This window comes from Musa acuminata, chromosome BXJ3-8 (assembly GCF_036884655.1).
Source record: "Musa acuminata AAA Group cultivar baxijiao chromosome BXJ3-8, Cavendish_Baxijiao_AAA, whole genome shotgun sequence".
Lineage (NCBI taxonomy): Eukaryota > Viridiplantae > Streptophyta > Magnoliopsida > Zingiberales > Musaceae > Musa > Musa acuminata.
In genome coordinates, this window is record NC_088356.1 from 2,188,892 (window position 1) to 2,428,033 (window position 239,142).

A 239,142-nucleotide genomic window follows, 5' to 3' on the forward strand; every position below is an offset into this window, starting at 1 on the left:
TAGAGACTTATGAATCCTCACAGTCCAGCTTTTGCTTCCAACAACAAAGTCCAGTAAAAGAGGACCAGTGAATTATGGAACCTATATTGCCTTGGACTCCCAACAGTAAGGTTCGCAATACTGTATCATATCGGTATTTCGATTTAGGCTCAATACCGATATGGTACGGTATACCGAACGGTACACTCAGGTGTATCGAGTACTGTAGCATTGCTACAGTACTACAGTGTACTCGGATTGATAATAGACGGTCCACGTACTGACAACCTGTCAGACCGATACGTACCGCCCATATCGGGCGGTACAGTTCGGTACAAGTCTTTGTCAATAAACCTTATAATTACTTAGATAAGATGTTTTGGTAGTAGCTATAAGATTCGGTAAAGGAAGATAGAGTGAAATGATAAGATTAAGTAAAGAAGACAAGCTATAAAATCTCAGAAGCTATAACCCTACCATCCTAATGAAAGGTTAATCTGATAGGATAATAAAACAGTGGACCAGTGGATTACAGTATCAAAACTGAACTTGATTGGACTCTAAACCCTAGGATACTTAAAGTCACTTTAGTGGCATGAGGCAGACCAAACCCAACACCATCACCTTCCAATACTTAAAAGAGTCTTGGCCACCCCACTCCTTGACTTAGAACACCAAACCCTAGGTAGTCTTAAAAGTCACTTTAGTGGCATGAGGTAAACCAACACACAACCATCACTTTCCAATATTCTTCCTGCAGCAGTGACAGTAGCTGGTGGTGTTGGCAACACCTTTCCCTTCATTCTCATGCTTGTCATTGGCTTTATTCAGAGGAAAAAGAGAATATGTCTGAGAAGGCTGTTGGGCAGCAAAAGCACTGGATTTCAACTTGCTCTTAGGTTGACAGGTCAAGAAAAGACTGAAGACAAACCCTAATTCGGACATGGGCTCTCCCCAGTCTTGCTACTGCCTACTGTTACAACCACAACGAGGATGACAACAACGATGGGCAGAAGAATAAATCATGCCTTGCTGTCTCCATTGTGGTTTCGGGAGTACTTCATGGAGTTGGGCATGCATTACTGAACAAGGCATGAACTTTGCAGATTAACTGATGCATGCAGGTCATGGGGAATTAAGGACCACAGAAGTGAAGCAGTCAGTGCGCGTGTTCTTCGATCCGTGTGCTGTCTCTGCATGCCTGCAAGACCTCAGAGCTCTTGGTTCCATGGCCAGCTTTACCTACGTAGCTCGAGGACTACACGAACGTGTACTGGCACGAAGGTTATACTGGTTTGCCGGTGATGAATCGATCGAGTTTGCATGACGAAGCCATGATCAACAATGCTTGATAACGAACAACGCTGTTTGATTTGCCGGTTATGGATGCATCGAGTCTGTGTGGAGTCGTGATTTGGAATGCACGGAAGAGTATACCGTAATGAGCGAGTTGCAGTGGTTTGCTGGTGATGAATGAAGTCATCCATCAAGCATAAAGATCTGCAGGACATTGAAAGACCATACAGATCTCGGGAACGGTGCAAGAGAGTGGAATAAAAGGGCAAGGAGGGTATGGTGATAGAGACATTGTCATGGGTGTCCTCACCTAGTTTTTGCTTTAGAAATAGTTTTATGGAGTTGATCAGATTTGTTCCCTCGCATCTCTTCTTGCATGCTTTTGAGAAACCATGGTATTCTCACACCACACTCCACAATGATCAAACTGAGGTCCATCATAAGATGAAACAAGCAGAAAAGCTAGCTAAATCTTCAGTTGATCATGCAATGGCCACATCATAGTTCTTGCATCACTTTCACTTTGGGTATGTATGGGTCTTCAGAAAGCAACATGAGGAGACAACATATAACCCCAATGCCTTTTGCAAACTCATTCATCAGCTAGAAACATTTTCTTCATCCACAGCACATTGGATATCTACCGTCGTTGTTGTCGATATTGAGCTCAAGTTGGATATCACAGACCCAGTCCAACATAAGCAAAAGATGTTCTGTGACATAGTGAAATGTTGATATGAAGATACCACATACTTTTGGGCAATAACTATAGTTGTTGAATACTTTTGAGCACTCCCAAATCAACTACACATCTCAACACAGCCAGAGAAAAAAAGAACATGTTGAGACTAACAGATCTTCCACTATAAATCAAGTCGCAAAATGTCACTTTATCATGTTCCACAATAAAGTGTGCCAGTCACCAGTTGAAGATTGTGTATTTCTTTCCTTGGGTAAAAGAATTAAGTTATACAAAAAACGGCTGAAAACAAAACTACATGGGCTAGCCGGCATTAGGTCATCTGTATTTGTTACCACATGATACGCATGACGGCTAAGGTGCAGCAAAATGTTAAATACAAAATATATGTGCGCAAAGAAGAATTATACTAAAGCCTCTCTGATGCACCTTGTGATACAATAAATTGCTGAGCTTAATAGTCAAAACTGAGGAATCCTTTCATGCTTGCATAAATAATTGGTGAAGCCATGCATTTAAAGGATTGTTGTCCGATCCTCCTTTAACCTGATGGGGTGTATCGCAACTCCATTTCGCGCATTTCGAACATGCCCCCATCTTCCCAAGCGAGGTTCCTGATAGAAGATGTCACATGAATATATGCATGAACTTGAGGACAACAAAGAAGAGAACAAACGTTTTCTACATCCTAATTGGAGTAGGAGAGACTCTCCAGCTAGTTAGCAGTTCAAAAAAATGAAAATTTTCTACTGCAGTTCAGGGGCATCTGTCGTTGCAGTTCAAAATGTTCAGATACAGAAGTAACATAGGGCCTCATACAAGCATGGTTTGAATTTAAGTTGCCTCAGTGTCATTTTTTTTAAAGACATATATAGCATCTCATTTCCAAGCAATAGTCTCAAGGATGAAATTTTCCATAATAATAACCCATTATGGGTTTGGTTTCTGATCTCAAGATCAATACGGAGATTATAATATCAAAGGAACATAAGATGCTAGACTAAGTTATGTTCTCCATGGTACCACTGGAATGATGCTGGACTTAGTTTATTTTTACAGTTCAGAAAAGGCTATGGTTCAAAAATGAATTACAGTTCAATCAAAATTATTTTTAGTCAAAGAATAATGCAAGATGAAACATGCTGGATATATTACCAGGGCACCAACAAGCTTTTGGACTAAATCAATCCAAAGAACAAATAAAAAAGGTAATTCAACTGAGTCTTTCTTTTATTTAATAGGGAAAAAAGAATTAGATAGCATTACCTGGCCAACCCCAGCAACAAGAAAGCGTGCAGATTTTGCAAATGCAAGTGAATTGATGAATCCAGCCTGCAAATCATCAGATATGCAGTAAGCGGGCATGATTATTATAACCTATTTTTTGCCAGAATCAATGTAAAATGTCAAAAGCTAAAATTATTTAAAAGTAACAATATATTCCTGTATCAAGAGATGTACAAGCAGATAGAGAGCATCAGACAGAATCACTGTCTAAAGATGATAAATGATATGCTCCCAAGTTTCCTTGTCACAAATACCAAACAGAAGATTCTACTCACATGGCTTAATATCTTTATCAACTGTTTTCTGGGCTTCCACACATGTTTCAATTTGGAATTATACATATACAAGATGTTCTTTCTTTGAATTTAAATTTTCTGATAAAGAATAGGTAATTATTTGTTTGCATAATATATGATTCCCCATCATCAGCAATAAAGCTATGATACCATGCCATGCAATTGTGTGGACAAGGGATATTTCTAATAAGACTTCAGATTAAATGCATAGTGCTTGCTCGAATCTAGAAAAGAGAAACAAAGCCTAATGTTATACTATAGATCCATTTACTAACAAATTAGGCAGGAGAGTGTCACGAATTACCTTATCCTAGAGGCTCATACTAAACCAATAGTTGTACATGACTAAAGAAATGCAAGCAACAAGTAGTCAGTTTTGATGTTTATGCACACTAACGTATACTAATTTGCTTTTGCAAGTTTCAGCACACAAGTCTAATATCTACACTTTCAAATGGTCATGTCAAGAACAAAGCAAGAACTTAAAGTTGAGAATTGTCTGAATCATGCATAAAAAAAAATTAAATATATAAGCCACACAGTGTGTAATTTGACCCATTTAGACAACCATATCATCTAATTCATTCATTACCATAGCACAATCATTAACATAATAGCTATCAAGAAAAAAACCAGTTAATTATGAGAGCATTTATAGATAGATACAATCCAGCATAACAACTCAGAGCACAGAAATAAGATCAGGAAGTGAATAATCTCTTGGGCCACCCATGTAGCACCGTGCAGAAACTATCAAGCCACTGGACTTGCTCCACTCTATTCATTACAATGTCCAAACAGCAGATATGTGGGGCGTGAAAATCATACTCACTTTTTTCTCACCAACAACCAAACACAATAATCCATTTGTTCTGTTTTATTTCTAAATCAACCTTCCTTTTCTGTAGAAAAATAGGAAACCTTGTGTAAGTTCTCCATATACTACTCATGTTCTTTTGGAGATTTTACTTCATATCTAAAACTAAGTGGCAGTGTGGCACCACCAACTGTCCAGATTCACCAGCATACTAAGTTCAAGCATATCTTTGTCTAAATGAATCAAAGTCATTACATGACATATCAAAGTAAATAAACAAAAGCAGCTAGAAACTATAATGAAAGCATTAAAAATTTGAACCATACCAGAGAATAACTAAATAATGGTTGGATGCCTTTGTTATCACTTTCAACAGCCCATAGACAAACTACACCATTAGCAGCTCCAGATGCAGCAAGATCACTACCTCTACATACAGCAACAGAACTAACCCACAAGTGCGCTGAAGAACAGTTTCCATCTCCGTGTCGATCATTTAGTAACGAAGGCCACAGTTAGATGAAGCCATTAGATAATTAAAAATAATAATATGCAATACAATCAACCTATGTGTGTGTTTGTGTGTGTGTGTATATATAAAACACGGAATTAACATGGTTTTCTACTTTCCAGCATCAAAATATGAGGACTATTAAATGATATATATGCATAAAATAAAACAAATACTATCTAATCTTCGCTCAAGAGTTTAATTCTCCTAAACTAACATGTGATAGAAAAGGATTCCATCTTACCCATATTGCCACCGTTAGACATAATTGTCTCATCCTCTTTATATGAAAAATCATTCGAAGATAAAGATGGAGCATGTGCATTTTTAATCAAGTGCGTAGGCTTTTTGCGCGTTACACTCCAAAGCTCAATGCTTCCATCATCCGAGCCAGATAAAAACTCATTGTCATTGATAAAGCAGCAGCATTCCAAGGATGCTGCAGGAGCACGGAAGACCAACTGTGATTCCTCAGGTACCTAGCACACAAAGCAAAAAAAAAATGTTATCACTTGCATGGTTTAGACTTAAAAGTACCACACCAAGTAAATTTGAAACCATTGCAAGAGTATCCATAACATAGATTGTTAAAATTAAGGCCTTTCTATTGAAGGTCCTAAAGCAAAGGTCACACCAACTTCAATTTACAGTTCTTCATATCTAAAAAGGAATGTTGTGGCTGCAGTATAAATAAAATTATTTGTAATGTCGAATTTCTAAATGCCAATGATGTTCATACAAGTGTCCAAAAGCTTCAGCGACACAGCCCCATATGTGTCCTGCAGGCACAGTGAAAAATATGATGCCTAATGCTACTCTTGGTGATCCATTATAGGGTCCTAGATCCCACAAACACAAAATACAAGCATTTTCAAAGATAATCTTTTTTTTTTTTAAAGAATATCTCTGAATACTAATAAACAAGTTCTGAAGACATATACACATACAAGCAGATATAGTATACTACCATCATCATGGACCCCAAATGATCCAAGATGACAAATGACATAATAAATTGACTGGATGATTTAAGCTCTTAGATGTCTTATCACTTATGTACAAGAAGGCCATACTTTTTACAATTTCTGGACAACCCACATGAAAAAAGAAAAGAAATTGACTCCCGCTATTAACGAAATCAGTAGCTTCAAGGGATGAGCTATTTAAGATTAACCCACTAAGGTATACTGGTGCAGGAAGAAAAAAATTGACCAGGAAGAAAACAGTAGATTCCATGTGCAATATCTAGTCTTAGGATTTTGGTACTCTAATGAGTGCCCTTGTGGGTTTTAAGAAGAAAAAAAATCAAACTTCTGAGGCACAACAAAATTTTTGAGCTGTCTGAATCCAGCAGAGCCAAATCACAATTGGTTGATTCCAATCTTAATTCTTTACTTTCCAAGAATTCTGTTGACCATAACCGACAACAGGAAGTCACGTGTTGTGGCACATCCTAGCCAGATCCGAGGACTGCAAATTCCGGCTTGTTCCTAGTAAAATCAATCAGATGATAATGTTTAAACCAATTCCACCGGAATTCATTTTTCCAACCAAGTTACAAACAGTACTAGCAAGTCCCGAGCAAGACTAGTTTGACCAAATACAACAAATCAATTCTTTCAGCTAATCTATCATATAATGATTATAGATCCTATAATCTGGACCAAGTTTACCTCAATCATGCGAAATTGTGAACTTTGTAACAAGGACCCACATTTTTGTACCAAGTATAATAAAACCCCTGTAATTGTCTTTCAAATCTCTAATTTAAAGGCAAAAGACCATGGCCATACATATTCAGATTGTGGTAAATCATAATATCTAATCATCAAATTACCATATCTTGATCTCTCCATTCTTGTACACAAACAGACCAAAAATCTACTAAGGACTCGTACATAATCAAACAAGAAAAAAACCAGGATTCACCATTTCGGGTATCGGACCCATCTCGGAGATTTGTTGGTATGGTACACATCAGTCTATACCAATGTACTAACACACGATACATCGAGGCGTGCCGATAGGAACTCGAGCGAGCCGTGTCTCTGTGGCAAGTCGGACTGGTACATACCTCTCGTACCATACCAACTCGGGCAGTACAGAAATCCTCAGGAAAAATTATAAAATGGAGACTACTATTCTACCATTAATATCTTTGGCATAGTTATTACAATTTACAAGTCAAATTTTTTGTTGGCTTGCTTGAAAACTTGAACATCTAATAATGATTTGCACAGAATGCAAGCAAATTATAAATAAAAATAGAGGACCACAACTAATGATTTGCATTATCTAGCTGATGCAGAGAAGCTCAAAACACCCCAAATCATTAAGCTACTGATGAATGATAATAATCATATGACATGAGAGTTAAAAAATTTAGGAAAACACAAGATCCTTGAGAACAATAAATTCTATCACCCATTTATTCTCAACTTATTGGATGTATTGAGCAGCACAGTAACTCAATTGCACATCAATTCTTAACTGTTTAACCTGGCAGTCCCATTATTAAAGAAGTCTCTATATAACTTAACACAGTTTGGCCATCAAACAACAAACTAACTTCATTTCATCTCCCCATAGGAAAAGATGATGCCCCTCTTAGATGATCCTTTTGCAAGAAGAGCTTCAAACATAATCCACTGGAACAACATTTGACATAGTTTATACTTGCAACCACAAACCAGATGTCCAAATTAATTTTAGCATGTGCCTCTAGTGTGTCTTCTTCTTTTCGAAACTGAAATGATCAGAATTCACAAAATAATTACATAAGCATGCAAAACATAGAGTGTGCATGGATGAGATATTTCAACTATAATTGGAGAAAACCACGTTAATATGCTCATCATCATAGTCGAGAAACACCAATGTTCACCTTCCACAATCGCATGGTCCTGTCACGCCCTACAGTCAGAAGTCGTTCTCTCCGTAGGCAGTCAATAGTCAATATTTCACTTTGATGACCAAATAAATTGTCCATATGAGTTCTGTCTTCAGCATTCCATAGCTTAATGGTTCTATCAAAAGACCCAGAGAAAAGCTGTGCAGTCCCCTGTCTAAAAGTAAGGCATGAGATGGGTCCTCGGTGACCATGAAATGCCTGAAAGGAAAAATGAAGCTGCAAAATCAGTCTAAAAAGCATTGTGCAATTTGTCTCGTGATTATGCTGCCATGATTTGCATATGGATCTATGAAGAGGGAGCTCATGCAAGCTGCTCAAATTTTTAAAAAAAATCTAGGCTATAAAGCACCATGAGATGTTTTTGGTTAGAATTATGGTGGTAAACAATGTGCAAAAGGAACTTGCAATGATGCCTCTCTTTACCAGTAAAAATAAAAAATCATAAAAATGATATACAATGTGCAAAAGGAACTTCCATTAACACCTCACTTTGTCAGTAAAAATAAAATATCATAAAAAGTAGAACTTGTCCAACATTAGTAGGACATATACTTGATTGCAACATCTCATTAATAAAATAGCACAAAGTTACACTGGTCACTGAGCTACCTGGAGATGCTGCCGAGTACGAGTGTCCCATAAATGGACATGGCGGTCCAACCCACCACTGGCCAAATATCGCCCATCAGAACTGACAGCCAAAGCCAACACATTCTTGCTTCTCTTCCTAGCTGGATTCTGCAGGGACTTTGCATAATGTGACACCAATACATCCTCACTAGGCCACAAGTACTTCTCAGACTTCCCACTCTCAATGTCCCAGTGCAGAATGACCCCATCTTTGGAAGCTGAAAACCCCCTTGAGTCATCCTCCGCCAAAGCTACAGCTGTAACAGACTGCCTGTGCTTCACTAACAGTCGGAACTCATCAGCAGGTTCTGGACTTAAAACCCTGCACCATATCATAAACGGACCTTAAAAGTCCAATCTCATCGAAATTAACAAAAGGTCTAAGTTGACATATGTATTTCAACTAAATAAGCAAATTTTAAGACTCTGATAGTAGAGTACTATTAATTGAAGTAATTCCTTCGTATTAGCATGTAAGTCGGTTCACAAGTGCCTTGAATCACATTTCTCTGGTAAGTCATTTGTGAGTGGCACATGGAGGAGAAGGTAGCAATCACCAGTGACAGATCCAAAATACAAAGTATTACTGTATCAAATTGTAAGAAGGGATAAAAGGTAAGCAAATGCAGATTAATAAAAGAAACATCCAGTAAAAAGCTCAACTCCACCAATGACCCGAGTAAACTCTTTAAGAAGATTGAAGTGTGCATAATGATAAGCCGATTAGGGGAAGAATCATCGAAGCAAGCAAAAAAGAAGTTATTTTGCAGATTAAAATTTAAAGCAGAAGCATCCACGGTGCACAGTTTATATGGTGGGAAACATTTCCAATTACCTCGACGCGATATATCGCCGGACACGACCACTCTCCTCGAGCTGCTCCTTTTGAAGAATCTCCGCCACTAAAGAATCCCTTTTACCCTCCCTCTCATCTCGCCCCTCCTCCTCGTCCTCTTCCTCTTCTTCCTCTACCCTCTTCGCTATAGCCCGGATCCTCTCCAAATGCTCCTTCGCAACCCTAACCCTCTTCTCGTCCACCGTCTCCTCGGGGACGCCCTCCCCCTCTTCCTCCTCCTCTTGTCCAGCATCTAGGTCGGCCAAGTCGTCGTCGCTCTCCATGCTCTCTAAATCATCATCCTTGCTGATCCTTCGTCCCCGCTGCTTGGTATCGGATTCAAAGAAGGAGTCGCCACCGCCACCGCCGGATACTCTGGGCTTCTTCTTGCCGACCATCGGCCGGATGGCCCTCTTGCGGCTTCGCGGCTTCATCGCCAGGGGATCGAATATCGTATGGCGCCGGGATTACTGGAAATAGGGCTTAGGGTTCTGTAGGAGGGGATTGAGCGCGGAGAGACGGCGGAGAGCGGCGACGAAGGGAGGAGCGAGGGTTTTACGAAGGGAGGGCTTTGGCACGGGTCGGTAAGAGACGGGTCCGAAGAACAAATCCGATCCATTATTTTGCGGGAATTGCGGAGCGGATGATAATGGATCCGACCCGAAATGACACGGTAAAACGACGACGATTAGGTAGACTTTCTTCTGTTATGGGTTAACATTTGAAATGAGTGTTGCAGAATTTTGTAACGGGTTTCGGATTCAGAATCCACAACCCATGGATATCGCTGGATTAAGATCAGACGGTGGAAAAGCTTCATGGATCTCAGTGAGGCTCCGCTGTCTGAGCTCGGGCCAAGACAGGCAAATCCTCTTAAACTTTCTTACGTGGCTTCCACTGCGGGCGAGTATTTCTGAACGGCGTTCCGAATGAGACAGCTGAACCGGACTCCACGGCCTCGGGTTACAGAACCGCGGTTCTTGTCCTTCTCGGTTGGTTTGGAGTGCGAAAGCTTGTTCTTTGGGCGGCGATCTCCGGACTTGCCGGTACGACTTCCTTGCCCTCTCCATATCTCTCTCGCAGGTGCAAACCCAGGAAAATATTTACGTGATGTGCAGTGGAGAGTCGAGCAGCAGCTCGACGATTGTGGCTCTGCCCGTTCATTTCACATTTTGCACATAACCTGTTCGACGCAATGTCTTTTTTATTTCGGTCAAAAAATAGCTATGTGGTTATCAGGATTTGTAAGAACAAGAGTTTGTTCTGGCTATGGATTTCTCTTTTACCCTCCTTTTGCACAATTCTCTGACGAAGTGTGATCATTCTATTGTGGGACTGCCAAGAATCGTGTGACTTTTCGTCTTCAAGTGTGGTCCTTTATAGTTTATGGTCGGGGTGCATGGCTCTTAGTATTTGAAGTCACGTATCTTTTATTATTTTCTTACATGATAATTAAATGTTCATATTACCTCCAACATTATTTTAACGTAGTTTCCTAGATCATGAATCCTCTCGCATCTAAGAAAATTGTTCTTTGTTTCTTTATTATTCTCGTAGGTGTACACATTTATTTATGGATTCTAACAAAGATATTAATATGATCCTTTTTTCCCCAAAGAAGCCTTTCAATTTTGAATACAAGCCCTAGATTTTTCAGATGAAAATATTTTTAACAAGAACTCTCTTAGTGGTCATTTTAAGTGCATTTTTGGAGTAGAGGAAAAAATTTGAAAGGATATGTTCCACTTAAGACATGGAAGCTCCACTTTAATCTTCTTTAACATGTAAAATCATAGAGAAATTATATTAATGTACTACAACATAAAATATTACAACTCAAAAAATGTGGTACTCTAGATCTATTCATTGAGGCTTTTTCATCAAGTTGTAATGTTTTCTACACTTTCTCCTTGACAGGGAAGAACAGAATATCTCATATCTGGTTACATCATTTAACAGACGAAAATGAGTGCAATTCTTACGTCAAAATGCTCTACAGGTGTGTTTTATGAAGTTTTATGTAAACTAAATTTTGGTTCAAGCTAATCATTATTATCATGAATTCCAACAATATTGATATTTTATGTTTCTGTAACATCATTCTTTTTTCATTGATGACTGCAGAAGACAAAATTAATGTTTCTTCTAAGGATGATGTTATGGATTAAGTATTTGATGGACATGAAAATTAAGTATAATTCCATTGTCATATTATGGATTAAATATTTGATGTGCATGACAATTTAGCTGTACTGTACTAGAAAAATGGATAGTACAGATATTCCAGGAATCTTGCATATGTTATCATATGCTAGACTTTTTCATGTTCACTGGTTGATCTTCTTGGATTATGTACATACCATAAGTAATAAGTTTGAATTTTATCTGATGTATAGTTTTATACCTGCTCATTCTGATATAATGTTGCTGCCATGTGTATCATAATTTTCGCAGTTGGCCGTTCATTGATGTGAAGCTTTGGCAACCATTTCTTAGGAGACAAAGAACCAAATGCAATAGTTTCGCAGTTGAATTACAAGAATTTTTGGCACAGGTGCTGTATAACTCCCGCAGAAGATAATTGTGATTTGACTTTCTGGAATTTGAATTGTGCATTTATTTAAATAGTCTCAGTTATACTCTTCCATTTCTGGTTGTATTGATGTGCATATATTTCTGCCTATTATTGTTTACTCGAGAGAACATATGTATTGAAGATCTAAAAATTGGCAACTCACAGTACAACCATCAAAGCTGTACCAAATATTATCTTTCTTCTTTTCTAAATGCCAGCTTGTACGAGGAAGATTTGTGATTGACCAGTGGATGTTTTCTGATAATTTGAGGTTTCTTGTAAACTGAGTTTTCTTTCTTTTCCATCAAACTGAAATGGTTTTATTGATCTGGTATCACACAGTAATAACTATATTGGTTCCCGGTTCCCTTGAATTTGAGTGCCATCAGTCTTTTGGACATTCCCGGGAGACATCTGCCCCATCGTTAAGGTACTTTTAGTCCTAGCTCTTCCTAGTTTTAACCTATCACCAAGAAATGAAGCAATGTATAACGCCTCAAATATAATTGCAGAGTCGATGAAATTTTCTGTGTCATTGCAGCAACAAAGAACATTCTTAAAGATGAGGATCAACCTCAAGGTGGTGGACAACTCTGGTGCAAAACAGGTCATGTGTATGCAAGCTTTGATAGGAAGGAGAGGGGCAAGATTGGGTGATTGTATCAGTGAAGGAAGCACAGCCTCGTGGTAAAGTGAAGAAGGGGGATGCAGTGTATGGCATTGTGGTGTGTGCTGCCATGTAGAGGGGGCAATGTGGTGGCAGTGAGATCAAGTTTGATGATAATGCAGTGATCCTTGTTAACAAACAGGGAGAGCCAGTCGGTACCTGTGTCTTTGGGCCAGTGCCACATGAATTCGGGAAGAAAAAACACGTCAAGATTTTAAATTTAGCTGAACATATAGCCTGAGGCATCTATGGGGTGCTCTAGCGTCTGTCAGGTTCCGACTTATATTTTGAGATTGTTTTCTATTGTTTGAAGTCAGATTTCTTATGTTTTGAGCATTGTCATAGGCCATAAATAAGTGTTTTTTGATTGAAAATCAATGTATTAATGTGCTTGATGAATTTTTTTTAATCTCTCGACTCATATGCCAATAATTTGGGTTATTCTAGGTGAGACTTCTTGTGTGAATAATTTGCATACAAAGATCAAAATGTAACTTATGGAAGCTTCTTTTGTGCAGCTACAGGAGTTCAACCATCAGACAGTCTAAATATGCATCCTTTTGGGTGTTTGTGATGATTCATCTCAGCCTATTGACGGCATTCGACATGTTTAATTGGAGGAATTATGATGCACCTGTCTATATATATCTAGCAACAGAGAAGCTGCAGAAACATAAAGGTAAAGACTGCTTAAGAAACTGATTCTCTGCAGAACACTCTTGAAGAATCTATTGTGCACTCTTTCATTTTGGAAGTGTTTGTGTGATCAATAACATTGCTTTCAAGTGCTTCCGACATATCAAAGGCAAGACAGGTGCATGTGATTTGATCAGCATCTTCACACCCGAAGCATGAAGAAGAGACTTGCACGTCCCAGTTCTAATTGCTGGCTAAACAATGCCAGTCCAGTTCTGTGCCCCATTTATTGAAGGAAACAATTACTCTTCGATGAGTTTTTGGATGACCAAGATTGTCCTAGGTATGTTATCTCATCTCATCTCTTTCAAATGTTCTATCGATCGGCTACCCGATTAATAGACTACCAATCTCTTACTACAGAACTCGGGATTCCTCTGCTACATGCAAAGAAGTCGTCATCTCATGGACCAAAACAAACACTCAAGACTGACCATTATATGTTAGTTATTGCAAGAACTTCATCATCTGCATTATGCTTCAAGCGTTCCACAGCCTTGTCTACCTGCAAAATCCCAGCAACAAATTAACACCCCACAAGGAAGAGGAAGAAGATGAAACCTCTCTGCACCAGACTTGCCTCCTTGTTCCAGTTTGTCCTGGCTGTCAAGACTACGAGTGCCAGCGTCTGCACAAAGACTCCAATTATCAGCCCCCACCATATTCCCTGAAGCAGAGATAGAGATCAAGTGTTAGCCCGTCTGTGCCTCGACAAATCCATGGACCCCTGCACCCAAAGAACCCAGCACTCACAGCTGCTCCTAAGCTTGTTTTGAACCCGAGAACGCATCCGATGGGGAGGCCGATGAAGTAGTAAGCCCCGACGTTCACGTATGCAACGATGCCTTGCCACCCACTCCCGATAGCAACTCCTGTGAGAGATTGTTCGCGCAGCATTCATCAGTGTGATCTTACGGTGTGTTTGACAAGACGGATGAGGGGAACAGCACCGTGTGTCATACCTGAGAGGATCGGTTGAACACCATTCAAGAAAATAGAGATTGCAAGCAATGGGGTCAACTGAACCACCATTTGGATCACATCGGTGCTGCTGGTGTAGAGCTTGCTCAAGGGAGTGCGGAGCAGGAGGACCAGCACACTGATCACCACGCTGATGCCGAGGCTCGTCGCGACGACGACGATGACGGCGAGCCTCGCCACCCTCGGGTGGGCAGCGCCCAGCTCGTTGCCAACTCGAACGCTGCGAGATCGATCAAGGCCGAGAAAGTGTTCAAACTAGCGAGAAGACCGGAGTCTCCGAAAGAAGTCAAAGAGTGTCGTCGATCTCACACCAACCTGGCTGCGTTGCTCAATCCCAGCATGATCATGAAGTCCCAGTTCCAGTAGTTGACACTGCAGCAATTGCCAGTTTCAATGATGAGTAAGTAATGCCATGAAGAAGATGTTCGGTTGTGTTCATTACCATATAGAAACTGCATCAAGTGACACTTCTGGATTTTTCAGGTATCCTGTCAGAAGGACAAATCCTTGTACATACCAAATCTCCAAGCTGCACAAAGAGAATGTAATCTCAATCCCCATGATAAAAGAGAGAGAGAGAGAGAGAGAGAGAGAGAGAGTTACACTAGCATGATGGCTGAGGCGACAGTGAGTTTGAGATAGGACCAAAGGCCTTTAAAAGCCTGGGAAGAGAATCCGGTCCAAGTGTCCTTACAAGCAGGATTGAAGATGATGAAGAGCCATGTGATCAGCACGAGCACCCACCAGGAGAAGCTCAAGGTGAGGGCAGCCCCCAGGATTCCGAATCGGAACACGAAGACGGCCAACCAAGAGATGAGGACGTGAAACAGCAGCACCGCGACGGCGATGTAGGCCATGGGGTTCACGATGTTCTGCGCCTGCAGGAACCTCTGCATGGGGCAGTAGAGCGCGAAGGCTACGAGCTGCGGCAGCAGGCCGCGCGCGTACAGCTGCCCTACCGCCGCGATCGACTCCGACTGCCCGATCGCCCGGAGGAGCGAGCCCGAGTACCAGTAGAGGAAGGCAAGAATGATGGCTGCGGCGAAGTGGAGAATGAGGGCCCTTTGGCAGATGATGCCCAAGGCTCTGTACTTCTTGGCTCCGTAGGCTTGGCCACACACCGTCTGCACCGCACTCGCCATCCCGAGCTACAGCGGGGATGCATACAGATTGAGTCTTAGTTTGAGATTGTCTGAGTTATTTGCTTTTAATTGTTGATGAATATTTTTTGTTTTGTTTCTCATATAAACCTCAATTTGTGATATCTCTTTTTATTATTTTATAATTCATAATTTATTCTTTTAATAATAATAATAATAATATCTTCGATCCCTTCATTTTTCCACCACACAACTTTTTGGTTGACTACATATGAGACAAAAACTCTTTCTAAATAATAACTCTATGAGAATAAAGTGTTATTTTTCTTTTCCAAGGAACAAAAATGAGTGACTCGAGTTCAAAATTTTACAATAAATTATCAAAATATTTAGTTGTAATTTTCCTTTTTTAAAAAATAATGTTTTGAAAACTATGAAAAGAAGTGAATATTAATTATTTCATAGATAAAAGATTGAAATGAAATGAACACACTTATTTCTATAAGTTCTAGTGCGATCATTTTCATGGATGAAGAAGATTGAAACGAAATGAACCATCCTCTTCTTCTTCCTCGTCTTCTTCCATTCCTTATCTATACTTTAATGGCGTATCGTGTTCCATGAAGAGAAAGAGAGGGAGGGAGAGAGAGCTCGGTGCACACGTACCATGATCCCATAAGCGAGTCCCTGGATCCCGACGTTGGTGATGGAGGCACCGGCGAGGTCGAGCTTGCCGAGGTGGCCCACGAACATCTGCGTGACGAGGCTGAGCATGAAGTTGAAGAGCTGCACCAGGATGGACGCCCACGAGAGCCGCCACAGGTTCCTCGACTCCCAGGCCGCCAGCCGCGACACCGCCCGCAGCGGCACCGGCTCCGCCCCCAGCACCTCCTCCGCCGCCCTGGACGACTCGTCGACGTCCAGCAGCGCCGCCCCATCCTCCCGCTCCTCCTCCCTCATCCTCTCGCCTCGACGACTTGGGCGAAGACGACCCCCGTATTTAAACGACGTCAATGGCGCATGCGGATTCGTCGCCAACGAAGTTGGGGACAACGCATCAACTAACAGTCCAACGCACTGCTCTGCGTACACCGTATGGTTTCTAATGCCCTTCGGAGAAGAAAGGTAGGTGGCGCCTGAACTCTCGAGACGGGAGTAGGTGCAACTTAGTTTCAGAGGATACAGTTTTGTCGGATGCAGATTCACTCTGTACATCCATCAATAGGGATCTTAATCTTCAGGGAAGTGAAGCTCAAGTACAGTACTGCACTGACATCCAAGATTCACATAAAAACCTCTTATTTGATAAGCAATTTTTATTTAAATTTTTTTTTTATAATTAAAATTTAATTTTATATAAATATTATATGTATTTCTAAATTTTGATGGATGAAAGTGAGATGTGAGTAATAAATAATCTTAGTGTTTGTAAGGTATCCGTGCTAATTAAGGTTTATGTGAGACGATGTACAAGAAAATTTACGTCTTAAGTTTAACATAAAAATATTTTTTTTTTTTTTCATACATATAAATAAAGAGTTACCGAACGATGTTAAATCTTATATTGATTTTTAAAAGTTTCTTTTAATTCTTGAAATTTCTCTTCTTCCTCGTCCTAAACATTTTGTACACCTAATTACTTGAATTATCATTAAATCATACTTATTTGCTCAACTAGTATTTTTTAACTGTTTGGGTAAATAAAAATAAAATTATTTATATATAAAAAATCTTGGGTCCCAATCAGATTGATTATTTGGCTATTTGGCATACCAAACCTGATTTTTGGAGATCCTTTAGACCTAATTATCTAAGAAGTCACATCTGGTTTCTATTTCTAGTTGACTCACTGGTGCATATCAACTATCACTTCATAACATCAAGATAATGATCAATTTATCAAATATTATTACTACAATTTTTTTCTTTCACGTTCATAGTTTCATAGAATTAATGCCTTTTGTTGATACAATTAAAAGTATCTAAAAAACAAAACTATAATGCTACTTTAATGTGTTATGTTCATCAGACATTGTTATACTAAAGGCACAAAAAATATCACCCAATCAAACTATATATATATATATATATATATATATATATAGAGAGAGAGAGAGAGAGAGAGTAGAAGGTATAATGATTGAAGGAATTAATCCTTTTAATCCGAGGAGGGATCCCCTTTCTATACTTTCTCGATTCAGATGAGCAATAAGCAATAGAATCACGGAGTGAGCTTTGGGATCACGACGATATTACTTACGTTTGACCTGAATAATTGACAAAAAAAAACATATGTATTTCGTGTGAGATTGTCCCTTTAGAAATGTCATATCGTCTCTATCATAAAGGACACGAGTTACTAGTGTGGAGAGACCCAGAAGATGTGGTGTGTGTGGTCCATGACTCTTTATCGTCTCGACAGGGATGTTGAAAACATCCGATGGAGGAAAATAATAGATTTTTTTTTTTTTTTGGGAGTAGCCTGTGGAATCGGTAAACAACAATTTAGTATTGTTTGTGAACCTTTATATTGTGATCGAAGAGTCAGCATGACTTGGTCCCGTCCTTGATGCGTGGGCGACGCCTACGTAGACATTCGGGTGGAGAGGGCGAGCGTTGGATCGAGTCGAGCCTTATCTCTCGAGCGTAATCTTTTCACTTAGCGAGTGGTCTACTTCTCTATCTCTAGGCTCCTATACATAGATCGAGGTCGAGAGGGAGATTTCTCAACTTGACCTCTCCAAAGCTTAAGTTAGTTTTTAGTGGAATGAGAGAGAGAGAGAAAGAGAGTTAAGTGTGCTCAAAAAAGGTCCCCTAGCGCTGGCCATGTATTGGGCTTTTATACCTGCGTATGGGGGCCAGTCGTACCTGGCTCGTAAATGGCCATTGATCCTTTAGGTGACCGACCCATCTCTTTCGTGCGGACGTCAATCGATTTGTACGAGACAGTGCTATCCCGAGTTTCCAGGGTGGATTCATACCCAACGATATCGTCCCAGGTTTTCAGGGGCCGGGTGCATTCCAGACAATGTCGTCCCGAGTTTCTAGGGTAGCTTCATACCCAACAGCATACACTGTACGATCCTGTACCGTGTGGGAGGATGGCTGAAGGCATTATGTCGACGTGGTCTGCCACATCAGTTTTCACGCTCCATGTCGGTGCTGTTATGACTGTGGACGTCTGCTGAGGTATATGTTACCAAAATATGTCATATCAAGTATCATATTAAAATATTATTTTAATAAAAATATTTTATTTCTTATGAAGCATTTTTTAATTATTCTATTGCTCATGTATGGCGTGAGGGCAATCGTCAGACCAATTGACTTATCAATTTTAATAAGAATTTGAATTTTGAATATAACTGGCATGAGTTTTTACCTCTGATCTAGATTTGTTGGTTCGTAATGATGCAAACGAAAAAGGTTGTACCAACGAAAAAACATGCCTTGTCGAGTGATGTTCTTTCTTGACAATACTTAATTTGTATATATATATATATATATATATATATATATATATATATATATATTTACGAAGGGATGAAGTTTTACATCACCTGTAGCTGATGCCGGTCCTGCCGTGCCGAATACGGATTGTTGAACACTCAAAACGTCATGCGTTTAGTAGCAAAAGATGCTTCAAGAAAACTCCAATCGGTTCCCAAGAGGAATATTGAATTAAGTTAGAACAATTTGCGTACAAATTGATTGCATTATTAAGGATAAGTAAATTATAGAAACTATAATTTTCAATGTATTACAATTATTTACAATCTAGAGAACATTCATTACGTATTTGACGTTGTTGTTTCGTGGACTGTATATTTAATTAAAAATATTTTGTGATCTATAATTTATCTTTTCTGTTGTAACCTTTGATATCCATATAGCAACTCAAAAAGCATGCCCATACATTAACTTGATTATAATTTATACAATTTATATATCGATGATATTGATTATTCAGAGGGGCGAAATGAATGAAAAGTAATTTATTTATGTGATTTTAAAAAAAAATTAATCTTGAGAATTTTTCGTACAATATTCTTAACTTTAAAATATTTTGAGTTGACATCCTTTTTTCAAAATGATTATCTTATCTTTATCGATCATCACTCTTCTTTCGTTAGTTGTTTCATCGATGTTTCTCCCGTAATCTCGTGTGCTTCTATAAGTGGGTTGATCCATTGATGGTTCTCTCCCTTAGTCACTTTTGCCTTCGTCCATAGGGTGATCTCGTTTGCCCTCTCAGTCGCCTATATTTTTTGCATCGACACAATGCTTGTGGTGTTCAACAAAGACGATTAAGACTAGCGAGGCACTCATACATATGCTTGTGATGCTTTCTGAGTCAAGGGTGCAAGGAAAATGAGATAACGGTGTGTTCCTAAAAAACATAGGTAAAATGATTTTTTCATATGATTAAGGGTAAAATAAAATTTTCAAACTTCAGGTTTTTATTTTCTTCAAGATTTCATTCATTCATTTCTATGAAAAGGAATATAGTATATAATACAATACTAAATACAGTATCCTACTATGCACGGATTAACTCAAAGCCATACAGTGTTTGCATTAATTATCTTGCATTTAATAGTTTGGAAAGGTTTGATTATTAGGACGGGCAATACGTCCGAACCATTCACTATTTTTCCTTTTAACGAAATATCTATTGATTATTCATGAGTGGTATCATAAGTAAACTAAAAATTATGAGTGGAAATTAGTGCTATCCACTTATGCAAAATCATGGAGGTCAAATCTATTATGGAATATCATTTGGCTACTTGTATTATTGTACTCGAATAAGCTTAGAATTGTATCAGTACTTCTTAGAGTAATTTAACTTATTTTTAATAAAAAAAATCATGCATCCAATAGAAAAATATATTCTATTATAAACTAAATTATTTTAAAATTTTCTTAATTATACAATAATCGTATTTTTAATAATATATAAACTCCAAAAGAGACAATATAAATTTAAAAAATAATTAATAATCTTAATTGAGTTAAAATCCTCGATAAAATGATGTAATGATAGCAAGCCAATCGAAATTAGCACATCCATTACATGATTAAAAAAAATAGGATATTAAGCTTATTTTTTTCTTATATAATACATACATACATAAATATAAATATATATATATATACATATATACATACATATATATATATATACATATACATATACATATATGTATATATGTGTATATATACATATACATATATATATATATATATATATATATATATATATATATATATATATATATATATATATATATATATATATATATATATATATATATATATATATAAAAGAAGAAAATAGCAGAAAAGATGCAAAGGGGACAATGTCAGCTTCCCTGGGAATAATAATGACAGTGCTCTATCTGTCACAAGGTGCAGCGAGCTTCCATGGACAGAGAAGATCCCAACTCATAAAGCAAGCAGTGCTGCTGCAGTTTTCGTAGTTGGTAGGGCACTGAAGATGTTGATATGAACTGCTCCCTCTAGTTGTTTGCTACTCAGAACCAGTCTTAGATGTTCAGTAGTGATTTGTCTCCCATAGCAAGAAAACCTCATAATGTTTTATTTCTGACCAATAAACTGATGTTGAAGATTAAATCCATTATGATCTGATACTGAGATGGTGATCATACAGTAATGTGTTGTTCTAATTTGATACTTGTGTGCTATGATACATGGAAGATATGGACTAACCTTTTGGACGTGAGAAGGATTGAATTGGAGGTGGTGCAGGAACTGAGATGTATCTTTGCTGCAACTGTTCATGGCATATTGCAGGAGATCAGATTCTGGGTTTCCAGCATTGATGTCTATTGCTGGTCTCACATTGCATCGGTTTTGGATTCCAAGGGAAAATGGATTTGACGTGCAGTACAATAATATTTGACTCAAATGTTCCAAAAAATAATCTTGTCAATGCGAAGGAACGATTTATTATGATGAATCGAAGAACATAACATGCACACATCAAGCAAAGCCGTATCAAGATTGGGAAGAACATCCCATGCACACCCCTCATTCGTTCCTCCTCTGAAGCCTCATCTCCCTGTTGAATCTTCTTATGAACTCTTCCACCCTCTTGTTGAGCTCCTCGTTCGACATGTGCGAGTACTCATCGTCCTCCGCCCCGCAGCAGTACTCTTCTCTCTCCCCCTCGGTCACCGAGCGCCGGAGTGGCATGCTCTCCTCCACCTTGCCGACCGGAGGAAGCGACCTCTGACGCAAAACCACAGTTTCCTCCTCGCTTCTTCGCGGCATTTCCTCCTCCACGCTGACGCTTGTGTCAGCAGGCGTTAACTTCTGGTTCACTGATCTCCCGTGCAACACTAAACTCCTGTCATCTGCTACCTCAGACTCTTGCTCTTTGTGCTTCCGGTCGTCGTCACCAGTCTCCACCGATGGCTTCGCGAGGAACGCAGTCCTTTCCCGGCCATGCTTCACGAACTCATCGTACAAATCGCCTGCCTCGTTCGACGAGGAGAAGATGCAAGAATCTGCTGCGACGATGATTATGATGGAGTTGGACATGAGGAACCAGAAGGTGGTGTCCTCGAGGAGATTGGAGGGGGGGATGTGGAGGAGAGAGAGGTAGAGGAGAGGGAGGGAGATGACCAGAACGGAGATGGACAGCTTCTTGGCCTTGTGAGGGAGTCTACTACTTCTGCTGGAGTTTGGCTTGCCTTTACTAGCATCCATCTTTGGAGAAGGTCTTGTGTCATCCAAGCCGGTGTGGGAAGCCCGGGGGGAGTCTTATACTACTTTGGAGGTGCAAAACAGTCAAGCCAAGCACAATAGCCTGAGAAAAAGGGTGGTGGTTTAATGTTCTTGCCACTGTTTCCTTAATTATCAATGGATAATATTGTACAAATCATAATTTCTTTATCTTAATTTTCTATTAATATAATTTCATTTAAAAGCTTAAAACAGTAGATAAGACACTATCTATTGATTTATATTTTAATGAGACTTAATAAGTTCAAGTTCTACCATAAGCTCATCTTATGTCATTATATATATATATATATATATATATATATATATATATATATATATATATATATATTAATGGTCCAGAAACGACCCTCCCAACTAACGTACCCCACACGTACCTGCCCAATAACTTGAGACACTGATAACCACACATTAGGGATCCTACGTGGCATTCTCTAATACCAGAAGATGGGTTGATGGGTAACTGATACGACAGTAGTGAGGTGGGACCAAGTTCTTGACCACGTTAAATAGCAGTGTCTTCTGGGCGACCTCTCTCTCTCTCTCTCTCTCTCTCTCTCGAAAGAGCGGGAAGAGGAGAGGAAGGAGCGGGCGACGAACGAATCGCCGCTTTGGCTTCACGATCGCCATGGGAGATCACAGCCAGCGTCGAAATTCGTCCTCGTTTTCTCGATGGTTGGGTTTGATTCTCTGATACTTGCATTGAATATCTGTACGATGCCCTAATCCTTTTTTCGCTCTTGCCGTTGATCGGTCGATTGTGGGATAAGAAATCGTTTTTGCCCCCACGTCGTCATGAGATATGGAACCCTCTTTCGTTTTCTCTTTCTGGTATTCTTGGATCGGGTTCTTGGATCGCTCGATTGTGAGATAAGAATCGTGGTTAGGTGTCTGCGGATTGGTTTTGCCCCACTTCGTCATGAGATATGGAGGCCTCTTTCGTTTTCTCTTTCTGGTCTTCTTAGATCGGGTTCTCGGATCGCTCGATTGTGAGATAAGAATCTTGATTGGGGTTTCTGTCGATTGATTTGCTTCATCTCGTCGTAAGATTGGAGTCTTCCCTCATTCTTATTCGGTGGTTGTAATTCTAAGATGGGTAGTTCTTCTCGTTAAATCGCTGATCCCCGCGTTGGTTGGATTCTTTGATCCGTCCCCTAAACATCCTTACGATGTCTTAATCATTTTGACTTTTCTCGTCATTTATGAGATAATAATCTTGATTAGGGTTCCGTCGATCGATTTGCCTGATTTCATCGTGACCGCCTTCTACTGTTTTCTATTGTTAGAATCTACAAGCACTGGGTGGTGAATGATGTTGCGGTGAATGCGGTCTGACATAGCTTCGCCACATTTTGGTATGTATAGATGTTTGCTTTAGTCTTTTTGATGACTAGTAGAATTAAATTGTTTCGCGTACATACATGTGATCCTTTTAAGTTACGTTTCTTTCCTATAGGCACGTTAGCATTTTATTGAGTCATAAAGGGCAACATGATAGTGTGCCTTTTATTAGCTTAGATGTGCTAACTTAGATTGGCTAGGATAATATTTTAGCTTTTAGTGGTTATAACAATAATAATAATAACAAAATTATATATCTTAATTATTTGGGATCGATTATATGAATCTACAAAATTACGTAGATAACATATAGGTAAGCTGATGCATCTGAGTCATCATGATGGCTTGGTATAGTCTAAATCAAGGTCTGTCGTACCGAAGCGTACCGCCCGTATCGGGCGGTACGTACCGGTCCGACAGGTTACCGGTACGTGAACCGTCCGGTACTACTACAGTGCTATGGTACTATACTGTAGCACTGCTACGGTATGAAAAAAAATAAAAAAATATTTGGTATACCAGGGTGTACCGCTCGGTATGCCCTGATGTACCGTCCGGTACCATATCGTACCGAGCTCGGGTCGAAACGTCGGTACGGTACGGTATAACGAATCTTGGTCTAAATAATTTGAAAGGACTAGAAAGAGCTTTAAACTATTCCTCATCTTGAAACAAACTCAAAGTTTGAGTTTTTGCCTGGTTTAGATCATAGATTGGCATTGTTCTATGATTTGAACTGATGGTCTAACCGAGAAATGAATCAACACTACGAAGCTTGACATCATACTTTACCTGCTATGTTTGATATGGGATCTCCAAATGTTCTCTCGATACTGAACATTCTGGTTTAGACTATATATTTTGTTAATTGAGATGTGTAATTTACATGTTAGGTTTAAATGTTTTATATTGATTATATAAGTAAGTCCAACAAACACCTTTATATTGGTTAATCGACCTATATTAACTCGATGAGTCTGAACCGGCGATCTAAAGTATCTATGCTCATGTTAGTGATAATGGATCCAGTCTAACCTTGTTAGTTAATTCTATTGTCCTCAAACTTTCAATGTGGAAAAAAGTTGGAGTTTCACTTAATTTTTATCCCTTTATAGCTCAAATTCAGGATGGACAATGTCCTTCTCAGTTTGTTCCAGATAAATGTATAACACTTGTTTTAATTAGTTCCTCGATATATTTTAGATGTTTTTAAACCGGTTCAAACCAAACTTTTAACGGTGGAACCGAATCAAATTATTATTTTTGATTCGATTTGATTAAAGTAAGATAATTCAAATCGGAAACTATTTGAATCTATCTAATCAAATCGATTAATTCAATTCGTTTGACTTGTTAATCAGTTTATAATTTGAAGTAATTAAAAAAATAAATTAGTTTAATTTAATTTAATTTAGCTGGAATATCGGTCAAATTATACGACACTAATATTTATAAAATTAAACATATGATGTTTGTAAAATTAGGTATTTAGATTGATTTGATTATTGCGATTTGAGCCGATAAATGGTGGGGGCAAACCGCGTTGAACCTTTCTTCTCCCTGCGGCATCTTTCCCGTTTCCTCCGTCCCCTTACCCTGGTGGCAACCGCGTCGACTCTTCCTCCGCCACGCGTCCTTGCATTTTCCTTCTCCTTCCATTTTTGCGTTTTCTCGCTTGTTCACCCAAAGAACCAATCAAACCAAGGGAGGCGTTGTCTCGTGTCTAAAACCGTGTCTTTTGTTCCACTCACTGACCTTCTCCGAATCCACCTCCACTGCTCTCCTCTTTCCCTCACTCTCTCGTCGGCATTTATTACGAGTTATATGGTTACAGTTGTAGAGTATTAAGAAATAAAAGAGGAAAAGGTGTTGAGAGAGAGAGAGAGAGAGAGAGAGCCTATCTATCGTTCAGTGATTGAGATAAAAGAAGGGAGGGTGATCAAAGCGAGGGCGAGATGAACAACCTCTTTTCTTCCGCATCTTGGCGACAAGACGTGGAGTCCGGCGGCGGACGAGGCTCGGAATTGCAGATGGCGGCGGGCGGGGCGAACCTGGACAGTTTTTTCGAAGACGTGGAGACCCTCAAGAATGATCTGCGGGAGGTGGAGCGCCTGCACCGCAGCTTACACGAGGCAAACGAGGAGGGGAAGTCCCTGCACGAGGCGTCGGCGGTGCGCGCCCTTCGCGCCCGCATGGACGCCGACGTTGCCCTCGCCCTCAAGAAGGCCAAGTTCATCAAGCTCCGACTCGAGTCCCTGGACCGCGCCAACGCCGCCAACCGCGCCGTCCCCGGCTGTGGGCCCGGCACCACCACCGACCGCACCCGCACCTCTGTCGTCGCCGGCCTTCGCAAGAAGCTCCGCGACTCGATGGACGCCTTCGCGGAGCTCCGTTCCAAGGTCGCCTCCGACTACCGAGAGACGGTGGAGCGGCGCTACTACACGGTCACGGGGGATGTGCCGGACGAGGCGACGGTGGACGAGCTGGTGGCGACGGGGGAGGGGGAGCGGTTCTTGCAGCGGGCCATCGAGGAGCAGGGCCGGGGCCGGGTGCTGGACGTGGTGGCTGAGATCCGGGAGTGGCACGGGGCAGTGGCGGAGCTGGAGCGCAGCCTGCTGGAGCTGCAGCAGGTGTTCATGGACATGGCGGTGTTGGTGGAGGCGCAGGGGCAGCAGCTGGACGACATCGAGAGCAACGTCGGCCGCGCCCAGTCCTTCGTCCGCCACGGCACCGAGCAGCTCGGCGCCGCCCGCCAGCACCAGAAGAGCACCCGCAAGTGGACCTGCATCGCCATCATCATCATCCTCATCATCATTCTTATCATCGTCCTCTCCATCGTCCTAACCCACACCAACAAATCGTCCTCATCATCGGCCTCCCCACCGTCCTAACCCTCATATCTTCTCAATCATACTAGTACTTCTATTTTTGTGATGCTGTTCTTTGTTTTGTTTTCTTTTTCGGACGAAATGGATCACTCGTCACTGGGTGATTTCTTTCTCTTTCTTCCCCTGCTTTTCGTGGATGACTTTCCTTTGCATCTTCCTTTCTAATGGCAGGTATCAATTATTATTTGCCAACCCATCCAATGATGATTTCTGCTGGCAGTTCTGCGGACATGACATGTCTCATCGGGTTAGCTTTCCCCTCAAACACGTCGGAGGTGGGATGGACAGGTCTCATCACTTCTTAATCATAGGTGACCACCTGAATGAAACGTTTCACATGAAAACACATACGTAGACCCCCTAAAAAAAAAAAAAGACACCAAAACACCAAAATAAGACACCAAAATCTTTATTGAATTCGTACCGTCAAAATAAATCGGTCTATCAAATCCGGATTCCTAACTAATCCCAACGAGATTATTACGCGTATCAGTTTAACACAACGAACACATGGAAATCCAGAACATGGATTCAATAACACCTTTTCCCACACAAGGAATCGTATGCATGTCTTCTGTAAAGGATCAAATCATGACATTTCACTCTCAGTGGAGGTGAGACACATTAACATGGGAGATGAGAAACTAGCGCAGAATTTAATAGAGACTAATTATCCGGAGATGAGGTGTGTACCTCAGTAGAGCTCAAATCTCCTGCGGATTCAACTGATATTAATCTCCTACAATAAGACTCGGATGACCATAATGTTTGCTCAGAATAAATTTGAATTCGCCAGGTACCAGACCCACCACCAACAAAAATACAAGTGCTGCAAGTAGAGATAGCGCTATGATACAGGACTTCCCATGGATCTTAGAACTCGTGTGGCTGTTACCAAAACTATTTTTGTGTCCCTCAAACAAAACTGAATGCACCAAAGAATACATACATACCAGAGAGAACCTATCAATAATTCCAATGGTGAATAGAAAACCAACGTACACACACACCTATCCGGCAGCTACATATACACAGGTGAACCTTGCAAGGAACTGAGGCAGCTTCGGACTGGTTTCATCCAGGTGCAGTGAACCAGCCACATGATACGTGTTGGGTTATGTATCAGTTGCTCATCCACAGATGCCAGCTTTTTCTTTGCAACTTCAACGTGTAGCTCTTGTGCTGACCTCTTATAGACCTTTACAGCAGTGATCGATGTCGCTTCAAACTAGCAAAAATGGTTCCTTGTGTTTGAAATGGGCCAGTCACATATCCCAGTAAAGCCTCAGACCAGACAGAGAATATGATTGACTGCGGCATCTCTCAGATGATTGCTATATCCAGGCAAGAGAACCTCGATCATTTGATGATTGAGGTCGGCCCCGGGTTGGTGTCGGGGGCCTGTTGGCATTGAGTTCCTGATGCAACAAAAGAAGCAGTCCAAGGATCAAAAAACCGAGGAGCCAGTAGAAAAAAAAACATCAAGAACACGGGGAATGCATCATCGAGAACTAGATTTGTAGAAGGAACAGTGAAATACCTGCATCCATGTATCTTCGGTGTGATGCTCTGGCGACGCATCAGGTGAACTAATGGCAGGGGGTAAAGGATGAATGAGTTTTGGGACAACCACAAGGTCTCTTCCTAAAACCAAAATTGCCCCTGCATTGTTTGCAGTCCCTATACCCACACAGACCATTTAGAAAAATTAGGGGCAACAACCTAAAATCAGAAGCCAAGCATGTTAAAAACACATTCATACCACAATAATTGGTTGCGGAGAAAAGAGTAATCAAATGTCCCTGAGCAAAACGCTCAAAACCATCCATCACACACTCATGTGCTCGTACTATCAACTGGAGGTCATTGTTATTGCAGAACTCCATAACACGATCAGGCTGCAGCAACACTTGAGATTGATATCACCGTGCACATCAACAAACACACAAAAGTAAAGGCTAAGATTCTAACCCCAAAAGTGACGAGGCCTGGACCCCTAGCATTTGGTCGAAGCCCCTCAACGCTATCATTTTCAGTAGGATCAGACCTAAATTATTAGGAAACTAACAACTGCATTAGTTACTGATAAACTAAATTGTATATCGGACAAAAAGCTACTTGTAGAACACAGACCACAGAAGATCCATAAGAACTATCGAGCCTGCTTCCATTGTGATTGGACGCTGAAGGTTCTCAATCTGCTCCACATGATTTATGGACCGACCTATCCCACCATGCATGCAGATAATTTTCTTTTCAATCAATGCGGCTAAAGGCAGCCAATTAAAAAGTCGGTTAAAGCGATGCCAGGTCCAGATCCCATCTCGCTCTCCCTGTTTCCAGATAATGAAAGTGGTGAATAGAAAGAAATAGCTCAAATACTTGCAAACAACAAATAAGTACCATTCGCTCGATGCACTCAATCCGGAAGCCAAATAAAGCATTGATATCTGCTGCCTCATGATTTCCACGGATTAAATGTACATTATGAGGATGCTCAACCTGCCATACAAAATAAAAAAGATCAATATTTACTTTAACAAGTAATTATCTTCTTAAATCATAGTTGCAGAAAGACTAAATCCAACACTAGATGCATGAGACCATCCCTATAATACCTTCAATGCAAGAAGAAGAGAAATTGTCTCTAAGCTATGCTGACCACGATCAACATAGTCTCCCAAGAAGAGGTAATCGATATAACTGAAAGACATAAAAGAGAATCAGCATTGCATGAAGGACAAAATTCACCTAAACACAATTAAAAAATACATCCTAACAAAGAAATTGCAGTCCATGTTCTGAAAATTATACAATGGGAAGCAAGCAGCTCAGAATATGCAACCAAAAGTACAATAAGTATATTAAACAAGGTTGGAATAGAGTATTGAGTCTGTTTATACAGCAAATCAGAAGCAAAAACAAAAAGCAGTTAAAATTTATGCTAACTCGAAGAAGCTGGAATCTAAGTTAATACATATCACTTTGACAAATCAAGTCACAATTCATGCATATAAACAAGATACTCACGCTACGTCCCCTGCTGTTGAAGGAGCTCCATACTCATCAAATAACCGCATGAGATCTCCAAACTGACCATGTAAATCACCAAAGATCTTGACAGGAGCTTTTATTTGTAGAACACTTGGCTCCCCAGTAAATATTCTTTCGGCACTGTCACACAGATCTGCAATTTCATTGCAATCTAAGAAAAACTGTCTCTGTACAGGGGGCTTCCAACCACGTGGCTTCAAAAGATGTGCTATAACCTGGATCAGTGTTACATATATCCAGGAATAAGATGAGGTCACTTTATGCAAGATGCATAGGCAGATACATATATAAGCACACATTTGATATACTAGCTCCGATGCTCAATTCTTGAGTTTCTATTGCAGGTTGATTTTTTTAACTAATAGTGCTAGAAGAAATTTTAATCATTTCAAATTTGCTATTGTCAGTATCTTAAATATAAGCAACCAAGATTATATAAACAAGTAAAAAGCATCATATTTCCCATGAATCAAGCCAAAGATGCAACTCTAAAGTGCATGAAACTTATAAATATAGCTTGTTTTTAGTTTTTTACTTTATAAAAATAAAGTCTACCTTTTTGGGCACAGTATTAATAGACATTTGTCTATCTAACAACTTCCTAGCTGCAGTAGCACTCTCAGGAGTACCATAACTGACCCTCCTGCCTTCATTTTCAAACTGATCGATTGAAAGCTGTCTGACCATACCACCCAACGCACCTCCTGTCTCTGCAGCTACCACCACCTGCATGGTGCACATGTTGAATTTCAAGGTCAAAGAAATATTTGTGTCATCATTTTTTTCTGACAGCTAATGTGAGAATATAGTGCCAAAAGATAATATGTTGATTGGTATGATAAAAAAAGGCTATAACCAACATGTTGACGTACTACACTAACCGCTCTATGGTGAAGCCGAACCCCTGCTGGTGGTGTATTATTTGCAAAAGGATCTGGCACCTTATCCATGCTTGAGATTGGCTTCCCACTTGGTGTGGCTTCTGAACCACGATCTCTATCGGGCAATTGTTCAACTTCACCATTAATTTGTCGTGCCTTCGCAGCAGCTAAAGTAGCACTAATTGCCTCAGCCTCTGCTGCTGAGGCTTCGACTAAATACTCAACACCTTTGCTCGGTCTCCTGCAGCAAAATCAGCCATAAGCAACATATTCTACAAAATTCTAGGCAATCTAACCTAAGAACTTGAATGACAAAAAATTAGCAATTTGTAGCTAACATCAGAAATTTGTGTAAGAAATTATAGGAAAAAAACGAAAAACAACACGAATATTTAGTGATAACTAGTAGAATACCTTGATCCCTGCAGCAATGCGTTTTCAGTGCTTATGTCAGTGTACATATCCCCATTTACTGGAGGAGCAACAGGAGTTCCCACCATGATTTCACCATCAGGAACTGTTTCAGGAATATCTTGCCTTGATCTTTCATCAGAATATGTGTATCTTCCAGGCATTCTTCCAGATTGTACATTAAGAGAAGCAGCTGCTGCTGCAGCATGAGAAGCGGCACTTGTTGTTTCAGCAGCAGCCAGATCTTCAGCAGCAAGTAAATCATCAAGAAGCACACCTGCAGCAAAACCACAATCTAGTTAAGAACTAAAACATGTGACAGTTCACACAGATCTCGAACAAACATCACCATCGAAAAACTCCATTTGTTGTGCATATTCCAAGATAACAAAAACAGATATACATATATGAGCAAAACACGGCAATGAGTTAAGACATTCAAAGGATTGTTTTCCTTCTCTAGTAATGCTTGGTCAAAATCATTTTGAACAAAAATGGCACCCTAATTAAGCAATTAAAAAAAAAAGAAAATGTACCCGATGACAAATGGTGCTTTTTACTGACACTATCAGCTTAATCTAAGTCAACATTAAATGATTCCACTCAGACCAGACATTCTCTCCTGCTTGTGATTGATTGGATGTGGTGATATACAACAAATATTGTGGCTAATATCTCCAAACTGCGGTTGCAATTTTTTGGCACAACCTAAATACTATCAACAGTGTATGGGGTTATTTAATTCACTGTTCATAAATCTGTTCAACTTTAGGTGCCAAAAATTTTGAAACAAAGGAACAAACGGTAGATCATTATAGTTAAAAGTTAAAACACAATGTTAGGCAACGACTATTGTTTCACATCACAAGGAGTTATACGTAATGGTAGGCAAATTTGTCACTGCTGTTGAGGGGAATTTGTCATATCTTCCTGGCACTGCATGATCACTGTCCCGGTCAGCATATGTCACATATTGGCTTATCAATATGTTGGGTTGACACCTCTGGCATATGTCACAATGGTGCATGCAGGTGTCATTCTGGTACAATATGTTCCAATCCATTACAATATGTTGATTGGCATGCAAGAAAATAGTTAAAAAACAATGATATTTTGTTATGTAAGGAATAATCCAGCTACAGACACAATCCATCTAAAGCCAAACCCATTGCTACATTCTATTCTTTTGTAAAACTAATCTCTCTTCAAGAAGCGGAGTATAATATTTCACTCAACATAATGAATTTCATCTAACCATACAATTATGTCTGAGACATACCTATTCTAAAGTTCTTGCTCCAAAGACCAACAACAGATTTATCAGTTTATGGTTCTATCAAAGAGTATAAACTATAAAGAGACTGGTGGTTTTCAAAGATTGTAATTAAGTGGTCATGCTAGCATAATATTACTTATTCTTCTTTGCTTGGACTTTTTTCCCATAATCTTAATTTTATGATAGTGCATATACATTGTAAAGAATTATGATAATGAAAAATAAAAATGAATCAATGACAGGCCACAGATCCAAGAGAATTGCACCACATCCATGTCAGTTATCAGCACAATCAAATATCAAGAACTTTTTCTGCACTGTTCAGCTGTTTTATTTAGACAACATTTGCAATTCAAAATTAATATTCTAATTAGATAGGTGACTTTCCAGTAAACATTTTAAAGCTCAAACCATTGCTAATTGATATGCATGGGCCTACACAAACCATGAACACGTAAGACAATAAGATTCTGTGTATGATATCCCACAGTATTTATGCCTACCTTCTCAGCTATAGATAATAAATTTTTTGAACAAAAGTGTATTTGTACAGCATGATAACAGGACAATGATATTCATGAAAAACAAATCAACAAACCTATTTATAAAGGTTCAAAAATTTATCGTGAGCAGATCAATATCGACATGCTAGTACAAAGTAATAAAATTTGGTCAAATCTTAAAAGATTAGTTAGGGTAGATTATTTCAGGATGCATGAAATATTGACAATGAGCATATTTCACTTTTTAAAACAAATCCTGAACAAACCTACAGATAAAAATGAAATATTGATGAAAATGGTTATAAATCTCTCACTGAGTAAATAAATTGTCAGCCGATAAAAAGCCCAAGAATAATGCATGCCTGCTAAGAATCAAAATGATGGCATTTTCTTTTAAGGAAAAATGGGCATACATAACCCTCCAAAGTTGTTCACTTTCATATTTATCCCTCCAAATATGAGTTTAGCAAATGCATCCTTGCAAAACTCAAAAAAATTGTATAACATCTTTAAGTAAATCTTCTTCAGCTGACTGTCGTTTAATGGTTGGATAAAGCTCTAATATTAATACCCTATTTCTTGATTGTTATAAGACAGGAACATTAAGTGTATTATAGTTCTATTATATTTTTATGTATTCAATAACAACAACAAAAAATCATAAATTATAATTATTTGAGGTCGGCTACATAGATCTTTTGCCACCATTGAGATACGTAAGACACCATATGTTTCATTAAATTCAGAATACTTACATCCTTATTTATAGTTTCTATTAAAAATTTTTAGGTCTTCCTCTACCTCTCCTCGTACATTTTTATATACTCTCATTAACTAAAATTAGCTATTGATCGCTACATTTGGTAGTAGTTAAGCTGGGTTTTATGGATGTATATCAATGTGAGAGATACATGTGGAGAATATTACTATTTGAAAGAGTTTATATAGTAAAATTTGTATGAACAAATATGCTATTTCCAAAATTTGCACAAACAGATATGTCAAAACTCAAAAGCCCTTACTCAGAAACATTTTCATGACATAAAGATAATCTAGAGAGGTGAAATTTTGATAACTCATGCCCCTTCTCTTTCCTCCTTTTTTTTCCTTTAAAAGAAGGATGAAAACCAATACTCTTTAGAACAGATAAATAAGTTTGATTGTTACCTCCACGTAACCCTCCATAAATAAAGATCAAATCTCCAACTGCAGCGGCTGCATGCCTACAACGCCGTGTGAGCTCAACAGATGCATCACCACCAGCTGCATCTGCACTATATCTACCTGTCCTGGGACTAGTGACAACAGACTTTGTATCACACCAAACTCCAGCAGCAGTATCCAACACTAACCCAAACAAAGCACAGAGAAGAACTTAAGAAACCAAGATAACTGTTATATATGTAATTTGTGGAAAAATGCTTAAAGAAACATTGTAATCATGCAACAAGAAATTAATAGCCAAAATAACACATCAACATTATCAATGCAAGAACCAATTTTCTTTATTTCAATGAACAGTTACATGCAGCAACCATGGGCAACCATGGGCAACCATGTGGACTCCATTCCACGGCTTGCTTCAGAAAACATTGTTTGCAAAGAATGAAACAAAGGATATGAACAACTAAGCCAACATATACTTCAGCTGCAGGAAAAGAAGTTGTTATAGAACATAAACAGTATTCTGGAAGAAGTAAAGAGAACATTGATGAAATTATTATGCACTAGGGCATTATGTAATTCACATGTTTGCATTCAACTGGGACTAAAGAGAACATTTGATAAAAACAAAAAATCTTTTAAATGCATGTGGACAATGGCATTATATACTTCATATTTGTGAATTCAACTGGGACTAAAACATTCATACTATCATCAAACTCAAAATTATAATTCTACTTCTATGTTCAACATAGTTTTCCTCAATTGAGTATCTGAAGGACAAAGCATGACTTGATCTAATCTAAGCCTACTACTAGTGCTCATTGAAGCCTTTCAATATCGATATCACTTACTATGAAGAAAAACATTGACTCAAACAAGCTCCATGGAAATCTTCAGCAGAATTTGGAAAGTGGATGACGACAGTGATGTTAGTACTCTAAAATAGCAAAACCAACACGGCTTTTGTTTCAGGGATTGAGCACTTGAATCAGAACAAAAGTGGACAATTCTGATTTCTAAAGTTTGATGCCAATCTTGGACTTCGATTCCTACTCTTTGAGTGAATCCAATCTCTATTTGAGGGGTGTCAAAATCCTATTAATGTTATAGTGTTTCAATTCTCAATCCCAATTTGAAGAAAGATATTTTATGTAACAAGAATATCTTTCTTTATGTATTAGATCTCAATAATTTAAATATTTGTGAAATTTGTGCATATATGAAGTCAATTTTCTTATAGCTACATATCTTCATGAAAAAATAATATAGATATAATGATTCATAAACTAGATGGATTTAAATTCCAAATTGATTTTGGTTCCAGTTCTGACAATGAACCAGATACCAGATAATTATTAGCAAATTAAGGCATTTCATCTGTAAGGTCACTAACAGCTACATCTGCTTTAGAAGTGCTGCTCCTAAGAAACACTTTTTAAACAACTTCACCCAGTCAATAACTTGATTACAACAAGGACTGACAAGACACATATCAGGCCCCTCTAAATACCAGTACCATACAATGAGTCCTCAAGCTTGGTATGAATTTTGGTCCTACCAATGTGATAAACCAATAAAATATAACTTTTATTTTTTGGTAATAATGACTCTGAATGACAATCAATCATCTATGACACCAATCACAAAAAAAAAGGTCTCATTGATGATATCTATCTTGACCATACATATCATATGGGACTGTAATATAGTAATATCTCAACAAAAACAATATATGATCATTTAACAAGTTAGCAATGTAACAAACAGTCATAAAAAAAAAAAAACAATACATGATAGACCCATGATTCGAACATAATCTATAAATCAAGCAAGTATTTAAACATGGATCAATATGGTACAAATCAACTGGTTAATATCTGTCCAACAAAGGACCAGTATTGGACCATATGGTCTGAGAGGTTATTATTAATTTTTTTCGGTTGGTACTAGTCAGGGTCTGTATATCAGCTGGAATCACTAGTATCATACTGACGTTCAGTAGATTAAGATATAGAAGAGCACCAAAGCACCTCCGTCTCTAATATAAATATGTCGATAAGCAACCTTAGCATAATTCCTCTATTAATTATACTTTCTTCTTAGAATTGTTAGTTGCTTGTTATCTTGTTCACAATAAATCCTAAATTATTGCATCTAATTTATTAAAAGAAAATAGAACACTGCTTTAATAATTTTGTGTCCAGACCTTCACTTCCTTTAATTTACATGTTCTTCTCATGGTCACTAATATTGCTTGAGATTTTGTTCAAGGACTCGAAGTCCTAAAGTATTGTGTATAATTTATAAAAAGACGAAAAAAAATACTATAAAAGAATTTGCCACTACTTTGCTGAGTCCATCTCATTTCACAAGTTTTGGTGGTTTTTTTTCAGATTTCCCTTAGTCTTCAAAATACTTTCCCGGTAAGAAAATTAAGATCATATACATTTTGACGTATAATTAATCAAATATTTATAATGCAATCTTTATAGCTACAAAAGTTCAGCCATATTTCATTATTCATGTTAGATGAAAACTATAATAAATATGTTGCAAATGTCAAGCTTCAACCTTGATGTACTCTGACAAAACAATCATATTTTGTACTTCGACATTTTAGCCTAACTTGAATGAATATTATGGTTGTACCAGTTCCAGTTGACAATTTCAGCTCAATTAACAAAGGAAACAAGAATTTTCCTCCAACATTAACATAAGGGATAATTCATTCTGGATAAATGTTCCTGGTTTATAATAACACCAATCTTCCAGACCTATTTTCAATTTCCTAACCCTGCCAATTTCAAAATTTTGTTTCTCTAGTAACCAAAATATGCACAAGTATTCACTCAGACAGCATCATTAAAGAACAAAACCATCAGTTGCACAATGAATCCTGGATACAAGTATTTCACAATTTGGTGTCCACCTACAGAAATGCTAAGTCAGTGGATAGATAACATCAGCACCTTTTTCCAATCATATTTAGACATCCAATAAGTACAAAGCTTTAAAGGAATGATTTAAAACCAGTCAGTATGCTTCTAACTAAATGAGTTAATATTATCACAAGGATTCATGAAAGAAATCGGTCCACCTAAACGCCTCCATTTGAATGAGTGCAACTTACCTGCAATGCTTGAAGAGTCATCTACCATCCGTCCACCACCAAGGGCCCCTCCAGACACATGAAGTCTTGCATTAACAAAAACCTAAAAAAACAATGCTTCTGAACATAAATATCTAGTGTTGTAATAATAAGCAATAAGAATGGAAAACAGTTGCAAAAAGAAATGAGAATCTCACAGCTGCATGCTGGTATCTTGGAGACGGAGAGACACCAGGAGCCATAGCCCATTCCCAACGCCCATCCCTGTGTTTTGCAAGACCATATGCACTTGATAAAGGCTACAGAATCAACACAATGTTCACTAATCAGCTCACCACAGTAACAGTTAATGAAATCGCAGACAAATAATTACAAGAGATCCTACATGGTCATCATGTCTTCATAAGACAAGTATCACTTAGGAATATCATCAGTTTATATGCTTAACATAAAGTACATAACCAAACTTTATCCATGCTCATCATCCGAGGTTTCAAGAACAAGTAATCAGGGAAGCAGGACCAAATCCCAAAAAGAAAACCTAAAAAGTTAAAAAGTATGCTAATACTATAACTGAGATTATGTTGGGTCCACCAAAGCCAGGTCAATCATGAGCCATGACCAGTCCAAACTGATCACGAGATCATACCATATCCCTCCTATCTGTGCAAAGATTCTCACTGATGTATTTTACTTTTTGTGATGAAAGACCCTAATTACTAGTAAGCCACATATCCAACATACATACATTTAGACATATGAAGCTTTGTTAATACATTCATTGATATATATATATATATATATGAATTTTGTGAAGGTCTTATTCCTTTGTCATATGTTGGATAAATTTATGCAGACTTGTAACTCATACATTTTGTTGACTTTATAATGCTCTTTAGCTTATCCTATTTTTGTATCATGGGTTTGTTAAGATTATTGACCTAATTAGTGCCTAGGATGGAGCATACAGTTAAATATATTTGGTACAGACTGCTAGAATCATCCTTGGTGCTAAAAAGCATGCTGTTAAATATATTTGGTACGGACTGCTAGAACCATCCTTGATGCTAAAATATGCATTTTTGAGTCATGTGATTAATGTTCAGTTCATAAACTAATATGCTGAAAATAGTGTAGCTAATTTCTCACTGAGATCTGAATGTTACAACAAAATTCTCATGCCTATGTAGCTATGGAGTGACATAAAACATACAAACTTAGGATGAAAGAGAATATTTCCAAGACAGGACCGGTAACTTTTAAAACTTGAAAAGTTAAATTTGCTTGGATTAGCAAGGCAAGTGGATGGTGATAGAGATTAGTCATCTTATGAATTGATGTGAAATGAACAGTAATTACAAATATATAGAACATGAAAACATAAAAGATAAATGGTATAAGTTTTTTAGGGTAGCAAAATCATAAATAGAGAAACAAAGTTGAAAATGATTTTGGAGCTGATAAGAACTTAGTGCCTCATAAACATCTTAACGACCAATGTGATTTCATCTTGGGAACTTTGGGCACTGATCCCTCAAAAATTGGGAATTTTGATGGGCATATCCCATTTATCCTTCAAAATCACCACTTTACTACATATCCCTCAAACCCTAAAACCTAACAAATATGACCCCGTTGTTTGGCTTTGTCACCAAAGTTCATCCAAAACATAACTAAATAGAATCAGGACAAGTTTAACTGGAACAATATTATGATAAAATAAAGAAGACAAAGATGCCCTTAAATTTAACATGTTTTAATTTGACATACGGAGTTCTGTTAGCTTTTGTTATATGTAAAAAGAAGATTTCAAAAGAGTCGTCACAGTCTTCAAACTCGATCGATCGATCCCTTTTGAATGGAGAAACTACGATCTAGCTGATATAACATCATCAGTGAGAATGGATGAAACTGTTCAGAATTGACCAGAAAATTCAAAATTTCTAATTCCATGAAAGAATTGCACAATTCCAATTTCCATCTGATTCAGCTGTTATCACCAACAAGCTGATGTTCTAGCAGCCAAATCAAGATTTCCTTATGCTAGTGGGCTCGACCTCATTCCAATCTATCGCATTGGTGAAGTGAAGCAGCAGGAGCAACTCTCAACATCTGATTCAGCTGTTCTCACCGATAAGCTGATGTTCTACCAGCCAAATCAAGATTTCTTTATGCTAGTGGACTCAACCTCGTGCCAATCTATCACATTGGTGAAGTGAAGCAGCAGGAGCAACTCTCAACATTTGACCCTATGTTGTCATTATTGATTGGATGTAATAACCAGTGATTTAAAAAGGCGTTCGGGCGAGGCGAGGTAAGGCCCGAGCGCCTCGCTAAACTTCCAGGCGGCGCGCTTCAAAGAGGCGCCGCCTGGGCGCTCGCCCGAGCCCAGGCGCTGGGCGCTTCAGGCGAGCGCCTGGGTTAAACCAAGCGACCGAACCAGGATTTTAGGTCTGGTTCAGTCTCCGGTGGTTAGTTGGTTCAATCGAACCAACTAAAACCGATATCAGCTGTCGCTGCCCAACCCTAACCCTACTCGTTGCCGCTGCCGCTCCCGCTCTCGCTGCTCGCCGCTGTCGCTACTCGCAACCGCTGCCGCCGCTCCTGCTCCCGCTGCCGCTGCTACCGCTGTCGCCGCTCCCGCTGCCGCTACCTCCTTACACTCCCGCTGCCGCTGCCGCTGCCTCCTTACATTCCCGCTCCCACTACCGCTGCCTCCTTACACTCCCGCTGCCGCTTCCTCTTTTCTCAGTCAGCACCCCCTTACACTCTTCCTTCTTCTCCTTCTGTATACTGTTAACAGTATACTGTTAATATTGTTAGGTTTATTTGAAATTATTAATTTTCAATACTGTTAATAGATTAATAATATATTATTTTGATTTTAATACTGTTAATTATTATTAATTATATTATATATTTTTATATTTTAGCGCCTCGCTTCGCTCGGGCGAGCGCCTAGTGCCTCGAGCGTTTTTGGACCTTAGCGCCTTTTTGCGCCTAGCACTTTTTAAATCAATGGTAATAACTTACATTATTTATATCCCCTCAGTTAACTATTAAGTGTATTTACCATTACAAGGTATAATATTTAGTGTTTGATTTTGTGGTTTAGTATGTGACCAATAAACTTGTTGATCATAATGATTTATGATTTAATTTCACCTCTTGTCTAATGCTTAATTTCTTATTTGTTGCCTAGTACTGAATGCTACATACCCATCCCACTGCAAACTTTTTGGTATTAGACATTGTTTTTTATTTAATGATATTTATTATGTTTTATGGGCAAGATATGTATTATGCGTTAGAAAATTGATATCATGTAAAATACTATATAAATATATATATATATATATATATATATATATATATATATAAACCTTTTAATGTGTTTATCTTCTATATTTATATTTTTTAAATTTTTATTATAAAATTGAATTGTTTTCTAGGCCTTTTCCAATCTTGTTGATCCAATCCAATTGATTCCATCGCATCACCATTATCAGGCCCTGATCCTGAATCAAATCTTGTGAACTATCATCAAATTTTCCCAAGTCTCAAACTGCTGTCTGCTGGAACCCTACCTTCCAAAAGCAATATGAACCATACCTATATGCTTTACGCGATGGTAGTTCCTTTGACGACCGTGATGGATACCACAACTTCTTAGCTGCTGCTTAGAGGCGAGATTGCATCAGCCACCTTTGGCCAATGCTTCCCCCACAACTCCTTAGCTGATGCTTGTTTTCTTGAAGAGCAACATTTATTAGTGTGCCCAAAAGGATCCTTCGAGTTTCAATATTTTGGTAACTAAATACAACAGGAAAAGCTTGTATTTGGTGTCTGTCCCAAATACAACACCTCACAAAATAGTATGACAATCAATTTTCACCAATTATGCATATGCAGATGCATGTACAACACGCGAAAAAACTCAACAATCAGAACTTTTGACTCTTTTAGAAGTATAAAAAGGCATTCATCCTAGGAAGAGATGCAGTCATGCAAACACATCCAAGAAACAAAAGTCCATGTGACCATAAAACTACTTATCACTACACCACAAGTCCACGTGCTTCACATGGCACTTTCTATCTAGAACATAGGCCCTCCAACAGGAAAATAGGGACATACTTGGCACTTGAGAAAAAAAACAAATTAATTAGCAACCTTGCACCCTTTAAGCAGATTATTTGGCCCTAATCCATCCAACTAAAGACTTTGCACTTCAACAAAAAAAAAACCACAAATTTCCTCCTACTGATTGTCTTACATGTCATCCGAGTACAACTATCAACAATAAAAAAAAAAGAAATATTTTACTCACCACGCTGTTAGCATCCCTCCCTCCGCATAGCAGAAGAAGACCATCAGAGCGTGCACTTGCAGTTGCATACCTAAACAAAAGCAAGTGGTAAAATTTAACATTAATGATTGAGAAGGTATTACATTTTTTTAATTGCAAAGCACACAGTTGAACATCTTAAATACAAAGACAAAAATCAATGTAAAAGATTTTAACATCTTAAATAGAAACAGAATGTAGGAAGATACAGACCACAAACTCCACATGAAAATGGACATGAAGTATCTGAAATAGTCACATGCCTTTTGGGGGGAAAAAAGACAAAAAAAACTTGTCTGAAATACAGTCCATGACTCTTAACCTGGTTTTAGGTTCAATCAATTAGAATCATTCTTTCAATTGCGACTTGTTAATAGATTTAATATCAAAATAAAAAGTTCTTATTCGACTACTGAAACAGGTGTTACTAAGAACTTCCATCACTTATCAATTTCAATAGAACTTATATTGGTTCCTCCTCCAGGGGAAAAATCAGCCAGTCTAACAACTAGCTTTCATGGACTTAGCTTATTCTAAAAGGCTCACTAAATTCATCATGCATCAGAACTTGAAATGTGTCTATCAATGAGTTTATTTCAGCCACAGTATACTTGTACGGGATTGTATATGACGTTGATTTAACCATATACACAAATATATTTTCTGAATAGGACAACGTGTTGAACAATGATGTTTCTTGTTTTGTGGACTGAATTGTATCTTTTTATTTGTGTTATTATGATTATGTAAATCATAATCAAAATGAAACACAGATGAGACCAACAAAAAGCCACAAAAACAAAGTTTAGTAAGCTCGCCGAAATTTTGTGAATGCTCGCATCAAACTTGCTGAGCATGCGGACTATGGCAAAACACCTTTCCATCGTATTTGTCATGTTCCAGCACCTTCTGGGCATAAAAGACCAACTTGCCATCTAGAACATCCTCAGCTTGCAAAACCCATGCTTTCCATGACTGGATCATAATTATTATCATACAAACCAATCCTTATAGTTCTTACAGTTTCTTTTCATTATGAAACACTGAAAATTTGTGTAGTTGACAGATAGGCAAAAATAATAATACGCTGGAAACATATTCACAATTATGTAAGGATGACTCTAAAGAAGCAATGTTTACATGTTGCATCAAGTGTTTTTGGATGCACAAGAGTGCTAACACTAGAGGCAATGCCGAAAGATGCAATGAATACCACATTATCCCTGTAACAGTATAACAAGAACCTCATTGGTCAAATCAAACTCTCAATTACTTACATGCATGGTGGTGGGCCTTCACCTTCTGGTTCCAATTTTCTCCATTCATAGGGTTTGGCAGCAGTGTCTAGGGCCCAAACATCAGCTAAAGGTCGCTTACCTGACAAAATTTACTCTTTTTCTCATAAACCTCATCTGTGAAAACATAGAATGCAAAAAACATATACTGTTCTGGAACATGTCAGATTTTATCTGCACAAACCTACCATCATTACCACCAATAGCCAGAAGAAATCTTTGCCCAACCAAAGCCATCACATGACCATAACGTGGTCCAGGGCCGGGTCCTTGGACAACAACTCTATATCATAAATGTTATAGATCAGTTTTGACAACTACAAGGCGAACATGTTGCTCAAGATGAATGCTTAGATTTGATCATAACCTATGCCACCGTGGCCTCTGTTGTGTCAAGTCCAGAACATGAAGATCCTCAGCCGACAAACCAGCAGGGCCGATTCCACCCTGATTATAAACCCAAAATACAAATTGTCTCTAGAAGCTAGCCTTTATATGGTTTCCAATAAATTAAAGAAAGAAAGAAAGAATTCTTATGCAACTGCGTCTTATGTGAACAACCCTCTGGGTGAGCTATGTGACTATAATATCATATTTTAAAGTATAACTATCAAAAATATTTACTTTAGGGCTACCTGAATTACCACCATAGTTCCCACAGCAGTAGCAACATGTGCAGCCCTGGGCGATGGTGGTTCTCCAAGGGGCATCAACCTGATACCAATCAATGCCACAGGCACAACTACAATAATAAGAGATTGCTCCAACATGACCAAAGGGATAATTCATTAAATAACTATACACAATGTTGCTCTCATAAGATTGTTAATTTGCTCAGATGAAGCAACATCCAGTATAAATTCATGAAATCAGGAGCCCATGTTGTGAGTTTATCAACAGATTTACCTTGTCCATCTATTTGAGAGCACATCATAACAATGAACATCAGCAGTTGCACCTGCGAGACCTGCAATTAAAGAATGAAAAATGTTACCCGCTAAAACAAAAAAAATGCAATTCCAAGCCTGTATATATATGGCCCACCATGCGCTAAATCCATTAACATACACGAAAACCTATGATAATTAACTCCCTTTCCCCAACCTGATGAATACATAGGAAAACTTCCACAAAATTCAAGAAAGTTTCAAATCTGTAAATCTAACTATCAGAGGACTAAAATTGCTTACGATGAAGGCCCCCTTAGAACAAAAGACTTAAAAGATTCGATCGAATATAGCGAGAAACTTGTACTGCTAAAAAGGGTCAAGAAATCAAGAAAGAGTGAATACGGATTCCAGCACTCCCTGCCGGAGATGGTGGTGCTGCCGAATTGCCCTCTAACGCCGTCGCACCACCAAACAGTATAAGCCGCGGGCCGATGAACCCCGGCGTTCCCTCCTCCCCGACTGCCGGGACGGCCGTGAGCGTGTGCCCGCATCGGCAGCCAGCCCCGTCCTCCTTCTTCTCGATGATCGAATTCACCACCCTATACGTCGGAGCAGGCCTCGGCCCAACCAAGACGGGCTGACCCTGCCCGACCGCCGGCGTCGGCGGCGACGAGGGCTCACCGGAGCCATCAAGGTGGTTCTCCGCGGCCGGATCGTGGTCGGGATCCGTCGACATCGAGGCATCCACCTCCATCGCGGCAGCTACCCTCGCCGGCCGGAGTCAAAACCAAGAAAGATGGGGTTCCCTAAATCTCCGGTACGATGCCACTGCTCCCCCGGCACGCCGCCACCTCTGCGGCTATTGCGCTGCCCGATTCGCTCGACGAGGGTTTCGAGATCACCACATCGGCCACCCCCGGCCCCCAAATGACCCCGAATCCCCCGCCCGTGTCGAATCGAGACCAAGAAGATGTTGGGGAAAGGAAGGGCTGAAGGATCTCCTTTCCCCTCTTCGGATTCCTTCTGTCGTCGCCTCCCTCTCCCCCGATCGATCGCCCTCCCGAAAAGCAAACGGAAGCTTGGACCCAAAAATAAAATAAAAAATGGAAAAGACAAATGGATCCGGTATTAAACTAGAAAAGGGCGACCCCAAAGAGAGAGAGAGAGGGGAACACCGCGAAAGAATCTCTCGCTCTAAATCAGCTTTGCAAGTCCACCCGTCGAACCTACGTGCCTGGTTATTTGTAAGATCACAAATGGGACCCACTTGACACCGTCTCTCCAAGGAAGGTAAGGTTCCGGGTAGGAAGGACGAGTCGATGATTGCTTCCTTTTTTTATATGATTTAGTTTACCTGTACTGATCCATCTCGCTCTCGTTGGGCATCGATTCCAATCCATCGCCTCCTCTTTCTGTTTCGAGGAAGCGGGTGAGGAATAAAGAGCGCCCTGTTTGGCGGACGGGGAGCGGTCCGATGGAGCGACCTCGACCGTCGGATCGGTGAGCCCCGAGGGCGCGAGCCACCGGAAGAGCCGGTGCGAGCGGGCAGCCAGCGCGGAAATTAAAGCGGTTGTTGTGGCCCACCCGTGACGTGATGTACACCGCACACTGTTATTTGGAGCTGTATGCATATTTTGGAGGAGACAAGTCAATGGGGGTATGATGTATTGTCAAGGCATATGGAGACTTGGAGCGAGGAATCACATTTTTATGATGGTAAGTGTTGAATTGTACCGAGGAATCAGAAAAGTGTGCTTGGAGTCAAACACATCATTCATGGGATGGAGAGGTTGACATTTCCACGGCGGAATCCAGCGAACACACATCTTCATATCAAAAATACAAAGTAGAATGTCCGTTTCCATCTCCTTATGATGTATCTATTCTTGTGCTGTGGTGGATAAAATGTTTGTTCGTGAGAGGGTTGAAATAGATAGATCATAAATGTAATCCGACATGGTTTAATATCAAAATATTAATTGACATATAATGAATCTATTCTCTACCTCCTCGATCATCTTTCATGACCGTATGTTCTTTTTTCATGAGAGTAAAAAATTAATGATTCTATGGAAGTCTCGTCTCTATGGTATCATAATGTTACCATGCTCATAGCCCTATTATCCATCGCCTCGCATATGTATCCTTTTCTTTATAATTAGTAGGTCCGCATCTATGACACTATGGTACTCATTTAAATCAACATCCATCTTAACTGATTCTTGGTTTTAGGTAGTTAAGTTCATATTGACTCATCATCGCTTTTTCACCCCTATTATTTATCGCCTCATATATGTATATCTTTCTTTATAATTAGTAGGTCTGCATCTATGGCACTATTGTACTTATTTGAGTCAACATCCATCCTAACTGATTCTTGGTTTTAGGTAGTTAAGTCCATATAGACTCATCATCGCTTTTTCACTGTTTTCTACCATATGTTTTAATACTTCTATGTTCTCCAATAGTTTCCTTTGATCGAAAAAAAGATACACTGCAACTCTTATGCATGGATTTTGTCATCATGTTATAGAACTCACATCAATTTTATTCTCCTTTGTGTCTTTGCTATCAACATTTGCTTGCTTGGCCTTGTCCTTCGACTTGTCGAACTCCCTCAAGCGAATATGAGCTCTAAAGCAGTTCAACTCTTCAACTGCTCCAGTCATACCTATGTATAATCAAGTTTCTCCTATAAGATTCATTAGTACTTGCACTTAAAATTTTTCCTCAGTAGTACACAACTCATATATGTTGATGACTATGACTTTTATTTATATAACATTTGATACATACACGAGAGATATGTCTCTACGATACCATGACATTTACTTCTTGAATATATAACCCTTTTTATTATCATGTTGTTTTTCAAAATGGAGTTACTAGTAGCTCTCAATCATATCTTCGCATGATCAAGTCCCTTACGAGACTTATTTCATATGTATTGCATTATTTCGAACTGTTCCACCATAATCCATTGTACTATGTCATCTCTGATTATATCTCCATTACACTATTGTCTTTTGTGGGATGAAATCAGATTATGATCTCTTCATGTATGGCCTCTACTAGCACATTATAGGGCCTTTACCATCTCTTATTGTATTCGATCTTTTGGCAATTGATTATCGTCTGCTCGCTCTTGGAACACACATGGACGAACCATAGCTCTAGGATAATCCGACACCTAGTAACTCTTGAAGTCCACTGACCTTGCTAAAATTAGTGTGTCATTATCTTGATCCACGACCCTTAACCCGAGCATAATTTTCATTATGCATAACTTCTTTTGTAGTAACTTGAATAGTAGCATTATGATATATTTATCAAGAGTACCCAACTTTGTGTCCTGTTACCTCATGATAAAGTCTTATGACTCCAACTTCATCTATATAAGTTTGTCACTTGAGTCCATTTATCAATTGCTTCTCCGCAATAAGGTATATGTGTCTCAAAGCTCCTTTTGACTTTAGCACCATGTAAAAAGAGTTCGCTCCATCAGAACGAATGACCTATGAAATAGGATCGAGGGTCCGACGAGGGCCATACAACCTCCTCGCACCCCCTCTTCGCTATTGGCCAAGGCAAAGAAGAAGGGGGGTAGCTCGCTCTCATGGCTAGCAATGACGATAGAGGTCGATGAGTTGATAAGCGATAATGATAAGACAATCAAACACGAGATGAAAGGGGGTAAAAGTATGACTAAGGTTGGCACAAATGGAGGCACAACCAAATGCCGATAGAGGTGCGATATGGTAAAATGACCTTTTTTATGCAACCAAACATGCTCTTTTCAAACTATACTAAATGAGAAATTAAGAAAGTTAAAGTTTTTTAATTATCATATATATATATATATATATATATATATATATATATATATATATATATATATATATATATATATATATATATATATATATATACTTGTCAAAATTTGTCATTCCGAGCGGCGAATTTATATATACGCTTAGCCACCACAAGAGCTGAGAAAGTCCGTAACCCGTCATCGCATCCCTCGCGGCTTCCATTGTTTGCTGATTCTTCCTCAACTTCGAGTCGAACATCACCATGTCTTCGACAGTCCGAATGATAGGCAAGTGCTCGTCGCCACTCTCCCTTCTATCTCACTCGATCGATCCTTTTCCTCCTCCAATTTCTACTAACGCCTTTCTGTTCCTGCCTTCCCGATCGACCGACATCCAACACAGACATCGCCGTCAACTTCACAGGTTCACCTCCCATCATCAGCGCAATAAAGGTCATACCTTTTGTTCCTTCATCCTAAACCTTGTTGAGTGCCCTGCAGATTACATGTTCAAGGGGATCTACAATGGCCGGCAGTGCCATGCCGCCGACATCCCCGCCGTACTTGCTCGGGCGTGGAGCGCCGGCGTCGACCGTATCATCGTAACTACTGTTTCTGCTGCTTTGGCTCCTCATATGTATGTATATATTCCTCATTTGACTTTTGGGTATAGGTCACAGGAGGTTCTCTTCAGGAATCCAAGGAAGCCCTCGCCATCGCAGAAACCGATGGTTGGTTCAGTGTCACCTGCTCTGACTCCTGCGTTATTTAGTTCAGCTATGTGCTTGCTCATTAGGTGTTTGATGTAATGTTCATAATGTCCAGGACGGCTCTTCTGCACGGTTGGGGTTCATCCTACTAGATGCAAGGTGGCCAATCTGCTTCACTGCATCAGTAGAAGAGTTACCACCTGTCGGTGATATTTTTTTGGATCTTTGATTGAGTGACCAGGTATTTTGTTACTCAGGAATTTGAAGAGAGTGGGGATCCAGAGCAACATTTCCAGGCGCTTGTGTCATTAGCTCGGGAGGGTATTCAGAAAGGGAAGGTAGGCCTCAAAATAACATGACATTGTTAGTGGCAGGACATATTTCTGTTATATCTTTTGCTGTCTCTGTTATGAATTTAATTGTTATGAAATGAGATGCTGTTAAATAGCAATCTGACTGCTTGCTCTCCTTGTATATTCTCTATACGTTCCTCTTGTTTACAATGTTTAGATAGGTCAATTCAGAAAAGTTATAGGATACTTGGCAACATAGTTGCTCCATGGCAGGAGAAGACATTGTAGACCAGCACTGAGTTATGACCTTTTAAAAGCATATTTTCTTGCTGTTTCACTGATTGTAGATATCTAGTAGGAGGATAGGAAACATCATCTTCTTTCTCCCAATGAAATGGATAAAATGCTTATATTACTCAGCTGAACTTCAACACTTGACAATACATGATATGTCACAGAAACTGTTTGCTACTAGTTTTTGGATTATCAATGTCGCACCATTATCCTACAGTTATACGTCAATCTTAAAATAAACCCGTTTTTCTATTTGTTTCTGAAGACTTAACTGTATCTAGGTGGTGGCAATTGGAGAATGTGGACTGGACTATGACCGGCTTCAGTTTTGCCCTGCTGATATACAAAAGAAGTATGCTGAAAATTTAATGGACCATTTTGCAGATTTACTTGTGAAATACATATAACAAGCACTGAAGAAGACATGCATATGTTCATTTACATATTTTAGTTCACATTTCTGTGATCTTTAACATCTACAACAAAGTTATGGATGCCATGTCTCTATCACAGAAGTTTATGCTATGAAATGATCGAAATGTGGGATATAACTGCTTTAGTTTCAGGTAGATTTGATATTCAAGTCTCTGGTAACCACAAAAGTGGGCATCCAATAACAGTCCAATGCGAAATAGATTGTTGAATTTGAGCCTATAATATGTGTTCACTTTTGCCCTTAATTACTAATTGATATGCTCGAAGGTGTCTAAATTAAAATCATTCTCTCTCTCTCTCTCTCTCTCTCTCTCTCTCTCTCTCTGTCTCTGAAGTTTGCAGGCATGTTTATGCCTCCATTTTGCCAAAAGACCATGTATGGATAGGACACATGCAATACAGACATATACCACAGATAGTTACATATACAAGCATTCTCAATCATTGATGTACAATGTTTGCAAGATAGATGCTTATTGCGTCTTCACTTTTGTACGCTAGTAATGCATCGAATGTTTCCAACTAGGTACTTCGAGAAGCAATTCGAACTGGCAGAAGCTGTCAAACTGCCTATGTTTCTGCATATGCGTGCTGCTGCTGAAGACTTCTGTGACATTCTCGCTCAAAATAAGGAAAGGTTGCTTAAACTGCAAATTGATTATCTTAAGCTTGTATCTTTTATATTTATTTTTACTTTTTATTTATCTGCACATAGTCGTTGTAACTTCAAGTAAATGACTAAATCAGGTCAGACAATTTTTAGTTATATAAAAGTTTAAACAAGACTGACAAGAATGTGTCGATGAACCCTTTGCAATCCATGTAATTAGGGTTGAAATAATGGAAAAAGTTTCTTTGCTTGCAAGGGTAAGATGGAGTATGTTCTCTCCCTAGGCCCCATATAGGCAGGAACCTTCTCTTTTCACGAGAAAAAAAAAAAAAAAAACTAATGAGGCATAGTCCTTAATAAACTGTTTACCAATTAGTAAAGTTATTGTGCCTTCCTTTTGAATGTAAAAGATTATGCACTTTTACTAGAGGATAGAACTAGCTAATAGCCATGAAATCACAATCTCAACGTTGTTAAACAAAGGAACATATGATCAAAAAACAAGATAATAACATTTAATGATAAAAAAATGTTAAATGAAACATTTACACAAAAATAGAATATTCTAATAACAAAAAAGAACAAGGCAAAAAGCAGAGTGTAGAAAATGGGGAAAACAAAAGAGCAATGAAAAGAAAGATCTGTGCAGTTCATGCTAAATTGAGTAGTTACATGTTTTAATGCTTAATTATTTATATTTCTGTAATATACAGTGAAAGAAGGATATAAAAACTCACTCAATTGTTTGATCCCTTTTAATAACTTTGCCATCTTAGGCACTCTAGTGATTGAGATGGCCGTACATGGTTATATCTGTTTGCTTGACAGGTTCATTTCTGGGGTTGCTCATTCGTTTACTGGAAGTGCAGAAGATCGTGACAGGCTCTTGTCATTTGAAAATCTTTTTATAGGTGACGATTCTATCTACCACTACAATGAGTCTGAGTTTTAGCACTGTTACATACTTCAACATGTCTGTAGAGGCCATCTAATAACCCAGTGGTTCTATTTTGAAAATTTTCTTCTCTCATTGATCTTTTAAAGGCAGTAGATCTGACTTTACTCTTTTAGTAGCCTCCTAGCTCTATATTCATACACATTGCATGATCATCTGATATGTTTATATTTCTTGTTTTGTAGTTTAAAGGTGTCCTTTCTCATTACTTATATTTGCATATTTTGTAGCTAAGTATTATTCTTATCTTGGACATGATTTGGATTAAGGTCAAAAGTCAGTCTCAAATATAATCATGTTTTTCGTAAGCGATAAGTTCCTTTATCTGTTCTTGCTGTTGATCATAGGCATTAATGGCTGCTCTCTGAAGACACATGACAATCTTGATGTTTTAAGGGGCATTCCTGTTGAGAGGATGATGATAGAGACAGACTCACCGTACTGTGAAATCAGGACTACTCATGCTGGAAGGCAATTTGTTAAATCAGATTGGCCTTCTAAGAAAAAAGAAAAGTATGATCATGACTCTACAGTAAAAGGTCGCAATGAGCCTTGTTTTGTTAGGTAATTGAGATTTACTTTATTTTGTTATGCCATCATTTAATTTCTTTTAACGGTTCTCATAAGGCCATGAATTCAGTTTAATGATCTGATTTTTAGTGACGCTTTCTAATTTTTAAGACATATCTAAATCCTTTCTTAGTTACAGAACATGTAGTGCTGACATTGTCTTAATCTAAATCCCTTCTGAACTGTGGAACATTATAATCTTTGTCTTTCTTAGTGTTTTTGTACTTGTAGAACAGAAGTTCCTACAATTTTTCCAACAGAGATGCCTATGATGTCGTGGCTCGATGTCTCAGAAGATCTATACTAGCTTGCTAGATTTTGCACTTTAATTCTGGCTAATCGATCATATTCAATCATGGCATGAGAGTCCCACCTGTGTTCAATTGTTTGCCTGATATGCTACTCCCAGAGACATCCCTTTATTCATCACTTAACTGGAGTCCTTGATGCTACCCACCAGAAATTTCATGATCCTTGTGGGAAATTGAGTCTGTCTTGAATCTTCTTACTGCAATTTTAGTGTCGGTTATTTAGAGGCATGTTCTGGTAAGACTTATAAGTTGAGGTCTCAAACATACATTTCTTGGAGAGAAAAAGGTTAACCTAATACTTGAGAATAAAACACAGAGATCAAGTAGTTTTATAGGAAATTGAAAATCAATTAGTTAAACTCATTATGGTGGAACCTTGGTCATTTTTGCTTAGTTGACCTTTGGGATACCTGTCTTCCAAGCCATTTGTAGTTTCAGTTTCTTTTTATGCAAATCAGGAAAGTCATAGTCTGTTTGAACCGTCATATTGTAGCTAGTATATTCTTCAGCGGGTGCTAATTATCGTATTGAAAGAACTATGCTATAAGTATGGCATCATGTCTTTGGTATGAACTTTCTTCTCGTTTATTTGAGCACCTGATATAAAAATAATGAATCTTTGCTTGCCAGGCAAGTCCTTGAAGTTGTAGCTGGCTCTAGAGGCATTGGTGATTTAGAGCACCTGGGCAAAATTTTGTACCACAACACATGCAGGTAATTTTTATTCTTGAGAATGTCTCAAGCTGACCTTAAATCTAAAGAAAAATTCTACCAGAGCAAAGAGAAAGAACTACACAATACAATATGTTTTGAGGTCTTCCATTACTGCTATTCCTTGTAAAGATCACATTCTTTTTTTATCTCGCGCTAATTATCTGAAAGTTCAGAGTTTTTACCCAGTTCTTGTAAAATTATCATGTTAGGCCAATCTTTTTGCTATCTAGGGTTCATGTGCTCTGTTGAGTCAGATGTTTGTCCGAGTGTTTTGTGCTAGCCGTAAAGGATAATGTTCATACAGTTTAATTTAAACTCTATCTATGAAGGAGTACCAAATTTTCCTACCAAATTATTAATCAGTGTTTGGTCGATTGGTTACAAATTGGACTTAAGAAATTCCTTTGTAAATCTGACTTCATTTGCACCATGTTCTTTCTTCTTTCTAGGAAAAGAATAATACTTCTCTAGAGTTCTCTTCTTTACTGTGCTTGTTTCTTGTAGGGTCTTCTTCCCCAATGATTTGGATACAGCAGCAGATGCTCTTCTTGAAAGCGGCCATAATGTACAGTGACAAACAACCGGAAGTGCTTCATTGACAGAGGAATGGTGCATCTAGCATCGTCCGGCAGCAACCGCCTAGGCATCCATTTCTTTTGAGAATGAACAACATGATAATTTTCCTTTACTCTTAGGATGCTTATCGCTCCGGGTGATGGCATTTCTTTTCTATGGCACTCATGGAATGAGTTAGAAGGTCTTGCAGTTAACTTTTTGTAATTCTATGACGCACATGTTTTCCGATTAGATATGTAATTTTATTACTAAAACTTACACACATTTCTTATATGCAAGCTGTCTTAATTATTGAAATATGCAAGATTATATTAGCGTATCCTGAGTTTGACCGGCAACCAAATATCCATATATTTAACAGAAACAGATCAGATGATTATATAATATTTTTCTTTTAATTATATCATCTGAGATGATGTTGATGGATGATCTTTAAATTATACCATTTGAGCTTTAATCAATCTTAGAGCATATTAACATATCTCATATCATATCCATCTAGTTTCCTACAAGGAACCCAAACCCAAACCGAAACCTAACTAACTGTCTTGGTTTGGGGGAACACAATCTGAGTACCTATTTTTCTATGTAAATCCATTCTAAACCCGATAAAAGCTTATCCAAACCCGGTTAAAATGGATGCAATATGACCAATATCATTACCGTTTAACAACCATCCGCTGACTACCTATCCAAATCCAAAACTCAGCATCTACTTAGACACTAAATCATTCTATCCAAACTCAATCTAAACCCGACTAAAGAATACCTTAACACCCGAACAAGGTTGTCGTTAATTCAATATGGTCCCCCATCAACCGGTGTGGTAGTGATGACCTGCTTCTATAACCACACACAAACGCGTCTTCCTCCGCCTTATCGGTCACTCCGCAACCACCACCATGAAAACACTTCTTGGTGCTGGGTGGTCTCCCAGGCTCCCTTCCTGCCCTCTTCGACTCCTACAACCATCTAAAGCACCGGTTTCGCTCCCTCGATGTCAAGGAGACTCGCGGAACGAGACGAGCGGCGGGAAGAGCGATCTGAGCATCGGCTCTCCCATCGTCGTCGTTGAGGCCCCGCCGACGCTCAAGACAGCCACTGCCATGTCTTCGCTTCGGATCAACGCCGGGCTGGTCAAGCAGGGCGATGTCGGCAGGTAGGAGGAGTTGGTCTCAAAGTTGAATCCTGTAACTAAGCTAGTCGACGATGCAAAACTAGTGGCAGAAGTTAATCTCTGCGTTATGGATGTAAAAGTAGCACAAAATAATGAGCCAAAGCATAGTTATGTGCAATTTAAGAGATGGAAATACAAGGAAAGAGAACATAGCATCAAATTCGTAGGCATCCACCAAAATTTAATGAAGCTCAGAACAGTTTATTTGGCTACTTTATGCAATGTAAAATTGTTGATTTCAGCTCGCATCTGCGTGAAAAAGGTTATTACTAGTAGAATGAAAGTAGATCTGGAAATAAACAAGTTACTTCTTCTTACTTGTACTGCAGAATCATAGCGAGGAAGCCGAAAGACGTATGGGCGGTCCGCCTGGCGATCGGAACATATCTCATAGATGGAAAGTATTTCAAGCCATTAGATGTCGATGAATGAGATCCACATCTGTATTCTACGAAATGTTATCAGAGTATTGAATGCATTTGCAAATTTCATATGCTCTTTATAGTCTGTTCTCATTATCAGATTTAAAGCATGTAATTTTAACAAGAGCACCGCAGATCAAAACATCATAAAGCCAATTGCAACTTTGGTGGACAGAACAGATTGGTGATCACGAAAGTTACCAGTTGCTGATACCCAATGGCATCACAGAGAGGGAAGAGAAGAGAGAGATGTAACCCCAGTGGTAGCAGCATCTTGCCGTTTTCCTCGTAGAACATGCGTTGCTCGGTTTGCACTCCTATCCTCCACTGCCAATGGAAGGGCCTTCATGAGACGGTGAGCCGAACAAGACTCTCGATGATGCGGGAATTGGGAGGATCTCAATGTGTAGTGACCGGACGTCAACGTCGGATTCTGCTTGTTTTTCCATCGAATCGGAGTTTAGCTTTCTCGATTTGCTCGCATGCTCTCGGCACACTCCTCGAAGATCAAGACTGCCATGAGCAGAACTATTCCGACGTCCCTGTTCTTCCCTGGAATCTTAATTTAGCTTTCTCAAAGTTTCTAACATCGCACTCCTCCGTTCGTCAAAGACGAAGACTTCTACCCATTTGACATTGCTCAGCACAAAGCCGCCGACCTCTTCCAAGACGGTCAATTACCACAAGAATGTCTCTCATACAGATCGCATCCACCTATCTTATCAGTTCCCCGCTCGTATCCTCTTCGAATCCCCAATCTTCCTCACCCTCAAATCTCTCGACAGCGAAAAGAAGAGATCCATAAATCGTCACCAGAAAACACACACAATCAAAAGAAGAGATCAATTACCATGAGAAGGTCATTCATCTTCGACGGAGGAGCTCCAGACGAATCGGGCGATCTACCGGACAAGAAACCCCAACTCGGAACCAAGGATGGGATTTGAAACCAACCGACGGGGTTAAATCTTAACCATACCAATGGCGGGAGATTAAACGAGGGTTTCGAATTGAAATCAAATGCGCGCCAACGTGAGAGCGGCACCCAACCACACACATGCTGTGGACACACTGCTCCTCAAAGACCTAATGCTTTTTGTTATTATTACATCAATTTTGATGCATGGAAATTTGAATCAAAATCAAAATACAATTTTAAATTTTAAACCCTATCGAACTTTCAGGATTTTTCATGTAATACTAATTACTGATATATCTAAACAACTTGTGTGGAAAAGGGTAGCTTTTTTTATTTTAAATGAACAAATTAAAGATTTGAAACTTATAAATTATGATATATCAAAATTCACTTATAAAAAATAAAGCAAATATCTAAACACAATAAACACACAACCATAGATATCTTTAACAATTAAATATGATCGATAACCCCATCAGAATTACCGGTATGCACCAGAGGCCAATTGGAGAGAAAACTCAAACATGCTGTGCATAACAACAGCTTATATTTTTTTAAGATGGTGAAGTTATGAAATTGTTACAACATTACTGAAGTAAATGGAGGAATTAAAACTTTAACACGGATAATGCAATTCTCCAGCTGTTTTATTTACTTGTCACCTGGATCCAGTTGTTACAAAACCCATATATGTTAATAAGCATGCACCAGTGCAATCTAAAACCAAAATACAAAAATACTTGCAGGCAGCAGAATTGATAAAAATGAGGATAGATTGCGAAGGAAAAGAAGTTACAGCATCTGTACAGCCACATTTACAAGTCTACCTAGAAAGAAGGAAGAACATAAAAGCTCTTACTGATCACAATGGTTAATGGTGAGGTTTCACCAGTTTGACACTACTGTAGAAGCGCTTAAGGTCCTTCATTGCCCTCTCTTCAATCTGGATCGAGCGGATGGATGATGGAGCATCAGTCTCAGGCTTGAACCAGCGGTTTGGAACGGAGTCCTTAGGGCCACCAGCCTCCGACGGTGAGCCTATTGAAGATACTGAGAAGCCTGATATTTTGGTTTTAGGGCTGTGTGAGATGTTCACCTGTCTTTTCTCCTGTTAACATGATATTTATTATTTTCAGAAGGTAGAAAAATGGACAATGCAATGCTATGGTTAAGGAGAAAGAAAAAGGAAAAAGTATAACTACCAACATTGATAAACAAAGGCTCAATATCAGTCATCAAAAATGAGTCGAGCACCGTATAGACTGAAAGTCCAAATTGTATCAGCAATGTCAAAACATGTACCAGAAACAATCCAGCAGACAATGTGTAGGTAGAGAAGAGAATTTCAACCTCTTAATTTGCAATGAGCAAGGGACTGACGATGCTACACCAAAAGCTTAGACTAGTAACTCTTAAGACTACAAATTTGTACAACTGTTTTGAGTGATATAACATACTAAATCACTTCCAAAAAATATCTAGTGACTGACAATATGTAAAAATTATATATTATAAATGACAACCCAAAACCAGGTTACCACAATCAAGTCAATAGTCAATATAAATAGCCCAGAGTCGTAGTTGGCATATATTAAGATGGTAATAATCTGCAAAATTACTTTGATTATGTCCCATACCTGCTGCAACTGTATATCCCTTAATGATGGCCGGTTCAGACCAGGTGAAGTTCCTGAAGATGACCAAGGAGGTGTGCTCTTTTCACCGTCAGGTCCAGCAACTCCTTCTGCTGGGACTATAACTATTGGGCTTGATATGTTTGGCAGGAATGAACCTAAACGAACCTTTCCACTATTTGCAGGATCTGTTGGATCTTCACACCTACCTTTCGACCTCATAGGAATTATTTCTTTTGTTTTGCTCTGTTCATTCTGAATATCACGAAGAGAAGTGTGTGTAAATTTAGCACCACCCCACGCTGGTCCCTCATTTTTTGGCATTGGTAGAGGGGCATGTCTGGGGGCATCATCAAGAGCACCACTCAGAAACATCGACAGGCCACCTTTCCTGTTCTTTTTCTTTGACGTGGTTAAATGGGAAGTCTTATTAGTATGGGATAAAGAAATTGCTTTCTCGTTTTTAGAAGAGGAATCTTCCATGGTTATGCTTCTAGTGATGGCATTGACATCCACAGCAGTGTTTTCCTGTTATACAGACAATTTGTCAGAAAAATAATTCAACATTATTAGAACTGAGGTATAAAATCTTAACATTCTAAAACACATATATAATGGTGCACTGTACAAAACATGGAACCCACCTATTACACTTAATTAAAAAATTGAGTATTTAACTAATAAATTAAAATTCAAAATAACATTAAAATGTCTTTCTCCTATGATTTTGTTTGTAACAAGGTTCAAGCCACAATAAAAAAAAGATGCTAATAACTGACATGCAAGTCAATTCAGTCCAAGCAGTCTACGAGAACTCCTATATCTGGTGTATCAGGGACTGCATCATAGGGTCTACCAAAACCCTCCCACCTGTGATTGTGATTTCCAGACTGACAAATGGTCAAATCTAGGAGTGGAAACATCCAGCAACTATGACAATCAAAATCCAGCCCGAAATGGTGCAGTTAGATACATTCAGCAGATGCATATGCAACAAAAGGAGAACTACAGAGTATCCAAACTCTAAGCCTATACTTAACCATTAATCGTTTCCAAAACAACATATTTTAAGGTGCATGAAAGCTGATAGTTGGAGTTAACCCAGAGAGAAGAATCACAAAGCATATATGAAAAGAAAAGAGTTCATAGATGATAACTCTCTCTAAGAAACATCTAAAACATTATGGCCAATTATTTTAGTGGATTCCCCTTTCAGGTTCAACAGAATGTGCAATAAATAATACAAGAAACTAATAAGATTAATATAAAGGTAGAACACAAAGAATTCATAAGATTACCATATTTTCAGCAACTTCAAGAGTTTTGATATCTGGAAAACCCTTAACAGAATTCTGCTCCTCAAATATTTCACTATTTACAGATAAAACTTCAGATTGTGTTGCCTTCTGTTTAGGTTTCCTCCTTTGTTTCCTAGAAATTTCAGCCTTCTTATTCCCCTTTCCATCAGACAAGCCAGAAGACAATAGTGTAGATTCTGTTTCAAGGGGGAAGCCTAGCTCGTTAAGTGCACATTCGAGTGAAGACCTGGTTTGAATCTTTGCAATTTGTTGGTCATCAAGATGATGCCCATTCAACTGCTTAGCCTCAAGGATCTCTATTTGCTGCAATTTTTTCTTAAGAGCTCTGACTTGTTTGAAGACAGTTTGGTCAGTAATCAAATCAGTTTGCACAAAACAGTCAACTCTGGAGCTCTCTTGCTTTGTGAGTACATTGTCAGAATTATCTCTAAGCCTAAAATGTCCTTTCTCAATGTCCTCCTCATCACTGTTAATGATGGCAGGGAAAGTAGCAGTTGGTGTGGGAAGGCGACGATAACTCCAGGGTTCCGAAGATCTTGCATCGAGAAGTTTCTCAAGCTTGGCCAGAACTTCAGGTGAGGCACTTGCAATTGCTGATGCCGAGACTGTGAAAATATAATCAAGATTGTGTATAGCTAATTCCTGCATGACTCCTAATTGTTAGGTTTCTCTGACAAAGTAAAGGAAAAAGTGATTCCTAGTTCAACTTTGGATGAGAAAATAAAAGAAAATACCTCACAGTGCTTTCTAAGATTATCAGCCTCTAGAGAATCAGCGATTTCCAATAGTTGAATAGCATTCCTTGGCTCCAACAGCAACTCTGCTGCAGCTTTCTCACATAGGCTTTTCAGGCTTGGTATATCCTTGCTACCAACATCATTTTTAATGGTCTTAGGGCTGGTATCAATTTCGATGTCACTGAAAGAATTATCATAATCTAATTCCTCCACTTCAGCATTGACATCTGATAATTGTTCAACAACAGAGGCCTCTGATCTGAGAGGATAACTAGGATGATAAAGAGCACAAAGAGCCAGCAAATGAGTTTCACCAACACACACTGAAGTAGCTCGCTTAATGCCATGTAAGCGAGCAGGAATTGGAGTCCCATCCTTATATTTCTTCCCATCCCACATATATACGTCTCCAGTTGTTGTAACAGCAGCAGTCCAATACTTACCTGCTGAAATGCTAATGATATTCGTTCCACATATTGAATAGAGCTAGATGTAAAAGAAGGAAAGGTCAGAAAAGAAAAAAAAGAAAAAAGAAAAAAGACCACATATAAACAACCAAAATATCATGAACTCGTTGGAGTCATTTCCGTATCTTGACTTCTTAAATCCAAGGATATGTTAACAGTAACAAACCTGCTGGCATCTTAAGTCAGGATCTGAGGAAACCCAATAAAATAGGGCACCATCATCAGTAAGGGCTGTGCTATGAACCACTCCGGCTGCAACTGAAATAACATGAAGCCGCTCCATTCGATGAAACTTAAGGGGTGTATTTCCACTTTTTTTAATATTTCTGCTAACAACAACACGTTTTGGGGTGACAAGGCGATGGCCCCAAGTAAATACCTATCAAAGTTTTAAAGAACACATAAACTAAGCTCAGTGCAAGTTGAAATCACAAGACATCAACCAAACTCCAAAATCAAGGAACCGCCATTCAAGATGAAACTAGAGGTGAAGCAATATGAAGCTTTTTAATTATACTGTTAGGAATTGGTATAGTGTCAAGGTGGACCAACAGGATAAGAGGCAGGACATGAAAGTCTCAATTTATGAGGCTAAGAAACCTATAAGACTGGGTCCCATGGCATCAAAGAAGTCAATAGCAGGCATTGATTAGCAGAAACCAATGAACTGCATGTATAAATTCAACAATAAATAAGCATTGGCAAGTCAGAGAGGATAAACATGTAACCTGCATGAAGCATGATCACCATCATACCATTTAAAGGCTGACAAGCAGTGTAAAGTGTGAACCAGCTGGTGAAGAAAATACATTGAACTGCTTGAAAACCACTAAATTTATTTCAAGTTATTTTACTTGCTTCCGACAATATTTGTTAGTGCTCTTGATCATGATTCTTCACTATTTCCCTTTAGGGGAATGCTAACTTGATTTATTATTGTTAAAACTTGTTTTAGAAAATAAAATTTGTACCAACAATCCATCTTTCCACTTATATGGGTGGATATTTACCTCACCATCAGCTCCTAAAACTATTGTATGATACTTGGCTGCAGAAACTCCTCTGAAGACTTTCCCCTTCAAGTACTCAACCATTCTTGGTATGGAATTTGAGACTGAATTGGAGGTACCATAACCAAGCTGACCTTCCTTGTTGCATCCCCATGTAAAAACTTCACCAGACTCAGCAACTGCAGCAGAGTGCTTGTTTCCAGCAGCAACAGCAATGACTTTTACTTTAAGGGAACTCACCCTCCTCGGTGTGGGTTGTGTATCAACAGAAGTATAGCCAAGCTGACCCTCTGCATGCAATATTTATACCACAACAAATAAGGAATCATTTTCAAACCTAAATGTCATGACCTAATGGTATTAGCTCACGAGTCATGAATAGATGGGAGTAAAAAATATAATTTGGAGAATATGATGGCTGAAAAGAAACAGAACTGCTGCATAATCCAATGGCCTATCTATACCTGAGAACAGAATAAACATGTTTATCAGCAGAAAAAAGATGCAGAACAATGTACCTCTATTTGATCCCCAAGTAAAAACCTCTCCACTCTCTGTAGCAATTACTGTATGATGCTTGGCTGCTGCCACAATCTTGACTCGACGAGTACCCAAGCCCAATATCACCTGCCGAGGCGTGATCACAGCAGCTTGACCACTGCAAAAAACAACAAAGCATGAAAGCCATTACAGGAGTGCACTTGTTATAGGACCAGAAAAGACACTGCACTGTTACACCACATAAAAATAGCATAAAGATGGATTCCATTAAGACACTATCAGCACCATCCAACTACCATGAAAATTCAATTACTAGCTCAACCAGCAACCCCCAAAGATTTACGACACAAAAAGCTCCATCAGCACAAATTATTCAGCTTTGCTATATGCTTGAAAATAAATCAATTAATTGTTTCCTAAAGTTTAACTAGAGAGAGCATGCAACAACTAAGGACAACCCACCCCAACCCTAGAAAAAGAAAAAAGAAAGAAAATAACACAAATAGTTTACATTTTTCCTTCCTCAAACCATACATTTCCACTCTTGTCATAATAATTGGTGTTCCAATAGAAAATACCTGAAATTTGACAAGCAGAAAACTTTTCCAGTGACAAAAAATTTCAGAACATTTTTTAAAGAACAAAAAGTAAATAAAATGTATAAACTTGATTAATTAAGGCTGCAAATTATTATATTTATGTATCCCAACAAGGTGATGCTTTCTAGCAATCACCTATAAGATGACTAATTTAATTGCTTATACAAGTGAATACAAGATACAACATAAAGTGGCTAGAGAAACAAGCAAATACTTAGAAAAAGACAAATATTCAGGTTAAAAAAATATAGTGCATAGCATTTGCAGATAATTATTCTATTTTATTTATAATGTGAAATATTGTTTCTTTCAAGAAAAAAAAAACAATCACTTGTGGAATGGTTTGTTTATTCAAAATAATTAATAGACTTGAGCCCTTTTCCAACTTGCTTATACTTTATTTCTGAATATTCCCATGATCGGGGTTTGCAGTATATATTTATCATTACAAGGTAATTAATATTTGCCATCTGCTTTTCTATAACAGACAATTCAGACATTTAATTGCTATATGACTTGCTATCTGGAGTAGAACAAGTTACTGTCATGTACACCCTGTGGCCTCTGAATTAAACATCCAATGAACAATATAAACTGACGTCCACTTGAACTTCGTGAAGATTATTGATAGTGTTCAGCCCTTGAATCCTATAGGCACCTCCCAACCCTTAAAAATAAAAAAGGAACACTGACTGCTCCTATTTACATGACATTCAGAAGAGACCAAATTAGACAGAAACCATATACCTGTGAACATCAAAATCTGGATGGCCCAACCGACCACCCCTTCCATATCCCCAAGTATAAAGTTGCCCATCAGAACCAACAGCTACACTATGAAACTTTGAAGCAGCAATTATCTTAATACAAGAGCTCTGGAGTGCATCAACTTTGCATGGCAACTTCTGAATATGAGCGTTGCCTGTTCCCAGCTGATAGTTTGTCCCACTACCCCAACTGAAGACTTCTGTTGCAACTAAAATGACAGAGAAACAGAAATAAGAAATTAAAAATATGATCCAAATAGTATATTCAGTTTGAACAACCAAGAGAAAGGCATGTACTCACCCGGCAAATGACAATGTAACAAAATCCAACACAAAAAGTTGAGATTAAGTAATCAACAATATGCACTCGACAATTTACCTGAGACTTAATACTATAAATGAGCATATAGCAGGTAATTATAATTGTTAAGAAAATTTTAGCTCGGTTGTTCCAATGTTCAATAGAAATGAGGTACCTGAATCAGATGCATTTCCTGTGGCCAGAAACACAGGTCCAGAAAGAAGATCAACAGGAGTACGGCATTTAGAGTCTTCCAAAGTGAGAGATGCACCGGCTTGTAGAAGAACGCTGGCCACAGCAAGATGACCAAAATGAAGTGCCCTATGGAGACTGCTCCATCCTGACTCCCCATCCTGAAAGTAATTCTTATCTCAAGAGATCTGACCATATCATAAAATCTAATAATAGTCCAAGAAAGATGCAAAAGTTTCTAATAATATAGAACGAAACATAGAAATCGAGCAAACCAAAGAGGTGAAATATCTTTGAATCTGTCAGAGCACTATGCATAACATGTCAGCAAACGATGATATTTATCTGGGCAAAGCAACAAATAAAAGTTTGAATAGCATACCCTTGAATCAGGATCAGCACCAGCAGCAAGAAGCCTCTTCACAATAGGAACATGATTCCTCCATGTTGCTATATGAAGAGGAGTGAGGCCAAATACATTTCTCGCATCAATGTTTCCACCATTCTTCTTTAGTGATAACAAAGCTAAATCGAGTTCAACTACAGACCCTTGTTTGCAGATAAACCATAGATCTTTCTGAGAACTGCTTGAAGAAAACTTGCGATTAGATGTCTGCCTCACTGAGCCTGAATGAGGCACCAAGCCCTCCATATAACTGACAGTATGTTTCAATCAAAAACAGTTTGATGGTAGCTCCAAGCGTTTACTACTTTGAGAGCTGAGGCAGTTCTACAAGGTCCACTTCTCCAAGGAAGTGCTATTATTCTCTAAATAATCTAATCCATTTTGCCGGCCTAAGTCACAAATTACCATAAAATCAGCTCGCACACATTGCAGAATTTCCAAGAGCCAGATGACTGAACATTGTCAACCAACAAAATACAAACAATTTTTGACTATACAATAGCAGTTCACATCAGCAGAAGCTAGTCATGCACTTATCACAAAGCCCATAGTCTTTTTCCAATAGAAGATTGTCGTTGTTGTAGTCAAATGTCTTGCATGCTTACAAAGCGATAAACTGATCCTGATCCTGATGCTGGTATATCAGTCTATCAAGTTATGTTCCTCCCAATTTACACCAACAACCATGAAGTGAAAAAGGAAAATGTACTGTAAAGATTCCTGAAAATATTCAATTAATTAGTTCATAAAGACAGTACATCGTCAGTCAGCTAAATTAAATGAACACCATGACATGGAACGGTTTCCTATTGACATCTAAAAAGGAAAGCACACAAAGATTTATTTGGTATTTAAGAGCAGACCTCAAGTATGTCACTATAAAACAGAACAAATAATAATAATAATAATACTTGTGTTTATCTTGGAAGGCAACAATGCTTTAATATGCAAACTAGAAACTAAATTAAGCAGTAGCCTCAAATTATTGCCATCATCATCATAAACTTCACAGCATGCAATTAACCCACACTTTGAACATCATGTCTGTTTATCTGATCCAACTGACTTTTGGTTTCTCTTCTCATTTAAATATATACCCAACAGTTATTTATTAACCTGCCAAATATATACATTGATTCAATTCTATCATTGAATGTTAATCTTTTAAAAGGAAGTAACCGGTTACTTGCATTAAGGAAGCACATATACATAGTGAAAATTTCGAAAATTTTTAAAAGATCTAACAGTTGTCAGGTGTCATAATCTAAATAATGAAATGCTCTATGAATTTGAGATGCAAATGCAGTTCAACAAGATCTTGAGGCATTATTTGTATACCATCAGATTGCAGGAATATTCTGTAGAAAAATGAGAGTTATACATGTGCCATTTTACATTATACTGACAAGTAAAACAATTGCTACCCCAAAAGTAAAACAGAAACTAAATGGTAATTCTTGAAATTTATGTCATGCATCGAGTGCCAGCAAAATAATATATAGCAGTATTTATATTTTACATGTAATAAACATGTAAAACCTTTTTGCCACCAGGGTCAACAAAACAAAACAACTAATAGGTGCAGACTACAATTGAGACCAAAATTTAATGGTCCTTAAGTCTAGATCCAGCAGTAGATTTTAAACATGGCACAAGCCTTCCCAAAAGGAAGAAAGTCCATGTTGTTTATCAATTAATAAACATACTCAAGATCCAGGAAACGAATTACACATCGAAATGTAGAAAGAAACATACGCAGGCACGTCTAGAACTCCAAATCCACCGCCAAATTGGAGAACCCTTACAAGATCTAGGATCGCCTCAATGGCGAGCCCCCAAAATCATACATTTCCGACAAAATAAAAATAAAAAAAACGAGGCTTTTGCCATCACGACATGAACAAGATCAAACTTTTCGACAAAAAATCCCTCGCTCAGAAGAGTAAAATGCCGCAGAAAGACCACCGCCCGAGTAAAATGGGCTCAAATCTCCCAACGAAAACGAAGGGCAAGAGAGTAATCCCATCAAACCATGTTCAATCGGAGCTTCTGCGGACGTAGAGGCCACCAAATCAAATCAAACCTAGAAAAAGAACCGGCGAGGAAGAACCCACCTGAAATCGCCAGTGATGGGGACCACGAGAAACCAATCCGTAGGGTGCGTGCTGGCTTTTCCTGTTTGCTTTGCAGGGTTTGCGTTTAACGGAGGGAAGGAGAGGCGAATCCTCGCACGGAATATGCCCCCACGGGGGAGGTCTGGTGAAACCCCCCAACTCGCTCTCTCTCTCTCTCTCTCTCTCGCTCTCTCATTATTTTCTCCACACGGCAATTCCACTACCATAGGGGCATTTCCGGAACAAAAATAAGCGGTTGCCATTCTTGACATTTTAAACAAACATTTTATTTTAACTAATTATGTAAATAATTACTAAATGATAATTTATTCGGAAAAAATATTAAAAATTTTAGAGGTTTTTTTTTTTTTTTTTTTTTTTACAAGACATAAGATTGGATTGGAATTTTTGAGGATAAATTTGAAGTTGTCGAGTAGCCATCTTAAATTATTAATTTATTATATTTAAATAATCACAATGAATCGTAATAATTATTTAAGTGATTAATAAAAACGAAATTTTATTTGGTAAAATATATACGAAAATATGAGGTTTTTCTTTTTTTGAACTATAAAAAAATCAATTAGTCGTATTAAATTGCCAATTTTTCCTATTTAACTTGTTAACATTTTTAGCTATATAATAAAATTTTCATTTTCATTTAAATTATTATTTTATTATTTTGGTAAAATGACAGCAGGGGAAATAATGTGCTTTGAAAAGGGCCAAAATACTCATTTGAATAAACACCAATAATTTTTCAAAGTACTAAACCAATTATCACAACTTCTTATTATATAAAAATTATAGAAACCATAATTATTTGGAGTTGGATCCTATGTTCTTTGTATACTTGTTATAGTTGTTGATTGATATAATTATAGGCTTCTAATTTGACTTATATATATATATATATATATATATATATATATATATATATATATATATATATATATATATATATATATATATATCCTTTTAAAAATTAGAAGTTTTTCATGTATGTCATTATAATTTACATTAATATCTTCTAAAAACTCATTATGATGTGTGTGCATGTATGCATTCTATACTAAAAAATGTAATGATAACTAATCTGTTTCTAAAATTTGCCTTGTATATATAAACTCCAAACTTAAAATTGATCTTGATGTGTGGTTTAGAATTAGTTTGATTCTCGTATTAAATCATGAGGAATCAGAGAACATTAGATATCATTTATTTGAACGATATTAATTTACATTATGCTCTTCTTATACTTCTTTTTTTTTTACGGTTAATGGCATGTCATATTAACTGCACTAAAGCCATAATTATATCCTTGCAAAATAAATATTGGTTCTGGGACATATAATCGTATAAAAGAAATGGATAGTTTTTGAGCAATTCCTCGTAACAACTCTTTAGATGTTGAAAAAAATTTCATCACGATTGGATGGCTAGATCTTATTTCGAAGGTGTGAAATCATCCGGGTGAGTCATTCTGGGAGAGGGGTGGAGTGATTGAAGCTGAGCAAGGACTGACAAAAGCAATTCGTAGGTGAAATTAGAGTAGATTCGATCTCCATCAGGACTCTACGTAATAGGTCGACGTTGTATGAGATTTTCAATCCGACCATTTCGATGCTTAAGTTAGTTGATAGGGAACTAATTATATATTTGACGATGATTTTTGAGAATCGATTCTCTTTTCAGGCTCCGAGAATTAGTTTTTATACCTATGGAACCGATAAGAGGGAACTATGGCTACAAGGATCGTTCATACCTCTGCGGTGCATTCATGGGGGTGATTGCCCCGTACAACCCCCTGCGATGCTAGTCGACTTGTCCAGGCTCCTATAACACAGTGTCGATTCGTATTGCCCCGTGCGATATAGAGCTGGCAAGAGATGATCGAGGGAGTGTCGACCACCTAACCTTTTACCAAATCAAATAAATGTAATACTTCCTATCACATAGGTTTTTTATTGTGACCCTACAAACAAGTACAAAAATAAGACATACTAGATGATACCCTAAGTATATGACAAGTCATTCTTGCTTTTCTTTTATAAAAGACATGTGATCTTGGTGGGTTAGGGTAGGATCCTATGAGCTAGAAAATTAAGAAAAACATTTACAGCCTAATACAATCAGAACTTGTTATTTAACAATCTCCTTTGTGATTTGCATGTCGTTGATCTAAAATTTTATTAGATGGATCTCTGATTCGGTTATAATAATTATAACAGAAATATAATATAATATCATATTAAAAAAAAGATAAGGATCGATCAATAAATATACTAAAAATAAACAGATCAATGCTTTGATTATTCTTTTTGTTGTGGTGACTTTGTGTGTGCCATACGAAAGGGAGGAGAGTCTTCCACGTTCCAATACTATCCTTCTCACTTGCTTCGTTCTATGGTCAGACTTCGGATTCTTCAAACTGCTACCTAAACAAATGTATACACTTCAATTTTCTTCACCTCTGATAGGCAAAAATAAAAAGACTATTAGGATAAACAATATTTGATATCTAATTGTCGTTTAATATTGACAAGTATTTTTAAGAATTCTAATTATATTTGAACTAATTAGAAGAGTTTTAGTTAAATCGAAACTCTTTAATAAATTTTGATTTGTTCCTATAAATATACTCTTTAATGAATCGAGAAAAACATTATTTAGATTAATACGAGAAGTATATTAATCTTATAAATTAAAGAATATGAATTTTCTCCATGAATATAAGCATGAATTTATCGAATAATGTTAATCTTACGATAACTTTTTTAATATACTTTTTTTTAGTTTTTTGATCTATGTGTTTTCTTTTATATTTTAAAATTTATAATTCATAATTCCTATAATTCATAATTCTATAAATTATGAATTAATTAGAAGAGTTTTCTATAAATTGAAACTATTTAATGAATTGAGAAAAACATTATTTAGATTAATACGAGAGGTATATTAATCTTATAAATTAAAGAATATGAATTTTCTCCATGAATATAAGCATGAATTTATCGAATACTGTTAATCTTACGATAACTTTTTTAATATACACTTTTTTTAGTTTATTGATCTATGTGTTTTCATTTAGATTTTAAAACTCTTCTATTCCTCCTAACATACTACGATTATTTGAGTCCATTTTTTGTTTTATTTTTGTTCCTTGCTCTACCATAATCTGGCAGTGGAAGAGAGATGCAAGAGGCCACAAAAACATATGGCTGCTGACCACCTCAGGTTTCAAGTCAATGACAAGATGCTGTTTCTGGTGACAAAGTCAATGTAGATGTTCATTGTTTCCAATTTTTTCTTTCTTGGTTTGTTGATTAAGTTACTCGAACATTTGGTGCTTTCAACTGTTGAAAACTATAGAAAGCACACATAGCCACCTATTTTCTTTGGAATTAGTAATGGAAGAAGAAGATGAAGAAGAAGAAAGATGGGAGCAATGTGGCCTACAGTTCATCAGAGCAAGATCTAAACAGAAACATACTTTTTTATTTCCCTCTTGTTCTAAGAAGATCTGGCAGATGCAGATACACATGATTCCCCATAAACAGATCTGGCAGAGGCAGAGATGTATGAGACCATAAAACAGATGGCTGGTGACCACCACAGACTTGAATACTAAAAACAAACATGTCTTGGTGACAGGATCTATATAAAAGTGTTCATTGTTTTCAATATTTGGCACTTTCAACTGTTGAAGACTCTGAACAGCACACACAACAAGTTATTTTCTTCAGAGTTAGCAATGGAAGAAGAAGAAGAAGAAAGATCTGAAGATATGGCAGAGGAAGAGATGCATGAGACCACCAAAACATATGGCCCGGTGACCACCACAGACTTGAAAACTTAAAGAGCAGTGAATTAAACTGTTGATAACTATGAAGAGCACAAACACACAACCACCTGATTTCTTCAAAGTTGGTGATGGAAGAGCAAGAAGAAGAAGGAGGATGTGAATAATGAATGTGGCCTTCAGGTCATCAGAGCCAAAATCTAAAACATATGAGACCACAAAGAAGATCTGGTGGGGGGAGAAGGATGCATGAGACCACTAAAACAAATGGCAGGTGACCACCACAGGCTTTAACACCAGAAACAATAAATCACGATGTGCTGTTCCTGGTGACAGGCTCCATGGTGGTCCTCACAATCAAACACATGATGATTGGCTTGAATCCTGATCTCGAGGGTGTCTAAATCATCACTAACCACCGATACTATCACGAGAGGATTTGGTGAAATATGATATAGTCTTGATATCGTCGATCTATCGGAAATCGATATGATTTGATTCTGTCCCGAAGGCACAAGCTCATGCTGATAGCCTAAGTGGTGATTGTGTAATGTGATAGGAGTCAGGAAATGTCCTAATCCTATGATGGTGGTTGAATGTTTGATATAGATTCCGAGTCAGACCAAGGGGGTGCTAGTCTTATCGAGGTTCTGGAGACGAACCGAGGTGTGCCTTGGCTTTGCTGGGAACCTGCACAAACAATCAATGTCATAGGAGATTTTTTGACCGGACCTCTATGATAATAAAGTTAGTTTCAAGAGAGTATAAATAGTGAAAGTCTCATGTCTGATCCCCTGTTCGAACCTTGAGGATCGACTTTTATACTTGAGCGACTAGTGGAAGGGGATCAATGGACGACGAGGCTTGGTCGTATATCTTCTTGCAGCTTATTCGTGTGTATAGTCATTCATATTGTTCCTTACAGTGTATCGTCAGAAAGTGATGATTGTAGAGGCGTCGTTTATAAGTCCTTACGGTTGTCGGGGACAACAAGGCATCGTTTATATAAGCTAAAAAATTTCGCATATTTTCTCTCTCTCTCATATATATATATATATATATATATATATATATATATATATATATATATATATATATATATATATATATATATATATATATATATATATATATATATATATATATATATATATATATATACCTCAAAAGCCTAAAACTTAAGTTATGAAACTGTAAATTACACTATTTTACTTCAGAAACGCATTAGAGTTATATATTTATTTAACTCAAACAAGCCAATGCTAATCATGGTTATAAATGATCAATCAATCTGGACATTTTGGATGGGCATCAACAACGCTAGCAGATATGGATGATTATAATATTTGGAGGTGTACATATGCTTTTATCAAAATTTATTATGGTAAATATATTATTTCATTTCCAAATTACGAGGATATATATGTACAATTTTCTATAGGAAAATAATCTAAAAGATAAATTTTAATCATTATGTGATCTCGAAAATAAAAGTAACTCATGTCCTGATTGCAGATATTAGAGCGATGGTGTTAGTGTTAGAATGAACGGTTATAAATCTACGTCATGATGCCGAATCGAGACATCTAAAAGATTAGTCTTATCATGTCGCGAACGCATGTCATATAATGATGAAATTTCAGATCCTAATAAACAGTAATATCTAATATACTTCTATTTATCAAGTGATGAACAAAAACATTTTGTATATAAAATAAACAATATCTAATAGTCTCTGTGTTTCTTTTATTTTTCTGTTCCTTTTTGAATTATATATGTAAATAAAACATGTCAGATATAATATACAATATACACATTGTAGTGTAAGTTCAATATCCAGGCCCAGATCCACTGATGACTGTAGCAGACTGGGCCACTGCAGTGGATCCCTCTCAGAGATCTGCATGCCAAATCCACAACTCTTCCGTTCTTAAAGACGGAGATGAATGTGAGAGTTGACCGGCAACTGTTCTCAGGGTCAACTGTTCTGCCACAGCTTTTGTGTTTTCGGCAAAAATAGTAAGGGTCAACCCACGCATATCTGGTAATTTTGCATGCGCTGTTCCGGCCACCTGGCGCCGTCGGGGGGATGTGGGCGAACCCAGTCACCGAGTTGACGCCATTTATGCTGACGTAAACTGCGCAGCTGGCACGTTCGTGAACCTTCCACCGGTCCAAATCACGTGCCTACCCTGCTTCGCCGCGTGGCCGCACGACGTCGTGCTCGTGTCTGGGCCGCACCGACGCGTCCATCCTCGAATGGGTTTCTACCTCCTCTCTTTGTGGGAGGACTTTCAGCAGATCCTGCAATCTCCGCTCAGATTCTTTTTGGCATAAATAAATAAATAAAATTTGTTTCAAATCAGATTAACATATTTATCTATCGTATTGAAAATGAATAATATGGAAATATAAAATGCAACTGACTTAAGATGATATTAAAAATACTAATTTTTTTTTATGATTATATACAGTATGCTTTGGCCAAGTTGGAAACAGAGAAAAGGAGAATAGTCAGTCCATTAGGACAAGAGATCTAACATACGTCCAAATGCTTAGTTGGGAACACGTCGTATATGGGTCATCCATCAGCATCCAGTCACTAAATGTGAAATATAATAGCTACGTACATACTCGAAGGTCTTCTTACTTATCCTCCAAAATTGGTGCCCATTAAAATGATATTTATTCTTTTAATTTCGTATTCGAGTGATGTTTGAACTGTGTATAATATCCTCCAGTTTTCACAACAGAGGTAACAACAAATGACACGAGTTTTCGTGTGAGTCAGACGCGCCACGACACCTACCGCGAGTCAGAACCATCGTGAACAGAGATGGGGTAGGTGGGAGGGAACGCAACTCTCAGCGAAGAACGATTCGTTGTGCCTCCAAACCGTCCTTTTTGAAACCACTTTCGATCTCAACCGTCAATTCATTTTAAAAATGAAAAAAACGTGTGATAGATTTGACTTGACGAGACAGATGGATGGTTGAGATTAAAAGATATTAGAATCTGCAATCGGGTGGTTTGTCGTGGTAATCTCTCGTGTCTCTCCCGACTTGTTCTTACGTTGACTGAGTAAACGAACAATCGGGACGAGGGTGATTCGGTCATTTTACAGGTAACAGTTCTACGCTTGACTCGAATCTGTGTACTGTGTTCCATGGTCGGAAAGAGCTGTTTCGGGAACGCAATAAGGCGGGCGGAGTCGGGTGGAAAACAAGCAGTTTTGGTGGTGTTCCCAAAGGATTTTTTTGGGCAATTCCCTCCTTCCGGGGGCGGAGTCTGGTTTTCTCGCGACGAAGCTATCTCATGGCCCCTGGTTTTGCCTCCCCTTCTCCGCCTTTATACCTCCTCCCCCCCTCTCGCTTTCTTTATCGCCAAAATTCCTATTTTTTTCGTACAGTGCTCGTCGATCCCGATCCTATACCGGGGTTGTCTACTGAAAGTTTGGGCTTCTCTCGCTTCTACTTCGAGATTAGATCTTTGGAGCCGGTAAAGTTAGAACCTTGGAGAGTTTTGGTGCTGGAATTGAGGTGCTGGGGGTGAAAGATCATACCTTGGGCGAGTTCGCGAGGCCTGGATGAAAGTAGAGGCGACTAATGGGTATGAGGGGGAGAAGAAGCCAGCGGGGGCGAAGAGGAAGGGGGAGAAGCTGGTAAGGAAGCGAGGGTGCAGCAGAGGGACGCGGCGGCGGGTGCAGGCCGCCTCCACGGCGATCCAGCGTCTGTACGTGGCCTGCAAGACGGTGTTCAAGGACCCTAAGACCGTCCCTGAGGCCGCCAACGTCGAGATGCTGCAGCGTCTCTTAGGTATCGCGTCATTACCTCTTCTCTGGATTGCTTCGCATGAATTCAATACGATTTTATTGCGCTTATTCGTTCGAGGAGCTTCGGCATGTTATCATACTTCACCAGTTAGCCGATACAAGTAGCTTCTTTGCTATGGTGCGTCTATCTTGATCTCTAGTGCTTTGCTGCTTTATCTGAGTAGATTCCTTCTTTGACTTATATAATACACATTTTTGCTGATACAAACCTGCAGTAGTGTGCTGAAAGCATCTGGTCATTCTCTATTATGATTAGCATCCGAAATGGTCAACATTTTAGAGTTGCTCTAGCAGTCTAGTTAGGCTTTTGCCTTCTCTATTATTCTGCGTGCTAATAGACATTTGTATTCTCCTAATAGTTAGGCTTTTGCCTTTGCTTTTTGCGGAATCAAGTCTCTAAAAGTTCATACTTTAGTATGGTTGCTTACTATATTGTGTCAAGTTTGCTTAAGGAAAAGACCCAAGGAGCTAAAACTTCAGTTGGAACAGTAACTTTATCTAAATGTTAACTTGTGGGTCAATTTTATGAGCTGCATGGTATGTGTTGCATGGATCTGATTATGTCATCAAGTGAAGGATTCTTCTCATGCATGATATTTATTGCATGGATCTGATTATGTCTATTTGTCATCCCACTATAGTTATTCTGTTGAATGTCATCATATTGTTCAAACAAAAAGAGATATTAATAAGTCCATTCTGATGATAGTTAAGGGGCTAAGTTCAGACCTTTAATTATATTTGTATAGGAGCATAAAAGTTGTGAAGAAAAATGACTGATGAAGTGAGAGGTCCAGTGTCTACTCATGAGAATGATTCGTTGAGTTTGTTTTGATGCATTTGTATATGGATATCTGGACAATGCATTTGTTTTAACAATGTAAGTTTTCACGACAATAACCTGTAAGCTTGGCATGTTGATTGGAGTAGATATGCTATCAATGTCTTTGGAATGCAATTAATATCCATATCTGTATCTGGAACTTTCATTAGGAAATCTAGGTTTGGACAATGTGACAAGTATATTTGCATATCCATATTCATTCCCTGGTACATGTCAGATCCACTTGCAGTGTTACCTTGAAGTCACATGGTCTCATAGATCCATGTCCATGGTTGTTAGTGAAAACATGTTTGCCCCCTGTCGTTGACATGTGTTGCTGAAAATTTTTTAATCCTGGTCATATGACACTCGAGGCTTGTTAACCTTCGGAGAGAATATATTTTTCTTTATACATTTTTTTCCTGCTGATTTTGAAATGTTATTTTCTTTGAGCTCAAAGCAGAACACACTCTTGTCGGGCAATCTGGCTATTTGTTGTAGGATATCATAGTGTTCTTGATCTTATTTGGGACTAGCCAGCCATGCTGTACTTGAAGCTTTAGCTTTCTGTTATTTTTGTCTCCAGATGAAATGAGACCAGAAGATGTTGGGCTAAGCACGGATGCACTCTTCAGGGTTAAAAGTTCTTCCAAAGGAACCCCAAAGATCACATATGCGATGATTTACAAGTGCGATAACTTTTCGGTAAGACTTGTAAACTGTATCACTAGAAATGGTTGCTTGAAAATGCACTTGGAGAAGAAGAATTTGTTGAATATGCTGAGGAGATATAGATCACAAAACAAGAAATAATAATCGGCCTAGAAAATCTCCTGTTATTTGATAACAGAAAGTAGAGAGACATATTTGTTTTTTAAGCATCTAATGGATTGAAAACTTTAGTAATTCGGTAAATATGGTTACCATGAATGGATTTTCTTAATACATTCTGGTTTATGTGTTCTGTTTCTTTGCAGATAAGTATCTTCTTCTTGCCCCCGAGAGCAATTATTCCTCTCCATAACCACCCTGGGATGACTGTTTTCAGCAAATTACTGGCAGGATCGGTGCATATAAAGTCTTATGACTGGCTCGATCCTGGTGCATCAAATAGCTCTAAGCCCTCACCTAAATGTGAGCCTTCTTTCTGTATGATTTTATTCATCAAATCTCAGTTTATTGGCTTGACCATGTATGCTATGTTTCGCAGTGAGACTAGCCAAGTTGGTGGTGGATTCTGATTTTACTGCTCCTTGTGACACTTCAATTCTTTATCCGACAACCGGAGGAAACATTCATACATTCACAGCCATTACCGCCTGTGCTGTGCTTGATGTTCAAGGACCCCCCTACTCGAAAGAAGAGGATCGTGATATTACATACTATCGGGATTATCCCTACAGGACATATCCAAGTAAGCAGTTTCTACAAAGAGTTACATCTTGCTTTAAGTCTGAAGCTTACCCTTAGAAACACCCTTTTTTGTTATACTTGAATGGTTTGGTAGTCATAGCAGGATGATACACAAGAGAACGACCGACCTTGTTCTATATAGTATCCAGGTTACGTGCCACATACATTGTAGTATGGCCAAGCAAGTCAAGTATGATTAAAGCATTAAAGTAAAATACATCAATATGACACCTTCATAACAAACCGTCTTGATTAAAGCATTAAAGTAAAATACATAAATACATAAAGCAAGTCAGACGGTTTGTCTTATTTAATCCTATATGATGATTGTGAATGTAGTATTCAGCTCTAGTCTGTCATCTAAATTGTTGTTCCTATATATTCCATTATTCTTTTCTTTTGAACAAGCTACCAGATAACATCTCTTCATTGCTTGAAACACATGCTTCTTTGGCTGCATAAATGCCTCAATACTGACTTATCCATCCAGAATCCACTGGAACCACAAACTTGGCAAAATTTCTTGTACTTAAGATGGATTACACCAGCCATATACTTAAGATATCGATCTCTTTGCTTTGTCTGAAGTTATAAGCTTGATTAAGGATGACTTCTTGAAGTGGAAAAGATTCACTTACCGACACTCTCGTGTACTGACTTATCCATCCAGATAACATCTCTTCATTGCTTGAAACACATGCTTCTTTGGCTGCATAAATGCCTCAATACTGACTTATCCATCCAGAATCCACTGGAACCACAAACTTGGCAAAATTTCTTGTACTTAAGATGGATTGCACCAGCCATATACTTAAGATATCGATCTCTTTGCTTTGTCTGAAGTTATAAGCTTGATTAAGGATGACTTCTTGAAGTGGAAAAGATTCACTTACCGACACACTCGTGTTACCATTTTTCAGATGGTGCCACTGACCAAAATGGAGAGGAGGATTCTTCTTTTGGATGGTTGGAAGAAATCGATATATCGAAGGATTTGAAGATGAATGTTATCGAATACCTGGGACCGCAGGTCATCGAGGGCTGACAACAGTTCTGACCAGTTCTTTTCGTCTTCCTTTGTGTGGGACTGATTTCAGGATGTGTAAAGATTGGAATGTTTTTGAGATGATACTTCATGGTCCTTTTTTCCCTGGTTTATCATTATTGTTTAACTTGTCATATCATCAGAATCTGACTCGAACATTTCCCACTTAAACTCTCGATGTGCAGTTTGATTTGTACCTTTTGCTTTGGATCACTTTGGGATGTCGCTAATAATTCTTGATCAGTTCTGATCATTTCATAATGGTTCTTTCCAAGTCACCACTGCAAGTTGATCATTCGGAATCACGTAATTAGAAACTTCTGCTGCAATGATCAAACATTGGATTGGATGCATGCGATGAGTGAGTTCAGTCACATACTAGTTTTTCGACTGCCACAGATCTTACTCCTCGTCTTTTCTTTAGTTTTATATGGTTCAAGCCACCACGAATCCATTTCCCGCATGCGCCTTCGGATCATCTCTCTCTCTCTCTCTGTGTCGCTCACTCGCCTTCACCATCTTCCTCTCTTGGCACCGGTGCAGTCTTTGTGACCGCTGTTGCCTCCGCCGCACTCCGAGATGATTCCACGTGGCTCGACGTCGTGACGTGGCACGCTATCACGCCCTCCCACCATATCCTTTCCTCCCCGTCACCTCCACATGCAATGGTGGGTAAAACAAGTTTGGGCCTGGGCAAGCTTAGGCCCAAAAGGAGGATCGTCTACATGCTTTGAAACAGCGAACACCTTGCACGAGGGACAGTCGACGTCTCAGATGGATCGTGCGAGGAATGGACGGCAGATACTTCTGTGACGCTCGGCTTTTATGCGGAAGGCTGGAGATAACCCATCAGGCCGATCAAAGGGGGCGATTAATAAGCCGCGAGGGAGCGACCGCTCACTGGTTGTCAGCAAAATTATGCGGCGGTTTCCACCGAGAGCCCTGCGCCACACGGGGCGGCGGGGTTTCTTCCCCTCGCCGGAACGCGCCGTGCCCCGGGACGGTTCCGTCCTTCCCGGGATGCCCCCGCCCTCATACGCCCGGCTGCCCTATGATGGATCCTCGACGGCCGAGATTGTGCGTGGTGGCGGCTCGCGGTTCTTTGGCCCTTCCCTTCCCGACTTCCGCCAGATGCTCGTAAGCTTCCTTTAGTGTTTCCCTGAATCCAATTGTTAAACCCTAGTTTGATCTGACTAATTGTTATGTCTCTTGTAATAGTGACATAGTGGTGGTTTGGTTGCAGATGTCGAGCGGAAAACACACCGTGAGAGAATCTTTCCTTAGACAGTTCTCAACGATAAACGAGAGAGGTGATGATTCATTCTCTGTTTGCTTGATTTCTCAAACAACTTTTTTGATGATTATGTGTGGGCAGGGGTTTATGAAGAAATGAATAGTGACTAATATGATAGTGAGTCAATTGAGGATTGATGGATGTTATAAGAAAAAGTTGGATTACATTCATAGTAAACCATCCCAAGCAAAATCCAGGTTGGCTTGGTTCAACCCGATTTAATTAAACATTTCAATTGAATCACTAGATCATGGGTAATATTTCTCAAAATCAACTGAATCAATCTCGATATAGTTATTTTTGTGCCATATTGGCCTATTTGTTCAATTACAAAATATTTGTTGTTTATTTTCTTTTAAGACCCTCCACATGAGGCCATCCCATGTCACTCCCCGCATCTGCCAACATCAGTGTGATACCGAGAGTTGAGGGGAGATAATAAGAGTGTGGGTAGGAGTGGTGGCATTTTAATCTCGTGAGCAATGGTTCTCTGTTCTCAGTAATAACACAAGTCATAAGGTCCCAACTATTTTATTTTTATAAGTTAGTATTTTAGAAATTTAGGGATTCATACTATATTAAATTTAGAAATACTATAATATATAAAGATATTTAGATTTATTCTCTTATTTTAATTATACCTTTAATGACATTTTTGTGCCTATCCTCATCCTGACCTTGTGAACCTTTTAGTAAGTTTCATTCTTGAATATATATTCAATAACATTTTCTTTTCAGACTTCAAGGCACATAGGAAAGTTTCTTGCTGTGGATAATGTTTAATCTATAAATTGAGATTTTTTCACTTCATAATGTCTTTGAGTTCAGAGTTCGGAGCATATTGGACCTTCGCATAACATATTCTGTGCCTTTCATGATGAAAAACACGTTCCACGAAAGGGACAGACATAAAGTGATGGTTAACATTCACCTATATAACTAGCTTGTGGCCTTTGAAAAGTTTGGAACCTGATAAAGCACATTAGTAGTTTGTTATGCAAGATACTTGCAAAGATAATATGATATGCATGTTGCAGTCTTGCTACCTCAAAACATAAGAACAAAGGATCAAAATGATCACGTTATGGTAATCAGTTCCCAAGGCTTCTTGTGTACTGAATGACAAACATGATGACCTACTCTAGATGATGCTTTTAATAAATGAATGGGTGATGAAGAATCGCCTTCGCTTTTATTAAGTTTCAATGAGTAGGATTTACCTACTATTGCTATCAATGGAAAATAACTTTCCTTGAATCACCATTTTTATATAAACCATTAAAATAAGAAACTATCAAGAGCAAAGTTTTCATATGCTCCTTAACTTTTATGATACTTACAGGACAAGATAATTAATCCTGATTGCAATTTTTAACATAAAAAGGAGCTGTTAGGACTTAGTTCTCTTGAGATGTCCCCGTAGTTATAATACACAAGTTGCATACTTGACTTGGCTAAATTTATGGAATTATTAATATTCAAGAAAGAAGCTTCATGTGAAAAAATGATTTGATTTTACATACTTTACAGATGATATGTCACTTGAAGAAGAGGCCGAGAGGAAAGCTGGTTGGTTGCTGAAACTCTTTTTTATAGGAACTGCAGCACTTGTTGCATTTGAGTTCTTTCCTTACATGGGTATGGCACTTAATTCGATAGACATATTCCATGTTTAATGGTTATTATCCATCTAGGATCATATGCTAATCAGAAAGAAAGGATCTCTGATACTGTCATTCAACAAGTTTTCAGGAGAGACTCTGTTGCAACAGTCCATCTCTCTTTTGCATGTCAAAGATCCCTTGTTTAAGAGAATGGGAGCTTCCAGATTGGCTCTGTATGCAGTTGATGGTATTTCTCATACTTTCGTAGCATGTTGTCCTTAGTTTAGAATTTTGTATTTTTTTATCATTCTCAAGCAATGATGGTGCACAAATGTTTCCTTTTCTGGTTTGTTCACGCACTCCCACCACTTTGTGAAATTTTATTAGATTCTTTTGTACGAATGCTTCATGATTTCTTGCAGTGAAGCATTCAATTAATTACTGTTGATTGTGGACTTCTTTTCCTACTCTTAACATTACTTTGATTTTCGGAAATATGTTCATTTCACTTTATGACCCCTAGTGCACCATATATATATGGAGCAGAACTCTTCTATACAACAACAAGAAGACATGATGTCCTTACCATTTGGGATTTGGCTACATGGATCTTCTCATGCCATTGAGCTTATATTACATCTTCTTAAACTGCATAAGGAACTTCATCTCAGTAATGTTGTCAATTTATTTAAATAACAGTTTCAGAGTAAAGAGTCCATTTTTATGGAAAATATTTTTAAACTATATATCAAATTCTAATTGTGATTCCTGCTGCTTCTCTTATTGATTTTGACCGAGAAGAAAATGATTACTCGTACTTTCGCTTGGGTGTTCTTTTATTGAGTATGGGTTCAAAATCAGATTCTTTTCCTTTCCAGGACTTGCTTTTAACTACTACCAAAACATGGATACAGAGTTTCAATAAGGCTATGACTCCCATTGGAATTCATACCCCAGTGGTGAGCAATTCCTTGAAGTCTAGCAGTACTAGCTAAAGTATGACCTCCCAGTTACCATTTAACTACGTTTACCCATTGTGCAACCTGAATACAATCATTTGGTATACTTCTATCAAGCCACATAAAAGAAGCAGAGAAACTCAGCGGAGTGATGGATTGTAGAGAATCGGAGTAAACCCAAACATTAAGATTCTTCATAATATAGTCCATTCCTGCAAAGTCATTGTTAGAAGTAAAAAAACCATCACATTCCAACAAAACACAAATTATATTAGGTTCATAACTAGCACCATAGCACCATCTTGAGCTTTTGTTAAGCTCCTTTCTATCAGAAAGGAAACTGAAAAATTCTCCTCTTCCTGTAAAATGCATTTATCATCCTTTTCTTGTTTTGCTTGTTAAAATGGATGGAGTTCACCAAAGTGTTTGATTAGGATTTTGAAATGACAAACTTTTTTTTCTTTTATTGTCAATTTATGACTCATTTTTTAATAGATGAGAGGAGGATGAAAGTAGTAGAGATGGGCGGAGCCTTAGACCTGTTGAATATGCTGAAGACTGCCAAGGATGATAAGACACGCAAACAAGCTCTTAAAACTCTTGTCGCCCTTTCTCACTCTGGTAAGTCCAAGCTAAATGATGTTATAAGTGTGTTTTGTGTTTGTTGCATGATACCGTTAAGAAGTATCTAAATTTGCATCTTATCTTGTCATCACCAAATTCTGATTTTACCTGATTAGTCATTCTACCATCCATTTCACTCTCCGTTATGCAGTTGTATAAATATCAAGTCAAAGTTTTGATCACTATATATTTGCACACATGTTTCTGTATAAACCAAAGGGCATGTCGAGGTTATTCTGCAGTTTAAAACCAAGACCGTTTCGAGCATCACTAGGTTTATTCTGTAGGATTAGCAATAGGGATTTGCCTTTTCTCATGATCTAGTTTCCTGTTTCAAGGCTTCTATATGTTTATAGTTATTATGTCAGACATGACAGATCTTCCCTATGAAGTTTTTGTATTGTTACCCATGCTCACTCGGTGGGTCATGTGTCATTCAATTCTGTCAGTTAGGGTTTATGCAATATTCTTGGGTTCAAGCCAGCTGGTGTAGTGTCTTCAAAGTGTGGTAGTCATGCAGGCCTGATCCCCATAAGAAAACCATATTCCAAATGATATAATAATTTGATTTTAAGGGTGGCACTAATCTTGCATAAATTCTTCTGAACCAACTTCATGTAGCACTAATTTACCTGTCGTGCATCAACATGCTCCGAAGTTTGAGATTTGGTGGCATTAATGTGTGTTAATTCAAGTTTTGGGGTCTTTGAAGCTCAAGTCGATCACCACCTGAATTATCTGTCGTTTTGTGCTGCATGTTGCATAAGCAATCCGAAATTTATTGCGACATACCTCGTTCTTTTTTTGTGGAAATTGCAGATGAAGCGGCCGAGGCTTTGCACCAAGCAGATGCGATTGCTATTGTTAGCTCCACTCCAAATTCCGTGGAATATGCTGAAGTTGAAACATACAAGTCCAGCCTACTTAAGAGGTTTCAAGAGTTGAAACATGAGATCCCGTCGGAAATTAGTTTAAATGCAAATTTTATAAAAAAATCTTCTGTTTAAGGTTTTAAATCTTTGTTTGATACCAATTCGGGTAACATGTCGGACTGCTAAGATAAGATACCGAACCAAGTAGTACATATCAGACTGTAACTTTTGGTATCATTGAATAATGATGTTGTACCAGGATCCAAGAGTCTGTTCGAGGCTTTGAAAACTCTAGCTTTGCAGCTATGAGAAATTCTTATTATATGCTGCAATAATTTTCCTTTGGTTCCCACCACAACTGACCAACCTTGAACATTGCAAATGTACTCGATTGCAAATTTGATTTACATGCCTTTGTTTTCAGGATTTATTCCAAATTCAACTAAAGAGTTTCTTATTCCATCCATTTAAACAGGTGAATCATCCATTTGTTGTGTGTGTCTCATTTTTATCATGACTCTCTCAATAGAGTTTGACAAATCCCCTTTGCGGATACAACAACAAATCATATTCAACCTTTATAAAAATTATGATTGTCGCCTTTTAGATTTTTATTTTTATTTTTACCGGATTATATTATCTCTTTCCGGAAGTATATCAAAAGCTTTGTTAACATGCATAAATTATAAATATTTATTATAATTTATTTATTCATCAAAATATAAGTTAAATAATATCAATTAATCTTCAACTAACATAAATCCTAATTTAAAAGTAAAATACAAGTAAAATATAAAAGTATAAAAAAATTAAAAATTACATAAAACATAAAAAAATTATAACACCTTTTAATACAAATTAAAATTTTCATATATTTAAAAAATAAACAATATTTTTTAAAAATCCAGGAAACCTAACTCTAAATGAGGAACAAAAAAATCTCTTAAATAAGACGAGATGAGGAGCTTCTCACGTAAAGTGAGTTTACAAAAATAAATTCACCCTATTTTATTGAAGAATTATTTTTTAAATCCCATTAACAAGAAAAGAAATAAAAAAAAACTTATACCTACAATGATAGTATAACAATCTCCATTATTAATCCATCAAATCAAACTTTGAAAAACATTTAGATAAATCTCCTCTGTTAAAACTGGTCTTGGCACCACACGAATTATACTTAGGAATTACTTGTTCTACTATTATCACGAAATTTTCTCATAAAATATTACATCGGAAACAATGGGTGATAATAACCACAAGCTTGATCGAAAGGGTTATAAATAAAAATGAAGTGGGTAAACCATAACGTAATGCTATCAAAACACCCTAAACATCTCTCTCTCCAAGGCCACAGCAAAAAAGGACTCGATTTGATTGATCAACAAAGAGTTGCATACTCTCACTGCCTTCCACCATTACTTCTTACCCCTGTTTTTCCTGGAAGTAACTGTGGACCATCCATCTTCATTTGGCATTTGTTTCTGCTTTGGCTTTTCCACAACCATTTCATGTGGCATTGGCTCATCAACCATCATTTCTGATGCTTCTTCATCTGAACTCTCATATTCACTATCGTCATCAACCACCTACGTCATGAACAAAAAAAAACATTTGCTGTCAGCACTACATATACCCCTGCATACAATCGACAAATTTATTCGCTTGTGGAAAAGAATCTCAAAACTTTTGAGGTAGCATGATTTCTATATATCACCAAATTTCTTTAGCAATTCCATCGGAAACAGCAAAACACAGCAAAGTTCTGATCTTCTAAATAAGGGTAAGCAGGAAAAGAAATAATAAATACGATCAGAATGAAGGAAAGCAACTAAAATAATACGTCTCAAGCACTGGAAGGTTGCAGGATTGGATCATTTAGTAAATCCCCAAATGATGAAACAAATGGGAGAGTACATCAACTGAATGAGTGGTTTGGTTCATATTAGCTCATATTACTCCATATATGCCCAGTTCAACCAGAGTCAATCATGTTGATGTTTACTGAGGGAAGCTACAGACATGAATTTCTAATTGAACAATCAAGAAGAAATGTACCTTCTTCAACAAGCTCTAAAAGATCATAAGAAAAGAACTTTTATGATTCACCAAATTGCCAAATATATTGCTAAATTTAGCACTACTCTCAACTACAAAAGATGCATCAAGTAGGAACCAGACTTCCAAATGCCTTGGTGTTTTGATCTCCATCTTATGAAAAATATTAAACCTGTTTTCACATGGTTATACTCAAAAGAACAGAATGCATCCGAAATCTAATTTCCGACATCCTCAAGCATATGCATCACACCCCGAGAACATCTTTTACACTAATAGCATAAGTTTCAGGGACATGCCATTCATGAATAAGCTAGAATTGTTATAACTACAGGGATATGCACACAGGAGGATTGGGAAGGATATTTTCTTTGTAGCAGTTTGAGAGAACACAAGACTAATAAAATTCATTCAAAATTACAAAGGAATGGGTGGGTGTCCTTAACAATAGAAAAAAGGAACTTGCATTACTAGAAAAAAAAATTTTCTTTAAAAAAAGGTGTAAAATACTGGTGTACCATCACATCTAGTACCAGTATACTGATACATCTGCTGCACTGGTTGGCATCAACATATAAAACAATTTTTAATTCATTTTTGGTGTGCCAAGGCCTACTGTCCTGTACTGTATGGTCATTATGTACCAATCTGATGTGGTTTTCAGAACCTTGGCAAAATAGTGTGACAGGTTAAAAAGCAAGTAATATAAGTATTCCAGTACCATTCTCCATTCTCTTCTAATAAATACATCAAATATAATCTCAAAAAAAGTTTATCGGAGTGAAACATCTTCTGAGTAATTTATTGACTTGTACTAAGGCACTATGGCTTGTTAAACCAAGATGATCTAAACTAATGCAACATCTGGGTAACTAAAAAATATAGATATGAAATGGACAATGGAGAACAGATATAAATGAACTAGAAATCCTTAATGCATTACCCTTTTGCTCTGAGAAACAGCACTAACAACAGGGCCAGACCTCCTCAGCTTTTCAATTGATTCATAATTGCCTTCAAGACAAGCTTCATGCATAATCATTAATTCTTCAGCTACCTGTATCAAAATTTTTAACAGTTTAAAAATTAATTGATGAATCAAAAGTGTCCTTTATCAACTATTACGACTATTCAAACAAATAAGTCGGGTAGAATCCCAAGAATCTAAAGAGGTAAGAAACTAAAAAAGGAGGTAATTGCAATACTAAACCAACAGATGTTTAAACATAGATGGATGGAGGACATAGAAAGCCAGAATGTATACTGAAGAAGAAATGAGTAAAATGAAACCATGAAGCATCTAAGCAGTGCATGAGAACAAAAAAAGGCAATTACAGTACATCCACAAAGAATTAACTTTTAAAAATCAAGTGGAATAAAAGAAATAAGAGTTCCCACTCAGATATTTGAACATAGAAGGATAGAGTGACATAGAGAGCCAGAAGGCACACTGAAGAAGAAAGAAGTAAAATGGAATTATGAAAGATCAGAATTAATAAGGCATTAAAACCACATAAACCGGATAATATCATCTCAAGATGATTACGGCATACTCGAGTACTAACGGGCAGCAGTAAGGAAATGGATTTGAGAACAGACTTATAGAACTGATGCTAAATAACAAAAGGGCTTCATGTAAGAATCATTATATCCAGGAAAAGTTAAAAGATTAGGTGGCCTTGTCAAAAAAAGCATATGATTGGGTTCACATGCATTCAACTGATATGGTTTTGATACTACTAAAAAACAAATTAAAACTGGGAAAAATGTTTCAGAATTTTTTGATGTGATGGAAAGAAGCACCTCCTCAATGCTACCATCATCGATCTCTGTATTGAACAAAGCTTCCATGTTCTCCTCAAGCAGATTTTCCAGATCATCAATATAAAGTGGTCCTAGACAGAACAGTGAAATAAATGTCAAAACTCAATTACCACGTTGAATCAAAATACCAGGCCTCAGCCACTCTTCTTCTGGCACAATGCAGCAACTTAGGAAATAAGATAATAAACTAATGTAATGTGTAACCTACAAACAGAACTTACAACAATGGAATCAAAAGTAGGGTTGCAATCGAGCCAAGCCAAGCTTTGTGCAACTCAAGTTTGGCTTGACTAATTTTAGGGGGGCTCAAGCTCAACTCAAGTTCTGAGTTGAGCTTCACAATTATGTTTGAGCTCAGCTTCATTTATATTCAAGAAGCTAAAATCATCTCAGATTCTGCTCATCAGTAGCATATCTATCTTGTCAAAAGAGTTGAGGTTAAGCTCGTATATGAAATAAGCCAAGCTCGAGCACAAATTCATGTTGTTTAAAAATCCAGCTATTATTCCGATAGAAGTTCTAAGATAATAATTTAGTAGGCATAAGTATCATTCATGAAAAACAAACAAAACAATCCAAAATAAAGAAAACAACAACAAAAACATCATCATTAAGTATATCCAATACATATCTGAACTTCAAATATAAAATGGCCTATAATCCATCAAAATATAAAACAATGATACATGACACATTTTCCTTATATCTATGAATTTAAGAAATAATTTAATGACAACTCTACAGATTTACTAACTATTTGTGAACTTAGGAACGAGCCTTTAATCATGAGACTATAGATGACCTTGTCCATGAGTTTGTAAATGATTTTGTTTACGATTCTACAAATAAGCTTGTTCATGAACTTATTAACAAGTGAGCCTCGACGAACCAAGTTACCCATATTCAAGCTGGCTAATCTAAAATCCGAGATATAAAATTAGGCACGAATTAAGTTCTAGCGGACATTTAACGAACCAAACATGGAGCTGCTCACAAACAGCTTCACTCATTTACAACCCGGGTCAAGAGAAATAGAATTCTGATACTAACATTGAAACCCACCGTAAAAATTGAAATTTAAGAAAGTTCGACAAGAAGGGTCAAATCTAAGTCGCTAAAAAGGCATGCTATTAGAATTAAGAAAACAAAACTCAATTGTAATACCCAATTCTGTATATACGATCATGAAAAAGAGGATCTTTCTTACGGGAAAATAAAGAAGAGCTCAAAGAGGTGGCGTAGACGCACGAATTTTCAAAATAACAACCATGGCACCTTTAGATTGGGAGAACCAGGAGAGGATGGTGGAGGCGAGCTCCTCGGAATTGCTGCGGGAGTCTTTCCCACCCCACGCGTTCTCCACCGCCATCTGGAGCGCCGTCCAGCGAGAGAACACGAGGGAGATCCCTTCGCCCAGCACGGACAAAGATTGCGAAGAGAGTACCCCGTGAGGCCCTTCGTCGCCTGGTCCTCCGCCCGCAGAGTCCATCGCTTCTCCCACTTCCGGTCGCTTCTGCGTCGAAGCACCCGGTGCAAGATCGATGCCACTCGCCGCAACAGATTCCGACCCGCACAGATGGCAAGGGGAACGTTTTAGGGTTCACTCGACTTCTGCTGTCTCGCGACTCGCTAACCCCACTACTTCAAAGCACGGCCGGTCGACGTGACGTAGCGCACACCGAGTTCACGGATCACATACATGTGGGCTGGACCGGCCGGGCTCGGTTCGGCCCGTTATGGCCCAACCAAATAATATCACAATTGATCAAGCCAAATCACACGACAGAACTTTGAAAGAACATATACGCTATTTCAAAAGTGTCTGAGGACGGATATGTAAAATTCCCTAGGGTTTTACTTTCCTCGTCGTCTGCCCTCTATAAAGCTTCCTCCGCCGCATTCCGCCGGCGAGCGCCCTTGAGAACAGCAGCGCGAGGAATAAATCCGTAACCGCCGCCGCCATGGTTGGGTTCTCTCTTGGATTGCTCTTTCGTGAGTCACGATCTTTACTTTCAAGACAATTTTGTGATCGCTTCTTGTTTTTTCGTGGTCTGCTTTGGACCTGCAGTCTCTGGTCGCGAACGAGGACTTCCAACACATTCTTCGTGTCCTCAACACCAACGTAGATGGGAAGCAGAAGATCATGTTCGCCCTCACCTCCATCAAGGGTATCGGTCGCCGGTTCGCCAACATCGTGTGCAAGAAGGCCGACGTCGACATGAACAAAAGGTCATCTTTTTATCTTCTCCTGTTGTTACAACTTCTGATCCTTAGGCTGCATTTTAGTTCTTTAATTTATGTTACGTTGAATTTGGGAAAAAAGATATCGAATCTGGACATCAATTTTCAGATTTCAATGTTCTTGTGATATTTTAGTGTTTTATTTTTCTTGATTGCTTTTTGGGAATAAAAAAATCGTTGTTTGACTCCCTTCTTTTATTACTAATTACTGATCTAGGATAGGTAGGTGTTTGTTCTGTAGCCTGCTTGAGATATTCTTTAGTGAGGGATTCTGTGTCTCATGTTTAGCCATCAGATTTAACTGTTTCTGGATGTGATTATGTTATATTGTTTTTGGATAGTTGTAAAGTGTTCTTCATTGCGAGTCTTTATCATTTTAGTTATTGATGTTCTTTTTCAAATTGATATTTCTATTAATCTTTTGTTTGGCAATGATTACAATTGATAGATAATTTGGCTTGCATAATTATTTTATCGAGTAGAATTTATGCCTCCTCATAATTACTGCAGAGATCCATTCTGTTCTCTCATAATTAGTGGCTTTGAATTGAATTTGTTGAGTAAACTAAGTTAGCTGTTCTGGGTTCAATTTGACCTCTTATTCTTGTAATTCTTACTCCGTTACATTATCTGTAGGGCTGGAGAGCTCTCCGCTGCCGAGCTTGAGAATCTTATGACTGTTGTTGCTAATCCACGGCAGTTCAAGATTCCAGATTGGTTTCTGAACAGGAAGAAGGACTACAAGGATGGCAGATATTCCCAGATTGTTTCAAATTCTCTGGACATGAAGCTTAGAGATGATCTGGAGCGCCTGAAAAAGATAAGGTTGCTACTGCTAAAACTTAATTGTTGCTGTGTGATTCATTTGATCGAATCATCTTGTTTACTGCTGTGTTTGCCCTTAGTTCCTTAGCTTCGTCCTTGGAGGTGTGCTTTATTGGCATGTTTGTTGATTGTTGTTATCAAGACTTATGTTGGGACTTCTTTCCAAGAGTAAATTGATTCTTTTCACCTCTCCTTATTAAGTTCACCTCGTGTCACAAAGCATCTTAACTTGTTATCAAGACTTATGTTGGGAGTTCTTTCTAAGAGTAAACTGATTTTTTTTTCTCCAAACCCAATTCCAAGACATTTTCTTTTAATGTCAATCACCTCTCCTTATTAAGTTCACCTCATTGTCACAAAGCATCTTAACTTGTCAGGTTTAAACAGTGTATTACCTGATGTGCAAGCTATGACCCGATCACATAAGTTGAGAATGAGTTTCAACATATACTGATTAACGAGTGGAGATGTCATTAGCATCTCAATTTGTCATTTTCTTTTTTCGGTTAGTATGATAAGCCTCACTTGAAAGTCGATATTGTTGCTCAGTCGATGAGACCATGTTGTCATGCATTATGGCCAAGAAGTTTAGCATAAGGACCTTGTATTAGAATATGTTACTGAGTGTTTGATGTCAGTATCTAGGAATAGCTGTTAACAAATTATGAGGCATTACTCATTGACAAGATTTGTGCTTTGAAGTGTGCATCATTGCATCGGTTGTTATGATTAGTATGATATTACTCGGTTCTCTATTGCCATGTGAAAGCCGGATTTTTATTCTTTGTTCATTGAATTTGCATTTTGCATCATTCCTATCATCAGTGGACTTGTGGCAAACATTGTTTTGTCTAGCTTCAAATTGTTGATGCATTAGCATTTGTGTGCAGGAACCACCGCGGTCTCCGTCACTTTTGGGGTCTTCGAGTCCGTGGTCAGCACACAAAGACTACTGGCAGAAGGGGAAAGACGGTCGGTGTGTCGAAGAAGCGATGAGCTTGAAATTATATTTCTGCTACTGGTTATGCTAGTTTTGATCTGGATTTACAACTTTGATGTCTGCTTTGTGATTTAATCCTGTGATAGGCAAGACTAGTTGATGGATAATTTTGCATGTTTGGAAGACTAAGGTTGAAAAATTGTTTTTGTGAGAATTTGATTTAAGATCCTCTTCCTTGGCATAGCATTTGTGTCTGTTCTTTCCACAAATTATATCCTCCAGACCTGCAAATGGTGGTGAGCTTCTTTGGAGAAAATTTATCATTTCTCTCTCTCTCTCGAAAAGACAAGAACTGTTGTCATACCTGTCTCAAACTTATGGCAGTCGAGCTCAAAATATTAAACTTTGGCTCCATTTAAGAATCATCTTATCAAAATACCTAAGTTGAAGTTAATAATATATTCATATTTTTTTATAAATTAATAATATATTAATGTTACATTGTTATTCTCTATATCAGTTTCAGCTGCTTGCATCATCGGCAACTTCGAGCATAGCTTGCTTTGCCTTGCATATGGATCCATTCGCCAGCAGAAACGTGGCAAAATTCTTCCAAGTGGACAGTTGCTTCCCTCACCATTGCCTCAAATCTGCAATTTTAAAAGCAGTTAGTATGCTAGTAACCGGAAAGGAACACAAAAATCTCAGACATGGACGCTGTTCCTCCCTCCAATAACGTCTTGCATGGGAACATTTCATTAAGCAACATGGTTTGATTGGATGAAAAGAAAAAGCCTATGATAATTTTTTACAAGCACCCATTTTTCAAAATTCTCATAGAGCATTCTTTTCTGGCATGAAAAGACATTTTACCCCTACCTATGTAAAATTTGCCGCGATTGTTTACGCCCTACACCAGTGCTCTTACCTTTCTGTATCGCTTTTGTCTTTGTGGATCTCATTGGCTCTTGCCGTCTCGTCATTTTTCACAACACAATAGCTAGTATTGCTACCCGACCTTCCCTCCCCTCTATTTTGTCGAACCTACCATTGCATTCCGCATATCTCAACTATCCTTTATTTGATCCACCCTTGCCTCTATAGACTCCCGTTAGTCCTCATCAGACTTGCTACCACCTTCGCCCGCCTCTATCTTTGCTAACCCCTATTGGCCCCTATCTCCGAGGACCTTGTTGGCCTCCATCAGACACGCCCTAGTAGTGGGTTTGCTTGGGCAGAGGCACAAGTGACTAGGTTTTGACCGTCAACAAAGGTAATCAGTAGCTCACGCACAATAGTGGCCAACGACGGAGACGCAAGAAGCCCAGAGTTGAAATGCAAGAGTAAAATTATCATTTAATAAAAAAAAATTATATCAGAATTTTTGAAAGTGGGTCTTTTTTGAGATTTTATCAAAACTATTTATGATAATTCTGTTGGGAAATCTTGGGGGCGACATCACATGCGCAGCGGAAGAACAAGAAAATAAAATCCCCGATTCCCAAAGAGATGTTCGTCGTCGTGTGAAGATTGGTGCGCAAAATCCGCGAAACTTAAAACTGCGTATAGAGTAGATTGTGTTACCTAGGGAGATCGTATATCCCTGTTTCCTTGCAGATCCTTAAGAGAGGGTGAAGGAGGTCAAGCGTCCTCCTCTCTAGCGGTGATCCACACAGTAGGGTTGCGACGACGCTCCTCAAAACTCCAGGCCTGCTCTGAGGTGGAGAGGGAGAGGAGAATAGGAAAGGCAAGCAAAGACTCTAGCCTATGAGGCTCTAAATCCCTCCTATTTATAGAGGTCCCGTGTCAAACCCTAATGGGTCCTCCCCTAGTGGGTATTGGATCTGCATCCAATAAGACAAGGACTCCGTCGGATATCTCATATCAGAACCACTACTCATCGCAATGCCTACCATATGTGTGTGACCCTCTAGGCCCAATATCGAGCTGGCCGTGAGTCATACCTGTCAGAACTCCTTCTAACTCAGTGAATTCACTTGACTCATCGACTACGGACGTATTAGGCCACTACGCCGTAATCCCCAGACGATACAGGGGAATCCAATCCATTAGACCTGTCTATCCTCAGTTACCGTGTACCTATAGTCCCTCATCCATCCAATATCCCAGAGACCGTATATCGAGCATGGTGCTGTCAGACCCATACGGTTTCAACTCGAGTCTCACTCTAATCAGATTCTCTCGGAGAACTCTTTCTCTCTCAACCCGAATGACCCTGGCCAGGGATTTGTCTGAGCAAGAACACATAAGATATTTCTCTCATGACGCCGAGAGTGGATGATCCTCTATCGACACTCAATAGCCCTCGTAAGGTCGACTACCACTCCCAATGACCAACTGTACTAGATCTGGGATAGCCAAACCTATAAGTCTGGTATCAAAGAGTGGAGCACTCATACAGGACATTCTTGGTGTCTCAAGTCTAAGGACCAGATACACCACTAGGACTACGGAATCGCTGTCTGACAATAAGGCATAATCAACCATCCAGCATTCCGTAAGCAGATCAATCAGTGAACTCATTCTCCAATGAGCACATGTACTCTATCCCTAGTGTCCCTACACGAGCAGCTATGAGACCAGCTGCATCCATCATATGGACGGGTATACAGCACACCAGTCTATCCGGTTATCACGATGTCCCTCTCGAGTAACCTATGACCGAGATTATTTAGGATATGTGTTTAAAGGTGAATCGATCTCATTATCGTGATCTCATCACGATCCGATTCCCATTGCACAAATCCAAGGACATCACAATATATATATATATATGCATTTATGCAATAGTTATAAAGTGATATATGCCAAAATATAATAAGCAAAAAAACATTCTGTATCAAGTCACATGTGCCATCACTCACGTGATTGGCTTGTTGGGCACCTATGACTAACAATCTCCTACTTGACCTAAACCAAATCACCTATGTGTCTGATCCCCATTAAACCACCTATGTGACGCTCAAAGACAATATGAGACAATGGCTTTGTCAGTGGATCTGCAATGTTATCTTCGGATGAAACTCTTTCCACTGCTACATCTCCTCGGGTTACGATCTCTTTGATAAGCTGGAACCTCCTCAGAACACTTCTGATGAGACCCTGGTTCCCTTATTTGAGTAATCGCCCCATAGTTGTCGCAATATAAGGAAGTCGACTTCTCGCTATCCAGAACGACTCTCAAATCTGTGATGAACATCTTCACCCAGACTCCCTCCTTTGCTACATCTGATGCAGCAATGTACTCCGCCTTTGTGGTCGAGTCAGCAATGGTATCTTGCTTGGAACTCTTTCAGCACACTACTCCTCCATTCAAGGTGTACATATATCCTGAATTCGACTTGCTATCATCGATATCAGACTGAAAACTTGAGTCAGTGTAGCCTTCAACCTTAAGGCTACTACCTCCATATACTAGTAAAAGATCCTTAGTCCTTCTCAAGTACTTAAGGATACATTTTATTGTTTTCCAGTGCTCCTCGCCTGAATCCGCTTGATACCTGCTCGTGACACTCAAAGCATGCGCTATATTAGGCCTAGTACATAGCATGGCATACATGATAGACCCTATTGCTGAGGCATAAGGTATCATATTCATGTTCGCCCTTTCTTCTGGAATTTTCCATGCCAAACCTTTTGACAATGGTTTCTATGTACCTGGACTGGGACAAGCCAAGCATCCTCTTAGATCTATCTCTATAGATTCCAATCTCCAAGATATAGGATGCTTCCCCTAAGTCCTTCATAGAGAAGTGTCTAGATAACCAAGCCTTTACTGTGGATAGCATTCCTACATCGTTCCCAATGATGAGGATGTCATCCACATATAACACCAAAAAGGTGATAGCGCTTCCACTTACCTTTCTGTACACACAAGGCTCATCTTCGTTCTTAACGAAGTCATAAGATCTGATTGCCTCATCAAATCTTATGTTCCAACTTCGGGAAGCTTGCTTTAGTCCATAAATGGATCTAAGCAACCTACACACCTTATCTGGGCAGTTCTTGGACACGAATCCCTCAGGTTGCATCATATACACCTCCTCCTCGAGGTTCCCATTGAGAAATGTGGTTTTCACATCCATCTGCCAGATCTCATAATCATAGTGTGCTACAATAGCCAATAGAATTCTGATGGATTTTAGCATTGCTACGGGTGAGAAGGTTTCGTCGTAGTCAACACCTTGTCTTTGACGATACCCCTTAGCCACTAGCCTTGCTTTATAGGTCTCTACCTTTCCATCTACTCTGATCTTTTTCTTAAAGATCCACTTGCAACCGATGGGTACAATACCTTCGGGCGCATCAACTAGGTTCCAAACCTTATTGGAGTACATAGAATCCATCTCAGAATTCATGGCTTCTTGCCACTTCCCGGAGTCTATACTCATAATAGCCTCCTCGTAGGTCTGAGAATCAATATCTTCAACATCCTCTTCTCTAATATGTCCCACATATCCTTCAGGAGGATGGGATGATACTCTATAAGACCTACGTAAAGTTGAAACTTGTGTATTAAGTACCTAAACAGACTGGGGCTATAGAGTGGTGCTTGAGCTTGGTTCTCTAACCTCGCTCAACTCTATCATTCTCCCACTGTCTCCACCAAGAATGTGTTCCTTCTCAAGGAACACTGCTCTCTTAGCTACAAAGACATTTTGGTCTTCGAGATGATAGAAATAATACCCACAAGTTTTCTTGGGGTATCCCACAAATTTGCATCACTCTGTCCTTGATTCTAACTTATCAGGGTTGTGTCTTTTAACATGGGCAGGGCAGCCCCAAATCTTAACAACCTTAAGATCAGGCTTCTTCCCTTTCCATATCTCATATAGTGTAGACACTACCGACTTAGTTGGAACTCTGTTCAGAAGGTAAGCTGCGGTTTCTAGGGCATATCCCCATAATGAGATGGGTAGGTCAGCGAAACTCATCATGGACCGTACCATATCTAATAACGTACGATTTCTCCTTTCAGAGACACCATTGAGTTGATGTGTGTAAGGAGGTGTCCATTAGGATAATATCCCATGGTCCTTGAGGAACTGAGTAAACTCTGTACTTAAGTACTCACCTCCTCGATCTGATCGAAGAGTTTTGATACTCTTTCCAATCTGGTTCTCCACCTCATTCTTATACTCTCTGAATTTCTTAAAGGCCTCGGACTTGTACTTCATTAAGTACACATATTCATACCTTGAGAAATCATCAGTAAATGTAATGAAGTAGGAGTAACCTCCAATGGCATGAGTTGACATGGGTCCACATACATCACTATGTATGAGTTCCAACAACTCAGTGGCTCTCTCTCCAGTTCCACTAAATGGAGAGTTAGTTAGTTTTCCACGAAGGCAAAGCTCGCAAGTTACATATGACACATAGTCGAATGGATCTAAATATCCATCATTTAGTAACTTTTGAATCATTCCCTCATGGATATGACCTAGCCTATAATGCCATAGGTATGCACTGTTCACCTCATCTCGTTTCCTCTTAGACACTTACATTCATGATATGTGGAGTAGTGTCTTGCATAAACAAACCTTTATGCAATATTCCTCTCGTCAATCTCCCCTCGGCTTTGTTAGAATTTACAATAAATTGTAGATGTGATAAGCAATACTGGTATCCAATACCAATGCACTATCACAAAAATCTGATAATTTGAGATTGATCATGAATGTACCTGAAGCTTCTCCAAGCTTCTATTTCGCCCTTTCTACAAGGTACTCTTTGCAGTTTCTCTTCCAGTGCCCATCTTTACCACAGTGGAAGCACTAGCCTTTGTCCTTTGTTGTGTCTTTCTTAGCAACCTTTGCTTTACCTGGTCTGCCCTTGCCCTTTCCCTTCTTAAGGAACATTTCTGCTTTCCTTTTCTTTCTGGTCTCACCAGTGTAGAGAACTGGCTTCTCTTTCTTAATAGTACTCTCTGCCTCCCTCAACATATTGAGGAGCTCTGGGAGAGTCACCTCAAGCTTGTTCATATTAAAATTCATTATGAACTGTGAAAAGGAATCTGGTAGGGACTGAAGCACAATGTCCACACACAAGTTATCCTCTAGGACCATTCCTAGACCTGTGAGTTTCTCTATCCACTCAATCATCTTTAGGACATGGTTCTGAACTGGTGTCCCCTCAGTCATCCTAGCGCGGAAGAGACTCTTGGATATCTCATATCGTTGAGTCCTTCCCTGTTCCTCAAACAATTTACAGACGTATAGGAGAATGGATCTGTCATCCATCTTTTCATGTTGTCTCTGTAACTCAGGAGTCATAGAGCCTAACATATAACACTGTGCAAGAGTGGAGTCAACAATGTACTTCACGTAGCGAGCGATCTCATCCTTGCTTGCCCCTTTTTCGGGCGTAGGCATCACTGTATCAAGGACGTACATGATTTTCTCCGCTGTGAGAACAATTCTCAAGTTACGGAGTCAATCCATATAATTTGGACTAGTGAGGCGGTTGACATCAAGTATGCCACGTAAGGGATTTGAAAGCAACATTTTCTAAAAATAAAGATGCAGCAGAAATGAATAACATGCAGATTTTACAAGAAATAAACTATCAAGATATGGACTTCTATCTTAATATGCTCCCACTATTTTACTAACGAGTCACGCGACACCCTCAGCACGTGAAACGGAAGTCTCCGGCAGACTTCTAGTGGGGATCAGGATCCAATCAGCGTTTTAGTGTAACCTCGAGGGACTCGACCAATCACACTAAGCCTAAAAGATAGGCAACTCTTGCCGATCACAACTCCTTGTGATTCCCGTCCTGTTCGGCCTCCGAATCACCATGGTCTCGAGGGAATCGACCAACCATGATGCTCGGTTAAGTCAACACATTCGTTACAAGATGAGTCTGATTTGATGATATACCCTCGAGGGACTCGACCAAGCATACCATGCCCTCAGGTCACCGATGACATCTCTATGTCGTAAGCAAGATAGCGAATCGCGATATAGGTGAGTCTCGAGGGACTCGACCAACTCAACCTACACCGGGAATCGGTTCCTACTCAAAACGATGGAAGGCCACGTGGGTTAATCTAATTGCCTCACGTTTACCGACTTAATATTATCGAGAGATGTTTCTATGATTTGGTATCCTAATATGACATGTCACACATATACATATTTAATATATATCTACATCGCATGCAAATATATATACATATCTAGTATGTGTATAAGCAATCACACCAGATGATCATGGACCACAACCTAATATGATTAGACCCGAGCCAGTAGGCCTAATCACTCACATCAAGATCTATATGTGCAACGGTGCATCTCCATGCCCTGTGATCGTCCATCTCGTCCTTGTCGGTTCCGTCGACATCTTGATGCATCTTCATGCATCACGATCGTCTGTCTTATAGGTCCCGCTATCGCATCCACTCTCCCGCTGCGCCTCCTCATATGATTACAACTTAATCATAGGCACGCAGGCCCGACAATAAACGAGAAATATAATGGAGGCTCGTAGACCTCAATAATAATAATCACAAGCACACACATCACACGGTCCATGATCATCCGTCCACATATCATACATCACATGTATAAATAATCATCATCATCTAGGACTACTAGATAATAATAAAAATAATAATCAACTAAACCTTTTAATTAATTAATATTTTTTGAAATCAGGGACATGTAGGGAATGGCTGAATTTATAGGGGTATTTTCATAATTTGGACAAAAGACAGAAACTAGAATTTCTCAAATTCCGAGGGGCAAAACTATCTTTTTCCCAGAAAACCCTAATGCCCTACTACCCTTTGCTGCTGGCGGCGGCCTGTGCGGCAGCCGAAGCGGCCGCAGACGCCTCTGCCCGCGGGCTGCCAGCCCCGCCGGACGCAAGCCTGCTGCAAGCAGGCCGCCGGCCAGCTACTGCAGACGTAGCCCCTATGCTGCCCGCCTTCGGCTGCGCTGCACGCACGCAGATCGAGGGCAGCAACTGTTGCTGCCCTTCTTTGTTTTTGCGTCAACGATTTTGACGTCAAAATTCCTCCTAAATACAACACACGCAGTTTAAAACCAATCATTCGCACGAACAACCTGGCTCTGATACCACTGTTGGGAAATCTTGGGGGCGACATCACATGCGCAACGGAAGAACAAGAAAACAAAATCCCCGATTCCCAAAGAGATGTTCATCGTCGTGGGAAGATTGGTGCGCAAAATCCGCGAAACTGCGTCCTCCTCTCTAGCGGTGATCAGCAGGGTTGTGACGACGCTTCTCAAAACTCCAGGCCTACTCTGAGGTGGAGAGGGAGAGGAGAATAGGAAAGGCAAGCAAAGACTCTAGCTTATGAGGCTCTAAATCCCTCCTATTTATAGAGGTCCCGTGTCAAACCCTAATGGGTCCTCCCCTAGTGGGTATTGGATCTGCATCCAATAAGATAAGGGCTCCGTCGGATATCTCATATCAGAACCTCTACTCATCGCAATGCCTACCATATGTGTGTGACCCTCTAGGCCCAATATCGAGCTGGCCGTGAGTCATACCTGTCAGAACTCCTTCTAACTCAGTGAATTATTATCTCTGTAATAATTCACTTGACTCATCGACTACGGACGTACTAGGCCACTACGCCGTAATCCCCAGACGATACAGGGGAATCCAATCCATTGGACCTGTCTGTCCTCAGTTACCGTATACCTATAGTCCCTCATCCATCTAATATCCCAGAGACCGTATATCGAGCATGGTGCTATCAGACCCATACGGTTTCTACTCGAGTCTCGCTCTAATCGGATTCTCCCGGAGAACTCTTTCTCTCTCAACCCGAATGACTCTGGCCAGGGATTTGTCTGAGCAAGAACACATGGGATATTCCTCTCATGACGCCGAGAGTGGATGATCCTCTATCGACACTCAATAGCCTTCGTGACACTCAATAGCCTTCATAAGGTCGACTACCACTCCCAATGACCAGCTGTACTAGATCTGGGATAGCCAAACCTATAAGTCTGATATCAAAGAGTGGAGCACTCATACAGGACATCCTTGGTGTCTCAAGTCTAAGGATCATATACACCATTAGGACTACGGAATCGTTGTCTGACAATAAGGCATCATCAACCATCCAGCATTCCGTAAGCAGATCAATCAGTGAACTCATTCTCCAATGAGCACCTGTACTCTATCCCTAGTGTCCCTACACGAGCAGCTATGAGACCAGTTGCATCCATCATATGGACGGGTATACAGCACACCAGTCTATCCGGTTATCACGATGTCCCTCTCGAGTAACCTATGACCGAGATTATTTAGGATATGTGTTTAAAGGTGAATCGATCTCATTATCGTGATCTCATCACGATCCGATTCCCATTGCACAAATCCAAGGACATCACAATATATATATATATATATATATATATATATATATATATATATATATATATATATATATATATATATATATATATATATATATATATATATGCATTTATGCAATAGTTATAAAGTGATATACGCCAAAATATAATAAGCAAAAAAAGATTCTGTATCAAGTCACACGTGTCATCACTCACGTGATTGGCTTGCTGGGCACCTATGACTAACAAATTCATCCAAAATCTCATTTATGATGGGCGTCTACTATGTCGCATATATCATTTATGAATCAAATGATGAATTTAGGAGTGTCTCTTTCTCCCATATGCATTTAAGACACATATTTTATAACCAAAGGTTGTTCAAACTCCTTGGCTAATTCATTATGAACAGTCATTGTACACTCGCAACACCTTCGTCAATGGACCATTCATCGTTTTTATTTGCTTGTACATATGTTTGGGCAATGTGTTTTATTTTAGTTTTGTGTACTTTGCTTGAAAACTATAAGTAGAAATAATTTGTAAGTTACAAAGCGATTACTCACTAGAATATGCAAAATTACCTCAAAATGACATAGTTTTCACATGTAATTACTTATTTTCTACAGGCTATAGTGTAAAGAAAAGCATCAATCATCTCAGCACACTAGAACCCTGAGGATGGCACCTAGCTGAATGAGGGTTTGGGATAGTATTGGGTATTGATTGAATTCACAAGTTTGCACGTTAAGCCTATGAGAACTTGCCGATATGCTCGACACCCGATGAGTAATCATTTGTGGACTTACGTCTTCGTTTGCCTCAATCCTTTTTTTTTCTCTCTATTTTCTCTTTTGTATACTAAGTGTTTATTTAATTGTTTGTAAAGTTGTTCTTTTCACGAGATGTCGGGGCTTATTCATCGTTCGCTTTTGAACTAATCAATTTACTCTTTTATAAATCTTTTGAGACTTGAGTGCGGTCATAATTAAGGACCATTTATTGACAGATAACACAAAAATGCCACAACTTAGGTAATTTGGACCAAGCTCACGATAAATTGGCTGAAGGAACTTACCAAAGTGGCTTTATTAATAAAATAAATTCTTTCTTTGATTCCTTAATTGTAATATCACTGAAGGAACTTGCCAAAGTGCCTCACATTCATTGGGCATATCACTCTTGTATCAAGCTTCATAGTGTGGTAAAGAAGATGTCACACATTAAGACATCCGATGTGTCGTACAATACCATGGAAGGTCACAATGTGTTTAGTTAAGCTTATATTGTCATTAAATGATTGCAAGATGTACAATCAAAAGCTAGTGGGAATAGGCTCCTCTTGAATTTTTTGGATGAATGAGAATTAGTACGAAGGGTTAGATCCTCTATCATCATGTGTGTGGCCACATATCTAGCCACCATGTAACATGGGTTAGTTTTAGACTATCATCACTCACTAATTGAGTGACGTCAATACAACAAATCTAATTATTAGATCTCAATGCCAATAAGGATAATTTCTAAAAAAAATAATTTTATTTTTTTATTTATTCATTTAGAGCACCTCTTGTTTCCTAAAGGAAGAAATTGCCCATGGCCTCTTGCTCTATCATCTTTATCATCCTCGCCTCCCTTTCGCCTCTCCTATATAGTTTTTAATTATTTAATATTTTATTAATCATGATTTTATTTTTTGATAGATTTCCTCCATTTAACCTACTATTGACTCGATTCTTTTCTCTTTGACTCATATTTCCGGTCTATATAACAAAACAAGAACAATAAGCGTTTGCGATCTGACTTGAGGGGTGTTATCTATATAATAGTAAAGAAAAGGACCAAAAAGGAAAGCACAAAGATTATCGCAATCCTCGTAAGGCGTCGTTTAAAATCGTATAAATTTAGGGTTTCCTTTCGTAAAAGTTTCGGGTATTCCGATCCCTTTTCTTGTTCCTCTCGAGGCGTTTTTCTCTTCTCAGCCCAATTCTCATCCAATCCCTAACCCTAAATCGAGGAAGCAGGCGGAGGCGGATCGGCGCGAAGATGGTGCTCGCACAGCTCGGCGGGAGCATCGCCCGGGCGTTGCAGCAGATGAGCAACGCCACCATTATCGATGAGAAGGTGCTCAGCGAATGCCTGAACGAGATCTCGCGCGCGCTGCTGCAGTCCGACGTCCAGTTCAAGCTGGTCCGGGACATGCAGGCCAACATCAAGCGCATCGTCAATCTTGACGACCTCGCCGCCGGCCACAACAAGCGCCGCATCATTCAACAGGTCGTCCCTCCATCGGTCTCTTGATTCGATTGGATCAAGTCACTTTCGGCTTTTTGTTGGGATTGAATTGGTTAGCGAGGGTTTCAAACGCGTTTGTTCTTGCTTCTTACTTTGTTGATGACGCGAAAATAACTGACATTTATAATTTATTAGTGCAAAGGGGTCTAGTGTTCATAGATTTTGGATTTGATTTCAAGGGATCACGGTTTGATTCATTTGGAAAATTTGAAAGTAAATTCTTTCTCTGATTCCTTAATTGTAATAACGGAGTTCGGATCCTTTTCGTGCTGCTATGTTTTCATTGGGATTTGTGGGATGGTAGAGTGAAAAAGATATCCCTAAAATGCAAAGGAGGGTATATGAAATGCTGTAGGGTTTTGCCCATTGATGCAGGTCCATGGGGATGACTGAGAGGATTTGGGTTATATGACTTAGGTTCTAACTGGTTTGTTAATTGTGATGACATGGTACTGTAATCATGGTGAAAATCTTATTCTTAATCCAATTCATAAAAGATATGCCTTTTTAGTTGCCAGTTGTCCTGGATTTGTTCTATCCTGATTGGGAAGGATGATATAAGGTCGGAAATGTGGTTAGTAGAGACTACTTTCGAGAGAATATGGCTTCGCTCTTGTTTACAATTGCTGAGTTAGAGGACTTCCAGGGAAGAGCATAAATGTTGGAGAACAGGGATCGAGTTTTTATAGAACTTAAAGGTCATTGGAAATTTGAAATGTAATGCTAGTCACTTTGTGCATCTCTTAATGGTGTAAGGTAGTCAGATTGGAATGCTATTGGTTTCTATTGACCATGCACATGGAGTATCTATCATCTTTTGTCTTGCATGGTACTATAATTATTTTCAACAGGATATCTGGTAGTGTAAGACACTTGATTTTTTCAACCTCAAGAACGAATAAGAAAAGAATTTGCTTTGAAAGAAAAACGATTATTCTTGTCTTCCACTACAAAAATCAGCTGGCTACCATTGAGAACCATATTTTTGTCGTCTTCTTTCATGCTTTTGATTTGCAGAATATTTACTTTACTACATACTTCCCATGAGTCATGCCTTTGCTTCTGTTCATATTTGCTGAAATGAGAATTTTAGGGGCAGAGCACAAATTTCAGAATGCAGGAATAAAATTTTTATAAACAGTTGAGAGAGTGAATCCTGGATTCATGGTAATGCAATGACCATAATGTTTACTGTAATTTAATTTGGCCAAGCATCAAAAACCTCTCATGATTTAATGGGCATGAAATTAGTTAGTATATGGAGTATTTTGCTTTCCCTTGAGGGATACTGAAATCATTTTAAAAGGAATCTTTGGTAGTTTAACACAACAGATTATTGGAACTTTTGAAAACTGAGGTTTCCCTTTGAAAGAAAGAGGGTGGATTCTCGAATTTCTGTTGTGATGATCAGCTGGCTATTACTTTGAAGAATATTATTCTTGTTCTAACATCAGTAATATAACTATATTATTTTCTCCTTAATTCTTCTATTTTTGGAGGCATTCACACTATTACCTCCTTGGTAATAAACATTTGGTTTCTTATATTTTTTCCTTCTCAAGATTAATGTTTTCCTATTTTGTAGTTTGAGAACCACCTTACCACTGCAGTTGAACTGAATCAGTAATTTGATGTTTTGACTTCTATTTCTTATGAGTGTGATTGTCTTAAAACCATTGTTGCTTAAAAATATTATATTGTTTGAAGCTCACTAAAAATTCTTTGATTTGTTGGTATGTGATTTCCCTTTTTCAAACCTTTTGCTTATTATGTTGTGTTTAATAAAATTGTCTGTTGTCTTTTCCTCAGGCTGTATTCAATGAACTCTGCAAAATGTTGGATCCTGGAAAACCTTCTTTTACCCCCAAGAAGGGGAAGACCAGTGTGGTAATGTTCGTAGGTCTACAAGGTATGAAATCCACATAGGCATTTGTATCATCAAAATGATCAACTATGTTGGAAAGTTAGTTAATCTTCTTCAAAGACTTAAAGACAGCAAAGAAAAAAGGCAGGATAATCTAAAATTTAAAAGAAATGACAATAGCGTGACTGATAACAGACCAACCAAAAGCATATGTAGTTTGAGACACATATACATTTGATACTGGTACTTATCATCATTAGTTGTAGTGTCGTCAAGGCACTAGATGCACTAAGGTTCCAAAATGCTTGAGGCTCTACATGCTCGGCGGAGAAAAACTAGGCACTTACCACTCATATATATATATATATATATAATTAAGCATAAAGACAATGAATAGAATAAAATTTGAATAATATGAGTTTCATATCATTTCATGTTTAAAAGATTCAACATCAAAACCTCAAAATTACATAAATTTTATTATTTATAAATCATTAGAACACTCAATTTGTCAAATCTAATAACAAAAGTAACATAACCAAAGACTCCATTAATTTCAATGATCATCAACATCATTAATTTTGTTATCCTGATATCATCTTAATCTCATCCAAAAAATGTGAAGAAAAACAGAGAGAGCAGTTATCAATGTCTTCCAAGTCAAAATGTACTTAATCTCATCCCATAGGTAACTTGAAATGAGAAAAATCTCAATTGGTGCTCAAGTCATAGTTTGCAATATCGTACCGTACTGCTCGGTATAGGCGGTATGTATCGGTCCATTAAAGCACCGGTATGGATGGTACATCGATACATCTTAGTGTACTATGTGTCAATACGCTCGGTACAACTTGGTATAGCTCGGTATGTACCATACCGATAGCTGATTGGTACATTGATATGGTACGATATTCAAAACCTTGGCTCAAGTTCTTGAGTAAGTCTTCGTCCTCTTTTTAATTGCATGCCTAAATCGAAGTACCATGAATGTGGTACCTTAGTTGAGTCCTTCTGTGGAAATTGTATTGTGTGCATGTAAAGTAAGCTTACCTCATGTCTTTACCATTCTTCTGATTAAGAAATGTCTTCGGTTCATTTTTGTTTCTTCAACCAAGTGTAGGTTGCAATACCATAACTTATTTCACTGGCTCACTTTGCTTGTTCTTTTCTATGTACAGGTTCTGGAAAAACCACAACTTGCACCAAATATGCATATTATCATCAAAAGAAGGGATGGAAGCCTGCCTTAGTTTGTGCTGATACATTTAGAGCTGGTGCTTTTGATCAGTTAAAGCAAAATGCAACAAAAACCAAAATTCCTTATTATGGAAGGTATCCTGTTACTTAGATATCCTCTTAATTGCAGTCTCACTATGTTATGATCTTTTCATCAAGTAACCTTGCTACAGTTTGACTTGTTGAGAGATATCTATTGGATATGGTTAGCATAATTGACAATGTTGTGCATTATTAAGGACTGAAGCTCCAGCAGCAAGGGATGCTGGTTGGCTGCCAGACTGTCTAATCATGTCATTTCCTGCATCTCAGTTTGTAAGCTGCCAGAACAAGAAAGAAAGCAAACATAAAAAAGAACAAAAAAACCTGGAGAGGACAAAATTTGTCTCTGGTGGTGATTTGGCATGACTCGCCAGCAGAGAAATCCTAATGTTGAGTTTATCAAAGATCTAAGATCTCTCACAACCAGATTGGTTTGATCTGTGATTTGACTTAGAAAGCCTGGTCAAGAGAGCTTTGTTCAGAGTTAATTTATAGATCAGCAAAACAAGCTAATTCTGCATTGCATGAAATGATTGGAACATAATGTTTCACCTTGTACAGGTGAAATGATATGGGGATTAAATTCTTGATCCATGTTGTCTCCATATAAGTGAGGAGTGTAATGGAATTTTTCATGTGAAGTTTGCCTGATTACATTGTTTCAAACAATTGTGCTCTTTCCTTTTAGCACAGAATCAAATGGTGAACTTCAAAGTTTACAATGCTTAGGAATGAAGGTTCTATGCTGCGGCTTTTATAAATCAGTTGAGATATGGTTTCCAAAGTGAAAAAATGGTTACAATACAATAGATCAAGTAACAGAAAAGAAACGGTATACTAGTTCTACTGGTTGCATAAGATATGCTGTCAACTCAAGATAGTCAAACCATTAGGATACGAGATTTAATGCTTGAAGATGAGAAAATTGTGAATAAGAGAACAGATTATGATGTTAAAAGTTAAAACAATTTAGTCTTGAACAATGTTATGGAGTGAGCACCCATATGTAGATAAGTGTTTTCCAAATTAGTTTCCTTGCCAATTTATATCATCTCATCTCATCCTCGAGTTTGTTTAATGCTAATGATCTTTGTTATGTCAGTCTCTTATGGCTTATGACCATGGACTTTTCCCAATGTATGTGGTAACTTGTTGTAGATAACCTGAAATAACATCATCATCATCAGTAATAACAAAAATAACAACTAATTCTTCCCAATTATTTAAGGTTGGATAAATGGATTTTTTTTCCATATAACATCATCATTGGTAATAACAAAAATAACAACTAATTCTTCCCAATTATTTAAGGTTAGATAAATGGATTTTTTTTCAAAGATGAGATCTCTTCTGGGTATTGGGACTTGATAAATCAAAGCCATAACATCTTTCTTATTGTTTCTTGTTAAGTCTTTATTGGTCTTTCTCAGCTTTAGTGGTAACTTTAATTTGAATGAACTCACATTTAGAGGCAAGACAATTAAAAATGTTGGAAAATTAATATCTTTTTATCAAAGGATATGAATGTTTAGATGGAAATTGAACTTTATAATTATTTTTGTTTGGATGGATATGGATCTGAATACTGCATGAATTATATATGTTAGCTGTAAATTCCACTTTGTTATTATATTGATATTACTAAAAATATGTATGATATGTTATCGAAAGTAGGATAAGGTTTGAAACAAATAAATCTGAAAATCAATTTGATTTTTTGCCTAGAAGATCAGCCATAGAAGCTATTTATTTACTAAGACAATTAACGAAAAAGTATAGGTAGAAAAAGAAGGATTTGCAAATGGTTTTTGTTGACTTAGAGAAAGCCTATGATAGGATTCCTAGAGATTTATTATGGTGGATTTTAGAAAAAAAAAAGTGTATCCACTAATTATATTGATGTTATTAAAGATATATATGATAATGTAGCTACTAGTTAAAATCATGGGGAGTGTTTAGTGAGTTTCCTATTACCATAGGATTACATCAAGGATTTACATTAAGTCCCTACTTTTTCACATTGATAATGGATGAACTTATAGAGTTACACGTCACTTGCATGATAGACTTCCCTAATGTATGTTATTTGTTGATGAGAGCCTAATTGGAATTAATTATAAACTTAAACCGTGGAGTCAAACCTTGGAAACTTAAGGTTTTAGATTAAGTAGGATTAAAATTGAATATATAAAATATAATTTTAGTAATTCTAAGAATAGATAGGAGAATATAATTAAGTTGGATTGACAAAAAGTCCATTTAAGTAAAAGTTTTAGGTATCTTGGATTAATTATTCAATAAGATGGAGAGATTGATGAAAATATTATTCAGAGTAAAAACATGATGGTTAAAATGACGAGGGGCATCAGCAATCTTATGTGATTATCGGATACCTTTGAGATTTAAAGAAAAAATTTATAAGACAGTTGTGAGACTAACAATGCTTTATGGATCATAAGTGTTGAACAATTAAGAAACAATATATACAAAAAAGTTTGTGTTACCAAGATGAGAGTGTTGAGATGGTTGTATGGAGTTATTAGGAAAGATAGGAAATAATACTTTTATTCGTGAACAACTAGGTATCATTTCAATAGAGTATGAGATGAGAGAAATCGTTTAAAATGATATGTGCATGTGCTTAGGAGACCTTAGGATGCGGTAGTTAGGATAGGTGAAATAATTAATATTAATGATATGAAGAGAGATCAGTGTTTTCAAAAGACACTCGGGCACTCGCCTAGACACTCGAGTGAGGCGAGACCTCGAGTGCCTAGGCAAGCGCCCGAGCACCTTGTAGAACCCCTAGGCGCAACGCTTCAATGAAGCACTACTCGGGCGCTCACCTGAGCCCAGGCGCCAGGTGCGTTGGGTGAGCACCCGAGCCAACTTTGGGACTCGAGTTCAATCGTTGGTTCAATTGGACTTATAAGTTGGTTCAATCGAACCGACATAGTCCAACCCCCTCCCTCGCCCGACCCAATAAAAGAAAACAAAGGTGAAGAAACTACATCTATCGCCTTTATTCGCTCTGCCAGTCGTCGTCGGCAACCTTGTTCAATCTCATTTGCCGCTGCAGCTCAGCTGCCGTCGCTGCAACTCGTCCGTCGCTGCATCTCGTCCGCCTCTGTAACTCGTTTAAACCCTAAACCTCTTCCACCACTATAACTTTGTCTGTTGTTGTAGTAGCTTTGTCTACCACTGATGGCAACCTCTTCCATTGCCTTCGTTCGTCACCTTTGCATGCTTTGGCAGCAAAAGATCCATGTAGACGATCTCAAATAGTTGGGACTTACGGCTTTGAAGATGTTGTTGTGGAGCTGTAAATTCCAAAGTCACTAACTCAAATTCATCAATTATATTTCCTGGATAGGTGGATCAAAAGCAAATATAAGTAGAAAATGAAGAATTAGGACAAGAAAATAAGGTGTTTCTAGAAAAACAAAATGGTTGATGCGACATAAACCAATGAAATAACCACCCTTTCTAGTAATGTATAGGTAATTTTAGTACTTTGTATAACAATTTCGATGTCTGGTTACAGATAGAGTTCACCCCAAATCCATACTTATATCTGGAGTTATCTTGAATAATAAATTTCTAAGATGAATTTAGATGTGTGACTGATATGTATTCATGGAAGCTTATCCAAACTCACTTAGAACAGAAACATACTTGAACAGATATTTTCCCACCTGCTTCCACTCATACTTGTCTTGCCCTATTGGAGTAGTGAATATTTAATTTAATTTAATTTTTTATACTTGTCCCTGTATCTGACTTTTATCTCCCTTTTCAGTCAGTCACCTTGAAATGCATCATAATCCAACGTACATGTGCCAATACAATTTAATAGAATTTATTTTCTATTGATGTGGTACATTTTATCTACTTCATAAGCATGTTCACAAACTCCATAATTACAAAGTCTAGCTGGCAAAAAATTTAATCCAGCATCACAGGTGAAGATTTTGGCTGAAGACCTATGACTGCAATATTCTACTGTACCACACTTTTATTTGTATGTTGTGAATCTAATTAGTTTTGTACAGTTTCTTCTTTTTTCCATGTTGCAGTGCCTAATGTGCTTCTTGATTCTTTGTGTTTCGAACCAGTTATTTTTTTCTCATTAAAGTAAAAGAAGCCTTCTATTCTTCTATCTGTATGAAAAGGTCCCTTGACAACATCTTTAATGTTCACTTTGATCAATTTCTGCTGCAGTTACATGGAATCAGATCCTGTAAAAATAGCTGTTGAAGGCGTTGAAACGTTTAAGAAAGAAAACCGTGATTTGATTATTGTGGACACAAGTGGGCGACACAAACAGGAAGCTGCTCTGTTTGAAGAAATGCGTCAAGTCTCAGAAGCAACGGTAGATATGCTGTTCTTTCCAATCATATTTCAACTACAGACTTACTGCATAATGGAAGTTGATTAATAATTTTTGCTCTCTCACAGAAACCCGATCTTATAATATTTGTCATGGACAGCAGTATTGGTCAAGCAGCATTTGACCAAGCACAAGCCTTCAAACAAAGTGTAGCAGTTGGAGCTGTGATTATCACAAAAATGGATGGTCATGCAAAAGGAGGTGGCGCGCTTAGTGCGTGAGTCTATTTCAATTTCATTAATGTTTGAAATATAATTTTGCAAGATCAACTCTAATATTTTTTTATTTCTGAGCATGTCATACCTTCTTGCAGGCAACTTTGGTTGTTTTGTGATGTACCTTCACTGGGCAAATTTTTGAAATACATCCATGCAACAATTGAACCATACTCTTTACAGTGTCGCATTTGTTTCTAGCATATAACATATGATGGAGAGGTAGTTGTAGAACCATAACTGTGACACTAGTTCTATTGAACATGGGCAGAAATTAAAGTTTATCTTTAGGTATAGCTATGTAGAAGTATGTTTTGTTTGCACTTCTATTACTGTACTTGAATGACTTGTATCTGTTGCATGCAGTATAATAATTGCCACTATCAATTTTACCATTTAGATATACTGATCTAGACGTATGTTTTGTTTGTACGTTTCTTATTGTGCTTGTATATTTGGACCAGCTGTTGTCTGTGGCAGGCATGCGTTTAGTTGTTCAGATGTTTTCAATTCTCAGACATGTCAGTCAGTTTATAGATGCCTGAAAGTGACAATACATAGGAGAAAACCCATCAAATTGACATTCATCAGTTTCATTTCTTGTTTCATCATCTTCATTGTTTGAGTATTGCATTCATATGTGTCTGTATCACCCTTGCAATGGTCGTCATATATCAAGGTTTCTTGCTCTTTTGCTTTTATGTGAGATGTTGTAGCAGTTCTTCGGCTTCAGTTAGGAGCTAGCAACTTACATTTTAAGCTCCATCATTTTGTTAAAAATTAATGAATATTTCTACTTGGTTTGACTGCAGAGTTGCAGCCACTAAAAGCCCAGTCATATTTATTGGAACGGGGGAGCACATGGAGGAGTTTGAAGTGTTCGATGTAAAACCATTTGTAAGCCGTCTTTTAGGTGAGCTATATTGCTATAACCATCTACACAATCTTTGCTGCTTATAACTATCATTATGTAGTAATGTTCATTCTTTTTGCCATTTGTCTAGGAATGGGTGACTGGTCTGGTTTCATGGATAAAATTCATGAAGTTGTACCCACCGATCAACAACCTGAGCTTTTACAGAAGCTTTCTGAAGGAAGTTTTACTTTGCGACTGATGTATGAACAGTTTCAAAACATTCTCAAAATGGGTCCTATAGGCCAGGTTGTTATTTTTGTTTTGAATAGTTGAGTTGCCTTCCATCTAGTATATTTTTACCATTTTAAACAACAGCCATTTACTACTTGCTTTATGATTGACCAAAATTAGAATTTACCTTTGGCACTGTAGCTTCTACATGTCATAAGATTTGATTCAACTTTTTAAGCTTGACTAGTTAAGATTAACTATTCTGTTTCACTGTGTCATTATATTTTCTTGTATTGGACTGTTTTTTGCAGCTCAGCAGTTGTTTTGTTGTACCTTCCTATTTCACTATATGCCTTTTTTTTTACATATATTTTTTATCATTTAATGATGAACGTGATATTGCATGCAGGTGTTCTCTATGCTACCTGGATTTAGTGCAGAATTGATGCCTAAAGGTCATGAAAAGGAAAGTCAAGCAAAAATCAAGCGTTATATGACGATGATGGATTCCATGACGAATGCAGGTAACGTGTCCCTTAATTTTATCCACTGCTGGAAAGATTTTAATGTAGTCGGATGATATAGTCGAATTGCCTTTTTTCTGGAATCCAGAGCTGGACAGTACAAATCCTAAATTGATGAATGAGTCCCGTATAATGCGGATTGCGAGGGGTTCAGGCAGGTCAGTCAGGGACGTCACAGAAATGCTGGAGGAATACAAGCGTCTAGCGAAGATTTGGAGCAAGATGAAGGGGCTCAAGATCCCCAAGAAAGGTGAAATGAGTGCGCTGTCTCGGAATATGAATGCGCAGCAGATGAGCAAGGTCCTACCTCCTCAAATGCTGAAGCAGATTGGCGGCATGGGTGGTCTACAGAGCTTGATGAAGCAAATGGGATCCAAAGATATGGGTGGAATGGGAGGGATGTTCGGCCGAGGGGACAAGTAGAATACCTAATAATCGAGAGTGTTGTCATGAGGTCTTTCGTTATACAACTATTTTTGAGACAACTAATGAATCATTCAAATATGTTGGATGTGGTTGTCCTGCTTGTGCATCACATATGAAGCTTTTTGTGAGCAATGATGTTCCTTAACGAAGTTTTATTGAGCCAACACAAGAAAGCTCATCTTTGACTCTACATGTAAGATCTTTTCAGAAATATGTATGCTTTTCTTACAGGATTGTATTCTAGTATCCCTTGCGAGTGAATGCCTGATGCTGTAGGAACTTCCACAGGGACATTACATTAGCAGTGGTTACAAGAGATCAGATCTGATGTACATGACCTTCACCTCGCGCACTGCGTTGTGCTTCCTTGTCATCCATCAAGATAATAGACAAAGAAAGAATCAACCATGAGTTGGGGGCTCCACCAGACCAAACTGATACCTGCAAGCATTGGTATCATCATATTGGCAGGGCACAATGATGTGGAATAATGAGGTTTTGCCTACTCCATGGGGTCGTAAGCAATGTCAGTCCTTTTTTTCGTTGCATGAGGTTGACTTGACTAAGGTGTCAAAGGTTAGATCCTGTTTGTGGAGTTCCTTTTTATCTCCTGGCAGGTGTTCGTAACGATGACAAACACATTATCTTCTTCTAGTTTTACTTTTCCCTCTCTCTTTCTATCAACTTGCAGTCCAGTGCAGCATCAACTGATCGCCGCCTGTGGGAAAATTACTTGCATGGCAGGCAAACATACACAGCAGAAGATAACAAGCTCTCGAAGCCCGTTGCACAGTATTATTCCCTGCAGCTCCAGCTGAGATTGTCCATCATTCTTTTTTTGCTAGTAAATCTTTTGCAGGTTCCAGTGGGTCGAGCAGAGATGACAAGTGAACGTGATGTGTTTGGTTTGAGAAGACGCAGGACAGACACGATCACATGGAGGAACGGAACGTCTCACGGTCAGGAGCTGCAGACCATGTGTTTGTTGTTTTGATGCTTGTGCTGCAAAATAAGCCACAAAGTTCTCGGTAATGAATTGAGCTGCAAATGTCGGGGCATGGAACGACATGATTTGGACTGAAAACAGCTTTTCGTGCACCCCATGAATCATAGATAGAAGGTATCCAAAGTCTTACTAATTGGCTTCGATTCCACAGGTGGTGGCCATGGAAGAGAGGAGTCTATAAAGTTCCACAGGAGGTCCGGTCATGGAAGAAGAGTCTCGACTTCTGTTTCATTCGTTATCTAACAACAACCGGCTTACAATGATTATATATATATATATATATATATATATATATATATATATATATATATATATATATATATATATATATATATATATATATATATATATATATATATATATTGTTGTAACCCCTTAATATTTTATTTTAATTCATTTTGCAAAATTAAATTTCTACCATTAGGGTTTTGCCTTAATTAATTAATATATTTCCTTTCATGTGTTATCAATTGAAATCTATAACCATATTAGTGCAAACAAGTTTGGAATAAATTAAAAAAAATAATTAATTAATTCTGAAATCAAATTATTTGTTTTTTTAAAAGGAACCATTCGTTCTTTCCTATTTATTGACGAACAAGCCTCTCACTCGTTTATCAACAGTGACCCTAAGAGAGCTCTTCACGAACGAGGAATATTTTATTTTGGAGAGAGAGGTTTGTTCATTATCTCTCCCTCGTTAGTTATTTGTTATTATTGAAATGTTTTTGTTTATTTATGATTTCTAGAACTAGAATTGCATTGTTAACGCATGATTCCTAATATTAAAATTTTGTTATTTGTGCATAGTTTCTAATATTTAATCTATGTTGTTCTTGATTGAATCTATATAAATTTCATGACATTCATGCTTTAAGTTCAATTTTATGATATTGTAGTTTTAGAATTTATATTTTATTGTTAGATAAATAATTCATTAAAGTTTTAATTATTATTAAAATAATTTTAATTTTAATTTTCTTAATTAATTAGTGTATTTTTTTATCAAAGAAAAAATAAAGTCAAAAACTGAATTAGGGGAATTTGAGTTTCGTTAGGATAAGATTTGATTCGAATAAGACTGATCAACTCGAAACTAGTCTATATATATATATATATATATTATTTGTTTTATATTTTCTTAGGTTATATATATATATTTTAAGAGATTTATTCGAGTCAAAGATAATCAAGATGACTATCAATTGATAGAATCGAAAGATTAGGCTAAAAACTTGAACTCTTCTATTGTATTCAGATAACAATTAAAATTATAGTATTAAAAGGCTTTAACGAGAACATCGAAAATATATCATAAATTGTTTGAATAGTTGTATAACACATTAAATTCCATATATGAAGCTGATCGTCATGTCCTTAGTAATCGGGTGCTTACTAGTGGGTTATTTTAAGGTGGATTGGTTGATTTTGGATCGACAATCGCTGATAAAGGATTATTATATCGTTATATTTATGCAATTCCGAACTTATATTCCAAGAAGCAAAGTTAATATTTTCTTCCCATGCTGTTTCCTATTTCATCATCTCCTCCGAGCGCTTCCATACAAAAAGTCTTTAAGAGCTTTATGAGGAGGAGGCGTGGTGTCCTAATAATACCCCCCTTCGCAACAAGACAAGAAGCCAATAAGAAATAATGGGCGAGAAGAACAATATAATATGACTTCAATGCTCAAACCCACTCTCTCTTCTTGCTTGTTTGTCCGAGCTAAAGCCGTGGCCTCGAACAGTGACGTGTCCTGCCTTTTCCCTATTCCACGGTCCAACTCCCAACTGACTTTACTCGGTTGTCTACCCTCCAGGTTACTGGAGGGATCCGCGGCCTCCGTGGTGGGCCCCAGAGATCTCCGTGAGAAGTAAACGACAGGGGTGCCGATTCAGGTGGGTAGGGGAAAAAGGATCGTGTTAGATCTCCGGAAATAAAAAACTTAATCTACCCGCTTGATGTGTCTCCTGACGTACCGGTCCTGTGGTAAAGGGACCCACGCATAGTCTTCCATCGGTGGGTAGATTAGGCTGGTGGTGGAAGCTGGTAGACGTAGGGCTCGTTCGGGTTGAGTACAACAACATGAAACACGGTAAGAGGTCCAAGTGGAAGAAGCCACGTGGTTCGTGGGAATATTACCTGGTGTCGGCGTAGGTCGTGGCGGCCAGTGACTGGACTGGTTACGGTTCGCGTGTCCGCGTGCATGCGGAGTCATTTCGTCCCTCGTGGGCGTTTCGTGCGCGTTAACCCCACGGCACGCCGCACGACAGATATCCAACTAGAACAAGCCTCGTATACTTAGAAAGTGGGTCCCTGGTGATATTGAGGTCGTGACTGTTCGTGATTGGCAGGGCTATTGCGTTGGTCGATGGCCTTGTGTACGTGGTCATTTTTCTTCTTCCTCGCGTCCCTCAACAGTTCTTCCCACCACTGTTCCCTTCCCCTCTCCCTGAGGAGAGACCTCTTTGTCTTCTGTGTTGTTGCACCGAAAAGAAAAGGGTTGCCAAAATAAAGCAAAGCAAAAAGCAGCAGCACACAGAGAGAGAGAGTGAGTGAGAGAGAGAGAGAGAGAGACTTTGAAATCCGCAATCATCTTCTTCTTTTAGCACACCTTGCCGCCTCTCGCTCTCTCTCTCTCTCCCTAGTACTGTACAATGTGATTCGAGCCTCAAATGGGGAGCACGAGGAGGAGGAGGAGAAGAAGATGACTACGAAGAAGAAGGGAGAGTGAGGAGCTCGTGCCCCCGTCTCTCGCGAGATTCCAGCTACGAATGCGAGTTCTTGACTGAGATCTAGCGTCGATCCGCGCCCGGGACAGTGAAGTTCTGAGCATCCCAATGCGTGTTCTGCCTTGTTCTTACATCAAGCTCTCCCTGGTTCGAATCCCCAGCAGCTTCCCTCTGATTCTCGGCAAAACCCTCATTTAAGATGTTGATTTTTTGCTCCTCCTGAGATGCATTTGGTTTGGGCGACTCTCTTTACCGAGAGGGGGAAAAAGCGCAAGAAAATGATGTGCATTCGGTTTTGTTGCTGTCGAAATCTCTGCTTTTGTTGTGCCTGTGGTCCTAACCCACATTAAATTAGTTCCTTTTTCTGGTGAAATCCCGTTAAGAAATTGAGGAGAAATGTTTTATAGTGATTTTGTTGTGGCTTGTGCAGAATTGTTTCTGGAAATAGGTTGGGCGAGCTAGGGTTCTAAAATGGAGCAGTATGAGGTTTTGGAGCAGATAGGGAAAGGGGCATTTGGGTCAGCTCTACTGGTGCGGCATAAGGTTGAGAACAAAAGGTGAGGAAAGCCACTGATCCGTCCATTTCCTGTTTCAGTTCTTTGTTCCGTTTTTTCTCCTGTCTCCTCGTGTTTACTCCTTTTCCTGAATGTGGTGGCAGGTATGTCTTGAAAAAGATCCGTCTAGCTCGCCAGACCGACAGGACCCGGCGGTCTGCCCACCAGGAGGTGGTCATCTTTGCTACGTCCACATTTCAAAATTCTTCTAGCTAATTGATTTTTATGTATCCATTTTCACCTTGGCTTTCTTTTTCTCTTTTAGACATTTAACATCTTCATTGTACAAATTTGGGATTTTCTTTTTCATCCCTGAGATAGGACTAATTCTTGTTGCACTAGACACACATTGTGGCAAAGTTCCTTTTTCCCCTATACTTACCTTTACAATGGTGTTGGCCTACTTGAGTAAGAATTGCACTATATTGCTGGCTCCATGTTTGATGCGAAAGAAAGAAGGATTAGATCAGATGATAATAACGGTGATTTCAGTCTGTTGTTATGCATTTATGTGGCGTTTGTTTGCAATTTCACATTTTCACTTATATGCTACATGAGTTGTGAAAAGTTGGTGAGTATCTTGTACTTTTATTCCCTTGCTTATCTTTCTCAAACTTGCAGATGGAGCTTATTTCTAAAGTACAAAATCCATTTATTGTGGAATACAGAGATTCCTGGGTTGAAAAGGTTCGTAAGTTCCTCCTCTGACCTAAATAATGGTGCACATGAAATCTGCTATTCTATTTTCTCCTTTCTATGTCATAACAGGAATATCTCAGTACTACATGAATTCTTAGTTGCATTTGGTTTGCAATTTTAAAATCCTAGAAAATATTTGAGCAAACATAAGTTTTCATATATGATTTATGTTATATACCTTCTTTCATTTCATAGGATTATTCTCTCGTATAATGATATTCTTGAAAGCAACTTTATGACGCTCCAATTATCCATCTAAAACTCATTTGGATCTTGTCATGTGGCTATTGCTGTCATATCTGGTTGAATTCTACTTTCCTCTTCAATTAACCATGGCTAAGGCAGCTAATTTGAAAGTTTAGTAAGTGCCAGGAGACCCGATTGATGGTCCCACAATCACCTGCCTTATCCCATGCCTTACCCTAGTTAGCTCTCCAATCCTAAGTAATGCCAGAAATGGAAAAAAAAAGGAATTGCTTTTTCTGATCGCTTGTGATGTCTGAGATGGTTAAGGTTTGGAAGAATTTGTTCTACTGACAGTACCGTATAACAATAAATTTAGTGATACATTTATACCATGTTGTGATGCACAGGATGCCTGTATATACACCTCAAGAACTTTTGTGGCAAACATGTCAATATAGGAATTTGCAGAGTTTATTCTCAGAGCTATCCATTTTTCTGACTTTTTTTTTATCAAATATTCAGGAGATAATGAATTAATGATTACTTCAATAAGAAAGAGTTTGATTCTTATGATGTTTAAATCGGTAACTTAGTACCAATTTCTGATCATCTTATCAGTAAATGTGTTGATTGTCGTATTTTTATCATTCATGCTCAAGGTTTGTGAATGCAAAATACATCATCTTGTTATAGCTAGATTTCCACTCTCAACTTGTATATGATATATTTTCCTAAATTCCTTTATTTTTTGGTGGGGCGCTCTTCATATTTATATCTATGATGGCATCATTTACTCTCATTCTCGTTGGTTTATTTTCTTGTAATGGCTTTAATTGTTTTTGCTTGATTTTAGGGATGCTATGTATGCATCGTAATAGGTTATTGTGAGGGAGGTGACATGTAAGTTGTGCTTTCAAGTTAGATCTGGTAGTTGTAAATTCACTTTTGATGACACTTAGATCTATTCTTCTGTGGTTTGACAGGGCTGAAGCCATAAAGAAGGCCAATGGACATCTTTTTCCCGAGGAGGTTGTTTATTTTGATAAAAATTTCTGGCATACTTCTAGAATACATTTGTTAAGTAAAAGTTTGCATTTTGCAGTTTGTTTATACTGTGCATCCTCAAGTTCTTTTCTATTGACTGTGTGCAGAAGCTTTGTAAATGGCTAGTCCAGCTCCTTATGGCACTTGATTACCTGCATAAGAATCACATTCTTCACCGTGATGTTAAGGTAAGTGGCAGTTTGATGCTAATGGGTGTCTTCTTTATATAATGATATGATAGATGCAAAGCTTATGTTTACTGATTATGTTGCAATATTATTTTCTAGTGTTCAAACATATTTCTCACAAAAGATCAAAGCATACGCCTTGGTAAGTATTGTTTATGTCAATTAATTATATTCATTGTGGAGAATGTCATTTTACTGATTATTTAAAATTTAAGACGTTCCCTGGCATAGTTTCATGAAATTGAATAATCCCACAGGTGATTTTGGGCTTGCTAAAATTTTAACCTCAGATGATCTGGCTTGTTCAGTGAGTGTTGAAGCTGCATTAAAACAAATGCATCTTAAAAGACTCATTTCATTTCTTATCACTGAGAGCTGTGGGCTCCTGATGCAGGTTGTTGGAACTCCTAGTTATATGTGTCCAGAACTTCTTGCTGATATACCTTATGGCTCTAAGTCTGATATCTGGTCTCTAGGTAAAGTCTATCTCATTGGGGTCACAAAGATGCCATTTTCATCATTCCCAAACTACATGGTTTTTCACATAAAGTTTCTTAATTATCCAGGCTGTTGTATCTATGAGATGACTGCCCTCAAGCCCACATTCAAAGCTTTTGTAAGTTTCAGTAAATTGGATAATCAACTGGGCTTTAAGATTCAACTCTAAGTAACAGGAGCTCTCTTCTCTGTTATTACATATGATTTTGTCTGTCACTGAACAACGAATTCATTTACTCTTGGACATGTTTAAATGGATAGTTCCCTATCACTTAATCATTTCATAACTTACGACAATGCTCTCTCTTGGTGATGCTTCATGTAAAAAGAAAAGTTCTGCTAGGTGGAAAAAGGAGATAGAACAACAAAACTTCATCATATGGATCTCATGTTCTCTTGTCCAGTTTAGGTCATAACTCTTCCTTGATGTGTGTTGAATTGAACTTTTGCTTGTTTTGGTGAAAAAAAAATCGTGTTGCTTGTACATGACATGTAAAACGAGTGTCATTTGTCCAAAACATAGACATGCTTATGAATATATTCCAGGATACACAGTTATTACATGGGGACATTGTTTGTAATTTTCTGAAAGAATACCTTTCTGTATCTCAACCCTAAGTATTTTCAAGTTAATTTTTAAAAAACTACAGTCAAAATATTACCCCTGTCATCTGTTAATCTGTTAAAAAGATACTGTATTTAAATTTTGATCTGGATTGTGCACTAAAACCTGATTGTAGCTTAAAATGCATACATTTAAGCTACAATTTGTCTGATTTAACTATTGAGATACGAAAATGGTTATTCTTTGTTTCTTATATTTAATTGATAAATATATTATGCAACTTATATCTGACATTATTAGTGTAATTTTGTCTCCTATCTTGATCTTTTCCTATGTTTTGTTGTTATGCAGGATATGCAGGCTTTGATAAACAAAATTAACAAGTCCATAGTGGCTCCTTTACCAAGTTCATACTCTGGTCCATTGTATGCCCTTGTTATTCTTGTCTTTTCCAGATTCTTTTTGTGTCAATAGTAGATCCAAAGATTGATTATCTTGACAAATCTTTATTACTCTGTGCAGCAGGGGACTCATTAGAAGCATGCTAAGAAAAAGCCCTGAACATAGGCCAAGTGTATGTCTATAGAGACATTATATTCAAGTGCCGAAAGCTTCTTTGACACTTTATGATGCTATAAGTAGTTTTTGTTACCATATATCTTCCTAAACGTGTAGAGTTCATGTGGTTGTTCATATCAACAGGCTGCAGAACTGCTCAAGCATCCACATCTTCAACCTTATGTGCTTCAAGTCAACCTAAAGTCTAGCCCTATGCGGAATATGCTCCCTATCCACCATATTACAACCAATCACATCAGAAAAATCAGATTTCAGGATGATGCAGATGATTCGGTGCATAAGGAGAAACGAAAATCTTTCGGCAATGAGAGAATCTTAAAACTGAACAAGACTGTGGAGCAGTACTCCCTCAGTTCAACTCAGACTGTTAAAGATTTTCCTAATTATCTGAACCAAAGGGTAAGGAACCTTTCAACTGGCAGCAGTCAAGTTGGGGAGATAGGTATTGACAAAGCAATCGATGGGAAGTACTCAAATATCCTGAAGACACCAAGACACACGCCTACTAAAAACTTCACAACTCCAAGGACACGAGTAGAGTCCTCAAAGGCATCACATACTGGACCGAAGCGTGAATCGGTATGGCCAAGTACACCTGCTCATATGTTCATTACCATTAAGCATAATGTTAGTATTCTTTTACTAAGAAACTTTCACCTTTGATTTCTCAAATATAGAACATTCTTTTTCTAAACCTGATTGTTAGAAGTTTAAAACTTTTGAGACATTTCACATGGAACATTGAAGAGACACATCAAATCAAGCACCCCTTTTCTGTATATACTGCCTCAGTAAGCGCATACGTTTTCAGTGTTCCATGTTGATGGGAGAAATGTGTCAGAACTAATTTTTGTGATCTCTTTTCGAGGAAGGATTAAATTTAATGCTTTTGTTGTTATGATAACTATCGGTCAGTTTAGCTGTGTTTTCTTGATCATGTCTCTTTAGGGTAAGTTCACTGTCGGTGGTATTCACACATGAGCTCTCTGTAATCTGTATAATGTTTTGGCTAGTTGAAATGCTCTAAATTATATGACTAGATATCTGGATTACAGGCTTTATGACTAGTTTTATGCGGTGGACACTGCTTGTAGGTATGCTATTTCATTTATGACTGCTCTCACAAGTGCTACTTTTACTTATGCAGTTTGCATCGCAAACTCCATCAGATAGAATTGGTCAAACCACTCGAAGAGCATCTCTTCCTTTACCAACATTTGAAACTCGTCCAAAATCAAGTCTCGGCAGTCTCCGCCGAGTGGAATCCCCTGATGTGTCTGTCAACTCCCCTCGAATAGATAGAATTGCAGAATTTCCATTAGCCTCATACGAAGAACCCCTATTATCTATTCGTAAACTTTCTTCAGCTCATGGCTCTTCTTCAGCCACTCCACACTATGGAGATCGTTCAATCACCAAGGATAAATGCACGATCCAAATCTTCCGAGTGGAAGGTGATAATGGGAGTGATTCTTCAGATCGGAATCCGACAGCCGCAGATGCTTCAAGCCGGGGATCATCAGAATCAAGGCAGCGGAGGTTTGACACCTCATCATACCAGCAGCGGGCGGAGGCCTTGGAGGGACTGCTGGAATTCAGTGCCCAGCTGTTACAACAGGAGAGGTATGACGAGTTGGGGGTCTTACTGAAGCCATTTGGTCCTGGCAAAGTCTCCCCCCGAGAAACTGCAATATGGCTGACCAAGAGCTTCAAAGAAACCATACTGTAACTCAATATATTAGGCCTAGTGTCTTTTGCATAGAAACCCATCTTAAGATGCTCATATACCATACTCTTTGATACTAGATTTTAAAATTGTTGAATCAGTTTTGTGATATGAAGTAGCTTGGTAGGCTGACAATTTAGCTTGAGATTAGCTGCTGATTCTCTTTCGAACAATGCATGTACTAGCCTCGAGATTAGCTTGATACTCAAATGTTACAAGAGCCTCTTTACCATCTTCTCCTGTTGACAAGTGTATTATGGCAATGGATAAAATTTTCAGGTGCAGGTGCTTGTATAATTGTGGAACTACTAGTTATGCATCCTCATAGATGTGGTACAAGCTAAGATATAGTCATTTTACTTTGATGATAGCAAACTGTCGACTTATTTTTGTTATCATTTGTCGTGATGGCATCAACAACATATTCCCCTGCTTGAATGAAGTATAATTTGTCGTTATGAGACTCCAGCATGTTTGCTAACTCTCATGTTTGATGCACATCCTGGTTCATGTTTGAGAAAGCAGCAAGTTGGTCTGCTGAGTTGAATGCTAAATGGTTCTCCTGTTGCTTGTGTGCCACCTTTTGCCCTGCTTGAATGAAGTGTAGTTCAGAATAATGCCATTGTTGCTTGTGATGAGACTTTATGATTTTTGTTTTACACTTTTACTATTGTTTGTTATGAGACTGCAGGCTCTGATGCCTCAGCACAGCCCGATTCATGTTTGGGAAACTACCAAGTTGGTATGCTCAGCTGAATTCTAAATGGTTCTCCCGTTGCCTGTGTACAACCTTTTGTCCTGCTTGGATGAAGGTTCAGGTTTAACAATGGCATTGTTATGAGACTGCAAGTTCTGATTACTCTGCACATCCTAATTCATGTTTGAGAAAGTAGCAAGTTGGTCTGCTAAGCTGAATTCTGAATGGCTCTCCTGTTGCTTGTCTACAAAATGTAAATTGGGACTTCATTGTTCATGGAATGTTATGATTGAGGCACCTTCACCTATGGGAAGCACAAGAGTGATCTATCTGCCTAAGAATGGCTGCTTCACTAAACAAGACAGCAACAACAGATCCAACTAGACCACCTAATTTTAAAGCAGACAGTTACCAACAATTTCTTTGTAGAAAGAAAAAATGCTGCAGATTCAATTGCATGAAACAAGCAAGTACATGAATGCCTGCTACACAGTATTTGTGAAATGTGACAACCCTTGAGGTCATCAGGAATGCCTAGAATGATAAACCTCTATGGTAGCACATATCTAATGGAGGTAGCTCTTGCTAAACACCAGTCCATTGCTTGAATCCCTTCTTTCCAGGCATGAAATAAGCAAAGAAAAACTAAATAAAAGAGAAAGTTCAACAACTCAGAATTCCTGACAAAAGTTACGCTTAGGATTTCACTTATTTGAGATCCATCCGCATCTGTATGTGATAGATGAAGACTAACAATCTTTCCTCTGTGCATTCTGTCTCAAATGTGTCCTAATTTGCATTGACAAGAAAAGAACAAAATTAGCAGCCCATGCATAAGATAAGCAAAACCAAAGAAAAGCAATTTTCCATGTACTAATCTGAAGTCATTCTCTGTCCATGCATGAGATAAGTAGAACAAAAGGGAGCTCAAAAAACTGAAAGTTCAGGACCAAAAAGCTTGAGGGTAAGCTAAGGGTTTGGATTGAGATGTCTTCGATCTCCCTCCTCATGTGTAGGTGCAGTAGCTGAAGAATAACAAAATTTCCTGTGCGGTCAATGTCTCAAAAAGGCATGTAATAATTTGCACTAATAAGAATAGAACAAAATTAGCAGCCCAACATGAGAAAATGATATCTCAAATAACCATGCAGAATATCCTCAAGCAAGCTGTACAGAGGCATACTCTATAATGTATGATGTTACTTTGCTTTTACGAGAAGCAACTTTCTGTTAGTGCATCAGTAGCCTACACTGCCTTAGTTTGGAAATCAAGACACCTAATTATAAAAAAAATTGAGTATTTAGTGAATCATCGGCATCAGTCCAACTAAAGTTGTTGACAAGAGGAAAGAATAATCTAAGAGAGGGAAAAGATAGATACAAATTCTTCAATGCTTCAGAGGACAAAAGATATAAGCATAAATATGGTCCCTTTTCTCATCCCTTTGTGTTCATCAGAAGAATGAGAATACACACATCCTACACTCAGTTCATATATTTGTAGCAAAGCCTGTTTGTTTCTAATGTTTGATTTCAGTAAAAAGAGAATTGACTGAAAGAAATGATAAAACATAGTCTTTATCTGTTGCCCAACACTCTGCTATATAATTAATTCCACATCGGAGAAATGCAAGATAGGTCAATTTAGGACACTGCATCCTGTGGAATGAACTTATTTTGCGGTCACAGTCACCCCATCCTTCCCTGCAATTATAACAGCGGTTGCCATGTCCAAAAACAACCCATGCTCTACAACCCCTTCAAATGATGAAATCTCTTTTCCTGCTGCTGTTGCATCTTTAATAGGTGTCTTGAAGTATAAATCGACGATATAGTTTGAATTATCCGTCACATAAGGCTTGCCATTACCATCCAACCGAAGCTTAGCTTCACATCCTTCTCCTTCGAATAATTCCTGCAACCTTATCTGGTTATACTTCCAGCAGAACTGCACTACTTCCACTGGCATTGCTAGTCCACTTCCACCCAATCCAGTAACAAGTTTTGTCTCGTCCGCCACCACAACAAACTTATCAGATGCTGCCTCAACCATCTTCTCACGAAGCAGAGCCCCTCCGCGTCCTTTTACAAGATTAAGATCTGGATCAACCTGTTACAATTCCAAATCACAGTCTGTAAAACTCAAACGAAGAAACCAGTCATATAGTCATCTAAGTCTATATAATCTATGGTCTATGCAAAGAGAACAGCTAGAAGCCAAAAGAAATTTTACCAGGTTATTGAATGGAATTGTTAATGTCCTTTGTCACATGTTACAAGGAATGGAACATTGTCTAACAATAGGATCTAAGTCAAATTTTCACGAGTAAAAGTTTTGATACCACTAATGGTCAGAAAATATTTTTCTTCCGACTTGAAGCAATCAATAACTGATTGGCCATATCCATGATTGTGATCATGCTTATTGCTCTTAGCCAATAACAAAAATGAGCCCCTAATTCCAACATTTTAGGGGCAGGTACATGGGTCTTTTTCTGCCATTGAATTCCATTGACAGCAATGACTAATCGGAGTCCCGCACAAAGAATTACAGTTATTCATCTTGATGCATGCGATCAGATAACTCAGAGACCCAATTGTTTCTGCAAGTTTAAAGATTAAAAAAAATATCTGAGATTGATTCATTGGATCGTTTCCTAAGCATTAACAATACCCAGCAAATTGATAAACCAGAAGCTTTAGAAGAAGAAAAGGATATAACAGAAATGCTAAAAGTCTAAAATTCTTACAAAGGAGTCGTCATCTCTGTTGGTTTTTTTCCAATACAAGAGGAGGCAGAGTTCCAGTATATGTTTACTATAGGGAAAAGGTCAATGCTACTCAAGCGTAGTCAACAAAGCACAATAAAAAAGCTAAAAATCTCAACTTTCTACCGCAGAAGACAAAAAAGAGCAAAAGCGGAGCAAGGAATCGACCTCATCGGCGCCGTCGATCGCGAGATCGATCCGCGGGTGGGCATCGAGAGTGGAGAGCGGGATCCCCAGGGACAGAGCCTGCTCATAGGTGCGCTTGGACGTCGGCACGCCGACGATGTCGCTGAGCTTGCCAGAGGAGAGGAGGGCCCCGATCTCGGCGACCACGAAGGCGGCGGTGGAGCCGGTCCCGAGGCCGAGGACCATGCCGCTGCTGACGTACTCGACGGCCCTGACGGCGGCAAGCTTTTTGAGGTCGTCCTGGGCGAGGGCGGCGGGGACTGAGAGGGCTCGGATGGGGGCCACGGCAGGCCGGCGGCGTACGAGGAGGGCACGACGGCGAAGGAGGAGAGGGGAGGAAGATGGGTGGATGAGGGAAGAGGCCGCCATGGTGGTGGAAGATCGGGAGACAAAGAAGTGGGCTTTCTAGTTTTTGGGTGGTGGTGATGGGGCTTGGGAATGGCAACAGAGGAGTCTGCGCGTTTGGTTGGTGGTGGTGCGATGTGGGGGTGTCGTTGCAATTGGCTTCGAGGGGAGAAGGGAGGTTGGTGGACGTATAAAAAAGGTTGGTAGGTTGTTTATTATTATTATTATTATTTAAGAAATTTACTCATTAATTCAAGCCCGAAGAAACATAGCTTCGATAGAGAAAGGAGTTAAAAGTCAAAGACCCCAAAAGAACGATAACTCCTATAATCTTCCACCAGCAAGAGTTACTTGTGAAGCTTCCCTCTTCGCGAGACGTCGAAATTTGTCCGTCGTTCATTTTCAAATTAATCTATTTTTTATTTTATAGGTCCTTCGAGACCTATACAAGGTTGTAACTAAGCTGATCCTTTATGGATGCATATGTTACAAGAACGCCTCATTATTTAGGCAATTCCAGCTAAGTCCGAAGAGTTGGCGTAAGGGTGTTTCATGACTTAGATAACTTAGCTAAGTTCGTAACTTTACCGTAAATGTATCTCACGACTTAAACAATTCTAATTGAGTCCGACTTAAACAATTCTAATTGAGTCCGTGATATTATGTGTTAAGATATGTTAATATGATACAATTTTATAAAATTAGAATCTTATTATCCTTATTAGAGAATACTGTGTTAAATAGGAATGATTAATCTTGATAGAGCATATTTTGACATCGCCCACGTGAACCCAAGCAAATAGATACGACGATACAAATGTGGAACCTCAAGTATGATGTGGCGCACAACACACACGTGGCGGGCAGTCGCTTGTCGCCCCCTCCGTACGAACGACATCATCACAGTACAACCACCTCGGAAAGCTCGGGACGGTGCTACACGACACCGATCCATGTAAGTCGGTCGACACTCATACAAAAGCTTAAGTCGACCGTTCGAGGAGTCGGCCATAGTAAATTGATCCCGTACGACCAACTCATCCTCGTAGGTATAAAAGCTAACCCTCCCTAATCAGGAAGGGGAGACACTTCGAACACTCAACTCTCTCTCGTCCCATCTCTTTGCCTCCACGAAATCACCAACCCAACATCTCCTATGTCTTTTGAGAAAGCGGATGAAATCTTCTACACGAGTCTTCACTCCAATATTTGAGGTTGGCTAGACGGTCTTTCTTGGCCTCCCCCCTACGATTCCATGATAATAAATTCACGAACAACAGTTAGAATCATCAATTTCAAGTGGCATAGGGGCTCCCAAATCCCTTTGCTATATTTTGAGATTTTTATTCTTAGATTTATGTTTTAAAGAAATCAAAATGGTGTTGTGTTAGGACTTCCCAAAGGTGGCTTTCGTCGTGCTTTTGGAGTATGATTGTATTCCAGCGGTGTCCATTCGGGATCATCCTCCTCTAACATGAAACCAGACTCCACATTATAGATTTCCTCGGATGCCCAATAGAACATTTTGGTTACCTTTTTTGACAACGCCAAGAAGGACGAATACCGAGAAGTGGAAGGATTTGGGTCCACCTCCATCCTCTTGCTCTTTGCGATGACTAACTTGGAAGAGGAAGTTGTTAGTAATAGGGTTGTCATCCTCCATCGTTGAATCCATCGAACTAAGGGCAGAGAAGGAGTTTTCCATTGTAACACCCTGGTTATTCCTACATCGAAAGTGGACAAGATTAAGATTGACTTATAAGGATATGATGAGTATACTATTATTAACTTCAGCTTAAACATTTTGATCAGTGATTTAGACCAAACGAAGTTGATAGACCAATTAACCCATCAGTACGAACTTATATGTCCATGCTGTATGACCAGACATATATTGTGGTCCTCGACTACGATGAATGAGGCTACACTGGACATGGGAGGGGGTGTAATTGGTGGACGAGGACGAGGGTGAGAGTGGTGGGATGAAGTTTGGCATCTGTAGAGATTCTCATTTTTACAGGGTTCAAACTCATGCTTGCTGTGGCATTCTCATCACAAGTTCATACTTCTCTCTGTTGCCATTCTGATTTCTTGCTGTTTGCTTTTGTCTCAGTTGCTTGAGATTCTGCATATGATGTAATAATCTGAGATGTCCTAATGTTGATTGTGTTCATAATAGACACGAATTTTCCTTTTGCCCCAAAATATGCTGATTGGGGCATTGTTTGAGTTTACTCAACATATGAACTTGCTGTTACAAGTGTTCATTATAATTGTCCTTTGATAAAAAGTTATTGCTCGATAAGAAGTTTAGAGAACAGTATGCAATTATATAAGAAGATAAAAGAACATTTTGACCATCTGAGAGATAGGACTAGAAGAGGAGGTATTCTAATCCAATCTCCTAAAAGCTTTGGCAGAAAATAATGCAAAAAAATGATATGTTGGCAACTCTTCTTTAGCAAAAACTTCACAAGAAGATGAACATCATCTGTAAGATTTAGATTCTTTATCAGAATGTATTATCAATGTGTTACTAAATGCTACACATTTCTATTCTTTTAAATGGATACTAAATGTAACTCCTAAACAGTACAAATCCTCCATAGTCAACCCTCAGAGATGCAATTGCTTCACCAAACTATGGAATAGTTGACCATACATTTGTGTGGAACTCTGCCAACAGAAGCAACTTGACATAATTCAGCTGAGAAACCAACATCAAAAGCAACACAAATTGCTCTGCATTAAATTCCACTTTAGAAACAGAAAATATCAGCTTATTGCAAGAACCAGCGCTTAATGCTAGATAAAAAAAATATCTACATATATGTTACAACAAGAGTCTAGAAAAGAACTGCTTTCCAGAAACTCCAGCATTCTTATCGACAGTATAACCGTTCACTATAAACAGATTGAAACTATCTAAATGCCAGTTCTGGAAATGATCTTCACAGAAGTTTAAGACGTACCTACGAATTCTATGATCCTGAACAGAGAACTTAAGCAGATAACAGGTGCCTCAGATGAAGTAAATGTTCTTCATTAGATATATTGAGAGAGAGACGAAGATTTGTTAGAAGTGATTCCTGCTCCCAACTCAAGGGACCAGAGGCATGCAAAGCTTGCATAGTATATTGGTATGCTTGTAGCTCTAATTCATGGACATTGGCAGCTAATTCATCTCCAGATTTGCTTTGATACTCTTTCCCTTCTATTGGGCATGATGATATGGCATCATCAAAACTATCCAATGCAGTATCTTTACGGTGTTCTCTGAGATTTTGATAACTATATCCTGGATACTCATTACCACTACAACTAGCAACAGAGCATTCAATATCCTCTTCGGTGACTGCTAAAGGTATTGAAGATGAATTCACGACATGATTGTTAGTGAACCCCTTGTCAGCATTCATCTGAGGAAATGTGGTGGTTCGATCTTTATTGGATTTGTGCAGGAAATGCTCAGCAACTATATCTTTCGAGAAAGAGACACAATCTACCTTTTTAGGCAGTGATCTTGTAGATAACTTATTTGATTTGTCTGCGCTGGATTTCCTTTTCCGTTTGGTTCCTCCAACTAAATTAACAGGAGAGAAGCCACAGTGAGAGTTGAGATTCCTCTTCCCAGCTTTGATAGGCGAATTGCAGCTGGCACGCTTTTGCTTACATCTCTGTCCAGGTGAAGCTTGTTTGTCAATGCCTTGACTTGCACCACAATCCAATTTTCTTGCAGAATTGGAGCTAGATGGGATGTAATCATAGCCAAATTGCTTCCCTTTGATTCCCTGAACAACACAGAACCATTCATTAGAGGTCAACAAGAAAATTTAAAAAATGGCAAAGGCAAATCAGCTACAGTGATCAGAAGCATCTGAAGTTCTAAACAAGACTAGGTATTCCCAGGTGATGCTTTTGATTAAACTTTTTCTAGTTTCATACATCAATCATGGTTTCTATACCAATCCTTATTTATTATTGTTATTTTTTCAGTGATATCAGGCTCAGTATACAAAAACACATTGGGCCATCCGGTATGTGTATTACACTAATTAAAATTACCAGTTCCTTTGGTAGCACTGACCAGATTTTTAGTAACATGTCCAGAAAATAAGATGATAATATTTATACATAATGAATCCTTTAAAGATCATGCGCAATGTTGTGTTAATTGAACTTCTTTCAGAACTCAACCATTAAGCATGATGTTAGCACGATCTTTATATGCTGTCAAAGCAGGAAGCTCCAGGCACATAGATGCTCAATGTGAAGGTTTAAGCGAAAAAATGAACACTTTGTCAAGAACTTACCAGGTCTAACTGAATACAATTAATTAAAGAGGAGAATCAGGAGAGTATATTGATGGTTCGTAAGTAAATTTACATTGAAAATGAACGATCAAGCAACAAAAATGGATGCTGATTTCTCAAAGATACAATTTTGAATGAGACCCTGCTGTACATATCTGATGCATACCTAATGGTAGTTTTTCAAAACATTTGTCCTGGATGCGATGCAGAATATTGACTTAATATTGCTAGACCAAATGTGTCAGTCTATGTTTGTGTGAGAAAGAAAGATGGAATCAGTTAAACGAATATGATAAACAATGGATAAACCCAAGTAAAGTCATGTTTGAGTATAGATCATTTATACTGATGCCTGAACAGAAAGAATTACAGTGCCAACATAACCTACAAATTTCCCATAATCACAAATTGGAGCTCTAATCTGGAAGGCCAACTGTACCAATTAACAGATGAAGGAAGAATCTTTCAGCAATTTCAGCATTAATTTTGTATTGTCCATTAAACTAACACCATATCTATCGCATTCATACGAAAAGGAGCAAGGATATTACTGAAATGGATAAGCAGAAAAAAAGGGAAGAAAAAGGAGTAGAGAAACAAGAACGCGTTGAAGCATCTATCTGTTACCATGTCAATCATAAGCCATTGGTTGTTCTGCCAAGCTTGTGGAACTCTTAGGTCAGACACACTGTGTTCTTGAAGTTGGATGGAACCAAAGAGTTTGATCACAATGCGATCTTCTTTTATGACTTTCATGACCTTCCCAACTCTCCAAGAGCAGAGATCAAGCACCTCAGCTATGCCACCAATAACCAAACGAAGCTCTCTGCGATCCTGTGGCGGTGGGGAAGGCCTAACGTCCCCCTCATGCACTGTTTCGACCACAGGCTTCCCTTCGGAACTATGAAACAACTCATATCTTACAGTATATGTGTATCCATTTAGCGAGGTAATTTTAGCAGGAAACCAAGAACCATACTGCTCCTCTTTACTTCTCAACACCTCCACCCTATCGCCTTCTTTGAACTTCATGATGCCAGTATAATATAACTCAGCCTTCCTCGTGCCAGATTGAACGATCAAAAGTGATAACGAATACGAACAATCATTCTCTCAAAAATCTTCGGTGATCACCAGTGTTTCGAGGAAGATACCCTTTTAACCTGATGAAAAGTGCATGAAATGCATCAGCTCGTCCCATTAATTCCAAGCATATCGACATAAAAGACGCTACAAATAGCAGATCTGGCTACTAGATATTTGCATATGAACTCAAATCTTGGGATAATTGCAAATTAGTTGATGGCATAAGCAATTATTCCTCCGAGCCGAAACAAGTCTTGCAACAAGATGAACAAAAGATGTAAATAACTGCTGAAGAACTCGATAACAAGATGACAAATACAACACATCGATAGCTAATAGTTCACAAGACCGAGCACCATTCACCAGGGCGACAACGTGAAACGGATGAGAAGAGGAGGGGAGGGGGGCAGTGAGTTAGCATTCAACTACCACGAGAAAGCAATACAAGAAGCCCATTCAAAAGGGAAGAACATACCACAAAAAGCCTAACGACCACTCAAGAAACGATCTTTAGCAGCTCCAAGCATACCGCGACAGGCAAAAGAAAAAAGGAAAAAAAAATTCCAACTTTGAAACGCGAAATCAAATAAGAACACGAACTTTTCACCCAATCAATCTTCAATTTGAGATTTGGGCAGGGAGACTAGAGGAGCAGCTGGATTCCAAGCAAAAGACACAGAAAGATCGGATTTTTTGCACATTCTTGTGTGCCCAGGACCCGAAACAGATCGAGCAAAATGGAAGATAACGATCGGGGACTGACCGAAGACGATCGGAAAGGGATTACGACGCTTATTTTTGGGGCCGAGGCCGCGTATTGTGGGAAAACAGCGTGTTGTTTCGCTCCAGAGATAGGCTGTTTTGGTCACAATTCAGAAGAAAAGGAAAATAAAAGACATAAAATTAGTTCCAGTTTTCTTATTTTCTTCAGTTCTCACTCCTCATGACCAAATTTATATATCACTAGGAAATATGTTTTGTTTTCCCATCTAGATAGAGAAAAAAAAGTTTTTTGTTTGATAGTACACAAAAAAAAACTCTTTCAAGTTTCCTAAATATTATATTAAATTATGTAAAAAATAATATCAAGATTTATCGACTATGTATATAAATAATAAAAATAATAAGATGTAAATTATATTAATATGTATCTTGAATAGCAATTTACCAAACACAAGGAGGACTAAATATATTAAATTTACAACTCGCTGCACTATCTATAAAATTGAGTTAAATTGGAGGTTGAACTCATTCGAACCTCTTATTGCCTTGATGCATCGGAGAATCGACACGATTTGATTTCATCTTGAAGGTATAAGTTTATCTTGGGAGCCCACGTGACAATCGTGAAGGATAGTTGGAGTGGAGGAAGGCTCAACAAATATAATCCTGAGATGTTGCTTATTCGTTTGAGGTAGAATCTGTATCGTCCTGTGGGGTGCCTTAGCTTTGTTGATATTCCTACACAAGCAATCAGTATTGGGGGATGTTCATGATCCGTTCCCTACAACGGTAAAGTTAATAGTGGAGTGGGGATAATAGAGATTGTTGTCTTCCGTCCTCCCTTTAGGTTTTGGGAGCCAACTTTTATACTTGAGCGGTTGGTGGAGGGAGGTCAATGGCTAATTAGGGTGGCTTCGTACGTTCTTCAAGAGCTTATTTATGTCGACTCCTGGTTGGTACATCTCCCTGTGACGCGTTGCTAGTGAAGATTGACTATAGGGGCACTGTTATGTTAGGGCTGGCACCTGACCAAGATAAACAAACGATATTTACTTACACCAGACGATTGAAAAAAAAACGACTGCAAAGGCATCGTTTATCAAGGCTAACACCTATTCTGAGATAAGCAGACGACGATCACCTGCAGCAGATAATCGAAAAAGGGAGGAAATGAGCTTTGTCGTCGGGGATTAATGCTCTTTGTAGTTAGTTCGTGCGACCTTTTTCGAAATCATTATTGGCAAGGGGTGAAAGGTCACACCCCTGTGAACGACCATAGGGGAAAGGAGGTGCACGAGTTCTCCGACCCACATCGATATCTAGATGACGATGATACGTTGGATGAGTTAGCAAGTCAATACTTAGTAATTACTTTTCCTATCCAAACCCATCTCCAATATTTATTTAAACGATCTATAAGGGTTATGAATTCCCCATTAATAGGACGTTTACAAGAAAAAAAAAATAAAAGCAATGCACATAGTTACCCTCCTAACATAAGAAAATGACACTAGATAAGCTAAATTAGATGTCGAATAAGCCATCAAGTCTCTCATGATGAATGAATGTTGTACAAAGCTTCACGTTTAATTCTAGGGGGGATGCACTTTTTCCTTTTTTTTCTTTCTTTATTTGAGGAACTCATAAAGAACTTAGGCATGGAGTAATTGAACTTGGGGAAGAATGCCCACAAAACCTTTCCTTTTTTTTTATTTCTAAAATAAAATAATTAACACAAGTTAGGTTTAGGTATATGGGTGGGTGGTAACGGATCGGATCTGTTGGGGATACCTAATTAATCCACCCCTCTTAGGTATCCATTAATATAGGGAGGCATTTAAGTTGAATTAGGATTTCATGACTTGACTAGTAAGTTAGGTTAAGATTTAGATAAAATTAATAATTATCTCTCGTTTTTATGATATTTTGTAAATAATTTTGAGTATACATATTTTTAGATATTAATGGGCATGTCTTATTACCATAATAAGATTTTTTTCACTATTAAGTGTATTTTGTCAGGATAAATTATCCTGTCTATAATATACCACGAACATATTATTTTCCAAACTCTAGAAATGATCAAGTAAGATCAAGAATATCATGTTTATGACAAATAATTTTTTATTTTTATTTTTTGAATATATATTTATTGATTTTTATTTTTATTTTGTTCATGAACGACGCATTGATGTTGATATTCATATGTATAACATATGAAAATATGAAATCTTACAATAGCATAGAAATCCTATCAGCAAATAATTTCACTAATTATGGTTCATTCTGTTCTCATCACAAGAAAAATAAAATTCTATGGAATTAAATATCTTGAAAGTATTTTGACTTTCATTTCTTCAATTTTTAATGTGGAGAATTTATTACTAAATTAATTTTAAAAATATTTTCTAAGAAATATATGCATTTCGAAAATTAATTAATTAATTATAAGAAGGGCTTCTTAGTTCTTATTCATCGAAAAAGTAGAGTGGATCGAGTGAAGAAGAATAGACTATTTGGATTAATGTATGCAAAGACCGCTATTATTAGTCTAATCATCACCAATTAAAGCTGTAGTCTTTCATCATTCAATGTATGGAATATTGCAAAGAGAAAAAAGTGATGCAAGTGTTAAATGCGAGATTTGCTCAAAAGACTCAAAGCAGAGATCTGCTGCAAAGAAATGCCATTTTTCGTATAATTAAAATTGATTGTAGCTTTAAATATGTTTTAGGATTTTAAATGAATCTTTATATTATAACACAGATATTATTATAGTTATATTTTTGGTAATGTTATATATGATTTTAAGATAATATCTTTTTGTGCTGTTGTGTTGAAGTTTTGAGTCATGTATAATATATAATACCTTACATAATTTGGTGTGGTGTGCACTAATTAAGGTTGCTTTCAGGCATTGCATGCACCGAACGTGGCAGTTTGGGTTAGGTCGAGTTCGACTCGGGTCTAAATTGAGGCTTGACTCGAGTCAAGCTGGTTTTTAACAGGGTGCGAACCGAGTTGTAGATCAGAAAGGTAAGTTTTGTAATCTCAGCCGTTAGATTTGAATCTCAATTTAATCTTAGCCGCTCTCCAGTTGATCTGTCAACAACGGCAGTCCTCGCTCGCTCGAGGAGAACCCGACCTGACCGATGGTCACCGGTGTCTCCACCTCCGTCGTCCTAAACCCTAACCCTGCCTTCTTCCCTCGTCCGCGTCAGGCCGCGGCCCTCCTTTTCCCTTCTCTCTGATTCCAACCGAACACTCTCCTCCCTCCTCGCCCTCTCTGCCGCGAGGATCGTCCTCTCCTCCGCCCGCCCCCTCGAGGTTCTGCTAAGCTGGTTCCCCAACATCCCTTGGGACCGGCAGCGACTCTCAGCTATCAGAGACCTCGGCGACCCATATCTCAATCTCTTCAGGAACATCATCACGCCCGTCTTCGATACGCTCGTTGTCTTGGGAACTCTGGGATCGATCTTGAACAATAGCAGGGGGATGTACTGAAAATGGCGATGGAAAGAGGTTCCTTATCGTCTTCCACTGATATCTTCTTTTATGTGTTGGATTATGTTGATCAAATACATGCAATCCATGACCTTCCATTGGTAAAGATGTATAGTATTGGTAGAATATCCTGAGACATGTTATAGAACTAAGATTATCTGCACCATGTTTTTTTTTTTGTGTTGTCTTGGTCATACAGCATTCATATATACGACTTAATATATTTTAAAATTAATCTTGTATTATTGGCAGTTCTTGTAGATTTTTTTGAGTTAATGTATAGTATTTATGTGAGACTTGGTAATGATAATGTGCTTCAATTAGCTACCAGGATTCTATGACAAAATAAAAAAAGAAGCTTTTATGATGATTCTATGGTAAATTAGTTGGTAATGACATCATTTTCCAAAGTCAAAGCAGACTAATTCAAGCATGTTGGGTTAGAATAACCTCTTTATCTAGACTGTATTAACCTTCTCTAGATTTTTTTCTCATAAGCTTGACAATGTAGGTTAAATACAGAAGCTTGAAGGTTAAAGGAATTAGTCCAGGACAGGGATAATTCAACCCATCTGATTAACCTGGAACCAAACTCTTGCCTTGGCTTTCCATCTTTGCAATCCATTCAAAGTATGTAGGTCAAGTTGTTGCCTCAAAATGATGTTTGTGACTGGTATAAGATCACTGTTACCATACATTGGAAGGTTGAAATGGATACTCAATAATAATAACAACAAAGCCATAAGTCAGAAGATTAAAATGGATAAATAATATTTTTTATGTTGTGTGATAAATCTTTTATATGTTTATGTCCATTTGTCTGATTAAATTGTTTTAGCTGCACAACTTGACCTAGAGGATGTAGAATGACTTGATCTGCCTAAGCTCAAAGGGACAGCAAATTCTCAAATAAAATTAAGATTTTTATTTTTGTAATTATTTTTTTAAAAAATATTTGCTATCTGTATATGCTTTGTTTTCTTTCGACTCTAAGCTTCCCTGAACTCTGGTCTAGTTAAAATGAAACCAAAGTTGATTTTGGCTTCGTGATGACTAAGACTAATACTAATGTGTTAAAATTTTCTTTCCTCTACATGCTAAAACACATCAGGTGTAATTTGTTACTATTTATATTGTAGATGCTAACCTTTCTGTAGTGCTTCATCGAGATCTTTGACTTTGGTGTTTTAGTCTGAGAAAACTGTTCTATTGAAGTTGATTGTTTTGTACTGTAAGGATTTTCATTACTCTCCATTTCTTATTTGTGGTATTCAAGATGAAATAGAACATCAAGCTGAGAACTCATCACAAACATAAAATGCACTTCAGTTGATTATTCTCATTTATCAAATTAAATTTGGTGTAAAAAATGTATATGGTGTGCCAGAATACATTATTTGCTTTTGGTAAGTTTAGGATTGATTGAACCACTGCTTTTTTATCCTTTGATTTAGGCTGAGAGTGCCTCACTGCTGAAGGAAAGAACCGGCAGCCTTATATATTGTCTGATTCCTGCCTTTGCTTTTCTCCTTCCTGATTAGTAATGATATTTTTTATGTCTTGCACTAGTTGTCCAACTGGTGGAAACCAAGCATCCACCAATATTTAATCCCTTCTGCATAGTGTTAAGTTTGATATAAGCAAATGTACATGCTTCCAAACCCATATCTGATTTGGTAAAACTGTTTAAACTATTTTGATTTGTCTTTGTCTTTTATACTGTAAACAGTGGCTAATGTTGGTCTTATTGAATTCCCTCTACCTGCTTGTTAAGACCTTCAAACTTGTCCTCAAGCTTGTTGAACCGGTTGTCGAACCTATCTTATCGATTACCGAGTTGCATCATCATCTTCTTCATTATCACCAGTCCCTAAGGTCTTTCCCTTCAACTCGAGCATTGATGGCTGATGTATCTATTATGATCCTTGTTAAAGATACTGCCTACATTTGTCATCACTATCTTTCTCAATCTAAGTCTCTGTCATCTCAGTCATCTGGTTACAAAGTCATTGTATGTATATAGACCTAATGCCAACTGGTCTAATTCTACTTGAATTTCATCTTCTAGACACAATAAAATAAATCCTAAATTACTAATCAACTAACAAAATTTCATGATAAGACTGTTATAATGTTTCACCTTTGCCTATGCCTCTGCCAAGAGTTGAATGTTATTCATTGTTATTCACCCTTTTTGTATGACATTATGAAATTCTGGATTTCTTAAGAAAAATGTTTTGACTTTTGAGATTCTACTTTTAGTTGGAATTGTTCCTGAATTCCAATTAAAGGGAAAACTTGTGTTTGATCAGAGGATTTGAAGCATGAGATGCATAAGTAATACGGCATTTAAATTCTAGGATTTGGAAATTTCATCGGTATCCTTATACTTTGAATCATAGCTAGAATTTGGAGGGTGAGATTTAGAAGATAAGATTTGTGTACTAGTTTTTAAGATGTTCACTTCAAGCTATGAAATCCAGTGATTTAAAAAGCGCTAGGCGCTAAAAGGCGCCAAGGTCCAAAAACGCCCGAGGCGCTAGGCGCTCGCCCGAGCGAAGCGAGACGCTAAAATATAAAAATATAAAATATAATTAATAAATATAATTATTTAAAATTCTAAATTAAAATATGTTATTAAATTAAGAAAATCTATTAATAGTATTGAAAATTAATAATTTTAAATAAACCTAACAATATTAATAGTATACAGTATACTGTTAACAATATATTGTATACTGTTAACAGAAGGAGAAGAAGGAAGTGTAAGGGGGTGCTGAGCTTGCTGACTGAGAAAAGAGGAAGCGGCAGCGGAGTGTAAGGAGGCAACGGCGAGTGGGAGCGGCAAGCAACGGGAGGCACGAGCGGCGACAGCGGCAGCGTTTGCGAGCAGCGACAGCGGCGAGCAACGGCAGCAGGAGCAGGAGCGGCGAGCAACGGGAGGCGCGAGCGGCAGCGACAGCGTTTGCAAGCAGCGACAGCGGCGAGCAGCGGGAGGCGCGAGCGGCGACAGAGGCAGCGTTTGCGAGTAGCGACAGCGGCGAGCAATGAGATCGGGATCGGGAGCGGCAGCGGCGAGGGTTAGGGTTGGGTTCTCACTTATATCGATTTTAGTTGGTTCGATTGAACCAACTAACCATCAAAGACCGAACCAGACCTAAAATCCTGGTTTAGTCGCCTTGGTTAACCCAGGCGCTCGCCCGAAGCGCCCAGCGCCTGGACTCGGGCGAGCGCCCAGGCAGCACCTGTTTGAAGTGCGTCGCCTGGGAGATTAGCGAGGCGCTCGGGCCTTGCCTCGCCTCGCCCGAGCGCCTAGGCGAGCGCCCGAGCACCTTTTTAAATCACTGATGAAATCTTTGTATTTAGTCTGGTTTTCGACTTGAATCGAATGGGTGAAAAGTCTTGATTAAATTTCAAGAACATAATGAAAATCCCACAAAATTCTCATATACCAAATGGGGTCGCTTTATTAGAACAACCTTACCATTGCATGTAACATCCTAATTTTCTGTTTGCAATATGTGCCATCAATTTCATCCAAGATTCTTGCATATCAATGATTTGTATAATCCTCTCCCATTTCATCAATTTATCAATTTGGTACTTCTCAAGTCATTTAGTCAAATTATGGTGGTCCAAATCTAGTGGTCATGTCTTGGGTACACATTTTTCTTGAAAATTTTGATGAAAGAACCTCCATATCACATCCTACCTTCCACTATCGCCCACTAGATGGACAGAAGGTCACCTTCATAGAAAACCTGAGAAATAGAAAGAATAGTGTAGGCTATGTTCGTAGTTATCAGAACCGAATTATCCTACCTTCTACTCTCCCCCACTAGATAGACACAAGGTCACCTCCATGGGATACCTGAGAAATAGAAATAATAATGTAGGCTATGTGCATAGTTTTTATAACCGAATCATTCATCAACCCGACCAAGCTTTTGGTTCACCAAATCCGATTGGAATTGGGTCAATAGATGGGACTATCTATTTAGTAAAAGAATTGTGGATACATTTTTCTTTTTCCTCTCTCTCTCTCTCTCTCTCTCTCTCTCTCTCTCTCTCTATATATATATATATATATATATATATATATGTATGTATATGTATATATATATATATGTATGTATATGTATATGTATGTATATATATGTATATGTATATGTATATATATATATATATATATATATATATATACTTTTCTTCTTCTTGACTCTTTTCTTTTTGTCTTGAGACCTCTCTTCTTTGATACTGTGTTTAAGGACACATGCTTAGAATTTTAGAAAGTAAAAGTGGATTCCCTTGTTTAGTTATTGGCTTTCTTATGATTCATAACTACTAAAGTTCTTCAATTTAACATGCAATTCTGAATATGGCACCTATCATAATTCTATATCCTTCTAGTAAATAGAGTTTTGGCATTTAACAACTGGTAGCTGAATAATTTCTTTGCAACTAGTCTTTGTTGGTGGAAGTTGATTTCTACTAATTGTTATAGTCTCAACTTCTAATCTGATTTGATAAATGTGGGGGTTGTGAAAACCTAGAGGACATGATTACAGTAAGCCTAACAACATTCACAGTTGATGTGAATCAGAAAGTGTTTTTATCTTTATTTTTTTGCAGGAAAAAGAGAGGGCAATTTTTGGACACATGTCAAATCCAACTCATAGAGTGCAACTATCAAAGGCCAGAAAGAGATTGAACATGATCGGCTTGAAGAATATTGAGCCAATGCTACTGACATAGGCTTGAAAATGGCTACTGGTGCAAGCTCATTAACCTATGATTGCGATCGATGTCACTTGAGTGGGTTCCTAAACTCAACAAGCCTCAATATATAAATATCGCTTTATTGCGTGTGAGGTAATCATTACCCTTATACCTACATAGTTGACATCTATTTATTGCATCTGAGGTAGTCTTTCTGCCGTAGTTGACATCTGTTTTATCTTACTATTTACTCAAAATTTGATGATAAGTTAGCACAATTTTATTTTATTCATCTCCATCATTCTTCTTTCGTTACTCTTCCATATTATCCTGTCTGCCCTTCGTCCTTTTCTTCCTTCCATCTCTAATCCTCCAATCAAGTATAACATATTTCTTCTTTTTTATAGGTGAGTAAATTTTCTTTTAAAACTTGTGTTCAGTCCTAAGAGATACTGGATTTTTACTCTTGTGGATTAAAATTCTTAAACATCACACACATATTGCACATCTGAACACCGTCTGTTTCAATTGTTGTCTGCAAAATTCTATTTGAGAAAAGACACAAGGAAAGTTGTCATTAAATCAGGTCATATTACTTGACTTTAGCTAATGTTGCACTAAGATCTGATAAGGAAGAAGACAAGTATTAAGTGCTTCACAAGAGGATTTATTTGGTCTCATCAGGAAGACGAAGAGCTGCCATTAAATGCAACCTATTCATCCTTTGGCCTGATAAGAATATTATACAGCGAAAGCCAACCTAATACTCTCCCTCCCTCTCAGCATGATATGGCATTATTATATGGGTTAGGAAGTACAAATCAGAGGGCTTTGTCCCTGAGGCAAGCTACTGCTCCCCATACTGACTCGAGCTTTCTGCTCGTGTGGATGTGATTTAGAGCTGCATTGAAGAATAATTTATCAGAACCCATCCAAAGCCTTGATTGGACCGATGAAGCCACTCGGATCACAAGAGAACCGACCGACCCGTCCAAACAGGTGATAACTACACGAGAACAATCCAGCTGGCAACCTAAGACGGTACTAGAATGGTGACAGCAGGTGGAGGGGACGTCCAATCAGTGGGACTCTTTTAACTGGTCCCCAAGGGTCCCCCAAAGGACGGGCGAGGTGGGCGGGTGGGAGAGAGGGTTCATATTGCCAGGTGGCGTCACTCTCCCATTCTATTTGGCTACGGCGACTCTTAGATATTAAAAATATCAAATTTATATCGAGAATAAAAACTAGTATAATATTCTTTTAAAAATCCAAAAATAATTAATTACTGTCCTTAGCACGCATGCCAACGAATTCAAATTAAAAAATATCTTTTTTCCAACAATAAATATTTATCATTTTTTAAGAAAATAATATTTTTGTCAACTTTCAAATTCGTAGACAAAAGGATTAGACTAGACGTGGATGCAACCTCAAATTAAATAGAAAATTATTTGAAGCTAAAGTTAAGGTGTCAGAATATACCATTGTATTTGTTAATGCAGGCGGCAATGCAAAGTCAACAACTCTATTACAATAAAATGATATATTATATATATAATATGCATTTTCGCCTTTTTAATTTCATTTATTTGGATAATCGGTAAGGAAGGTTAAGGGTAATATATGGCAATGTAAACCTACCAAACCGTTACAGCCGTTGTTTCGCACAAGGGAACTACTTTAATTGATCGATGGCACATCTGTAATTTCAGAGCAGTGGTTGATGAGTTCCCGTCGCAATGAATACAATGACGCGGCGTGCGTTGCAAAGGATTAGAACAAAACCAAAACCTTTTCCCACTCGATCGAGCGCGACCGCCTATGTTACCTACTTCTCCTACGATTGAATGGTTGTGAGGCCCACCAGAAGACACGAATAAAAGAAGAGGTGAGAAAGAATGTAAAACCACAAGGGGTGACAGAGTTAATTTCGAGCGGATTATGAGGGATTAGTTCGTGCGTCGGGCGATATGATGACCGGTTTATCCGGGTCCCGTCACCGCTTCAGCTTACCCCACACACTTGATATGACCCACCGGCCCCGTTTACCTCGGACTCGAACGCAACACCTCGCGAGAGCTGTCTCGCCGGCCGTTAGTTGACGACGTTAAACTAGGGCCGCTATAAATATCGGACAAAGCTCAACGTCGTCTAATAGAGCCGGAGGCGGACGAGAGGAGGGTGGTGGCGCCCGCGGCGGCGGCAGAGGAGGAGGTGGAGGAGGAGGGAAGCGAAGGATCCCGGAACGGACGAACGCCATATTCCAAGGCATTACTTTCTTACCTTGCAGTCCCTCCTTACGTTTTGACCATTTCCTCTTTGTGAATCGAATGCACGAGCTGTTCGATCGCGATTATCGAGGGGTCGATTGGTTGACGTTTGGGCTCTCCTGTTCTTTGTTCGGATTTTTCGCTACTACTTTCTCGACTGGGGTTTTTCTGATTCTTAGGGTGGCAAAATTTGAGACTGCGCCTTGACATTTCTTGCGGAATGTGGTTTTCTCGACCACCCGTTTTGAATCCATCTTTTGAGCGTTGCGTTCAAAATAGACGAAGATAACGTTGCCTTTTCCTTCCACTTCGCTAAAATGATATTATTTCTTGGGCCTAATAAGATGAGCCCGCCAGCACTGTTTCTCTTTCCGAGAACCGGATAATTGCGCTGTTACTTTCGTCTGATTCCCCTTCAATTCTTTTTTTTAATCTTTGGATTGGTTTGGGTTAAGTTATTGCCCTCAGGGGTAGTGTTTGTGTTAATATTGTTTTCGATCGGTGATGTTTATTGCGCGTTGATGGCCACAAAGAATTTTTTTTGAATGCACACGGTGTTAACTGATAGATTCTTTAATTAGTTTGTATGAAATGGCTAATTTTTATAGTCTATGGCATGAAAGTGATGGGGAAATAAAATATAGTCAGGGAAGCATTTCTTCAAGGGCTATTAGCTTGTTGAACGTAAAATAACTGTATTCTTTAATTGAATGCTTCAGGCGTGGGATAGACTAGTCATGATTACTGATGAAACTAAAATCCTTCCTATGCGTTTCTGTCGCATAAACTTGTATTCCACAGAAAATTATTCTTTATTCAAGTTTTTGCTTACGGTAGTCCCACTTTCCCACATCTTTGTCCTGAAAATTTTGGGGAAAGAAATTGAAACAATGATTTTTCTTCACTAATTTGAGAAATAGACTTGGATTATACTTTCTAAAGCTAATTTTGTTCGCCACATATGGAGTCTGCTAGTAGATGTGCATGATTCATTTTGGCTTTGCATATTCTTGGTTTTATACAGCAAAAAGCTTGAAACCGTAACTCGTTTCCTTTGCCTCATAGGATTAATATTAGGAGCTGTTTTCTGTTCCAGTAATTCTATTTTTTCAGCTAAATTTTCATGAGACAAAAATGAGCGTTTCTGATTGTGGTCGAGATTATGGAATGCAGTATATGCTATATAAACTGGTATATTGACCATTTTTTTGCGCATTAAACTGATATTATGCTGTTTTGAGGATGAGTATATTCTTTTCCCCTTTCAAACCAAGGTCTACCTTGTGGAAGATGATAATGATACTATCAGGACTACCTCATGCAAGATGTTCAGGCACCATGTCAAGGCACCCCCCATTAAACTTATAGATGCATGGTTCTCCCTTTCTAGATGTCTGATTTCTTTTTAACTTAATTGTTAAACACCGTAAAGGTATTATTGCAACTACCTAAAGGAATATGTTCAGGTGCTCCCATGAAACTTATCTTTTACTTGATATGCAAGGGAAGACCTTTCTAGATGTTTGTTTTCTCATTAACTTGTTGTTGAATACTGTAAAGGATTTTCTCTTCTGTTAGCATATTGCAAAGAACTTGATCTATTTGATTTGCTTTTGGCAGAGCAATGGGTAAAGAAATCATGAAAGTGGCTACCGTTGAAAAATCAAATCGTGTTGTTGCTCGTGCATCCAAGAGTAACTCTGATCAAGCTAACGATCTTCCTGGCGAACCTTCAGCAATTATAGAGTCAGATGAAGCTATTAATGGTACACACACTGATGAAAATAAAGGGCAAGAAGTGCCTTATCTTAGAAATGTAAGTTTGGGTCGGGGACGGGACATAGCAGTATACAAGTATAGTGCTCAGAAGATATTAAATCAGAAGAAGCCAGCAGTATCAAAGCCTGCTAATGCTGGAAACCGCACTGTTCCTCAACCATCAGCTGTTGCAACTGAAAAGCATGTTTCAGGTGGAAATCGTGCTTTTGGTGCTGAGGCAACTGCTAGTGGAGACAAAAAGGCTAGAGTAGATGGCCGACAATCAGCAAACATCCTAAGAAATGTTCAGGTAACCTTCATTTCTTGCTTGGGATGTTTATTTCGCTTTCACTCATCGGTGATGTCATGCTTCATGCATTCCCTCGATTTGATCTGAACTTAGAAAAATGGATGTGTTTTGTTTCCATTCTAGCATCTGACTTGTAGAATTCATATGCATGACATGTGCATATATATGTATTTTCTTCCGTAAGCAGTTACCATGATGTACTTCTACATTTGTTCTTTCTAGCGTCTATCTTGTAATCCTGATGGTGACAAGTTGCACCATAATTTTGACCGTGATGAATCCATTTCTTCATCCTTAAGACACCTTTCCAATTCACAGCATTTGGTATGGAACGTTAAGAATAAAAGTTGCATTTTGCATGTACCATTTAAACAACATTGGAAATATCACAAGTTGTGATCTCTAATTTTGATCTAGTGATGAGTATTCCTGAAAGCATTTTTCTTTCTGTATGAAGTATATTCAATTATGAAATTAATCATGGCAGTTTTTGGCTTTGTGCTATATTGCAGAGTAATTCACCTCTCATCTCTGTGAAGCCTTTGCAACCTCATGATACAGTGCACCCAGACAATGAGGATTATTGCTCAGTTGCTTCTTCGTATCCTTTTTCTACTTTTATATCTTATCATATCTGCCTTTAGACAGTTTTGTGTTAGTTTTTCTTGAACCATTTCATAGTACTGCAGCATCTGTAAGAACTTTAAAGGGCAAGACAACTGTGGCAGCTGCCCCTACTTTTAGATGCAGTGAGCGTGCAGCAAAGCGGAAGGAGGTACCATCACTATCTGTGTAATGCAATTAATTTGTTATCAACTTAAACCCACAGAGTTTTAATCTCCTTTATCCTCTTACTTCAGTTTTACTCCAAGTTAGAACAGAAACACCAGGCTATGGAAGCAGAGAAAACACAATCTGAAGCTAGGACGAGGGTATATGCTTTCTTGCTTCAACTATGTTTCTCGGTATCGGTGCATGAAAAATTAAGCTCTGTGCTATCTTACATCCATCTTGGAATTTCTTTATTAATGCGAGTGCTGCCTGCATGACGTTTATTGTGTAGGCACTATGCAGAATCCATAAAAAGTTAGATACTAAATAATGAGTTCTAGATACTGCAACAATGTATTATTAGGAATCATTCTACAATGTTCTTGCTGAGGATGCCCAGCATGTTCTGTAGATCTTAATTTTTTCCAATAAAAAGGCTTATTTATTATGCTTGTCTTTTTCTGCAATTTAATATGTTCTCCTTTTGTTTTATCTCCCTATTTGGATTGACTGTGTACTGGTCTTTTAATCGATCCAAAATATGCTCAAGTATATTGCTATGTCTCATTAGTCTTTGGAGCAACATACACATACTTTTCACTTATTTTTGTCTGTTGGAGCGCTACTGCTTTTTCACACATTTCTATCAAACAAAGGTCACATTTAGAGCCTTCCTGCTATATATGTGTAATAATTATCCACCATCATTTTTATGGTTGGGCAGTTGCTTATGAGACATTAAATATATGAATTCATGTCTTGCAAACTGATAAATTATCTTGCTTTATTTTCTTTACCAGTGAAATGAGAAATCTGATGTAATACTTGCATAAACATACTAATTGACCACTTGAACAAATTCCTAAGAGATATATGAAACTTATTGAATGCTTTCTGTGACACACCAATATCTTGATCGCTGATAATGCACAACTTGTTTCCTTTCATACTAACTGTACAAATGAGTAGGTCCCAACCATTTGGTGTTCCCTTGAAATGATTTTTTCTATTTACTGACAGTTTGATATTTCTGATATAACACACATAAGTCTGCTAGTTGATCACTTTAGCAAATAAAATTTGTTAAATACTTGTTGTAAAGAACTAATATCTGTATCTCTAATATAGCTTTTTATTAAGCTCCAATCAACTATACAAATCATTTCTTTGACCTCTCCTTTCTTGACTGGAAAAAATAAAATCTATTTTTTTTCTTGATTACAAATATGTACCATACGTTTCATACTTCAAGTAGGACATCAATATGTTTTCTTTACCAAACTATTATTTTTATAGCATTCTTTACAGTGGATTACATGTTTGCCACTTATGTGGTTACTTTGTTTTTTCAAGATCTTAGTTTTCCTAGCTGATATCTTTTAGTCTTATACTTATGGTTGATATGGTAACTTAAATCTCAAATCCCTACAAGCTACACATGGTAGATCTTTGTGTCTATTTACAACGACTTTTTTGTTTCAATTAGTTCAATGGAGAGGTAGAGCTTCATGTCACAGTAAAGTTTCTTTATGATCTAGGTCACTAAGGTTTAAATAAAATAGTTTCTCTGCTTGTATATATATTGACCTTCCCTAGACTTTGTGTAGCCTTGTGCACCGGGCCACCCTCGTACAATATGTCTAAAAATGAAATCTCTTTGTAAATCCATGACCAGGAAATTTGTCTTGGTGATTGTTTTCTTCTTTTTGACAATCAAGAAAAGATTGATTGTCGTAAATGAAGAATATATAGTTCACCTAGAGGGGAGAAAAAAAATAAACATGCAAGTATACTCATAGATGAAATGCGATTGCAACATTGAGGAAAAAGTCAATGAATTTTTAAATGAAGAAGATGCTGACAATGTGTTATTTTGGATCAATTGGATAATAGGGTAAGTTGACTGTAGTGACAAGGACTCGGTAGGTCAGAAAAAAGGAAATGATGAAGTTGATCACTTTTAAAGATTCGGGAAAGCATATTAAAAGTCTTAAACAGAGAGGTTGAATCCAAATATAAGATCCCGATTGATCAGAATCCACAGGTGCTTTTAACATGTGCTTTCTGCACGCATCAGTTACTTTGATCTAGAATGGACATTGTTCTTTCTGCTTCTATCAAACAAAAAAAGAGAAGTGTACAAGTACCTCCTTTCTTGCTTCATTTTTTATGCATGAAATGATTACCATTAAGTTTTATATTTTATTATGTTATCCAGGAAGAGAAAGAGGCAGCTCTGAAGGAATTGAGGAAGAGTTTAGTTTTCAAAGCAAATCCAATGCCTAGCTTCTACCATGAGGGTCCTCCTCCCAAGGTTGAACTAAAGAAGGTATGATCCTAAGATTTCACTTAGAGCTCATGTTTCTCAATTATTCAAGTAAATCAGAAATTATAAAAGCACAGAAAGTTCTAAATTCTAGCTCCTCAACATAGAATTTTTCATGCTAGTAGCAGGAATCCAGCATTTATCATTGCAATGTTTATCAGCTTGGGTTACCCTCATTATTTATAAACTATATAATTTTAATCGGACAGAAGAACTGAAGCACCAACTTGCATAAATTTGTAAATGGTGCATTATATCAGGATCGTGTTGCTCAATTTTTTTGTCTCTTCGAGCTAGTTCTTGTTAGTGTGATTTTGATATGATTAATATAACAGGCATAAATATGTTTTGAGTGGATATTTCCTCGAGACTAAACTTTAGGGAAAAATGCAAATTTTTTATTTCATGTTACAAGAATTAGATCTTCTACACGAAGTTCCTAGCAAAACAAATATTTTAGTAGTTATTCCTTTAGTATATATCTCACACATCTTTCAGAGATTCTTACTCTGGTTTTATTAAATTGCATGTAAGTAATCTTCTAATACAATTGTGATTACAAGGAAAGGACCACACACAAAAAAGCAGGTTCAGACTTCGCAAAAGTTGGCGGTTGAATTTGGTGATTACGCCGCATTATATAAACTTCATAGTTCTCTTTCAATGAAATAATGAGTTAGAAAGCATCAGTAGTAAACATTCTCTCTCTTGTTTTTCCAAAGAACGCATAAATTTATATTGCTTCAAAAAATGGGTACAACCGTTGCCTGTAGCATCAGAGAATCAAAACAAAGTTAAATATTCCCTTCATCTTGAATCACATATGAAGCACTTTCTTCCTGCTGGTTCATGGCTTAGTCTCTGTGGCTTGAATGCTCTCCCAGTATTGTTTACAAGTAATGCTCTTCTGGAACTAACTATACTTATGGCATAGCTAAGTCAGGGCATTTTCTTTGTTCAAAAGGTACCTCCGACGCGTGCTATATCACCCAAGTTCACTCGAAGAAAGAGCTACAGTGATGCCAGTCCAGCTGGAGAAAACTGCAATGGACTATGCGGTCGATTTCATCGTCATAGTCTGGGCACTAGCACGGAAGCCACCACCATAAGGTTGCAGAACAGCCATAAGAATGTGAAAGGCAAACAAAGTCTCAAATCCGATAGAGAGAGTTCTAAAACCCTTTGTGTCAAGGTTACAGATCAGACAAGAACTGGTGTCACCTTACAGACATGAAGTGTGCTTTTACACGCATAAAAGCTTTAAGCTTAACTTGTATCTTACATCAAACAATTTCCATCATCCTCCATGTCAACATGTATGATGCTGTAAAATTTGTAAGTTATATGTGATGCATGTAACAACCTGAAACTTGATTGGAACTGACTTATCTTGTTCACTTGGTGATAATTTATGTGAAAACCATGAATTGTAAGCAAAACATTTCTTGAGGATTGAGTTTGTAGAAACTATTGTGGATCTCTCAGTGATACCACCCATTGCATTGGCAGCATTTAAGCCTTCTCTGCCTTCATAAGTTTCTTGACTTAGTAGGTGTCACCTACAGATCCTTATTTTGGAGGCCTTTTATCACTTGTTAATTGATGTGCATTAATGAGCATGCTATAACTACCTATATATATATATACTCCAAAACTCAAAGGAATATTATATTACCAGTAGCATAAACTCTAATTGTCATTGATAACTCCTTATAAAGGATGAATAATGATATTTGAAGTACTTAAAAGCTTTAGATATATTTTCTATCTCAAATTAGTTATTGGTATTCATAATTAATAATATTGGATGGATATTAGTAATTAGAGGGATATCTATATACATATGATATATTTAAATGTATAGGGGCGAGTATGTTATTCAAGAACTTAGAAGGGTATATATGTAAAACTTTCATGGTTTTAACCACACTCGCTTCTCGCTCTCTCAAAACCAATCTGTTCTTCTTCACGCGCTGCGGCATATGACTTCGACTGCTTTATTGAGCTCCTCGCTCGTCCTCCAACCCATTAAGCCCTGCAAGCCCTTCCTCCCCCGAAACCCTAGGATCCCACGGCCGCGCTTTCCGCTCTGCTCCGCGGAGCCGAAGCACCTCACGAAAGGCGGAGGCGGAGGAAGGAGGAGCCCTGTGGACGGCGGGCGGCGGAGTCCAAGAAGGGGCCCGCATGGGACCTCTCGAAGGTCCGCCATCAAGAAGAGCTTCGCCCAGGAGCAGGTCGTGTTCACCACGCCGGTGGCGAGGGACCCCGCTGTGGCGATCATCGGCGGCGGGGTCGCTGGTTTGGTATGCGCTCTCACGCTTGAGGAGAGAGGCATACGGTCGACGGTCTTCGATACGGTTAGGCGCTACCTCATTTTGATTTCATAGATTTTGATTTTCTGTCTTTATACGGCAAGAAATTGGAATTTGATTGGTTTAGAGGAATCTAGTTGTGGATATAGTTGATTTAGGTAGGGTGAGTATTCCACGTAATTGGAGTGGTTTGACGTCACTGACCTAACAACTTGAGCATTTAAGCCTTTTCATGCGTATAAGATGTTGTTTAGCTAGAGGATGTGAAACACATTCCTTCATGTTGTCCTATATCATGAAAATGATATCTATATAAATTACTTTTAAGGTGGTTCCATTAATCTAGGTCACTACTCGGACTGTTAGAAATCCCTTATCTTTAAGTACATTTCCTGTTCTTCACAGAAGATTTTTTGTATATTGCATTTATGGAAATTGAGGGCATTTCCTGTTCCAAAAATACACATCACCATTGGAAGGTTTGTGCATGATTTCTGGAAATGTCTACGTTGCAGCATCCAGGTGAGAGTTATCAAGTGCTTCAATATTGCCTAATCTGCAACTCCTAGAGAGATGTTAGCTTTTCCCCTCAACATTTTCAGGGCCCCAGGAATCCCATAAAGACTCTTTTTCAACATTTTCTGGGCTTAACAATTGAATCAATCATGTCAATGTGTTTGTTCTAAGCCATGTTGGTGTTTGATCCTGAACTAAGATCTATACCCTTTTTGTGGCCGATATTGTCCTTCATATGGTTAAATTGTAGGTTAAGATGCTCAACTCAAATTGCAATGCTGGAATATGTAGAATTGATTGGTCATTCCATGACATATATCATGAAAGCTTTGTGCTTGATGGGATCGAAAATTGTCATGGATGGTGATATTTTCAAATGTTCATTAATTTTAAAATTTTGAGAAATTATTAAGACAATGGGAAATGTGAATCAGATAAAATTTAGATGAACGGATAATTATAAAGTATCATCTCTAATTACTGAAAATAAATAGACTTGTTTATTCAGAACAGCATACTATGCACCATTTTATGCTCACTTGATGAAGCAAATATCATGATTTTGGAAGAAAGATGTGGGATGGAATCCTAGGAAAGCTGAACCTCTTGGTGAGTTTTTTTTCTTCTAGAACTTCTAATTCTAATTAGAATTAACTTATAGGCTGGTTGGTATTCTGAAGGAAATCCATGTTTTGCATCAACTTGTATGTTGTTTGGTCTATTGTGTTCTGTATCTGCATTGGGGATACTATAATAACATGTTATCACTGTCTTGACTATAAGTGACATTGTAGTTATCTTATAATAAATATAATATGTTGATTTTCCTGGTCCTATCTTAGGGGATGCATGGCTTAGGTGGGAGGATGGCAACGCGGATCATTGATTCCAGGACATGCATATTTGATCATGCTGCTCAGTTCTTTACTGTAAGTGATTTAAGATTTCAGAAGCTTGTTGATAGATGGTTGGAGAAAGGCTTGGTTCGGGAATGGAAGGGACTGTTAGTAGAACTTGAAGCTGGTGGGCATGCTTCTCCTGTACCGTATTCTGCTTCAAGATATGTAGGCATGAAAGGAATGCGTTCTCTGATGGATTCAATTATAAGTCAGGTCAAAGTTAAATTCTCTCTTTTATGTTTGAATGATTTTCCTCAGTAATTTTAAGAGGATCAGTGAATAATGAGTTTGAATTATGAAAATTCCCTTTCTGCTTCTTTTGTTCATTTGACTTCCAAATTCCATAATTGAATCAGAAATCAGCTTTGAACTCTGCTTTAGTTGCAAAATGTTATCCTAGTTTCATGCAACAGAATGAAAGAACCATATATCTGGAAAATATTACATTAGTCATTTAGATGAATATTTGTATAAGTTTTCTACTTCTGCACTTGTGACCTTCAGAAACAATTGGCACAACAGATGCTTTCTATTGTGAAATTAAGAGTGAACCTATGGACACCAACCATTATCCATATTTTGAAAAGCCAAGCATGCATTGCCTTCTAATTTTATGGTAGTTTATTATCTTGTTGACCAAGCATAGCTATCAATTCCAAGATAATAAATATCAAAGATAAAATTATGGTGTCTCTAGTCCAAGTGCTGGGAATGCTGTTGGGTTAAATTGTGGCTAGAAGTTTGAAGTTCATCTGCATAAACACTGTCTCTAAGAGCTGATTGTGGTTCCACACAGGTGATATGTTGTTACACACAGGTGATTGTGGTTATCCTTTCTTTCTCTATGTTGGTATGCCTTCAAGCTCTGTGCTAAGTAGCATTTTAACTGCAACTGCAGAGTCGCATGGCTAATATTGTAAGGCCTTGTTGGATAAGTAAGATTGAGCCATTTAATGGGACATGGCGATTGGCTGAGCGAGAGAAACCCCATGGCCAGTTTGATGCAGTTGTTATCGCACATAATGGTAATTATATTACCTCTATATCACTTCTAGGTGTTTTAGGTGAATCAAGTTATTAATTTTTATAATTGCTCTGTAAAAATTATTTCTTGTCCTTCATGAAGTTATTTAATGTCCAATATTCTGCTCATGAAAACCATGAGAAGTGGCTCATAATTGATCCATGTTCCATTTGTTTCTCTTCTTGAGGTCTAAGCTTAACTAGGAGATGCTTGGGAAAAGCATAGTGCTTCAAGGATATTAATATGAGTTATTATTGTTCTGACTGTTCTTCGTTTATTCATTTATTCATTATTGCTAGGAGATGCTTGGGAAAAGCATAGTGCTACAAGGATATTAATATGCTTGGGCTAAGCCTCACATTGCATATTCATTTATTTTTCTGCTTGTAACTTCTTGAGAGCTGAATACAACTTCCCTTTGTTTTGTCATTCAACCTTTTTCCTGTTCTCAGTTCCCTTCTTTGGCTTCCAAGACGATGTCTTTTAAGCAACTTCAATTATACATCCATCTACTTCTTGTTACAACTCTTACCCCTCTTCCAGAAAGGAATTGCGACACTGGAAACAGAAAATAGATTATTTAACTGAGATCCACTAAATATAAATAATATATTGTAGATATCATCTATAAATTTGGGCATGGTTATCTTTTTCCACTTATGCATTCTTGTTAAAAGTAGGCTGTTATTCAATTTATTTATGATTTTAATTATTTCATGCTGCATCAACAGGAAAATGTGCAAATCGTTTGCTTTCATCCTCAGGCTTACCACAACTAACTAAACAGATGAAGGTTGCTGCTGCACCTCCCCAGATGAATCTTGTCAAATACTGTAGGAATAGTACTTTATAGTCTTGGAAAATTATAAAATTCAAGTTGCTGTGCTCATGCATATTTTGGTGTTTGCAGACTCTAGAACTTAGTTCTATCTGGGCTCTTCTTGCAGCATTTGAAGATCCTCTTCCAATTTCTCAGAATAGAGATTTTGAAGGAGCTTTTGTGAAAGGTGTAGATTCTCTTTCATGGATGGGCAACAACACTAGCAAACTCTTCCCTTTGGAAAGTGACTTACCTCAGTGTTGGACCTTTTTTAGCACTGCAACCTATGGAAAACGAAATAAAGTTCCACAGGTTGCTAAAAGTTTGTTCTTTTGCACCATATCCTTTTGGTTAATGCAATCAAGTATTACACATGACAGCATGCTATATCCCTGGTGGATCAGTTGCCTCATATTTCTTGCTGTTATTCATATTTTACAGATACTAGTTGGTGTTGATAGGGTACTTAAACGAAATTTACATGAACATACAGGAAAACATCCCTAGTGCCACAGCAGAAAAGGTAAAGGATGATATACTTGAGGGTGTAGAGTCTGCTCTTGGATTATCCAAAGGATCACTACAGAAACCATTTTATACCAGGGTCCAATTATGGTATGCATTGTCTTTCCAAATAATAAACATTCAGAAAAAATTTGTGAATTGGCTTGTGAGTGTATACTTATGCTCTTTTATTATCCTAGGGGTGCAGCTCTTCCAACAAATTCTCCTGAGATTCCTTGTATCTTCGACCCTAATGGGCGTGCAGGAATTTGTGGTGACTGGTTACTTGGGTCGAGTGTAGAAGCTGCAGCTTTAAGCGGAATGTCTCTTGCCCATCATGTGAGTACCCTCTTAACTTCTTGTTTTCTAGTTCAAGTTCAAGTTTACTTATGACAACATTTTCATTGTTGGTCATTAGACTGCACTACACATCGGTTTATGGTGCACTGTAGAACCTTTGATGAGCATGTACTGATCAGATCCAGTATAGCCTGAACCACAAAGATCCATATTAAATAACTTTGCGGGCCTTAAGCTTTTTTATCCAGTCCTCTTACAAACTTGAACCTGCATAGTTCACCAATATGTTCTGAACCATTCCAGCCGCATCCGAGAGGTTGCTGCAACATGGATATCAACTGTAACTAGCTTGAACGAAACTGTATGCCCACAAATGAGTCATATGTTAACTGTCACAGATGCCCTTGAATGATGTACAAATTAATAACCTGGACAAACTGAATGCTGATTGATAAATATTGCCTTTTCTTGTGTGCTTATGAAAAACCTACCAAGGATTTATGTAAAACTTCCTGTGGAAGGTGGTGACAACTGTGGTTGGAAGAAGCCTGTGGGAGTTGATAATCAGAGAGGCGTTGAAACAAAGATTCAAATACCAGTCAGATCGATATAATACCAAATAATATTTATCTATTTGACGAAAGACATGTACCGGACTTCAGTATTTTAGTATTCTATTTTTCTTGTTGTATGGATGGTACTGGTCTGTCTACTGTCAGGTATACCAATTTATATCAGTTCAACTGGTTGCCAAAACTGGTATTATACTAACAATTAATCCTGGCTTCAAAGTATCATATAAAATATAAATCGAAGTACATACTAGGACAGGTTATAAGTCAAGCAAAGTATCTTAGTTGTGTACAGAGGTGTCAATGAAATGAATCAAATGTAATTGGCATGATGGCTTTTGAACTAATAGGACATTTTGAAATACTTCCCAAACAATTAACATAGGCATATGTATATATATAGACTAATTTTAGACCAAGAGTTATAGAGTTATCCATTTTTTAGGAATTGAGAAAGTGGGATGTGTTTGTCCAGGTTATGGTAGTATGATAGCTAACAATCTTATCAAAAGGAGAAAAGATCTCTTTGCAAACAATATAACTCATGAGTCACCATCGGATGTCTTTGGCATTTGCTTTCTTTTTTTCAACGTCTAATCTTACATGAAATTTTCTCAAAGTTGCATTAACTAAATGTTTTTGGATTGTGCAAAAAAAAAAAAAAATCTAAAGCACCTTAACAGAAGAATAGGCTTGAGAAAATGGGGGATTTTCTCTAGGAATTTGACATAGTAACCTCTTTCATATAATCAATAGGAGAACAATAACATGGTTAAAACATTTTCTTCTAGTTACTCTTTTGAACCATTGCTAATACCTGGTAGTCTATATCTATTCTTCATAAGATTATGCATGGAGTTGACCAAAGTAACCATCAAGGTTCGGCGTATTGAGGCATACTATCTGATATGGGTAGTATGTACTAGTCCGATAGGGGACTGGTACGAGTGATACATATCGGTTTGTCGATATGTCCCATTGTATCTTATTGTCATGGACTTAGTTGGTTTTGCTTAAGTCGTGCAGCGCCCTTGTGTGTTCGTTCGTAACGGGTCAGCCTCATCGAAACCTCTTATGATCCCTTAAGGACTTACAAAAGAGAAGATGAGTTAGAGGAATTGTTTAACTCGGGATCCTTGAGGAATTGTTTGCCTAAGTTGTGCAGCATCTTTGCGTGTCCGTCTACAAAAGGTCAGCCTCCTCGAAACCTTTTATGATCTCTTGAGGACTTGCAAAAAAGAAGATGGGTTAGAGGAAGCGTTTAACTCGGGATCCCACAAGCAGATATTTTAGTAAACACTTAATAGGCAATACAAATTACAAACATAGACTTCGCAAGCTTTGAATAGTCGCACAATAAAGGGTCTAAGGTAGTTCGTCGCGGCTAAAAGTTCCCACAATTGCCCACATGACACTCTTGTGGAACAAGGCAACAAACAACCCTAGACACTACTCCGAAGGCCCATTCAGCCATGTGCCACCCGGGTAGCTCCTAGGTGCTATGCTGGCTGACACTCCGCATCACTCTGCGGAGTTAGGAAACTCCCGAAAATGACTACCTAGATGGCTTATTTTTGGGCAGTTTTGTCTCTGCACTATGACTGTACACAACTTGCGTTTACAAGACTAAAATGGTCACAAGAGCTAATCAAAATGGGGCTGCCAAACCTACTACAAGCTCTCTACATGTTGAGCAAAATATGAACAAAATTGAAAGACACGGACATACACAAACATTATATCGAACACCTTGTTCACAGATTTGTCCATAACAATATGTCGGTACATCAGTATGGTTTGGTACATACTGTATCGCCAATCGGTTGGTACATCGATATAGACCAGTAAGGTGAACTATGGTAACCACATCAGTTATAGTCCTTTGAATTATGATGCGAAAATAATGAAAATTAATCGCTATATTCGTTACTTAGGTGTTTATGGTTTATTAATGTGTTCATGGTACTGTTAGTAAAATTCAGGTAAACTATTTCATAAGCATTTAAATCGAAAAGGAAGGAGAAAATAATGTCTGCATAAGATGTTGATCCACTGATGGCTAGATTTTGAGTAGTTAGATACAGTTTATGTATGATTCCTGGAGAACTATAGTCGCACATTTACTTTAAGGAGTTATATTTGTTCTATTCTTGGACTAATCGAAGTTCAACTTTGGAATGTTAGATCAATTCTTTAATTAAATTGTTTCTCCTTAAACGTATAACAATGGTAGTCATGTTACTAAAGAAAAAGAATTTATGCCTTGTTCTTTGTGATCTCCCCTTGATCCATGGTCTATACTCCCGAATAACCTTATCACATGCTAAATTAGTGTTACTTTGTCTTCTAGTCACAAGCCTTCCAGGAACATGTTTCCTTGGCTACATTTCAAAATTTTGTTATCCCATTTCCTCTTCTTCCTTTTTTTTCTTGTTATATTCATTCCCATCGATTTTTTCTGTTCTTCCCCAAGTTTTATTGCTATGTCAAATCCTCCTATGGCCCTATCCTTTTCAGTTTCTCCCAAGATGATAGATAACTGTTAGAACCTTCAATTGATCACTGATTTCTACACCAAACATTTCACCATCTATCTGAATATTTTATACATTTTCTTGGCCACCTAAACTCTTTATCATGTCTTGCTTTATCAGGAAAAGAAAAATTCCAGTTCCTTCACTCAGTTACAAAGTTGATGTTAGACTTTTGCTTTATTTTATCGATTTGTTATACGCAGTCATCTACCATTAAAATTTTACATTGCAGCTGATGATAATGGGTCTAGTCTAAATTTTATGGATCTTTTATGATAAAAAAATTTAGTTGTTCAAATCTTGTCTTGCATCACAGACATTTTCTTTGTAATGCAGATGGCTGATTATTTCCAAAGTGGAGGGACACAACCAGATGAATTTGCCATAGGATTGAACAATCCATTTCATGCAATTGCTGGTCATGATATTGGTCAGTTTCCTGGTTTAAAATCTGGAGAACAGGTTGAACCAGAGGCATGTCCAGCCCTGTAGATATAGATATATCAGCCTTACAGATGCATGCAAATTAAAGGAGCTGATATCCGATCTGGATCATGAAGAGAAAATAGACTTTGTCCCAAAGAACCTCTGATATATAAATTCAAAGAACACCAGCCTGAGTATTTTTACCCATTTGGTAGTACAGGGTGACCTTCCTGACCATCAATTTTTGGCTTCAAAATAGTTTGTGCTGGGAATGGTACTCGTCTACATTCAGCAATTAAGATTGTCCATTATCTTGTAGATGTTATCTTCATGATATTGTAAAATGTCTCTGAATTCAAATATAGGGTAATCGCATTATTTTGTATTTTTCATGGGCAATGTTTTTGCAAAAAGAAGTGCCATTATACTTCTGTCTCCATCTCATCCTTTGCATTTTATCTTCAACAATATAAAGACCTTGACTATTGGTTCTTGAAAGTATCTCTTAGATATAAAAAGATTCATATTAAATATAATAAATATAATGTATTTATCGAAACTATATAAACTTTTATGTATTGGGTCATGAAACATATAAAGTTTTTAAATAAAATATAAAATATTTTATCTTAATCCTATTCTTCTTATCCTTACTTTTTGTGTGATAGCTTTTATCTCTTTTCCTAATCTAATTTTCCCTATCTAATTCAACAATCCTCATCTGCAAGATGGATCGTCTTATTGGACTGTGCAGTTTGGGTTGGGTGCAGTGGCCAGATTTATTACTAGAGAAGGGCTATACAGAGTCTTCAAGCAGAACAAGCCAAACTCCGACGGGTATCGACCTCGCCGGCATCGACGCCCACGGCCACGAGCATCCACCGAGGTCAAGGATGGTATTCTTGAGCCATGAAATTTTTGTTGCATCCTACGAACCCTTCAACCTATGTTTATTGGTTTCCTTCCTCTTCTAACATAACATATTATTTATTCGAAGAACAACAATCCCACAACAACAAGACGGGCGACACTGATGCAAAAGACGATGACAACAACAATGTTTGTGAACAAATGTGTCGTGGTTGGTGAGTCAGCATGGACGGTCTGATCCACGGGTCAATGTCGGGAGTCTTTTGTCGGCTAAGCTGGATGCCGAGGTCGATCGGGTTCTCGCGATGGGGTATTGATCAACGTTCCTTATGTGCCGATCCGAGCGCCGTGTATACCGAGCTACGTCTCTCCTTCTTCGAGGTGGCTGGCAGCTCACCTTTGTGAGGTGGCCGGATTTTCCTGTAAAAATGACCCTCGTCGGGATCACCCGACGAGGCCCTTCCGACGAGCAAATTAGTGGAGTGATCCATTGATCTCCCCCCCCCCTCTGCCAGATGCTGGCTAGAGGTCTTTATAGTACTGCACCTGGGCCGATCGTACGCGAGTTGACGTGATAGACATGCCAAACAGTGTCTTGGTACAGATTCTGACTTGACGTGTTTCGGGAGTGGCTCTGCCTCAAGATTCTCGAGATATGACGTGTTGAACAGTGTCTTAGTACGGATTCTGACTGTGACCGATGACGTCGGACTCTGACGTGTCTTGGGCCAAAATATACCGTATCAAACAATAACCACAACGATAACATCCGTTGCTACTTACTTATTCGAGCATCCAAATAGCAACAGCGTCGAGACATGATCATCTCTAATCAGCCCGCAAGTAGACCCCAAGTGCAGTAATTGCACCTTTGGTTGCATCAGCACGTCCATGGAAGCCGCTCACCTTACCCTTCTCGAGAGAAAGGGAGAAAGGAGTACCACTGTCCTTGCCGAAATCCTTCGAATCGCCGTCATCTTTGTCAACCGTAAGTTTTCTTATCACGACGACTCCGTTCATTTCCTCAAAACGTCCCGATAAAGATTTGATGTATTCTCCTTTCTCAAAACTAATCTGAAAGGAAACCAAACATTTCATTAGAATACGACTCAAAATATATGTTAATGTGATCTCATTAATTGGAAATGATCGTACACCATAAATCTAATCAACACGTATGCCTACATACCCTCTCAGATTTAAGTCCCGTCACTCCGTAGCTGTTGGTTTCAATCTCTCCATCAAAGTTCGTATGTTACGTCCATCCTAGTGATATTTTCAAATCTCCGAAATGAATGGTCATATCGAGAGATTTCTGCTTGACAATCGTTGTCAGTTTTGGTCCAAATTTTATGTAGAGAATTCTTATAGTAAACTCTATAATCCTAACGGTGTTGATCTATAGTTTACCCTCTCTTGATGTTATTGTGATTATCTGATTATTCTAGAGAAGACTTATTGTAAACCTGTTATCATTATTATTGATAGTAGAAGTTTGAGGTGGACTACGGTTCCGTAATTTTTCTCACGTTGGGTTTTTCACGTTAAAAGATTTGATCTCCGTGTAATTAATATTTTATTTTTATACTGTACTGGTTGATATTTTCATTTGGATATCTTGATATTTTCCGCTTTAACATATTTTTACATACATACATGTTTTTCCAGTGACCATGATCAATCCCTGGAGCCCTGTCGGGACACTGGTCGTCAGTCCTCCGGCCTGCACCCATACGTGAACACAGAGATATGATCGAACACTATATGTGATGAAACCCGTCAGTCCTCCGGCCTGCACCCATACGTGAACACAGAGATATGATCGAACACTATATGTGATGAAACCCGTCACCCAAATAAATAAGCTAATATTTAGTAAAAGAAAGGACGAAAATAGAAACCGAGAGCCTCTCACCATTGGAAGTATACAGTGCTTCCTTTACACGATATTATTGCAGGTGTGCAGACACTTGGAGCAGAAGGGCAAGAGATGGGGTACTACTTATAGACCAACTAGCCATAGGGTTGAGGAGTTTTAGAGGAGGAGGAGAGTTGGTGAATGTATGTATGTAAAACAAATGTTGCTGACTCCGACTACATGTGGTTGTTGTTAGTGTAAACAACTTTAAGCCGTGGCCTCGGGGCCGACGCGTCTTGGTTCGGGTCTGGATGATGGGGGATCTTCCTGGGACGTTTCTCGAGACTGCTGAAGTGGCCGATTGCGTTGGTCAGATCGGGATGGGGTCGTCCTTTTCACCGGGAAGAGACTCCTCGCCTGGGCGTTTAGTGGGAGACCTCCGTCTTCACACCTGCACAAAGGTCGGGTCGGGGAGCTCGGCCCGACCCCTCCAACGATCAAGTTAGTGGATGGTGAAGGGGGTTTCTTTAGCTAAGTTGTCTCTTCGTCCTTCTTTCTCCTCGGTGCGCGAGGGTTTTTATAGTGAGGATTACCGTTGCCTGATGTGCCTACCCGCAGGGAGCATGATCGTACTTCTAGTAGCGTCTAACATCGCCGTTGGCATGGCGTGAGGGATCGAGCCTGAGTAGGGTGTTAATGTGCCTTGGTCAGTGTTCCGGTCCGCGTTGACCAGGTGCTGACAGGTCAACAGAGGCATGAGACGTCATCTGGGGCAGCTAATGTCATGCGAGTCTTTATCGTCATTATTACCTTCATCAGTTGTGGACATGGAGATTGTTTTCATGGCAGATGCACACACTATCATTTAGAGAAAGTCGTGTACGTAACGATGCCTGCCTGCCTCGGAATTTAATGGCTGAGAGGATGAACCCCGTTTCCATATGCTACGATTCCACGTCCGGCCTTAAACCTTTACTTCGTCTTCTCCTTGTGCAGATGACGATGGGAAGCTTGAGTACAACGTTCCAAACCCCTTTCATTTTGAATGGTTGGCCCTTTCATAGATAGACTTTTGCATTTTGGGAATGGAATGCAAACTCTTACCAAGAAATTGTAGTTTATGCTCATAAAAAGCTACTTGATTCGTGCTAAATTCCACTAAGCTTTATCTTCATAATCCATTCGCCATATGCTCTTGCAATATCATTACCGGTGCCGATCGTGTCCATTTAATGGATGAACAAAAAGCCCGAATTAATTGGAAAATAAACTTGATTTATCATCCTCTACCATACACAATCACCTTTCCTTCAAGTTATCTTCTTTCTTTTACTATCTCGCATTAGAACGAGAGCACTTTCGACTGATTGGAAAGTCCCATGGTGTTGAAACATTTGTTGAAAGAAAGAGTCATGATGATCTATCTATAGGGAATTTAGTTACCTAATTTTAGTGTTGATCGAATGGATCCGAGAGGAAGTATCATAATATGAGGAAGGCGAGTCTACCGATCACAAACATAGTAGTTGTGGGGACGAGATAACATACAATAGGATCATGAGCATGAATTATATAGCTCTTGCTCTTAAGAGGGAGAGTGTATCGATAAAATATAAGGTCAAGATGACGAAGATTACATTAGATAGATATATAATTCATATCTCAAATTAACCTAATTTTATAGGTGAGTCTACCGATCACAAATATAAGAGATATGAGCATGAGATAACATATAATAGGATCATCAACATGATAAGAACTTTAAAGTGTCTTAGCTCTTGCTCTCAAGAGGGAGAGCGTATTAATAAAAAAGAAAGAAGGTCAAGATGACGAAGAGTGCATGAGATATATAATTCATATCTCGAACTAACTTAATTTTATAGGTCTATCGATGCTAATTAAATGCTTAATTTTACCTTTTTATACATGAAACTTGAAAAAAACCATCAAAATAATTGTCTTCTCCTTTGACTTGCAACAATCACAAAGTTTGCATCTACTTTGAATGTGCATATAAACTAAAAGATGAATTTTAAACCCTTCTATGAGTACTGACTCAATCATTTATAGGTAATACAATTAGAAAAGTGGAGCATTATGTTACTAAGACAAAGTGCTAATTATTATAGAGTGATAATGCAGATTCACTAATGTTTTGATGTCATAGTATTTCAAGTTTTATGATGTTTAAAAGGGAGGCTACCACAAGGATTATTTTTTTCAACAAAAGATGATGTGATGTTGATGGAGGGAGATTGTTCTAACTAAAAAAGATTGTGTTTTTCCTTGAAAGACAAAGAAACAATCAACTATTTCTTGTTCTTTTAGTAAAGCTGAATAAAGAGCTACGAGAATTTACATGATTGAAATATCTCTTACAAGATTTATGGATTGATACTTTGTCGATTACATTGTGATAATCCAACACGAGCGCATAAAACACATTAAAATATAGAGAAAAAAATCACATTACAAGTATTTTTATTAAACTACTATACTCATTTCATTTTCAAGTTAGGCATCTTCGACATATTAAATCTCAAATTTTGATGATGAAACTAATTGATAAGTGTTTATTTTTTATCTGCATTTTGAGTAACGCAGGATGCTTTGATCAGGATGAGACAATTAAAGCAAGAAAAATCATGTTGGACTAGAGAAAAACATGTCAGAAGATTAGACGTCAAGCCGGTGGATCGGTCGACGTATCGACAAAAGACTTCGGGTCATGGATTCGGGCATCGGGCCAAGAAAAGTAGATATTGCGGTAAGGATATTGGAGTTGCAGAGTCAACTGACCGATTGGGCAATCGACTGCACGAGAGGACGATACACCGAAGAATCGGACGAAGCGTCGAGGGACCAATGACATGCCGGACAACATGATTAATGCTTAATATTAATTGTTTAGATCGAAATGTATTTTACATATGTAGGATTAACTACGATAGCAAGGCATAAAGCAAAAGAAACCAAGACATAGGGACTTATTTAGCTTAGCAAATGTCTTAAGAATCGTAGTTAACACGTAATTGGATTTGGATTTGGGCCAACCCAATTAGGGGCAAGCTAGGCCCATGTAAGGACTATGTTGGGCCCAATGATAGGCCCAAACAGTGCCCTAAGAAGTGATACCGTCGTGGCACAATATTTAAGACTGTGTCAAGCGGTGGTACCGTCAGTCTGGGCAATTGTACCACCCCTGGCAGGGTGCCAAGCGGTGGTACCGTCAGTCTGGATAGTGGTACCACCTAGCACACACCCCAGGCAGTGGTACCACCAAACTAGGCAGTGGTACCGCTAGACTGGGCGGTGGTACCACCTAGTGCAGTGTTAGTGTCAGACTGATACTAGTGATGGTATCGCCCAGCGCAATCGGTGATACCGCTCGTGCCCAGGAAACCCGGGATAAGATGCTTTTAGGCTCCAAGTTTGAGTCAACTTGAAGCCTATAAATATCCCTCTCATCTCTGATTAAAGCAGCAAGCACGGAGAGTTTAAAAGTGAAGAAACCCTGTTACAATCACTTGAGAAATCCCTCTTCTAGATCTAACCTTAAAATTATGTTTAGGAGTTGTACGAGTGCTTGTAAGGGTTGTCTCCTAAACCCGGTAAAAGGATAAGAGGGGTGTAAGAAGGAGGTTGATCTTCGCCTTTTAAAGAAAGATCGATGATGGATGCCGATAGTCTCGATGGAAGAGGAATCGGTGAAGTGAATATAGGTCACGACGACTGAACCATTATAAATTGGTTTACATTCTTGTTATGCTTTTAATTTTCGCATTATTTACTTACTTCACTTGCTCATTATATTCTTACAAATGTTTTAAAGTTAAATACTTTCCGAGATTGGTTTTCAACGTAAACGGTTTTACGAAAACAAAAGATTTTTTGAAGATAATTTTATCGCTACACTAATTCACCCCCCCTCCTCTTAGTGTCGACCCCGTTCCCGACACAACATTCATTCCCCAATTGGGAGGTAGCGTTGAAAATAATATTATGTTTATCAAAATATGATAAATTCAAATAATAGTCTCTGAAGACAATATTTCTTCCACCAAGTAATGATGCATGCTTGAGATTTATTTTGGAAATATACATGTCAACATGACGTCAGCACTTATCTAGTGAAAATTAGGAAACGTATCATTTAGATTTATTTAAAATTGTGTATATTTTTCCTATAAATTCTCCGAAAAATGTTTAGTAAAAAAAATTGTAAAAAATTAGGAAACATTTCTCTTAAGGTTTAACGAAAGAAAGTTCAATAAAAGACCCAAAAAAAATTTGGGAGCATATCTCTTTTCTCATATTATAAGCTGACTTCTGCATGCCTATTTAAGCTCTTCCGATTCTTCTCCTCCAAACAGAGGAAACAGCGTATCTAAACCTTGGAGTATTGCAAGGAGCTTCTCCGAGCTGCAGCCATGGCGGAACAGATCGAGGCCTTGAAGGTGAGAGCGGAGAGCTCAAAGCTCGTCAAGCCTTTGTACCAAGGCGAACCACCTTGCGCCGATCTCTGCATTCCGCTGAGTGTCTTCGATAAGATCACTTACAACCTCCACGTGGAACTCATCTACGCCTTCCGGCCGCCGACGCCATCGAACTCGGACATCGAGAAGGGCCTCGCCAGGGCGCTCTCCGAGTACCGTGAGTGGGCTGGCCGGCTGCGCGAGGATGCCCAGGGTGAGCTCGTCATCCTCCTCAATGACGCCGGGATACGGTTCGTCGAGGCGACCTCGGACGACGTGCTCGGTCGGGACGTCCTCGAGCCGTCGCGGGCCTTGCTCCGGCTGCATCCGTGGGTCAACGGCGTGGAGGAGCTGTTGCAGGTGCAGCTGACGAGGTTCGCGTGTGGAACCCTGGTGGTGGGCTTCACGTCGCATCACATGGTCGCGGATGGCCACTCCATGAGCAGGTTCATCGTGGCATGGGGCCTCGCCACACGGGGCCTCCCGATGGATCCCCTTCCCTTGCACGGCCGCGGCGCCTTCTTCATCCCCCGCAACCCACCTCGCGTCGAGTTCGAGCACCGTGGGGTGGAGTTCACGGCCAAGAACGCGTCCGACACCGAGGAGGACGTCCCTCTGACGGCCGACCTAGTGGTCCACAAGGCGCACTTTAGCAGAGAATTCCTGGAGAGTCTCAAGGCCAAGGCCTCGCTCGGGGCCGACCGGCGCTACACCACGTTCGAGAGCTTGATGGCGCACTTATGGCGAGTCGTGAACGTAGCCCGTGGGCTGGACGAGCACATCACCAGCACCGTCCACATCTCCGTCAACGGCCGCGCGAGGCTGAGGCCCCCCGTGCCGGACGAATACTTCGGCAACCTGGTGGTGTGGGCGTGTCCCCGCGCGAAGGTGGGGGAGCTCGTCAACAGGCCACTGCAGTCCATCGCGGAGGTCGTCCGCGAGGGAATCGCGAAGATGGACGACAGATATTTCAGATCGTTGATAGATTTTGCGAGCTCGAAGGAGGTGACGGAGGGCCTGAAGGGGACGATCGAAGCGAAAGAGGCGGCGTTCTGCCCAAACTTTGAGGTGAACAGCTGGGTGAGGTTCCCGTTCTGGGACCTCGATTTTGGTAGTGGGAAGCCCTTCTTGTTCATGCCGAGCTTCTATGCCGTGGAGGGGATGATATTCTTGGTAGAATCCCCCACCGGAGACGGAAGCATCGACGTTTATGTGACTTTGTTCAGCCACAACTTGGACTCATTCAAGCAGCTATGCTATCTGCTCGACTAGCTTCCCTGGTCGAGCACAACCATGCCGTCTTCCTTCCTCGGTTGTTGACATGTTACCGTCTCTGTCTTTGTGAGAGGGTATACATAAGCATAAGATTTGCTAATGTTATCATTATTTGTCGAAATACTAACTTAAACTATACGATTAGTATATCATTTGATCTCACATTGATTGAGAAATATTGGAACGACTCATAAATTCGTCGGGTCTCCATGCACTAATGATCGATCGACCATAGTTGAAATTAAAAATCCTAATTTGACTCTCTCGAGAGTCAAGATAAAAGGATAAAATATTCCCACTAAACATGATAAATTATAGATTTAAAATCTCTCTAAATTCATGATTTCTTGATATCCACTTAACATGGTTAAAGAGCTAGTGATCTTTGGAGAAAGTGAGAGAGAAATTTTATTAGAAACAGAAATAGAAGAGAAAATTTCTATTAGAGAGAGAAATTGTTAGAAAGAGAAATAAAAAATTATATCTTTATTATCAATAAAGCCCATATCTTGACAACGATAAAAAAAAATAAAGGAAATGGAAAAAAACAATCAACATATTATATTATAATAGCAAAAGATGATCCACAAAAGAGAACACCATGGAAATATCATAAATTTATATAGAATTGAAAGTTTGATCATCTCCAAAGACAACTTGATTGGATGATGATTTTTATAAGTTTATATACTGTGATTTTTAATTAAACTACTTGGAAAGACACTCTTTTCATTCTCAAAGTTTATATACGTCGAAAATAATATTATATTTATCAAAATATGATAAATTCAAAGAATAATTCTCAAAAATAATATTATATTTATCAAAATATGTCATCACTCATCTCCTAAAAATTAGGAAATCGTATCATTTAGATTTATTTAAATTGTGTGCATGTACCTATAAATTCTCTGAAAATATTTAGTGAAAAAAATATAAAAATTAAGAAACATATCTCTTAAGGTTTAATGAAAGAAAGTACAATAAAAGACCCTAAAAAATTAGGGAGCATATCTCTTTTATCGCAGGTCCATTGGTCATCAAAAGATGTTGGCATCGACAGCATATCATCTAAATCTATTTGAATTATGAACTTGCAACTATAAAGGTTCAATGAAACATCTTTCTATTTTCTCGAATTATGTCCCATACAAAAAGAGTAAGATAATGGGGATGGCATTTCCAGTGTTCATCTACAAGCTGTTGCGTCGACAGCATATCATTCGAATTATGGACATGCAACTATGTATTCCCCCTAAAGGTTCAATGAAACATCAATGGTTTCCAAGTATATCTTTCTAGTTGTCGAATTAAGGTTCAATGAAAGATCGTTATCGTTCTCCCAAGTATATCTTTTATATGAACGGTATAAGCTGAGATCTGCTTGCCATGCAGTTTAAGTTCTTCGGGATATGCTGCTTCAGATTACATTCTAAGGTGAGGGAAAGAGAGCAGAAAGCGTTTCCAACCCTTGGAGTACTACTGCAAGTCGCTTCCTCAAGCTGCAGCTATGGCGGAACAGATCAAAGCCATGAAGGTGAGGGTGGAGAGCTCGAAGCTCGTCAAGCCTTCGTATGAAGGCGAACCGCCTTCCACCGATCTCTGCATTCGTCTCAGTGTCTTCGACAAGATCAATTACAAAGTCCACGGGGCCGTCATCTACGCCTTCCGGCCGCCGACGCCGCCCAACACGGACATCGAGAAGGGGCTTGTCACGGCGCTGTCCGAGCACCGGGAATGGGCTGGCCGGCTGCACGAGGACTCCCAGGGTGAGCCCGTCATCCTCCTCAATGACGCCGGGGCAAGGTTCATCGAGGTGTCGTCGGATGACGTGCTCGACAGAGCCGTCATTCACAAGCCGTCGACGGCCTTGTTGCCGCTGCATCCGTGGGTCAAAGGCGTGGAGGAGCTGTTGCAGGTGCAGCTGACGAGGTTCGCGTGTGGAACCCTGGTGGTGGGCTTCACGTCGCATCACTGGGTCGCCGATGGCCACTCCATGAGCAAGTTCATCGTGGCATGGGGTCTCGCCACACGGGGCCTTCCGATGGATCCCCTCCCCTTGCACGGCCGCGGCGCCTTCTTCATCCCCCGCAATCCACCTCGCGTCGAGTTCGAGCACCGTGGGGTAGAGTTCGCGGCCAGGAAGGCGTTCGACGCCGAGGACGCCGCGGACGACATAGTCTCGACGGCCAAGAAGGCGTTAGACACCGAGGACGACGTCGCTAAGGCGGACGACATAGTCTTCCACAAGGCGCACTTCAGCAGAGAATTCCTGGAGATGCTCAAGGCTAAGGCCTCGATCGGGGCCGACCGGCGCTACAACACGTTCGAGAGCCTGATGGCGCACTTATGGCGAGTTGTGAGCGTAGCCCGCGGGGTGGACGAGCGCATCACCAGCGGCCTCCGCATCTCCGTCAACGGCCGCGCGAGACTGAGGCCCCCTGTGCCGGACGAATACCTCGGCAACCTGGTGCTGTGGGCGTTTCCCCGCGTGAAGGTGGGGGATCTCGTCAACAGGCCACTCCAGTTCGCGGCGGCGCTCATCCACGAGGAGACCGCGAGGATGGACGACGGATATTTCAGATCGTTGATAGATTTCGCGAGCTTGGAGGACGTGAAGGACGAGGCGCTGGAGGCGACGGCCGAAGCGAACTATAGGGTGATGAACCCAAACTTGGAGGTGCACAACTTGGCGAGGTTCCCGTTCTGGGACCTCGATTTTGGTAGTGGGAAGCCATTCATGTTCATGCCATGCTACGTGCCCGTGGAGGGAATAATGTTCTTGGTGCCATCCCCCACTCGAGACGGAAGCATGGACGTTTACGTGGCCTTGTTAAAACACAACGTGTCCTCGTTCGAGCAGCTGTGTCATATGGTAAGGCCTAATTTGTAATTTCCAGCATGGATAGTGTGTGCAACTATCCTAATCTAAGGTTTTAGATCAAAACAAGTATGTCTTATGTATTTAGATCAAAACAATTATGCACAATAAGCATGTAAAAGAACCCTAAGCAGATTAGGGTTCTTTTATAAAATTATATTTTTACGCTTATAAATCTCATTAATTTCATTTCACATCCTTTCGACAGTTTTACCATTCAAAAACTTTATAAATTTTCTTATATCTTTTAAAACATAAAAATAAAAAATGAAACTAGATAAATATCAAAACAGTTCATGAATGAAAAAAAGAAAAACTACAATGAGATACGTATAAGGGACGAAAGATTATATGCACAAACATGAGAGATCAAATTAGCTTAAAGTTGATAAGGGTAATGATTACGATAAGACTTGCGTGACACCCGCTGACGTCCCACTCCCCTGTTAGTCCGACACCGCGTGACTGACACGGGTCGAAACGCCAACCGAAGCCCATTAACGACCGCTCAAGTTCGATTCCACACGCTACGCCGATAGCAATGTCAGATGTCATCAGAAGGTACGACCCTACCCCTTGCGGGCAGGCACACCAGGTAACACCGAACTCCCCCATAAATACCCTTGCATTCTAAACGAAGGGGGGACACAAAAAAAATAACCTCGCCATGATTATTTACTGACTTGATCGTCGGAGAGGTCGGGTCGAGTTCTCTCGTCCCGACCTGTGTGCAGGGACGAAGGCGAGGCGTTTCTCTCCGGGCGCGTTGGCCAGGAATCTCCTCCCGAAGGAATCGACGACCCGTCATCCGGACCCGAACCAAGCCGCGTCGACCCCGTGGTCACGGCTAAAAAGTTGTTTACACTAACAAAAGTAATAAGATATTCAGATGTTGAATTTTATAAATTATCTCGATAATACGAAGTCTACTTCAGAATTTATATTTATATTAGTTGGAGGAGTAATTTCTTACAAGAGTATAAAATAATTACTTATTACATCATCAATAATAAAAAATTAAATTTATAATATATTTTGAGTTCACAAATCAAATTTTATGATTGAAAACTTAATCTCTCAACGAAGCTTATCCTTCGTGGTGAGTGTGTTATCACACTTCAAACTATGATTAAGAGAAATATTTTTTTCTATCGAGTACTAAGAACACTAATGGATGCATTTTACTTAAGTTATTGTAGCTAAGAAATGCACTGATTGCACAAATAGAATTATGAGATAGATATTATAGTAAATTTAACAACTTAAAAGAATGAATGCTCTGATATATGGGTCAAAATAGACACACTCCACGCTGTAAATCTTTTGAACAAAGGGATTGAATGATCTTGCTCGATCCAAAATATTTATTCAGATATTTTGCTTTTTGCAGCTAATACGAATGTCATTAGCTGCTATCACTGCTTCGTCTTTTGATGTTGTAGTAGATTATCCTAACATGGAGTGGTCAGCCCTTAATGACCTGCGATTCATTCCCCCTTTTGGAGATCGTAACATGATAACAACAGAGGAAGGAAGCTGGCGTGTTTGTTGCTAACCAGCTCAGCTAGTCGAGTAGATAACACAGCTGCTTGAATGGGGCCACGTTGTGTCTTAACGAAGACACGTAAACCTCGATGCTTCCGTCTCCAATGGCGGATGGCATTAAGAACAGCATCCCCTCCTCGCGAGTGTAGGTTGGCATGAACATGAAGGGATTCCCACCACCAAAATCGACGTCACGGAACGGGAACATCAACCAGCTGTGCACCTCCAAGTTTGGGCTCATCACCCTCTCGTGCACCTCGGCCGTCGCCTCCAGGCCCTCCTCCTTCACCGTCTCCGAGCTCGCGAAATCTATGAACGATCTGAAATATCCGTCGTCCAACCTCGTGATGCCCTCCCGGACGAGCGCCGCCGCGAACTGCAGTGGCTTGTTGACGAGGTCCCCCACCTTCGCGCGGGGAAACGCCCACAGCACCAGGTTGCCGAAGTATTCGCCCGGCACACGGGGCCTCAGCCTCGCGCGACCGTCCACGGAGATGCGGACGTGGCTGGTGATGTGCTCGTCCAGCCCGCGGGCCTTGGTCACCACTCGCCATAAGTGCGCCATCAAGCTCTCGAACGAGCTGTAGCTCCGGTCGGCCCCGAGCGAGGCCTTGGCCTTGAGACTCTCCAGGAATTCTCTGGTGAAGTGCGTCTTGTGGATGACTATGTCGACCGTCAGAGGGAGGTCCTCGGTGTCGGACGCCTTCTTGGGCTTGAACTCCACCCCACGGTGCTCGAACTCGACGCAAGGTGGGTTACGGGGGATGAAGGCGCCGCGGTCATGCAAGGGGCGGGGATCCATCGGGAGGCCCCGTGTAGCCAGGCCCCATGCCACGAGGAACTTGCTGACGGCGTGTCCATCGGCGATCAGGTGTTGCGTCGTGAAACCCAACACCAGGGTTCCACAAGCGAACCTCGTCAGCTGCACCAGCAACAGCTCCTCCGCGCCTTTGATGCACGGACTCAGTGGGAGCAAGGCCGGCGACGACCCGAGAAGGACGGTCCGGTCGAGCACGGCGTCGGACGACGCCTCGACGAACCGCGGCCCGCTGTCATTGAGGAGGATGACGGGCTCGCCCCGGGCGTCCTCACGCAGCCGGCCAGCCCAATCCCGGTACTCGGTCAGCGCGGTGGCAAGGCCCTTCTCGATGTCGGAGTTCGACGGCGACGGCGGCTCGAAGGCGTAGATGACGGCCATGTAGTTGTTGCAAGTGATCTTGTCGAAGACACTGAGCGGAATGCAGAGATCGGCCCGAGGCGGTTCGCCTTTATACAAAGGCTTGACGTGCTTCGAGCTCTCCACTCTCACCTTCAAGGCTTCGATCTGTTCCGGCATGTCTGCAGCTTGAAGAAGCTCCTTGCAGTCCTCCCAAGGGTCAATTAGAAACGCTTGCTCTGTTCTATTTCCCAAACCTTGTGATGCAAATGGCTCGTAGTCTGACGGAGCCGATGTCGGAGAGCTTAAATTGGCACGCAGAGCTCAGCTCGTTCTGTATTGAAAGAGATATGCTTCACAATTGCGTTCCGTTGAATTTGTACTTTGAGCGTTTAAGTGGAATATATTGTTACATGTACCAAATCTAAATCAATCTAAATGATATGCTTTCTAATTTTTACAAGTTCATCGTTTTTTTTTCTTTTTTTACACCATATATTTACATTATGCAAAATCTGAATCATATAATTTATCGATATAATGCAATCATTCTTTTAATTTATCATATTTTAATAAATATAATACCATCATCAACACTCTCTCAAGTTGGAGGATGCCCAACTTGCATAGATAACAGGAAGGAATGTCTTTCCAAATAGTTTAATAAAATTAAATATATTTTGAGTGTGTGACTAAGTGAAGACAGTATTGATTCATTAATTTTTTTTTCTCTCACCACATGATAATTAAATTTATTATTTTTATTATTTATGAAATATAGGGTTTGCTATCAATATGAGTAATATCATTTCGTTATCGTAACACAGTTTTGCAACATCCAAAGTATCAACCTATAGTATAAATTAGGTAAAAAAAATATTTTAACCAAGTAAATTCATAAAGTGATTATTGTCCAATTCAATATGTTAGATTATATGATCCTGTATAATTAGGTAAGATATATTATAGATATGATTCAATTTTGATTACGATTATCAATCAATATAAAAGAAGTTCAATTATAATATGATTACTTATGAGATGATCTTGATGGGAGAAACTCTCCTAATTACTTATTTTAGACCCACTACTACTACATATCAATAGTTAGGATCTCCTAGGGACTATATACATAAGGTACGAATAACTGGATATTCGGATACATGGATACATTGATACACGAATATATAAATATGTGACGTGATTGAAAGATTACAAATCTTCTTATATCTCCCCTTAGTCACGTTAACCGATCAATAAAAGATTATAAATATTCTCGATTTTAACCTTAAATTTATCGATCAAAATAGTCCTATAAAGAATAAGAAAAAAAGGAGAAGATGAGTTTAGTTCTCCTTGCAGTTGACATCACTATATCTTTCAAATCCGATAACAATATGCATGTAGATCAAATAAAGATTTTCTAAAAAACATAAAAAAAAGATACACATTATAAATTTAGATATATTATTATTTAATTTTATATTTTAGTATTAATATTTTTCACATAATAGTAACATATTAAAATAGTTCTTATGCTTACACAATAACCCCCCAATAATCATCTCAATACCCAATTAGTTTAGATCATCATTTGTAAAAAAAAAAAAAAAGCCTAATTTAAAACGCATGAAATATATTCATGTGTTCATACAAAAATCATCCACAAGAGTAAAATATATATTTGATCGAGGAAAAAATCAGTAAAGTTCATCAAATATCATAGTGAATTAATTCAATTGGTTTTGTCATAAAAAATACATTTAAAGTAAAACGAAGTCTATTTTTATTTGGCTAAAGGCTAAATAAATATCATAAATTTTACTAGAGCAAATCAAAATTTCACAAACTAATTTTGATGTCTCAAAGGATATATAGATGTGTGACTAAGATGTCTATGTCATATATCCGATTCTTAAGATGTATTATTGGCTTTTGGAATCGATGATAATGTTCGAGATGACACATTGTGACAAATAGTACCATTATGCTACGTTTCCTTCCTAAGGTTATCTTCTTCATTACTGAAGGGGATTTAATTATGTTGACCGACAAAAGATATTTAGAATAATTTCACGGTCAAATCTGAACCAATGGATGAAATAATATGATTTGTAGTACGAGATGAAGGAAAAAAAAATCGATTGGCCTATAACTGTTGCCTTTAGTTGAGTGTTAATATTTTTTTAACAAAAATAAAAAACCAGAAATTTGAATTCAGAACATTACGATAATCTATTCTTGTCTGATTTCTTTGTAATATATATATATATATATATAGCATTGATAATTACTTACATCCCTATTAATGTTATTCTTGTATTATTTTTAATGTACTATTATCCATTCTTTCTCGTTCTTATTAAGAATCTTGAGATGGATCGTCATATATGATAAGGTTATTTAGTCTCATATTAGTTGAAGAGTATAAGAACAAAGGACTATAAATTTATCGGGTCTCCTTTAACCTCAAATATATTTTTTGAAACTCATATGTTCTAAAAGGATAAAATGGTAGGTCATTTAGTCCCATTCAATAAGAAATTTTATTAAATAAATATTGCATTGAATTGAAAAGAAATTGACTTTTTGATACAGTTTTCCCTCTAAAATATAGATTTTTCGGCCCATTAATATTTAATTTTAGGCATAGCGACGTATCGCAAATGCCCTCAAAACTGCGTATGCAAATTACAAATTAGCTTTTTAACAGATAACACAGCTGCTTGAATGCCGCCACGTTGTGTCTTAACAAAGACGCGTAAACCTCGATGCTTCCGTCTCCAATGGCGGATGGCATTAAGACCAGCATCCCCTCCTCGCGAGTGTAGGTTGGCATGAACAAGAAGGGATTCCCACCGCCAAAATCGACGTCACGGAACGGGAACCTCAACCAGCTGTGCACCTCCAAGTTTGGGCTCATCACCCTCTCGTGCACCTCGGCCGTCGCCTCCAGGCCCTCCTCCTTCACCTTCTCCGAGCTCGCGAAATCTATGAACGATCTGAAATATCCGTCGTCCAACCTCGTGATGCCCTCGCGGACGAGCGCCGCCGCGAACTGCAGTGGCTTGTTGACGAGGTCCCCCACCTTCGCGCGGGGAAACGCCCACAGCACTAGGTTGCCGAAGTATTCGCCCGGCACGCGGGGCCTCAGCCTCGCGCGGCCATCCACGGAGATGCGGACGTGGGTGGTGATGTGCTCGTCCAGCCCGCGAGCCTTGCTCACCGCTCGCCATAAGTGCGCCATCAAGCTCTCGAACGTGTTGTAGCGCCGGTCGGCCCCGCGCGAGGCCTTGGCCTTGAGACTCTCCAGGAATTCTCTGGTGAAGTGCGCCTTTTGGATGACTATGTCGGCCGTCAGAGGGACGTTCTTGGTGTCGGACGCATTTTTGGGCTTGAACTCCACCCCACGGTGCTCGTACTCGACGCAAGGTGGGTTCCGGGGGATGAAGGCGCCGCGGTCATGCAAGGGGCGGGGATCCATCGGAAGGCCCCGTGTGGCCTTGCCCCATGCCACGAGGAAGTTGCTGGCGGCGTGGCCATCGGCGATCAGGTGATGCGCCGTGATGCCCACCGTCAGTGTTCCACACGCGAACCTCGTCAGCTGCACCTGCAACAGCTCCTCCATGCCTTTGATGATCGGACTCAGCGGGACCAAGGCCGGCGACGGCCCGAGAAGGACGGTCCGGCCGAGCACGTCGTCCGACGACACCTCGACGAGCCGACTCCCGGCGTCATTGAGGAGGATGACGGGCTCACCCCGGGAGTCCTCGCCCAGCCGGCCAGCCCATTCCCGGTACTCGGACAGCGCCTTGGCGAGGCCCTTCTCGATGTCGGAGTTCGACGGCGTCGGCGGCCGGAACGCGTAGACGACGGCCACGTGAACGTCGTAACTGACCTTATCGAAGACACTGAGGGGAATGCAGACATCGGCGCAAGGCTGTTCCCCTTCATACGAAGGCTTGACGAGCTTCGAGCTCTCCACTCTCAGCTTCCAGGCTTTGATCTGTTCCGTCATGGCTGCAGCTTGAAGAAGCTCCTTGCAGTACTCCCAAGGGTCAATTAGAAACGCTTCCGGCGTCGAAGACCACAAAAGAGATGAGCTTCATGATTTCCCTTCATCGTACTTGTACTTTTTCCATTAAGCGTTTAAGGGGAATACACCGTTCCATGTACGTAGCCAAAATAAATCTACATGATATGCTTTCTAATTTTTACATGTTCATCGTTTTTTCTTATTTACACCATATATTTACATCATCAAAATCTCAATCATATAATTTATCGATTTAATGCAATCATTCTTTTAATTTATCATATTTTAATAAATATAATACCATCATCAACACTCTCTCAAGTTGTTTGCATAGGTAACGTTAAGGAATGTATTTCCAAATAGTTTAATAAAATTATCTATACTTTGAATGTGTGACTAAGCGAAGACAGTATTGATTCATTGAATTTTTTTCTCTTACCATATGATAATTAATTTTATGTATTTATGAAAGATGAGGTTTGCTATCAATATGAGTAATGTGATAATACAGTTTTGCAGAACCCAAAGTATAACGTATAGTATAAATTATGTAAAAAAATATTTTAACCAAGTAAATTCATAAAGTGATTATCGTCGAGTTCAATATGTTAGATTATATGGTCCTGTATAATTAGGTAAAATATATTATAGATATGATTCAATTCTGATTACGATTATCGATCAATATAAAAAAAGTTCAATTATAATATGATTACTTACGAGATGATCTTGATTAGAGAAACTCTTCTAATTACTTATTTTAGGCCCTCTACTACTACATATCAATAGGTAGGACCTCCTAGGGACTATATACATAAGGTACGAATAACTAGCTATACGGATACATGGATACATTGATACACGAATATATAAATATGTGACGTTATTGAGAGATTACAAATCTTCTTATATCTCCCCTTAACCATGTTAACCAGTCAATAAAAGACTATAGATATTCTCTATTTTATCCTTAAATCTATTGATCAAAGCAATCCTATGAAAGATAAGAAGAAAGCAGAAGACAAGTTTAGTCTTCCTTACAAATTGATATTACTATATTTTTCGAATTTGATAACGATGTACTTATAGGTCAAATAAAGATTTTCTATGGAACGTCAAAAAAGTATACATTATAAATTTAGATATATTATTATTTAATTTTATATTTTAGCTTTAATATTTTTCACATAATAGTAACATATTAAAATACACAATAACCCCCCAATAAGCATCGCAATACCCAATTAGTTTAGATCATCATTTGTCAAAAAAAAAAAAAGCCTAATTTAAAACTCATGAGAGTTATTCATGTGTTCATACAAAAATCATCCACGAGAGTAAAAATTATATTTGATTGAGGAAAAAATTAGTAAAATTCATCAAATATCATAGTGAATTAATTCAATTGTTTTTGTCATAAAAAATAAATTTAAAGTAAAACAAAGTCTATTTTTATTTGGCTAAAGGCTAAATAAATATCATAAATTTTACTAGAGCAAATCAAAATTTCACAAACTAATTTTTATGTCTCAAAGGATATATAGATGTGTGACTAAGATGTCTATGTGATTCTTAAGATGTATTATTGGCTTTTGGAATCGATGATAATGTTAGAGATGACTCATTTGTGACAAATAGTACCATTATGCTACGTTGGAAGGTTATCTTCTTCGTTACTGAAGAGGATTTAATTATGTTGACCGACAAAGGATATTTAGAATAATCTCATGGTCAAATCTGAACCAATATAAGTTATTTGTATGTTTTTCTAACCTGAACAGAAGCTTATTTTGGATCATAAATCAATGGACGAAATAATATGATTTGTAGTTCGAGATGAAGGAAAAAAAACGATTAGCCTAAGTGTTAATATATTTTTTTTAACAAAAATAAACAATGAAACCAGAAAATTGAATTCAGAACCTTACGATAATCTATTTTTCTTTATATATATATATATATATATATATATATATATATATATATATATATATATATATATATATATATATATATATAGTATTGATAATTACTGACATCCCTCTTGATGTTATGCTTGTATTATTTTTAGTGTACTATTATCCATTCTTTCTTGTTCTTATTAAGAATCTTGAGACGGATCGTTATATATGATAAAGTCATTTAATCCCACGAGTATGGGAATAGAGGGCTCGTAAGTTCGTCGAGTCTCCTTTGGCTTTAATTGTATTTTTTAGAGCTCACATGTTTTAGAAGGACAAAATCGTGCGTAAATAAACCTTGGCAAGGAGGGAGCACTTATAAAATAATTTAGTCGCACGTTAGTTGGAACAAAAGACTATTTCAATAATTATTGATGCGGGGGGCATCTGTTTAAGCCGTGGCTTTGGGGCCGTCGCGGCTCGGTTCGGGGGTTCGGATGTCGGGGATCTCGGGGTCTCCCGAAGGCCGAGCACGGTGGTTCGGGTCGGGAGGTCGGGTCGGCAAGTCGGGTCGGGAGAAAGTTCCGCCGCAGCGCCGGGAAGAGGCGACACCGTCTCGGACCTACACACAGGTCAGGCCGGGAGCTCGGCCCGACCCCTCCGACGATCAAGTTAGCCATGTGGAGAGGGTTTTGGAGGAAGAGATGCCTCCAAGTGCGTTGTGCTTGTGTTCCTCCCCCTGTTCGTTTAGAACTCTAGGGTATTTATAGATGAGTTTGATGTTACCTGATGTGGCTGCTTGTAGGAGGCAGGCTGATAGCGTCTGATATGGGGTTGGCGTGGCGTGAAGAACCAAGCCTGAGTTAGGTGTTAATGCCGACTTCCTCGGGCAGTGTGTTGTCCAGGCATGACTGACGTCATGGCGTGTCACATCGCCATTTTTATCCTTATCAATTATAATATTAACCTATAAGTAATGAAAATTAGATTAATAATATATACATTCTGATAGGGGTAAAAATGGCGATGTGACACGCCATGACAGCAACCCCCTGAGCGACACACTGCCCGAGGCTCGCCATACCCTGCAGTAGCTCGGCCTCCCACGCAGCCCTAGTGGCAATGTCAGACGCCACCAAAGGTACATTCCTGCCCTGCAGACAGCTACGTCAGGCAACATCAAACTTCATCTATAAATACCCTCAAACTCTAAAGAGAAAAGGGGGAGAGGAACTCACTCAGACACAAAACACTGAGAGGCTCTTCTTCTGCCTCATCCACAATCCCCTCCACATCTTTCTCTAATTTGATCGTCGGAGGGGTCGGGCCGAGCTCCCGGCCCGACCTGTGTGCAGGTGCGAGACGGTGTCGCCTCTTCCTGAAGCTGCGGCGGAGCTGCCTCCCGACCCGAACCGCCGACCCGAACCACCGACCCGAACCGCTGACCCGACTTGCCGAACCGACATCCCGACCCGAACCACCGTGATCGGCCGCCGGGAGACCCCGAGGGACGCCGCTCGAGATCCCTGACATCCGGACCCCCGAACCGAGCCGCGACGGCCCCGAGGCCACGACTTAAAAAGTTACTTACCGTAACAGATTGGCGCTAGAAGGAGGGCCCGGAATGACGGTACATTAGTCTTCTCCTTGGTTGCTCCACTGCAGCCGACCTGCACTAGCAGCAGCGACTTCTGGGGTTGGTCTCGGCTCCTCGGCCCCGCGAGCGCGGCCAGCACGCGCGTAGCTCGGCCCCACGCGCAGCTCGGTCTCATGCGCGCGGCCAGCACGCGCGCCTCGGCAGCTCAGCCCCACGCGCGCAGCTCGGTCCCATGCGCGCGGCCAGCCCGCGCGCCTCGGCAACTCAGCCCCACGCGCGCAGCTCGGCCCCACGCGCAGCTCGGTCCCATGCGCGCGGCCAGCCCGCGCGCCTCGGCAGTTCAGCCCCACGCGCGCAGCTCGACCCCACGCGCAGCTCGGTCCCATGCGCGCGGCCAGCCCGCGCGCCTCGGCAGCTCAGCCGCCGGGAGACCCCGAGGGACGCCGCCCGAGATCCCCGACATCCGGACCCCCGAACCGAGCCGCGACGGCCTCGAGGCCACGGCTTAAAAAGTTACTTACCGTAACACATTCAATAAGAAATTTTATTGAATAAATGAATATTGCATCGAATTGAAAAGAAATTGAGTTTTTGATACAGTTCTTCCTTTCACATTGAGCGGTTTTTTAAAGAAATTTTGCATATCTAAAATATAGATTTTTCCTCCCATTAATATTCAATTTTAGGCGTAGCGACGTATCGCAAATGCCCTCAAAACTGCGCATGCAAATTACAAATTAGCTTTTAACAGAAAACACAGCTGCTTGAATGCGGCCACGTTGTGTCTTAACAAAGACACGTAAACCTCGATGCTTCCGTCTCCAATGGCGGATGGCATTAAGACCAGCATCCCCTCCTCGCGAGTGTAGGTTGGCATGAACAAGAAGGGATTCCCACCGCCAAAATCGACGTCACGGAACGGGAACCTCAACCAGCTGTGCACCTCCAAGTTTGGGCTCATCACCCTCTCGTGCACCTCGGCCGTCGCCTCCAGGCCCTCCTCCTTCACCTTCTCCGAGCTCGCGAAATCAATGAACGATCTGAAATATCCGTCGTCCAACCTCGTGATGCACTCGCGGACGAGCGCCGCCGCGAACTGCAGTGGCTTGTTGACGAGGTCCCCCACCTTCGCGCGGGGAAACGCCCACAGCACCAGGTTGCCGAAGTATTCGCCCGGCACGCTGGGCCTCAGCCTCGCGCGGCCATCCACGGAGATGCGGACGTGGGTGGTGATGTGCTCGTCCAGCCCGCGAGCCTCGCTCACCACTCGCCATAAGTGCGCCATCAAGCTCTCGAACGTGTTGTAGCGCCGGTCGGCCCCGAGCGAGGCCATGGCCTTGAGACTCTCCAGGAATTCTCTGGTGAAGTGCGCCTTGTGGATGACTATGTCGGCCGTCAGAGGGACGTTCTCGGTGTCGGACGCCTTCTTGGGGTTGAACTCCACCCCACGGTGCTCGTACTCGACGCATGGTGGGTTGCGGGGGATGAAGGCGCCGCGGTCATGCAAGGGGCGGGGATCCATCGGAAGGCCCCGTGTGGCCTTGCCCCATGCCACGAGGAAGTTGCTGGCGGCGTGGCCATCGGCGATCAGGTGATGCGACGTGATGCCCACCGTCAGTGTTCCACACGTGAACCTCGTCAGCTGCACCTGCAACAGCTCCTCCATGCCTTTGATGATCGGACTCAGCGGGACCAAGGCCGGCGACGGCCCGAGAAGGACGGTCCGGACGAGCACGTCGTCCGACGACACCTCGACGAGCCGACTCCCGGCGTCATTGAGGAGGATGACTGGCTCACCCCGGGAGTCCTCGCCCAGCCGGCCAGCCCATTCCCGGTACTCGGACAGCGCCTTGGCGAGGCCCTTCTCGATGTCGGAGTTCGACGGCGTCGGCGGCCGGAACGCGTAGACGACGGCCACGTGGACGTCGTAACTGACCTTATCGAAGACACTGAGGGGAATGCAGACATCGGCGCAAGGCTGTTCCCCTTCATACGAAGGCTTGACGATCTTCGAGCTCTCCACTCTCAGCTTCCAGGCTGTGATCTGTTCCGTCATGGCTGCAGCTTGAAGACGAGCTTGCGGTGTCGAAGACCACAATAGAGTTGAGCTTCATGATTTCCTTTCGTCGTACTTGTGTACTTTTTCCATTAAGCGTTTAAGGGGAATACACTGTTACATGTACGTAGTCAAAATAAATCTACATGAAATGCTTTCTAATTTTTACATGTTCATCGTTTTTGTTTTTGTTTTCACACCATATATTTACATAATGTAAAATCTAAATCATGTAATTTATCGATTTAATTGAAGCATTCTTTTAATTTATCGGATTTTAGTAAATAGAATACCGTCATCGATACTCTCTCAAGATGGAGCACAAGTATTTAAGATGCCCAACTTGCATAGATAACAATAAGGAGTGTCTTTCCAAATAGTTTAGTAAAATTACATATGCTTTGTGTGTGACTAAGTGAAGACGGTATTTGTTGTGGGAAACAATCTTTGAGCCGTGGCTTCGGGGCCGACACGACTCGGTTCAAGTCCGGATAACGGGGGATTTTCTCGAGACGGTCTTCGAATCCGCCGAGGTGGTCGGGACGGGGTCATCGTTTCCTCCGGGCTGGAACTCCTCGCCTTCGCGTCTGGCGAGGACCTTTGGCTTCGCACCTGCACAAAGGTCGGGTCGGGGTGCTCGGCCCGACCCCTCCGATGTTCAAGTCAGATGATGGTGGTTAGGGGATCTTTTTCTCCTCTCTCTTCTTGATGAACGAGAGCGTATTTATCGGGAAGCTTACTGCTTTCTGAGCTGCCTGCTTGCAGGGGGCAGGCTGGCAGCGTCTGACATTGGTGTCGGCGTAGCATAAAGGTTTGAGCTTGAGCGGGGTATTAATGTGCCTCAGTCGACGTTCCGATCTGCATTGACCAGGTGCTGGTGCTGTAAGGCGTTATTTGAGACAGCTGATGTCACACGAGTCTTATCATAGTTATTATGCTCATCAGTTTTGATTTGATTGAATCTTTTCTCTCACCACATGATAATTAATCTTAATATTTTATGTATCAACCTATAAAAGAATATTTTAAGTAAGTAAATTTACAAATGATTACTATCATAGTTTGTAATTCAACAATCCCCCCCATTAAGTAAGCATCATAGTGAAATAATTCAATTGGTTTAGTCATAAAAAATAAATTTAAAGTAAAAAAAGAAGTCTATTTTTATTTTGTTAAAGTTCAAATATCATAAATTTCATATATCGTATTGTTAAGATGGATTTTTGGCTTTTGGAATAGATAATATTGTTGAAGATGACACACTTGTTACAAAATAATACCATTATGTTGCATTCCCAAATCAAGATTATCTTCTTCGTTGCTAAATTATGAAAGAGGTAAAAGTAATTTAAGGATTTAGTTATCTAGTTGACCGATAATATATTGATATAAAATAAAGACATACAAAAGATATTTAGAATAATAAAAATTAATTGTATCTTTTTTTAACAGGCGTGTAATTGTTGCCTTTAGTTGAGAAGTATTTGCATCATCCGTGTTAAAGTATTGAAAAGTACTTGCGTCCTTTTTAATAATATCTTAAATTTTTAAATTTATGATTAATAAATAATAATAATTGAATTATGATATTAGAATGATTAATTAACTTAATAATAATTTTAATTTATTTAATTAGTGATAGGAATAATATCAATAACCAATCATCAAATGACATGTGGCCTCCGCATGGTGCCGAAGCTAGAACGAGAAGACTAAGGGTGTCCTTTACTTGTCTACTCATTTGGACAATGGTCTAAGGTAGGAGGTTGTTGGCTATCCCCCCTTGTCGCCCATGTAGATAAAATATCAATGAGAGGTTGTTAGAGGTTGTCTATTTCTAAAATATTTCATAAAATATTTTGTTCATTTATAACTAGGAATAAATCTCATTTTCAATATAATGAAAAAGGGATCACTTTTTAGCCATTAATGTCCACGTTCACCTACCTCCGGTTATTAACTTGAGCGTCAAAGGAACCTGATCAAGAAATCTCTCCCGACCTCGGTTTTTATGCAAATGGTATCTCATACGTTTCTACCTTAGAGGCACCTCGGACAATCCTACATACACGGGTCCTAACCACATTGGGTTAGCCCAGGATATTAATAACTTCTTCCCTTAACAATTAGACATATTTTTTTATTTCAAGGAATTATATATGATTTTTTATGATTTATTAGTTTTAAATTTAAAATCATGAATTTATATTAGTTAATTTATAAAAATAAATAAATTTGAGATTAATTATTATTTTATAATATTTTACAAACATAACCTAGCCCATGTGACTAGGTATAGCTTAACCCATGTGGTTAACCATGACCTAGCCTATATGGTCAGGTATGGCTCTAACTCATGTGATCAAGCATAACTATCCTTGTACTTGATTCGTTATTTTCTAGGAATATTGTATTATTAGATTCAACCATTCTCGTACTATGATTATGATAATAAAAGATATACCTCTTTAAATTTTTCTTAATGAATAATAAAATACTTAAAAATAATCATTGAATCTATTTTTTTTCGTTTGAATTGAAGACTCTTATTTCTATAAGATAATCCTAAATATATAAATATCTTAAGTTAGATTTCCTATTAGTTAATAACTCAAAAAAAGTTGATGAAATTGACTTACTAGGAATCTTATTTAAAATATACATAATCATTCTCATTTGAGCTTCTCCTTATATTGATTTGAGAATAGAATAATAATGCATCATACTCTTAACCATATCCATAAGAGTACGATTTTACTTTTTAAAAATCTTATTCTGCACATATATGGTAAATTATACTAAGCATAAATATTATACTCTTTCATAAATCTAGCAAAAAAATTAAAATTATGATTGGGTTGATCGTAATTGTCATAAAATTTATCACCCCCGTCAAATTTGATAATTTTAACATTTTTATCTAATTATCTTTTGACTTCATTTATGTACATTAAAAATATTAATGGCCCGAGACAATTAGATATATTTCAATAGATTATCTATAAAAATAATAATAATGTATCTCTTTACTAAAATAGAAACATTGAGTGATATTAATTCTATATAGACTATCATACATAATTCAAGGGTTAACTTTTATTGAACCATATTAAGTTTATGACCACAAGACAAAAACAATATCTTGATAATTATAGATAAAGAACATAAATTTTTATTTTATTTTGGTTTTCATATTAAAATAGATCTCTATTATTGATAATATATATTTAAGTGTCAAAATTAATCCACCAACTATCAGAAAATGATTTCTATAATATTTAATTTGAAACATATAAAAATTTGATTTATAAATACTCTTCCATTCAAATCAAACCTTATAGTTCACATGACCTTCCTTACCACATAAGTAACATTTTGCTATGAAAATTTTCTTTTTATGAGTTTATATAGTATTTATAAATTAAGGTGATTTATGCTTTTTTTTTGTTACATCTAAAATATTATGAATATTTTTTTAATCTTATTTTAATATAGTGAATTTAAAATAAGCCAAACAAAGAAAAAAAATAGAATTAAGAATAAATCATATGAGAAAGTACTCAACGATATTCATGCTCAATGTTCTTGAGCTTACAGTTTTGTCACCAATATTAAGGATATAATATTAAATTACTCAAATACTATTATATTTAATTTCAGTCAGTTCTTTAGTTAAGATGTTAGTTAATGACTTGTCAATAAATTTAAATTTATTTTTAAATATTTTAGTATGTTATTTGTAAACTATAATGAAATCTAAATATTATTAACAATTATCATAAAACTGAATCATTTAGATCTTTCTCAATCAGTTATCACAATTATTTGTTTTACAAAACCTTTAGCAATTAAGTTTATAATCTTTTTAACTAATTTGATCAAGGTCTAACATGTAAATTGTATATGCTTAAGCTATTTATAACAATTTAATACAAAAAATATATGAACATTTATCAAAATACAATGAAAGAAGTACCATTATAATATAATATTAATTTTTTAAAATTTTAAATAAATTTTGAACTATTGATATTATTTTTATTTCACCTTTGCATAAAATATTAACATCTCTATTGTTCACACAAATTTATTTACGGAAGACTGATACCATCCTCACAAAATAATATTACTATATTTGGATATATAACTCTAAACTACAAGGATATATAAAATAACATCATCTTACCCATCACATAATTATTCGAAATATATTATTTTTTAAGATTATCTAAATTTTTTAATTATGTGTGCCATGTGAATATTATTTTTTCAATATCATTTATGATTAATTTCTTAATGTAATTGATGAGGGTAATAATTACGATAAGACTTGCATGACACCCGCTGACGTCCCGCTCCCCTGTTGGTCCGACACCGCGTGACTGACATGGGTCAAAACACCAACCAAGGCCAACTAACGACCGCACAGGTTCGGTTCCACACGCTACGCCGATAGCAATATCAAACGTCATCAGAAGGTACGATCTTACCCCTTGCGGGCAGGCGCATCAGGTAACACTGAACCCCCCTTATAAATACCCTTGCATTCTAAATGGAAGGGGAAGAAGAAACAGAGAAAACAACCCCACTACGATTGCTGACTGACTTGATCGTCGGAGGGGTCGAGTCGAGTACTCCCGTCCCGACCTGTGTGCAGGAACGAAGGCGAGGCGCTTCTCTCCGGGCGCGTTGGCAAGGAACCTCCTCGCGAAGGAACCGACGACCCATCATCCGGACCCGAACCAAGCCGCGTCGGCCCCGAGGTCACGACTAAAAAGTTGTTTACACTAACAGTAATATTATAAGTTATTAGTCTAGGCCACTTTAGTAACTATAAGACTAATACAATAATATAAATATAATTTAAAATATTCTATAAATAATCAGATATTTATTGTAAATTATATCCCATAAGTCTATTATCTTAGGTCACTTCAATAGCTACCGATCAGATAAAACTTAGACATATAAGTTACAAATAATATTCATCAAAAAGAGTAATCATAACAATTGAACATTAATCAACATAAAGAAAAAACTCACATGAAAATTATAATCGTGATGAAACATAAATCATGCTTTTATATGAAAATAAATATTATTTCATAATTTCAAACTTATACATGTGAATAACTTAATAAATATCAAGAATAATAATTAGTTTTTTATTTATCATATACAAAATGTAAATCAATAAGCAATATGAGAAAACTATTAAAGGAAATCATAATTTATAATTTTTTTAATTTCACATGGAACTCATATACTAATCAATTATATTTAATTAGACACTCTCAATTTGGGCTAAATATCAACCTAATTATGTCAGTCAAAAATTAAAATCGATCAAAATCAAAGATTGATTAAAAATTAATTTTTCTTATATTTCTTAATTGATCAAATATAAATCTAAATCTAATTAAGTAATAAAAATACAGTTATAATCAAAGTATTTGATTAAAATAAATCAAATTAGTCAACTTTATAATTGAGGATATAAATAAAAAAAATAATTCTAAAGGGTAAAACTATAATTTTGACTTAGGATATACAATAAAAAATAATTCTTAAGGGTATAATGGAAAAGTAAATATATGAACATAGATTGAAATTATCTTATTTATGAGAGGTAAAACTATACCTTTAGTAAAAAAAAACCTAGTTCTCTCCCTTTCTATACCATTGCGTGAGGCACGACCACCGTCATGCGTGGGGTTTGACCGTCACCATGTGCGATTGTCGCTTGCGTAAGGCGTCACAACCACCATCTATGGCCTCTATAGGAGGCACGATTGCCATCATGCATGGTCGTTGCCTACGCGAGCCGCAGCAACTATCATCCACGACCTTTGTGGGAGGCGCTGTAACCGTCATCCACGACCACTTTGTGAGGCACGGTTGTTTCCTGCGCTCAGCTTGTGGCCAGCAAATGCTATTGCACTAGCGTTACTATAACCACTGCACACAATGGCGTTGCGTAGCCACCATAGTCATCACGGGCAATGGCACTATGCAGTCGCTACCTGCAACTGGGCGAGCGACCACTAGAGGCTGCCATCCTCAATGATACTATTATCAATAACTTGCTATCGACAATGGTTTATCGATTAGGCACGATGAACCTTACATTGCTTGCAAGCAAGGAATATGATGGATTGGATAAAAAAGCAGATTAGCAATACCGACGAATCGTTCATGCATCATAAATAAAAATCGATTAATACCTTTTCATGAGCAAAATGTGCTAATAAATAAATCTAAAATATTTTATTTCAAAACCATGATTCTGATACCAATTGTAAGACACAAAAATCATAATATGTTATTATTTTATAAAAAAACTTTAATGCTAAAAACTAAAATCAAATAACAATAGATTTTTAATTTTACGATGTGTACCTTTCGATGCTGCTCAGAAAGCCTTTATCTGATATGTAAGTACATGATCGTTAGATCCGAAATATGTAGTGATGTTGATCTATAAGGAGAATTAGACTCGCCTTCTCCTCTATTCTTATCTTACACATGACCACCATAAACGATGAATTTTAAGGACAAATGAGATATGAGAGAAGATCTATAATCTCTTATTAATTAGTTCACGTGACTAAAGCGAGATGAGAGAAAATCTATAATCTCTTAATCATGTCATATATTTATACATTTGTGTATCCGCATATTCGTATATATGCATATTTAATTATTGTGTATTGTGTATTATGTATTATGTGGTTAATGAGTTCTTGTCTATTTATAGGTGAGAGAAGAGGATGTAGGATAAATAATTAGGAGAGTCCCTCCCATCAAGGTTATATCCAGAGAAATAATTAGGAGAGTTCCAATCTATTGACTGTTAACTATAATCAAAATTCAATCATATCCATAATATATCTTAATTAGATATGATCATATAATCAAACAACTTATTTATTCTAATTCTTATTTCCTTGTTCGTTTGAAAGCCCTTACTTATCTATACGAACGACAGCTAAATTTTAGCCCATAGAATGGGGTTAAAGCTCATAGAAAGAAAGGCAAACACTACGTGGTTAAGGCTAAAGTTAACGGGAAAGAAAGAAAGAAGGGTTTAAAGCCCTCAACCCGAGCTCACGTTAGCACTTGCTTTGTTTGTTCCATAGCTTATTCTTACACTGCCATTCCAAGACTTTCATATTTTTTTATCTTGCCATTGCTTTCAACGTCATTTGATAAAGTCTAGCTTCTTTCTTATATAGATTCATGGTACATTATTTTACTACATCCGAGATATCATTTTGATTATTATATAGATTAGAGTCTAACTTATTTTAATATTAATATTAAATTATCATGTAGATTGGGAAAAGCTTGATGAGCTTCGAGCTCTCCACTCTCACCTTCAACAAATCAAGATAGCATATATAATTATCAATATCTAATTAATCTTTAGAAGGCAATGTACATATTCATGCATAGTCTAAATATACATAAATGATAAGTATTCTCACATATAATATTATATATTTATCATATATATAATACATTTAAATAACATACATAATTATCAATAAGCAGATCGATGGGTTGAACGAAACATAATTGTTGGGCTGAGCAATACCTAATCGATGAGCTACGTTACGAGTATTGAGTTAGCCCGCGCCTGATCTGATGGGTACATCATGCGTGGTCTCATATTTTTTGTCATCGTTACACTAAGTCAAACATGATCATTGGGCCACACCAAACTTAATCGCTAGGTTAGACCGCATGTAGAGGGGTAGACGATGCTTAGCAAGTCAATTCATCCATGGGATCTATCATGACTGCAAAATTCTGGAGGTGCCATGAGGAAGTAGAAGACAAAAAAATTGCTATCCAATTAGCAACCCTATTATATTTTCTATATGCATGTGAGCTTTTTTGACTGTATCAAAACACTTCAATTGAACTCCAATGTCTCTAACTATATAACTATATAATTGAGATAAGAGTCTTTTAGAGCCTGTAATCGACTTCATACCTTTACCTTTCTCTCCATTTAACATACAAACACTTTTGTCTTTAGAAAACACTTTTCTAACATACTTAAAACATGCCACTTAGTAGTAGGACAGCTTTGAAGTCAACGTCGCCAAGGTTGACGGGTTTGACACCAGATGTCTACATCCGCTCGATACAGATCTTATCATCCATCTTTTGGAGATGCAAGATGACTTTTCCAAATAGAGTTTGCAGCGGATCCTTTCCGCCATGGGTTGAATCAAATTGCGCAGTACTAATTCCTCCCATTTGAGGTTACATATTATTGTACCTTCTTTTCCATTGGATCGAAGGCAGTTGTGGCCCATGTAGGATGTCTTTATGTCTCCATCCGGAAGAGGATGTTCTCAAAAAGAAAAAGATGAGAAACTTCCTGCAATTAAATCCCCCAAAAACGTGATCGAATGAAACGTCTATGAGGTGCGCCCCAACCCAAACGCTCCGCCCGCCACCCGCACCCCATGCCCATGGCCTCCCTCGCCCTCGCCCTCGCCCGCCCGTCTCACCTGCCGCCGGCCCGGCAGCGGGCCCCGGACAGCATTGCTCCCCGTGACACATCCTTCCGCCTCCACTACCAGTACCCGAAGCCCCTCGCCGGCGGTCGAACAGGCCCTCTCCTGGCTCCCGCCGCTGTATCCTCCTCCTCATTCTCTCCCGCGGCCCTGAATGCCGCCCCCACTTCCACCACCTTGATGCTCAAGAGGGTCTCAGTGGATTCGCTGCAGTACGAAAGCGGTTATCTCGGAGGCATCTCGGAGAAGACCAAGCCGTCACCGGCGGAGGCGGCCGACGAAGTTCAAAACGGGGCTTTGAATCCGATGGAGTACCTGACCAACATTCTTTCCTCGCGGGTTTATGATGTGGCGATTGAGTCGCCGCTGCAGCTAGCGCCGAAGCTGTCGGCGAGGCTTGGGGTCGATCTCTGGCTAAAGAGAGAGGACTTGCAACCGGTAATTGTCGTGGAAATCTTATTTTATTTGATCAAAATTTCTTAAAGAGATGCTTGCTTTTCCATTTTATGTCTTGCATTTGCGCTGTTATTGTGGTTAATGCATTGAAGTCTTCAACATTCCTCCCATTGTGCGGGTTTGGGAAATCGTGCGACATACGTTTCGTCTAAGGGCACATATATCAAGTTAATTTTTGCACGTATAGCTCTTTTTTGTGGGAAAAATCCAGAGAAGAAATGTTTCTTGTTTTTTTCACTAGATAATGTAACTCTTTTAGTTTCACATTAACTAGTAATGCATTGTTATATGATGCAAAATAACTCTACTCTTCCTTTTTCCAACAAACGCCAAAAAAGTCTATTTTTCATTTCTAAGAAAGAAACTAAATACAGGGATAGGGAGCAATTAAAAGAGCTAACTTAACCAATCTCTCCTGACAGTGACTGCCAAATTATTACATTGTGAAATTGATGCATGCACTCTACAAGGAAGACGACATTGCAATTACTGCTGCTAAAGATACATGAGTTAAGCTCTATCCGAATAAACCTGCATCATATCATGCAAAAATTTTTCAGTTGCCCGTTTTCAAAATCTAAATCAACCTTAGAAAGATTCGAATTATACACTTTGTTTGTTTTTTTTTTTTTGTGGTTAGTTTGATGTATTTGTGATGATATGCAATCAATATTTTAGTTTCTTGCTAGTGACTATTAGTGATCTAGTATGCAGGTGTTCTCCTTCAAGTTGCGAGGAGCTTACAATATGATGGCTAAGCTTACAAAGGAGCATTTGGACAGGGGTGTTATATGCTCATCTGCTGGAAACCATGCCCAAGGAGTTGCTTTAGCTGCTCAGAGGCTAGGTTGTGATGCAGTGATTGTAATGCCAGTGACAACACCAGAAATCAAGGTTCCTAAGTGTCTGAAACAATCACTTTTTTTGACAATGTTTATTCAGTTAAGAAAAAAGAATCATGCTTTATGTGCTCATTACCTTATTTTCTTACCTTGACAATATAATTTCAGTGGCGATCGGTTGAGAGGTTAGGTGCGACAGTTATCCTTAAGGGGGACTCATATGATGAAGCACAGTCATACGCTAAGCAATGTGGAGAGCAGGAGGGTCGCACATTTGTGCCACCTTTTGATCATCCAGATGTTATTACAGGTCAAGGAACTATTGGTATGGAAATTATTCGCCAGCTGAGTGGTCCATTGCATGCAATCTTTGTACCAGTTGGAGGTGGTGGATTAATAGCAGGGATTGCTGCTTATGTAAAACGGGTTCGCCCAGAGGTTTGTTCATGGCAGTATCTGCTCTTATCCTTCATTTCATTTTGCCCCAAGTTTATTGGAAGCACTTATTGGTGGTTAACAATTAAAGATGTAATTTTCCTTTTAGCATCATATATATATATATATATATATATATATATATACATATACATATATACATATACATATACATATACATATACATATACATATATATATATAGATATAGATATACATATATATATATATATAGATATACATATACATATACATATACATATACATATATATATACATATATGTATATATATATATATACATACATACATATATATATATATATATATATATATATATATATAAGTAAAAAAATTTTCGACGACGTCACATATATATATGTATATATATGTAAAAATAACATTTATAGCTCATACTCTGGTTGTCCCTTGTCATTTCTGTATACAAGGATGACAATTTTATAAAAGAACACCCCGAAGCTAGTATTATATTGCTTCATGATCTATTTCTTTTTTGCTTTCCTAATTATCCCTTCCAAATTGAGTTACCAAGCAACTTTTTTTGCATGAGAAGTCCTGTAATAAAATTGTAAAATTTCTTTGTGTAAGCCGTGCAACTGCATGAAACTTAGGTTCTTAAGTTAAATGGACATCAATATCAGTTTGAATGTGATATATTTCTTGAGATACATTTTGATAGGTATAAATGTGTATTGTTGTTTAAGTGCTGTAAATTCAATTTATTGTATCTGTTGAATCTACACTTTTTTTACTGCATTTCAAAATGCACCATTAGCAAAAACAAAATAAAATTAGTGACTTAAAGAGCTCTCTGATTCCAATCAGTGATCCTTCTGGAAAGCTGTTCACTCAGTCAATCATTCTCTACAGGTAAAGGTCATTGGAGTAGAACCCTCTGATGCAAATGCAATGGCATTGTCTCTGTATCATGGGCAGAGGATTATGCTAGAACAAGTGGGAGGATTTGCGGATGGTGTGGCAGTAAAAGTGGTTGGGGAAGAGACATTTTGCCTCTGCAGGGAACTTGTCGACGGAGTGGTTCTTGTTAGTCGTGATGCTATTTGTGCATCTATAAAGGTGAAATTATATCCATTGTCCTTTTCTATGTGGTTTGTTGTTTTACTTAAACTGAGGCTAATATTACACATGATTTCCTCCCAATGATATCTGAGTCAGCCCATGAAAGGGCATATACCAGCTGTAGTTACGAGTCCTTCTAGCATAATTATTGTGATGTTAATGTGATATGCAACTAACAATAATTAAATAAACCAATAAGGAGAGATGAATCATGTAACCTTCTATTACAAAAAGCCATGAAATTTCTTTGATGTCTTCTTAACAGGTGGAAGGCTCTGCATTGAAGTATTGTAATTCAAGGGTTTGACATGTTTGTTTGTAGATAATCACATGCTCTGTATATATGTATCTTTTGTCAAACACAGACACTTGTATTGTCTTAGAAAAGAACATTTAAGAATGCTATAATCTTTTATTTCATCCAATCATTTCTTTAATTTGCATACAACAATTTTTATAGAAGCATAGGGGATTTGAATATTAATTGGAGGTGATGCAATATCTATTTCAAATAATAGAAGATCATTAATTTGAATACTAAGAATTATGACTCCTTTGAAGCATTCAGACCATGGAGATTTTAAAGTGGATTTGTCATGGTTTATGTAAGATCCCTACTATTGAGCTCAAAATATTATGAATGAGAACATTTTGTCTTTCACCCAATTATTTGGGGCTGGCATATGGATTTCCCCTGCCATTAAGTTCTATTAAGGTTGAAATCAATGTCAACTCAAAGTGATATCATATTTCCTCTTTTATTGTCCATAACAATGCAATGTCTTCTTGCTCTAACACTATAGTTCCTGGCATCTCTAATATAAAATGACTCACCTCATGTGTCTAACTTACCATAAATGATTTCCCTTATTTTCCATAATTATTGTGATCTAAAATTTTGAGAATATAACCATTTTCTGTTCTGACTTTTGGTGACACTAGACTTCCATTTATTCTCATGTCTATGTACAAAATATTTAGCAAGTTATTTTGTGGAAACACAATACTGTGATTACAAAATTACGGATAACCTTGTAACAGAACACTGTAGATGCTGCTATCTATGTTATTGTATCGACTTTAGCTTTATAGTTTGTATATTCATGTATCTCCTCTCCTACTAAACAATATATCTCAGAAAATTTAACTTTACTCGGTGAATCTTTCCTACACATAATTTGGCTATATCCTCATTTCTTCTCGTCACAACATCATGATTCTTGCTCTTTCTAAAAGTCTATTTTAAGGCTTTTCTATTTAGTTATAATTTATTATTTGCCTGCCGACTCTCTGACACGGACTTAGCTGGATTTGCCTAAGTCATGCGGCACCCTCGCGCGTCCGTCCGCAAAGGTCAGCCTCCCCGAAGCCTCCCATTGTCCCTTAGGACCACCAAAAGAGAGAACGGGTTAGAGAGAACGCCTCCAACGGGATCCACAAGCAAACATCTCCGAAAAACACTTCATAGACAATGCAAATTACAAACAGACTATTACAAGCTCTGAACAGTGGCACAACAAAGGGTAAAATGATCCATTACAGACCGAAAAGCTCTCGAGCGTGTCCACATGACACAACCTTTATTTACAAGCCTAAAGAGGCCACCAACCCAACTAAAATGGGACTATTAAGCCTTCGACCGCCCCTTTACATTCTGTACAAGGCATGAACATGCCAAAAGACACGGACATACATAAGCATTACATCAAACACCTTGTTTAGAAGTTTGTCCGTGACATTCTCCCCCACTTATCCCTTCGACGTCCTCGTCGAAGCCTTTGTGAACACTGCAACTCTTCACCTTTGCTGAGTCTTCAATCTTCTGCTCTAGCTGCAATGCGCCTCCTGGCTCCCAGCTGCTCTCCGCTGCTGTTTTTGAGTAGTCGAACCTTTGATCCGCCATGCTGCTTCAACTCGCCAATGACTCTGACTCTGGTGTGGGGTTGGCTGAGTTGTGTTGATCCTCGTTGATTCCTGCGGATCCACCAAATGAAGGAAAAGACCATTCTTACTGCGCCAGTTTCTCAAAATTTCCACATGCTGCTTGAACTGGGTGGATGCTTGTTGGAGCTTTAACGAGCATCGCCTCGCAAACTTCTGAAGTTTTGGGTCCTTCCTCCACAAAATCTGCTCATTGACTCTTCTTTCAGTTAGTTGTCACATCCAAGTAGGTTCGCATCACTTCCGCTTTCGATTGGCATTTCGTTGGGAAATGAAGCGGACAATCTACTCTCAGTAGCACTGATCATCGTTGGTGAGGATTTGACAACTATTGTCTTCCATTATCTTCGAAGGGTCTTTGAACTTGTGCAGAGCTCCTCTGCTGGATAGATAAGAGAACTGGGGTACTCGGTTTCGCCCATTCTCTTAAGAGTTGAGAAGGCAAAGGTTACTTGACTTCGCCCGCCTCCTCGAGGTTGTACTTCATGCATCGAGCTGGTTACTGGCCTTCGCCTGCTCTTTGCTCACACTTCTGAAGCACTTGAAGTGTTTGCACTCCTTGTGTTGAGTTAGCTACTGTGATTCACCTTCTCAATGCCATTGAACTTCTGGAATGCAGGAAGTTTTCACCCCAACTTGGAGTAATTCTCTGATAGATGAGGTCGCCTCTGGGATTGTACCGTCTTCTCCATCAACCCTGCCGCCTACTCCACTAAGTAGCAAAGGTACAGCACCACGTACTGCCTGCTTCGTTCCTTGGTCGTGCACTCTTGCATGACCCGAAGTCCTTCACTTACGGCTATCTTGATGAGAAACTTGTTGACACCGGTCTTACGAAGTTTCTTGGCCTCTGCCCTTCAGCCTTGTCTCGGTACTTGGAGATTGCCTCTGCATGCTCCACCTCCTCGGCCCCTTTCACGACCAAGCGCTCTCCCTCCGTGAGAGCAAGGGATCAATGACTTTGACGGCAGTCCCGCCTTTGCGGTACCATGGCGCTGCCATGCCCATGGCCCTACTATTCGTCGCCTCGCATCTACATCCCTTTTCTTCACAATCAGTAGATATGCCTTCGTGACACTCCTCTGAGTCCACCTCCATTCTCACTGATTGCTTGATTTTGGGTAGCTAAGTCCCTCTGGACTTGTCGTCGCTTCCTCGCCCCTTTCGACCTCCTGCTTCAACACCTCTGTGTTCTCCAAGCAGTCTGTTTGGTCGATGGAAAGACAGACTGCAACTCCCATGCATGGCCTCTGCCATCACATTGTAGGGTTTGCACCGATTCTGTTCTCCTTAGCTTCCTTGGTAGCAACGTTCGCTTACTCGACCTTGTCCTCTGACTTGTCGGGCTCCCTTAAGCGAATATGAGCTCTGGAGCAGTCCAACTCTCCAGCTGCTTCAATCATACCTCTGCATGATCAAGTCCCTCTCATGGGACTCACTGGTACTTGCATTCGAACTTTTCCCTTGGTGGAACCCAGCCCCCATATGCTGATGACCAAGGTTTTCATCCGATGCAAAATTCGGTGCACGCCCGGAAGACCCGCCTCTACGGTACCATGGCCTTCACTCCTTGAATCCATAGCCCTTCTTGCCGTCGTGTTGTTCACCAAAGCGGAGCTCCCAGTAGCTCCCGATCATACCTCCATATGATCTAGTCCCTCCCGGGACTATGCCGTGTGTGTCGCATTGCCACGAACTGTTCCACCACGATCCGCTGCACCATGTCGCCTCCTGGTGACATCTCCATTGCATTCTGATCCTTGTGGAATAAACTCGAATTTTGAACCCTCCATGTGTGGCCTCTGCCAATACATCGCAGGGTCTCCTCCACCTTCGATTTTGTTCGCTCCTTTGGCAATCGACCTTCATCCACCCACTCTTGGGTCACACCTAGATGAAGCATCGCTCTAGGACAGTCCGTCGCCTAGTAGCTCCCGAAGTCCACCGACTTCACTGTAATTTGTGCACCATTGTCTGGATCCTGGGCCTCTGCCCCTACCAGCACAATCTCCGCTGCACACCGCTTCCTTCATAGCAACTCGAATGGCAACACTGTGGCATATTCTTCAAGAGTACCTGCCTCTGCGTCCTCTTGCCCCGTGCTAAGGCCTTCTGAGCCCAACTTCGCCTCCGCAAATTGAGTCGCCTTAGTTCCTCCATCAAATGCTCCTCCGAGATAAGGTGCATGTGCCCAGAAGCTCCCTTCGTCTTTGGCACCATGCAAGATGAGTCCGCTCCGTCAGAACGAAGGACCCATGGAACAACATGATCCTACTCTTGCCTCTGCAAGAGTTCATGTCTTTGACCTCTGTCTAAGGAAAGCACTGTGCTTCTGCTTCATGTTCCAACTTCTCTGCTGGCTCCCTTCATGCGGCTTGGGTACTTCGCCAAGTTACACCCAAGTTGCTCCGCTCCTCGTTTTTGCATTGAGTCGATGGTGGCCCTCGCGCCCACCATTCCACGGGTCAGCCCTCCCTTGAGTCCGATCTCCATATCGACTCTAAGTGTGCCTTCATTTAAGTTGCTTCAGGTCGCTCCCCCACTTGATCTCGCAATGCATCCACCCATGCATTCTCTCGAGCGAGATCATGTGACAACTCCTCGCTGCTTGCTCGGTCCATTGAGCTTCGTGGAGTTGTTGTTTGTGAGGTACTCCTCCTCAACATGTGAAGTCCATCTCACATGATTCTCCCTCTGGAGAGCCGAGACTTATCCCTCCTGGATAACTGTCCCATTGGAGCAACATCTCTCTTCGTTTCGGAGACCACCATCCCCTTGGACTACTCCGATCTGCTGAATAAACTGTGCATTGTTCTGCCTCCTGCAAACGCACTTGCTAGATTGCGCCTCCACGTCAATACAGCCACCACTGCACCCCTCAAGGCCTAGCAACATGCTGAACTCGTTGCACACTTCAGCCTCCTCCGGACGTATCCTTCGCATGCCGAAGAGAAAGTTTCAATGCTCCATAGCGCCGAGTCTCGGTCGCCTTGGGATGGCCACGAACAATCCATCGTCCGCATACAAGCCCATGCATGAGTACCGAATTCTTCGAGTTAGCAATTCCCCTCACCTCTGTGAGCTTTGCACAACTCTTTCGGTCGCTGAGCAACTCATTCCACTTTGCATGGTCTCGTCCTTTGCCAAGCGCCTCGCTTGCCTTGAGCACCATCAAGTAAAGTTGTCAACGTTGAGCCGTAGCTCATACTCAGCCATCCCAACCTTTGTGCGCTCCGCATTCTTCCAAGCTTGCCTGTTCTCGTGGTGCCTCTTGCGCGAAGGGTTGGCCATTCCTCTGAATGCCAATGTCAGATGCCCGCTCCTCTGAGCGACTCTTTTCCCTACATCTCCATGCCCGTTTTCCCTCAAACGGTCGCGCGTGTGCTGACTGCCCTCTATGCAGCCCCACTAGGTCCCCCACGTTTGCATGTCAAGTGTTTCTATGAGTGCTTGTCCCGCTCTGATACCATATGACACGGACTTAGCTGGATTTGCCTAAGTCATGCGGCACCCTCGCGCGTCCGTCCGCAAAGGTCAGCCTCCCCGAAGCCTCCCATTGTCCCTTAGGACCACCAAAAGAGAGAACGGGTTAGAGAGAACGCCTCCAACGGGATCCACAAGCAAACATCTCCGAAAAACACTTCATAGACAATGCAAATTACAAACAGACTATTACAAGCTCTGAACAGTGGCACAACAAAGGGTAAAATGGTCCATTACAGACCGAAAAGCTCTCGAGCGTGTCCACATGACACAACCTTTATTTACAAGCCTAAAGAGGCCACCAACCCAACTAAAATGAGACTATTAAGCCTTCGGCCGCCCCTTTACATTCTGTACAAGGCATGAACATGCCAAAAGACACGGACATACATAAGCATTACATCAAACACCTTGTTTAGAAGTTTGTCCGTGACATCTCGTCAATCAGTAGCCTGCTAGAATTGATGAAGGCATGTTATGATATTTAGAGACACACAGAGGTCCAAAAGACCTTACTTAAATGCAGAGTGCTCTATGATTAACATTCTGGGACAGTTATGCTATGTTTGTTGTATTTTTTGGTTCACAAAATAGCGAGAGATCATAAAAAGGACTAAAACGAGGTGGTTGGTGTAGTTGCTCTTTGATGTTCATGGCTGACAAATAACTTCTGTTGGTAACTTATTTGGGAAATGACGCATATAATTGTTTCACAATGCTTTCCATCTGTGATAACATTTTAAAATAGTGTTGTTTTGAGCTTTTTGAATTCTTGAATCATTAGCTTCTTGTAGAAAATTGTTTTCGTACATTTTTGGTGTTATAAAATGTAATATCATAATTAAAGAATATTAATGTTTGATTTGGGAAGTCTATATTCAATTCAGGATATGTTTGAGGAGAAAAGAAGCATACTAGAACCAGCTGGTGCTCTTGCTCTAGCTGGTGCTGAAGCCTACTGCAGATACTATGGCTTGAAAGATGAAACAATCGTCGCAATAACTAGTGGGGCAAACATGAACTTTGACAGGCTGAGGTTGGTAACTGAACTTGCGGATGTTGGCCGGAAACGGGAGGCTGTTCTGGCGACGATTCTACCAGAGGAGCGCGGGAGTTTTAAGAAATTCTGTAAACTGGTATTTTTGAGGTTTATTTTGTTGGCTTTTTCTTTCAAGATAGAGATTCGGATTCTGATTCATAAAATCACCTTGCAGGTTGGCCCTATGAATATTACAGAATTTAAGTACAGATTTGATTCACGTAAAGACAATGCTCTTGTTCTATATAGGCAAGTTCTGCATTGATGCTCGTATGAACAAACCTGTAACTGATTACTTCACATAAGAACACACTGTAACTTATTTTCCCTTTTCTATGCACATTTTATGAAATTTCTTTTACTATGTTAAACTTCCTCTTGTTTGGTATCATTACAATTGGTGATCATAGTTTTTTGGCAATTTTCTACTGCAGTGTTGGTGTTCATACTGATTCTGAACTTGCAGCAATGGTTCATCAAATGGAACATGCTCAACTCAAAACTTTTAACCTCACCAATGATGACTTGGCAAAGGATCATCTACGGTACTTTGTATGTATCTTACCTTGTCATGCCAATACTTGGTGTCTACCATGTGATTTGAGATTAGAAATTGATCAACTAAATTTGCTGTGAATTTATACATGTTTTTGACATTAATAGATTTTCCATCAAATGTTGTTATCTGGTCCATCCTGATGCCTTCATCCAGATCTTTACTGTAACATCTTGCTACATGGTTTTGGCGTATTTGTGAGATGTATACTGGGATTAAGGCCTGCAATTGATTGACAAACTTCTCATATGATGTTACTGTTTCTGACACTAAATGCATATGGTGATTTCGACATGATTGTTTGTTATGTAAATTAACAAGTCTCTGCATTTGATATCAATTTCCCTAAGATGTAAAAGATTCGTGTCGTGTCTTTATTATTTATAAAGCATGTTTCGTATGTGTATGTAAAACTATACAAATGTATTTTTTGATATGTACAAAAGTATGTTTACTTTGTGCATGTAACAACTACATGCGTTTTAAATGTCAAGTGACATCATCTACATGTCTTTTCATAGTAAATAAATAGCCTCATTTAGAGAGTCATGAACCTTGTTCAACTCTACAAGCAGTTGGTGTCTGACCTCCACAAATCATAGTTCATATTCAGTTTTCTGTATCAACTATTGCAAGTTTGATTCACCATATTGGTAGTAATCAGTGATTCTTTCTCTTGTCCCTACCCTCTCTCTTCTCTACCTCTTTTTTGTCCTGGGTTCTCTTCCTTCCTTTCTCCATTCTTCCTACCCACTCTTCCACTTCCTTTGTTTTCTTGGAATCTACTTTGTTGCTTTTGATTTGGAAAACCAGTTAATTTCATCTGCCACATATTTAAGTCATTTGAGAGGAAGTTTTAAGTTCCATGCACAGAGAAGTAATCACCCTTCAAATATGAGTGCAGTGCATATGAGATTTTGAAGGTGTGTGAGATCAGCAAAATGACTTAAAATATGAGTGTTTTATGGTTTATGAGCGTGTGTAGATGAGAAATATGGCAGTCATGTGCCAATTAATTAAGAGAGTATAGATAAGAGTGTTTCAACAGTTTCCAAAATTCGGTATCAGGGCAATGCCAACACATCAGAGTCCATGCTCAACAAATACTGAAAGGGACTAATTAAGTAGCTTGGCTGTTAATCTCTAGCAAGTTATCTCGTAAGAGGTGCTCTTATATCCCTATGCATATATTCATTGTTTTACTATAAATATGCATCACTTTTAACTCTGATTTCGTTTCAGATGGGAGGGCGATCAAATGTTGAAGATGAATTACTTTGCCGGTTTGTCTTCCCTGAGAGACCAGGTGCTCTGATGAAATTCTTGGACTCCTTTAGTCCACGTTGGAACATCAGCCTCTTCCATTATCGAGCACAAGTATGCTACTTCGCATCATCTGGATCTTTTTTTCTTCATTATACATCTCATAGTGGCATAACATCTGTGGCATTGCAATGGTATAGCTCTTCCAAGATAGACTTGTCCAAAAACATGGGTTCAACTGTGTATTTAAGGATCAGAACAGATTCTTCTTTTTGGTTTGGATATTTCTTGTTTCTCTAGTTACTAGAAACGAAACACTATATTCATATCTTATATCTTCTGGTTTCTATATTTGGTAGGGTGAGATCGGTGCAAACGTGTTGGTCGGAATCCAAGTTCCAAAGGGGGAGACAGAAGAATTCAAGAATCGAGCACAGAATCTCGGATACGAGTATGCATATGAGATGAACAATGCAGCCTATCGGCTGTTAATGCAGTGAGTATTGATAAGTTAAATGTCTCAGCCATTTCTTGTCGAGTGTGGAAGAGTCTAGTGAAGGCTGAGGATGAACCCTAGTCGCTTCAAGTTCTTTCTATTGTTAGCTATTGGGGTCTTTTTTTCTCCTGAAGTATTGGCCCTTAACTGATGTAGTTCTATAGATGGTGATGATGACATGTTCACCAAATATGTCTTCATCTGAATCTTCAATGAATTTTGTTTTACCAACGTATTGGTCAATTTAATGTTGGCTATGTTGCAGTTAGACAAAGAAGTATTAGTTCAATCTACATTTGTTTTGACCTAAGTTTACTAGAATTGGTGATGCCCAAATTAATTCGACTCGATATCTGACACGATAGGCTCAACTTGGTACGGGTTATCTGACATCGCAGAACGAGACGTATGTTGATATATACGAAGACAAAGGTCGGAGTTCCGAGTTCCGAACAAGATCCTACTTACGAAGACCAAGGTCGGAGTTCCGAGTTCCGAACAAGATCCTACTACTTTAGTTGCTGTTAGCTGTTTACTCTCTCTCTCTCTCTCTCTCTCTCTCTCTCTAAAGCCCAAATAGAATCGATGGGCCGATCCAAGGCCGAAAACATCAATCCAGAAGAGGAAGAGAGCCGCGTAGGGATGGACTTGCTGTCGCATGCACGTCCACGAATTTTGCAGTCAAGGGAAGAGGAGGTCGGAGCCGAAGTGACTGGCTCTCGTTGCCCCCATTCCATCTTCCTCTGTCAGATTCCTTGCGAACTGTGATGGCGACATCCTCGAGGATTCCCTGAACTCTACGGAAGAGTAGAGGAGTACAAGACGGCTTCTTCTTTCCTTCTCATGCGTCTTGCTCACTTCCATGGCGGTTGCCGCTTCTTCCTCTTCTTCATCGTCTTCTCTTATCATCGTTTTCCTAGATTTGCCTCGTCTCCTCCGCCAGAACCACCCTTCTGCTTCTCACTCTCCTCTGCGCTGCCCTCCTGCTAAGAATCCGTCAAGAAGCGCAAGGAGGACCAAGCTTCTCGTCCCTGCTGCCGCCTTCAACCCCCTGCTCCCGTCGCTGAGACGGAAACTAACACCGCCGCCGTCGAGATCGTTGGCTGATGACCGAAGTGGCGACGACGGCGCGGCGGTCGTGGAGTATGTGGCGGATGGCGTCGACAACGGCTCGAGCCGCGCGGTCGGTATCGGTGCTCGTCCGGGGTCGCCACGACCGCAGAGGAGTGCGGGCTCTGCGGATTCGATCTCGTTGGGCATCAAAGAACCTGTCTATGAGGTAAATCCGAGTCAAATATGCCTCCTTGTCGGACAAAGATGTTGATACTTCATACTGCCACAAGTGTTCGACATTATTGTGTTCAGATTTAGAAAACACACCAAGTCAATGGGTTTTATGATTTACTTGGAAACCTGTCCAGTTAAACTGCCCAAACACATTCTGCTGTGTCCACTAAATCTAGTCAAGTCAAATTCTATCACAATCTGTGTCGGTTTCATGTAGTTCTACTGTGGTTCAAATACAAAATTTGCACGTATGTATCCAAACGAGTTTAATGTTTTTGTATATCCATATAAAATTTAAAAATGCATATGCTACTGCTATCGTATAACCTCTACACGTGTATGATAATCGGAAATGTACCCATGCTAATGTATAGGAGTTTCCATTTTCATATCAAGTTTTGAAGTGGTAAGTCAAAACTGTGTGTAAAGCTAGGGCCATCAATGGGCAGTTCAGAATCATAGGATCTCATATGACTGGATCAATGTACCCAAGGAAACAATCTAACATACTGTAGCCACTTATAGTGCATGAGTCTTCTTTTGCAGGAGCCACATACACAATATTAATGTATTTTTCTCTAGGATGCATTTATACAACCAAATTAGTTGCTGATATAAAAAAAATCCAAGTTGATGTTCTACACTTTGAAATTGCTTAAAACCAGACATCACTATTTGTTTTTAAGGTTGGGAGTATCTCGAAGAGTTAAAGTCGGATTATATGCTCTATATTTTTAAATGAAGATCACTGACATGGATCCTTCGCTAATGTTTATTAGGTAAATTTTGGAGCTCTAACTTCTATTGCTTGTTTTGCTTGCATTTATTACATCGATGATGGTTCTCACAGCACATCTGATGCAATATATTTGTTTTAATTGCTTGAATGATAAGTTATGGTTCCTGTTTATATAATTTATTGTAATCAAAATCATCAAATACACCATGAATTGCGAGTCATTTAGAATCCAGTGAATACATTATGTATACACGGTCATTTATATAACAAGACTGCCATCCACTCTAAGAATTTTACTGTCATCTCATTACTTATAAAACACGATTTGCTTCATTACTTAACATGTCATGAGGTTTGTGCCTTTGTGTGTTCTTCTTTTGAGTTGCATTCTGTTGGTCCACACCTGCTTATAGGCAATGCATTTGGTTAATTTTTTTTATTATCGTTCCACAGAGTTAAATATAAAAGTGATAACCTAACTCATCTGGAACATGCATTTTTGAAGTTTCTAATCTTAATTGGTGTTGGATCTCAGGTGATCGAAGTAAAATCAGATGGGACAATGTACACGAAAAAGATCAATAGGAGACAACTCTTGAAGTCAAGTGGTATGTGCCAAGTAGTACTAAACTCTCTCTCTCTCTCTCTCTCTCTCATGCATAAGCACATGCACATTCACACTTTTTCCTCCACTGTCACTTCTCCTTGTCAACAATACTGACTATACAACACTTTTGTTTTAGGCCATGCTTTAAGCTATGATTATTTTTTTGAATGGGTTGAATTTGGACTTTGTCACTTCCCTTATAGGCATCCAAGAATGACTTATTCTGAAGTCCAAAATGATAAACTTCATGTATTAAAGAAACAAATCCTAATAATGCTTTCACCTCATTGATGCTTCATAATGAACAATTTTGATTCCTAGGGAAGTCATAGATTTTGTGAAATCGATGCTTCCATTTTGCAAAGTGTTCCAATCTTTATTCTCCATCTTAGTGTATCCTATACTTGAGTACTTTTCTAGCATTTTTTTGTCTAGGAAAATATTGAAGTTCATGCCTCAAGGCTGCAATTATGTCTTAAATAAATTATTGTGTCTATTTCTTCAGGATCCCATCATGTCTTTCTTATGTGATAATTTTTTCTCCTACAACTTTAGGTCTTCGGCCGAGGGATGTCAGGAGTGTCGACCCATCATTATGGTTGATGAATTCAATGCCTTCTTTGCTGGTAAATGTAGAAATTTCTACTCTAACTAACTTTTCATAGATATATATATATATATATATATATATATATATATATATGTGTGTGTGTGTGTGTGTGTGTGTGTGTGTGTGTGCGCATGTATATATATATAAATATATAAATAAATAAATAAAAAAAATATATATATATATTGCTATCATAATGTTAAGATGTTATATGAGTCTCTTCTGTGTGTTTAACATGTTTATGTTTTTAGTAGTCAGATATTCTATGTTATTTCTTCTAATTTGGCATGTTTTTTCCATTATCCCAGTTATCTTTTAGAATATTTTGGACCCACTCTTCATGTCATCAATATTTAATGTTATGCATTGTTAACATTGTTTCTAGATTTACTGCAATATGAAGCATGACCATTAATTTGTAGCTGCGACTTGCAAGATTAAAGTGTTCTCTTAGACATCTGAGCTTTGTTGTTGAACACTTGAACCCATTGGTTTGCATTTCCATTAAAGCTATAAACGATGTATTTTATACTTATTTCCATAACAAATTACTATATTTTTATGTCTACATGACATAATTCAAGCTACCATGAACTACTGATATGCTTGACAAACAGTTGGGACTTGTCAGGAGAGAAAAAAATGGTTAAAAATTGCTTACAATAATTAAATTGACCATGATTAATTGTTATTTTTGTGTGTCTGACAAGATGCCAAGTGCAACTCCATTCTGTCTTACTTTACACCTTGGATATGTTCAGTAATTACAGGTGGAGAACAGTTGAATGTAGTCCCACTCATGCCCTTGCTAGAGTGGGAATATATAAGGATAGATAGAGAATATTTGAATATTTAAGGGTAGCTAGAGAATCATTTGCATTCATGAACAGTTGAGAGTAGACTCAACCAAAGATAACATGAAGAAAGCCTTTATAGTGTTGAGTTGTTTAAGAGAGAGGGTTGAGCCTTGATGTCACTGGTAAGGTTGTTTCTTCTTGACCTAGGTGATTAGGTTCCAGACATGGAAATAGCCCCACTGCATGTCGGGGTAAGGCTACATAAATTGATCCTCCCCATATCCATTTTGGCACAAGCCTTATGCGCTAGGCCAACCCTTAGTTTACATGTTCAAGAAAGACCTAAAAATTCTCTCCATGAAGTGAGTCAATTCAGATTAGTGATGTGAGAAGGACTACATGCAGACCTAAGAAATTTTGTTAGAAAGAATAAAAAATGATTTGTCTTGATGTTGTTGCTGTCAAGGAATCAAACACTAGTCAGACCAATACATGTCGACCTGTATTTACCAGTGTAATCAACGAATGGTATTAGACACCGTAGGTCCATTCTGACAGTATTTAGTCTTTTTTCCTTTTTTCCAGTGATATCTGGCAATACGTGTTGGTATATAGCTCAGTATACAGATACAATTTTTATCCAACCTGTTACTGAAAGCAGTATTGGATCAAGATTCGAATAATTGGGTATAGTTGATCTAGTTTAAATTCTGAACCAACATTGTCTTGAGTCTGCCATTTTCAGAACAACTACATTGAGTTGTATAGGATTTTTGACTGAAATTAAGTGATTTTCACTAGAAGGAATGACTATATTCACCTAAGCTTAACAGATCTTCATTCAAACAAATAATTTAATTTGCATTTATCTTTGTTGATCTGTTTTTCAATGTTATTTATTTTTACTAGTGAACTGTTACTTTTGAATTCCTGGTTCAGAATGTTCTCTCTCTGAAACTATACTACAATTTAGCAATGAGAAATGTGTGCAACTGTTATATGTTTTTTCCATTTTTGTTCTGCAGATGAAAAGCTTTTGATGTACATTGTCTTGTTCTCAATGATCCAAGTAGTGTATTGCTTTACTTGGCCTGTTCCTTTGATGTAGAATATTTTCTTATATGCAATTAAAATATAAAGTGGCAATAGTTTTTGTTTTGCATTTTCTGGTACTTTCTCAAAATAAATGGCATGTTTTCTTATATATTGTAGGTAAGGGAGCAGGCTATATTGTTGAACCTTGGTACTTTACGAGCGATTGCTATGCATGAATGTGTTCTTATATTTGATTACAACCGGTAAATACTTATGATGCATTGAGAATATTTGCTTTTTTATTTTTTTTACTCTGATAAGTAATCTATTTTCTTGACAAATACAGAAAAGGTGGCAAAGCCTTTCTGAAGTCATTGTTGCCTCGCTTGAATCCTAGAAACATGAATGTAGGTTGTGCCATGCCTTTTGCACTTGAGGTAATTTATGGTCTTGAAAATTCTTCTATTTGCGTCTTTTACTGAACAAATATTGAAACACAATTCTGATTTCATGCCATGTAGTTTACTTAAATAATGATGTATGCTAAATTCTGAGTTTTTATTGTCCAAAGTTACTTGGCAAAGGTTTCTTATAATTTGGTTTCTGAACTCTCCGTTTTCTTCAATTATCTGTTGTCTTCAAGTCCCAAAGATTTCTAGGGATAGTGATATAAAGTTTAGATGTCACTAAGTACTAACATCAGAGGCTTACAGTGTTTAGATAAGAAATTTATTTATTAGCTCGAGAGACTGAGGCTTTACCCTGGTTATTGTTTAATTTCCTGAATTGGAATTTTCCTATTTTATCAATGTTCACACTTGCTGTAGAGAAGCTACATGCCTATAACTGCTATAAAGAAGTCTTCCATGATCCATGATATGGTGATCTAGACCCTAGAATTCAGATCTGAGATATCTGTTGACTCTGTTCAGCCTATTCAACTATAAAAGGGCAGCTAAAATGAAATATTGGGAGAAAGAAGGAAGGTAGGGTAGAAGGAAGAAGTACAGGGAGTCAAAGATAGAAAATAAAAAAAAAGAGGGAAAAGAAAGAAGATAAGGTTTATCAGTCAGAACTCAGAAGTATTATTTATTCCTAGAATAACTCAAGCTTAACTCATGTAAAAATTTATGTTAAATAAATTTTCTCCTTAATTCAAATTATTCACTTGGAGCTGCTTCTTCTCCCTTCAACGTAATAGGCTCTTATTTGGAGTTCTTTAAAGGGACACTGGGGCTGCAAACAGTGACCAGCATGGATCATTGTGTAGGCTCTTGTTTGGAGTTCTCTCTCTCTCTCTCTGTCCTTTCCTCTTTTGCCTACTACCCCATCCTGCCACATTGCTGCTGCTTCCTATTCCTCCTTGGTCGGGTCTTTGTGGTCCCTTTCATTATTTCACTTTCTTTCAATGTTAAAAACCAGTCATGCTTGAGGATTCATCTCCATGAATCTTGTGTTTTATGTAGGTTGTTGAAGCTGCATTATTGTCTCGAATACAACGATTGGAGCAGAAATTAATGGAGGTTGAACCTCGTGTGAGTAAGCATATTGAGTATATTGTATCTCACTATCTCTACTATTGAAAGCACTCTCTTAGGGGAACTGAACTCAGATACGAATGATGCATGTCATGAAATTTATGTACGCTTGTCTATATTTTTATTTGTTGTTCGAACTGACTGCCTAAATAATTTTGATAGCATGTCATTTGTGTTTAGACCTTAATACTTTTATCTCCAAGAACTATGGTCTCAAAGATTCTGTATTGAAAGAACCACATCATGGAATTGGAGCATTAAACAGAACCCTTTCTTTAGGGTATGATATCATATTATGTCTTCTAACCCTTTTCTTGTCTAGCTTTTTATGGAATGTGTTTCAAATTTTGGTAGCGAAGCATCAATCATTGATTAACAGTATTGTCAATTCAAATTGTAGAATTAATTATGATTTTGAAGAAGCGTCTAGGTTGTTTAGAACTTTAGAGACTAAAAACCAAGAAGGTTTATACATCATATTAAAATGACCTAAAAATTGAAAGCATATTTCTTGACTCTTCACTAGACTTTTAATTGATTCTTTCATCTAATCTTCTCTAAAAGGAAATGCATGAGTTATGCTGGATTGGGGGAATCAGTGTTTGACAGTTTGTAGTCTTACCCTTAAAATTAGAGTTGTTGTTCCATGAGTCGAACACTGATCACCTAGGATGCTAAGGAGCAACTTACTGGTGTACCAAGGCTTGCCCTCATGTTTGATCTTCTCCAACTAACATATATTTTCATTTAAACAAGCTTTGCAATTTCCATGGTTGCTTCCATGTTTACTAAGGCAATCGTCCTATCAGTTTATAACTTCATACCATTGTCTACTGTTTAAATGCTAAAGTAACTCTTCATAAGCAACTCTATACATTTTATAGAAGAATAATGTCCTCTCCCTTATTTCTTTAGTAACTGCACATCTGAAGAAGAGATGTTTCAGATCTTCTATACTGCTTTGATAATTTAGTTTGCCGAACTGTCCATTTCGTCATGAGCTTATTTTGCATAGCCAATCGCTTATACGTATGGGAATTCTCCTCTTACACTAAACCATCTTACATCACCAAATTCTTGTCACTTTTTGTTTAAACAATCCTTTAATACTAAAACCTTTTCGTATACAGGATAGTCCACTGCCATATATCTCAAGGTCAGGAATTAATATGTACCTTTGTCTTAATAGTGGGTATTGATTAGTACTCTTTGTAATATTTGGTTTAGCATGAACAGAGAATACAAAGTATCTTATATCATTCTTTGGAGGATTTTGTCGCCTGAAGAACAAGAGGAAGGTCCAGTTCTGAAGCTTATAGGGGCTTTTCTTGTAACTTTTTCTCTACAAGCAATACATTGTTCGCAGAGATCCTCATTAGTTCTTGTTTTTTATGGTTCTCTTGTGAGATTCCTATTTAGCCATCTACTGGTTATTACTACTTTGGTTAGGATCATGTGAATTCAATCTTGGGCATTTAGATACCTAGTCTCCTAGCCTTTAACCCAATACATCATTTTCATGATAATGTATCATTTATCTAGAAAAAAACATTTACAGTTAGCCTTTAACTAATGTATAATTAGATGTCCAACTAAGTGTTGTATATATGGAATCCCTTGATAATGAACATCATCTGTTCTCACCCTTGTTCTTCTTGCATTGTATCTTTTTCTTGAACCACATAATGTATGATTGTATTCCACAGTGACACATTTTTGTATCAACATTTGTAATCATGTTTAAATAAATGGCTTGAGTAAATACTTTTCTCTTACATTCCAGGTGGCTTCATTACTTGAAGTTCTGCCCAATAGATTAACAGCTGATGTGTTGGAGCAGCTTCGTCTTAGTAAACAGACCTTGGTATTGTATAATAAATATGTATAATTTTTACTGTCTCAAATATTTTGGTACTATATGATTTAAATTTATCACTGTTTTCATGTTTTACAGGTTGAGCTAGGCTCAAAGGCGGGAGCTCTAAAACAGATGCTGCTCGATCTTCTTGAGGATCCCCATGAAATTCGCCGCATTTGTATAATGGGTCGCAACTGTACAGTTCGGCGTGGAACCAGTTACATGGAATGCTCCGTTCCATTAGACAAGCAGACCGCTGAAGGTATACAATTTGTTATTGTATTTTTCTTTCCTTTTCGAAATTTCTTTATACCCTACTCCTTTTGTACATTTAGCCGATTGGTCCAATTGGAATTAGGTATCAGTTGCTACATGAGCCTGAATATATTTTGCAAAATATGTTTTGACATGTGTATGTAAAAGTAAATACTAACTTCCATTTTTCTGTGCATACAACCATGATTATGTGAACAATTAAGTACTTTGTAGCTCATTTTAGATGACAGATGCTAGGTAAGCGTACCATAATATGCCATGTTCCATTTGCAATAAAGTATAAAGCAGGATAGGACATTTGACCTTTCGTTACAGAGAAATGAGAAGCTACATAAGATTTTCTTTTAGTTGATGCTTATAAAACAAGATTAGAAGTGTTACCCATTGTTGTTGCATGAACACAAATATGAGAATCTGTTGCTGATGCATATCTAATTATGCGATTCCCAGAGAAGACAAATTGGAGATATAGGGACATTGAAAAGAAGAATAATTTAAAAGATTTGGGACTTATGTTTTGGTGTTGTGAGAATATGGAACACCGGAAAGTTCATAAGAACCCTGAGAATCATAAGAGGGTCTACTTCTATTTGTTATATACTCCAGGATTGGAATAGTATAACTAAAGACTGCAAAGTAAATCCAAGTAATGACCACAGATATTATCCGTGTTGGTGTCAACACAAGAGTCCATGTAACACTGCTAGCTGTACACTACATAAAGCATGTCTGTGGTACATAGGCAATGCAAACACAGTACATCTTGCATTACTCTGGCAATTCAAACCATGCTTTATGTTTAAGCAAATGAAGTATTTTGTGGCTTTCACACCTAAGTACCTCTTTTGTTGAGGTGTATTTCCTGATTGATGTTTTTAATATGACTGGTTTATTTGATTACACATTAGTTTTATGTTTTCTGTAGTATCTTGGTACAAATACTTTATTGTTTGATTTCAATGTGTCATGTTTAACATGTTTCTTAACATAGATATGTGCTTACAATGACTTTTTTGTAGAAGAAGAAGAAGAAATTGAAATGCTCTTGGAGAATTATCTTCAAAGGTATTGTATGGATCCAAAGGTTTTCCTTTCTATTATTATCTGAAAACTATTTCTTACTTTTTCTTCCATAACAGGAGCATTATGTTTGTGCATACTACTTGAAAATATTAAATATAAGGTTGAATTAGGACTTGTTAAATGACCAAAACTTCATAAGAATTGGGATTTGATGACTTTTTTCATTTATGTGAAATTTGGTCTTTGTTGATTATGCTTTAATCAGGTTCTTGTTTCTGCAGTGAATCTCTTGATGATTATCTTGCAGAAACCACTTTTAGCTTGAAAACCTCTTTGGTTTTCAGTTACTTGCCTGCGCATAAAAAATTAAAATCATGATTCTTGAGTTGAATAAACCACCTCATTTTCCTTTTTGATTGAAAATGCATGTTTAGGTATTTGTTTCCATCATTGTAGATCTCCGGCTCCAGCTGCTACCTCCCACTGTTATTCAAGACATTTTGTCACTGTGGTTTCGGAAACATAAACAATCAACTCAGATCAATGGTCAAAGCTAAAACCTATATACTTTTTTATTCACTGAATTCAATATGCATACATGGACCGCTTACTTAACTGTATCACATATTATGTAAAGAAGCAGGTTATTATCAATGACATATCATGTTACCATGTGTATCTTCTACTACTCCATTCTAGTTGCTATCTCTTGGATCGGATCCGAATGAACCATCTGACGTCCCATGTCAAGATTTTGGATATGGGTTTGTGATGATATTCAGTTGCAGACTCAGTCAAATTGTTTCCCATGCATTTCAGATTCTGAAGTTAATTTAGCTTCCATTTTATTACTAAATTTGTAAAGCTACTTCAAATATACCTAATTGTTTTGAGTTCTTCCATACAAGCAACCTCTTTTCATTGATAAAATTTCAAGTTAATTGCTACTCTTTTACCTTTACACCCTCCTTCAGCATGGTCAAGCAGTGTGTTCTTGGTTAAGAATAGAACAATTTCAAAAGAAGTAGAGGTAAGAAATAAAAAACATCTATATATTGTGGTCAACCTGATTTGCTAACTGGACTGGTGAGTGGCAGTATCTACCTATTTCTTACCCCCGTCCCCCTGTTTGGGTTCTCAAAATATATTATCAATTAAATTAAATTAACATACTTTAGTAGATTGCAATATGACCACATATCAGGTTGTATAGAAGAATTAATAAGAAAACCCATTCAAGATTGCCATAGTTAGATACTGTGCACCAATTGGTCATATTTTATATGTAAAGGCATGGATACATTTGTGCAAGTTTTTTGGCAAAATAATTACTTCAGGTATCTAATTGTTTATGTTTGTTTCAATTTCCCAGATGTGAATCCTGCCATGGTCAAGCTGAAAGACTTCTTGATTCTGCAAAAGAAATGGAAGACTCAATTGCTGTGAACTTAAGGTTTAAAAATCTAGTTTCATATTTTCATTTTGTTTCAGGTTAAGATGTATTGTTCATATCCACTAGTTCTATTTGCTTCATTCAATAACAGTATTCTTTTATTTTAGCCTATTTAAAAGTTCTTTTACGAGTGCTAGAAGAATTGACTAAGTGCAACTTTTAAATGATTACCGTCTAGTTGCTCAAGATACTGAAGTAATGATTTTAAGTTAAGTTAATTTTACGAAGATGCCAATAAATTCCTGTCATGCCATCAAAATCCAGAAAGTATAAATGCCTGTAATGAATAGTTTATCTGTTACTAAAATAAAATATTTGGCTAGTCTCTCAGTCTAATTATTGTTTTTTTCAGCTCCCGTCGACTAGAGGTTAGTCGAGTGGAGCTACTTCTCCAGGTTGGCGCATTCTGTGTTTCGGTTGGTGCTTTAGTAGCAGGTATCTATATATATCTACAACTTGTTTTACATCTTTGAGCACTTTGTTCTTGAAAATGACATGTGAACATACATCGTGTGAAGATTTCACTGGTGCATTGTTGAGCCAATGGAGCATCCTTCTACTCCTGCAATTTTATGGTTCTTGAATGTAAATTTTTTGTGAAAATATTGTGTTTGATTTTAGTCATTAAAGTAGGATGAGGATTTATGTGCATGATAATGTCGAATAAACATGCCTAGGCACTGTGGTGTGCATCGCAAGCACGCAAGTCTTAGCTACAATGTTGTGTACAAAAACTATTCTTCATTTATCATTCTTGATTAAATAAGGTGAAACAATTAGTTGCTATTGTCATAACCACTTGATGCTCCTTTTGCAGGAATATTTGGCATGAACTTGAAATCCTACCTTGAGGAGAAAGTGGTATATAACTCCTGCCTATGTTTCAAATTTGTTTGATTTGTTTTCTTGGCTTGCTAATGCTTTCAGTAATCGCACAATTACTGGATGTTGAGCTCATTTTCACCATTCTACTTACACGAGGTCGTAACTTCGAGCAGTGTGCATTTTGGCTGACAACGACAGGGATAATAATCGGAGCAGTAGCCGCATTTTTCGTTGTGTATTCTTACCTGAAGTCTAGAAGAATATTTTAGCCGTGGCAATTTTCGTTGTGTATTCTTACCCTGAAGTCTAGAAGAATATTCTAGCCATGGCAATTGATTACAGGGACATGATAGGGATCACATTGTTCTTGTATAGGGTACATTTGTTCTACAAATAAAGTGTGTAGATTTGTAGCAGATGCATCTTCCATCAAAATGGAACTGTGATGAGATCTCAATACAAGGTGTTCAATCCATCAATTGTGTGATTTGTGATGGATGATTCTGCAAGAGAGTTAATTTTTGGATGTTGCTTGTATAATTTTTATTTATGGCAAGTTTGCATACATTTCCCTCCAATACAAGTGTTGTCCCAAATCCTAATACGAGTACAAAGCGTCCCAAATTCATTATGTGATCGAATTCTCAAGTCCTTGATGTGGTCGAGTACGATCACAAAGTGTCGAATTTGTGATATGATCGAGGACGATCATGAAGCATTATGAATTCATGATGTGATTGAGTATAGCTACAAAGCATCTTTAGTTCTTGATGTAGTTTCGAACGAATGCGATCATGAAACGACTCGAATTCATGATGTAGTCGAGTTTAATCACGAATTCTCGAGACAACCACTAGATCTTATAAATTAGGTCATGAAACGACTTGAATTCATGATGTAGTTGTCACGAATCCTCGAGGCAACCACTAGATTTTATAAATTAGGTCATCCAAGAAGTTTGATTTATGAATTCGATTTATTTTTTAGGTCATCTCAAACCAGTAAATACCCAAAAAATATTGATCCACTATTGTTTCATAGTAACACTAGCTATGATACATATGAATTTAACCGTATTTAGACCAAACTCGATTAATTACCTAATTCGAACCAGAATTTGGGTGGATTGGATAGATCGGAAAAAAACCCGACCTCTTGCCAACCTAATTATCTTCCGCAAAATCATCAATCAGACCCAAGAATGTTGGTTCACGCATCGGGTTCGGGGGTTACGGTTTACGGCTCACGGCTCACGGCTCGAACCGGACGGGTTTGGTTAACGTCCGCTTCTCTTTGTCGTACGTCTTGATTAACGGGAAGTTCAATATAGGGTTTCGCGTACACCGGCTCTTCGAACCGTGCGCGCGTCTTGGCGCCGACTCACCCCTCCTCCTCCATCCGAAAGTGCTCGCCGTTGTCCGATTCACCTCCGAGCTCTCCTGGGTTGATGCGGGGCCTGAGGTTCAGAAAAACCACCTCTTTTAGCCATTTTTTTCCTGTAATTTGATTGCTGTGATGGTTTACTCTCGGATCCAGTTTTCTGTAAGGTTGGCTTCCGGCTTCCAAGTAGTGGATCAAAATGGCAGTATTTGTCATTTCATGCACATTGGTTTATTGGTTTTTTTAGCTTCGAAATTCGTCATTGGTTCAACATTGAAAATAATCACATTCCCGGTGATAAGACATATTTCGGATCTCAATTACGTCATGATCCACGTCACGATCCACCTCTAGCGTAAGCACAAACGCGAACCCTCGAGACATAGACCAGGCGCTACGTCAAATACACCCCTGCAGATTCAGCACAAGGGCCGCCTTCCTCTCGCGTGAGTCGAAGCCCATACAAGAAGGCATCCTCTCGGCAAGTCCTATTCCGGAAAGCTCGGGATGGCGTCGTATGATACCGTTCCACGCACACCGGGCGACAGTCGCACGAAGGTACAAACTCATCACTCGGGGGATCGGTCGCCATGCCAAACCCGCGTACGATCGACTCTCGGACACCAATATAAAAGCTCCTGACTAGCATCCGGCCAAGGGATAGGAAAAACAAGTGACAAACCACTAACTTAATCTACGAGGGGCCCAAGTCGGGAATCTCCCGACCCGGGTCTATATGCAAGGACGTGATCACTCCCAAGCTAGCTCAATCTCACGTTGGAGACGCGACCACCCCGACCTCCCCGACCTTTGATCCAGCCCGGCCTCGGTACTGCCTCCGATCGACCGAGAGACATGCTCCCGAACATTGACGACTTTGGACATCGACCCGTGGATTAAGTCGTGCTGATTCCTCGGCCACAAAGCGGGAGTTCACCAAATCGAACATGAACTGGATTTTGATTGCCATTTTGTTGAAGTCATCAACATGCCCCAGATTAACATCTTGGTGCGAATGTTGCAGAAATACCTCATAAAGCATGTGCAGCTCTTCTAATTCTGATATGATTATTGCTTTGTTCTACTTGAATGGAATTTAGACTTAATCATAGGTAAATTATTGTTGGCCAATATTTATTCTTTGAGTTGGAAAAACATATTCTTCAAGTTGATCGATCCCTTTTATCAAGAGAAAATAGTTTAAAGTAATATGAAAGACTTTATTATTGCTAAATTGAACTGAATTAAATAGTACTATTAATGTGAGGAGAAAAGATAAAAGGTTTGAAATTTTTTGTTATGAACAATAAAAAGACTGATGGTGCAAGGAAGCAGTTAGGGATAATTATGATCAAGGATAAAATAAGAGAAAATTATGATGGTATAAGGGAAATTGAGAAAGATCTACAACATCTTGTATGAACAATCAAAAGATATTGATGACTCTTAATTAAACAAGTGATGATACTCGATTCAGCTTACTCCATATTGTTGAGACCTAACAGAGCCTTCCACATTGGAGTAGACAATTTTACTCACACAAAACAAGAACTTAGTCTCCTGCCATGAAATCTAAGAAATTCTTGGACCATATTATAATCCTGCAAGGATACAAATTTTCTCTTGAATGTTTACACCCAGTTGAAGAAGGAAAGATAATACAAAAAGAAACAAGGAAAAATAAATCATGCTTAGGAAAAAGAGATGTCCTATCTTCACACTTTCTCAACAAATACAACTGAAACACCCCTGCATCCAGGTATACACAACGTTGCTCTAAATCACGATATCGACAGACCACCAATAACACCATATATTCCAGCTCAACAAGAACAAGTGGAAATTGGATTCAGAATGCTTCTACAGATGAATGGCAATGGCATTAACCTGCAGAATGCGTGCTTATCTTCAGCACTGTTCATGTTTCATCCTTTAAATGTTCAACTTCTTTGCCGCTGGAAAGGTATAGTAGCAAAATCATTATCAAAGGTAATAGGTCAAAGCCAAGAACCTTTTGTAGGTAATATCAAAGGTAAATATGGCACATAAGGCAGTAGGTCAAAGCCAACACATAACCTTTTGTAGCACAATTAGCAATATTTAGCTAAAACAATTACAAGGCAACAAAGAGGAAAATGCAAGATTCTAATCAAACACAGTCGAAAAGAGACCTGTAATCATATTGAGATTTTTGAGTATATAAATCTGAGTCGGTCTGCTAAGAACTATCATACAAGGTGGTTGAACATCCATGCATCCTGATAAATATAAGTTAAGTTGTGGGCCTACACCTACATATATAATTTGACTCACATTATCTCTTAATAACATGACCCTAATTTTTAGTTCATCCTCACACATGAATTTTCCCTAATATCTTCCACTTTCATCTATGGTTCACTTGTCTTTCCCTTACTCTTGAATGTTAACTTGATTTACTTTTCAATAATTAGAGATGGTCCATTGCTTCCCCCTGTTGAGGTATTATCCATCAGCATCGTCCATCTTGGCTTGATTCAACCTCAGCTCAGATTTTGCTAATATGGATACCCAACTTTGATAACATGAAGAGATATTTTAAGTATAAACCAGTCAGAACTACCATATATGATTGTTAGACTCTGGTGTAACCTAAAAGCCACATAAAAGCTTGTGCTTTGTGCAATATGGAAAGAATACGTAGCAAATGAAAATTACCATATGGCTATGTATACAAGGAAAATGAATGAATTTTAATGTGTTTGAAAACTTCATGCTCAACACAAGAAGATTACTGTGTAACAAGTGATACATGAGGAAGCAACAAGGACATCACGATATATTCTAGCCCAGATCTTGTAGACAGGATTATCGCCACCTAATTTATGAAGAAAGAGATCCCTCCAAGATATTCCGAGTTCAATCTCAAAATTAGGTCAGCCATACAGCACTATAGCCACATTTATTTCCAAGGCAAGTAGACTCCTAATTCTAATTTGATACTGCTGCAACTAGACATCATGGCATAAATTTCATATCTTGGATGATAGAAAATATTGCTTGCCTGTCAATATGTTCCAAGTAGAGAACTTATTACTAAACCTCTGCACCTAAGTTGCACTATAGATCAATAAATGCTAGAAGACATGTTACTTTAAGAAAAACATGCTTATATTTAATGAAAAAAGGAAACAGAGATGACATTGAATCCAAGGTTTTAAATATCGGAGAGGTACCCAACTTGAATAACTTACAGGGCCCAGTATCATTCCAGTACACCTGATAGTACACAGACCTCAACTGGAATACCAACCTGTACCCCTTAGTACCAATGAACAGAATAATAAAAAATAAAAATGAATCATATTATACCATTATAGTGGTATATTTTGATATTGGTACTTGGTCAAACTGGTAAATCTCGATACGTACCAACTAGAATAATCTTTATAATGAAACCTTGATGGATCATTAAATTTTGTTGGATTTTTGACATATATGCAGAAAGAGGGCAAGGACAAAGACAAACACATAAATGCAACCATTAACAGGACATCAAGAACATAATACGTAATGTTTTTTTGGTAAATGAATCTTACTAAGTAGAACAGCCAGATCAAACTCAAGAAAACATCAGTTTGTTCCATAACCAGAAACAAAAAGTTCTCTTTTACTAGGATTTAAAACAATTTCATGAATAAATTGCAAACAAAATACATGTTAAATCCATAACAGGCAGGCTAAATGCATTACTAATTAACAAACTGAGAAGTCAGCAAATCCATTGTGAATGCTGCATAGATCAATCGAGTGAAAGCAAGACAAACTAACAACTCAATGAACTCACCTTTTGAATTGGCATCTACCACCACGAGCCGCATTGTGGTGTTGTTTGGTGGCAAGTGCAGGTGAAGAGGAATCAGGTGCTGATTCAATGGGTTCTTCGTACACACAATTATATCATCGAGGTCTGTTTCCTCCTTCAGCTTCTCTGTCACCTCAGGCACGCTCGTCCCGTTAAAGGTCAAATGAGGCCACTCGATACTGTCATCCACATTTCCATCATCATCTGCAACAGTGTAGTAGATGCTGCGGCCTTCCACCTTATGCAGTGGGGAGGAGAAAGAAGAGGACGACTGCAGGAGCAAGAAGATTCAAGTTTTTATCCACGAGTGGTGTTTCAAAAGGCAAAACCATTTTGTGTCACTACAATACATTGACACTGCAGAGTCCAAGCACATAGCTCTTTATGGACTAAAATTGCTGGTACACATGAAACAACAATAAACAAGCAAGTCTAATTTAGAAGTTACAAGGATTGAATCTAAAATCAAGATATTGGGGATCTAAAACAATCCAAAAAGCATTCTTAGAGCATGTTAGCATTTAAGATAAGAGACAGTTAATTAAGAATAACACATTTAAGAAACATTTGGATCACTATTTCAAGAACTAAACATCATGAGTTTAGCTGATCAATTCCAAGAACTTAATATCTGAAGCTAGACAAACAATGGAAACAATTCAAGGACACAATGACGATTGCAATTTGAGAACATCATGCTTATTTCCTCTTTATGTTTGTCTCCATTGTTTATTAGTTCACATGAAGTGAATGGGAGGAATTCCCTTTTGCTAAAAGCGAAAGCAACATGAATGGATGCTCCACATTGATCAATAAATAGAAAGGGGAAATATTTTTTACTATGAAGCAAATTGAAGATTAGAGAACATGAAAAGATTTCTCTGCACGAATCAATAAATAGAAAATGCCAATTTTTGGTTTGGAAGAAATCTGAAGAATAATCTCATTTGGTTATTTTTGAGAACAAGTCGAGAAGATTAGATCACAACAAAGATATTAGATGGCTAGGCAAGCCAACCGACCTCGAGATTGGACAATCTGGGGGACGACGACGGCGAGGTCGAGGAGGAGGACGGTGGCGGATCGGGCAGGATCTCGACGACGTGGACGTCCCAAAGAATCCAGTCCTGGGTGGAGGAGCGGTGGGGGACGTCGTGGGTGACGGAGTTGCGCCAGGGGGGGAGGCCGCCGTTGCCGCGGAGGAAGTTGCCGTAGCGGGTCTTGAGCTTGACCTGGACGCCCTCGCGGAGGGGCTCCCACTCGAGGGAGGAGTCGAGGCGGGGAGGCAGGGTCAGGCGGACCTTCTTGCCGGTGACGCCGAGGAGGAAGTGTTCGTCGGTGGCGGTAAGGTAGCGGCCATGGCAACTGCGGAGACGGAGCGCGTGGGGGGCGCCGTCCACGTGCTCCACCGTCCACCGAGCGCCGCGCGCGCTGCCGTCGCGCTCCTGGCTGACGTGCTCCCCCTCCTCCTCCGCCACCAGGAACTTGTCGTGGTGGCTCCGCAGCCGCACCACCTTCGCCCGGGCGAACAACTCCATCAGCAATCCAAATCCTAACCCACCCTAAACGATCAACCGAATGACGCTGCGTCGACTTCAATCCAACTCGAATACTAAATGCGGTGTCGATAGGAGAGAGGAATCGGAGTGCAACGGGCGTTCGTTGGGAATGGATGGAGACAGAGAAAGAGATCAGAGATCGGCTGTCCGCTTCCAGACATGGTTTAGGGTTCTACCCCTCTCTCAAACACGAGTAGTGTACCACAGGAAAAAAAAGGAGCATTAGAGTCTACCTGAAGGAAACGAAGACTGAATCCTGTTTCGGGATCGGACACGCGATCTTCCCTGTCGCTGACCTTTGCGCTGACTTGACGCGAGTCTCGCGAACGTGGCGGACGTGAGGACGGATCCTCTCCAATTACTGTCGCACGGAAAGACCTCCATCGATGATGGGATCGTTCACGTTAAAGATGGTGTCATTGACAGTTATCAGTGGACGGTTCAGATTAGGGATGGCACCCGATTTCATAAACTTTGCAAATACTCGATCCTAAACACAACAATCTCCGTGTTTTCTCTTATAAAGCAAGCCTAAATAAGATTAAGAGATAATCAAATCACGTTTAAGCAGGTGAGGCATACATAAAACTCAATCCATTATGATTATCATATAATAATAAACAGAATACTTACCAATTTTATCTTAATCATCATCGATTATTATTATTTTTTTATTTGGCTTTAAAATTTAAAATACTTTTCAAAATATTTAAAAAGAAAAAAAATCATTATGATTAGCAAACTCAAAAAGGGCTGCTCCTGCATGTGGGTCAAGACATCAAGCAGGGAAGAACTCCTTCCCATTGGTTGACATCACGGGCCCAGTTCGAGGCAGGCATCTTCAGACCAATACGAAACTGTTTTCTGTTGGCGTTTCGATCAAGGCACCAAACAGGAAACCACGTCTTCCAATTGGTCCATATTTCTACCGTAGATCACACAGCTTCCCAACCAATGGAAAGGCACTCTTTTTCCACCTGATGCTTCGGGATAGGCGATCTAGACCTTTTGAGGCGATAAAATCACCGAGATCTGGACATTGTTTCCACAGGCCATTCATTCCTAAAGGGTGGAGAGCGAAGGAGACGGGGAGAGAGAGAGAGAGAGAGAGGGAATGGCAATGAATGTGGAGGAAGAAGTAGGACGGCTCAAGGAAGAGATGCAACGATTGGGTCAGCTGCAGCCGGACGGCTCCTACAAGGTAATCTTTTGTCGATTTATTTGGATTCCAGATCCCCTTTCCTGGGATCTGAGCATTGCAAATGGCGCAAGAAAGTAGGTAGCAAAGATCTGGTCACCATGCTCAAATCAGTTTTATGTTCCATCTATTGGGGATAAGATCGATTTCTGCTTCAATATCAATTGAAGACAGAAAGGAATAGAAGAGGATGTAGAGAATTAGTGTAGGTTAGTCGGTTCTTGTGTTGAATTCAGGGTTGATTTACTTGTGATGGCGTTAATTGATGAAATCAGCTACCTTGAGACAATGAGAGAAGATGTTCCCGTTCATGTATTTCCATCTTATTGGTGGCAAGATGGAAGGCATGAATCATATGGCTTTCTGGTACCTTCTTCAAAGGATGAAAGAAGTCCTTGAAAGGTTTCTAAATCAGGGTAAAATCTATAACCAGCAAAATAATTGTGATATCCATTTTATCTAAACTAGTCCTTTTCTTTTCTTCCCTATCAATCCCCAAATTGTCTCCATGGACACACAGCACATATTCTCAACACATAACCCTTTAAACTAATTGATTCATTTTGCAAGATTACTAAGACATTATGCTAAGAGTATTGTGTTTCTAGATTATGTTAGAACATGTTTTGGGCAGAAAATATTTTGATTACTTTTGCCACTTGCTTTTGCAATTTCAGAATATCTCATCTAGACTTTCTAGATTTTGATTATTTCTCCATCTGGTCTGGATTGTATTATCCCATTAGATAAAAGATTAACATTACATACTCAGACCAATTCAATAAAACTGTAGAAACAACTTCTGGAAAACAATAAACTGATTATATGTTCACATGAACCATCCTTCAAAAATGTTCAGTTTGATGAAGTAAATCTTGGGTGATTGACTTGTCATGCCTAAATTTGGTCATCCTTTGAAGTCCCTAAATTTGTATCATGAATACAAGGAAGGTCAGATGTCACACTCCAAGGGTCCATTTTTGAGTTTCAAAATTGGAATAGTTGTTGGGATGTAGCAACCTTGTGGCTGTGCCAAGCCTTGCCTTGTATTCATGATACTTTCTTCTGTGTCCACTTATGTAAGATGTTTTCACTATAACGTGTTGCATGCAAAGACTAGCTTTTAAATACCGAATGATAAATTTGGATTCACACTCCAAGGGTCCATTTTTGCATTTCAAAATTGGAATAGTTGTTGGGATGTAGCAACCTTTTGGCTGTGCCAAGCCTTGCCTTGTATTCATGATACTTTCTTCTGTGTCGACTTATGTAAGATGTTTTCACTATAACGTGTTGTGTGCAAAGACTAGCTTTTAAATACCGAATGATAAATTTGGATTCACATTCCAAGGGTCCATTTTTGCATTTCAAAATTGGAATAGTTGTTGGGATGTAGCAACCTTGTGGCTGTGCCAAGCCTTGCCTTGTATTCATGATACTTTCTTCTATGTCGACTTATGTAAGATGTTTTCACTATAACGTGTTGTGTGCAAAGACTAGCTTTTAAATACGGAATGATAAATTTGGATTCACACTCCAAGGGTCCATTTTTGCGTTTCAAACTTGGAATAGTTGTTGGGATGTAGCAACCTTGTGGCTGTGCCAAGCCTTGCCTTGTATTCATGTTACTTTCTTCTGTGTCGACTTATGTAATATGTTTTCACTATAACATGTAGTTTGCTAAGACTAGCTTTTAAATACAGAATGATAAATTTGGATTCTTGACCAGATGTTTCATTCTTTAGGTCATGCGTATCAAGATGAAGAAAAATTGATAATATCTTTAGCTTCTTAATTTCAAAATGTTCTATATGGATACGCTTTTAATTTTTCATCTTTGAAACCACATAATTCATCAAGGGAAGCAAGTTGCCTATCTTCATACTCTGATGATCTTATCTCACATCAAAATTTTCTTTCTTCATATCCAAAAAATGGACTTCTCTTGGTACAGGTCAAGTTCGGGGTCCTGTTCAACGATGATAGGTGTGCCAACATATTTGAAGCACTGGTTGGGACCCTTCGTGCAGCAAAGAAGAGAAAGGTCGTGAAATATGAAGGCGAGCTGCTGCTTCAGGGTGTTCATGACAATGTGGAGATAACACTTTTGCCGCCGGCAGCCACTACTACTGCCTGAGATTATAAACTGGCCAATTTGACTCTCAGTGTTGTATTTTTCTTTTGACATTTTATCCTTTCCTCTTATTTTTCGTGTGCTAAGAGTGAAAATGGTGGCTTTCATGTTTCCACGATCAGGAGAAACAACAACCGATGGCTTCGTGCCAATCTTATATTAAATATATTATAATATTTCAATTTCCTCACATTCCTGTTAAGGTTGACTTCAATTTTGACGGCTATAGCTGGAAATTGTTTTTGGTTTCATATTGCATTATTCTTTATTTTTTCTGATTACTTTGAATCTTAATGTGATATGTATATCGAAAAATTACTTACCAGAAATATGCACTGATATATCAATCCACAAATCCGCTCCTTTAATTCACAAATGTTTTAACATTAACAAACCATTTCTCAATTAATAAGAAGTACTTTGTAATGAGAGCTACTAAAGTTTATCTAACTGCAAAGGGATTTGAAGGAAAGATTTAAACATCAATCTAATATTAATTTCATGTGTCTGCTGTATTTAAAAATATAGGTTTCGAAATTAATAAGGGCTTTAGTGAAAACTATGGTCGTTCAATTTCCCATTCATCCCTTCCGCGAGGGAACAATTTAAGTACGCTTTCCCAATGCCACCGTATCTGTTGGTCTCTCCTTTCCTCTTCCGTTCTTCGTCGCCCAATCATCCCTTCCGCGATGCAAAATTTAGTGCACTCTCCCAATACCACCGTATCTGTTAGTCTCTCGCTCATCGCTGCGATCGGCATGTCATCGTCTACATCTCGCATCGATCGATCTGCGGCTAGGGTTTGTGTCTGGGAATTGGGAGATGGGGCAGAAGTTGCTGATCTACAGCTTCGTCGCGCGGCGGACGATGATCCTTGCGGAGTACGCGGAGTTCAAGGGGAACTTCACGAGGATCGCCGCGCAGTGCCTGGAGAATCTCTCGGGCAGGAACAACAAGTTCAGTTTCAACTGTGACGGTCGCACCTTCAATTACCTCGTTGAGGACGGATACAGTGAGTGGTCTCGGGTTTCTGTTTGGTTCCGCCAGGGCTCGTTGTGGTTTTGACTAGCCGTGGGACATGGGATATAGATTAAGTAATTTGAGCTGGTCGCTTGTTGTTCTGATGGATCGTGACGGAGAAAAACAAAAGAATTTTGTCATACTTGGTCATTTAGGGATTTGGAACATAACCTCTCTGTACAATGTGAGCAGTGAAAACTAGAATAGTTCATTCCTATTGTAAGTTGGTTGGATCTAACTTAGGTTTTTAATATTATCAGAGTTTTGGCATTGATCAACTATATATAGTGACACATGAAATAAAACCTATCTGTACAATGTGAGTAGTGAAAACTGGACTAGTTCATTCCTACTGTAAGTTGGTTGGATCTAGGTTAGGTTTTTGATATTACTAGAGTTTTGGCTGTAATGAATGTTTCTTTGTATACAATCAGGAGTGGTGGAGGTGGTATTCCACATTTTTATTTCTTGGATGTTTTATACATGTACGCAACGTTGTTGTATGAAAAATAATAGTGTATCCTAGTATCTTTTATCAGTATTACGGTCTGTTCAAGATCTTGTGAATTTATTACTGTGAACGCATGGACATTGAATAGTTTTATGGGCATCAGCAATTTGAGGTTTACAAACTGGCATAGTGACCTATTTTCTTCCTCATAAGCATTTTTTGTGATGGATGTTCTGATTTAGTTACCTGATAAATATGATTCATGAGGTTAATATACCAGTTGAATCTAATGATCATAGTTTTCTTTTATATGGACAATTAATTTGATATGATGGCTAGATTTCTTTGTATTTTGCTTTTTACTAAGATCCCTCGTACCTGCTTGAGATTTGATGATCACTATTGTCAATTACTTCAGTACTTGCAAAAATTGAGAATTTTATTTTACTTTGGTGCTCAAGTGAAATTGCGAATCTCGCAGCATTTTGTGTAGTTGCTGTTGAGTCAGTTGACAGGGAAATTCCCATTTTCTTTCTGGAGAGGGTGAAAGAGGAGTTTAACAAAAGATATGGAGGAAATGCTGCAACAGCTGCAGCCAAGAGCCTCAGCCGTGAGTTTGGGTACCATTTTCTGTTGACCATTGACATGTTCAAATTTTCAAATACTCTTTCTCATCTTGTCTAAGCAAAGATAATAATGAAGTTTCCACTAACATATCAGGTCCAAGCTTAAAGAGCACATGCAGTACTGTGCAGATCACCCTGAAGAGATTAGCAAGATGGCAAAGTTGCAAGCTCAGGTGTCTGAACTTAAAAGTGCTATGATTGAAAAAATTGAGAAGGTGTTTGATTGTTTTCATTTAATTATAAAATATATACTACATGATTCTTTATTTTTCTTTTACAGCTGCAGGATGTTCTTGATGTTTTTTTTTAATACCTTTGTTGATTCTTTAGGTTCTTGACAATAAGGAGAATGTTGATGTGCTTGTTGAGAAGGCAAAAAACCTTTACTCTCAGGTATACAAGTCATGTCTATTGTGAAGTCGGTTAGTTAGTCCCTATAAACACTTTGTCAAAAATTATTAAAAATCACCAATTATAGTACAATAGAGAACTATGTTTTCTGTCCTCGGTGGGAGTTTCCCTCTAATAGATGTCTGATATTTTGTGCCGCAGGCACAAGATTTTAGACTGCAAGGCACAACGGTGAGGAGGAATCCGTGGCTACAGGATATGAAGATTATGCTGATTGTGATTGTCTTGGGCATAATGATTGCACTGATTCTTATCATAGTTTTGACCATATGTCTTGGCAACAAATGCTAATGTTGATGCATTTGGGATAATCACAACCACCCTTTTATATTATATGACTTTGCTATCTGTGGTGATTGTGGCTCAGCATTCCCCGTCACAAAACAGTATTCTCTTTCTATGTTCTCATCTGTTGGGTTCTGTGATGGGATTGGCTTCAAGTGTTGTATGTTATGCATACATGGCCTAAACACAATTCTTTCTTACTACATGAATAGACAGTTCTGTGGTGATGCTTTAATTTTGTTGTTGGTATAGACTGAGTGATGTCAATCTTCTTGCGCAATTATTGCTCATTTGCGATATGCCAACTGTTTGGACTTCATTGTAGCAATTTATTGTTATATGTATCTCATAGGAAGCAAGCTACATCTGGAGTTGTAGTCTCTCTTGTTTGTAGTGAGTGAAAATGCTCCATTCATGATAGTCATGGTTTTGGAAGTTTTGAGATATCATCTTTGGTTAACGATTGTCCATTCATCAAACTGTACAATTTCACAGTGATATCAACATTTCTGCTTTTGTCATTATTATGCCATGTCTAAGCTTGTTTGAACTCTCTCTCTCTCTCTCTCTCTCTCTTTGTCTCTTTGGGAGAATGTGATTGTTGTGGACCCTTAAGAAATCATAACATGCATTCTTGCCATACTTTTCTTCTTCTTAACTGATCTCTGTTATTATTCTGCAGGTCCCTCCAGACTGATCAATTATTTATGTTGCATTTAACAATACAGTTGTTAAAATGATAGACAAAGAGTTTGTCATTGTGAGTTTCTCAAAGGAGGTAGATTTTTGTTATTACTGCTCATCAGTTGTGTATCATTTTACAGTCTCATAGCTAATGATGATGCAAAAAAAGTTTGGGGGAAAATTTTTTTATTTCTAATTGGGTGATATTATTTTTAAACTATTATAAATATTTATTTAAGTCCTCGAATGAGATATCGAATAGTATATACTGTATTTTTTTTATTTCAATTAGGAAATTTATCATGTTCTCAAGTTGGTTTTATAGTATTTTTTATTATGATAGTCAAAATACTATAACGGACAAAAAAAATATAATTAGCTATTTTAAGATCACTTTAGATATTTTTTGAATTAGAGGTACTGTTTGAAAAAAAAAAAAGGTGCTTTTGAAAAAAATAAAATAAAATGGAGGTATTCTTTGATCCAATATGTTTCTTAAATAACTTTTAGCCTCTGCGATACAATCATGTTTTGGCATAATCCTAGGGTGAGAGGGTGCACCTCGACTATTTTGTTTACATATAGTTAAGTATTAATGAATGGGTTAATTTCATATTATTCTTATAATTAGTTATCTTTAGTATTCAGATTTTTATATTTTTAAAAGTTATATTGGATCTTTATATAAAGTGAAATATTTAATTTTATTTCTCATCATGTCATCAAAAATATTTCGGGACTTACTACTGAACAAATACTGATTCTGTCTTATTCTGATTTATCATCAAACATATACAATATTTTCGTTAGTAAAATTAATAATATAAAAATAAAATTATATATATATATATATATATATATATATATATATATATAACTCGAGTGTACTATTCCGTTCATCTTTATTTTCATCTCATATACAAGAATATTTTTAATATATTTATTTTTCATCCACGATTTAACCATTGATTATCTTCCCCTGTTCAAAGTTGTTAATATCTTTTAATCGCTACTGGATGAGAATGATTCACTAATTTACATCGGTCCATCTCAATGCATTGCATCTTTGTTTAACCAAATATAGTAATTTGATTAATATCTTAGCAACTTGGGATAACTTTATAGCTTATCTATATTTTCATCTCATAACGACTATAATCAACAATAATTTTCTCCCTTAATATAAATTAATTATTATAATATATTTTTTATTTAAATTAATTTTTTAATCATATGGACTAATTTATTTCCTAGTGAGTGATGTGATTTTTAGAAAGTAAATAATTTATATTTTTTTTATAAAATATAAGAAATAAATATTATATTTTTATCTTTGTATATGCTAATATAATAAAAATTAAATTATTACTTACCTTTTCAGATAGTTCATCTTTTCCTATATAAAAGAAACTTCTCCTCCCTCGTTCCTCATCGAGCTTGGCAATAAAAGGTTTGAGGAACAGATTCCTCAAAGAAAGAGATAGGATCCTCTATTCTTTTCTGATCAGCTTTGATTTATATTTTAAAATATTTGATATTATAATTATTATAATTTTATAATACATAATAAAATTTTAATTTTAAAATTTATGATTAATAAATAATGATAATTGATTGTGATGTTGGAATAATTATTTGACTTAAGCTTATGTGAATTTCAAGATTGATTTAATTATTATAATTTTTATTTTTATATTAATATAATAAATTTAATTTATTTAATTAGATATATTTGTGTTTCAAGAATTATGCATGAATTTCTATGATTTAATTAGTTTTAAATTTAAGATCAATTTAATTTTTTTAATTTATATATTTAAGTTATTCCTTGATAAATTAATATATTAAAATCTAATTTGATAAGAAGAGTCTAATTGAGATTTGACCTAAGTCAGGTATAAATTGGGTCAATCCAACCCTTATGGTCAAGTACAACTCAGCCAAAGTGGTAAGTATGACCCAGCTCATATGGTCAATATATAACCTAACTTATATGGCCTAACCCATGTGACCATGTGCGACCCAACTTATGTCGCCAAGCATGACCCAACTTATGTTGCTAAGTATGATTTAATCCATATGGTTAGACAATGATTCTAACTCATGTGCTTAGACATGGCCCAACCTGCAAACCAGGTGTGGCTTAATTCAATAGCAAGGCTCAACTCAACTTATGGGTGAGGCTTAGCTTAGTCTATGAAGTTAGACCCACCCAATTATATAATTGGCATTAGACATATCATCACTTTGCTATCCAATATTTTATACCTTAATTCAATTTATTGATTGTCTAGACAAGCATACGTAACACATGGAATCTATCCAAGACTCAAGTGGATTAATTCAATTTGGACTAATACTATACGACATATTTCAATTTCCTTTTGCTCTATTAGTTTATGTTTGTTAATTAATTGAATCAACTGAGTTTGTTTAGTTCAAACCTCATGATTCCAAACTAACTTAACTTAATTAAAATTAATCAAATTTAAATTAGACCAGTCTAGGATGATTCCATATTATTTTTATAAGGAGTTGAGGTTAGTTTTGTTAGGTCTTAATTGAATTGAGTTTAGTTTAAGTCAATTTGGTCATTCCAATTAGGATTTTAATTGATTGAGAACTATTGAGATATTGATATATCATATCTTTATGATTTAATGAACTTAAAAGTTTTATACGAATGTGTCATTTGAAAATGGTTATTGATTCTCTATTTTTTTTAGTTTATGATATTAAGATGATTATTATCATGTAATACATATATATGCTATTGGTCTATATTGAAAACATAAAATGTGAAAGGAGCTATGGGCCATCTGGAGCCACTAATGGAGATAGTCTAGCATATCATACATTAAGCATGATTCCTCATAATATTTTATTATACTATTTTTTGGATGTATGCATGAATGAATGATCATGATTGTTTATATATTCTTAATAAGGATAGGTAGAGCGATCCCTTTCAGGGATTAACATACTATACGGTTATATGATTCTTTCATTGGTTGTTGGAAGTAACGTGTCTCCACTTAAGTGGGTGAGAGATATCACTTCATCCGTTGTTAGGAGTGCAATATGGGTTCTTTTCATCTGCTATCGGAAAGAATCCATTATGTGGAGCATGTCTCTCCATTCATTGTTTGGAGAATACATCATCGTGTAGGATTTAAATTTAAGAATAAAAAAATAAATATATATTCTGTAAATTATGAATAATAAAATGATGATTATTATTATTTTATAAATATGGGATGTGATAAGAACATATAATATTTTCTTTTTCATGTATGAATTGATAATATATTTTTAGTTCATGCGATGGTTCACCAGCATCTATCCATTGCGGTACAATAAATAGCTCTTCAATTAATCGAACCATAATTCGACCTCCGTTATTTATCCCATCTGACTTGAACCGAATCCTAATTTGACATCACATTAGATTATATGATATGTACCTCCGCATCGGTGATTAAACTTCATAAATCGCATATCCCTGCAGACAATTCATACACATTGCTGCTACTTTTTACCACGGCTTTCTAAAGATTCACATGTGGAGTTCCGATGACGTTTTATGATATGATTAGGAATCGGATTTGGAGGAGATCGATGAGAATGGGTACTCCGAATTGGAGTCGGGTTAGGATTGCGATCTATCGTAGGATTGGGTCGCATCTTCTATAAATTCGACGGACGGAAGTACCTCCACCTCCACCTCCACCTCCACATCCACTTGCCTTCACTGCCTTCCGATTGCTTTGCCGGTGAAGGTGAGGCCATCGTTTAGTGAAAGAAAGTATAGCAGTAACTATTAGTGCTCAAGTGCTCTTACGACTGTGTAAGAGAGACGACTAATTGTTCCTCGTATTCTTGGTGGTGCGGTTTCGGTCTCGGCATCCGTAGATCTCGAAGCATACGGTGTCAGCAGCCAACAAGATGATCGAAACCAGCGTTTCTGTTGATGCTTCCTCGAAAGGAAGCGGTGCTGAACGTGCAGTAATCATCGGCGCCTACACCATTTTCTTTGCCGTCTACGCCATTGTGGCCTGCAACTGCAGCCGCCGCCGCAGCCAACGCAGGTCTCTGCAGCAACCTAACGCCGCCGTCGACCAGTCGCTGCCCATCACTGTTTACCGGGCGAGCCACTTCGAGGAAGGCATCGAGTGCGCCGTCTGCCTCTCCAAGCTGGCCGACGGCGAGGAGGCTCGATTGCTCCCCCAGTGCGGTCATGGGTACCACCGCCGCTGCATCGATCCGTGGTTGCGTATAAACGACACCTGCCCGCTCTGCCGGAGCCGCGTGCGCGCCAGACCTTCTGCAAACCCCAGTGCCGGTGCTGGGTCGACGCAGAATCCGCCTGCCGAGACCGTTCCGGAGTCACCGGTCTCGGAGAGGAACTCCGCGAGTGCGGCAGTGGACGACGGAGCTGGCTCGCCGGGAGCAGAGATCGTGATTGAGATGATGATGAGGGTGGTGGATGGGCTCCCTTCGCCGGTTTCACCGGTGCCATCGGATAGGTCCGCCATGGAAGAGACCGCGCCGCCTTCTCCAGCGAGGTTTTGGTGGACTTGGATCCTGGAGATCAGGGGGACTGCTGGTGCCTCGTCCGAGGGCCCGAGAGAAGGCGACATCGAGCTGGGGTTGGGAGGAGGAGGAGGAGGAGGAGAGGGTACCGCTCTGCCTCCGAACTCTCCGAACGGCCTGTCTCTCGGAGAACATCCCGATGCAGGAAACAGATGAAGATGATGCCTCGGGATCTCTTTCAGTGAAGTTTGGACTTCACCAAAAGCATAAGAGAAATATTATTTTCTTATTACATATATAGATAGAGATACAGAGGGAGAGAGAGAGAGAGAGAGAGAGAGAGAGGAAGTTGATAAGCTATCTTTTGGGGTTTTCCGTAGTTTTTGTTATGAACAAAAAGATGATTCATTCACTTTTGGAAATAGATTTGGCACTACATGATTAGATCAATATATTATTTAGAGTGTATAATAGTACATATATTTGCTATCACGAACAATTATGTTCTCGTTCCCACAAACATGACAAGAACTGAAAATATTAATGATATCAACGACAATATGGGGGCAGTGAAACCACTTGAAAACACCCCACAAGTAAGAATGTTCGATCTGATAATGGTAAAAGTGACCCTGATTCATATTAATCCATGAGAATTACTAGCTATACTGCTTGCTATGAATTAAGATATCATCAATGTTGCTCTAAAAGCAAACAAATCTAAGTTATTTGACAAAACATCAGCAGTGGTCCAATTCCATTAGCAACATTCTATACGTCTGTAATTTTTGAACCAAAGTCACCAAAAAACAATGTTTTGACCGAAAAATGAATCAATAAATAGATTGATTTTAGCCCATGAATTTAAATAGATGTATGACAAAACTTGAGACGATCTCGATGTTAGATAGTATAATTCGCAAAAGAATTTGTAAAGACTCATTACACTTGTAGAAAGCCTTTCTCTTCCAAGTAACCTACGACTTGTCCGGCCATAGCACAAGGTGAAGGGCAAACTCCATTCTCTTCTTCTTGTATTTCTATCTACAGAAAGAGAAAAAGAGTGGTTTGGTTCAACATGAGGCCTTGCAACAAATGCACATCAAAAACTAGAAGGCAGTAGTAGCACATGTATGAAACTAGAAGGCAATGGCTGCTAGCGAAACCGAACTGAAGCCCAGAACAGAAAGGCAAACCCCAACAAGAGAATATAATTACTTTGTTTTGAAAATGCTCTAGAATTCTATACTTTGTGACAGAAAGCAATGCATCAAGAGAATTTGCCAAAAAGAATCCGCTGGAGAAGAGATTTCTGACTCAATGGAGATCATCATGGAAACCAAAGAGATCAAATTCAAATTCCTCAGAGAGCTCTAACAACAATATTAGCAGACAGTAATGTCACAATTAGGGGTCAGCTTATGTGGATCTTTTCTCATCATTGAGCTCTGCCTTGGGAGCAACATCCCTAGTTGCATCAACAACAATCAAATCTTTCTTTTTTGTATCTGGTATAAGTTTTTGAAGTCTACCTCCACCTTTTCTTACACCGCTAGATCAAATCAGCTCACTTTATTTTGTAAGACTAAGATATGTAATATAAATGGCCATGAACATAGGTATACATCTGATGCAATATATATGAATCTGCAGATGCACAGTTAAGATATAACTTATGCTAAAGAATCCTACATGCAGATGCATCACATCTTTCTAAGATAAAAAGCTGTAATTTATATCACAGTATTTTCATCTGCTTTGAGCTATGTGATCTTTCCAATACATATGCAGCTCATGATTTTTGCTTAGTAAGTAGCTCACAATGTAGATCATATAGGTCAACAGTTCCCGCTCATACTAATCCAAGTTAGACTGACTGAGTTCAACTTTAAATGCACTTTAAGGGTAGTATCATAAATCTTGATGTATTTTGTATATGAGAATTTGTATACATCTGTTAATTATGTCATGCTTAAACATTTTGTACTTGAACAGAAAACTTTCTGTGTTGAAGGTTTTACATGTTGGTACATAATATTTTTCATGGTATCCACAAGGATACCAAACTATACTTTGCACATTGTAAGAAAGGTATATCATGTTGGTACTTGATATTGAACAACAAGCTTACAGATAAATAAGCCTGTTGGACTCTTGATGGAACTTTCTTTATGTAAAAACTCTGTGATGTAAGAATAACAATAGACATAAGAAGTTGAATGTACCTCACAGTTAAGAGGTGGTTCATATGGATCATCTATCCCAGTAAAACCTGCATGAAAATTAACTTCAGAAAGCAAAGATATAATCATGTAAATTATGCAGAAAATGGTTTCAAGCACCGAGGAAGATCGACAAGCATGCAATATCCACTGCCCACCTGATATGCCCGTGAAAAGGAAGTGAAAAAACATTAAATTTTGGTAACTTTTCATGTAGAATTCACTCCTTCACATAAAAAATCTTTAACAGTGTTCATTATATTAAATCACTGATATCACAATCTTCCTTGAGAAGATAATTTGTACCATATTTTAGTTTGACTAGCAGTCTCCAAGGGATGCCATTTTACAAGGCATAAGAAAAAAAAGAAAAACAAACATGCAACAGATCCTGTTAGAAACAGTTTGAAAATGCTTTCCTCGATAAGGTATTACTTAAAAGGAATGATGAGGGAGGACATCTACTTAATCCAACAGTTTGAAAATGCTTTCCTCGATAAGGTATTACTTGAAAGGAATGATGAGGGAAGACATCTACTTAATCCAACAGTTTGAAAATGCTCTTTTATGTTTTTGAAGAGTTTTTAGTCTCATTAATGATGGCATATTAAGGCTCTTGATATCTGAAAATCATAATCTTCATGGACTGAATTAGTCTTTCCTCATGTCCTATAAGGAAGGAACTTCTTCCTAAGCTAAAGGTTCTTACAATCTCTATGCATGGACATCTTAATCTTCTAATTAGAATCTCATGTCAGAAAAACCATTAATCAGAATCACAGTATACTGCTTGATCAAGACAATAATCTTTTCCTAAGCATAATGAGCTAAAATTGACAGCATAATGGACATTGAGATTGATTCTCCAATAATGAAATTATGTACTCAAAAAATGTAAATAAAAAAGAATGTCATGAATTACACATTTATGATGCCATGACTAACTTGATTTACTAGGGTTACAATCCTAAGCATTAAATTTGAAGTGAAGGTGAGAAAGTTTGTTGGTCAAATTGGGTACCATGCCCGACGCTGAGACAACATTGACAGATTTAGAAGACAAACATGACTTGTAAAACACTAGCGGGTTTCAAGCATTATCACTTACTAAGATAAAGTTCATTTTATTTTGCAATATTATCAATGAGGTTTAGGTTGCACTCAGATATGAGCAATGCTAAGCAAGATATTAAATTTTGTGCATATTAGTTTTTATGAAATGGTATCAGTCCAGCAGGCAACCAATGCTTGGTTTTTATCCTTATGTAAAATTTATCCAATGAACTTGGCTACAAAAATTAACCAAAAAGAGGTTCAGGAGTTTTGTCCCTAAAACTTCTCAAATAACAAAAGGAAAAGCATATGACATTTTCTCTCTATATTACTTAATTTGAAGTCTCTGGCTGACTCCTGATAAAACAATCAAATGTAACCATGCCCATTTAAACAACCACTTGGTTCCATTTTTAGCTCAAACAACTTAGGAATCATGGCTCAAATCAATTTTAGAAGTAAAATTCCATACATTAATGATCTCCATATCCTGCATTGGGAGGATCCTTGTGAACTAGGTTCATCTCCTTTTCTTTTCCTTACAACTAAACTCTATTGAGAAATGCAAACTTCATTTATCGGTGAGAACATAATTTTATTATAATGCAAATGATAAGAATAACTTCATACTCAAAATTCAAACCAACAAAGTTATCTATAGCCTGTTCATAGGTATTTTGCTAACAATTCAATGTTATACTAGTATGAACACATGAATTCAGTGTGCTATGCACCAACTAATAATATAGGTCAGTATGTCGACAACATGTAAAAAAGATAAGAACTTAAGAATGCATATCAGCATCATAGGTGGGATCTAGTTACATAATCTTAGAGAAGTATTTTAAGTTTGAACACATAGCTGACACGATGTCAGACAGAAAAAAAAAAGAATTATGCTAAAAGATACACAGAAAAGTTTTCAGTCCAGAAAAAAGTTAATGGTATTGAGCTTTTTGTCTAATTACTTATAACATATTGTAATACAAGAATTTCATTGAGAAACATGCATTACATATTGAAAACTACTACTACTCATGCACATGTTTTGACTAGACTTTGAGATATATCATAAACAGCAGATAAGGTTGTCTAATCATGACCTTGACTAAAGTATCTGAAAGATAAAAAAATGTGATGGAAAAAACAAAACTTCAAATTATATAGTAATAGAAAAAACAAAAAAAAGGAAACAAAGTACCATTACATTCACAATGTAAAACATAATCTTAGCCACAGGAAGAGATTTCTCTGACACAAAACCATCAAAGAAACAGAATAAACTCCATATTATTTGACAGCAATTCAATCTTTCTTCAGTAAGATTCTGACCCTATGTAGATGTGGCACGTGACAAAAGATGAATGCAGATCAACAGACAATTAACGGAAAGCTACCAAAACACAAATGGTGAATAGAAATTTGTTCCTTCTAGTTAAAAGATGAATACATGATTAGGTTTGGAATGTCGTACTGTTAGCCTCTTGTGAAGGTACCAGACAAGTTGAAAATTTAAAAGAGAAGACAACAGGAACAAGACCTCATTCAAGCTTATGTTTAAGTGATCAAATAAACAAAATTCCAAGTAGAAATATGAAAATATTTTATCATCATCATGCAAAGCCAACTAGGATAAGCATCATGGTTAATTTATTCTGAGGATTAATGCATCTTTCCAGGTCCAGAAGACATAAAATTTCACCTTTTATCTTTCCTGCTCGAGCAAGTTTGTAAAGACCTTTTGGATCCCTTGCTTCACACAGATCTAAAGGCATATTCATGAACACCTACAAGATATTAACAACAATACAAATTAATAATTGGAAAAAAGTCTTGTGGCAGGTAAAAACAATTTAAGAAGAAGAGCTGACTTCAATGAAACTAAGGTCTGGAAGAATTGAACGACATGAGTCCCTGTCTTTCCTATATGGAGAGATCAAACTAGCAATACAGATCAAACCCGCATCTGCAAAGAGCTTTGCCACTTCACCTGAAACAATTTTACATATTGACAATTTACTAAAGCAAAGGCATCTCAGTGCATCAGGTTCCCACCAAGGTGGGGTAGGGAAGAGTTAATAGTAATGATAACAATATATAATAATTTATTTATTTATTTACTAACAAACAAATTTAAGCATTGGTTTCACTAGTGCTCTAAAAAAATCAAGCTTGTCCATGATTTAGTTATCTAAAAGTTAATTTTTACGAGACAACTTACCAACCCTGCGAATATTTTCTGCACGATCTTCTGCTGAAAAGCCAAGATCCTTGTTCAACCCATGCCTAAGGTTGTCACCATCTAGCACATAAGCAAGCTTTCCTCTAGAATGCAGCTCTCGGCCCAATGTACATGCTAAAGTGCTTTTCCCTGGATAGATTGAGATCTAAAATTAAAAAAGAAAATAAAAAAAGCTGTTATAGCTTATTTTAGGTGCAGTAGATGAATACCCATTTCAAGATTTGCGTGCCCAAAAGAAACGATTAATTACATATTTTAACTAAATCATAAACTTTATCTAATTTTCAAATATAGCTTGCACAAGGATAGCTTCAGATTCGTACCCAAAGTTTATCAAACCAACAACAAAGGAACAAAACTAAGACTCCTATTTAGCTGGTTTTCTCACCTAGGGTGGCCCAATCCATGAGGCTCCCATTAATCTAGAGTCTGGTGAGAATCAATGCAAGGTCTGGTTTTTATTAGCTGTATTCATTTTCTGGAATTTATATCTTAGATAAAGCAACAACCATACAGGAAAAGCATCAAAAAGTCTGGCAGCCTACTAGCATCAGTATTAAGTTCCATCAGTAAGATAAAAGATCATGATTCCATGTCTTTTGGGGCACAAAAAGCATTTGTCGGGAGCACTTATATCGCATTTAGCAGTACTGTAATTATATTAAAAATAATAATACCAAATTTATGTGCAACAATCTTGCAGCGATTCAAGGAGACAAATAACCTAACATTTATTATATTATAGGATGCCTTTCCCACTCCAAGTCAGAATAAGTGAATATAAAGTGATAGCAATGTCTATCCAATTCTGGAACACTAATGAAAGACTAGTTTAAAAGGGAACCCTAGGTTTCTAGAACAACCTTAGCCAATGAAAAAATTTACCAAAGGCAAGAACATCAAAACAAGAAACACTTAGGTACAAGTTTTCCTACCTTACAAAGTTTGATCGGTGAGCTTATTCATGTTTTATTGACATCAACATAAATGTTCAATATCAAACCATAGGACAGATATTGATGTAGAGTTGTGAGAAACCAAACAGGTTATCCTGTATTACTTACAAAATAGCATCCTAATTCAAACATGGAACCCATTGCTGAGGAGGATGGACAACAACCACTGAGCTAAAGCCCAAGCCATTATTTTACGAAGTTTGTCAAATATTATGAATCTAACATGTGGGTTAATCATGGTGATCATAAGATCTATCATGGGATGTATGGCTGCATAAAGATGTATGTACATAACTTGAAGAGGTAAGGCTGCATTTAATGATACTCCCCAATTCCCCTATAGGAGACTTGTGCAATGGGCAGCCCTCTTTCAGAAAATAAATATGTACTGTTTCATGTAAATTCATCCTTTTTAATTACAGACAAGGTGCAAATTGTGTAATAGGAAAATCATAATTTCATGATGACACCTAGACATTGAGATTAATGTACGAAAGATCACATTCATTAGAAGAAGAAAAAGCATGGGACAATCTCGATCAAGATCAGTATCTTCTTAGTCCAATAAAACTAAAAGTCGTCAATTTACATCAAGAATGAGTTCTCTCAAAACCTAGACTATTCCTAATATTATATTCAGCAGAATAACACCCAACGGCCATGGATGTGCAACAGCATATGCTCGATTTTTTTGTGGATTAAAGGAATCATATCATATCTTTTCCATTTTATTTTAAGAAGCACAAGCTTCCATTGCAGCCCTAACTTTCGTTTCATGACTTATTGCTCCGAAACACGTCCAGCATTCTGATTACCGATCGTTAGAGAAGAAAATAACAACAAACATACACGACAACGAAAAAAGAATCGCCAGGAAAAAGGACCTGAGCCGCTAAGGCCGGTGATCCAAACGACGCAACCCTTCTGCTTCAGCAGCTTCTGCCGATCGAGCTTCCCCACCGGGCATTCTTGCCAGAAGATATTCGCCGACTTCCCGACAGCAGACATCGAAGCGACGACGCTGCAACCAGAGAATGCCGGTGAAAAAGATCAGCAATAGCAGAACCCGACGAAGGGGCAACATCCCCACAAAAAATTTCCGTCTCAGTTCTCGGTACCACCAACATCCAAGAACCGATCGAAACAAAATGAAACGAGGAAAAAAAAAATCGCAACTAATTACTCGAAAATAATTTGTTTGGGGAGGAGAATGAGCTCCGTGCTTCTCCCTCCTTCGGGAACCCTGTTTCGTTCAAACGCTTGGTGGTATGTCCAAAGAGAGAACGGCAGATCCGAGTAGCTCCGCCGGTGAGCACGTGACGCGTCCCCCTTTCTTTAAGGTTATTTCCATCCGCCATGGCTATGCACGTGACAGAGGCGCGAAGAAGCGGGATGTGCTCCTCATGCCAAGGCGGGCGACGCCGTTGAGCCAACGGGTCTACCGACTTACTGAGCCAATCGAGGAATAACACGTGCCTTCTTCTAATTATACTTATGTCCTCAAAACTTATAAATTTTTATATGGTTTTACGTGTTTTTGGATTATCCATTTAAATTTTTATGATTTACTCGTGTCTAAAATAATCCTTATATTTTTAAAAGTGTAACATATAAGTGTATGAGTTAACAGATATTAAAATCTATTTACATTTCATGTTGACTTACAATAAATTATTAATATAATAACATATATAATTTAGGGTTAAAGTTCATTTTAGTCTCTTTGATTTTGATTATAGACCTCTTAAGCTCTTATAATTTACTCGTGTATAAAATAACCCTTATATTTTAAAAAAATATAGCTTATAAGCTCCTCTTGTCAAGTTTGAGTTAATAGACGTCAGAGTCATATATATAATTTAAGATTTTCAAAAAAATTAGAATCTCTATCAATGGCGGGAGGAGGCATCATCACGGAAGCGACCACTAGTAACAGCACCGAGCCACTACTACCTAGTAGAGTGTCGTACACTTGTAACCTCTTCCGTGTTGATGATGAGCTTAGGAGCTTTCAGTGCTGTCTTAGGTAGATGTGCGTCAACCAGTTTGATGCTAGGCACCTATCATGCCTTGGGCGTCTTCATCCCCACTATCTCCCACTTCGTCCTCTCCTATGCCTTCACCCATCGTGCCTTTGACATGGTGGTCCAACTCTCACTCACTTCCGCCTCCAGCCTCCAGCCTCTCCTACCTTTGCCTCTCCACTTTCATATGTCGCTTCCTCTTCCTCGACAAACTGGTTGAGGAGAGCGAGTGGGTGCAGGAGGGTTATATAGACTAGCTCAACCGCTCCTTTTAGCCTACTCTCCGTCTTCGTGATGTCATACTTCACAGAGGGAGATGACTTACAAGGTATGGTGGTACTCGTCAGGATCAGAATGAGTGGCATTCACGATGGCGAGCAACGTCATGGTGGGCAATACGATGGTATATGTCTTGGAGCTATCGAGTGACATTTAGTAGATAGTTTTCACAATGCCCTACTATATAATAACAGCTCGGTGCTATTGTTGGTAGTCGCTTCCACAACGACGCCTCCTCCCGCCTTTGATGATGATCTCAATTTTTTTTAAACTTAAATTACATATGT

General features: G+C 38.5%; 29 protein-coding genes and 2 long non-coding RNA genes across 42 annotated transcripts; 18 read left to right on the plus strand and 13 right to left on the minus strand.

The window, feature by feature from the left end:
* Window positions 1-2,194: 2,194 nt before the first annotated feature.
* On the minus strand, window positions 2,195-9,696 carry LOC135580967 (U3 snoRNP-associated protein-like YAOH). Of its 2 annotated transcripts, none has more exons than XM_065164643.1 (7): window positions 9,263-9,696; window positions 8,407-8,749; window positions 7,771-7,995; window positions 5,131-5,365; window positions 4,702-4,838; window positions 3,242-3,307; window positions 2,195-2,589 (listed from the first exon to the last, which is right to left on the minus strand). In XM_065164643.1, the coding sequence occupies exons 1-7, from the start codon at window positions 9,694-9,696 to the stop codon at window positions 2,491-2,493; spliced, it is 1,539 nt and encodes a 512-aa protein (XP_065020715.1). In that variant the 3' UTR covers window positions 2,195-2,490. The 2 variants fall into 2 exon arrangements, with proteins under 2 accessions (XP_065020715.1, XP_065020714.1); XM_065164642.1 differs by having other exon boundaries at window positions 4,702-4,856.
* A 481-nt stretch (window positions 9,697-10,177) lies between these two features.
* LOC103993981 (uncharacterized) lies at window positions 10,178-13,719 on the plus strand. The gene is made up of 7 exons (XR_010498892.1): window positions 10,178-10,308; window positions 11,180-11,261; window positions 11,717-11,816; window positions 12,180-12,267; window positions 12,379-12,776; window positions 13,023-13,483; window positions 13,564-13,719. It is a non-coding gene; the product is annotated as an uncharacterized LOC103993981 (long non-coding RNA).
* LOC103993980 (protein DETOXIFICATION 41) lies at window positions 13,388-16,258 on the minus strand. The gene is made up of 8 exons (XM_009414230.3): window positions 15,948-16,258; window positions 14,785-15,329; window positions 14,624-14,710; window positions 14,497-14,553; window positions 14,163-14,401; window positions 13,954-14,072; window positions 13,781-13,867; window positions 13,388-13,705 (listed from the first exon to the last, which is right to left on the minus strand). Exons 1-8 carry the CDS (start codon window positions 16,239-16,241, stop codon window positions 13,637-13,639), a joined length of 1,497 nt encoding a protein of 498 aa, XP_009412505.1. The 5' UTR covers window positions 16,242-16,258; the 3' UTR covers window positions 13,388-13,636.
* Window positions 16,259-21,230: 4,972 nt separating this feature from the next.
* On the minus strand, window positions 21,231-22,029 carry LOC103994371 (uncharacterized). The gene has a single exon (XM_009414695.3). The coding sequence runs from the start codon at window positions 22,014-22,016 to the stop codon at window positions 21,336-21,338; it is 681 nt and encodes a 226-aa protein (XP_009412970.2). The 5' UTR covers window positions 22,017-22,029; the 3' UTR covers window positions 21,231-21,335.
* A 2,804-nt stretch (window positions 22,030-24,833) lies between these two features.
* Window positions 24,834-26,393, plus strand: LOC103993979 (syntaxin-121). Its single transcript, XM_009414229.3, has one exon. It carries the CDS (start codon window positions 25,349-25,351, stop codon window positions 26,282-26,284), a length of 936 nt encoding a protein of 311 aa, XP_009412504.2. The 5' UTR covers window positions 24,834-25,348; the 3' UTR covers window positions 26,285-26,393.
* Window positions 26,394-27,037: 644 nt separating this feature from the next.
* LOC135646106 (serine/threonine-protein phosphatase BSL2 homolog) lies at window positions 27,038-44,353 on the minus strand. Its single transcript, XM_065165263.1, has 21 exons — window positions 43,618-44,353; window positions 43,232-43,292; window positions 42,961-43,039; window positions 42,693-42,772; window positions 42,514-42,608; window positions 42,308-42,407; window positions 41,013-41,082; window positions 36,880-36,981; window positions 36,704-36,785; window positions 33,574-33,753; window positions 30,631-30,904; window positions 30,217-30,457; window positions 29,891-30,061; window positions 29,312-29,550; window positions 28,900-28,984; window positions 28,685-28,783; window positions 28,415-28,614; window positions 28,253-28,328; window positions 28,044-28,179; window positions 27,822-27,961; window positions 27,038-27,699 (listed from the first exon to the last, which is right to left on the minus strand). Exons 1-21 carry the CDS (start codon window positions 43,967-43,969, stop codon window positions 27,616-27,618), a joined length of 2,946 nt encoding a protein of 981 aa, XP_065021335.1. The 5' UTR covers window positions 43,970-44,353; the 3' UTR covers window positions 27,038-27,615.
* Window positions 44,354-47,175: 2,822 nt separating this feature from the next.
* On the plus strand, window positions 47,176-52,765 carry LOC135645196 (uncharacterized). Its single transcript, XM_065163351.1, has 12 exons — window positions 47,176-47,314; window positions 47,430-47,450; window positions 47,528-47,628; window positions 47,700-47,757; window positions 47,852-47,895; window positions 47,994-48,074; window positions 48,605-48,675; window positions 49,285-49,395; window positions 50,197-50,279; window positions 50,671-50,887; window positions 51,835-51,918; window positions 52,423-52,765. Exons 1-12 carry the CDS (start codon window positions 47,290-47,292, stop codon window positions 52,490-52,492), a joined length of 966 nt encoding a protein of 321 aa, XP_065019423.1. The 5' UTR covers window positions 47,176-47,289; the 3' UTR covers window positions 52,493-52,765.
* Window positions 52,766-53,359: 594 nt separating this feature from the next.
* LOC103993976 (protein CHLORORESPIRATORY REDUCTION 42, chloroplastic) lies at window positions 53,360-54,164 on the plus strand. The gene is made up of 2 exons (XM_009414225.3): window positions 53,360-53,653; window positions 54,001-54,164. The coding sequence occupies exons 1-2, from the start codon at window positions 53,397-53,399 to the stop codon at window positions 54,101-54,103; spliced, it is 360 nt and encodes a 119-aa protein (XP_009412500.1). The 5' UTR covers window positions 53,360-53,396; the 3' UTR covers window positions 54,104-54,164.
* A 1,603-nt stretch (window positions 54,165-55,767) lies between these two features.
* LOC103993975 (uncharacterized) lies at window positions 55,768-65,244 on the minus strand. Of its 2 annotated transcripts, none has more exons than XM_009414224.3 (11): window positions 65,060-65,244; window positions 62,922-63,665; window positions 62,523-62,700; window positions 62,027-62,255; window positions 60,698-60,837; window positions 60,180-60,469; window positions 59,336-59,548; window positions 58,700-59,188; window positions 57,945-58,607; window positions 56,650-57,174; window positions 55,768-56,120 (listed from the first exon to the last, which is right to left on the minus strand). In XM_009414224.3, the coding sequence occupies exons 2-11, from the start codon at window positions 63,189-63,191 to the stop codon at window positions 55,884-55,886; spliced, it is 3,234 nt and encodes a 1,077-aa protein (XP_009412499.2). In that variant the 5' UTR covers window positions 63,192-63,665; window positions 65,060-65,244; the 3' UTR covers window positions 55,768-55,883. The 2 variants fall into 2 exon arrangements, with proteins under 2 accessions (XP_009412499.2, XP_018686211.2); XM_018830666.2 differs by lacking the exon at window positions 65,060-65,244 and adding an exon at window positions 64,701-64,989.
* Window positions 65,245-72,114: 6,870 nt separating this feature from the next.
* On the plus strand, window positions 72,115-76,170 carry LOC103993974 (plant cysteine oxidase 2). The gene is made up of 5 exons (XM_065162707.1): window positions 72,115-72,676; window positions 74,103-74,221; window positions 74,494-74,650; window positions 74,727-74,930; window positions 75,850-76,170. Exons 1-5 carry the CDS (start codon window positions 72,448-72,450, stop codon window positions 75,972-75,974), a joined length of 834 nt encoding a protein of 277 aa, XP_065018779.1. The 5' UTR covers window positions 72,115-72,447; the 3' UTR covers window positions 75,975-76,170.
* A 614-nt stretch (window positions 76,171-76,784) lies between these two features.
* Window positions 76,785-81,679, plus strand: LOC135644927 (uncharacterized). The gene is made up of 6 exons (XM_065162908.1): window positions 76,785-77,111; window positions 77,218-77,284; window positions 78,799-78,906; window positions 79,021-79,119; window positions 80,327-80,452; window positions 81,275-81,679. The coding sequence occupies exons 1-6, from the start codon at window positions 76,800-76,802 to the stop codon at window positions 81,460-81,462; spliced, it is 900 nt and encodes a 299-aa protein (XP_065018980.1). The 5' UTR covers window positions 76,785-76,799; the 3' UTR covers window positions 81,463-81,679.
* Window positions 81,680-82,422: 743 nt separating this feature from the next.
* LOC103993972 (uncharacterized) lies at window positions 82,423-86,835 on the minus strand. Its single transcript, XM_009414221.3, has 4 exons — window positions 86,485-86,835; window positions 85,189-85,280; window positions 84,329-84,442; window positions 82,423-82,916 (listed from the first exon to the last, which is right to left on the minus strand). Exons 1-4 carry the CDS (start codon window positions 86,696-86,698, stop codon window positions 82,746-82,748), a joined length of 591 nt encoding a protein of 196 aa, XP_009412496.2. The 5' UTR covers window positions 86,699-86,835; the 3' UTR covers window positions 82,423-82,745.
* A 197-nt stretch (window positions 86,836-87,032) lies between these two features.
* LOC135645086 (small ribosomal subunit protein uS13z/uS13y/uS13x-like) lies at window positions 87,033-89,458 on the plus strand. The gene is made up of 4 exons (XM_065163156.1): window positions 87,033-87,173; window positions 87,278-87,438; window positions 88,087-88,275; window positions 89,166-89,458. The coding sequence occupies exons 1-4, from the start codon at window positions 87,171-87,173 to the stop codon at window positions 89,269-89,271; spliced, it is 459 nt and encodes a 152-aa protein (XP_065019228.1). The 5' UTR covers window positions 87,033-87,170; the 3' UTR covers window positions 89,272-89,458.
* Window positions 89,459-100,460: 11,002 nt separating this feature from the next.
* On the plus strand, window positions 100,461-110,881 carry LOC135643985 (signal recognition particle subunit SRP54 2). Its single transcript, XM_065161319.1, has 9 exons — window positions 100,461-100,851; window positions 102,679-102,778; window positions 103,912-104,065; window positions 108,233-108,383; window positions 108,470-108,618; window positions 109,429-109,529; window positions 109,621-109,778; window positions 110,113-110,227; window positions 110,316-110,881. Exons 1-9 carry the CDS (start codon window positions 100,621-100,623, stop codon window positions 110,648-110,650), a joined length of 1,494 nt encoding a protein of 497 aa, XP_065017391.1. The 5' UTR covers window positions 100,461-100,620; the 3' UTR covers window positions 110,651-110,881.
* A 3,215-nt stretch (window positions 110,882-114,096) lies between these two features.
* Window positions 114,097-120,715, plus strand: LOC135644062 (serine/threonine-protein kinase Nek2-like). The gene is made up of 15 exons (XM_065161468.1): window positions 114,097-114,539; window positions 114,823-114,949; window positions 115,051-115,117; window positions 115,568-115,633; window positions 116,685-116,731; window positions 116,815-116,860; window positions 116,983-117,063; window positions 117,163-117,205; window positions 117,321-117,370; window positions 117,458-117,539; window positions 117,630-117,679; window positions 118,478-118,551; window positions 118,649-118,700; window positions 118,829-119,284; window positions 119,853-120,715. The coding sequence occupies exons 2-15, from the start codon at window positions 114,864-114,866 to the stop codon at window positions 120,432-120,434; spliced, it is 1,782 nt and encodes a 593-aa protein (XP_065017540.1). The 5' UTR covers window positions 114,097-114,539; window positions 114,823-114,863; the 3' UTR covers window positions 120,435-120,715.
* A 1,826-nt stretch (window positions 120,716-122,541) lies between these two features.
* On the minus strand, window positions 122,542-124,590 carry LOC135644053 (probable ribose-5-phosphate isomerase 3, chloroplastic). The gene is made up of 2 exons (XM_065161442.1): window positions 124,065-124,590; window positions 122,542-123,238 (listed from the first exon to the last, which is right to left on the minus strand). The coding sequence occupies exons 1-2, from the start codon at window positions 124,449-124,451 to the stop codon at window positions 122,801-122,803; spliced, it is 825 nt and encodes a 274-aa protein (XP_065017514.1). The 5' UTR covers window positions 124,452-124,590; the 3' UTR covers window positions 122,542-122,800.
* Window positions 124,591-127,148: 2,558 nt separating this feature from the next.
* LOC135581135 (uncharacterized) lies at window positions 127,149-130,727 on the minus strand. 3 transcript variants are annotated; one of them, XM_065163537.1, is made up of 3 exons: window positions 130,590-130,727; window positions 129,368-129,903; window positions 127,149-128,218 (listed from the first exon to the last, which is right to left on the minus strand). In XM_065163537.1, exons 2-3 carry the CDS (start codon window positions 129,770-129,772, stop codon window positions 127,430-127,432), a joined length of 1,194 nt encoding a protein of 397 aa, XP_065019609.1. In that variant the 5' UTR covers window positions 129,773-129,903; window positions 130,590-130,727; the 3' UTR covers window positions 127,149-127,429. The 3 variants fall into 3 exon arrangements, with proteins under 3 accessions (XP_065019609.1, XP_065019610.1, XP_065019611.1); XM_065163538.1 differs by having other exon boundaries at window positions 130,427-130,702; XM_065163539.1 differs by having other exon boundaries at window positions 130,302-130,702.
* A 2,942-nt stretch (window positions 130,728-133,669) lies between these two features.
* LOC135645369 (uncharacterized) lies at window positions 133,670-139,064 on the plus strand. The gene is made up of 2 exons (XR_010498751.1): window positions 133,670-134,071; window positions 138,686-139,064. It is a non-coding gene; the product is annotated as an uncharacterized LOC135645369 (long non-coding RNA).
* Window positions 139,065-140,888: 1,824 nt separating this feature from the next.
* Window positions 140,889-147,591, plus strand: LOC135645741 (protein WVD2-like 1). Its single transcript, XM_065164401.1, has 7 exons — window positions 140,889-141,040; window positions 142,663-143,110; window positions 143,623-143,711; window positions 143,792-143,885; window positions 143,971-144,042; window positions 146,100-146,210; window positions 147,172-147,591. The coding sequence occupies exons 2-7, from the start codon at window positions 142,667-142,669 to the stop codon at window positions 147,439-147,441; spliced, it is 1,080 nt and encodes a 359-aa protein (XP_065020473.1). The 5' UTR covers window positions 140,889-141,040; window positions 142,663-142,666; the 3' UTR covers window positions 147,442-147,591.
* Window positions 147,592-148,150: 559 nt separating this feature from the next.
* On the plus strand, window positions 148,151-156,506 carry LOC135581159 (uncharacterized). Of its 3 annotated transcripts, none has more exons than XM_065164398.1 (9): window positions 148,151-148,564; window positions 149,878-150,147; window positions 150,731-150,751; window positions 150,833-150,959; window positions 151,690-151,791; window positions 151,906-152,090; window positions 152,272-152,393; window positions 152,483-152,621; window positions 156,025-156,506. In XM_065164398.1, exons 1-9 carry the CDS (start codon window positions 148,190-148,192, stop codon window positions 156,178-156,180), a joined length of 1,497 nt encoding a protein of 498 aa, XP_065020470.1. In that variant the 5' UTR covers window positions 148,151-148,189; the 3' UTR covers window positions 156,181-156,506. The 3 variants fall into 3 exon arrangements, with proteins under 3 accessions (XP_065020470.1, XP_065020471.1, XP_065020472.1); XM_065164399.1 differs by having other exon boundaries at window positions 148,153-148,564; window positions 151,690-151,751; window positions 151,869-152,090; XM_065164400.1 differs by lacking the exon at window positions 150,731-150,751 and having other exon boundaries at window positions 148,155-148,564; window positions 151,690-151,751; window positions 151,869-152,090.
* Window positions 156,507-163,272: 6,766 nt separating this feature from the next.
* Window positions 163,273-164,589, plus strand: LOC135645673 (agmatine hydroxycinnamoyltransferase 1-like). Its single transcript, XM_065164307.1, has one exon. The coding sequence runs from the start codon at window positions 163,273-163,275 to the stop codon at window positions 164,587-164,589; it is 1,317 nt and encodes a 438-aa protein (XP_065020379.1).
* A 1,513-nt stretch (window positions 164,590-166,102) lies between these two features.
* Window positions 166,103-167,485, plus strand: LOC135645675 (agmatine coumaroyltransferase-2-like). Its single transcript, XM_065164308.1, has 2 exons — window positions 166,103-166,771; window positions 166,820-167,485. The coding sequence occupies exons 1-2, from the start codon at window positions 166,103-166,105 to the stop codon at window positions 167,483-167,485; spliced, it is 1,335 nt and encodes a 444-aa protein (XP_065020380.1).
* A 1,552-nt stretch (window positions 167,486-169,037) lies between these two features.
* Window positions 169,038-170,354, minus strand: LOC135645676 (agmatine coumaroyltransferase-2-like). The gene has a single exon (XM_065164309.1). The coding sequence runs from the start codon at window positions 170,352-170,354 to the stop codon at window positions 169,038-169,040; it is 1,317 nt and encodes a 438-aa protein (XP_065020381.1).
* Window positions 170,355-172,872: 2,518 nt separating this feature from the next.
* LOC135645677 (agmatine coumaroyltransferase-2-like) lies at window positions 172,873-174,192 on the minus strand. Its single transcript, XM_065164310.1, has one exon. The coding sequence runs from the start codon at window positions 174,190-174,192 to the stop codon at window positions 172,873-172,875; it is 1,320 nt and encodes a 439-aa protein (XP_065020382.1).
* A 4,246-nt stretch (window positions 174,193-178,438) lies between these two features.
* Window positions 178,439-179,764, minus strand: LOC135645678 (agmatine hydroxycinnamoyltransferase 1-like). The gene has a single exon (XM_065164312.1). The coding sequence runs from the start codon at window positions 179,762-179,764 to the stop codon at window positions 178,439-178,441; it is 1,326 nt and encodes a 441-aa protein (XP_065020384.1).
* Window positions 179,765-188,179: 8,415 nt separating this feature from the next.
* Window positions 188,180-200,154, plus strand: LOC135644615 (threonine dehydratase biosynthetic, chloroplastic-like). The gene is made up of 9 exons (XM_065162350.1): window positions 188,180-188,733; window positions 189,466-189,645; window positions 189,762-190,031; window positions 190,919-191,125; window positions 197,440-197,688; window positions 197,767-197,840; window positions 198,026-198,143; window positions 199,390-199,524; window positions 199,770-200,154. The coding sequence occupies exons 1-9, from the start codon at window positions 188,245-188,247 to the stop codon at window positions 199,908-199,910; spliced, it is 1,863 nt and encodes a 620-aa protein (XP_065018422.1). The 5' UTR covers window positions 188,180-188,244; the 3' UTR covers window positions 199,911-200,154.
* A 390-nt stretch (window positions 200,155-200,544) lies between these two features.
* LOC103993960 (magnesium transporter MRS2-A, chloroplastic) lies at window positions 200,545-212,429 on the plus strand. Of its 5 annotated transcripts, XM_065164708.1 has the most exons (14): window positions 201,050-201,185; window positions 201,880-201,972; window positions 202,468-202,540; window positions 203,095-203,165; window positions 205,159-205,244; window positions 205,328-205,418; window positions 206,448-206,516; window positions 208,303-208,383; window positions 208,474-208,639; window positions 209,673-209,718; window positions 211,049-211,129; window positions 211,482-211,564; window positions 211,947-211,990; window positions 212,128-212,429. In XM_065164708.1, exons 3-14 carry the CDS (start codon window positions 202,495-202,497, stop codon window positions 212,221-212,223), a joined length of 960 nt encoding a protein of 319 aa, XP_065020780.1. In that variant the 5' UTR covers window positions 201,050-201,185; window positions 201,880-201,972; window positions 202,468-202,494; the 3' UTR covers window positions 212,224-212,429. The 5 variants fall into 5 exon arrangements, with proteins under 5 accessions (XP_018685344.2, XP_018685342.2, XP_018685343.2 ...); XM_018829797.2 differs by lacking the exon at window positions 201,880-201,972 and having other exon boundaries at window positions 200,546-201,185; window positions 209,676-209,718; XM_018829798.2 differs by lacking the exon at window positions 201,880-201,972 and having other exon boundaries at window positions 200,548-201,185; window positions 212,111-212,429.
* Window positions 212,430-214,958: 2,529 nt separating this feature from the next.
* LOC135644569 (uncharacterized) lies at window positions 214,959-218,777 on the minus strand. The gene is made up of 3 exons (XM_065162257.1): window positions 218,201-218,777; window positions 217,161-217,449; window positions 214,959-215,289 (listed from the first exon to the last, which is right to left on the minus strand). Exons 1-3 carry the CDS (start codon window positions 218,714-218,716, stop codon window positions 215,267-215,269), a joined length of 828 nt encoding a protein of 275 aa, XP_065018329.1. The 5' UTR covers window positions 218,717-218,777; the 3' UTR covers window positions 214,959-215,266.
* Window positions 218,778-222,669: 3,892 nt separating this feature from the next.
* LOC103993957 (vesicle-associated membrane protein 721) lies at window positions 222,670-225,270 on the plus strand. 2 transcript variants are annotated; one of them, XM_065163467.1, is made up of 5 exons: window positions 222,670-223,081; window positions 224,022-224,160; window positions 224,261-224,339; window positions 224,497-224,559; window positions 224,719-225,270. In XM_065163467.1, exons 1-5 carry the CDS (start codon window positions 222,892-222,894, stop codon window positions 224,866-224,868), a joined length of 621 nt encoding a protein of 206 aa, XP_065019539.1. In that variant the 5' UTR covers window positions 222,670-222,891; the 3' UTR covers window positions 224,869-225,270. The 2 variants fall into 2 exon arrangements, with proteins under 2 accessions (XP_065019539.1, XP_009412477.2); XM_009414202.3 differs by having other exon boundaries at window positions 224,261-224,381; window positions 224,719-225,240.
* A 4,221-nt stretch (window positions 225,271-229,491) lies between these two features.
* LOC135645679 (RING-H2 finger protein ATL80-like) lies at window positions 229,492-230,295 on the plus strand. Its single transcript, XM_065164313.1, has one exon. It carries the CDS (start codon window positions 229,492-229,494, stop codon window positions 230,293-230,295), a length of 804 nt encoding a protein of 267 aa, XP_065020385.1.
* A 559-nt stretch (window positions 230,296-230,854) lies between these two features.
* Window positions 230,855-237,876, minus strand: LOC135644623 (adenylyl-sulfate kinase 3-like). The gene is made up of 7 exons (XM_065162366.1): window positions 237,736-237,876; window positions 237,437-237,573; window positions 235,576-235,725; window positions 235,226-235,344; window positions 235,057-235,141; window positions 232,305-232,351; window positions 230,855-231,123 (listed from the first exon to the last, which is right to left on the minus strand). The coding sequence occupies exons 2-7, from the start codon at window positions 237,558-237,560 to the stop codon at window positions 231,022-231,024; spliced, it is 627 nt and encodes a 208-aa protein (XP_065018438.1). The 5' UTR covers window positions 237,561-237,573; window positions 237,736-237,876; the 3' UTR covers window positions 230,855-231,021.
* Between the last annotated feature and the right edge of the window lie 1,266 nt (window positions 237,877-239,142).

Coding starts and splice junctions, on each gene's coding strand:
- LOC135580967 (XM_065164642.1), bottom strand. CDS start 9,696: ATGAAGCCGCGAAGCCGCAAGAGGGCCATCCGGCCGATGGTCGGCAAG. Junction 3,308..4,701: donor CATTATTTAGTTATTCTCTG/GTATGGTTCAAA, acceptor GATGATTTGCAG/GCTGGATTCATCAATTCACT. Junction 2,590..3,241: donor TTGTTGCTGGGGTTGGCCAG/GTAATGCTATCT, acceptor ATCTTCTATCAG/GAACCTCGCTTGGGAAGATG.
- LOC103993980 (XM_009414230.3), bottom strand. CDS start 16,241: ATGAGGGAGGAGGAGCGGGAGGATGGGGCGGCGCTGCTGGACGTCGAC. Junction 15,330..15,947: donor GACTCGCTTATGGGATCATG/GTACGTGTGCAC, acceptor TCCCCGCTGTAG/CTCGGGATGGCGAGTGCGGT. Junction 14,554..14,623: donor CTTGATGCAGTTTCTATATG/GTAATGAACACA, acceptor CAATTGCTGCAG/TGTCAACTACTGGAACTGGG.
- LOC103994371 (XM_009414695.3), bottom strand. CDS start 22,016: ATGGATGCTAGTAAAGGCAAGCCAAACTCCAGCAGAAGTAGTAGACTC.
- LOC103993979 (XM_009414229.3), top strand. CDS start 25,349: ATGAACAACCTCTTTTCTTCCGCATCTTGGCGACAAGACGTGGAGTCC.
- LOC135646106 (XM_065165263.1), bottom strand. CDS start 43,969: ATGGAGGTGGATGCCTCGATGTCGACGGATCCCGACCACGATCCGGCC. Junction 29,551..29,890: donor TTAATACTGTGCCCAAAAAG/GTAGACTTTATT, acceptor ACACTGATCCAG/GTTATAGCACATCTTTTGAA. Junction 28,329..28,414: donor GTTCTTATGGATCTTCTGTG/GTCTGTGTTCTA, acceptor CTAATAATTTAG/GTCTGATCCTACTGAAAATG.
- LOC135645196 (XM_065163351.1), top strand. CDS start 47,290: ATGTCTTCGACAGTCCGAATGATAG. Junction 48,075..48,604: donor AGGGTATTCAGAAAGGGAAG/GTAGGCCTCAAA, acceptor AACTGTATCTAG/GTGGTGGCAATTGGAGAATG. Junction 48,676..49,284: donor CCTGCTGATATACAAAAGAA/GTATGCTGAAAA, acceptor GTTTCCAACTAG/GTACTTCGAGAAGCAATTCG.
- LOC103993976 (XM_009414225.3), top strand. CDS start 53,397: ATGAAAACACTTCTTGGTGCTGGGTGGTCTCCCAGGCTCCCTTCCTGC. Junction 53,654..54,000: donor AAGCAGGGCGATGTCGGCAG/GTAGGAGGAGTT, acceptor CTTGTACTGCAG/AATCATAGCGAGGAAGCCGA.
- LOC103993975 (XM_009414224.3), bottom strand. CDS start 63,191: ATGGAGGGCTTGGTGCCTCATTCAGGCTCAGTGAGGCAGACATCTAAT. Junction 62,701..62,921: donor GTGCTGATCCTGATTCAAGG/GTATGCTATTCA, acceptor AATTACTTTCAG/GATGGGGAGTCAGGATGGAG. Junction 57,175..57,944: donor TTGAAGTTGCTGAAAATATG/GTAATCTTATGA, acceptor TCTGTATAACAG/GAAAACACTGCTGTGGATGT.
- LOC103993974 (XM_065162707.1), top strand. CDS start 72,448: ATGAAAGTAGAGGCGACTAATGGGTATGAGGGGGAGAAGAAGCCAGCG. Junction 72,677..74,102: donor GATGCTGCAGCGTCTCTTAG/GTATCGCGTCAT, acceptor TTTTGTCTCCAG/ATGAAATGAGACCAGAAGAT. Junction 74,651..74,726: donor CTCTAAGCCCTCACCTAAAT/GTGAGCCTTCTT, acceptor TATGTTTCGCAG/TGAGACTAGCCAAGTTGGTG.
- LOC135644927 (XM_065162908.1), top strand. CDS start 76,800: ATGCGGAAGGCTGGAGATAACCCATCAGGCCGATCAAAGGGGGCGATT. Junction 77,112..77,217: donor CCGACTTCCGCCAGATGCTC/GTAAGCTTCCTT, acceptor GTTTGGTTGCAG/ATGTCGAGCGGAAAACACAC. Junction 79,120..80,326: donor GGCTCTGTATGCAGTTGATG/GTATTTCTCATA, acceptor ATTTTTTAATAG/ATGAGAGGAGGATGAAAGTA.
- LOC103993972 (XM_009414221.3), bottom strand. CDS start 86,698: ATGGACTCTGCGGGCGGAGGACCAGGCGACGAAGGGCCTCACGGGGTA. Junction 85,281..86,484: donor CTGGTTCTCCCAATCTAAAG/GTGCCATGGTTG, acceptor TGTTCTGTCTAG/GACCACTTTATATTGATGAT. Junction 82,917..84,328: donor CTGTTTCTCAGAGCAAAAGG/GTAATGCATTAA, acceptor TTCATGACGTAG/GTGGTTGATGACGATAGTGA.
- LOC135645086 (XM_065163156.1), top strand. Junction 87,439..88,086: donor GACGTCGACATGAACAAAAG/GTCATCTTTTTA, acceptor CATTATCTGTAG/GGCTGGAGAGCTCTCCGCTG. Junction 88,276..89,165: donor GAGCGCCTGAAAAAGATAAG/GTTGCTACTGCT, acceptor ATTTGTGTGCAG/GAACCACCGCGGTCTCCGTC.
- LOC135643985 (XM_065161319.1), top strand. CDS start 100,621: ATGGTGCTCGCACAGCTCGGCGGGAGCATCGCCCGGGCGTTGCAGCAG. Junction 102,779..103,911: donor AATGTTCGTAGGTCTACAAG/GTATGAAATCCA, acceptor TTCTATGTACAG/GTTCTGGAAAAACCACAACT. Junction 108,619..109,428: donor GGAGGTGGCGCGCTTAGTGC/GTGAGTCTATTT, acceptor GTTTGACTGCAG/AGTTGCAGCCACTAAAAGCC.
- LOC135644062 (XM_065161468.1), top strand. CDS start 114,864: ATGGAGCAGTATGAGGTTTTGGAGCAGATAGGGAAAGGGGCATTTGGG. Junction 114,950..115,050: donor CATAAGGTTGAGAACAAAAG/GTGAGGAAAGCC, acceptor ATGTGGTGGCAG/GTATGTCTTGAAAAAGATCC. Junction 116,732..116,814: donor TATTGTGAGGGAGGTGACAT/GTAAGTTGTGCT, acceptor GTGGTTTGACAG/GGCTGAAGCCATAAAGAAGG.
- LOC135644053 (XM_065161442.1), bottom strand. CDS start 124,451: ATGGCGGCCTCTTCCCTCATCCACCCATCTTCCTCCCCTCTCCTCCTT. Junction 123,239..124,064: donor CGATCGACGGCGCCGATGAG/GTCGATTCCTTG, acceptor GAATTGTAACAG/GTTGATCCAGATCTTAATCT.
- LOC135581135 (XM_065163537.1), bottom strand. CDS start 129,772: ATGAAGTTCAAAGAAGGCGATAGGGTGGAGGTGTTGAGAAGTAAAGAG. Junction 128,219..129,367: donor AATGGCTTATGATTGACATG/GTAACAGATAGA, acceptor TGTGTTGTTCAG/GGAATCAAAGGGAAGCAATT.
- LOC135645741 (XM_065164401.1), top strand. CDS start 142,667: ATGGGTAAAGAAATCATGAAAGTGGCTACCGTTGAAAAATCAAATCGT. Junction 143,111..143,622: donor ACATCCTAAGAAATGTTCAG/GTAACCTTCATT, acceptor GCTATATTGCAG/AGTAATTCACCTCTCATCTC. Junction 143,712..143,791: donor TATTGCTCAGTTGCTTCTTC/GTATCCTTTTTC, acceptor ACCATTTCATAG/TACTGCAGCATCTGTAAGAA.
- LOC135581159 (XM_065164398.1), top strand. CDS start 148,190: ATGACTTCGACTGCTTTATTGAGCTCCTCGCTCGTCCTCCAACCCATT. Junction 152,394..152,482: donor TATACCAGGGTCCAATTATG/GTATGCATTGTC, acceptor TTATTATCCTAG/GGGTGCAGCTCTTCCAACAA. Junction 152,622..156,024: donor GAATGTCTCTTGCCCATCAT/GTGAGTACCCTC, acceptor TTTGTAATGCAG/ATGGCTGATTATTTCCAAAG.
- LOC135645673 (XM_065164307.1), top strand. CDS start 163,273: ATGGCGGAACAGATCGAGGCCTTGAAGGTGAGAGCGGAGAGCTCAAAG.
- LOC135645675 (XM_065164308.1), top strand. CDS start 166,103: ATGGCGGAACAGATCAAAGCCATGAAGGTGAGGGTGGAGAGCTCGAAG. Junction 166,772..166,819: donor AGGACGCCGCGGACGACATA/GTCTCGACGGCC, acceptor GACGTCGCTAAG/GCGGACGACATAGTCTTCCA.
- LOC135645676 (XM_065164309.1), bottom strand. CDS start 170,354: ATGCCGGAACAGATCGAAGCCTTGAAGGTGAGAGTGGAGAGCTCGAAG.
- LOC135645677 (XM_065164310.1), bottom strand. CDS start 174,192: ATGACGGAACAGATCAAAGCCTGGAAGCTGAGAGTGGAGAGCTCGAAG.
- LOC135645678 (XM_065164312.1), bottom strand. CDS start 179,764: ATGACGGAACAGATCACAGCCTGGAAGCTGAGAGTGGAGAGCTCGAAG.
- LOC135644615 (XM_065162350.1), top strand. CDS start 188,245: ATGCCCATGGCCTCCCTCGCCCTCGCCCTCGCCCGCCCGTCTCACCTG. Junction 190,032..190,918: donor TAAAACGGGTTCGCCCAGAG/GTTTGTTCATGG, acceptor CATTCTCTACAG/GTAAAGGTCATTGGAGTAGA. Junction 191,126..197,439: donor CTATTTGTGCATCTATAAAG/GTGAAATTATAT, acceptor TATTCAATTCAG/GATATGTTTGAGGAGAAAAG.
- LOC103993960 (XM_009414208.3), top strand. CDS start 200,769: ATGGCGGTTGCCGCTTCTTCCTCTTCTTCATCGTCTTCTCTTATCATC. Junction 211,130..211,481: donor TCAATTGCTGTGAACTTAAG/GTTTAAAAATCT, acceptor TGTTTTTTTCAG/CTCCCGTCGACTAGAGGTTA. Junction 211,991..212,127: donor CCTACCTTGAGGAGAAAGTG/GTATATAACTCC, acceptor AACTTCGAGCAG/TGTGCATTTTGGCTGACAAC.
- LOC135644569 (XM_065162257.1), bottom strand. CDS start 218,716: ATGGAGTTGTTCGCCCGGGCGAAGGTGGTGCGGCTGCGGAGCCACCAC. Junction 217,450..218,200: donor CCAGATTGTCCAATCTCGAG/GTCGGTTGGCTT, acceptor TTGCTCCTGCAG/TCGTCCTCTTCTTTCTCCTC. Junction 215,290..217,160: donor GGTAGATGCCAATTCAAAAG/GTGAGTTCATTG, acceptor ATACCTTTCCAG/CGGCAAAGAAGTTGAACATT.
- LOC103993957 (XM_009414202.3), top strand. CDS start 222,892: ATGGGGCAGAAGTTGCTGATCTACAGCTTCGTCGCGCGGCGGACGATG. Junction 224,161..224,260: donor AGCCTCAGCCGTGAGTTTGG/GTACCATTTTCT, acceptor CTAACATATCAG/GTCCAAGCTTAAAGAGCACA. Junction 224,382..224,496: donor TGATTGAAAAAATTGAGAAG/GTGTTTGATTGT, acceptor TTGATTCTTTAG/GTTCTTGACAATAAGGAGAA.
- LOC135645679 (XM_065164313.1), top strand. CDS start 229,492: ATGATCGAAACCAGCGTTTCTGTTGATGCTTCCTCGAAAGGAAGCGGT.
- LOC135644623 (XM_065162366.1), bottom strand. CDS start 237,560: ATGTCTGCTGTCGGGAAGTCGGCGAATATCTTCTGGCAAGAATGCCCG. Junction 235,142..235,225: donor CAGACCTTAGTTTCATTGAA/GTCAGCTCTTCT, acceptor AATATCTTGTAG/GTGTTCATGAATATGCCTTT. Junction 232,352..235,056: donor TCGAGCAGGAAAGATAAAAG/GTGAAATTTTAT, acceptor ATTTTCATGCAG/GTTTTACTGGGATAGATGAT.